The 243045-nt window shown below is 39.3% G+C and overlaps 12 protein-coding genes across 16 annotated transcripts; 8 read left to right on the plus strand and 4 right to left on the minus strand.

Annotated features, from left to right (window-relative positions):
• Positions 1–2138: 2138 nt before the first annotated feature.
• mos (v-mos Moloney murine sarcoma viral oncogene homolog) lies at positions 2139–3159 on the plus strand (the record flags this gene model as incomplete). The annotated part of the gene is made up of 1 exon (XM_083697416.1): positions 2139–3159. One exon carries the CDS (start codon positions 2139–2141, stop codon positions 3153–3155), a length of 1017 nt encoding a protein of 338 aa, XP_083553542.1. The 3' UTR covers positions 3156–3159.
• A 2892-nt stretch (positions 3160–6051) lies between these two features.
• rps20 (ribosomal protein S20) lies at positions 6052–8665 on the plus strand. The gene is made up of 4 exons (XM_083697250.1): positions 6052–6181; positions 7249–7348; positions 7545–7618; positions 8453–8665. The coding sequence occupies exons 1-4, from the start codon at positions 6179–6181 to the stop codon at positions 8633–8635; spliced, it is 360 nt and encodes a 119-aa protein (XP_083553376.1). The 5' UTR covers positions 6052–6178; the 3' UTR covers positions 8636–8665.
• Positions 8666–10409: 1744 nt separating this feature from the next.
• LOC310815229 (kinesin-like protein KIF20A) lies at positions 10410–23996 on the plus strand (the record flags this gene model as incomplete). The annotated part of the gene is made up of 16 exons (XM_083684953.1): positions 10410–10559; positions 11228–11320; positions 11738–11857; positions 12117–12255; positions 12350–12534; positions 12772–12874; positions 13663–13830; positions 14032–14143; positions 14614–14676; positions 14882–15028; positions 16003–16168; positions 16676–16855; positions 17307–17446; positions 17751–17916; positions 23109–23228; positions 23790–23996. The coding sequence occupies 16 exons, from the start codon at positions 10410–10412 to the stop codon at positions 23994–23996; spliced, it is 2259 nt and encodes a 752-aa protein (XP_083541079.1).
• A 1017-nt stretch (positions 23997–25013) lies between these two features.
• LOC310815319 (thioredoxin domain-containing protein 6-like) lies at positions 25014–43815 on the minus strand (the record flags this gene model as incomplete). The annotated part of the gene is made up of 15 exons (XM_083685053.1): positions 25014–25233; positions 25494–25638; positions 26741–26892; positions 27424–27531; positions 28173–28317; positions 28602–28792; positions 30528–30670; positions 31706–31798; positions 35478–35554; positions 35925–36006; positions 37849–37968; positions 40733–40804; positions 40990–41093; positions 43172–43229; positions 43783–43815. 15 exons carry the CDS (start codon positions 43813–43815, stop codon positions 25014–25016), a joined length of 1743 nt encoding a protein of 580 aa, XP_083541179.1.
• Positions 43816–49110: 5295 nt separating this feature from the next.
• rgs9bp (regulator of G protein signaling 9 binding protein) lies at positions 49111–57663 on the plus strand (the record flags this gene model as incomplete). The annotated part of the gene is made up of 3 exons (XM_083685170.1): positions 49111–49206; positions 56241–56547; positions 57293–57663. The coding sequence occupies 3 exons, from the start codon at positions 49111–49113 to the stop codon at positions 57661–57663; spliced, it is 774 nt and encodes a 257-aa protein (XP_083541296.1).
• A 5358-nt stretch (positions 57664–63021) lies between these two features.
• Positions 63022–77560, plus strand: mcur1 (mitochondrial calcium uniporter regulator 1). Its single transcript, XM_083668763.1, has 9 exons — positions 63022–63400; positions 65623–65739; positions 66472–66575; positions 68571–68672; positions 69520–69561; positions 71751–71822; positions 74088–74141; positions 74387–74501; positions 74750–77560. The coding sequence occupies exons 1-9, from the start codon at positions 63091–63093 to the stop codon at positions 74803–74805; spliced, it is 972 nt and encodes a 323-aa protein (XP_083524889.1). The 5' UTR covers positions 63022–63090; the 3' UTR covers positions 74806–77560.
• Positions 77561–82153: 4593 nt separating this feature from the next.
• dph2 (diphthamide biosynthesis 2) lies at positions 82154–91251 on the plus strand. Its single transcript, XM_083668750.1, has 7 exons — positions 82154–82242; positions 83292–83443; positions 84225–84337; positions 84715–84935; positions 86950–87639; positions 88100–88282; positions 91109–91251. The coding sequence occupies exons 2-7, from the start codon at positions 83300–83302 to the stop codon at positions 91243–91245; spliced, it is 1488 nt and encodes a 495-aa protein (XP_083524876.1). The 5' UTR covers positions 82154–82242; positions 83292–83299; the 3' UTR covers positions 91246–91251.
• A 1815-nt stretch (positions 91252–93066) lies between these two features.
• On the minus strand, positions 93067–102714 carry ncf2 (neutrophil cytosolic factor 2). 2 transcript variants are annotated; one of them, XM_083668776.1, is made up of 15 exons: positions 102270–102640; positions 101935–102017; positions 101660–101768; positions 100398–100532; positions 99590–99697; positions 99394–99453; positions 99160–99203; positions 98813–98954; positions 98379–98444; positions 96474–96546; positions 95342–95385; positions 95046–95197; positions 94842–94953; positions 94121–94238; positions 93067–93521 (listed from the first exon to the last, which is right to left on the minus strand). In XM_083668776.1, the coding sequence occupies exons 1-15, from the start codon at positions 102525–102527 to the stop codon at positions 93430–93432; spliced, it is 1596 nt and encodes a 531-aa protein (XP_083524902.1). In that variant the 5' UTR covers positions 102528–102640; the 3' UTR covers positions 93067–93429. The 2 variants fall into 2 exon arrangements, with proteins under 2 accessions (XP_083524902.1, XP_083524903.1); XM_083668777.1 differs by lacking the exons at positions 94842–94953; positions 95046–95197 and having other exon boundaries at positions 102270–102714.
• A 1002-nt stretch (positions 102715–103716) lies between these two features.
• On the plus strand, positions 103717–115247 carry garem (GRB2 associated, regulator of MAPK1). 2 transcript variants are annotated; one of them, XM_083672970.1, is made up of 6 exons: positions 103717–104001; positions 104859–104999; positions 106696–106826; positions 108996–110186; positions 111291–111475; positions 111945–115247. In XM_083672970.1, the coding sequence occupies exons 1-6, from the start codon at positions 103881–103883 to the stop codon at positions 112801–112803; spliced, it is 2628 nt and encodes an 875-aa protein (XP_083529096.1). In that variant the 5' UTR covers positions 103717–103880; the 3' UTR covers positions 112804–115247. The 2 variants fall into 2 exon arrangements, with proteins under 2 accessions (XP_083529096.1, XP_083529097.1); XM_083672971.1 differs by having other exon boundaries at positions 106696–106820.
• Positions 115248–116464: 1217 nt separating this feature from the next.
• Positions 116465–193383, minus strand: prkdc (protein kinase, DNA-activated, catalytic subunit). Its single transcript, XM_083675728.1, has 81 exons — positions 193291–193383; positions 193047–193146; positions 191748–191803; positions 191187–191217; positions 190783–190940; positions 190136–190282; positions 189515–189679; positions 188315–188483; positions 187888–187937; positions 187636–187779; positions 187279–187428; positions 186648–186760; positions 186102–186261; positions 185068–185154; positions 184851–184970; positions 184010–184169; positions 182784–182890; positions 181803–181893; positions 180763–180926; positions 180139–180291; positions 179465–179572; positions 178999–179225; positions 177924–178018; positions 177361–177463; positions 176541–176674; positions 175641–175871; positions 175189–175415; positions 173367–173575; positions 172530–172662; positions 172179–172337; positions 170133–170336; positions 168264–168452; positions 167361–167465; positions 166939–167106; positions 166335–166462; positions 165676–165883; positions 164719–164897; positions 163832–164000; positions 163305–163370; positions 162720–162783; positions 160387–160535; positions 159101–159238; positions 158541–158660; positions 156699–156842; positions 155842–155993; positions 154957–155088; positions 154112–154223; positions 153776–153903; positions 152880–153029; positions 151152–151325; positions 150012–150110; positions 149606–149816; positions 148468–148639; positions 148000–148203; positions 147009–147124; positions 145671–145802; positions 142980–143159; positions 142502–142710; positions 140979–141117; positions 139368–139556; positions 138798–139022; positions 138095–138203; positions 137880–137982; positions 137165–137318; positions 136658–136832; positions 133963–134156; positions 130480–130660; positions 130006–130166; positions 129481–129692; positions 128182–128269; positions 127943–128086; positions 127092–127299; positions 125537–125604; positions 124338–124558; positions 124054–124146; positions 123709–123789; positions 121738–121809; positions 121126–121327; positions 119736–119924; positions 118616–118755; positions 116465–117027 (listed from the first exon to the last, which is right to left on the minus strand). The coding sequence occupies exons 1-81, from the start codon at positions 193345–193347 to the stop codon at positions 116823–116825; spliced, it is 11763 nt and encodes a 3920-aa protein (XP_083531854.1). The 5' UTR covers positions 193348–193383; the 3' UTR covers positions 116465–116822.
• An 8942-nt stretch (positions 193384–202325) lies between these two features.
• tmem241 (transmembrane protein 241) lies at positions 202326–217673 on the plus strand. The gene is made up of 15 exons (XM_083671254.1): positions 202326–202464; positions 202832–202878; positions 204105–204182; positions 206306–206387; positions 207526–207603; positions 207717–207742; positions 208598–208649; positions 208913–208961; positions 209575–209620; positions 211794–211829; positions 213017–213051; positions 213481–213550; positions 214858–214951; positions 216046–216110; positions 217283–217673. Exons 1-15 carry the CDS (start codon positions 202393–202395, stop codon positions 217347–217349), a joined length of 897 nt encoding a protein of 298 aa, XP_083527380.1. The 5' UTR covers positions 202326–202392; the 3' UTR covers positions 217350–217673.
• Positions 217674–217945: 272 nt separating this feature from the next.
• Positions 217946–235650, minus strand: rbbp8 (retinoblastoma binding protein 8). 3 transcript variants are annotated; one of them, XM_083673454.1, is made up of 19 exons: positions 235613–235650; positions 234344–234524; positions 233352–233394; positions 232417–232512; positions 231470–231582; positions 230025–230097; positions 228064–228236; positions 227070–227171; positions 226157–226272; positions 224862–225353; positions 223485–223623; positions 222279–222352; positions 220714–220798; positions 220461–220607; positions 219116–219164; positions 218929–219019; positions 218669–218810; positions 218424–218449; positions 217946–218293 (listed from the first exon to the last, which is right to left on the minus strand). In XM_083673454.1, the coding sequence occupies exons 2-19, from the start codon at positions 234462–234464 to the stop codon at positions 218255–218257; spliced, it is 2121 nt and encodes a 706-aa protein (XP_083529580.1). In that variant the 5' UTR covers positions 234465–234524; positions 235613–235650; the 3' UTR covers positions 217946–218254. The 3 variants fall into 3 exon arrangements, with proteins under 3 accessions (XP_083529580.1, XP_083529579.1, XP_083529578.1); XM_083673453.1 differs by lacking the exon at positions 218424–218449 and having other exon boundaries at positions 220714–220795; XM_083673452.1 differs by lacking the exon at positions 218424–218449.
• Positions 235651–243045: the final 7395 nt, after the last annotated feature.

Raw genomic sequence — 243045 nt, forward strand, 5'->3', positions numbered from 1 at the left:
GGCAGGTTATTATCCGACAATAAGACTTCCGGTTTCGTTTTCGTGACTTCAAAATAAAAGCTTGAGGTAAGAGATATAGGAATCACAATATAGGTATCACAATGTTTTATCATATGTTTCATGAAATAGGGAAATATTACATAACAGTACAGTCTCAAAAAAATATTTTTTTATCATTATAATGTATTTGTGCAATTACATGTAATCTTACATCGAACACATTTGTACAGAGCTTCACCTCTTGTGATCAAATGTCTGAAAAGATTATTAACAGATTCAGCTGTATCAGATTCAGGTTATCTTTAATAGGGCTGTATTATGTCATTACCTTTGGGTCAGATTTGTCAACACTGCCTGCAGAGATGAGTTTAGCCAACAAGTTGTATTAGAAAACATACATACATTGCCACGTACGTCATTCTGAGGATTCTGCTGCAATGTCTGTCTAAGCTTGTGTTCATTCATGGTGAGCATTTTTGAATGTACAGCTACTCCCGTTTGAAATGATTTGCGAAGTTGCTTTGGTACTTTTTTTGCTTTTGTCCCAGGATTCTACAGGTTGGTTGAATGGGCCTAAATGTTTTGGTTTCTTTTGGCACTGACATTTCTCTATGAAATCTCTATGTCTGGCTTTATAAAAAGTGTGCATCTTACCAATGCATCAGGACTATGTGTTTGGCCATGTAGAAACAGGAACTTTGTATTTTTTAATGTAACCTCACTAATTGCTGTGCTTTTCTTACTTTGGATAGATTTTGAACTGCATGTGGGAGAAAATCTCTGCAAATTGCCTGTGAGTAGACCATATTGAAATCACAGGGAGGAAATTAGAGAATAGTTTTTCTAAAAGACAGCAGTAAAAAGACAGCAATATTTGGTAAGACACCGCTTTAGACTCAGACTCACTTGATTCAGATTCTAGAAGTGTTGCTGAGTAGATTGGTAGGTAGGTAGGTAGAAGGTAGGTAGAAACTTTATTTATCCCTAGGGGAAAATCAGGTTCCAAGTAGCTTAAAGACATAGAGACATCACACATAACATACACATACAACATACAACATAAGCAGGATTGTAAACAGGAAGTCTATATGAATACTATAGACAGATAAGAATAAAGATACTGAGAAAAATATACTAAATACTAAATACTAAGTAACAAACAAGTCCACATTAATGTGCTGAGGCTGTATGATAAGGGTGACAGGGCAGGGACTGACCCTGTGGTACAAGATAGTTCAAGTATTATTTGGTGAGGTGCAAAAAGGTAAGGCAAGACAGTGCAATTATAAGTCAGGAGACCAGCATTAAATACTAAAAACTAAATACTAAATATGGGCTAAATAGATATGGACTATTTTGAAAAACCAGTGTGTATGTTAAGGTGCAAAAAGTAGGCAAGGCAGTGCAAGTAGAAGTTAAGAGACCAGCATTAAATATTAAATATTAAATATTAAAAATGGGCTAAATAAGGTAATTATGTGGACCTGTTAGGAGAGGCCTGTGGCAGGGCAGAGATGGATTGAAGAACACAACAATAGATAAATATGGCCATTATAGTGTACAATGTAAACAAAGGAAGAAAAAGATAACAGTCAGTAGACAACAACAGGTAGTAAAAATCAAGTTAAGCCTTGGAAAATGATTTGTGTACAGTCCATTATGTGTGCCCTATGCAGTCCAGATGGTGCACTTTGAACTGTTGGGCCACAGTAAAAATCCAGAAACCCTTTGTATGACACCGCTCTTGATTGAAACTGATTGGTAGTAAAAAGCAAGTTTAGTCTTGGAAAAAAATATTTGTGTACAGGATTAACTGTTTATTTCCAAAGATAAGTTAAATATCATTTGTGGTTCCTTTATGAATATTTACTATTTCTAAATGCTGAAACAAGTTTATCGTGGGCGCTTTTATTTTGAAGAAATCCTTATTTACCTACACCCGAGGTAGGTGGGCGGAGTTCCACTATTGCCGTTGACAGAAGGCCACGCGAGACTAACAGAACATGTACGGTCGCCTACATAACGTCTAGTTCTGCAATCAGCTGATCTGCTGTCAGCCGGGTGATCAAACCAGAGGATCAGATCCACTCAACAAGCCAGAGCTAGTAAGAAGTAAGGGTGCAAGGTGCTCAGAAAAAATGCCATCCCCAATTCCCGTGACCCGCTTGTTGCCGAAGGACCTTTATCCATCTCTTGATTTTGGAGCGTGCAGTAGTCCGCTGGCTAAATACGCCAATGATTCCACCTTGCGAGTTCCAGCTCCACGATTCAACGGGAGGATTGCAACCAGATTGTGGTCGTCCATCATACATTGGAAAGAACTTCAATCTATGCAGTCGATCGGATCTGGAGGTTTCGGTTCGGTTTACAGAGGTGTGTACTTTGGAGAGACTGTCGCTGTTAAAAAAGTTAAAAAGAGTGCAAAGAATAAACTTGCTTCGAGACAAAGCTTTTGGGCTGAGCTGAATGCGGCTCATTTACGACACAAGAATATTGTCCGCATCATAGCAGCTACCACATGCATACCAGTGAATTTGGAAAATGAGGACAACATCGGCACAATATTGATGGAGTACGCAGGTAACCGAAATCTCCACCATGTCATCTACAACGGCGCCGACGCACTTGGAGTGGACAGGTGGATAAAGTACTCAAAAGACATTACGCACGGCCTTCTGTTCCTACACTCTCACGGCATTGTGCATTTAGATCTTAAACCGGCCAATATATTGGTCTCGGCGGAAGATGTTTGTAAAATTGTCGACTTTGGCTGTTCTCTGACATTGGACCTCGGGTGTGATTTATCAAGTGTCAAGCCCCATCTCAGTCATATCGGCGGTACGTACACCCATAGAGCACCAGAGCTCTTGAAGGGGGAGGACGTCTCCCTAAAAGCTGATATCTTCTCATTTGGCATTACTCTTTGGCAATTGGTCACAAGAGAACAGCCCTATGCAGGCGACCGACAACATGTTTTATATGCTGTTGTTGCATACGATTTACGCCCCTCGGTAAATGATGAGCCGTTCTTCAAGTCTCTACAGGGTGACATCTGCAGATCCCTTGTATGCAGGTGCTGGAGCGGCGATCCCAGTTTGAGACCAAGCGCTCAAGAAGTTATCATTCATCTTGACAAGATCCAGTCCGAACATTGAAACTTTTTTTATTGGCTATTATTAAGCTAGCAAATTGTACAGTACAACCATACATATCTGTTTTTCATTTCAAACAATCGCCCGTTTTAAGCACAATTTGTACTTTACGCCCAGCATAATGCCCAATGGCAACTGACACATGGTTGAATTTAGTGTCACAGGACAGCCCTTGGACCACTGTAAGCTTTTGATATTTGTAATACATACTTGTGTCATACCCTGATAATATTTTAATGTAGATGGGTGTGCAGTGCCAATGGTCGATCTCTGCCAATTCTCTTAAATAGAAATCTTGATTAACACGACCTAGTTTTTTTTAAACACATACAGATATGCATTTCTGATGTAGGCCTATCCTCAAGTAGGTTTTACACTGTGGAGCAATTTATTTTACTGTTGTATTCTGAAAGTATAGTTTTAGAGATGGTCAATGTTAAACTCATGTTCATTCATTTTAATGTCCTTGTGGTCTTTATGTAACACGAGTAGTTTATTGTTGTAATATTTTATATGTTTGCCATTTAATTAAAACATCCATATCCTGGAATAGGCTCCTTTTTCTTTTTGAAGAGTAACAAGCCAATACACCTGCAATTATAATGAGATGTGCTAGTAGCTACAAACTAACTGCTAAACATAAATATACAATATAAATGTTCATTAATTAAAGCCACAATATGATTCTTGAAGAATATTACTTGGATGCCTCATTATCTTAAAGAGATTCCACCTTTTCAAAATGTTTCCTCCTTTGACCCTGACCTTTGCTGTAGTTGATTAACCCAGACAGTTTTTAGTTCCAGATTTTGTAATGTTCATTGGTTTGCAATGATGAAACTTTGTTTTAATGGACACCTAGCTTGTCCTAATTTATTCAGCCATAATCTATTGGGCCTAACATATAGTAATTCTTTAGATTCCACTGTTAACACATGATCGAAAAGATGAATTAACGCACAGGCTACAACGACACCTTGTGGTCAGATACATGACATATTACTGAATATCATTACATCCCTTTTCCTTTGGTGTTTAAACATAATCAACTTTTCATGAAACTAATAAAGATGATATCAGCAACACAACTTTTAGTTGCTTTATCAAACATTTCAATGAATTTGTATTTCTCAAAGAACAAAATAAAAAAAATCAGCACTGATTAGCTTTATGAACTGTATGCTTTTCTCAGATTAAGTCTTTCAAGTTTTCTCACTTCACGTGTGGATCTCCTCAACACAGTGTTTGCATGAACGTCTGTTTGTGTGTTTGTGTCTGAATCTTCTGGTGTTAAGTGTGTGACTCGTGTGGCATTGTCATTCGTGTGCTCTTGGAATGTCTTGTGTTTTCAACAGCGAACGGCGGTTCCTCCTGAGGATCTGTTTTTCCTCAGTCCTGACAGCGTACGACCTTGGTCCTGAAGAACAGTGGCTTTCCTGTTCCAAACATTTGGATCTGCAATCCAGACCACATCGTCCTTTGACAGTGACTTGAGTTTAACTTTCTGCCTCGAACCAGTCATGACTATTTAACAAAATAATAAAACCATAACTGATATTGACGTTTCAAAGCAAATTTCTTAGTTACATTTCATACGAAACAAATGCTCCCCATGCCATTACAAAACAGTGCATATACATGCTTCCAATACAAAAGTAGCACGTTACTGAATTTTTAAGCTCTAAGTTTTGTCTTGTTCTGTTACCACACGGTAACTTGCAGTAACTTGCCGCAAAAGATCTAAAGCATGCTGGACACAACGCAGAGACAGGGTATGACACAAGCTGCGGTGCAGATCGCCGCACTCAACTGAATTCCTTCCACCGCAACGCAGTCTCCTTTGCCACTGTGGTGTGCACGGGGCATCACAGCCTACTGTACATTACCTGAATTTTAACAACAAAAAACCCAAACTTGTTTTCTTCCTCTCTCTAGCACTGTGACTGCCGATCGATGGCACTTGTTCTTATCAAAGGTTTTACTTACGATGACTGATGTATAGTTCATTCACTTACTGAGACAAATTTACTTATTGTAAGTCGCTTTGGTTAAAAGCGTCTGCTAAATGAGTTAAATGTAAATGTGAAACTCACTTGATCCATATTCTAGAAGTCTTGCTGAGTAGATTGGTAGTATCAAGTTTAGCCTAGTAATATTATTTGTGTACAGTCCATTATGTGTGCCCTATGTAAAATGACATGTATCTGTAGTTAGTTACTGTATTAGTCTCTGTCCAGTATTACTTTCATTAGCTACATCAGGTCGGGAACGGTTTGGAATTGACCAATGGGAACCCTTGTAATGGCAAAAACAAGACCGTTCATGATCAAGAGTGTCTAACCTATAGCTGTTGACACACCCGCTGCTTTCGACACACCAACTACTATGGGATGCAACTACCTATAGTTGTCTATCACCAAGTCTCACATAGCCATACCTCCAAATCACGTTGTTCTCACGCCTCTTTTGGAGGTCTGGAGAATTTTATATTAGCTGATCTGGCTTGGATTGAACTGGACGGAGTGATGGGAGAATGTGCTCACAATTTCATTGGATGTTACACTCCAATAACTTTGTCCGTAGAATAATTGTTTATTGTTATTTGCGTCTTTTCCAACCGTGTATGACTATTTTTGAAGAGTTGTTACCTATGCCAGCTTGTAACATTGTAGAAAATAGAAGAAAACCCGATGGAAAAACTGTTTTTGAGATTTCTGTTTGAAATCCATGCGACCCCAGGGTTGGGACAGCCTGCTCTAGATAGAGCGCAAGAACGCATTTTGGAACAGCCAATGGGAGAGCAGACCATCGCATATGCTCTTAAATATGTTGAGTCAAGCGGCATAGTTCCGGGTTATTATGACGTTCCTGACCCTTCCTTCTTGCTTAGTACCCGGATGTAGTGTATAAATACAGTAGCAACCCATTTTCTGGTCTTTTCTTGTGCAGTTGAGGTGACTGAAGTTCCTGGCTCACCGCTGTTCGCATCGAATTCTTACGAATAAGTCGGTCAGGAATATTCCGAAATGGTAAGAGCAGCCATCTATTCTGAGTGTATTCAACATTCAGTTATTTACCACAATCCTTGGTCTGTGAAGTTATCCCGACCATGAGCAAACAACGGTTTTCTAAACTCAGAATCCGCGCATTTGCACGTGTAGCGCGTTGTCCATTAGCTAGGAAGCTAACGAACCTAGGTAGCTGTCTCTTAGGTCGCATGACTAACAGTTAGCTTTAAGCTTATTACCTAGTTACCTGTCTTATAGTTTCATGCACAGCCATCTGATGACCCTAGTTACTAGAATAATGTGTTTATATCGTATACAGATTCCCTGTGAACTAACGTTAGCCTAGGTACAGGGGTGTAGTCGTGTTTTTGTGCCCGAGCGCTGTTCTATCGCTAAAGATCATCTAATAGACGAAGGCTAAGGGTGTTGTAGCACATTATGTTGCACGGCAGTGAAACCAGAGAATATTTATACCGAACTCACTCCCGCGAAACATTCTATTTTATACTGGCAGCGGTGCTAAAGAGTAAGGGAAAAATGCATGGGGCTCCAATGCAGATTTTCAAAGAAAGTGGCTTTCGAAAATTATTTCACATTAAAAATAAATCTGACTTATGTACTAGGACTGTGTAAATGCAACATTTTTACAGTATTCAAACAGTATAATGTCAGAAATTGGTAAAAAGTCTGCTACCTGCTTCACTTCATATTGCTGGCAGGTTTAGTCTATAGGGTGTTCAATCAAAAAATACCGCTAAAACGCCGAATTCACTGAGTAACATTATAATGCTTTCCCTTTCGATTTTAACATCGATTTGGTTAGTGATCAAATAGTTAAACTCAGTACTAAATATATAGAGTAATTAGCCATGAAATGTTTTTATAGTGGCATTGATTAGATGGGTGTTTGCTGACCCAAAAACCTGTTCGACCGCTTGTGGTCACCCAAAACCTTTAGTAAAGCATTTAGTGAACACACTTTGGATGTAAAAAGCTTTTCAGTTTGATTCAACACTGCAAAATAAATGAACAATAATTTAAATGCAATTCAACTGACTTCTGTATAATTCTTCTGTTTGCTCCAATAGGCTTTCAAGGACACCGGTAAAGCACCTGTTGAGGCAGAGGTTGCCATCCACCGCATCCGCATCACACTCACCAGCCGCAATGTCAAGTCTCTGGAAAAGGGTAATCTCATTTTACTACAGTAGCTAAGAGGAAAACAGTTAAACTGTTGAGCTGGTTTGGCGATGAGGATGAAAACTTATATGACTTATGCTGATTACGCTATACGCTATTCTGAGCCATGTTCATGCACTTATGGCTCATTGATGCAGCAGCTAGGAGTTGCCCATTCTTGACATGTGGCTTTTTGTATCTGCAGTGTGTGCTGATCTGATCCGTGGAGCCAAGGAGAAGAACCTGAAAGTGAAAGGACCAGTCCGTATGCCAACCAAGGTACCAGATCTAATCTCTGACCAAATACGTCTTCAAAGCATGTAATCAAAATAAAGTGCTAAGCTTTCTTCCGGTTGAAGTTGAAATCCCCAGTCACATCTCCCACAGGGATGCTTTAACCCATTTGTGCCGGATGCTGCGCTACGCAGCATTGCATCTACTGCCGGTTGCTGCGTTACGCACATTTGAATTTGCCGCCAGTTGCTGCGCAGCGCAGCATTTTTGATTTGTCGTAATTTACATGAGTGCAGCATATAATGCACTGTCATTGGTTCAAATACACATGAGGTGGGTCTTGTTGACCCAAATGTCGTGTGGTTCGCCGAACGCACTTGTATGTCTGATTGATTTTCCGCGACACGACACGACATTCGGGTGCTCACGTGGTTTTAAAAAATCAACAAGACCCACCTCATGTGTATTTGAACCAATGACAGTGCATTATATGCTGCACTCATGTAAATTACGACAAATCAAAAATGGCGGTAAATTCAAATGTGCGCAACGCAGCAACCGGCGGTAGATGTCGCGCGGCAGTCGGCACAAATGGGTTAATGGCTAATAGAAGCTTAGTTGTAACAGTTTTATCCATGTTTTCAATGTGTTGACCTGGTTTGGCAATGAGGATGAAGAACCACCCAGTTCTGTTGGGTCAAACTTACATTTTGTGCCTTTGGGCGGTAATTACCATGGTTCATACAAAAAACATAACAGTAAAATCTTTTCTGTTAAAGAAAGAATAACATTTAAAAAATCGATTTGACTATCCAAATCTGTCAGTGATGTCTATGGTAGTAAGCTGTTGTCTCATTCTCCTGCCTCTTCTACTTCTAGACCCTGCGCATCACCACCAGGAAGACCCCCTGTGGAGAGGGTTCCAAGACCTGGGATCGCTTCCAGATGCGGATCCACAAGCGCCTGATAGATCTGCACAGCCCATCCGAGATTGTCAAGCAGATCACCTCCATCAGCATTGAGCCTGGTGTAGAAGTCGAGGTCACCATTGCAGACGCATAAGCAGATGCAATAAAAGAGATGAAAATGGAATTCTTGTCTTGTTTCATTACTTAATGTTTAGGGGACTTCCTTTGTGTTTGGAATTGATACTAAATGCTATTTTAGTCATGTTGGTTTAGTGTTTCAATGATAAGGCTGCTATCACACTGCTTGTAGCACACAGATTTTTATTTAAGCGCTTGTGTGGTGCATTTCATTTGTTTTAAATAATACACTGGTGAATACTTTTTTATTTTATTTTTTAAAAATTGTCACAAACCGATGATTGCTGTAATGCTTTGGGATAAATTGTATACTTTCAGCCTACATTTCTAAATGTAGCGCTAATGAGAAACGGGTCACTGTCGCTTCCCCACAGAGGTGCTTATGTGTGGATTCCAAGGGCACTCTATACGAAGTGACATTTAATAGTATTGTTGCTTCAAGAATGGGTGTTGAACTAGGGATTCTGTTGTGAATGAGGTACTGATTCAATTCAGCTTATATTTGTATGAACTACACGGACTAACCTGACCCAAAATTGGATGTTTAAAAACAAAGTAGTTAAGATTAGACAATTTTACTTGGAAAGGAAATGCTTTTCCACAAATTAAGCACAACACCCCTACTTCCACACAAAATAAATGGGAAATAATGGAACTATAATATATGCTGGGAAAAGGGATGTGGCCTGTGTGTTAGTTGAGATGCTACAAGTAGCAGAAGAAAGGACTGGGATTGTAGTTGCTCAACCTTGCCCCCTGATTTTTTTGCCACCCTGCTTACACCTTGCGAATCCTTGCAGGTCAGAAGCTTGGAGTCCTGTCTTACCCAGACTAATGTGTAGTGCATGAGAAATGATGGATACCCAGTCTTGAATTCACCCCTAGCAAAATGTTTACCTACTCTATCAGAATACTATTACTTAATTGGTATTATTGCTTCCATGCATCTAATCTAGACATATGTCTAGGGGTAGGGCCGGTGTCGTGTCAGTATGTGTTCCCTTGTCAGATAGTGTTCCCCATCTATTTTAACATGAATTATTTAATTCAGCACATGAATTGATGTTATCGCAATTTGTCAATTTAACACCAAAAGTAATCAAATCTTTGACTTGAATGATATAAGATTACAGATGCAATCAATAATATGTAATCTGTAAGCATCAGCAATGCATATTTTGAATACATAATTATATAATTATAAGGGTATATAAGGGTTTATACATGATTGACAGTCATTACTGAAGTTGTAATTCATTCTTAATTGCAAAAGTTGAGTAATATAACATATTACTATTATTCATGGTATCACCAATAACCATAATTAGTTATCATGAAACTGTTTTAGAGGAAGTGTAAGCCACTATCATTGTTATTTTACAATAATTGTCATTAAATCACTCACTTAAAAACACACTATCTGACAAGGGAACACTGTGACACGACACCTGTCGGCTGGTTTCAGAGAGAGAGCCTCTTCTTGCAAGTTGATTGGTAAACCCTTGTGAGTTCCTCTGATGGCTTATAGGACATAGAACAGCTGTTCTTAATTAAGTAGTGATTTGAACCTGAGATCTTTTGGCCTTCAGACACTGGCTGATATGTTGTGTTGAGATTGAGCTATAAGTGTTATATGTTTATCAATTCATCTGAATTCTATTTAGTTGTTAAGAAAATAGATTAGCCAATTTGGCCTTGTCAGCTCGTAAGTAAGCTCGTAAGCAACCTTGATACACTTTGGAGTGACAAATCTGGTTTGAGTGCCTTATGTTGGGCTTTCTTGTTTAGAGATGACAACAGTCATTAATTTAACGAATGAAGGCACAGTCCTTGTGCATGCCGATGCAATGGAGTCTACATGCAATGAGCTACATGCATGTACTCCCCATCGAGGCAGGCTCTCAGAACTCTCTGGAATATCCTCAATTGTGTCCAGTCAGGTACTCTCACTTTTTGTGTGTGTGTGTGTGTGTGTGTGTGTGTGTGTGTGTGTGTGTGTGTGTGTGTGTGTGTGTGTGTGTGTGTGTGTGTGTGTGTGTGTGTGTGTGTGTGTGTGTGTGTGTGTGTGTGTGTGTGTGTGTGTGAGACAAAGGTGGAGTAATGTAAAAAGTTGGTATTTATATTGTATCACCAGGCACCTCCTAGACAAATGTTTAAGCTGGATTGCACTTGTATGATACCTACATTTTTGATTCAGTGGATTAATGTTTTATAAATTGTGATCGGAAGATTCTTTCAAAGTAGTAGGAATTCAGGTTCACAATGAGGTATTGCAATCGCAAATTGAATAATGTTAAGACCACCCATAGGACGATTTAGGAGTCAATCCCCATGGCAGCCATGATAGGAGGAGCCTCTAACTCCACATACGTATTCTTGTGAGGGCCACTCGGTCCAGATAATACTGTAATGGCCCATTGATGCAATGTGAGGCAGGGTTGGCGTCAATTTGACTTTTGACGCACTCATTGCAAGTTCATTAATTTAAAAATAATTTCAGTTCACTTCTTCCATTGTGAACTACAATTTTAACTGACCCCAACCCTGATGTGAGGTGATAACTGACATGATATGGACCCAGACTGGACATTATTATCTCTTGGTTTAGAGCAAAGTGTTGGATACTACTGTGCAGCAACTGAGGGTCTATCTGCGGGTGAGACCCTTCTCCAAGGTGGAGCTCTCCAACAACGAGGATCAGGTATGACTAACTGGAGCTATCTTTTAGATTTCAAGTACAAACCCAAAGACATTTATATGACGAAATGTAATTTTAAAATGTGGGGGAGAAATGTAACCCGTCTAAACCTGTAAACCTACGGCTGTTGGTACCTCCCACACTGAAGTGGTTGGTAGTCAGTTGGGCTACAACAGTTTATGTAAGTTGTGCTTAATGAGACACACTTAGCGAGCTACAATAACTTCACAAACCCTTAAATACTTTATCTCTAGGACAACATAAGATACAGAGGACTGGTATATTGCAATGTCTGTTGAGTGTTGTCTTTTATGAACTAGAATTTCAGAAGTTTCAGACTATTTACAGGTTGTCATGAAGGCAGGAAATTCACCTTGGGGGATCAATGATCCATCTATTCACACACAGTTTTCTCTCCAGGGCTGTGTGGTGCTTGAGGATGCCCAGACTGTATTGCTGCATGCTCCCAAGGGCTCTGCCACACTGAAGAGCAGTGAGAAGGGCATTGGCCAGGCACTTCATAAATTCTCCTTCTCTCAGGTAGGGTTAAATGTCAATGTACTACTTTACACCAGGTTGTTTTTTCATGTGTGATGGAGGTGGTTGATAGCTTTTCAGTTCAGTGCGATATTTGGGTACTGTAGGTTGAATATGGAGTGCTATACATGCATGCGATAACTTTGATTACCATTTAAATGAATGTCTCTGAAATTGATTATAGAGGTTTTATGATTGTTCAAGATGTTTTAAACACGTTTGTTTTGAAAGTCCAACAGTGTCATGTTGTCATTGCTCCTAGATATTTGGGCCTGAAACAAGGCAGGCAGATCTCTTTGATGGCACCATCAAAAGCCAAGTGCAGGCTTATCTGGAGGGGGAGAATGCGCTGGTCTTTAGCTATGGTGTGACTAATGCAGGCAAAACTCACACAATACAAGGCAAGTGCATTGGGAACCATTATCTTTAGTTTCTAAGTTAATATGCCAGTACCTCTGCCATTTGGGGCTTCTTCTTAAATCTAGTATGTTGCAGGATCACAGAAAGACCCCGGGATTCTGCCTCAGGCTTTGGATCTAATTTTCCGGCATATCAAAGGGAGGCAGTATGAGGGCATGGATTTGAAGCCATACCTCAACAATGATGCCCAATATCTTGGCCCTGAGCAGGTCAAACAGGAGAGAAATGCTAAAGCAGCCATATTTGCTCTACTCAAAGAGGTGAAAATACATCTCAGTTTTTCCCACTGTTTCAGTTTCTGGGATAATGGGAACAGCAAAATAATTCTATTAAATGTTATTACTGTGGGAGCAAGTTTGGTAGCCAAATATAAACATTTTGATGAATGTTCCAGTGCTACACGCTTGTTTGTGTCTCCAAAACTATATTTGTGTCTCCAACCCCCCCCCCCCCCCCCCCCCCCACACACATACAAACACACACACACACACACACAGGAGAATGAACCCCTGAGAGACAGTGGAGGTTCATCCGACACAGCTACATCCTCTGCCATAAGCCTCTCCTTCTCAATCTCCTACGATCTCACAGGTACTGTGTGTGTGTGTGTGTGTGTGTGTGTGATCACACAGGTACTGTAGAACGGAGAACAGAAGAATCTATTTAATGTTTCTCGGGAGGGGGTCTCTAACTCCAGGGTGAGCTGCTGGGTGTGCTGGCTTTTGTTCCAGATCAGCACTAACGCACCCATTTCAATTAATTGTGGTTCAGACTGAAGACTTTGTTTAGTTGATTATTTTAACTGCTATGTTCCTGCGGGGCCTGCACACCCTGTAGCTTTCAAGGATTGGAATTTCAGAACCCAAGTTCATAGGTCATCGATGATATTTCATTCCAGTTTCACTGACCAGACAGACCTCTTTCACTAGCTATATATGTGACCTCTCTGTCCCGTCACCCCAAGTCAGTGAATGGGTACTCTGTAAATGTAGGAGTAGATGTGTAGTTTGTCATTGCAGAGCTGCAATATTGAGAAACGATACAGATTCATGTTCAGCCATCTACTGGAATAATACGGTCCTTCAACACTCTGCTACATAACATAATTACTGTTGCAATGCTTGTAAATGATCTGCAGGTCATATAGTGGATACATCTTCTTAAACAATCATAAATTAATTAAGATTAATCCAATTTAAATTGCTAAAACATGTCTATGGCATTTAAATAAACTAGGGATGCACATTTTGGTTATTTTTGCTTTCGACTGAGGTGGTGGTATTGAAGCTGTGTAGTGTATGGGCCTTTTTGTTTCTGTAAACTGGTGTTAACTGGTACACCATCTGTGGTTCCCCGAGTTCCCCATCTCTCATTAGTTGAGTCAACAGATGCGTCTGCTGAGCGGGGCAGTTGCCAGTTTGCTCTGTGGGTGTCATTCTACGAAATCTACAACGAAAGTGTGTACGACCTTCTGCAGCCCCCAACTTGCTCAAAGACCAAGAGACGCACTGCACTCAGAGTGTGTGAGGACAGTACAGGCAACTCCTATGTCAGAGGTGTGTGAGTGAAAGGTTTGATTGCATGACTCTTCTGCATACATGGCAGCAACGTATATGCTCAGTTTAATTCAGTACATGCACACTGTCAAATGTACTAGCTGCATTTCCATGTGTAGTCTAATGCTCATTATATTCAGCAGTCTTGAAAGATTATATATATTTTTTTTTTCTTCAAAAATCATGTATTTCTCCTTTCAGATCTAAAGTGGATCAATATCCAGAACTCGGAGGAGGCATGCAAAATTCTCAGAATTGGAAATAGAAACCGGAGTGCTGCTTCGACTAAGATGAACCAATCATCAAGCAGGAGGCAAATTATGTTTCTACTGTCTTTATGATAAAGCCATACTCTAGTTTTACTTTATCCACAGTTGTGAATTAGCTGACCCACCATTCAGGGTAAACGACGTGAAAGAAAATGGCATTGTGCTTTGTAAAAGTAACTGGGGAGACGTGACACGACTGAACATTGTTGGTTTATTGCTAATATAAATTATTGGGAGATAGCAGTGTATAAAGTTACAGTACCTGAGTGCATTTTCCTTGCTACTACATTCCGAGCGTTGTGTAAACAAGTGGTGCAGATTGTCTGTGTGCTACTGTAGCCTCAAACCTTACTATGATTTTACCTCTGAACTAATTCTCTAAGGGCAGTCATTTAGTGAAATTAACATAATGCTTTTTGCATTGTAAACAAAGTGGTGGGCCTGCTAATTGTGAATGGTAACTTAAATGAGGATGCATAAACAAAGTATAAAGGCATCTCTATTTTCCCTACAGCCACAGCATATTTACTATCAAGTTACTAAAAACTGATGGTACAGAGGTTCAAAAGATATCAGAGTGAGTACCCATCAGTTCATTTACCCCGAGCCATAATTGTGTGTCAACTTGAACAAGTCCAAGGCATAGTTGTTAGGATTAACTATGGTGTTTTATGTACCGCTACTTGCTTGAGACCATTTTAAAAAATATGTATTTGGCTATTATTTTTGTAAGATTTCATACTTTGAATCCCCAAAAGGCATTATTTTGTATTTTCCCCCAGGCTTTCTCTTTGTGACCTGGCAGGCTCTGAGAGATGCAACAAAACAAAGACATTTGGAGAGAGGCTCAAGGAGGCAGGGAACATCAACAATTCTCTCCTCATCCTGGGAAAATGCATCACTGCCCTACGAAACAACCAGAGTGACAGGTATAAACACCACTGCAAAAGATGACCGAACAGTGGTGGAAAGCGCTACCACTAGCTCCTAACCGAGTTGAAGTGGTAAATTCACTCAAGTTGACATACCACCACCCGTGCCATCAAATCGATGGCAATGCAAGGAAGCAATACTGTTTTGCGGTAGCATGACGCCCTGTCACAATAGAACAGTAATTTTAAAAACACATTACTTAGTGCTGTGCAAAAGTCTTCATCCCCTGCACAGTTCACATTTTGTTGCCTTGGAGTCAGAAATTGAAATGCATAAAATTTAGATTTCTTTCAAAGTGAAAGAAAAATATAAAATTTCAAATTTCAGGCTCTAAGGCAGCCGCAGTGAGGGGTGCAGACCAGGGGAGGCTGATGAAGGTAAAAATCTGAAGACGGGCTCATTCATCAGTTTGATATCTGGTACACACAGAAAATACTAGTTTGTTCCTTTTCATTTATTGAATTCAATTAAGTCCAGCCCTGATGTTTCGGATTTATGAAGCCATTTTGGATATATACATTTGTGATGAATACCCATTGATTCTTGACGAATATTACTTATAGATGCCTCATGAGCTTAATGCCCCATCATAACCCAAACTATATATATATATATATATGGCTGCTTTAGTCCAATGCTTACAAACAGGAACATAATCAAACACTGTTGATGTCGCATACTGTCAGTCCTTGGATCCAGAGTTCTGTCTGAATTTGAGAGTGGTAACATTTCTCCAAACCCATCCATCAGCTTTGTGTGGCGGGGCTGAAGCTTTGTTTTAGTTTGTTTAATTATGGAATGTGGTTTTAATTTAAAACGAACTTAATTTTAATTTGCTTTAAAGCCACAATCCACTATTTCTAAAAAGAGAATTGGCACAATGCTTTAAAAAGTGGAGTTGTAATCCCGGTATTGGCACTCCAGCAGGGGCCCCTAACATTGTCCCCTTCCCTTTCCCTCCTCTTGTCAGGATGAAGAACAGCTACATCCCCTTTAGGGAGAGCAAACTGACCCGTCTCTTCCAGTCAGTTTTCTGTGGAAAGGGAAGGGCCTCCATGATTGTCAACATTAACCAGTGTGCGTCCACCTATGATGAAACTCTCCACGTCATGAAGTTCTCTGCTGTTGCCAAGCAGGTTTGTCACTCACTCCATATCAACCTTGGATACAACTGTTAAACTCGGTTGTGTGGCAAATAAAGGCTCTCTATTGAACAGGGTTGGTCAGTTTAATTTTGAAAGCTTCTCATTTTCTGTTTATTGAGATTAAAATAAAATAAATGCCCTATTTGCAGACATTGAATTGTAATTTACTTCCTGAACTTAAATTCAACTGACTCAAAAAAGTTAAGCCCTGCATGAGCTGTTAAAGGGGCGATCTGGGATTCAAACAATAACAAAGCCGTCTCCCTGCCACTTTTTTGGAAACAGCAAAGGTGGGCCTTGAGAAATGTAGACTCTCAATTTAAAAAACCACAAAGTTTAGTTCATAGGGGCAACTTGAAGTGACACCAAATGGTCTTTGCACATGGTTTCAGCGCTGCGCACCAGTGTTTAGCAGAAACAATGTTGAGCCCAGAGTGCGCACTTCGAGGGGGAATCTTGGGAATTGGAACGCAGCCCCTAACCTTTTGTTGCCCATAGGTGGTCCAGGTCATCCCAACCAAATCTCTGGAGTCTCTGGCCCCTAGGCTAGTTGGACGGGATGGCAAACCTCTGCTGAATAACGGAGTGATTGATGGCCAGGCTCTGGAGAACTACCTGTCTGAAGAGGAGCTGCTGGATGAGGAGGACGAGGCAGACATGTCCATTCTGCCCCAGGAGGTAGTATACCACTGCCTTCTTTTATTAATTCATTTATCTAACATGACTTTATGCAGTGAAATTGGTTCAGAAAGAACAATTTGAAAGTAATGTTGGCATATGCACATCTCCTTTAGGTAGGCGAGTCGCCAGACATCAAACGAACGAAGCCTGCACTTATGCTCCTTTTACCACGTTTACTTGTGACAACGTTTAGATCCAAGATGGATATTCATCATGTCAAATAGACTTGGTAAAAGAAGCATCCGTGTGCAGGCCTTTTTGGTTATTTTGTATAAAATCTTGATTTGAGCCAAAGAAAGTCTTTTGAATGCAACTGACATTGTTTGTGTACATGGCGTGCAATTGAGACAACCAGTCAAAGAATTTGCCCCAATTTGAGATCTGAATGTCTAAGATAACTTGTCTCAGGTGTTGTCATTCAAAAGGTTTGACGTCCTCTGTTTACTAGGAGCTCCTGAATGTGATTGAAAACCTCAGGACAAAGCTCCTGGATGAGCGGCGGAAAAATCTGGTCCAGGAGATTGACATCCGCAAGGAAATGGGAGATGCCATGTTGCAGCAACTCATAGAGAGTGAGGAACTCATGAAGTGAGTGTGCAATTAAGCATTTTGATACTTTGTTAAAAGCACCTTAATATTATTATTATTATTATTATTCCACTGAGTTTGACGCACTCGCATGTACCTGTGGAGGTAGGAATCAGAGGCTGGGCTCATTGTAATGAATGGTATCAAACACACATTTGGTTTCAAACATGTTTGATACCATTCCCTATTCCATTACATGCATTACAATGAGCCCATCCTCTAATCTCTACCTCCACCAGCCTCCCCTGACCTGTACATTTTCTTCCAACTGACCATATTGAGGAGGGTGTAAATGTTTTCAAAGCTGTCGGGTGGCAAAGCTCAAGGACAGCTACGAGGAGAAGTTGGAGAACACATTTGAGATGTACAAGGACGCACTCAAGGCACATGCCTACCAGTGTGCTTTGGAGCGTGTGGAGGATGACTATGTGCCCCTTGATGAGTTCATTGCTGAGCAGGAGAAAGTGGAGGTACTGTATACACTCCCTAGACCCATTCAACCAAACTTGCTCACTTCGGTGCAATGTACGAACACTAATCCGGAATGAAGAGAATCTTATTTCTAACACAGATGAATTACAGGGGGATAATATATCAGGGCCCCCCTATACGATTTTAAATAAAAGTTGGCCCCCCTCTATCCAACATATATTTTGGGAAACACCACAATTCATTGGCCCTCATTTATTAAATGAGTGAACACTCAAATCTGATTGTAAAGTGAACCCATGTTCATTTCCATGATCGGTTTGGGATTTATCCATGTATGGTGTGTTCAAATCAACTGAGATGAGCATACGCTTATTTTTTGGTCCATAATTTGCGCTGACTGACTATGGCACTGACTAAATATTTATAGCCAGCAGTGGGTTATGAGAGTGTGAGAAGCTCAAGAATAGTTAGTCCACAGACATGATTAGCAAGTTTCCAGCAAGAAGTGTTGAAATATTTGTACGTGATGCATCCTAGCTAGTCTCGTTCCCAGACACTTCCCAAACTAGGTTCTCCTGTACTTGCGTTAAAGAAATACTTCCGCACCCAGGATTTACCTCTGCTTAAAAAAGGTTCTATGCACAAAATTAAAGTGTACTGTAGCATATGGGCCCAGTATTTCAATACCAAATTCAATATCTTACAACAACTCACATTACATTAAATACTATTACTAACCTGTATTTAAGAAAAATTTTAAAAGTTATATACATCTCCACCTTATTTTATTGGTTGTAGTGCCTTTCACTTTCTAAATCCACCCTGAATCCAACCTTCCAGTGGGATCAAGATTATCCTGATTTCCTGCATCAAAACTCTCCTGATCACTCTTGAGTTTTCTGATACTCAAAAACAGCATTCAATCTCAATTAAAGGTCAGATTGGATTACCAAATCCGAATCCCTATCTGAATGATCAGAATCCGAAATACCCAAATCTACGATTTAATCAGATACGTTTTGAAATACTGGGCCCTCCTGATGACTATATCTGGAGGATTAACTCCAGGTAAAATCAGTAATGGACGGTGATGAGCCTTTTTTTTTTCTTGCCTTGTCTAGTGGAAGGGGCTTTTCTGAAGTTCAGTAATGTAGAATATGTAGACTAGTCCTCTTGATCCAAACAGCACCAACAGATGGGGTTGAGAGTGATCCCAAGGGGCCGCCATACGCACGCATGGCAGAAGTGTCATGGGAGATAGCCTCACTGAATATCTTAAAATGTGCGGAGACCCTCATCACAAAAATATTCTTTATTGTCATGTCCTTAAAAGTGTACTTCAGTGTAGTAAAATTGTATAATTTTATGTCAAGCATTTGGAAATGGCTTTCAGGTGCATGTCGCCATCTACTGGTGCCAATAAATTACCTAAAACACTGGAGCAGAGTTGACACTTTACAAGCGAACACTCCAGCACAGCAGGTGGCAGTAAATCACCAGCATTTGATTTACGGCCACTAAAAACACAGACGATTAACAACGTTGACTACATGGCACTCCCAGTTATAATCACTAGAGGGCACACTCCTCCAAATTCATTTTAAGTGATTATGAGTGCAGTGCAGTCAACACAGTCTGTGATGTACAGATGTAATGAATGGGAAAGATGGCATGTGCCTACTTTGTGCATCTATATGGACACTCCTCAAATAATCCAGATGGTCCTCGCTGCGGTAGGCCGGGTAAAACAATTAGCCTGGCCCATCACAGCTGTTGTCATTGGTCAAATGATCAACACAAGGTCCCAAGGTGCTCAGCAGCGATGTAGCAGCAACATTCAAACATCATTTTATATTATTATTATTTATTATTATTATTTTTAAGGGGTCTTGATTCAAATGTCTGATATCAACACTGAATGATTAGGGATGCCCAAATGTTAGACTTATTGGTGTGTGAATAATGACCAGTGGAGCCAACACCTTTTAAATATAAACACGAAATTGTAATTTAATGGGGTGCTTCATTCTTGTAGTCAAAAACACTGACTTGGCTCTTAACTGTAACTCCTCTTGCTCAAGCTCTTAGAAGCAAACCACTTGAAAACCTTAGGAGATTGATGACATATTGTGGGCACATCAAGTATTAAACCCTTGTTTAGTTGCCGTATTAGAAAAGTTACTCTTGTGTGTAATGGCTCAACAAAAAAGGGTTTTTGATATGGTGTGAGCTTAATTGCTTGTTCTGTGTTCATTCCAGATGCAATTTAGAAATCTAGAGTAATAATATTCTACAGTAGATCCAGTAGTTTGCCTTTTCTATTTAAGGGCATCGAGCGCACTCTCCCCCCGTCTTTCAAATCAAAGTTGCTTTATTGGCATGACATTCAGGCAGTATGCATTGCCAAAGCAAAAATAAAATTACATATAACATAAGTTATAAACTGTCTTAAACTTCATAATTTCACTTCTTCTGGTGTGGCAAGAGGTAACTTCAGTTGCTTATACAGCACACTCAACTTCCCCCTCCCTACTACTACTCCCTAATCAAATTCTGGGTAACTGTTTTGGAATTGGGGGAAGTAAAATGTTTTAATGTGCTCATATGTTTTACAAATAAGAGATTGTTCCTACTTTTCTCTGACTGCAGTGATCACTGCAATATCTGATGAATATTACACTTAATCCCTGCCGAGCAATAAACTAGCAAGGTAAAAATTTGACAGGTATTTGATATGATCAGTTAATTTAGGGGAGTCTGATCTCTAGTGTTCATGGCCTTACCTCCTGCGGAAAAGCAGGGCTAGAGAAATGTAATGACACTCAAATGTATAGATGGAGGTATGGAAGTAAGGTTTGACAGTGAAAAAGAAGGCTGTTGAGCTAAATAAATGTCACAGCAATCAGAACTGTTTGACTTTCATTAAGTTGTCCATTAGAATGGGTTTAAACATTAATTAGTAAAACAACGTTATTGGGGTTAGAACATTCCACAATCAATAGGTATATTAATTGGTATGACCACTGAAACTATTGTAGATTAAACCCATAAAACTGCATAGACCATCACAAATTCTCATGGACATGGTAAGATGTTTTGACATCCTGGTGAAACCTTTGTGAGAACTAGTGTTTGTGCACACTGCACATGTGAAACTGCGCCTGTAAAATATCACCCAATGTGATTCCCTGAATACAGTGTCTTCTGACTACATACTGTATCTCCTGATTACGGCTAGATCTGCTAAATGTTTGCACAAGTGCATTGCATTGTTTGTGCCTGTTTTCCCCCAAAGGGATGTTACAGGTGCAATCATTTTATACAATCTGTCCTACAACCCGTTTAGGAACTGAAACACAAGCTGTTGGTGATGGAAAACAAGTTGACAGGTACCAGAGAGGGTCCATTTACGGTTCCAACCCAAGACAATTCAATTCAGACGGAGATCTCTCAGCTGTGTCTGCAGGATGGGTTAGCAGGTCAGCGCACCCCACTTTTTTACATCAGTCAGCTAAGGCAAACTCATCCATATCAAAGTGTCAGCAGGTAGTTATAAAAAGAGTAATGCCATTGGAACTACTGTTTTCACAGATGCAGAGAGATGCAAACTTCTTTATAACGAAAAATGTGCAGTGGAGAAACTCTGCGAGGAGAAACAAAAGGTGAGAGACCAGGTAGCCTTACATCCATCCTGTATGTCTTGGAGACAAGTGTGCAAACATTTACTATTTTTTGGGGGGCTATGGCTACAGATACAGATGTGTATTGGAGTTACCATGGGCTAAAAGTACTCAAAATAGTACTCAAAGTTGGTTAGTGGGAGTGGCCTTAGTGGGAGTGGCCATAGAATTCTACGGGAGTGACCTTACTAAGTATACACACAATTGAATTTTAGCAAATTACACTACTGCAAGGCATGGCTCCAAATGGAGGCGGAACCCGGGCAGGAACATGAGGTGTGCTAGCAAAAACATTCCTCCTGGGCTCAAAGGAAAAAGAAAACTATACTAGCTAGCTACAGTGCCCTCCATAAGTATTGGAAAGAGGAAGCACTTTTCTTTTATACTCCAAAAGTTTGGATATGAAATCAAATAATTACTATGAGGTTCAAATAGAGATAATTCCATGTTTTTCCGATTGGTTTCACCTTTTAGAAATTACAATCCTTGTTATATATATATATATATATATATATATATATATATATATATATATATATATATATATATAGTCCTCCTATGTCAGGGCACCAAAAGTATTGGAAAATTGGCTTGACAGGTGTTTCAGGTGTTTAAGTCAGGTGTGTTCCGTCATCATTTGTGCAGGCATAAGAGAGCTGTCAATATCTACTATATAGTCTATGCTTTGCATATGCCTTTGAAGTCTGCTATTGGTTTCTGTCAACATAAGGACCTAAGAGACATCAAGGAAGCCATTATGAGGCTTAAATATCTGAAAAAGCAATCAGGAAAAACCTTAGACTTACGAAAATCCACAGTTTGTAACATTAAAAAAAGAAAGAAAGCACTGATGAGCTTAGCAATCGCAAACAGGCTGGTACTGTAGGCCAAGGAAGATTCTACAGTGGATGACTGAAGAATGCTCTCCATAATTAAGAAAACCCCCAAAACAACTATCCAACATATCAGGAACACTCTCCAGGAGGTAGGCATGAATGTGTCAGACTACCATCTGCAGAATATGTCACCAGCTGGACTACAGAGGCTTCACTGCAAGGTGCAAACCACTAATTATCCAAAAGGATGGTCAGGTTAAAGTTTGCTAAAAAGCCTGCAGAGGTTCTGTTGACAGAAACCAATAGCAGACTCCAAATGCAAAGCCTAGAATCAATACTAGACATTGACAGCTCTCTTATGCCTGCACAAATGAGGCGCAGTCTGACTAGATCTCTGCCCTCGTGAATAATTGCCGGTACACTTGAATACAATTATTTGTGACATTTTAAATTATGTTCCCACTTCATTGTCTAGCTACTTTCACAAATGTATATTACGACATATGAAACCATCACTGACAAACATCATGCCTGCAGTGGCTACGTTGCTAGTTTCCAGGGTGGACCACGGCTATTTCGAGCCACTCAACCATCGACGGCTAAGAAATATCGCAGGATTTTGTACTTTGAGCCTATGGTAATTTTAATACACTCTCATATCAACCTCAACTATCAACAACTCTGCATGTGTTTTTGTTTCCCACTTCAATCCAGTTGATTATTTGTATGGAAAAAAGGTTGGCAGAGCTAAGTGATGCACTTGATGAGGCTGGAGAAAGCTTTCATGAGAAATTAGCAGAAATAGAAGCGCTGCAAAAGAAATTTTCAGACCAGGTAATTGCATATGTAATACAGATACTTAATTGCCAATTAACCACTGTTGCAATCACCAATGTGTTGTTGACCAACATTACAGTTGACAATCAAGAGCTCTGGTTTACTGGTGAATTGTTTTCAGTCATGATTTGAAGGGCTATGGCTTAAGTAAATATTGAATTCATTATGTGTTTCCAAATTAGTTATGCATTATTATCAGTGACAGACCCTTAATGACTAAAATCCACACATTTCTAAACAACCCTTGGCAGCGGCATCATTCCTGGCATATTGTGCCCTTCTCGTGTTGTTGCCATTTAAGTTGGAATTCATTACAAGAAGTGTCCACCGAGAATTTGGCACTTGTGCCCTTGTACTTTATGAAATGGGCACAGACCAAAGACGACTCCTATGGCTCTAAGTACATTTTATTGGATAGTTACAAGCAATTTTGGCACACATTCCACTTAGCCCCTCAGAGGGCAAGATGAATGGTTAGTACTATCAATCAATTCCTTCAGTGGCTTGTTTTCTTTCTGTATTGAGTCTTGGCCTGAGTGGCATCTGTCCTGTCCCCAGGTACATGATCTAGATCAGATGCAATCAGAGAACACAGAGAAGGAGAGAGAACTGACCTCATTGAGGGAGGAGCTGGCTAAGCTTACCCAGAAGTCCCCTGTCAAGTTGAAACCCAGACGGGGACTGTTGGCCAACATCAAGGAATCTGTGACTTCCCCACGTAAGGGTGCCATCTGCAGGACACTGAGGAAATCAGTCAGGAAATAAATCATTGAAAAAGAAGCCTTTCCAGTAGAGGCTCCTCTGGTCTTTCCAGATTTTAAAATGCATTTTTCTAGCTGTAAATGTTGTATTTTATGTGGTTTATGTTGAATAAAATTCAATAGAGAGTAACTGAGATGTTGATTTCATTGGAGGCCCTATTTGGGGGATATTTACTGCCATGTTTTCTTTTTCTATCTGGTGCCCTTAAAGTTGGGTTGGAAATACCTTTTCAGCCTTTCTATTTGAGATGAGGTTATTGATGTGAGTTTTTAAATGAATGATTGACTCTTGAAAATAGTAACTTTATAAATGCCTCATGAGCTTAGTTCAACTGTATCACTCCATCAGAACCCAAAATATAAGCTTGTTTAACTTGAAACATGTTTTTTTTGTAATCTTATCAAATGTTATAATGTAAATTCAGAGCCCATGGGGAGTAAATGAGCATGTCTGACATTGAATACTGCTTACTTAAAGTATATATTGCATACCAGCCATACTACATACTATTTAGAGCCTACTGTTCAGTAAAATGTCTTCAGTAAGTGACACATTTCAACATATCATTCATACTGAGAAATCGTCATATGTAGCCCAACCATGTTGTTCACGGTAAATGGTTACATTTTGCTACTGCCCCCCTCGCTTACCTGCTCCATTAAATTGTGGGACCAAAATCAGAAAGGACTTGAATAGTGTGCAGTTAATTCATACTACATGGAAAGGCAAATCTAGTATTTCAAGCTGGCATTTTGAGAATACTAAATTTTTGTAATTTTGCATACAGCAAAACTTTCTAATCTTGCATAGTGAAAACGACTACTAAAAAGGTTACAGTATGAACTTTCAAACATGGCCTGTGTGTGGTAGGGGTGGGGGGCAAAAGACACAATGCCCCCATACTTGGCACCTATGAACATAGACATCACACAAGACAACCCCCTCCATTCCTTGACCCATTGGCTCAATTACTAAGAGTCTTTATTCTGGTGATGAGCCACCATGTCCGTTTTTCAATGTCTATTGGGGTATATCACCAAAAATGAACTTTATGTTGTCCATGGCATGTTGAACGTTGGATGAGCCGTGAACTGCATTCTCCAAAATGCTCTTGGCAAACTGTGCACGCAAAGAGCTGGGTTTGACTCTCTTGGCCTCCCCCGGATCTGTAGGGCCCATCATTTCCCTCCATTCTGCGATAGCATTTTCTTTGCTCAAGATCATCATTACAGATGGACCTCTGCAAAATACAAATAAATATTTCTACCAGTTATAAGACTTGTTCCAGGCTGACTATTGCAGTCAGTGGCGCTACAACATGGACTGTGCTCAGGCAGCAGATCATATGATGCCAATAGCGACATGTTAAATGCTTATACAGGCATTGAGATCTGGCAGGAAACTGCAATGTAGTTGACCTAGAACCTGACCATATACTTTACTTAACAACAAACTCAAATGATTGTGAGTCCTGAATTTAGAAAAAAAAATTGAACTCACTGTGACATGTAGTCAACAAGGTGATTGTAAAAGTCTTTCCCCTTGTGATCTCGGTAAAACTCCTCTGCCATCTCTTGTGTCAAATGTGTTTCTGTGACTTCTGATATGGTAAACCCAGCTTCTTTAATACGATTGATAATAGTATCTGAAATAAACAAAACATGATTTTTCCTCCATAACAGTCTAAAAGTTCTAATGCATTTCATCTGATGAAATAATATACAGTGCCCTGAAGCATTTTTTTTCTTCAATTGGCTCTACACTCCAAAAGTTTGGATTTGAAATCAAACAATTACTGTGAGGTTAAAGTAGAGATTGTCAGCTTTTATTTGATGGTATTTGTGTACATCTTGCTTTCACCATTCTGAAATCACAACACTTTTTCAGGGTACCCAAAAGTAATGGAACAATTGCCTTGCCTTGCCTTGCTTCTGGTAAGTCAGGTGTGTTCTGTCACATAAATTGTGCAGGCAAAAGAGCGTCGTCAATGTCTAGTATTGATTCTAGGGCCTGCATTTGCCTTTTGAGTTTGCTATTGGTTTCTGTCAACATGAGGACCAAAAATGTGTCAATGAAAGTCAAGGAAGCTATTATAAGGCTGAAGAATCTGAAAAAAAAATAAAACTATCAGAAGCAAAGCCAAAACCTTAGACTTACCAAAATCAACAGATAATTAAAAAAAAGAAAGAAAAAAAAAGCAGGAGGTAGGCGTGAATGTGTCAGAGATTACCGTCCGCAGAATACGTCACCAGCCGAACTACAGAGGCTTCCCTGCAAGGTGCAAACCACTAGTTATCCTCAAAAGGGATGGTCAGGTTACAATTTGCTAAAAAGTACCTAAAAAGCCTGCAGAGGTCTGGAAAACGGTCTTGTGAACAGATAAGACAAATATTATCATGTACCAAAATGATTGTAAGAGAAGAGTTTGGAGAAAAAAGGATCTGCCCCAGATTTACACCATACCACCTCATATGTGAAACATGTTGGAGGGGGTGCTATGGTTTGGGCATGTATAGTGTAGAGCCAAAAGAAGAAAAAATGCTTCACTTTCACATTACTTACGCAGGGCACTGTATATTCTTTATATAACAATTGTTTTTAAATTGCAGGTTTGATATCTTTTGTTTAAACACTAAAAATGTAAACAACCTGCTACCGACTTGGGAGGTGTAGGTTTTAGTCTGGTCCTTACCAAACATCTATAGTGTGGTGATTGTGTTAATTGATGAATACGGACACTCGTGTACCTTTGTGTTCCTGTGAGGAATCAGGTTTGATCACTGCTAGTGTTCGCTCAGTAGGGAAAAAACGACTGAGATCTCTCTGCGCCTCATCAGGAGAGGAACTGCCGTGAAGCTGGTTGATTGGTACATCATCGATGGCAAACTGGGCTCGCAAACTTGGAATGAAACACAATTCCAATGAGATTGTTAACACAAAAATCATCTGACGACACGACTGTCCTTAGCCACCCAAGCTGTATCACGCTTAATTCACTGTTCTTGTCTACATTCAATGCACTTCCACAGTTTTCATGGCTCTATACACCCCCTCAGGGATTAAGCAGGGCTTATTTTCTCTCACTTGAGGTTCAACTTTCCTATTGGTCAAAAGCTCTGATCAAATAAGGGTGGTGTAATATGTAAAAGCTTTATTTTTTTCCACAGAAGTCAGAACGTAATCTGAATGTTTTTCGGAACTGTTCAAATCTACTGCTCCTACCAGGTTAGCCCCCCCCCCACATACAGTAAATGCTTCCAGTTTTCAGAGTAAGAATTGTGTGTATACCACAGTAGTTTGTGATCAAAAACACTGCATAGTTGAATTCAAGCCTTGCTGTATGTGAAGATTAGATTTTGTAAATTGACTAACTCGCAATGAATCAAATATCTATTACACCATGTGAAATTAACTATCCAAACAAGTGTACCTTTCAGGAGATTTTCCTTTGGCTTCATCCAAGATTTTTGGGCCCAGTAAACCTCTCCAATGTTTTATTGCATCTTCTCGAGTCAAAGCCAAAGCTAAGACAGGGCCACTACAATGTGATGAGTGGAAACAAAATATATTCTCAGCAGATGGTCATGTTGCACTCTACAAAAAATATCTAGTGGTGATGACTCGCCTCGTATTTTTGGGGGCAATGCTACATGATTCTGAGGTAAGCCGTCCATACTTAATTTGCATGGATGCAGCTTCTTGATAATGTATAGTTTTTAAATTAGTTATATGCATGTAAAGTTTGTCATTAACCCCTAGGTGTTGCAAGAGGCTCCAAGAAATTGCATTGCACTACATCAAGTATTGTTCAGCTCGAAAAATTTAGCAATTTCTAGGTGCTTTTAACTTTCTTGTTCAAATAAATGACTTGAAGCATCTGAAAGCCAAACACTAATATTGTTGCAACACTAACTAGTGTTTTGGCAGGTATTGTAAAATAACACAAAGTTGTTTTTTAATTGACCACAAGGCATGTCGCTGCAAAAGCTGAATATTTTAAACTCTTGCGGCATTTGGAACTCAACACTGCCAAGTCCGGCAATTGAGTCACCATGGTGCACCACCACTGCATCCAGTTGAAAAAAAATAGTTTTACGCCAGACCTCAAATATATATGTATACTACAGTTTATGTGGACCAGGCATTAGCTAAGCAGATGATAGTGGGAGAGCATGTCACCTGGTCATGTGGTTTACCAGACATGAGAAATAGTCTGTGCCCTCGTGTTCCTTGTAGAACTCTTTGACCTGTTCCTCAGAAAGGGTTACCTCCCTCTGCATGGCTATTTGGAAGCCAGAATCATGTATTGTCTTTAAGATCTCATCTGGTAATGTTTGGGGAAAAAAAGAAAAAAGGTAACAGATCTTGAGTTAGAATAGTAGTCTTCACAGAAAGCCACAGTTGTAGCAACCAAACATTTGTTTGAATCAGATGAATAGAAAAATACATTGAAAACAACACTGTAAAGTGTACCCCATTTTCCTTTTTTCTGTATGTAAAAACTGACTGAAAAACTCAAATGCCATAATGTCCTATTATCTAAAAAGACGAGGGGAGATAAAACAAGAATTAGTTTTGGGATCATGTAAAACATAAGACCAAGACAACCTTTTTTTTCCCTGAGAAGACTTGGACGAATTAGAGCCAGAGTTTTTTGGATCCTGGTGTTGGAATCAGCCTTTCCAGCTTGTGTGTCTGTTGTAAAATCAAAAGTTGGGAAGAAGAAAGCAAGTTGCCTGCTGGCCACCTCTGTGCTGTTGTCTGAGAGGTCTAGATCCATCCCCTGGCCATCCTTTGACCTATGAGAAGTGACAAAATAGAAATGGGTATTTTTATTTCACATTATTTCTTTATGATAAAATGTCATGAATGTCAAATGTATTGCAGTGCATACAGCCTTGACAGCAATGACTTGAATCTGGCCTAAATAAAAATTTATATTGAAGGAGGTATGGAACATTTTGGGGGAGAGGCATGTGTTTTCCTTTTTAGTCTTGGGCAGGGTCATATTATTTTTGATTATTCCCCAAACCCTAACCCTTTATTAGTGGGCTTGCCTCAGCATTGTTATTGCTCATTGTTATTGCTCATACTTATTAGTGGGCTTGCTTCAGCATGTCCAATTATTGTTATTTTTCATACTTATTATTATTATTATTATTAGTGGGCTTGTCTCAGCAAGTCCAACTATTGTTATTGCTCAGACTTATTAGTGGGATTGCTTCAGCAAGTCCAACTACGGTTATTGCTCATACTTATTCTTCTCTAACTTCTCTAACTCTAACTATTGTTATTGCTTATACTTATTCTTATTAGTGGGCTTGTCTCAGCAAGCATCATCATCATTGAGTGAAGATGGAGGAGACGAGAAAAGAAAACATGCTTAAAATATTGTGCTTCCTCTTTCACAATATCATTCGGTGATACATGGATTGTTCCGTCATTTGTAATGAGTTTTTGTATATTCTTTTTGGTCGCATTTCTGTATTGAAGGTTGAAGAAAATGTTCCATCCAGTTCGCTTTATTTTTGTAATATACTTGATCGTTCTTGACAAATTTCTTCCAGTTTAGCCTCCACCGTGTACTGTATATCTCACCAAGTCAGGGTTTTTAAATCTAGTTCTCATGCATCCATAATAGTTGTGATCTCCTTGAGTGTGAGAGGGTGATAAACAGACTTTTTAAACATTAAGCACATTCACACTCTCTCAATCTATCATGCCTCATGAGCTTAGCTCGACTTACCCCAAAATATAATGTAGTTTTACTCCATTGTTTGTAAACAATGTAACTGAAAAACAAACACTGTATCGCTTTAAAACAAAGTTAATACTATCATTTTGATCTCATGGATGGTCAGTCCTTGCATCCATAGCTCCATCTATGAATTTGAGTGTGGTTACTTTTCTCCAGATCCATCCCTCAGCTGTTTATAAAAAAGAAAGTGGCGGGGAGACCACTTTGTTGTTATTTGAATCCCAGATTGCCTCTTTAAATGTGAAAACCATGCATCTTGCGATGGAACTCTCTCCTCCTTGTATAATGTGAAAGGCTATCCGACCGTAAGATTTATGAAATTGTGTAGTGTGGAGGCAGCTTTGGGAATCAAACTGCTTTGCATTCTTAGAATGACGTGACATCTTTGGATGGTTGTTTTTTTACCACTGCCACTGTGTGCTTTCCTACTGAGTGACAATGCCATTGTAAAAATGGCCCTAATGTACAGTATAAAATATAGGGCAGCCTGATGACTTTGATTCAAAGAAATTAGATCCAATGTTTTTTGACCATCTGTAAGGAAGGGGTGCCACTAGCGGAAATGTCGGCAGGAGATTCTCCCACTGTTGCTGTAGCCCACTTTTGAGTAATTGTTTGTTATACCAAATTTTTCGAAGGAGGAGCGAGATTCCAAAATGTACCATTAAATACTTACTCATACTTGTCTAAGCTGCTTGTTAAATAATTCACATATTATGCACATCTACTGCACCCCACCACCCCCAATCTCCCCAAACTGCAGTGGAAAGTCAAACCTCTTCTTTGGTTTTATGAGCTCAGCATGGCTAGGATCGATAATATCAGTCAAAGTAGGAGACTTGTCCTCACTGAAGTTCTTTCCCTTTGACAAAATCAGGGCATGGACAGGCCCACTTGACATTGCCTTCACAAACTCTGGCTAGAAAATGTAAAAAAAGACATCACTCTTGGCAGTGTCAATAAGTATTTCTCTGAATGACAATTATTACAATGAACAAAAGTTGATACATTTTCCTTCTGAGCATCAAACAACATGGAGGTTAGCATCATTTTCTTAAAGAGCAACTCCAGTGAAAAATCGATTGACCTGAGGTTATATCTAGTGAAATATATGAGTGTTTATCCTAAAATCCACACTTAAGTGCAGTAATTATACATTTGGGCTACGGATAAATAAAGGTATATTGGTATTCATATAAAGGTATATATGAATATAAAATACCCATGAATTTCTAATCTAATTCAAGTGTAGTTTAGTATACATAAGATATGTCAATGACACATTATTAACACACTTCTTTTATACTTCATACTATTAGCTTTAAATTTGACTACGATTACATTCTAAGTGTGTTGAAAGTACATCTTAAATAATCTATTATAATATATATATATATCAATCTAAAATATATACTATATATATATAGTATATATAAATATATACTAAGTATAAAATAAGTTGGGTCATTTTAACACACAAGTATTACTCTTAAAAAAGTACTTATAAACTACTTTTATATGCCATATTTAAGGACAACAAAGTACACTTTTTTCCGCTTGGGTCCCTTTAAGAATAAATATCAGCTGTTAGGCTATATAGAATTGTAATTGTATGGCGTTATTTAACTAAGAGGAAAAATTTGGGAGTCCCAAGACAAACAGTTGAAATGTTAAATTATTTTGTTGTGGTAGAATGCGCTTCTTTTTTTTTTATGGTGATATTTTGACACCATATAGTTTACATGCACTAAACATCCATTTCACCTCAGATTGGTGGAATTATATGTAAAAAAAAAGAAAAAAAAGAAGAAGATTATCGATTGTCTAAATAGTCAATTGTCAAATTACTTTTCAAGCATTTCTTTCATGGAAATGGGACTGGATTTGCCACTGGAGTTCCTCTTTAAATTCAATGCATGTGTACATGTGCATTATCATCAATTAATTCACCCACCTCTCCACATTTCTCCTTATAGAAAGCTTGAATCTGTTCTTCAGTCAATACCCTCTCCTCCTCCGCAACAATTGAAAAACCAGCATTTGAAACCTACACACAAACAAAACATTTAAGATTCCTCCAGCCTCCTCCATTTCATAAGGAAATAGAGTAAAACCCTGGTCCTGGAAAGCTGACAGTTGTGTGGGTGTTTCTTCCAGTCCAGTCCTAACACACCATAGCTTATCAAGTCCTTTACACTTAGTTGATTAGCAGAGTCAGGCTACGATGTGTGCTGGGGCTCCTACACAGCACTAACACACAGTGCTGTCTGTAGGAGCCCTAGCACATATCGTAGCTTTCCTGGACCAGGGTTAGTCACCACCAATAGCTTATACTATTTTAAAGTCTGTTGTATCTATTTCCATTCAACATTACAAACAGCTTGTTTGTTTAGATGTTGAGAGGACTGAGCCGTAGGGCCTTTCTAGGTGTAAAAACAAAGAGGAAATGGAACAGACGGGTGTGTCACAAAGCGAGCAATACATATTAAAGGTGCAATTATGTAACATTCAAGCTTTCAAAAAGCTTCCTAATGGCTGTAATTACTATATTTAATCAGTAGCAATCATGGAATAAGATCCCTTGAAAGAGTGTCCTACCCTACACTCAGTTTGTATACAAGCATGCCAGCGGTGTTCTAGGGGAGTGGACTCACAGATTTACGCCTTTTTGTCTCTGGTGGCTGCCTCTTCGTGTGCGCGTACAAAAACACAACAGCGAATGTCTAACACGGCAAGTCCATTTCGGGGGATTATATTATTATTAGGGAGGATGTTGTTGTGTAGACTTCGAGCTGAATTTAGCCGCAGTGGCCAGAGGAGGCAGATTTCCAACAGACTTACTCCCTGCTCCTTTAAGGATCCAGAGTTAGCAGACTTGAGCTATCGTCAAGTTTAGGTTCAAGCTTCCTCGATGTGAAGAAGGCACAAGGTTCTACATTACGAGCATTTCACTTGCATTTGCGCTTAACCCTATAAAACCATTTGTATCATATTTGCTACGCGAGTTTCCGAGACCTCTATCTATATCAACAAGAGCCATACAACTCTACAATAAGTCAATCAAGGGCAAAGAGATGGACTTCTCTGCATAACCTCCACCCTCTGTATCATATCACTATCATGTATCATGTCACTGTTTCACCTCATTATCTACAATGTTTACTAGCTATACTAGGTCTCATACACAGCTCCTACCTCCCTCCACCAGCCTGGACTAAATGCACTTTAAAATAGTCCATATTTATGTAGCCCGTATTTAGTTTTTAGTATTTAATGCTATAATCGCACTGTCTGCCTTACCTTTTTGCACCTCACCTAATTGCAAAGACATTTACAACTGCACCTCGCCTGTACAAAATGCTGCTAATGTTGTATGTTGTATGTGTATGTTATGTGTGATACCCCTATGTCTGTATGCTACTTGGAACCTGAATTTCCCCCTGGGATAAATAAAGTTTCTATCTATCTATCTATCTATCTATCAATACTTTCCTTAAAAACGTGTTGTATATGATCTGATACATGTATGCTGCCCTCTAGTGGATTATCATTCCACTGCAGGCAGTGGAAGGTTTTCTTTTGGCCGTTTCAAAATGGCAGCTGTGATTAAATCATCCACAAACTTTTGCCAGGAAAATCTTTGCTAATTTTCAAGAAGTTACGGTAAGAATAACATTTATGTTTGTTACTTGTTTTTTAACATAAGTATTGTCTGTATTGAAACAATGCATAATTACTTAATAATTCATTCTTTATATTACAGTTAAATCGTGTTAAAAATGTGTGTATCAAATTTGATACTGCAGGTATATAAGGTGCTTTATCCCTGAACGGTCATGTCACATTTTTGTAATGTAATCTACATCATGCCTACCACAATACAAACACACACTATTTTGATGATTTAATAAATCTAATTAATGACTGAAATGCCATCTTAAAATACATTTTGGGTATTTTCACAATAACAATTCCTCTGAAATCATAATCGCTATGCTATATTGACCATTTTTTGTTTGTTTTGATTTGTTATGTGTGTATTTTCAGATGTCAAAAAGAATAGAGGAAGGAGAGAGAAAAAGAAAGTACATTGAAAATGTCATCAACATGATAACTGATGGTAATTCAAGTGACATGGAGGAGTTAGGGGAAGATGATGATGAGGAATGGACTCCTCAGGCCATGCATGATGATGGAAGTTCAGATAGCAGTGATGACAAAGATGAAAGTGTAACCCAGACAAGCACAGAAGTTGAGGTCCCAACAACAACACAGGACACAATCAGAAAGGAGTCAGTGAAGGGCAAAGCAAAAAGGAAAGAATACAGATGGAGAAAAACACAATATCAAGCTCCATCTGTCGATTTCATTGCATGTGTTGAGGAAGGCACAGAGGACAGGTGTGACTGGACACCATACATGTATTTCAAACAGATTGTCACTGATAAAATGCTACAGGAAACTGCAGAACAAACAAACCTGTACAGTGTACAAAAAGAGGGCAAGTCAATAAACACAACTGCCAAAGAGATAGAGCAGGTTCTAGGCATGTACATGAATATGGGGTTAGTACAGATGTCCTGTGTGAGAGCCTATTGGGAGATGGAGACAAAGTTCCCTGCAGTTTGTGATGTGATGTCTCGAGGTTGATTTCTGAAATTTCTGACACTGATTCACTTTCAGGACAACCTCAGTGTGTCTGATGATGCAAAGAAAGATAAACTGTGGAAGCTCAGGCCATGGTTACAAAAACTGCGAGGACAGTTTCCCTGCATACCTCCTGAAGAATGCCATGCAGTTGATGAAATTATGGTGCCATTCAAGGGAAAATCTCATCTACGTGTCTACATGCCTGCAAAACCTCACAAATGGGGTTTCAAGATGTGGGGACGTGCTGGACAAAGTGGCTTTCTTTATGACTTTGATGTTTGTCAAGGTGCAGAAAATCCAGACAGAGAAAAGTCTGAAGTTGGTGTTACAGGAGAAGTTGTGCTGAAAATGACAAGGTCTTTGCGGACAACTACTTTACATCAGTTCCCCTGGTGCAACACCTAAAAGAGAGAGGAATCCACTACCTTGGCACGGTCCGGATGAACAGGGTGAAAGACTGCACCATTACGGATGAAAAAGAATTGAAGAAAAATGGAAGAGGGTCAATGGACTTCAGAGTGAACCAGGACAACAACATCATTGTACGATGGTACGACAACAAAGCAGTGAACCTGTAGAATTTACTACACCTGGTTCACGTCATGCTTGTGCTCCCAATCAGCGTGGCCCAGTGTGAGAGAGGCTTCTCAGCACAAAAAAAGCATCAAGAATTCAACAATAAGCTCTTTCTATGTTTCCACAACAGAAGACTGGAGGGTACATCAGCCTGGAGGGACCCACCCTAAATCTTTTGGTTTGCTCCTACATTTTTTCAACTTAGAGCCCTGCGAAGGCGTATCCTGATTCAATACCTGGCACTAATAATGGGCTACGTTCACTTATCTAAAACTGATTTCAATGCAGAAAGCAATGAGTCCAACCCGGACTCAGGTGCTGTTATTGGTGTACATTGAACAATGTATTTATTGTTTGAGTGCTTCTTCTGACCTGTGATTGTGTTTGTAATTATTAATGCTACTACAGGGCAAGAAAAGCTACTAAAATCGCTTGAACACTTTTCATGCTGCAGATTTTTTGGTGTGACAAATTAAATGATAAAGAAATCTACTACTTACTCTGTTGGTGATTTCTTCCACTTGGCCTCCTGCTACAGCATCTGGCTTTATGATGACCACATGGTAAGTACCATGGTCTAAGGTATGACAAAGACAGAAATAACCTTAAATCACGTAATCTGTACAGAAAATGTTTTGCCTTATATTTCACTATAAATGTTGAAGAATGTTTAACTTACTGAAATACAGTAATTACAGTGATGTGCCATATGGTTCTGCTTTTTAGGAATAGGGTGACAAATGAATTGCATTAAAACAATGTTGCGGCAATCAGTTATTGTATACATAATTCACCAATTCATGAATTACAATTCTAATTTAACAAAAACAACCTCCAGGATGCAGAATTAGTATACTACTTCTACCTCCGCAATTAGAATTTGAGGAAGTAGAAGTAGAGTTTAGTTAATTACAATTTTAACATGCTAAAACAAATACTTGACATACCATCAATTTCTATGTTGTCATTTTGAGTCTGTGGAGGCTTCTTCCTTGCTTGCTGATTGTCCTCTAAGAATATTTCTTGGACCTTTTTGATGGTTTAATAATGGATAAAAATGCTCATTAGTTGTGTATACCAGAACAGAACATCAAAGGTTACCATTCCCATTCGTCATAGATGAAGACAAACGGGTAGCACCAAGCTTGAACCGAGCTTCCTTGGTACAGCACTCTTGTTTCCTTGGCTACATGTAACTCATGCAGTGTTCATGACATGTCAGAACAAGGAAACTTAGACATTTCAGACTTGGAAACTTCTTGTACTCAGATGATCCCTGAGTTTCTCACTTGGAGAGTATCAGAATCAACCAATAGGAACCTCTACGCAAATAACTTACATTAATTTTAACTCTGAGGTTCCGAGTTTCTGACTTGTCATGAAAACATTTTAAGATGAAAATCCATATTAATCGAATTAATCTAAATCTTAAAGTAAGGTTATAACCACATTTATAACCACATTCAAGAATTGTTACTATCATGGATGGACATTTTCAACCACAAACAAAAAAATGACGCAGGCGCATCGAAAACGAAAGATGATTGCAGACACTCTCACTCCTCTTTGCAAAGTCAGGTAACCAAATTATGTCCACTGCAATGTTCACCAGCGGTTCCTAAAAGATAAGGCAGGATCAAGAACGGAGAGAATTATAAAAGGAGGATAAACTAAAATAATTTACTTCATCAGTGTCAGTCTTGCGGTGGTGAGCACATCATTTCGGAAAATCCATCGGTTCTGTAGCCTAGTCTTACAAATTACGTTGGTAAAGGAGATGAATGCGATTGTTGCAAGAATAACGCCTCTGCTTAGTGTGAGAACAAATTACTGACTTTGACTATAATCACAATTCACTTTTGGGGAAGCTTAGCTCCCCCTAGCCTATGGGACGCTACACCCATGATAGCAGGGTACCCTTTTTCAATACCCCGAAAACAGCAAGGTTCCAATCCTAAAAACGAAAGATTATAATTGCAGACACTTTTGCTCCCCCCTGCAATACATATAATCTTAATTTAGAAATGACCATTGGTTCTGTAGTAGCCTTTCTTGCAAATTACGTTGGTAAAGGAGACAAATGCAATATGATTGCAGTGAGAATAAATAACTCACTTTGAATAGGCCTATAATCACATTATGTACCATTTTGTTATATAATAACATAATTATCTCACACAGTATGCTGAGACCCTCCCTCTAACACAATATTAACGACTTCAATGCATGTGTCATTGAGGTACTGTACAGTAAGCCTATCCATTAGAATTGCTCAAAGATGACCCCTACTGATTGTTTTAAAACAAACAAAAAAACAAAGGCAAATAGACTCACTACCGCTGTTGCGGTAACCACGCTCTGCTGTCGTTGACAGATTAACATATTAAACACTGACCTACTGTAAATTCACACAAATTCATAAATAAAAAAAATAAATAAAAAAAAACATTTCAGAAAAATAACTTTGTCACTAGTAAGCAATCATTTACACACACTTAATGGCTGTGGCACCTCTGATATAATAGAAATGGACAATTTGTATCAGAGAGGCGGCACTTTTTTTACTGTCTTTCTAGAGCTCCTGAAAATTGACAAATTACTGTGTGCATAGCGATTGACGATTATGGGGTCAGCCCAAGCTATCTCCTAACAATTTCCCTATAAATCCAAACTTTTGGATTGTTCTGATTTTTATTTTAGTGCTCACTGAGAAGCAATTTGTGTTGAATTTCTATGTATAGTAGGTGCTGTAAATAAAGATGATCAATATTATCATCATTATCAATTGAAAGAAGAATGTTGCTGGTAACGCTTTGTATTTCCAAAACCTAGGCAAACAAACAAACAAACAATAAATAAATAACCACTTACGTCAGTAACATATTTTGAGCCCAGTTCTTGTTTTTTCTTTTCTTGATCCACCAGCTCCAAAACAGTCTTTTGTAGAAGAGGCCCATTGACTCCTCTTACTATTGACACCAACCTTCCACCCTAAAACAGCAGAAAGGGGCCACAGGAAGGAATGAAATATGTATTTCAAGTGGTTCTTCAGTCTCTGACTGCAAGCAAGAATTAAATTAAATCAACTCAAACATTACTGTCCATCAACAATCCCCAACCTACCTAAAGGGACGATTGGCCTATTTTTGTAACCACAAAATCATTGTCCACATCACTTTACAAACATGTGGGCATGTGAAAACAGCTTCTAAATCCATTCTGTAGATCAAAAGCTAGGTATCGCTAGTGTGAGGATTTTACCCTGAGTGACATATTTGGGAGTAATCTACAGGAAGTAGAATTGAATTCAATGAAATTCATATTTTGTTTGAAATTTTGTTTTAAGGTGGTACTTCAAATGCTATTAACATTTCTGTTTGTTTGTTTCGTCAAACATTGTGTTTTGGGAGGTTTACAGTAGTACATTTGTCGATAAAGAGGCTCTCATGTTTTATAAAAAACTAGAAGGACCTTTAGGGAGGAGTGAAGTTATCGTTTCCAAATTAATTACTGCCTGTTTACATCTAAAAACACTGGGCTAGCACATACATCTATCACTAACATGCATCTTAGCTTGGACGTGCCTCCGTGGCTGGCTGGGAGGCGCAAAGCATTGGACGTTGTAAGAGTTCATATGTCAATTCTGACATATTATTACCTGGTCTGATAAAGGTAAATTTTGACTTTGTAGGCTGAAGGCTTATTCAGTGGTTAGATTGAAACGTTACCTTGTTGTTACATTTGTTACCTATATGGTAAATTTCTATAGAAAATAAAGATTCCTAATTCCACAAAGGAAAGGTAGAGAGAGGATTAAGACCAGGATGACCAGTGGTTGATTTGTGAGGGGAGAGTAGTGAAGAGGTTTTAAAGGTTACGAGGAGGGAGTAAAGGTTGGAGAAAACAGATGACCAGGGCATGGGAAAGCAGGATATGGTAAACAGAAAAGAGAAGCGGATATAAATTTAACCAGTTGTGAACATTCCAAGTGGACAGGACAAATAAACTGAGAGCACATTATGGAAACCAAATACACTTATTCCGTGAGAAAAACAGGATAAGGGAGAGAGGGTGTGAAGATTTATTAAAACCCTAATAAACACTGCGATTGGTTGGTGAAGATAAGGTCAACCGTGCCAGGCACCAGAATCACAGTAAAAAACACAATGAGCTCATCACCAATATGAAGTAACGCGAAAACTGTCTTTAGAAATAGGAGGGGAAACCAGGCCGTGACGAGATGTAGGAGACAAATGATATTGGTGGATATAAGTGATTTGCATATGAGGGAGGTAACTTATATTTGAAAGTATAAAATGGCAGACTGAAAGGATAACAGGAACCCCTTTGCAAACGTGTTCAGTTTTATTACTTGAGAATAAAAGTCTCTGGATAAACCATCAGCTCTGGTTATTGGCATTGTTTTATTTCAAAGTATTTTTAACGTGGTATTCCACCACACCTACAACTGTAATGGTCATTTTATTTGTAAAAATAAATAGTAAGTGAAATAAGTAAAAAATTAAATAATAAGTGAAACCTCTGCACTAATTGAAACTTTGTTGAACGAAATTACCAATGTGCACAGAACACTGTTTAGCAGATGCAAATTGGAGCTCTCAAGAGTGGAAAACTACCAGAAAACAAAGTAATTTAGCTTACAATGACATATTGGTACCTTCGATGACATGGTCCAAGGGGATTAAATAGAGGACAATTTGATTTCCAGGCCCTGCATTCAACTGTGGACTACATTACTGATGTGCTGTATCAACAGCAACAAACGGAGGAAGGATTCCAAAAGCCTCGTTCAAAGGAAGCCGGTAGACTGCACCGCCATCTTGGCAGCGCCTCATTGTCTCACGTCAGGTGTGCTCATTCTAGCATGACACCGCTTCGCCAGAACTACTGTCTTATAAATCATGGAATATTTCTTAATTTGTAAAGATTTTCTGTATCCGTGGAAATATAGTGCCAACACTGTTTTCATCAGAAAGTCAATCTGCCGCTCATTGCTTTCAGTGGCATTACAACCTACTTTACAAACAATCAAAACTTGATTAAAACCGTTGGCTTTTATGGTAACTGCTTACTTTAATATAATACTTATATAGTTTTATGTACACAGAAGTATGATCAGCACCCGTTTTGTTTCGTATGAAAGGTGACTGGCTAGCTGACCAATCTGTGCTGATTTTCATCCTCATTGACAAACGTAATAAACTCTCAACTTCAAAACTCCTTTACATGTAATTAACTTTTCATGTAATTAAGACTGGTAAGTCAATTCACACAAAAATAATACACATTAGCAACTTTTCCTTTCGGTTTTTAATACCATTAAAGTGTGAAGAAACATTTAGTGTGGTCATTTGTATAAAGCTGTTGTAATGGCTTAAAAAGTCACATCACCCTTGTTTTCCATGACAACCACTGTATCAATTGCAAGATTCTACTCCTGACTTACAAAGCACTCCACCAACTCCACTAACCCCCTTCCCTCCAGTAGTACTCACCTGTTTGTTTTCTCTGTCCCCTATCTTATTTTTCTGGCATACTTGTGTTTTTTTCTTCTTTTTTTTTGTTTAAATTATTTTAAAATAATGCAGCAATTGATGCAGATTTTATTGTGTCGCTTTCCCGGGTGTGCACTCAAGTTTTACCTTTGAGTGCCATCAATTGCCATCACTCTACTTATCTACTCTACTTAACAATGAAACGTTGATTATAATACCATGAAAAAGAAAATACTTACAGTGTAGAGAAGGAATACTGGTTGACATTTCCCTCTTAGTGATGTTAACTCAAGTAAAGAGTCAGCCTCTGCCTGAAAGTGTGTAAAGACCACATTTTCTATTACATTTTATGCAGTTTCCTCTGCCAAGATACAGATAAGCCTGGTATATAAACTACACCCCACTGGAAAACATACTCCATACAGGAAAACATACTCCATACAGGAAAACATACGCACTTTGTGCTTATTGTTTCAAATAAGGGTTGTTCTCTCACCACACCAAAGCGCAACAGGTCATCTCCGTATTCAGTCCTTAATTTTCTGAAGATGTTCTGCACAGCCTTGCATGGCCCACACCATCCCTGGTAGATGTCTATAACTGCAAACGGAAAAAAAGTTTAATTTAATTTCAAAAACGGTAAACAGCTGAGGCAAAAAGCTGTTTCATCCTGTGACCTTTCCATGAGGCTTAGACCCTGTTAATTGCTGCTTACAGCTTTAATTATTGTTATTATTTTACTCTGGTACATAGCAAAGCGTGTCTGCCATAAAAGCAAAAAATATAGGTAAAATGGGTGTTTTAAAAGAACTGCTTTATAAACAAATTAAAAGCAATGATAGGCGCTTATTGAAGTCAAAGACTCCCACCAGACAGACTGATACAAAAGACAATGGTGGGTGCAGAAAGTATCTCTCGAAATGAACCACAGAGCAGAGTGATAAAAAGTGGTTTAAAAATGTACGCTGCCGCATGCATGTAAATTGTGTCACCATTGTCGAGGACAGGGAGGAGTGTCGCCTGGACAGTCTTCCTCCGATTATCAAAGGTGAAGCAGGACTACATTTTTCAACATGTGTTTTAATTAAAGGTTAGTTTATCATCAATCCAAAAACCCAGGTACTTATAATGAGTGACTTGTTCAATTTGGGCTCCCTAAGGGTACAAATATTTAGATCACTATAATCAATATTATATGTTTGTCTCCTGTGTCTTATGTTCTTGTATGTACTTATATGTTTTATATCATTAACATAAATATTTTCAAAACACATCACATATTACGATAGTGAGACAACTGATTATACTGATAAGTATTGGAAAAAGGAAGCATTTTGTCTTCTTTTAGCTCTGTACTCTGACAGTTTGGATTTGAAATCAAACAATTACTATCAGGTCAAAGTAATTCAATGGGGGGGGGGGGGGGGGGTTCAGATTGGGTTCACCATTTAGAAAGTACAACATACTCCCCCTATTTCAGGGCTCCAAAAGTATTAGAAAAAATCATGTCCAAATAAAGTACACGTTTAGTATTTGGTTGACGATCCTTTGCATGCAATAACTGCCTGAAGTCTGTGACCTATTGACCCCACCAGATGCTGGGTATATTCTCTGGTGATGCTCTGCCAGGCCTATATTTGTCTTATCTGTCCACAAGACCATTTTCCAGACCTCTGCAGGCTTTTTAGGTACTTTTTTAGCAAACTTTAACCTCCCCATCCTTTTTGAGGATAACGAGTGTTTTGCACTTTGCAGTGAAGCCTCTGTAGATCGGCTGGTGACGTATTCTGCTGATGGTAGTCTCTGACACATTCACGTCTACCTCCTGGAGAGTGTTCCTGATCTGTGGGACAGTTGTTTTGGGATGTTTCTTAATTATGGTGAGCATTCTTCGGTCTTCCACTGTAGAAGTGTTCCTTGGCCTACCAACTTGTTTGCTATTGCTGAGCTAACCAGTGCTTTCTTTCTTTTTTAATGATGTTACAAACTGTTGATTTTAGTACTTCTAAGGTTTTGGCTATGTTTCTGAATTATTTTTCTGATATTTCAGCCTCATAATGGCTTCCTTGACTTTTGACATTGCTTTGGTCCTCATGTTGACAGACACCAATAGCAGACTCCAAAGGCAAATGCAAAGTCTAGAATCAATACTAGACATTGAGAGCTCTCTTATGCCTGCACAAATGATGTGACGGAACACACCTGCCATGAAATAGGGTATGTATAAAAAAGATTGTAATTTCTAAATGGTGAAAAAAAGGAAACATTGAATTAAAGCTGAGAATCTCTTCTTTAACCTCACAGTAATTGTTTGATTTCAAATCCAAACTGTCTCTAAAAGAAGGCAAAATGCTTCCTCTTTCCAATACTTATGGAGGGCACTGTAAATTGTTAATCAAAATGTATTTTTCTGATTACATGTGTGTCCTACATGTTTGCTATAAAAACATTTTTTTGTAAAATTCCAGCTGTATCTTGTTTTTTTCTCTCTTAAGAATGATTACGGTAATTAGATTTTTAAAGATTTTATCTTGGAAAATGTTTTAAAATTCATAAAAAATAATTAACACAATTATTTAATTTAACATGAACAATAAATTAAGATAACATTATAAATATTTGTCTCTGACATTGGAACATTTTCAAAGGACAGGACCAAGTTTGTGAGAATCACCCACCAAGAAGTCCTGGAGCTGACAGTGCTTCCTCCCACTGTTCTTCATTACAAATTTCAATCTAAGTGAAAAAAAATACATACATATATATTATCCAAATGTATTTAAATAGAGTTTGTCATTCTGAAATTAAACAAATTGAAGTGCAGTAACCTCGGCCCATGTCAATTCAAACCTTTGTTTTATTCAAACCCAAAACAAGAAAATCGAATTGAATTACCTTGATGATTCTCCTTTTTCATTGAGCAACAAAAAGTAGATGTATGTAACTAGCTAGCTAGTACCTACTCATACTAGACTAGATTGTAGATATTCATTCAAGATGGGCAATTATTAGGAATAATAATGACTCATAACTGACTCATTTAAAATGTACACTACGTATTGGGTATGATGGAAATAAATAATCCTTGCTAGTTGCCTCTATAGCTAGCTACAGGATCACTAGCCGTAGCTAAGATCACTAGCCGTAGCTAAGATCACTAGCCGTAGCTAAGATCACTAGCCGTAGCTAAGATCACTAGCCGTAGCTAAGATCACTAGCCGTAGCTAAGATCACTAGCCGTAGCTAAGATCACTAGCTGTAGCTACCTAGCCATAATTGTTATAGCTACCTGAATCTGGACCTCTTTTTTCCTCCCCGCCATTATTTGATAAATGATAAGGTATTCGTTGATGGCAGTGATCTATCTAGTTGATGTTATGCACATATATGAACTACACAGGCAATAGGCCTGCGTACGTATTTCGATCAAAAAGATTTCGTTGAGCGATTCCGTCTGGAAACTAAACTGACAACACTATTTGAACAATGTAAAGTCTGCAGTTGGAACGCTGGAACTGTCGTCGACAGGAATTAGGTTCAAAATGTCAATCCCAGGCAGTGGCGTCAAACTGCCGTCTTAGAAGAAGTTAGATTGAATTCTATGTCAAATATGGTCACGTTTTATTCTTATATCAAGTGTTTGTGTAAAAATAATCAAAACCGGCCAATACATGGTTTCATATTAGACCTAACATTGAGTCAAACTGTGAAATCTTGTGGTGCTGTGTTCCATAATGATGATTTGGTAATGCTTAATGGTAAGTTAACTTTTTGCACAAAGCCTGCACATCCTCGTCCCAAGTTTATGGTTATGCAGAATCGAGGTGTTATCCTTTCAGCAAACATGGTTTGAAAATGTTCCCTGGCTGCACTACAGTGGCACTTTAAAAGGGGTTTTATGTTAAAAGTCACCATTTGCTAGCAAGTCAGACTGCCTTTGTGAGTGTAGGCTTTAGAAATTGGAAAAAGGCTGTTGAGAAGTTTTCAGCTCATGCAAAAAGTCACTCATACTTCCATGCAATGACAGTTTATGCTCAAGAAGGGAACACTGTAGCTTCACAAATCTCCTCAGTTGTAGCCAGACAACAGGAGGAAGCAAGGCATGCATTGCTTAAGACTGTAGGCGCCATCAAGTATTTAGCCCAACAAGGTGCAGCTTTAAGAGGTCGTGTTGAAGAGAGGGGAAACCTGTCTCAACTTCTTAAAGACAAGGCAGAAGATGACACCGCTTTTCAAAAGTGGTTGGAGACACACAAGCAAGATTACACCAGTCCTCTCATACAGAACAAAATACTAGGCCTAATGAGCAATGATATCATCAGAGGAATAGCTGATACCAGTCACTCAGTTTGCCTTAATTGTTGATGGGACACAAGATATCTCAGGCAAAGAACAAGAGTCAGTATGTCTTAGATATGTCGATCATGACTTAATTTCTCATGAGGAATTCATTGGATTGGATTCAGTGACAGTAACTACCGGAGAGTGTCTTGCAAACATGACATTAGATGTACTTTGTAGATTAAATTTGCCACTATCTACATTATGTGACAAGACATATGATGGCGCTGCCAATATGTCTGGCAAGTACTCTGGTGCACAGGCTCTTATTAGAAAGAAACAGCCCTTAGCTTTGTGCACGGTGGAGAACATTGTGTAAACTTGGTTACACAAAAGGCATGCACAGCTTCTAGAATGATGCAAGATGCACTTTACTGGGTTCATCAGTTAGGAACTTTGTGTGGACTTTCAGGTAAATATAAAGAGATGTTTCATCAGATTGCTACATCCAATCTCTCTGCCAAACTAGATGGACAGTTAGACACAATGCCATCCGGTCTGTCCTCACTTCCTTGCAGGAAATGGCAAAAAGCAATTCTCCTACTGCAGCCACTGCTAATGGCCTGCAGCAACAGTTCATGAAAGGCAACACTGTACTGGGTCTTGTGGTGGTAGAAGCTGTGATTGGAGAGCTAGAATGTCTCAATACTTCTCTCCAAAGAAAAACACAAACCGTCTCTAGTATGCAGGCTGCTGTTTGTTGTGTCCAATTCACTCTGAAAGGTAAAAGAAATGATGATGCTTTCCAAAGCCTTTTTGAGAAGGCACCTACCATTGTGAATTCTTTAGACTTAAAGCACATCATAGTGCCACAAATTAGACAACCACCCAAGCACTTAAGTGGAGAAGTAAGTGCTTACAAACCCAAAACTCTCATGGAACACTACAGAGTAGAGTTTTATAAGGTGCTTGACATTGTTGACACACAGCTTAAGGACTATTTTCAGCAGGATGGTCTACTGACCCTGCAGAAACTAGAGAACAACCAGCTCACTGGGAAAATTGATTCTGTGGTAGGTGAATATCCGGAAATTAACACCCAGTTGCTTGCAGTTCAGCTACCTATGTTCAGACATAACTACCCATTCAGTTCCAGTGCAGAAGCTGCACAAGTTCTTAAAGGTTTGCCAGTAGAAGTGTGTTGGCTTATTCACTGAAATTTAAACTCTGCTCAGGTTGCTCCTTGTTATACCAGTCTCATCCTCTGAAGCAGAAAGGAGCTTTTAATGCCCTTAGAACAGGGGTGTCAAACTCAAATACACAGTGGGCCAAAATGTAAAAATCGGTACAAGTCGAGGGCCGGACTGGTTCAATGTTTATTGCAAAACTTATTGAAATGAACTTATTGCACATATTGAACCTGGAACTAACAAAGCTTAAGTTATTGCCTATAAAAACAATATTAAATATTAAACATTAAATAAATGAAAAATCAGTTGCATTCATTTCTTATGCCACAATAAAACTAGCCTTTACAGCAGCCTCACTTTGTGATTTGGCTTTTGTGAACATAGCCTGCTGTGACACCAGACTTCTTTTCAACTCTTCTACCTTCTGGAGCCTCTGTTTCTTGTCCAGATACTTGTGTGTTTCGTTTCATAGTGTCGTCTTACGTTATATTCTTTGATTACAGCCACACCGTCTCCGCACACAAGACAAACAGGTTTGCCCTTTATATCCGCGAACATATACTCTGCCTCCCACCTGCCTTGAAAACCCCTGTTTTCAAAGTCCACCTTTCGTTTAGCCATTTTTGAGGAGAGGGATAGCTGAAAGTTAACCACAGGTGACTAGCGCCATAACGATGCTGATGAGGGAGTGGGGTAAGGGCTCGCGCTTGCCGGGCAACGCACTGGCAGTGCATTGTGGGGTTTGTAGTATTAGTGGTGCGTGCAATATACCGGCGGGCCAGCTCTAATAGTAATTATCCCGCGGGCCAAAGATAATTCCCCCGCGGGCCTTGAGTTTGACATATATGCCTTAGAAGGTTGAAGACTTGGCTACGTTCAACCATGACACAAAAGGCAGAACCATGCAGTTTGTCATATCCACCAAGACAAGTTGGACCTCCTAGATAGGAAGTCAGTGTGCAAACAGTTCATTTCTTTTTCACAGAGACGTAAACAGATATTTGGTGCTTTTATTTTAATTGTGGTGCAATCTGTGATGTCCTCCAATATCTAAAGTACCACCAGTAGATAGCATGCCCCCTGTACAGAATGTAGACGGCAAGTCAATTTGAAATCATTTGAGTACACATTTTAAAGAAAAAGTGGTATCTCTTGCTAGATCCTCCAGTGTCACTTAGGAGGATATAAAATAACAGAAATTGTGTCAGAGTCCAAATATATATGGACCTAACTGTAGGTGATGTGCTGCTTTATGAGGCTGAAGAGCAGGATGGGCAGCGAAGTGAAGCTGATGTTGGATAGTGTGAGATGGCAGTGTCTTACAGGGAACTGGAAAGAGACAGGACAGAGAGAACAGTCTACTTTTATATGTCTTTAGAGTTGCATTTACAGTAAATCTGACTAATTTAGTAGGCTGTCTTGACTGGGAGGTCTACACCTAGAAATGTGTTGGAATGATCTTGAATTGTTACTAACACCGTTGTTAAACCCTATTTAAAACCCATAGTATTTATGTATCATTTGTTCCACCTTTGATTGGTGGATAAACAAAATAAAATCCAACATAAGGAATTTTCAGTAATCTTTTAGAAGTAACACTGCAGATATTCAGAAAATTGGACCAGTGTCTTTATGTGGTGATCAGACCTTTTCCATGACTTATTGACAGTTCAGTGTTCTCCACATCTGGTCCTTTGAGACAAATAGTTCGGACACACCTGTACTATGGTCGTATAACACCTCATAGTAAAGATATGTGATGTGAAATAATGTATAATGTGCTATAGTTAGCCATGAGTTGTACTTGCTTATACAGTAGCAAGCATTCCAATGCATTATAGGTGCAATATGACCAAAATAGTACTGTATGCCCTCATAATGCGTTGTATGTGGGTGAATTATAAAAACTGAATATTCTTTTATTGTTTTCAGCTGAATTAGACTGTATCTAATTGATTGCTTTGATCCAAATGTGAATACATCTTTACAGCAAAGTCACGTAAGGGCATTCATGGGTGATGCACTGTGAACCTCAAATGAACCTACATTGACAGGGTAAAAAGCATACTGGCCATTAACAAAGCCTTGGGGGAAACATACTACCAGAGAAGCTGATAGGATAAAGGTGCCCTCTGCAGTTTACAGATTTCCACCAGCTAAGTGCATCTCTTTCTCATGGCTCAGTTGTCTATTTGCTCATGAAAGAGGACAATGTTCTGCTAAGGAATGAGTGTCAATACAACTTCTTAAGTATATACAGTATAAGTAGTTATACAACAATATACGAATGTCACTTCAAGTTTGACAAGTGACCTAACATTTTGAACATTACATACATTACATACATTAAAGAGAGTTAAGTGTTAAGTTGTGGTTATAATGGTGGAAAATTAACATATGCATAACCAGATTTGCAGGAATGTTGGTATTGATGTATTGGTAGCAAATAACATTATGGCATGGTTCTCAATATACTGTATTGATGCATACCTTTTGACTATTACAATCCTAAGACTTGCAAATTAGTTGGAATAGGCATCATTGGTAGTGCTCTATAATCAAGCAAGTGATGCATGCTGTATTAATCAATGGGATTCCTATTTGTTGAATAAACCCTGCAGTTGGATTTCACAGCAAAGGGACACAAACAACCCCTTTTCCCTCCTGGACCTCAGCACCAGCCATCAGTCAGTGAAAGGGGCGTTGTGGCGAAGGCACCAAGCTCCTGCACAGTAGCACTGTGCCTCAGGGTGGGTGATGGATAATGAGATTAGCAATTCAGGCAAGCTTGCGTCAGTGCAAAGGGGTCAATCGCTGGATTATCACTCTTGCTTAGGACTAAGACACCAGTATCCCACAATCTTTTTTTTCTTTTACACTCGTTTACTTTTTCTACACCTGATTTTTTGGAGGGATTATTAAGTATATTGGGCACCTCATGTTTGACATATTTGGTGCTGCAACGTTGCTGAAGACTAATTTTGCTGCATGACTGGGGAATGGGTTTGTGCCTGTTCCTGCCACGGAGTGTTGAATGAGGGGTCTGGCTGTACAGTAAGTTCAGGGGCGACCAGCGGATTGAAGGACGGGTGGGCTTTGCTCTCCCCTGCTGTGACGGGGTCTGCAACTCTTCACAAGCAGCCCCCATGCCACTTTCAAACAACAAAGTGGGCGATGATGGCACATCCAGCTCACCAACGGCCCTGGAAGAGGGGAAGGCTCTAATTGACTCTTTAATAAAGGTGAGATGGTCAGGTTAGCTGATCTGACACTACTGTATATACTGTATTAACTATACTTCCTCAGATCGGTAATTTGATACCTAAATATATCATAGCAAATAACTATTCCATTGTAGACTGTTGGTTTTGTCCATGTACTTGAAAAGTCTATCCATAGGTAGGGATTAGTCGACTTATCAGATAAGAAAATGGTGATACACTTCTGGAAAGTAAACAAAAAACAAGCATACATACTATACATTAAAGCTTGGAACATACTATACATTACATCTTTCTGCTTAAGTTCAGTTGTGCTGATTTTTATATTTTTTATATAATATAATTCAAGAAATCTTTTTAGAATTTGTTTAAACAACATATGCCATCATAATAATAATAATAAATAAATGTGCCACTGTCTTGCTTTACTTATCAAACATGCAAAGATATATTATCCACTTCAATATCAATGCATTGATATTCTATCTGTAGTATCGCCCTGGAAGCTGTTCTATTGTATCTCTCGTGCAAAGATATCAGGCACTTCCTAACAAATATTAGCAAGAGAAAAACATGTGCTTTTACCCTGTGGGTAAAAAAGCACTTTCACTCAAAAGATTGGCCCAGTTCAGTGCATGACCATGTCCATTATAACAGCTGTGGGGAAAGAGTGGATAACATGAGTAACTAAGATTCCATATCTCACAGTGACATAATACGACAAAATACGATTTTGATGCAATTTTTTAGGTACAGTAACTACTGTAAGTGCTTTTTGGAAAAGCAAGTAGGTTACCAATGCAATGTAATAAGTCTGAAGATTGTTCATTATAACTGAAATTGTGAAATTGTCCTATGGATGGAATATTGTTAATGCACTTGCAAACCATTATACTTGCTGTCAGATTTGATATGTTAAGCTGCCAATAACCTGTGCTCAGTGTATTCAGACTTTTATGTGATATAGAGAATGCACTCAAACTGTGAATACATAATGCCTGTTTGCATTTAACTTATATTCTGCTCACTGTTTATTTGGAATTAATTAATGGTAAATAACGTTGCTAATATTCATCAACAGGATGAGGGTGTTCAACTAAACAATGTTGAGCATTTTTATTGCCTTCCCTACTATTTTATTTAATGTTAAGGAATTCGGTCCTGAAGTAAAAATCACATTTCATGTCATAGTTAACAACTACTGATCACTGGGCTGAAAGAGAGCATTTAAACAGATCTTCCACTGAAGCATTTGTACCAGTAATGGATTATAATTTTCACCCCCAAAATTGTTTCCACACTTTTGAAATTTCCCATTTTACCTGGTAGGTTTATATGCCTGTAATGACGATGCAAGGTGCTTAGGCTTATCTATGAATAGGTATGCCAGACAGATTATTAGTCATATTTGTCATGTGAACCACACAGATAATCCCTTAGGGTTTAGCTCCAAAGGCCTATTCATATTCTGTCAGATTATGATTTAGATCTACAAAACTGTCACACTTGGACAGTTAGGCCTAATAAATAAGTTAAAGGCTCTGCAAATAACATTTTGTGACCCCAAAGGGTATTTGTTATATCCTGATGAAGTCCCCTTGCAACCAATGGTTGCTTAATGTAACAAATGGAAGGGAATGTGCACTCCCTAATGGCCAAAAAGGGAAGTGCAGTACTCAATTTCTGCTACAGTAACAATACTCTTTTCACAGCTTTTGTGTAAGAGAGAAATGAACAGCATCTGGACCAATTAGTGTAGATATTATTCTCATAAATGTCAGAAATTATTAGGACATTGTGTATGGAGCAGAACAAATAATTGACCCAGTTTTAGGTATTAATACCCACAGTTCCTGGATAATACAGCACAGTTATAATCACTGACAATCAAACGACTTATACTATGCAGTGTACTATTTGCCTAGTAATAAATGGTATGGTGCAGTATAGGCCTATTAATCGACAGTGTAGTTTAATACAGGTTTGGTGTTCGACAGTGCAGTGTAATATAGCTCTGGTAACCACAGAAATAGAGAAAAGAGAACAAAGGACACAACTTAATACAATTATTCGAACCACTCCATTTCATGCCTTACAATGAGCTTGTCCTCCTATTTCTACCTCCACCAGTCTCCCCTGATATACAGTGCCCTGCGTAAGAAATGGGACAGTGAAGTCCTTTTTCTTTTGTCTCTATATTCCAAGTTTGGATTTGAAATCAAACAATTACTATGAGCTTAAAGTAGAGATTGTCAACTTTTATTTTTGTACATGTTGGTTTCACCACTCATTGGTTTCACCACTCATTCACCATTGTTATACATAGTAATGGGACAGATTCATATAATGTCCAAATTAAGCACTCATGTTTAGTGTTTGGTCGACAATCCTTTGCTTGCAATAACTGCCTGAAGTCTACGACCCATTAACCGCACCATACCTTGAGTATCTTCTCTAGTGATGCTCTGCCAGGCCTCTACTGCAGCCATCTTCAGTTGTTGTTTGTTTTGAGGTATTTTTGTGTTGAATCTTATCATCAGGAAAATAAATGCATGTTCAATTGGATTTAAATCTGAAGATTGATTTGGCCAGTCAAGAACTTTCCACTTTTTGACCCTGAAAAACTCCCTAGTTGCTATTGCAGTATGTTTGGGGTCATTGTCTTACTATAGGATGAACCGCCATCCAATGACTTGGAGGCATTTGCTTGTACTCGAGCAAACAATATGTTTCTGTACACTTCAGAATACATTATCTTGTTGCCATCTGCAGCTACATTATCAATTAAGACATATTAGCCAGTTCTTGTGGCAGCTATGCATGCCCAAACCATAACACCACCTCCACCATGTTTCACAGATGAAGTGGTATAAATCTTGGGCAGATCATTTTTTCTCTAAACTTTCCTATTGCAATCACTCTGGTACATGATAATATTCTTCTTATCTGTCCACAACACCTTTTTTCCAGACCTTCCAGACTTTTTAGGTACTTTTTAGCAAACTGTTACCTGACCATCCATTTTGGGTTAAGGTTAGGGTGAGGATAACTAGTGGTTTGCACCTTGCAGTGAAGCCTCTGTAGATCAGCTGGTGACGTATTCTGCGGATGGTAGTCTCTGGCACATTCACGCCTACCTCCTGGAGAGTGTTTGTGATCGGTGGGACAGTTGTTTTGGGCTTTTCTTAATTATGGTCAGCATTCTTCGGTCATCCCCTGTTGAAGTCTTACTTGGCCTACCCGCCTGTTTGTGATTGCTGAGCTTACCCGTGCTTTTTTGTAGATGATGTTCCAAACGGTTGATTTTGGCAAGCCTAAGGTTTTGGCTATGTTTCTGATAGTTTGTTTCCGATTTTTTGGCATAATAATCATCATTGACACCTCTTTGGTCCTCATGTTGACAGACATCAATAGCAGACTCCAAAGGCAAACACAAAGCCTAGATTCAATACTAGACATTGACAGCTCTTATGCCTGCACAGATGATGTGACAGAACACACCTGTCAAGCCAATTGTCCCATTACTTTTGATGCTTCACTCTCCCAATACTTACGCTGGGCACTGTATATCTAGATACAGCTAACTTACTAACTCTCACTACTAATGGATTTCCTATGAGAGACAGGACTGTCGCAGTGAAGCCAGGAAATGCCATTAATGGGCGCTGCCATAGCGTTCATACAGTAGCGAGATCTGATTGGTGGCAACCATAGCCCTTGCCACCAACGCAGATTCAGTCGGTTGCTAAAGTAGAGGCGGGTTTGAGTCCTAGTGTTTTTCTGAACTCCATACACCAACGCACATGCCTTGGACTTGCGTGTATTTTTGTGACGTAAAAAAACAAATAGGTTTCTGGCTTGGTTTGTGGGCTATGAAAAACAAATCGTTCCTAGGGAAAAGACTACATATACTAGTAGGAAATAATGGCAACTGAAATCGCAGTCCAAATTAGTCTTACTTGGCCAAGTGAGATACAAAGTTTAACATGGGTTTCAATGGGGAAACATGCTTTTGGCACCAGCCACTGCAGTGCCCTGCAGTTCTCCCCGTGACCGAATGGTATAGTCAGCATCAAAATCACTCGGCAGAATTGCTCTCCTGCTAACCTCACCCTTAACCTTAATCCTAACCACACTAGCCGGCTTTCCACAGCGGGGCTTACACCATGCGTGCTTTCCCAGAGTCACTCCCGGGCATCAATGGTGCTTACTCCGGGCATACTCAGTGCTTAAAACTCTGGTTTTTAGCCTCCTCTAGCCCCCTGGTCCTTTAGCCTCCTCTAGTTTCGAGCGAGGGCGGGATATTCTCATCATCCAAGTGCTTTAGTTAGGGTTAGGGCTAGCGAACTTGATGTTGGCAGGCATAGCTCGCTGTAAATACACAATCTAATTGATTTGATTGCGCTCAAACTAAATAATTTACATATACTGAGCGCGACTAGAAAGCCCTACAGTGGAAATCCAAAGGGGCTTATTCACTAAACTCGAAGCTCCGAGCTTGGCACGTGTGAAAACGTGTTCTTTATTTGAAGGAGAAGACAAACTACTTCTTACTTTTAGCTATTTATTTATATGTCAATATTCTAGGCTTGTATAAGGACCACTTTTGGCGAAGAAAATCACAGTCAGCAAACTGTTAATCTGTAACCAACCCTCCAAAAATGGATGCATTCAAACAGTCAAACAAAGCATTTACAGTAAACAAAGTGATTGTGATTGGCTATTTGGTTGGGGAGGAACCGTGGTTTAGACTTGGCTCCATCCCTTGTTGTTCACGGGCTGGTCACACGATTCGTCCCATCTGCGGAGTCAGCACCCTGTAAGAGATAAGATACCTACTCTGGTATGTCCTCCCTAGCCTGGTACTTTTCCACTATAGCTCTTTGTGTAAGCGTGTGTTGCGACATCTTTCTTGATGACCTGGCTTAACCTCTCCATGTATTAATTCAACGTACTATGGGACTAATGCTTGATTCATCTCATTTATCAACAGGCCATCACATTAGTAAATTTAGCACACTGCAGTAATGTATTTTTATTATAGCAAAAATAAACTGTTTATATAAAAATAATTTCCAACACTTCTCAATCAAGAGTTAATGATTACCAAACAAATATTTCCTGAATCAGATTGATTAAAAAACAAGTTAATTCAATTGATTTGCACATGGAATATCAAATACAATTTCCAACGACTTCTCAATCAAAAGTTAATGATTACCAAAGATAAATGTTTCCTGAATCAGATTGATTAAAAAAACAAGTGAATTCAATTGATTTGCACATGGAATATCAAATAAAAAATTTAATCGCCCTCAATAAAGAACTGAAAAGCTTTATTTATTCGTCTGCCATTGAGCATTATGATGCAACTGTTTTCATAAAAATAATTTCTAACACACGCACAGCAATGGCACCGCTGTCGAAAAGCGGCTATTGATAACCAGATATCACAGATTGGCACCACGACTCAACAGCAAGTTAGTAGTGGTCTTTGTTTTAGCCAGGAAATATTAAAGAAATGTGAACAAATAAGCGAAAACAAGCTAAGATTCATATTAGTAAAAATAAGTTGTATGCGCTAGCGTCGTGTTTATGGGTGTAAACAAAGCAGGCAGTAGCTCGTAAATGATAACCTCAGTCATCCCGATAGCTCCTTGTAGTTTTCTTAAACCATGTCATTACCCCCAAATACTAGCGATACCAAGCTTTATCTACAGCACACATTTGGGAAGCTGTTTTCACATGCCCACACATTCGTAAGGTGATCTGGACAACAATTTTGAGGTAAAACATCAGTGAAGTGTCCCTTTAAAGTTGCAGTAGGCAAGTTTTGATAATTCAAATATTGTCACATAACCCTGGTATTTCTGTAGTGATTCAGCAGGGAAATAACGCCCATAAAAATCCAATTCAGAAAAAAACAGTTACTGGGCCCGACCACTTGGTGTTTTGCTCTCTTATACTATTATCTGTACAATAACGCAGCAAGCTGTCCTGGTGAGAAGTTGGTGAGTTTTCCGCAATCCTGCCTACTGCCACTTTAACCCTAAACTTAACCTAACAGTGAATGTAATGTCACTAGCTTGTCTGTAGTTCACATTTCTGACTGTGGTGTGGTGGCATACCCATCTGGTGATAGTCTTTGTAGTTAGTTTCACAGACTAACCCTAATCCTAACCCATCCTCTTTGGCTGATAGGCGCTGATAACAATGCTATGTCACCACCTTTCTGTTTCTACTGCAGTAAGACCCCATGTAGGAGGCATTTACACTAACCTTAACATTTACATTAACCTGGTTTCTTTTTAGAATGATTATTTTGATCCTTTCATAAATGGTTGGGCGGCACACCTTCTATTGATGCAACGCCACTGTTTAGTACCATGTTATGAGTGATGTTAAAAACATGTATATGTATTTACATACCTTAGACAAACAAAACACAGCATATTTTCTATGAGGGATTTGCTAATCCCCTAACTCAGGAGGAAAGTTGGTACTGTATGTCAGCACATCCAACTGCAGCAGCAGATCTAAGCAACAGAGACAAGTATTCAGCTATAGTGTCCATCTTTATATATGCCATTTAGCAGATTCTTCTATCCAGAGTGACTTACAGTACAGTGAATGCATACATTTGTACACATTGTCCCAGCTGGAATAGAACCCACAATCTAAGCGTTCTTAGTTGCTCTACCAACTGAGTCATAAAAGGGCCATTTCACTTAACATCAAAGCACTCATCATGTATAATCACAAATCAAGGCTGTAACGCCCAAATTACTGCAAGAACCCACCACAGCAATGTTGAAGCAGTTTCCTAGTTTACAAACTACAGCCCATGCACACACACATCTACCAGTGAGGGCAGTCTACCTTATTGAAAGAGTAAGTATTTACAACATTATTCTAGGGATTTCATTTGACAATGGAAAAAATTAGCTACTGCATAAATACCTAAAATACCTCAATGCGGGTTCTATCTTCTTTGCTTTTCTGACTACTTTCCTATTTAAGTGACCCTGATTTGTGTTCCTTATCCCCTGCTATAGGTGGTGGCATGCTACCGGCACCTGGCGTCGTGTGTGGGTGGGTGCACGGACAGCTTCCACCTGCGTGATGAGTTGAGGCAAACCAGGGAAAAGGCCCAAAAGTTAGCTGTGGCAAACCGTCATCATCTTACTGCCCGGCTACGGGATAAAAACTTGCCCCAGGATGAGCGAGAGGAGATGGAGCTGCTGTGGGTGGCCTTTTCCTCCAGCCTGGAACTTCTTCATGCGGACATGTGTAAAGTCTTTAACATGGGTTATAACTTCTCCCTGACCAATACCGCTGCCTTAGTGCAGACTGGCATGCAAGGTAGGTAGACATGTGCCCCTTCCATGATCAAAATGTGATAAGGCTCAGTTTGCATGTACTGACTGGCTTTGCGTACACAATGGCTCGTTAAAGATGTGGATGCACATATCTAGACAAATAACGCAAAAATGTTAGATACATAACATAATATAATACATACAGTAATTCATATTTAATAAAACTACTGGTAACACTATACTTAGAGCATACAGTTATGATGTGTTCATATGGCATTCTATGACTTGTTATAAGCATATATGATGGCATTATGATGTCTTATATAATCTCAGAATGATTATCAGCTATTATCAAACATTTTCCATTGACCGACACTTTTTTTAAAGGTGCAATCTGTAACTTGCATATCCTTAGTGGCAAAAGAAGACAAATGGTTAATTTAGTCAAGTTTCTGTGCTATGTTGGATGTGCTATGTTGGATGTGCTATGTTGGATGTGCTATGTTGGATGTGCTATGTTGGATGCGCATAAACACTCAGGCCCTGTCCAGAAACAACCCCTTGCCCTTCTGCCCTAAACACTTCTGTATCTTCTAAAAACAGTGGATGGGTATTAGCAAGATGGTATTGCTTACTGATAGATGACAGATGACATTTCCACCATCTATCTATCCAGTTATTTCACATCTACATCTAAGTGTCTAGGGAGAAGGAGAGTTTTATTTTATTTACTTAAACAGGACCTCTGCTTTCAGTTTCTTTCTCACCTTATCTCCCACAACATCCAGGTGGTACCACAGAGGTGGCGGCGCGAGCCCTAAGCCTGGCAGAACTGAGCCACACCACCGAGCTCCCAGAGAGTGTGGAAAGGCTGGAGCAGAGTCAGCTGGAGGAGGAGATTGCCAAGGTTGATTGCATGATGGAGGACATGGAACTGAAGGTCAACGTCCTCCGCTGGATGGTGGAGTCCCGTGGGCCACAGTACGCCGATCCGGCCAGCACAGACAGCGCCTCGCTGGGACTGCTCTCTCTGGACGAGGAAGACTCTGGGCCCCGCCGTCCTTCCTGTGAGCGGAGTCGAATCTTTATGGCACTGCTGGTGTGCGGTTTGTTCGTAGTGGCGGCTGCGCTATCTATCTCCGTGGTCTATTTCACATGAGGCTTGTCCCCCAGTGGATTTTCTTTTTGTTTTATTTTCTTCAAGCATCTCCAAGTTGTGTGATGACCTTAAGCTGCCATACATTCCATCCTCTTGACATCAAAAGAAATGGTTGCCAGAAGGAACTGGGGTTGTTGAGAGTCATTTACATATTTGTTGATTTATTTATCAATTTGGATGCTTTAACAATTAATTTGAAGCTGCTATGTTTGTTAGAAATCCAATTTTAATATTCCATATAGTTTAGTTGGTGCTAGGTAACAGATGCAGTGATAGTACTTACTACCGTAGTGGAATTAAATTGAACCATGAATTCTCCGTATTGCTGATCTTTTAAGCAGCAATTCATAGTACTTTATAGTAAGTACAAATGTTAATACATTTGACAGAAATGCATTGAAAATAAAAGTTAGCGTAACAAAGGACACTGGTTAAAAGACCCACCACATTTATTTCACTCTTTGTACAAGAGATGTTTGTCCATTTTCATGTTTACAATGAAAATGCACAACTAATATTAGTCTGTTGACCTCTTGTAAATATCATTCTGCTCTTAGCAATTTCATGTGAATATTCTCAATATTTTGACATCTATGTCACTTAACCCAACACACAAACATATATTTGATCACTTGTGTAATATTTTGTGTATAGACCTATAGGGTAACTATAACATTCCTCCTCCACACTGCAAGGATTATTTATCTGTAAGGACGCCATAGAATTGTTGGTCCCCCCCCCCCCCCCCCCTTTAGCTGTTGGTCCAAGACTTCAAATGAGGAGCCCTTGTGATCAAACGACTATTAACTGATCACCTATGGGAGGGCAAAACAAAAACTAAATTCACACCAAAATAATACGGATTAGCCAGTTTTTTTTCATTTTTCATATGATTACAGTGTGTACTCCTACATTTTGTGTGCCCATTCGATCGTAAAAACAGTTGGTGCGAGAAAGACAATATTGGTCGAAGGAACGATATCTGTCAGTGAGGCTAATATACTACAGTGTGATATCTAGACAGAAATGTAATCCTCAAGTGTAACTGGCACCATTTTCCCTGTCTTTCGCAAACCCTATTGTAAATCAACAGAGTTGAGTATCTCCTAATAATATAAATAATCTCTGTTCCGCCTGAGAGCCCGCCCCCACTTTCACAATTTCTTTTTTTTAAGTCAATTTACTTCACTGTTATTTTTTGAGGAACTTCTGGGCTGAACCACGGGTTTTGCTACGTATTACGGAACGGTCAAGCTACAGTATAAAGGTATACAGGGACATTTTTCCCCCCAAGATAAATACAAACATTGTACATGACATGTATGAGATGTTGTAGGCAAAACTGTGGATGGACTATTGCACTATGCATTATTGAGTTAATCATCAGGTATAAGGCACAATTTATCAAAATGTTCTGTTCTGAAACTTATACCAAAGATGTTCAGTGAGATGTTAATATGCAAAATATATGACCAAAGCTGGGGTGTAAAAGCTGGACAAACCAATTGAGAAAATGATTTACCATCTGCTTACGTAAGAGAAAATGTCTGCTTAACCATCTGCTTATGTAAGAGAATTTCAAAAGTTTTGACTGAATCAATGTAACGGTTCAGTAGATTATTTTAAAGTATATCTTGCTAAACTGGTATATCATATGGTCTTTATAGTGTTATCCAAATGTTGTATAATTGCTATAGTATGATACAATAAAAAAAAAAGTTTATATGTGTATTTATATTTGTCAACTACAGTATAATTAGCATTAGTGACTTGTAATTCATATATTTTCTGTTGATGATTATATAGTTCAACATTACGTTTCTATTAGTTTCCTCTGTTTTTGGATGATCACACGTGTGCATTGTGCACAGACTATTGACTGTTCAGGGAAACTAGAATTAGGTAAAATATCAAAGGGGTGCATCTGTAAATACAACATCATCAAATATATTCAAAGAACACTCATGGAGAGTTCTTGCAATAGTATTTTCAATAAAAAGGAAAGACCATTCATTGCCTTTTGTCTCTCTTTATCATACGGGCTACATTATCATCATCTGACATCATGATTTCAGTCATCAAGGGCAGTAGAGAATTGCATACTAGAATCCAGCTCCTCGAAGCGAGGAGATTATAGAAATCCTTAAACTTTCTTTTTTCATTTGTACTATTTTAAAACACAGAATACATACACCATACTCATGCACTTCATTTCTGTGCACTCAAGTTTGCTTGAAGCAGAGTGCTGTCCTGGTTTAAAGTGTTCTGAAAGCCTGGTGCTGTTACTGAGAAAACTAACCAGATAGAACTATTAAATCAAAACTACACTCTCAGAGTCTGTATAGGAAGTATGTCAGTAGGCCTATTAGCTCCAAAAGTTGTGTGTAAAGTTCAAAAACAGAAAAATGCCTTAGTAAATGGAACAAGAACGGGGGAGTCAATCAACGATTGTAAGTGGAAGCTCGGGTGGAAAACTGTAAGTGGAATTGAGGGAAGGGGGTGAATTTGTGATCAAGTGATTTGTGATGGACTGTATTTTCATCCCACTGCTGCTAAAGCTAGCTACCTAGATCCAGCACTTATTTGCTAAATTGGTTCGTTCAGCATTTTTAACTAAGTTAAACTAACGATAACACATAAACTAGCTAACTCTATATTTAATTCAATTCGGCTCCTTTGTGCCTTTTGGCTAGCTAGCTATTTTAGATGTTGACTCAAGGCAGCTGTGTTCTCTGAACGACAATGACCGGCACATTCCGACAATAAGACTCGTTTTCTCACTGAGCACTTTATTACATTTACATTCATGCCATTTAGCAGACACCTTTATCCAAAGCGACGTACAACAATACATTTGTTTAAGTAAGTGAATCATCTATCCAACAGTCATCATAAGACAAAGTAATCAATGCTCACACCAGGGGCCATTGGCAGTCGTAATGCCAGTAGGCTAATTTAATTTAATTTAATTGTATTATTATTTATTTTTTTAAATATATTTTATTAGCAGGAGAGAACTTGTACAGGGGGGTAGCAAGGGAGAAGAGGGTTAGTATAGGGGGGGTAGTGAGGGTGAAGCGGTCTTTAGGAGGGACTGTTAAGATGTAGCTTGAAGAGATGGGTTTTCAATCTACGGCGGAAGATCGGAAGTGACTCTGCAGTCCTGACCGTTGTGGGAAGCTCATTCCACCAGCGGGGCGCCAGGACAGTGAAGAGCCATGACCGAGTAGCGCGGCCACTGCATCCACGTAGAGGCGGCGGTGCCAGGCGGGCAGCCGAGGTGGACGAGCGGAGTGATCTTGCAGGAGTTTGGGGGCTAACCATTACTTGCAAATATTAAGAACACCTGTACACCTTCTCATGGTGGAGGTGGTGTAATGGTGTGGGGAATGTTTTCTAGGCACACTTTGGGCCCGTTAATACCAATAAATCACCGCTTGAACGCTACAGCCTGTTTGAGTATTGTTGCTGACCATGTTCATCCCTTCATGGCCACAATTTACTCATCTTCTAATGGCTACTTCCAGCATGATAATGCACCATGTCACAAAGCAAAAGTCGTCTCAAACTGGTTTCATGAACATGATAATGAGTTCAGTGTTCTTCAGTGGTCTTCCCAATCTGAATCCAATAGAACACCTTTGGGATGTGGTAGAACAGGAGATTCACAGCTTGAAAGTGCACCTGAAAAATCTGCCAAAATTGCGTGATGCAATCATGTCATCATGGACCAGAACCTCAAAGGAATGTTTCCAACATCTTGTGGAATCAATGCCACGAAGAATTGAGATTATTTTGAGAGCAAAGGGAGGCCCTAGCCAGTATTAGTATTGTGTTCCTAATAAAGTTTTAGGTGAGTGTATATCACTGTAAAGTGATGGATCACAATATTTATTCATATTTTTCATGAATTAAGGGAATATACGTAACAGATAGTATGTACAGTTTCAAAAAAGTATTTTCTTTATTATTATAATGTACATACTTGTGCAATTAATGTAATTTTATATAGTGCACATACTGTACACAAATAATATTCCAAGGCTAAACATGATTTTTACCTACCAATCTACTCAACAACACTTTGCGTATACATATAAAGTGAGTTTCAACCATGAGGGGAGTCATACAAAGTGTTCTTGGCCCTTTACTGTGTCCTAAATGTTATAAGTGCACCACTAGATTGCATAGGGAACACATAATGGACTGTACACAAACTATTTTCCAAGGCTAAACATGATTTTTACTACCACTGTACTCAGTAACACTTCTAGTATACATATCATACTTGTTGCTGGAGCAGACCCCACAATTCTTTGTAGTTAAACTTTATGAGTACGGCTATAAAGAGATTTTGAGCTTGCCTTGCAGATCTTTGCTTTTTTTTTATCCATTTAAGTATCAATTGGATGAGAATGTTATGATTTGATCTACAATTTAATGATGCAATTTAAAAGATGTTTGCTTTTGTTTCCCATTTAACTCTAAAGTGGAATATATATATACAATATTTTTTGATATTTTTTAAATGTATATGTTGATATTTCAAACTAGGATGTATAATGTATTCATTGTTCTAAATAAAATGTATTCTCTATTCAGTCATCTGTTTTGTCATCTCTTATCTGGAGTCGCTTGAACAGTACCTATTGATTATATAATGGAAAAGCTTTCAGGATACCACCTCACAAAGAAATAGATGCTATATGGCCCTAGAAAAATGGCAACAACATTTGCTAAGACATCGCTTTAGACTCAAACTGACCTGATCCACATCTAGAAGTGTTGCTTGAGTGGTACCAGAGATGAATTGAAGTCTTTGAAAAATAGTTCTGTACAGTCTAGTTTATTCAAATATAATAGGCATGTGTAGAATTGCTTGGAATTGCACCAATGTCAATTTTAAAGATTAAAAATACTTTTTCAAAATTCTATATACTTTATGTCGGGTAATTTGTCCTTATTTCAGCAAAAACAAGAGAAAATATTGTAACTTTCCACTTTCCATTGATGTTTTAACTCGCGCTTTTATTTTGAAGCCGCGAAAACGGCGAAACCGAAAGTTTTAATGGAGCTAGATGGAGTTTACTCCTCACTCTTCCAACAATCACTCCATTGCCTTTTCAGTTGTTAGTTGAATATAACAATGAAGGATTCGGCACGGATAACGCCTCATAAAACACTACTGTGTAATCAGAAAATTGTCAATATAATTAATGGCCTAAAATACAAACGCGAAATAGACAAGTTGACAACATATCATCGGTGCAGAAACACGTCGTATGGCTTTAAGCCAGCCTGGCATTGCCAAACTTTGTTTTACTTCTTTTTACGTCAAAAACGTAAAGGAGTGTCAGTAATGACAATGGAACTATTCAGATCGCTTCCCTACCCAATAGTAGAAAGTGTCACATCGAAGGATTGACAATGTCATTTATGCAAAGACTTGTAATACATTCGCGGTGGAATGTACATTTTGCTTTAAACTCGGAGCAGTGCCAATGGCATGGGCAGCAACAACGTGTACGTGGAATGAAAACTTGTTTCTCTACATATACGCTTTCTCCGTCTTCTAACATTTCCATCGTTAAGAGAACTTTGAAAGGCAGTATGAGCTTGCGATGTCTACAATCTAATGTTGATTCAGCCTTTAGCAACCTTGACAAAGGAACATGGATGGGACGACTACAAGTGAACACAACCCAGCATTTCAAACAGACACAGTTATTTTTACGAGGTATGTTCAGACCGTTTCCTTACGCCCCGTGCACACAGACTGCGTCAAAATGTTTGCTATCCGGCGGAAGTCCGTTCATTTAAAGTGGAGGCAATCCATGCCGCTGCGACAGAGATGCCGGACTACGCTACATTGAGTGTCGTGTGTTGCATGCGTTGGAAAAATCCATCTCGTACATTGGTTTGCCGTGGGGTCACTGCAACGGATGTTGATGAACCACCAAAAATTGGCTAATCTTCCTTCGAAAAATGTATTTGATATAAATACAGGTGGATCACAAATTGTCTTTCATTCAACAATGATAGCTTTTTGGTGAAGAGTTTCGGTGCTATTTTCGCCTTGACCGAAGTTTTGATCTCCTACTCTGCAAGATCTAGCCTACTACATCTCATTTTATTCTAGATGTAGCCAAATCATAAAAGTAGATAGATAGATAGGTACTTTATTGATCCCTGAAGGGAAATTAAGGCGTTACAGCAGCTCACATCACAAACAACAACAACATTTTTTTTTAAAAAGTATAGAAGTTAGGTAATGTGAGAAACTCGAGTACTGCATTCAAAGTTTACTCGAATGGTAATTATTTGAGAAATGAATTAACACTTTGATCCAAAGCATATCGATCGCCAGAGAACGGTTGCAGTATACTTATAGAATGCCATACCTTCAGTCACGATGTGTATAGTGATTATGCACTTGCATAATCCGAAGTAAATTACCATCCCATACAAAACATGGTCCAAATATCACCGATTTTAAAGAGCCAAATAAACCTTAATATCGTCCATCACTAGCCACGGTTATCTCATGGCGGCGTCCCTCAGTACTACCAAGTCTTGATTAACATTTCACTGCGATTGTCAACAGATATGTAAATTATATGGATTTAGTTGACGACATGACGTTCTGCACGTACCTAATTAAAAGCGTATTTCCACCAAATGGATGTAGAACAAATAATAATTAACCGGGACACATGAAGACTGGCAAACTCTGGAGTCATTCGAGAGAAACGATGCTGCTGACTTCGGTGTTCTCAACGATGTGTAGGCTAATGTACAGTAAATATGCCTATGCCAAAGCCTCTTTAAAGAAAGCCGGTTCACTAAATAAGGAGACAAAATGCTGTTTTTTCAGACAGGTCGTCTATGGGTGGGCAGGACAAAAACTCCACTCACACCAAAATGATAGCTGAAGTTTGTAGAAACATTTATTGTGCTAATTTGATCCTTAAAGGTAGTTGTAATGGCTTAAAAATAGACTTTACTTGACTTTGGCCTAGCCTCCCGCTCTAGACTTACACATGCGTTACTAGGGAAACGGCGCGAGATAGACGCGATCCTAGTCACGCAAACATAACAAAGACCACTGCTATTCTATAACTGTGGTAATTATTAAGTAATGTGTCCCCGCATGGCACTGGCTCCATCTTCCCAGTCTCTCGCAAAACCAATAGTAAATCAAGGGAGTGGCATATCTCAAGTATATACAGTCTCTGCCAATGCCTACAATTTGAAATGAAATTATAATAATTTGAAATTATAAGTATCAAGGCCATAGTTCAATAGGCTATGTTGCTTAGTTTGTCCCATAAAAATGCATTCCAATGTCATACTTTCACAACAAGACAGCATTTTGACACACACCTGATCAGTTCAAACTAGGCGCACACATTATCAAATGTGATGAATTTGCATGAATGCATGAATTTGTATATTTTAAGTAATTGGAGAACACCAAAGTCACGCTGGAATCAAGCTAATTTGGCCAGGAACAATACAGACGCTGCCATTGGAATTGCATTGGGAATTGTCTTTTTGGCCAATAGCTTTTACGGCGTGCTTGCCAGACGGCTGAGATCCCTTGGTTTGGGGTGCACTGCACTTCGTCATTCACTGGCTGCATCTAAAAGTCCAGAATGCAGCGAACACACATTTGAAACACAGTTTTTGTTACTTCACTTGCTCCTTGTTTGCGTTTGACAAGCAATTCCCTCATTCTACCACCTGGCATTGTGCGTATGCATGGTCATCTCAAGCAACAGTTCACCTTGATAAATGTTGTTTATCGTACGCATGCATGGTTTAGGCACAGATTTATGCTTACAAAGCATTGATAAATGAGGCCCCACGTTTATTTCCATGTTATGTTTTAACATGACATCTGAAGTTTTCTTTTATCTGTATATATCTCTAAGTGTTGCATTTTTATGTTTATTTCAGAGCTGAGCACCTCCACCAAAGCCCTGCAATATGATTTGAAGACAGATATAACAAAGTCTGGAAACAGAAAGCTATTTTTCGATACTCATGCAGTGGTTCGACTTCTTGAAGAAAACGGTTTGAAGTTTATGTTATTTGAAATAATGCAAGTAAAGTCACACATCTTCCATTAGGAGGTTTTGATACTCATTCTGTTGGTTTCTCTGACCCAGAACTTTTCAAATTGGAATACAATGTCCTGTGCTTATCCATTATGTTTTACAACAATTTTATTGTAGCCAGGAAATAATCGTTTGAGTGGAAATATGTTTCATTTTGGCTCAAATTCAAAATCTTGGACTGCATTTGCTATGATGTGCGCTTCTCAAAATGAGATGACTTGCCTTTACCAGTGGTTGAAGTGGAGTGACATATGATTCCCTCACCTTTCCATCTGGAAAGCACTTTCGCCACACAAGGAAGTGAAACTACCCCTGTAATTCTACTAATTTATCCTTTAAGTCTACTCCTAGACTAAAACTATGTTTAATCAATGATCTCCATTAGGATGGCATTCAGCAATCTTAATCTGGGTGAGTTAAACCAACCCTTTGAGTATGAAGATGCACATAAGTGTCTATGACCTTTGCCTATAGGGGCACTTCTGAGTGGACGTCAGATAGATAGGGGCACACTTCTCCACTTTGCCCTAGAGCAAAAGTTAAAGAATTGTGTTTATTCACTAACTTTTCAAAAGGATTTAGTGGTTAAAGATTTTTGTTTGTTTATTTTGAGGGCAAGGAGGAAAGTAAAGGCAAATAAAGTATGAGAATGTATACTGTATGATGTACTCTCTGTTCTTATTAACAGGCTTCAGCACTCAGCATGCTGAGGTAATAGTAAAGGTGCTGGTCAGGACAACACACTCGAACATGGATTCCATCTATAAAGACATGGTAACCAAAGTGCAGCAGGTGAGGCCTGGGTTTCCGCATTAAATGATTAGTTCAGCAATGTACACCTTTAGTCAGATGGTTCCTTACCCCTGATAGTCTATGAGCCAGGGGAATTTTGTAAACCAAATTTGTTTAAATAGCCACTTCAAACAGAATGTTGTCAAATCAAAGATTTTAAGCTGAAAATAGATGATGTTAGTAATTCAATATACAACCATATTGGTCCGGAATATATAAATAATATTTAGACCCAAAGTAAAAATCCTTAAAATCTGAGACCTTTTGATGACATACGTCCTGACGTCATTCCGAATTCATCTCAGGTGAGTTATCTGCCTGCCCCCTCTAATCTTTTATGGAAACAGGTAACACCCCCCTCAAATAGAAGTTTGTAGTGTGTTTCTAGTCTGTAAGGTCAGAGCAGAGCCACCGCTGTGCCACTCAGCAAAGTTGATTTTGTTACAGCAAAGTATATTCATATGAAGACAACCAAATAATTTTGTGAAAGGCATCGATCAAAGGAACTATTTGTTTACATTGTCAAAATGCATTTTCAATAGGGTAACAGGAAATCTACTGATTAGGAAACAGTGATATAACATTATCATCAGTGAGGAGAGCTTGGGGGAAATCAACATTCTAGTTACGTGAGGTTAAGACAGCGGTCTATTTGTATTTTTTCTAACAGCGCTAAAATGTAATAAAAAAACGAACAGGCAGGATAATAGAGGAGGGAAGTACTATTAATTCACGTCTACATCAATGCTGTTGGTGTAGGAGCTTCTCTGTCGCTGTTGGCTATTGTTCCAGATGGGGGTCATTGCCACCCACTGTCTTGCATGTTAATTAGAGTGTGGATTTATGTGAAAAGTTAGGATTTCCAGGTATGCCACTTGACAACCATTTTCACCCCTCTGGAGGGGGTCTTTAACTTTAAGAGTAAGTTGCTTGGCATTAGCAAACTAAAAGCACTTTGGTCAAAATTTACTGAAAGCCGATTCGAACCTGCCATGTTCGGGTTGCAAGTCTTGGTTTTATTCCCTCCCCCACCCCAAACCTACCTCCTAGCAAAGCATTCTTCCTTTTGTAGTTTTTCTTCTACCTTTTGTTCCTGCCGGTTGCCAATTCCTGACGTGTAAGTACGTAAGTGACTGGCCTGTTTTTTTGTTAGTTAGTGGCTATTTAAACAAATTCCAATGATGGATTACAGTTTAAAGCTTCTCTGGTGCATGTATAGCTCAAGTATTTTTTGTTTCCATGCAAACGGATGGAGTCCACCTGAAGCCAAGAGCTTCAAAAAGCACTGTAATGTTCTTCTCATATAAAGGATATAAATTAAAGGAAATCTTTTAAAAAACAAGTCTCATCTTGTTGATCTGAAACAAGACTATATGGTCCTCTGTTGCTCAGTTGGTAGAGCATGGCTCTAACAACGCTTAGGTTGTGGGTTTGATTCCTGCTGGAAACCTGTATATACTGAAATGAATGCACTCACTGCAATGTAAGTCACTTTGGATAAAAGCGTTAGCTAAATGGCATATATTACTTTATTTTCCTTCAATGCACTACCTGTGAGGCGTGTGGCACCATAGCTGTCATGGTATGTCTGTACAGCTACAGTACTGAATACTGCTGACAAATGTAAGGTCAAATGAGTCCTGTAGGAAATCTCTCAGTAACCAAAACAATGGCCAATTGTATGGTTTAGTGGTCAAGACCAAATGTTTGTGATATCAGGACATGTATACAGGTATTTTGAATGATGCTTGAAGGACATTACAATGTATTTTGGAACCCTTGGTAGATGGACCCCTCCATTTGCATTGAAACCAAAAATGCTTATCAATGGCTGCTACAATTGGCCCAGTAAGCAGCATATGAGTTTAAAAAGTGTTATGGTGGATCTACAACAGTGGAGGTATGTGGAAAAAATCACATTTATTTGTTCTCAGAGGCCATTAATGTGAAAATGTTGTCACTGTATAACCCTCAACTCCTTGTGGTTGTTGGCAGGAGATCATGTTGCAGAGGGTGATGTCCCAGATTGCATCTGTGAAAAAGGACATGATCATCCTTGAAAGGAGTGAGTTTTCTACTTTGCTGGCAGAGAATGAGGTGAGTGTTGATTTCTAGGGGTTGGTGTGCCATACTTTATAGGGAAAAGAAACAATATGCACATCCAATAATGAAGTGCTGGACATTGATGGGCCAGTAATGAAAGCCTCTCTGGTAATACGTTCTCTACTTTGCTACCGGCAGCACAGGCTAACAGTTGTCCCACTGGGATCTCCATCAGGTCAATGTTGAGACAATGCAACCACTGTGCAAATGTGTAAATCTGTGTAAATATACTCATGAACAATACATCCGGTGGTCAAAAATACATGTGAGTACTACATTAAGTATTTTTCTAAAAATACCAAGTAATTAATGTAACAAATTGAAAAAATAGTCATTGACTCGATTTGGTTCAGCCTAATTTCATGTTTAGGTTAAATATCATCTTACCCTGAGTTGTCCTCATAGGTCAGGAGTGAAAGCTTCTCCGGTTTTCCCTTCTCCACTTTGCTTCTGATGGTAACTAGTTTGGCATTGTTGAAATGACATGCCAACATTTCTTCAGTAAAATGATATTTCACCTAAACATGAAATAGGCTGAACCTTCCATTTAAGTAACTCTTATGGAGAGTCCATAATGCGGTTTTGGTACAGAATTAAGATATATATATATATATCTTGAAGGGATAGTTCAGGTCTTTGAATCTTAGCCCTCATTTTCTACTTACTTAGAGTGTTGTAGGCAAATCCAGACACTTTTTTTTGGTCATATTTCCATTCTTGAGCATTGGAAACAGAGGTCTTACATACAAAAAGTTGAACTATCCCTTAAATAGTTTCAAGGGAATGTTTTTGATGACATTGCTAATTAATTATTTATTTTTTTCTGCATCTTTTCTTCCAGAAAGTCAAGACCGAATTATTGCAACTGAAGGTGCAACTGGCTGTAAGTTGTGTTTTTATATTGTTTCAGCTGCTATGTAATGTCAATATCGGACACATATATTTTGGGTTCTGATGGGGTAAGACAGTTGAACTAAGCTCATGAGGCATTTATAAGTTATTTTCTTCACAAATCAATGTCTATCAATGTATATATCATTAACTTAAAACTCCAAATATTTATGTACCAATCCCAGATCGCCCCTTTTAAAGAGCTATAGGTCAATATAGCAGCATGCTGGTGGGTGTGTGAGTGGGAGAGTCAGTGGTCAACGGGATAGCTGATCATTCATCAGTCTTATGGCTGTTGGGTAGAAGCTGTCACAGAACCTTGTGGTCCCAGGCTGGGCTGTCTGCCAGACGGGAGCAGGGTGAACAGTCCGTGGCTGAAGTCTTTGAAGATTTTGTTGGCCTTCCTCAAACACCTTTTTGTGTAGACGTCTTTGACTGCAGGGAGCGCAGCTCCAGTGATGGACAGTGCAGTCTTCACCACCCTCTGTAGAGCCTTACAGTCCTGAGTGGTGCAAATGCCATACCAGGTGGTGATGCAGCCAGACAGGATGCTCTCTATGGTGCATATATAGTAGTTGGTGAGGATCTTAGGTGCCAAATCTCCTTAGCCGCCTGAGGAAATTTGTCGTCAAGTGTGCCGCCTTGATGACTGAGTCGATATATAGGGACCATTTGTCAGTACACCAAGGAACTTGAAGCTGCTGAAATTGGTGTACAGGGAGTACAGGAGGGGACTAAGCACTCCGCCCTAGTAGGGCCCCCTGTGTTGTTGCCTATCCACACTACCTGGGGTCTGCCCGTTAGGAAGTCCAGGATCCAGTTGCAGAGGGAGATGTTCATCTCCAGGGCCATGAGTTTGGTGACAAGCTTGGAGGGCACAATGGTGTTGAATGCCTAGATGTAGTCAATGAACAGCATTCTCACATAGGTGTTGTCCTTCCCCAGGTGGCATAGGGCAGTGTGCAGAGTCTGCAGATCTATAGTTCCTGTATGCAAACTGGAGTTGTTCCAGGGTGTCTGGTATGATGGAGTTGATGTGGGTTTTGACCAGCCTCTCAAAGCGCTTCAAGAGGATGGATGTGAGTACTACGGGGCGATTTAGGCAGGGTTAGGGTCAGGCAGGTTACCTTTGGTTTCTTGGGAACAGGAACAATGGCGGTTGCCTTGAAACAGGTGGGGATCACAGACTGGGACAGGAAAAGGTTGAATATATCTGTCAACACGGCTGCCAGCTGGTCTGCACATGATGATTCAATTTCTATTCTACACACATATGTTCGGGAATCCTCTATATCAGATCCAAATTCATAATGCTAGTGATATAAGGCGAGTCACCACGCCAGCCTAGTTTAAAGAGGCAGATGCTGCTTAGCTCAGTAGTGATACGATATCAGGGAATCTGAACCCCCAGATGCCGCCTCGTCCGGAAAGAAAAGACACTTTGCCCCCCACTTTCCAGCAAGGTTAGGCCCATGCATATCACCAGAAAATACTATCCCGCTGCTGGTAGCATTTCACCTGTGTGTGATGTTGAGCTGTGTGTTAATATATTTGTTTTGTTTTCCCTCTCTCTATCTCTCTATAGATTGAAATGTAACAGCGTTTAAAGGGACACTTTACATCACATTCATTATCTCCATCACCATACCAGTGTCTACCTATGTGAAAACAGCAGTTTTCTACATTCTGTAGTCCAAAACTTGTTTTGTCTGGTTGTCTTTTAATTGTTTTTATTCATATTTCTGTGTTTTTATTCATATTCCTGTATTGTGTTGCATCTGTGTATGAAATGTGCTCTATAAGTAAAGTTTAATTTGATTTGAAAAAGATAAGACAAAAGGTCGTAAGGAAATGATGGTCACTGGGGGTAGAAAAAAAAAAATCTGTTATTTGCAGAAACGAGTTTCAGCCATGGGGAGTGTGTTTGTGGCTGTAGTTTTTGAAAATCAATGAATTCAATGTTTTGTAGTCCAATGACATCATGGGGGGTAAATTCCGTAGGACATTTTCTCTTATCTTTTTGATTACAGAACGTAGAAAATCAGTTTTCACATTATGTCGACACTGGTATGGGTGCTGGAGATCATAAATGTGATTTAAAAAATTAGTGAAGTGTCCCTTAAAGATCAAGTGTGTTTCCTTTGTTGGAATTGCTGCATGTGTCTCTATTGTTTGTTACAGGATGTGATGAACAAAGTACGCTCAGACACTATGTTGGATATGAATTTGGAGAAAAGCAGAGTGAAAGAAAAGGTAAATGTTTTGGTGGAACAGTGTGTAACCAAATGTACACTAGAGTAGGCGTGTTTGATTTGTTTTGCAGTGCAGACAACATGATGAACCAGAAAATACAGTGCCCTCCATAAGTATTGGAAAGAGGAAGCATTTTCTACCTCTATACTCCAATAATTACTATGAGGTTAAAGGGGAGATTCTTAGCTTTAATTCAATGTTTTATTTTTTCAGATTGGTTTCACCATTTAGAAATTACAATCCTTTTTATTTCAGGGAACCAGTAGTATTGGAAAATTGGCTTGAGAGGTGTTCTGATTAGTCAGGTGTGTTCTCTCACTAATTTGTGCAGAGCTGTCAGTGTCTTGTATGTATGTATGTATGTATTCTAGCCTTTATGTTTTCCTTTGGAGTGTATTATTGGTGTTTGTCAACGTGAAGATAAAGAGTTGTCACTGCAATCAAGGAAGCCATTATTGGGCAGAGAAATCAGAAAGAAACGATCATAAACATATCCAAAACCATAGGCTTGCCAACAACAACAGTTTGGAACATCATCGAAAAGAAGAAAAACACTGGTGAGCTCAGCAATCGCAAACGGCCTGGTAGGCCAAGGAAGACTGTTCACCATGATTTAAGAAAACCCTCAAAACGGCTGTTCCACAGATCAGGAACACTCTCTAGGAGGTAGTTGTGAATGTGCCACAGACTACCATCACAGAAGACTTCACTAGTGGAACTACAGAGGTTGCAAGTTGTAAACCACTAGTTGGCAACAGAAACGGGAGGGCCAGATTACAGTTTTCTAAAAAGTACCTAAAAGTCCAGAGTTCTGAACAACTGGAAAAGAGTTGTGGACAGATAAGACAAAGATTAACATTTACCAGAGTGATGGCAAGTGTTAAGTGTGGAGAAAAAAAAGGAACTGCCCAAAATCCCCGGCATATCACCTCATCTGTGAAATATGGTGGAGCAAATGCTGCATACAACAAGACAATGACCCCAAACATACTGCAACTAGGGAATTTCTAGAGTGGCTAAGTCAATTTCCAGATTTAAATCCAATTGAACATGCATTTAATTTGCTGAAGAGGGAACTTAAGGCAAAAAGACCTCAACTGAAGATGGCTGCAATACAGTACTGACAGAGCTTCACCAGAGAATATAACCAGTGTCTGGTGGGGTCAATGGGTCGCAGACGTCAGGCAGTTATTGCATGCAAAGGATTGTCGACCAAGTATGTTTAAAAAAATATACTTTCTAAATGAACCAATGTGAAAGAAAAAAATATTGAATTAAAGCTGAGAATCGCTACATAGTAATTGTTTGAATTCAAATGCAAACTGGATGGAGTATATAGCTAAAAGAAGACAATGCTTCCTCTTTCCAATACTTATGGAGTGCACTGTATCATTAATATTAGTGATAGAATAGTAATTATTTTGCTATGAATAAGATTAAAAAAATAAAGATGGTAATCTTTATTCAACTTTTTCAAAGCAATAAAACAGCTGTTCTGAACAATTTTATTTGTTTTTCCTGTAAAGTGCATTGTAATGCATGCACACTGTATGTACTGTATGAAATGTGCTATGCATATAAAGTTTGATTTGATATGAATTAAATAAAAACAACAAGTCTACAATAAACATGTCGTCCCCCACGAATGATGTAGCGCCCCACCTTGTGTGAATTAGTGACAATTATTCAAACTTATGTTTTATGTTTTAATTTTGTAAATGCCAGATCTCTATGACAAGACGCATCATTCACTCAAGTTTCGTCAAAAATTGTCCCAGTGGTGTCTGAGATATCGCGTGTGACATACGAACAGATCCACAGTCCCCTCCCTGATTTCATCGTGGGGGACAGAAATAGGGTATACCTTGATATTTAGTTATCTTAGAGCCTCTGTTGCAAATGGTCTGGAATTGACGGTGTATCATGATGGTATGACAACATGCATTATTGTACGTACGTACGTACATACATACATACATACATACATACATACGTACATACATACATACATACATACATACAGCTGTGAATGTAAGTTGTTTATGATATGTCAATATATGTATTACAAACGAGCACTGCATTTTTACAGTATATCCTATACCCTATCCTATACCCTATCCTATATCCTATACCCTATACCCTATATCCTATACCCTATCCTATACCCTGATGTTGTTAACAGAACTTATTGCTACTTATCCATGTCTTTAACACAAATGTTACAACATAGTTTCAGTCCTGATGGAAAGACTATTTTTGTTTCAGAAAGCTGAACATGAGAAGAAGCTTCTGGAGACTCAAACTGAGATTATGGAAATGGTCAGTATGCACCAACTGTCCAACTTTGGCCTCCAGTTTGCTTTTGCAAAAACAATTATTTCTTTCAGCAATGTTTCAGGAAGCGAAGACGCATCAATATTTCAGGAGGGCATTGTAGCTCTTAACTAGTTACTTGGGCAGCTTCATTTTTGAGAACCACTATACACCATTTATTTGATAGCAACAGTATTATGGTGAGATGATATGTAGCCTAAATAACTAATAGCCAGTTCTGTTTGTTGTAGAATGCAGAGCAGGATCGCCATTTGACTCAGACCAACATGAAAATTGACACTGAAGCGGCCGGGGTGAAAACCATGTTGGAATCTCACAAACTAGACACTATCAAATATCTTGCAGGTAAGGAAGTTATACTGCATTGAAACTGTGTTGTCTGTTTCACCCGTCACAAACCTCAGTTTTAACCCCTGCATATCCTTCTAACAAATATAATGTCAGCTATACAGTAACTGATGATTTTTTGCTCAATTGCCCACATGTTGTATTTCAATTTTGTATATGTTAACTCCACTACATTTTACTGTTGGCCATGTACCCAATTAACATGCAGTATGAGAATACGGACTGACGACTCCTTCTTGGTTTAGGTTCGGTCTTCACATGTCTCACTGTGGTTCTTGGATTCTACCGTATCTGGATGTGAAACCTGCACCACTGAATTAAGAAAATCTCTGAGTTTGACTGAGAGTCATGGAGTTGATTGACAACTACAAAACATGTAATAGAAGCAGCAATCACTAGGAATTACCACTGGCCAATGTGTGAAAAAAAAGTGAACGCAGACAGAGGAATACCATGGTGATGATTGACATGAATAACTATCTTCCAGGACCAGTACTGTAAGGCCTCATGCACACTCGGACTGAACATTGGATGGCATTTGACAAATTGGATATGTGATAGCGGACATGTTTGTGTACATGAATGCATATGCATGATGTACATTGTGGTGAGGATTACACAAAATCTGGGTTTTCGTTCATGTGCAGACACTGTTATGGTGCAGATTAAAAAGTGTTAGAATAAATAAAAAAAATAGATTTAAAAATCGTGCTAATGGCCTTCGTGTGTCCATGGAATTGCTCCCCCATACCCGAATGAAGTCATACAACCCCTAACCTCATCCCACAGTCTGTGGTCTGGCAACAGACTCTATGCCCAGGACTAAGCTGTGCTCAATGTGGAACCGTGTCTTATGCTCTCCTGCCCCTTGCCTCTGGAATGAGCTTCTGGAGGGCTCTCCTCCTTCAGGCCTTCAAACTCACCTCTTTAGACAGGCCTTCTTGCAGACCACTTTGTTGTTTTTTAGTTAAGATTTACATATGGAGCCACCACAGATTTATGGCGGGTCATAGCAAAATAGACATTGACCTCTGTTCATGTACTGGTTCTGTCACACAGTAGGATAACAAAACTCTCAGTGGTGAGCATTGCATCGTGAGGTTTATCACAAGAGGGCAGAAATGCATCTTTGAGCTCTGGCAGAACATTCCAATTTGCCCAGGCATTTTGTTTTACCTTGGCCAACAAAGCTTGACACTGTGTTACAACCTGTCAAAGTATTGGGAGTGCATGTGCTTTTTCTGGACCAAGGCCACCTGCGACTTTAATGGGCTGCCAGATACCAGAAACTCTTGCATGTTCCAAATGCTAGCCAAAGTTCTAAATTGGCTAATTTGCCCACTCCCCTTGACACGTCCTCTGACACTCCCATTTACTGCCCTGACTATTTGGTGCAAAGTTTGTGTTAGTCTGAGCAGACTTACCAAAATGGTCTTTGCACATGGTTTAACACTAGAAGCCCCAGGTCCTCGTTACGAACCAAAGAACCCAGAGTGATGTCTGGAGACCTCCATTTGTTGACGTTAGTGAACAAAAAGTACACCAAAAAACACACTGGCTATACACTTTACGTAAATGTCAGTCCACATAAAAAAAAAAAATGCTGATATCGCCATTACAGTTTAAATGGGTATCAAAAGTCAGAGAGCTTCAGCAGGGTCTGAGGTGCTCTACAGTCTGCACAATGACAAACTCAAGATCTTCTGTCTGGAGGATAAACAGCCTATCTATGTGGTGTGTCAGATCTCGAAAAAACATACAAATCATGACTGCTGCCCCACAGATTAAGCTGCGTAATACCACAAGGTACAATCACATTTAAATGAGTTCCAATTTCAACGAAGTGAAATGTATTATCTTGTGTAGGACACTAAAATAATTGCTGTATATAGATTTAGTGATTACAGGGTATCATAGTACAGCATTCTACACATGAGGTGCTTTTCATCCCTAACCAGTGTCGTAATTGTGAACACAGTAATAGAACTACAATGCAGCACACAGTGGAACTTAATGTGACTGTCCTAAAATGTCTGAAACTGGAGGGCCTTATAGATTAGCAGTTACAATACGAAGGGATGGCAAGGAAATGTGGCTATGTACTGTTAATAAAGCATAGCTTAATATTAATAATCTGACTCCAAGTAATTTAATGAACACTATGTGAAAAGAATTGTTTAATTTGGGTTTTCAAGTAAGAATAGTCAAGGGAGAATAAATCAAATGAGGCTTTAATAATACTGTAAACTTAATCAATTATTACAAGGTAAATACATCATAGAGAAATGTTACATTCTACCCTTATGGTAAATTATGGATAGAGAGAGGGAGAGACGGAGGGAGAAACAAACGACAGACCACATGGTCTGATACTCAAAGAACAGCTAGGACCTCTGACCAGAAAACAAAGAGAGAGAATCTGTTCTTCAACAATTTGTTTTTATACCTGACTTCCAACCATAGTATTTCAATCAAGATCTGTTTGTAAAGAGGACCCATCAGATATTCATCTTATCAATACCAGTCATGATGCTTCAGAGTCAACACATCCTAAGGGCTTGTAAACATCACAGTGATATCAGTGAGAGATCACAGTGTGGCCATTCTGTCCAATCGGGGGAAGGGATCTTAAGGGGGGGGGCAGAATTGATGATCCCGCCTTCAGTCCGCTTTGTGGACACAGCAGAGGCGAAAGGCGTACATGAGAAAAGTCTTGAGAGACCTGCACGCCAGTAAAGAGGCGAGTGGTCGGCGATGGCCTCACACTTCCAGTCCAGTGTGTGGTTAGAATCCTGGTTATTATGGTCACCCACTGTGCTTGTTCAGAAGACGTCCCTTATCAAAGGGAGGAGGCACTGTCTTCGACTTGCAAGGCTTTGTGTCGTAACCTTCAAAGAATCCAAATCAAAAGAAGATTTTTTTTTTTGTTAAAAATGTAGTTTTAAATATATGTAACAAAGGTTTGAGATAAACAAGAGATAAACAAAATGTTCTGTGAACAGTACAATGAATCAGAATAAAAAAAAAATAATGTATACATCTGAGTAATGTATTGTTTAATTACATAAATATACATGTTTGCTAAATGGGCCAAAGAGAGACATTCCAAATGCCCCTGCACCAAGCCCCACCACAGTCAGCACAGAATCGTTACTGGAGTGAAGCAACACCCTGGTGCAGTTAGAAACCAGAGCCAAAGACAAGTCCCTACACTGTCAGCAACCCACAAGACCCAGGGACAGGTCCATTCCCATTCAGAACACCTTCTTGAGCTGCGAGCTGCTCAGGATCAAAATACAGATCAGGTGGCATCTCATGTAGAGCAAATAAGCTTTCTATGTCAAGAAGCTTTCTCTCTGTGAAGATTTCTTAACTGAAAAACAAATCATCTCAAAGATTTGTCAGTATGCACCGACCATCACAAACAAATTACATTTTGCGGTTGTCACTTTTAAAAGGAGCACACTATCGTGCGTAAAACCATTTATCCTTTGTGGATAGTATTCATTTTGAGGTGGAATATCTGAAATAGCCTTAGAATATCACATATACCTTAAAAGTTGCAACAGTAGGCTACGCTTATCTCGTGTAAAAACGTGAATAAATCGTTGTATAAATGTATATCCTGGCCCAAAGATGAACTGGAGGGTATCTAAAAGCGCGCATGCCGCACCATTCTTGGCGCACACTACAGCGAGGCAAGTCCTGTCCTTGGTTGTGACAGTGAAACGATGCTATGACTTTGCTGCCAGCCTCCTCAAAACACCTTTTCGAGACTCGCTTTGACCTTGCGAAAACAAGGTAAAGAGCAGGGAAATGAACACATTTAAAGCCACGCACAAGGACGGAACGTGAAAGGTTGTAGCGGGAGGTGATCACAGCGTCATTCCAAATCACCTTCGCTACAGTTCTTTCCCCAGTCTGATTAATGATGGATTTTAAAATAACTCATGAGATGACGAATATATAGTCTATCACGACTCTTATGTATGGTTTTTTTTCTTGGTTTTTTTTCTGCCACATACATTATCAATAAAATATTGAGCTTGTTATACCCATTCATTTCAGACAGCATTGACTGCTATGTATCAACTTGAATTTGAGCTATGTTTATTTGTTTGTGTACAAATTTTTTTTGTGTCCAATATTAGTTTAGAAATCAGGTGCGCGCTACCATGGATATTGACGCGGCACTTTTACACATGTCATCTATTATGACGATGAGTTCCAGAATCTTTGGATATGCGCCAACAAACTTGGAATCAGAACTATTGCTTTGTGGTTTCCTACCGATTAAATCTAAAATCGCAGCTTTTATCGACAAACTTGAATCTCTATGAACTTAGAAGCAAACACAAAGGAATATCTACAATGAAAAGCGTGAGTAACATTTTTGTATCATCATAATCTTAACAAGTTGCCTACAGGTATTGTTGGAAAAATAGCCTAGAAACATGTGAATGTCAAAATTGATGGGTAGCCTAATTGGTCTGAATAGGCTGTAGGCCATTCCAAAAAATATGCCCCAAAGTTGATATTGCTACTCCCAGAGGCAAATTAATTTGAAGTTGGGTCATTTCTATGCTTGTTAATTTAGAACAATCTTTCCCCACTGTCAGATAAGAAGAAAGCGCAAGTCAAAGAAGAAACCTGGTCTTCAGGGCAGCAGTGGCCCAAGAGACAAGTCCCTGGTCTCCGAAGGGAACAGGCCAACCACAGCTCTGCCTCTTTTCACTCCTGACCAAGTGAACAACTGTGATGTGCACCGCTCCTCTAAGGCCAAAAAGTCAGGGGTCCAGTGGGAGTCCATCCAGATTGTGGACCCCAATAACCCCAGTGCCATCAGGATGATCATCAGGAGGGTTCGAGGTCAAGACTCTGCTCAGAAGGCTGGGTCGTGTCCCCAGCTATCCCAGCAGGCCACACAGTGCCCAGGCCTGTCCCAGAATGCTCTGCAGCAGAGGCACGGGGAGGCCAGTGCCAGTCAGGTGCCAGGCAATCTTCCCTGCAACCTGACAGGGCAGGGGCTGGTCGAGAGTCCCCCCGCTAGAAAGAGAAGGTATCACCAGTTTCCCAGGCCTAAATGGGTCATCAAGACCCTCAGAATGCTCCCAGGAAAGATGCGACGGAGGCTGATAGCCAATGGTAGACCCCCCAATGGGACTGGCAGCAGGAAGCGCAAGAGAGCAGCTGAACAGAGTGAAGCTGGAGATGTCATCAGATCAGCCAAACGCTCCCGCAAGAGCCAGCCCAGCAAGAAAAGGAGGAGAGCACGCAAACGTGTGCACAAGAATGTCACTTAAGTGACACTCACACACACACACACACACACACACACACACACACACATACACACACCTACACCTACACATGCCCTCCCCACTACACAACACACCCCTCCCCCTCCCGTACCACACACACGCCTCCCCTCACCACCAAATGCCCACCATTCTCATTCCCCAGAACACACTCCACGACCCCCCCCACCCCCCTTACATACACACACACACACACACACACACACACACACACACCCGCACGCACACACACACACAAACACACACAAACCACATACACTCCCTCCTTTCTTCAGCAGATACAAAAATAATAAATTGGGTATTTTTATTTGAAGTTGTGAATTTGTTTATTTTTTTATGCATTCCAATGTGATTTCGGCATTGGCCCCCTGGACCAAAAGCCATTCCTCTTTAAAGCAGGGAACAACCATGATATTAGACTACCAGGACTATAGGAACAAAGGGAGAAAAGAAGTCAATGATAAGTAATAAGCGGTAATTGATCATACAGTACAGGACTGAGACACACAGGGCTAGGCTTTCCCTGTCAAGGCTTTCCCTGTGTAAAGCCCTTTCTCTGCAGGACTTGTGTGTATGTGTCCTCAGGTTTGACTAAAGGTTTAAGAGTTGAGTAACAATTGTCAATGGTTTGAGCAGTTACTGTAAATGGAAGAAGGTCAGGAAGATATTGTAGACTTGAGTACTGCTGATTACCTGTTGGTCACAAAGTTTCAAACGTGTGTTGGGTGTCAGAGTAAAGACCACTGGTCGGTCTGGTCTAGGCCGAGCCTGGTCGAGTTCACAACTCACTCTGTTCACTCCATCATACACCACTGTGAAACACTTGACAGGTTGTCAGAGACAGAGATTACAGCACCATGGCTCAACATTACAAATAGAGGCAGGAGTTGCTTGAATCTGACTGGTCATTAGTTGATAAGATGAGGCTAAGTTACTTTTAGATATTATAGCCTACTTGTATACAAAAGCATGTCTGGACTGACTTCCTCCAGATTCTCTCATGTAAGGACAATTACAACCATTCTACAGTGAACTTAGATGCTCCGTAATCGTGCCATAGCATACTATGCAATCACACAGGATCATTTGATTGCAATGAAATGCTATGCCATGATTGTGGAACATATTTTTCCTAACAGCATATTGTCAAGACGTGATTTTACAGTCTGTGTTTGTTTGGTTCATTGTCAGATAGAAATCACAGCGGAAGACATTAAAAGAAAGCCACAAATTCAATTGAAAATATCCCAAATATTTTTTTTAATCTGCTGGAAAGTAGTAGTAGTAGTAGTAGTAGTAGAAGGTCATGTGCAAAGGGTGGTAAAGTAGGGGGGGGTTTGAGTATTTTTTTCGGGTACGGTCTTGTGCAGAGAGTGGTGGCTACGCCCGCCCCCCCCAATAAAACACAATCCAATATCAGGTAACAAGTAAACATAACTATAAATCTTTGTATCTTTTGTCTTTCTGTTTTTAATGCTTTCAACTATATGCACTTCAATACTGTACAAATGAAAAGCGCTTTACCTTTTTGTTTTTCACACCACGCTGTTTTTGGCGGAGTGCTCTGGGCACCCTCAATGAATTTTGTTTTGAGTCATTGTCCTGCTGTATTATGAAACGTCGTCCAATGAGTTTGGAGGCATCCGCTTGTACTTGGGCTGACAAGATGTCTCTGCTGCTGCTGTCAGCAGTTACATCATCATTGAAGACAAATGAGCCAGTTCCAATGGAAGCCATACATGCCCAAGCCTTTACTATTCGAAACTGTTGAGAGAAAAATGAAATAAGATAAAAGACAAAAAAAAATGGACTGACTATCATGATTTGCGGTTTATTTATTTCGTTTATTTTCATATCTGACATTAGAAAAGCTCTATTCTTGTATGACCTAAACTGTTCATGTTGGATATTATAAGGTTTGTTCTGCTAGTGAATTAACTCCTATATTATTTTATAAAAAGGGAAGATGATGGGTGTAAGATGGCACGTTTATTGTTGTACATTTATTGGTCATGCAGGTTGTAATAAAGCTCAAGCTCAACCTTAACAAGACTGAACTGCTCTTCCTCCCGGGGAAAGCCTGCCCTCTCCAAGACTTGATTGCTAGTGAAGATGAACTATAGCTACCTCAAACCTTTTCCACCAATTAGGCAAACCCAGGAAGTTTATTCAGCAACTTCATCATTTACAGGTCTGTGCGTTTTTGCCCCCTATCTAGGAGGTATACCGTACATACGCTCTAGAGTGCAAGAACGCATTTTGGAACACAGCCATTGATGTGCATATGCTTTTATTTTGAAGGACACAAAAAAACGTTGGCCCGGAAGTGATATTCTCAACGTAGACACAAGTTTGTCGTGCTGGGGATGGTTGCTCTACTACACGTGTGTACACTGCTACGTTTCTCATTTCTCTTACAAGTAAGCAAAATTAATGTTGTCCGGTGATCATGTTTTGATGACAGACCTTTGTTCTATTATACTTATCATGACCAACCCTTTTGGGGTTATATGCTTGGTGAGCCAATTAGCTAGCTACCAATGTCGGGGATGCATATTGTTTTTATGCTACTGTAGAACATAATGACTGTTCATGTACTGGGTCAATAGGTAAAAGCAGAGATTGTATTGAAAATATCTTAGCCCAGTCTGTGACCTCGTATTCATTTGTTTGATTTTGTTCTCATGTAATGTCACTGATGTTGTAGTGGCACTGGGGGTAAACCTTTAAATCGCACTGAGAAATATTTAGGAGCCTACCCATAGGCGTAGCGTGAGTTTTAAGTTGGGGACTCTGTATTTTTCGGGAGGGAGGGGAAGAAATTTCAATTTCATTTCCTGCAATTCTACACATTTTGACATGACAACAGTAACTGTAGGGCCTGTTTACAATTATAATCCATGAAATAAAACAGGGCCTATTAGTAGCGTGGTCAAACTTTCTGGCCACAATACTGTCCCAGTGGGGAATAGTTTAATTTACCTGTCAGTTCATGTTATTATTACACTTTTCTTCATAGAAACAATAGCGTATAAGCAGTTAGCATTTGTTTGACAAGCATAAACGCCTGTGTTTTGTGCAGAAAGCTAATCAAAAGAGGAAGTTGAATAATAAACATTTATGAATAAATAAATTATATAAAATTAATTATGGCGGAAGTTATGGGTCCTCGAGAAGGACCAGTATGCAAAGTTCATAACACTAATTCAAACGGGGCAGCGGGGCTGAGCCTTAGACTTTAGGTGCTTATTACAGCGCCACCTATAGACCAATGTGAGCCATTTTTTGAGGAGTGGTGGACATGTTCAGGCCTAGGTATCTGCTCGCCCTTTCACATTGCTCTTCACTGTCAGTGAGGAACATTCTTGATCCAATCTGCATGACTTCAGAGCAGCTAGATCCATAGCTACTACTTTGAATTAGTTGATTAAAGGTGAACAGCATGTTTTACTGTACTCTCTATCCACAGATGTGACGATGGCGGATGCATTCAGCAGCAACAGCGAGCTGATTCTTCAGCGTATGGTAGATGTGACAATAGAAAGGAATGTTGGGAATCTACAGGATCTGTATCAGATCAAGGAGACCTGCCAATTCATCAATGATAATTGTTTTAAAAAGGTACAGTACAATAAGGATTCTCACATCTCAATACGTTCTAAGTGTAACATCTCACACTCTATTAGAGGCACAAACAAATGTGCAGCGATGTAACACTGTTATGAAAATGGTGGATTTATTTAGCAGTCCTTTGCTAGCACCATAATGAAATTGTTAATCATTTTGTGTTCCCCATCATCCCAGAAATTAAGATGGTGGGAAAAGTTAATTTTCTGTTATATTAGCAGCTGGTCACGTTAATAACGTTGTTGATGTTATCTCAAAATATTAAATTAAACGTTGTCATGCTCAACAGACTAGATAAATAAGCTACAGTGCCAAGAAAAAGTATTAGAGGTCTTTACTGGTCCAACCAAACCCGATAACCCGGGACACGAGCAGGTCTGTGTCCAAAAATTAAACTAGCACCTCAGGTCCGTGTCAGGTATTGTTCGATTGTCACAGGACTCAGGTAAATGACACTACAGTTGAGTTACCCGAGTGGACCCGTCTGGACCTGATAAACAGCTCTAAACATCAGAGCGTTTTATACACTTGTCAGTATATCAATCTCTACTCATCGAGCCCCCAGGCCCGATCAGCCAACAGGTGTAAGCGCAGTTTGACAATGAGCCGGGCCGATGAAGACATCTCCCTGTTACCAGCCCTTTGTTAACAGACATTTAGTAGAGCCGCTGGAAGAATGAAAATAGAAAGAAGAAATCTATGCAAATTGCATACATTAATGCATACAATTGTAAGTGCCCAACGACTAATTAACTATGAACATTGGTACCCTTAGGTTGCTTTGCAGTTCCCAGATGAGCTCCTAGTTGATTCAATTCCAATTGCTGCAGAGATCGAGAAAGGAAGTGATGCAAAACTATTCATACTTGGGGACACAACCTATGGCAGGTAAGCAAAAATGCAAATTTATTAATTTGCTAAGTAGAAGGAGGAATACTGCATGGTCATAATTTCTGGATGTTAGCCAGTAACCACTGAAATTATCTTTTGAACTGTTTTGGCATTTTTTTCATAAACATTTGAGTACAGCTGGGGTGGATTTGCAGTGCTGAAAGGGTGCTGGTTTGCAATACAATGTATGTATATGTATGTATATGTATACAATGTATGTATATGTATGTGGGGACGTTTGTTTCAAGTAATTACTAGAAGGCAGTAATTGTATTCTCACAAAAAATATCCTATGCAATAAGTGTTCGGGGGATTGGGCAATAAAACTGACGAGATACACAATACTCGGACTAAACTGTACTGGGAATTTCCAGTTGTTGTGTAGATGAGGTTGCAGCGGAGCATGTCGGAGCCGACTGCATAGTGCACTACGGGAGGGCTTGCCTGAGCCCCTCCACGAGGCTTCCCTTGATGTATGTGTTTGAAAGGAGAACAGTGGACCAGGAGAGATGTGCATCATCCTTCAGAGACCTCTACCCTGACAGACAGAGTCACGTCATCGTCCTTTACGATGTTAACTATGGCCACATTATTGGTAAGCATCTCAAACTTCACTGTTACACAATGACTTATCCCCTTTGTCTTAAGTTTAGCCCTCAATTTGTCTGTCCAACGTTTACACAAAGTGCATTTTCCATACCACCAGACCAGATATGCGTTAGGGTGTCTATTCTGATTTCCTTGCCCTCATCGCCTTTTACGCACTTCTGGCTCCGCAGTTTCCAAGATTTGGTGTTCTCATTTTGAAAACGTGCGCGCGTATCTTGCCGAATAGCCGTTCCAGACTTTACACACTTGGAAAATCACACCTTCTCAAAATCACACCCCTTTGATGGCCAAGAGAAATCATCTATGATTTCAATTCAAGATGGATTTGTCTGAGGAATTCCTTTGTCTTATGGCTATAAAACATTTATTTTGAAGACAGTCATTCTGGATAGTAAAATATAAAAACTGGACTCATCATTGTCATTAAACTTTAAATAATAACTAAATAACCTGTTCTTTGCCATATCCCATCTGTAGTGAAATTAAATTGTGGAGAACAATGCGCCAAGTTTGCCATGTGAAACTGTGTGTTGAATTGTGCTTGAGGGGGGTCTTCAAAGCAGTGCAACATGTTGTGTTCTCTCTCATTTCAATAAACCTTCGGATAGCATCGATTTCAATGAAATTCTGAACCACAAGCACAGAAAGATGAAAATGCAAAATAAGGTTTCATCCATAGTGCTATCAGTCACTCATTCATGACCGCTGTCCATGTTGCTTATATTTGCGAAATCAGTGGTGGAAACATTGTCAAGGTAAATGTTCAACTGTCTGTAAGAATTGTCATGGAGCACTCTAGTGTTTGCAAAACAAACATTTGTTCCCAAAAGTATCCTTGGTAAAACTGTCATCAAATACAGTACCCTCCATAAGTACTGGAAAGAGGAAGCATTTTGTCTTCTTTTAGCTCTCAGTTTGGATTTTGAAATCAAACAATTACTATGAGGTTAAAGTCTAGATGCTCAGCTTTAATTCAATGTTTTATTTTTTCAGATTGGTGTTTCTGGTTAGTCAGGTGTGAACTGTCAATGTGTAGTATTGATTCTAGGCTTTGCATTTGCCTTTGGAGTCTCCTATTGGTGTCTGTCAACATGAGGACCAAAGAGATGCCAATGAAAGTCAAGGAAGCCATTATGAGGCTGAAAGATTTTTCTGATATATCAGAAACATAGCCAAAACCTTAGACCTACCAAAATCAACAGTTAGTAACATCATTAAAAAAGAAAGAAAACACTGGTGAGCTCAGCAATCGCAAATGGCCTAGTAGGCGTTTGCAGTGATTGACTTTTGGCCAAGTCAGTCTTCAGATTTAAATCCAATTGAACATACATTTCATTTCCTAGTGATAAGATTTTAGGCAAAAAGACCTCAAAACAAACAGCTGAAGATGGCTGCAGTACAGGCCTGGCAGAGCATCACCAGAGAATATAACCAGCATCTGGTGGCGTCAATGGGTCGCAGACTTCAGGCAGTTATTGCATACAAAGGATTGTCGACCAAATTCTAAACATGAGTACTTTATACATTTGGAGCCCTGAAACCATTTGTACCATTTGTACTTTCTAAATGGTGAACATAATCAGAAAGAAAATACTTTGAATTAAAGCTGAGAATCTCTACTTTGACCCCATAGTAATTGTTTTCATATCAAATCCAAACTGTTGAGGTATAGAGCTAAAAGAAGACAATATATAATATATATATATATATTGTTGATATCTCTGCTGATATTGGTTTTTCAGTGATTTTGTTATTATTATTATTTCTTTTTGGCACAGGATTCAGAAGAGAAACAATGCAAAATGATGTTCTTAATGCTGATTAAGCAAACAACCATATCTCAACAGTGACCTGAAATGATAAATGGAGCAATATGTAGCTTTTTCCCCTTGAAAATATCACTAGCAGCCCACAACATGTCTTGTGTGGGTTCACGCAATTACATTGAATGTTTCTAGTCACTTATTCAATGCTGATTTTGTTTTAATTCCTTTCCTCAGACAATCTCCTGGAGCTCCTGTGCACAGAGTATCCAAACATTGTCACCTCAACCCTTCTTGTGGATGGAGAACTTTGCTACAGTCATGGACAGACACACCGACAATGCAATGGCAGCAGTCATTCAGGTCCAAACGATGATCAGGTTGTTAACCAGTTTGGAAGACAATACACCTTAAAAAGTGGACTAAGCATTGAGGACTACAGTGTGTTCTTTATAGGGCATGAAGGAGTAACCTTAACAAACTTCATGATGACTTTAAACCACTGCTCTTTCTGTTCTTTTGACCCTATAACTATGACAGGAAGGCCAGAGTCAATCAGTATCAACCGGGCCTTGATGAAGCGATATTACGCAATTGAGAGGGCAAAAGATGCCCGAGTGGTGGGCATTCTCGTGGGCACGCTTTGTTTTGCAAACTTCCTCAGTATTATCGAGCAGCTGAAAGAAACCATCCACAGAGCTGGAAAAAAGAGCTACATGTTTGCCATGGGTAAACTGAATGTGGCCAAACTGGCCAACTTTCTAGAGATTGACATTTATGTGTTGATTGCTTGTCCGGAGAACTCGCTGTTGGACTCAAGTGAGTTCTACAAACCTGTCGTGACCCCTTTTGAGATGGAGGTGGCTTGCAACAAGAACAGGGAGTGGTCAGGAGAATATGTCACAGACTTTCGGGATCTCCTTCCTGGTAGGTTTGGATCTACTTTGATTTGTTCCTCAATTTAAGTTGCTGGCATTTTGTGAATAAGTAGCTTATAATATTCACGATATTGTATGTTTGGTGATGTTATATAGTAAAATGATTCAAAGATGTGAATTTTATGCAGTGAAGACATTGCACATTCAATGCTGCACATTTACATGTCATAGGCTGCTCTCCCAACTTGGCTCATGTAAATATTGAAACCTTTATTAAATTGGCAATTCTATAAACTTAAATGTTTATCAACATGATAAAACCTTCAAAGGAATGAAATGCTGCAGCGAAACATGATATATCCTATGATTTATGTGACTCCACACTTGAAGCACATCAGGTGGCAAATTAAATCTGCTTGGATACACCTGGGAAATTATGTTTTATATATAGCATGATATAGATATCAAAACATCTCCATGCAAAATGTAAAATATCATTTTGTTTTCAGGTGGATCCAGTCATGTGCCATTGGCAAATCCTGAGGAGCTGGAGGACAGCACTGACATGTCACTGATCACTGGAGCTCTACGAACTAGCTGCCTACCCACCTTTGAGCCAGCCGCTTCCGCATCTGGCTCCTCTCTCGTCCTAAGGAACCAAGGACTTACTGTGGCCAACGCTAACACTGCTGGTATGCTATGCTTTTCGACCTGGGCTGTACAGTTTAATTGTTGCGTGAGTTTTGGTAGTTCTTGGTGGCTGAATGATCTGAACGTCTGTATTCCACTTGTCTCCTCACACTGATTAAAGACCGACTGTGAGTTGAACTTTTGAGCAATGAGAGTTGAGATTCACTATAATGGGAGAAATGGCTATATCCTGTGAGGAAATTTCTGTTTTTTTTTTTTTTTATCAACACTTACTCAGTTGATTTTATGTGTTTTATGTAGAGTGTGGTGTTTTGGAAGTTAGACCCCATTTTCCACTTACTTGGGGTGTTGGAGGCTCATCCAGAGACTTTCTTCTGTCATATTTCCATTCTTGAGGTTTCTTTGGCTGCATTTAGCCATACCAGTGGACGTGAATGCGAGCAAACAGTTCTGCTCTCAAAAGCATAGCAGTGTGCTTAAAAACTCCATGCTAAATGTAAAATATGATTTTGTTTTCAGGGGTCCAGTCGGAAAATATGATGTTTTTGTAGAAAATTATCTGTCATTGTGCCTTTAAAATAGAATGCACGAGCTACTTGAATCGAATTACATTGTCCGCTCTGTCATAAGGCAGTGCTCGGACATAGCACAGGCATAACAGGAAGTATTCTCACTTTGAATAATATACGGTGTCCTGAGTATGTAATGGGACACTGAAGCATTGTTTTGTTCTTTTGGCTCTATACTCTAAAGGGTTAGATTTTAAATCAAACAATTAAAGTATATATTTTCAGATTTTATTTCAGGCTATTTTTGTACATGTTGGTTTAACCATTCAGAAATTACAATACTTTTTATACCTAGTGTTATCAAATACATTGATAGAACTGTTTTCAGGTTATACACTTTCATATGACTGATACAACTTGTATAAATACTGTGATTACATTTTCTCTTGCCACACCTCTAAAGTTCTATAGCCATTGTTCTGAGAAGCACTGTATGATTTACCATATGAACAGCGGTGATTTCGGAGGGAGTGGTGGGGGAGCGCAGTACAGACATATCTTGCCGATAGGTGTGAAATGTTGAATGCTGATTGATCAGTAAGAAAGTCTCCCCATTGTTCATTCTCTCCTGCCCTCTCTCACGTAAGCACAAGCCCTTCAGCCGATAGCCTTGGCGGCGCCTACCATTATGTTTAAACTGTATAAAAGACAACCCTGATAATCACCTCTTGAGACTTGTGCTGAACAGGCCCCCGGATCTACACTGGGCTGCTGTTACGCTCTTGTCTCTTGTTTGCAAGCAATAAATACAGGACTCAGATATTGTGGCTACTCAGGACTTGTTTCTTGATTCTTACCTCCGAAGAGCTGAAGTACAGAGTGGTAAATCCTAGACTTCCACCACAACAGTCCCCCTATTTCAGGGCACCAAAAGTAATGGGACAGATTCATATAATGTCCAGAGTAAGCACTCATGTTTAGTATTTTTTGTATGCAATATCTGCCTGAAGTCTGCGACTCATTGACCCCACCAAACGCTCGGTGTCTTCTCTGGTGACGCTCTGCCAGGCCTGTGTTGCAGCCATCTTCAGTTGTTTTTTGGGGGGATTTGTCAAGGTCTTTTTGCCTAAAATCAGGGAATTAAATGCAATTGGATTTAAATTTGAGGATTGACTTGGCCAGTCAATAACTTTCAACTTTTTGGTCCTGAAAAACTCCCTAGTTGCTATGGCAGTATGTTCTGGGTCATTATCTTACTGTATGATGAAGCACCATCCAATGAATTTTGATCTTGTCTACTCAAGCAGATAAGATGTTACGAACTGTTGATTTTTTTGATTGCTGTTTTTTTGTATGGTGAGCATTCTTCAGTGATCCACTGTAGATGACCTACCAGTCCATTTGCGATTGCTGAGCTCATAATTCCTTTCAAAGCCTACGGTTTATGATATGAGATTTTTTTTTCTGATTTTCCAGCCTAATAATGGCTTCCTTGACTGTCATTGACACTTCTTTGGTCCCTAGTTGACAGACATCAATAGCAGACTCCAAAGGCAAATTCGAAGCCTTGAATCAATACTAGACATTGACAGCTCTCTTATGCCTGTACAATTTATTTATGGAACACATCTGACTAACCAGAAACCACTGTCAAGCCAATTGCCTCATTACTTTTGGTGCCCTGAAATAGGGGGACTATGTATATAAAGTGTTGTCATTTCTAAATGGTGAAACCAATATGTACACACATACTATCAAATAAAAGTTGAGAATTTTTTGATTGATCAAATTCTAACTTTTGGAGTATAGAGGCAAAAGAAGAAAATACGCTTCATTGTCCTATTACTTACACAAGGCACTGTACATTTATGATTGTAATAGTGGAAATAACATTTGTTTTCATATCGATATGCATGTATAGCTCACAAAGATTTGAGATGTCTGGAGATTTGTGGAGATGTATTTAAGTAGTCATATGTGTAGCGTAACTTGTATGGTTAAATGTTAGCCCCGGAGCCAGCCAAAAGAGCTCAAGAATGTGACAGAAAAAAGTGTCTGGGTGAGCCTACAAGACCCAAAGTAAGTGGAAAATTGGGTCTAACATCCAAAAACCTGAATTATCCCTTTAACTGTTAACAAGCAATGAGAAATTACTAACTGTTTTGCTCATGTACATTATTGCTGTGGGCATGTGAACTTCAGGTTGATACAAATGGTGGAAGTAAAAGAGGAAAAACTAAGTCAAATCATTGTTTATAGAAAACTTAGTTTGTAATAAAAGTATGTTTTCTGAGTAACAATTACGGTACTTCCTTTATGTGGTTTACATTCTCTAATTCTAATATCCATCTGTTTCAGCCTCGTTCCTGGCGGGTCGTAGCTGGCAAGGACTCGAGCAGAAACTGGGAGAAACACCTGTGATGAAGGCAGTGAAGGGGAGGAAAGGCATTGCCATCACCTATGAAGAGGAAGGGAAAATTGACCTTTTGTCTTGAAGTTTCCGATTAAAGGGATAGTTAACTCTAAAATCTAATTTCTGTGATTTAAACACATACTGTACCTCCAGTAGAAAAATCTACTCATTTGGCTGAAAAACGTAGTCCAGAGTGCATATGGTGTAGAGTGCCAAGAAGTATGTGAATCCCTGTACAGTTTTCACATTTGTCACACTGGAGCCTGAAATGCAATTCATTTAGATTTTTGTTCAACAACACCCCTCAAAACTGGCCTATATGACAGAGGCTAGATAAAAAACATGACTGGAAAAAACCCCACTTCCCATTCCTGCATTGAGTTTGTCTGCAGTCTTTTTTTACGGTAGTGTTTTTTATCTGTCATTGGCCAGTTTTGAGTGACTGGGATGATGTTTACCATCTTAATATTTTAGGTCTGTGGCTCTTTCAATGTCGCCATTGGTCTACAATCTACAATGTTTAAAATTGTTTTTGTTTCCGGCTGCTCACTTTGGAGGAATGGCCGGATCTCTTTTAATGATAGACAGGAACCTCTCAGAGAGATTGTTTATTAATAAATAATGGAAACCATTAAACTATTTTTGTGCACCATTGTGTAACTTGGTAGGGTAATTTTAGTGCTTTGTACTAATTTTGGTTTGCCAAATGTCAGGCTCCAATGTAACAATGTTTTCTCTGCATTCTATCATAAAATCCATCAACCTGGTGCTAAAATCCACATTTTACCAAACTAATTATATATATATATGGGGTCACAGTCATACATTTTACACAGTGACGACTTAAGGGTACACTTTCAATTACATGTTGAAAATGCGACAGGTCAGATGGTGAAGAATGTTTCAGGTTCTCACTTATGGCCATATAGTGGGGACCTTGAAGAGATTTTTTTCTCTCACTTATTTGCAGTCTCTCTCTCACAAGCAAGGGGGGCATGACTTTTAATGTAAACAGCTCCTATATTTCTGTTTTTGAGCATACATTATTTTAATGTAAAAAGGGATTGGAGAGCTAGGGCTTTTCCATGGATTCCCAATCTCCCCTGACCACATTACTGTCATGGCTGTGTAGCTGTCGTGAAAAATAGTTCCACAATCAGTTAACCTCTTTCTAGCAACTGGTGGGGTCAATGGGCCATAGACTTCAGGCAGTTATTACATGCTAAACTTCAGTGCTTAATTTGGACATTTGATAAATCTGTTCCATTACTTTCGGGTACCCTGTGACTACGCATAAAAAGTGGTGTAATTTCTGAATGGTGAAACCAACATGTACACAAATACCATCAAATGAAAGCTAAGAATCTCTAATTTAACCTCCATAGTAATTGTTTGATTTCAAATGCAAACTTTGAGTGTTTGAGCAAAAGAAACATTTCTTCACTATTCCATTACTTACTAATTACACAGGGCACTGTATGTGGTTAAACACAGACCTTTGATTTTAGACTGAACTATCCCTCTAAGCTTCTCTTTGAAAAGTACCTCCTTCAATCAAGATTATTAGAAATCCATGCTTAGATGTTTTGACCAAATCAGTCGGTACAGTATGTAAATGTTGGTATTGCTTCAGAGGTCAAGCGATAAAGAGTTGCTTGTTTTATTATTCTTCACATTATTTATTCACTGCTTGGACATTATTTATTCACTGGAAATGCAGACACAATGTAAGCACAGGAGATGGATTAGAGACACATTTTAGTATTTTCAATATCAGGTATAATGTTTCGATAACAACAGTTTACCATTACACCATGTGTCCAGTGCATACCATTTAATCATCTTGCTTGTAATCCTTGTATGTACAAATTGTGAATAAATACAAATGACAATACAATGAGTCTCAGTTGAAAAAGATGGTATTTATTTAAGTACATTCACTGCGAATGTTAGAATAGATGAAGTATTATATCTATAGCAACACATTTAAGAAAGCTGAAGCGCCTTTACCATAAACCACTCCAGCAGCAAGCCTTCAGTGAAGTGGCATGTCAAATGCAACGTGCAAGTCTCCAAGCGCTGTCAAGGTTTTAATTAACCTGTCCTGGCTTTTCTCATGTTTTTATTATTTGCATCAGATCAATATGATGTTGGATTATCTGGTGTTCTATATAATTTACAGTATATCCCTTCAAGATAGAGACCATAGAGCTATCTATCTATCTATCTATCTATCTAGAGCTATCTATCTATTGCTTTGACCACATTATTTCTTTTTCATAGACCCTGTATCCACAAAGGAAGCTGGGAATATACCAATATTTCCGTTGCACTGTCCTTCATACCAGTCTTCATTAACTGAAAAGAAAAGGGAAGTTTAGAAATAGGTCCAGGATCTTGGTAGGATATTAGATATATAAGATATTCAGTTAATTTATATTGAATCACTGAAATTAGATAATGTAGGTAAAACAGACATCAACTTATTGCTCCGACCGAGTCTCGAACTTGCGACCTCTGACTTGCCAACACACGTGACCGTCTCCTCAAATACCCGATGTAAACCAGCTACTCTATTGAAAAGCTACCAATTCAACAGCATAGGTGGAGGTATTTGAGTTTTACCATCTCAACTCAGTTACATAGGCTCCCCACACACTTAAGTATTGGGAAGAGGAAGCAATTTGGCACCGTAAGTGTGTGGGGAGCCTACATTATCTAATTCCAGTGACACTGTAAATGGAGGGCAATGTAAATGCTCCAGTTCACATTGTTTTTGCTTGCTCTGCTTTATGGTGGCCCTTATTACATGTATAGCCAAGTGTAAGTATTGGCCACTAGTAAGCCTTGGCACGCAATGGCACTGCTGTTGAAAAGCGGCTATTGATTGACCAATTAAGTCCACCAATGAAGGTATGGGTTGTAGCATTTATGTGTAAGAAAAATTGGTATCTCACCTTTGGAGAGAATTATGATGGTATCTCCTTGACGGAAATCAAGATCCTCTGGATTTGAAGACTCATAGGAATAAAGAGCCACCATGTGAGTCTGGCTTTGGAGCTGCTCACGCATATCCTTTAGTAAGAAAAAAAGTATCCATGACTTTGCTCTGTATCTAGTAACAAAGACACGTAATTCATCTAATCAAGGGTAACAAATGGGAGTCAAGGTTTTGAATTGCACACAAGTGCTACCGATGTAGCACTGACAAAGCCTATCCTTCATCTCTCCCTTGCTGCATTCCTTGCTGCTGCTCCACTCGCCTGTACCCCTACCTGTCTACCTGCTTGTCTCAGGTAAATACACTAGATAAAGAAATCAGTAGGATAATTCTCTCACAATTATTTGATTAGGTTATTGTAAGAACATTGAAATCATGTAGCAAATAGCTAATTCACCACTAGATATTTAAGCGGGCATCATTTCTTTGTACCCCTTCAAAATTTCAGGGGCATTTTCAAGAGCCCCTTTGTCCCCTCTTCTACCTTCTTGAGAAGATCAGTAACAAACTAAACCCCCCTGTTGCAGCAATCACTTTTCGGTAAGGCTTGGTTAAAAGTTGTTGCCAAACGTTATGTCAACATCAATAGCTGTTTCAAAGCCTGTTACCTACTTTCAAAGTACTACTCTATTTTATTACAGAAAAGGGAATTGCACTCTTAAATACTTCCACATTACCTCCTGGATTTCACACCACAATGTTAGACGGCCATTGTTGACACTGCTCCAAACGTTGGCCATCACTGTGTTGTTGTCAATCACCATTTTACCAGAATCTGGTTGGTTCAAGCTTGAAGGAAAGTCACAGAAACAGTCACAAGAACTCGGCTTTGAAACAGCTATTGACATAACGTTTGGCAACAACTTGTAACCAAGCCTTACCTCAGGGTGACTGCTGCAACTGGGAGGTTTAGTTTGTTACTGATCTTCTCCAGAAGGTGTGTATAGGAGAGTCCAGGTGTAGTGCAGATTGCTATGGTGTATGTGGTGTGCACTTTCACGATACACAGGGAATTGTCCCCCGACTCATCAATCTAGTTTAAAATGTGAAGACGAGAAATAATAAACACACTCAAACATTTGTTGTTGTACTTTTGCAAGTTTTACTGAGCATTTTACTTGGCAATGGATATTGCATGTTGTAAAATTATGTTTTTAATATAATAACACATACATACCTCAGTGTCTGTACTACTGACGCTCTGATTTTCAGGGGCCAAATCTGTTGCAAATTATCCCCCCAAAGAAAAAAGCAAGAAAACATCTAAGTACAGTGCTGGTCTGACGTAATATAAACATTGGAAACATGCAGACAGTTAAGATGTGAGTTAAGAGAGTTACATGCAAGTAAGAATTCTGTGTAATACATTCTCTTGAATCCCAGTACTGTACATATGACAAATGAAATTCAGCTTGTCATTTCTGACTATTGATAATTCATTTAAAACTACCTATAAAGAATTATCGGACAGTCCCTTACTTGAAATGCTTGTGATTTGTGTGTTCATAATTTTAATTCAAATTCAACCAGAGACTTTTTTTTATTTATTTTTTTAAATATGTTTTTTAGGGCATTTCTGCTTTATTGGGATAGAGACAGTAGAGATTGACAGGAAGGATGACATGCAAGACAGGTCGAGGGTCGGAATTGAACCAGGAACCCTGCGATCACGTGGTAAGCGCATTAGTGTGCTACGCCACTAAGCGCCCCTCAACCAGAGAATACTCATTTTCTGGTTGAAATACTCATGTTTAGAGTTAGGGTTATTGAAGTAATTGAAATACTCATGTTTAGAGTTAGGGTTAGGGTTATTGAATTCATTGAAATACTCATGTTTAGAGTTAGGGTTAGGGTTATTGAAGTAATTAAAATACTCATGTTTAGAGTTAGGGTTAGGGTTATTGAAGTCATTGAAATACTCATGTTTAGGGTTAGGGTTAGGGTTATTGAAGTCATTGAAATACTCATGTTTAGGGTTAGGGTTATTAAAGTCATTGAAATACTCATGGTTAGGGTTAGGGTTATTGAAGTCATTGAAATACTCATGTTTTGACCCCATGGGATATTAGTTAACGAGGTGACAGTCTTCCTGGTTGAACCAACGCTAAAGGCGTCATTATGTTTAATTTACTATGTAGGAAACTATGTACATATAAACTATGTACATATAAACTATGTACATATCCAACATTTGTAATGTTCATGATACCAACAACTGAGGAAATAAATCAATGACCCCGTCTTAATGAGATATTACATTCAAAAAAGGAAAATAAGTGATCCTTAATGATGTCATGACAAACATGTACCAGATTTTCTCTTAGGTCTGTTGGGTGCTTGTCGTCTAGGTGCTTCTGGGATGTCATCCCTGCTTGTCTTATCCTACATGAAAAAGTAACAAGAAAACAGTGACCACAGGTAGAAACATGTTTCACTGTATTGTATAGTTGTGTAGCACTAGTATTCAAAGTATACTCACCTCAGACAGTTTATACGTGCATTGATCGTATATTTAATCACCATATTTCAAACAAGTCCATAACAACACTCAAACTCAACTCTGAAATACTTTACCAACGGTAATGTAAAATGTGTAATTTTTTGTTTCCAAATAAAATGTTCTGTTTTAAACATACTCAATACATCAGACTCAAAAGTTGGTTTATAAATAAGGTATCAAAAAAGTAAAACTGACAAATTACTCAACATTGCACCGTCTATATAAAACAGACAGTGAATGAATGAAAGCCTCAAGACCTGAATATGCAAACATAGTCCTATCTTTGATTTAATGACTTACACTTACATGTACAGTGCCTTTGGAAAGTATTCAGACCTTTACTTTTTCCACATTTTGTTGTGTTTTTGACTAAATTTAAAATGGATTAAATTAAAAGAATTTGCCATCAATCCACACACAATACCCTAGATTGACAAAGCGAAAAACAGATTCTTTTAAATTACAGTAAATTTATTAAAATTGAAATACAGAAATACCATATGGACATAAGTATTCAGACCCTTTGCTATGACACAAGGATAATAGTTAATGTAATTTTGGAATTAATATATTTGTTTTTATAGGGTATCTGATTTGCATAGGAATCAATTACACATTGTGTGGATCAGGTTGTCATTGCAAACTGTGCAAATGGAAAACTGCTCTGGAATGCGACCCTGAGGCCTGGGGAGACTTACAAAAATCTACAAAGTTGAATAGTGGAGAGGAAAAAGCACAGTCGATGGGACAACATCATCTCAGTCACTCTACAAAATTGGTCTATAACATAGTGGCCAAAAAAGAATCTCTTAATGGAAAATAATCTCTCTCATATCCATAATTGTGTTTGCAACAATGAATTCAAGTGATAGAGCAAAGAAAGTGACTAGAAATGTGTTGCAAATCCAGCACATGCAATGCAGTTTCTGCACCATCTCTCGTGTGAAGAATAGTGGTAGCTACAATGCAGTTTCCGCACCATCTCTTGTGTGAAGAATAGTGGTAGCTGCATTAAGTTATGGTTATGTTTGTCACTGGCAGGGACTGGGGAGTTTGTCAGGATCAAGAGAAAATTATGAAATTTGCTGAGTTGATAGTGACATCCTAATCTACACAGTGTGTAATTAATTCCTATGCAAACCAGAGACCCTATAAAAACAAAGATATTAATTCCAAAATGACATGAACTATTATCCTTGCATTAACATGGACTCAATTCAACTTATTGAGTGATTTGTTGATGACATTTTTGCATTTTAGCTAATTTTAAGAGTGTCATAGCAAAGGGTCTGAATACTTATGAGGTATTTCTGTATGTCAATTTTTATAAATGTACTGAAATTACAAAAAACGTGTTTTCACTTTGTTATTCTGGGGTGTTGTGTGTGGATTGATGGCAAATTATTTTAATTTAATCCATTTTGAGTCTATAATACAACAAAATGTGGAAAAAGTGAAAGGGTCTCAATACTTTCCGAAGGCACTGTATGTGTGCATTTCATTCAACTGAAGGCGTTTCATGAATGTAATCGGGGTTGTATGATTTAACTGGTATGATTTGAAAGCTGAGCATTTCTTCATTCAAGAGAATAGACTTCAGTGTGTAGTTTGATTTAAATCTTGCTTATTTCATTGGAATTACAATAATATAATGTTAATGTAACTGCTACCACTGTGATGAAGACAATAGTACTAATAAAGGGTAAACATTTACCTGATCCTGTTTAGATGGCAATGTGATTTCCAAACGCTCCAGGTAATTGTAAGGAACAAGCCCCCTCTAAAAATGATATATCTGTAAATATCAAATTCACTGTGCATATAACACAAACACCATCACTATTTGAGTAAGTCATGTCTTTGTTATAACAGAGCCTATATGATCATAATGGTTGTAACTAATCAATACTTTTTTATGTTACGTTTCTCTGCTTCAATACTATTTCGGTATTTATACACTCTTACTTTTAACTGAGGAAGATTACTGATGACTGATGGAATACATCTTATTTGGTGTTACCTGACAGACAAAGATGCATTGTGCAGTCACAAACCTTCCTCTTGTTATTAGCCAAGCGTCACATTCAAGCCTGCAATTTCTCTGTTCAAAGAGCAAATTTATTGTATTTACAAAACAGCATCACTTACCCTCCCATTGAAGACGACAGACGCCCAGTTGTCCTCCCCTTTGTGCAGCACAAAGACAACGTTGCCAGGCACCACAGCTAACTCACCACGAGTCTCAGGGTTAAATTTGAAACGGACAGTGTGGGGTTCACCCTCCAGAGTCCTGCGGGTTACAGATATCAGGCTTCATTCTGAGAACCATACATAAAAACTGTGTAGTCAAATAATGATGAAATTTAATTTTCAAAAGCCATTGACCGACAGTGATCTCACAAACAAGCAACTTTGCTGCCTTGGTTTTTTATGGCCATTACCTGATTCTCATTTCTAAGATAATTTAAGAGTACTTGGTATCATTTTAACTATACCTTAGAACTTCAGGCTTTTTTGGGCCAGTAGGAACATCTTCAACCTATTTACAATGTGAAAATATAAAATAATACATTGTATTATAATATATGAATATATTAATATTTCTCCTTATCTTTAAAATGTCATGGCAAAGGTTGACATGAACTTGTTGTTACGATTGCACAATGGCACTATTGAAACATATCACATCAAATTAAATGTATGTTTTTGTAAGGTCCATGATACAACACCTGTGGCTGTAATGGAGCAAATCCAGAGAACTCATCCCGGGGGATGATGGAGGCAACAACCTGAGGACAGATCAAAAACCATGCTCAACATTAAACAGGAAACATTTCTTATTTCGTGCAAAAAAGTTCCTAATCCCATTTTTCCTGTATAAAATAGACATGTTATATTGTATTTGTTTAGAGATGAAAGGGACACCTTGGCCTTGCCCAGATAATCCTTCTTTTCCAGTTCAGCCACATAGTTCTTGTTTGGTTTAAACAACACTTTTGCTGGGACTGCGACTGGCTCAAAAAGCTTCTGCTTCTGTGGGACGAACAGTGTAGTTACACATACAGTTAAGTAGTGAGACATACAGTATCATTTTCTCATATAATTGAAATTCTAACCAATTTAACATGGTTTTAATTAAATGGATCGAACAAACACAGTGGGAAAGGGCCCCTTAACCCTACAGTGGCCCAGAAGGGTTATATACATATTTTTCCTTCTTTTGCACATACTCTTTTTAAATTCATAAAAATGCAATAAAAATGTTTTTTCAAAACAGAGGATGGTTTTTGGAACGCTCTCTCTTTTTGAAAAGAAAAGCTATTTCTATTGAAATGCTCTTGTTTTATTAACGCTAGTCCCGGGCCCTCATTACTAACCAAAGTACCCATAGTGACGTCTGGAGACCTCAATTTGTTGATGTTAGGGTAACAGTGTAATAATTTAGTTCGTATTGATTCTAGACTTTACGTTTTCTCTTTCCATTTTCTTAACCCTAACCCTAACCCTGACACACATACACACTCTAAGAGAGCCCTACCACATACAGCATTTTTCTTTCCCATTGAAAATGTCCAGTAAGATGTGTAGATTAGATTATCTAATTTATGTATTAATGTATTTAAATTTCAGGTTCAGAGTAAAACTATTTTTTTGGGGGAGGGGGGGGGGGTCATGTTCATGACTCACCAATAGTAAAAGTCTATGTGGTTTCATTTAGAGAAGGGTCACTAACCAGTATGGACTCAAGAGCCTTGTCAATGTTACTGAGCTTGGCATCTGTTCTGAGGTTTAGTGCTGTCAGGAGGTTGTCCCGGGCTTTCTCCCACTGGCCCAGCTGAGCATGGGCAAGGGCCATGTTGTGCAGAACCTGTGAGGGGATAAAATACTTGATGCAGACCATGCACTTTATTTATGGTTCAATATCTAACTGGTAATCTACATAGAAATCACATGGTAAAATGTTCAAGGTGAAGCATGTAGTTGTGCTGCCCTCTGTGGTCACACTGAAACCTGTGTCTGTTTTATGGCGCGCATCAGTCCAGGTTTCAATCCCAATTGGTCACATCAACAGCTGCATTTCTTGTTTATGTCCTCCATAGAACATAGCTTGGCCTGAGCATGTGCCTGTGTCTGGGATATGTATCTCGGATCCCAGAATCTCATCTCTCGATTTAGATTATGAGCAGGGAGTAAAAAGTGCCGTCAGAGTTTGTTAGCAAGTCCACACCCCTCGAAACGTTTTGCTGCAGACTCCACCTGAATTGCACAGGATGACCCACCCCTCTGCCAATGCTATTAGTTAGTTAGCTGAAGACTTTTTCGATGCCGACATTTTGTAGGTGTGCATTCAATTATCTATAAAAAATCTGTTGAAATCCCCCCCTCCATTCCTCTCTATAGGTTCTCACGCCGGAAGCGTTAAAATCCCAGAAATCTGAAGCCACGTCCCTCTACTGGGGTATGGAAGTCAGGTTTCCCCATTGACCCTCACTACAAATAGCTTACCGTTGGCCACTTTCGACATTCGCTGTTGTTGTTATTTTTATGTTTCAATACATTTTTTAATGTGTGTCATTATCAAACGTCACACCGTGAGTATCTATTCGTTGGTAGAGTCTACATGTCGCTAGTGAAATTCACTGGATGCACCGCCTCCCATCAGCACTTTTTGATGGGTGTGCCTTTTAAATGGAGAGTCTGACTTAGTGATACTAGGGGTATGCAACTTGGAGTGTAATGTCAGTCCGAATATTTGTCACGATATTGATAAAAGGGTGCTTTAATATGATATTTACAAATAACCCAAGTAATATGTAGTGTGTGGAGGTGTCATCATCCCTCTCTTCCCCCTTACAAGTTATGCTGTCACACCATTAAAGTTTGAAACTGATGTCACATTGTCTGCTGCATCACCATCATTAGACCTTGTCATAACCCATGGCCTTACATTTGTAACATTGGCAAGACTTTCTTCACACCTTGAAGTGCTCTCACCTCACAAGCATACAATTTGTATCTTAGCCCAAGAGGATTGTAGTCAATGAGCTGGTTCCCTCTCAACTCCCGAAAGGCACGCTGGAAATCAGCAAAAGACTCCTCAAACCTAAAAACAAAGTGCAGAAAAGCACATCATATAATTCGGCTATAGGTCAAAGACAAATTTAGATACACTGATATGGAATAATGTAATACACCATCTCAAAGTATGGGATGCATGTTAGCAATCATAATCATAATAAGCAATTTCTGTTATGATGAATTTGTCTTGCCTCTCTTTTTTGTAGAATGTCATTCCTCTTTGAAAGAAGGCAACAGCCAAATGCTCATCTTTGGAGATGCTGCAGTCAAAAGCCTGAGTGATTTCAGAAAACTAAGTAACTTCCTCCAAAAGAAATGTACCACAAGTATTGTGTACTCTTACTTCCCCTTCTTCTGTGACTTGCATTTTTTAAGTCGGAAAATAACATGCCATTTCAGTGTTTGTTTTTTTTAAAATTAACAGTACAATTGTGATTTATTTAGATACATTAGGAATGAGGCTTGACTCTTGAGTGATGCAAAATGTGAACAATACATTTTAGACATTTGGTATTGATGATCATACCTTCTCAGCAGAATCCAGCTCCCTATTAATCAGATGGAGGCAGCCAATATTGAAATAAATTTTGGAGTTACAGTCTGTGATGTCCAGAAAAATTCTTAGGGCAGCCATGGAGTCACCCCGGTCGAAACAGGCCCCTGCCTCATCCCACTGTCGGAGTGTGTCCACAAATGACATTGTACAAAAAACAGAAACGATGCACTGAACTTCAGTGATGAAAAAGAGAACAGATGAAACACATCTCTTCTTAAACTGACTCATTTCCCCCACGGACGTAGGCAGGAAGTGGGATGTACTGTAACTGATACCATATTCTAGTGAATAAGGCCCCTAGGTTTTAGGTTTTTAAATGTGGTATTTTACGGTATTGGCTTTGTTGATTTTGCAAATGAAAAAGTTACAGTGACAGTGCTTTGAAATGGGTCTGAGGGATATAAGAGAGGCCGTTAACCTGGAGAAGTTGTGTTTATTGGCAGACTTGAATGCTTTAGGAACAGGTATAGGGATGGAATTACAACAAAAATTACACATAGCTGACAAAAAAGCTGAAAAGATCAGTACCCCCAGGAGAGGTCCATTTAGGAAACTAAAAACTGCGGTGGGACCAAAACAAGTTTCCTACTTCCTACTTTCTACTGTGTTAAACAACAAAGGAGTTGGCTAAAGCAGAAATATCGGTACCCAGTCTAGAAAATGGTCTAGATCACACAGGGTGAAGGTACGGAGGTCTGGCAGTCATGTTTTCATGCAACCAACCAGCAACATGGACAGAAGCCAACATACAGCTGTCAAGTTGTGAGTTATCAACAGGAAGCATTTGGATAACTTGTTGTAGGCAACTGAAGTATGTATTTCAATAAACCAAATATGTTGAAATACACAATACACTTGTATGGGGGGAAAGCAAGCCCTTACACCTCTTCTTTATACAAAAAACATGTCCTTTGTCTTGAGTCGTTGTTATTCCAGGCTTATGTGGTGTGTGCGTGCAGTAGCCAGGGGACAAGGTTAAACCAATCCAACCTTTAAATGTTTATAGCTGATCAAGTGTAAATGCAATAAACTGTATTCAAGAAAATTAAGTTTTTCCAGTTTATGTGGTTGAAGAGCAGAGCTCGAGCTATACATATTCTATTGTTTGTCAAAGGCCATTCAAAGACTATGGGGTTTAACATCTAGGTGGTGCTACTCGGTCCCATAAGGCTGGGCTAAAATGGCACCATATCAGGTTATCTTCAGCACAGAAAATTATTCAAGGATGCCAATTTTCATGCTCACTTTCAAAATCGAACACATTTTTAGCTTAACATATGGACTCTAACTGAAAGAGTTTTTATTTATTTATTTATTTGTATTTTGGCCGGAAACGGGCTTTCCTACAATCCCTTGGGAGGTAGACGTCTGATATCTATGGTTGGAATATACATGGCATTTCCTGTAAACTGGGAAGTTAATAGGAAGCTAGCTAGAGAGCTAACATGGAAAACCATAAAGTAAACAAAACAGAACAGAAATAAAAGCTTAGGTAACATGCTATTAAAATGCCTGACAGCTAGCTAGCTAGCTAGCCACGGAGAGTGCTTGCGCGTTGTGAACGTGCGTCTTCAAGCAAACATGGACCTTGGGTCAATGTTGTACAACAATTTGAAAGATGTAACATGGAGCACGACGTCTTTACCCTTAGATCGACTTGTCAGTGTATATAGATTGCCGCAGATTGTGAAGTTGGACAGTGGTAAGACACATTTTCGAACTGTTAAATCAACTCTGCCAGACAGTTCTGGGGACTAGCGCTAGCACTAGCTAGCTAACTGTCAGTTCTGACTTTGGTCGGTTCACTGAAAACATAGCTAAAGCTTACAGTTAACTAGCTAGCTAATTAGCCTACATCTATCTGACGTTGGCTAGCTAGGCTATGAGTGTTGACATTGGCTAGCTAAAGACATGGTTCGATTGTAAGCTAATGCCAAGTAATGTTATTAGCTAGCTAGCTATCTACCGAGTTAGCTAGATAGTGGCATGCTAGTGAAAGTTATCTAGCCAAACAGCTACTAGTAGTACTATCTACCTTATCAATGCAGAATAGACTGACGCATTAGTTACCAAACGGTCTTAAATCTCACTCTTAGCTGGTAGTGCTGAAGTACAAATGAGCCCCCTAGCCACTCCTATCGCTAGATCTAAAGATTAGGTATCTAATATGTTTACGACAAATATTCAATTTAGCCTAAGAGGGCAGGGACAATACGCATATTGCCTAACCTTAGACCTGGCATAATGATCTAATTCATTCACATCTTAAAATAGATAGGTCTGTAGCAGTGGATAGGCTCTATAGCTAACGTTAGTTTTAGAAGTTGCAATTCCGTGGCAAACAATAAGTATGTACACAATATCTAGAATAATATGACATGATATTGAAATATGACCACTGATAGCATTTAAAACACAGGTTTAAATGATTGTGATTGAGAATGCTCTCCTATTTATTAGGGTTGACACTTTTTTTGACACTATCTTTTCTTGATATGACTTTTTGATTTCAAACCACTAACACATTTTAACTAGCAGTGTCTCTTTTTTCTTCTTCAGGTGAGTTGGTAGAAGGCCTGCGAGACAATGACTACCTCTTGATTCATTCCTGTCGGCAATGGACTACAATCACTGCACACAGTCTGGAGGAGGGCCATTATGTCATAGGGCCCAAAATAGAGATCCCAGTGCATTATGAAGGTGAAGTACGGAGCCACAGAGATGTCATAGTCGAGAAATGATGACGTCAAAACTAAACCATTCCCATTAAATGCAATTTTGTTCCCTTAGTTTACCTTTTCTTCAAATGATCAATCTGTTCCTTCAAAAATAATCTACCTATTTCCATGATTAAGCAGCTTGTTCCCAAATGTTTAACTGGCACCTGCTACCTCTTGGTTGACAGCTAGCTCCTTCTAAGCAAGAGGTCAATTATATATGATATTAACACATTCTGGTTTTCTGTTCAATCTTCATAACAAGCTGATTCAAGGGAACGTATGCACTTGATCACATAAACATTGTAGGCTACTGTGTTCTCATCTAAATATTTTTTGAAAGTTGTCCAGTAGGCTGTGCAGATCAGTTTGGAGAAATCCTGATGAATGCATTTCAATATCTCAATTACTTAAAGGCAACAACATGTCAAGTTTTTAGGTTTTCTTCACCTCAAATCTTATCAGGAAATTAAATGCATGTTCAATTGGATTTAAATCTGAAGATTGACTTGGCCAGTCAAGAACTTTCTGCTTTTTTGACCCTGAAAAAAAACCCTAGTTGCTATGGCAGTATGTTTGGGGTGATTATCTTACTGTATGATGAAGCACCATCCCATCAATTTGGAGGCGTTTGGTTGTACTTTTGCATGTTTCTGTACATTTCAGAATACATTCTGCTGCTGCTATCAGCAATTAAGACAAGTTAGACAGTTCTTGTAGCAGCTATACATGCCCAAACTTTCACAGATGAGGTGGTATGCTGTAAATCTTGGGCAGATCCTTTTTTCTCCAAACTTTCCTCTTGCAATCACTCTGATACATGATGATGTGTCTATTTTCTAGGCCTCTGCAGGCTTTTTAGGGACTTTTTAACAAACTGTAACCTGTCTATCCTTTTTGAGGATAACTAGTGGTTTGCACCTTTGCACCTTGCAGGATGGTAGTCTCTGACACATTCACACCTAACTCATTTCAGGGTACCAAAAGAAATAGTTTGTGTGCCCTGAAATAGGGAGACTATGTATAAAAAGGGTTGTAAATTATAAATGGTGAAACTAATCTAAAAAATAAAAACATTGAATAAAAGCTGAGAATCTCTACTTCAACCTCATAGTAATCGTTTGATTTCAAATCCGAACTGTTGGGAGTGTAGAGCTAAAAGAAAACAAAATGCTTCCTCTTTCCAATACTTACGGAGGGCACTGCAGTACACCTTGTTCAGGGTACAAGATCAGTGGACCATAACTGTGTCTGTTCTACACTGATTAAAAGCCTCACACAAGAATCAATGATCAAACTGACAAGTCCATTTTACATCAATGATTCTGCGCCTGCGCCAATCCACTGACCAGGCTGATGGTATCTCACTGACTCATCAAAGCTCTGACCTCACAACATGATAGTATGAAGTGTATTTAGTAAGCGCACCAACAATTTAGCACCAAATGTTTAATAGAAATGCTCTACACTGGAAAAGTGAGGTTGCAATTGGGTTGGCTAGGCTCTGGCTAATGCAGAGGACCAAAGGTTTTCAGAAAGTAATGATAGTCAGGGATTTACTGTACTCAAATTTAAATATTTCAGAAATGTTTCCTCTTGAGGCATCAAGCTAATAATGCAAACGTAAGAGCTCTAGCCTGTAACATGCTACCAAGTTCTCCTGTCTTCTTCTCCTTTAGGTCAGTTTAAGCTGCTGGAGCAGGACAGAGATGTAAAGGAGCCTGTGCAGTACTTCAATAGCGTGGAGGAGGTGGCCAAAGCATTTCCTGAACGTGTTTATGTCATGGAAGAGATAACGTTCAATGTAAAGGTCTGTTTCTATTTGTTAGTAGTACAGTTATCACAAGGATTTTCAAGTTCAGAACTTTGCAGTGGTGTTTTCTTATCCCAAAATTTCCAACGGCCAAATAATGTTGATTTGAACTGCCTGTTATTCTGGTATCCTGTCTGGTATTCTGCATGCCACATTTTCCCTACAAATCTGAGCGATAATGTCGAACGCTAATGCTGAAGGTTACCCTGTGGGTAAAACACCAAAAAATCTATATGGATATATATGTGGATTTTGAGCTTTGTGTAAATCAGCAGGTTGGGTTGCAGTTAAAAAACAAACAATGTCTCGCATCAAGTTTGGTTCTAATGATGAGAAAATAATTTATTTACCATTTTGTGTTGACTTGAATGCCCGTGTACAGCACTGGAAGGAGGCAAACTGATTGTTCTTCTGTCTCCCTCGTACCCCTGTGAAGTTTTTAGAACTAGCAACATAAGTTATGATAATGACAACTAAACTTTCCCTTGCAGTCTTTCCTGATGGGGGGTGGCAGTTGAGGTTGCAGTATTATTGTAGTGGGACGCTGGCAATTGTTGGGTATATTACTTGGAAATGTAATCTGTTACCATTACAAGACAGTGAAGGTAAAAAGTACATTTGAATCATTACTTAAACGTTGTAATAATTCATTCTGAATTAACAATAATGGCAGCCAGGATGAATTATGTGACAAGTATCTTATGAGTTGTTGTTTCAATTTGGAAAAGGACTAATAATTGTCTAGTCTGAGAAATTCGAAATGATGTGCTTGGATAAACCTTAATTTAGAACAAATCATGTCTTCATGGACACTTCATAAGATGATGTCAGACATGGAATATATGTGAATATATACCATATGTGTATCAATGTGTATATTGATTCATGAAAGCTCTCATTTCAAGCAAAAAAGGTTGACATGCCATGTGCAATGATGAGAACAAACCTGACAAAGGCATCAAGGGATAATGGGAGTAGTCAGGTGTGGCTAGAATGAGGGACAGTGAGGGAGAGTACAGTAGATCAGCCCTTCTCATATACTGTCATCAGTGAAAGTAAGCTGTCCTGTTGACATGCTTTTATTTATATTATTCTGTAGGCTATAGCCAAAGATATAAAACTGACAACTGTTAATCTGCAAACAAATTATATGTTCACTGTTTTACTGCCCGTATCCCACAAGTCATTTGTAGTTGCCTACTGTCTGTATTTGACTGTTCTTTTTCATCCCTGTCCGTCATATCATGTGTCATAGTTGGCTACAAATGAATAACTTTCATATAGGTTTCATATCATTGCTGTAGCCTCGGACAGTTCTTGTTGTGACATTCATGATCTGTAGCAACTGTAGGCTACTTTTGTATCCATCCCACTGAATCCCAAAATCCTTACTCCTGTCTCGCATGAAAATCCCTAACTTAATTCTGTAATCAATATGTTGCATTATTAACGCAGACCTCTGCTTATTCATGTCAGATTGAGCTGAAACATTCCCCAGCTTCTCTGCTCTGTGAGAGAATGTGTGATGACTGTATGATAGTAGATAGGAGTTGGTCCCATTGCTTGGTCCTCGTTAAAATAACATGATATTTACTCTTCATCTCAGTTATTCATGAGCTGCTATAATAAACTTGATTTTGACAATATATCTGATGAAGCAAGCTGATAAGGCAAACCATCACCAACCATTCTCTCTCATTTTTATTTGAGTGATTAGAAGGATGGATCTTTTTAAACAACCTTCACAGCTCTTGTCACCACCTTGTGGTGGCTTTTGACAACACTTCACACGTCCTCACAACTTTTGTCTGCTGCAGCAGCGGCCTTGAGGTAGCCCACTGTTGCGATGGTAGTATGAACCTTTTAAACACTGGCCAACTGAAGTAGATGACATCCTCGTTTTCCACTAAAGAAGCCGCCATCTTGTTGGGAATTTTCATCACTCCCCTCCGTCAATTTAATTGGTTGTTATTGGCAAGTACCCAAACTGAGTACTCAGTACTTGGTCAGAAAAAATTGGTATCGGTGGATATTATTATTATTATAATTTTGTGGGGAGTTGCCACTAAACCACCGACATGCATACACCGCCTTTATCAGTATATACCTAAAATAATATTTTTTTCATAAAGGCATGAGCTGATCTAACATGTCCTTATTTCACAGATGGCTTCGGGTGAATGCAATGAGGACACAGAGGTGTACAACATCACGTTGAGCACAGGGGATGAACTCACACTTATGGGCCAGGCCGAGATTCTATATGCTAAAACCTCCAAAGAGAAGTCCAGATTAAACACCATATTCAAGAAGATTGGGAAGCTGAACTCCATTAGCAAGATTGGTCGAGGCAAGATGCCCTGCTTGATCTGCATGAACCACCGCACCAATGAGAGCATCAGCCTACCATTCCAGTGCAAAGGCAGGTTCAGCACCTGTAGTCCTTTGGAGCTCCAGATGCAAGAGGGAGAGCACACCATCCGCAACATCGTTGAGAAGACCCGTCTGCCAGTAAATGTCACCGTGCCCAACAGCCCGCCCCGCAACCAACACGACCTCCATCTCATCCGAGAGGGGCACCGCTACAAATTTGTCAACATTCAGACAAAGACTGTGGTGGTTTGCTGCGTTATGCGCAGCAACAAGATCATTCCCATCCACTTTCCCCTTCACATGGCCACGCCCAAGTTTATTATCCCCGAGGGGCTGCTACACAGCGAACTGTGGCTGGACACTATGGTGCATCGTTGGTTCACATTCTGTCAGGAACAGTTTGACATTGATGACTATTCCCGTGCTGTGCGGGATGTAAGGACTGACTGGAATGACGATGGGAAGAGTCCTATGAAAAGCAGCAGTAGTGGCAGTGGGGGCAGTGGGGGCAGTGGCAGTACCAGCTGCTGCCCTGTCCACATGCATGTGCCCAGCTCTCTCACCTATGCCCGGGAGGAGCTCACCCAGTCCTTTCACAGACTCTCTGTATGCGTTTACGGCAACAACCTACACGGTAATAGTGAGGTCAACTTGCAGGGCTGCATGACCCTTTGCGGAGACTGGGCGCTTCTGCCACCAGATGGTGCACTGTCTGACTCTGTTGACACAGAATACCTTTTCCCTGAGCTGTTGCAGAACATGAGCCAATCTGTCCTCCTGAAGTCGGACGTTCCTTATGAGGAGCTGTGGTTGGACCAAATGCGAGGTCGTGTCCCTGAACATTCTTTGAGCGAGGACTTGCGAGACTCCAACAACGCTACAGGCACCACAGCTGTTCCACAATACCCAGCCTCCGGTATTATGAGTCCAATGACCTCAGAAATCTGTCTACCTCCACCCCCTGTCCCTCCAAAGTCTGAAGCTGTGAGTAGAAATGAATGATGATAATGGTTACTTGCACACAGGGGTGTAACTTTTAATTTATACAAATCAAAAATCGATATAAATGTGTATGATATGACAACCGTGATATACAAGCCCCCCTTATCGGGCCATATCTCTGCCTTGTCCACATTTAATCTGTTGTTTTCCCTTGAATCGGTACGAATCTGAACATTAACATTTGCCAAGAATGGTATGCTTCCTTTTGACAACCTAGTTTTGTCTGTGACATTGTTTGACAATGCTTAAAACGTTCCTGGCTCGAGAATCTGTGAGACGAATAGACTCTCTGCCTATGTTTTGTCAAACAAAAAAAATGTCTTGCCATTTTCTCAATAGATTCACTTTTCGTTTATCATTTTAATCAATCTTAGTCATAATCTTATTTTCTGTGCGCTACAAAGTGCTGCAATTTTATCTTTGCATCTCAGCCAGAAGCTGCACGCAGCTCATTTAGACGAGAGAGAATCCTCACTGCTGTGAGCAATGCGCTTTCGAAATAAGATAACAAGCAAACCTGCCTTTTGTTTCAATGAGAAATTTAAGGAATGTGTCAAGAGCATGATTAGGACTAAATGATAACAGAGTTTAGAATGAGGCATCAATAAAATGTTTCAGTCAAGTCTAGCTGGAAGTCTGGCACCAGAGATTAGTCTGGTGGGGATACGGTAGGCAAACAGAACTCGGGGTTCTCACCAGGATGTTTTAACAGCGTGGCACTGGATTGTATTATCAAAACCCGACTTGCGTTTATTCATGTCAAAATGTAAAAAAAAAATACAGCTAAAACGCTGATTTCAGTATTACTTTGTTTTGGAAGTTCCTTACCCGTTCTATAGAATATACATGAAAGCTAAAAGCCTTCATAGGTCTATCAAATGGGGATTTGTCTTTTTAAGAAAAGATTTGATATATCACCATATAACATTGTTTTAACATTTAGTTTAAGACATATACTTTTTTTGGCATTGACTATCTGGCTGAATATCTTATCTGATGAACAAATTCAGCAATTTGTCTCAGACTGGGTAAATTTGGGATGATATCAGACCTACAGATTTTACAAGCAGAATGTTCTCTTTCCAGGTGAAAGAAGAATGCCGTCTTCTGAATGCCCCTCCCATCCCTCCACGAAGTTCCAAGCAGATGTACACAGCACCCACTGTTCCTAAGCAGATGTACACAGCACCCACTGTTCCTAAGCCTCGGCAGCAAGAAACTCGCTCTCCAAGCCCCACCCTCTCCTACTACTCGTCAGGCCTCCACAACATGTAAGGACTGAAGGATGAATCCTAAGTTTAGAATTATCGGTCATTGTGCCTTTGAATAGAATGAACTCGCTACTTTGAATAGAATGAACTCGCTACTTCAATTGAAGTGTTATTCTGCGAATGTGAGCACACAAAGTTGCACACTCCAGTGCACAGATGTTATAAAAAGTGAGTTCCAAACCAAGGGCAGTTTGAATAATATAAGTGCACGCTTGTACACCTACAACTAAGTGAAAAATGAGGTCTAACATTGAAAAACCTGAACTATCCCTTTAAGTCTATTTTCTAGCGTAAGTGTGAAAGTAGGTTAAAAAATGAACGAAAGATGGAGAAATCCTCCTTAAACTCTACCTCTTACAATGCCTCTAACGTGCATCAATTGTATCTTGTGTATTTTTTAACAGCAATTGAAACCCAACTTGTACCAAATGCTTTTCACTAACTCAGTCTTCTCTTTTGCTGCCTCCAGTGGGGGCGATGAGAATGAGGTGGCAGAGCCGGAGGAGCAGAAGCATGTGTGCCACCCCTGTAGCTGGGTTAAAGCCAGTGCCGAAGAGGAGAGCCCAACAGCGTCTTGTGTAAGCCCACCATTTGATGGCTTATCCTCCAGGTTGTCATGGCCCAACGACTTAAGTGGAGGAGATTCCCAAGGCATGGAGGAGTTCTTGCCTATCCATTGTCGAAGTTACTACAGCTATCCCAGAAAAAGATCACCAGGCACCCCTAAAGCTTGCACTTCCAGCCTTTTTGACTTCGATGGAAGAGAGCACACAGATGGAAGCACCATCAAGTCACACAAGGCCTCATACGCTAGTCAGTTTTGCACCAAATCGTCGAGTTACACCCTTGAAATGTACAGAGACAAGTCTATTGAAGAATGTAACACTAAACAAAGCTTGTCATGTCCCATCTTGCCACCGAGGACACCAAAATCATGTGAGATAACTAGCGGTACAGATTTGGGGATAGTGGCAGTTGATGGTACAGCGCAGGAAACTCTGAAGTGCCCACTCGGCCAACATGGTCAGGGCATGACAGACATATTCTCCATCTCGTACCCCCTCTCCTCCCACCATCCTCTCCCTGCCCCAGGAGTATCATGGCAACCTCCCATCAATCTCTCTGGACTCTCTATCGAAGAGGTGTCAAAGTCTTTACGATTCATCGGCCTATCTGATGACATTGTGTCTTTATTTGTCACAGAGAAAATTGATGGTAATCTACTCCTGCAGCTTTCAGAAGAGATTTTGTCTGAGGATTTTAAGTTAAGCAAACTCCAAGTGAAGAAACTCATGCAATTTATTAATGGTTGGAGACCTAAAATATAACTACCATATGTACTCTAAGCAAAAACAATGCAATGTGTTGCAAATGCTGACATAACATTTTTGCCTTCTATAATGCCATGCACATCCAGGTACTTTGAGTGTAATTTCATATAGCATGAGTTTGCCAGCTAATTTTCCTAAATACACTAACAACATATTTCCTTGTTTTTATGGAAAGACCTACCTTGGATTGGGCATTGTATGAGTCTATATTCTCAGTAACCCATTCTCAACCTATGCTTTCTTGTTACCTAGGGTTATCTCTGAATGTTTGTGAAAGCTGGCTGTCGAACGTGTTGATCCTGTTCTATGAAATGCAACCATGGTTACGATTTGGTTACGATCTTAATAAGGAACAGGGATGTATTGTGTGTGTGTGTGTCTATATAATCACTGAGTTATTACTGGCTTTAACCAAAGCCTTTCCACAAAAGTAAGTGAGGTTACTAATTGAAGTTCATGATGGCAGCCTTTTGGCTTGCTAAATCCTAACAATGGCATTCAAACGGTGTGCCTAATAATGCTGAATTAGCCTAATATGCAAGTAACCAATAAAACCAACTTGACATTATGCAAAAGCCTTTGCTAGTACAACTGACAATCTAACTCATGATGGTTTAGGTTCACCAAGATCTCATTTAAAGGTGCTCTGTGCGACAATTTCAACTGCAAATAGCCCTCAGTGACAATGATATCTGTATGATAAATTAAAATATAATTATTTGAAGTAAGGAAGTCAGTTATTTGTGGAGAGTGTCAAGTCTATACATCTTTATAGTGTTCTTGTACGATGTTGAAACATTATTATTTCAGGTATTTCTTTCATGTTATTTAAAACTGAACTTAAGATGATAAGAAGCCAAAAATCTTGGGAAAATGTGACCTGTTCAAAATTAATAAAGAGGATTAAGAGTGAATGAACTACATACCTATACTATTATTAAGTAATAGTGTATACATTGACAACAAATAGACAATAATGGTTAATTATGGATCGTTATTTAATGATTGAAATTGCCTCCCATTGATTAATTTGAAATCAAATTATATTATAATATTGAGTGAGTAAGTTAATTGTCATACCCTAATCACACTACAAAGCCTGAGCTGTACTGTGCTGGCATTTCTCAAGACCACATTCATACTGATTTAGATGAAGCACATGGTTTGATGATGGTGAGACCATGTGCTTCTGGTGGCCGATTGTTGTAATTTCACTAAGTTTTCGCCGAAAATGGTGGAAAACACGAGCCTGTAAACACCGAAATTCTGCTACTCTGAAAGTGTCTCGTAAGTAATGAAAAAAGGTGAGTTTCAGAAATCCAATGGATGAAAAATGCTCATAAGATGTCCGAGTACATTTTTTTAAGAACAATATTTATTTTTGGCGAATTTCTAGTCACTTGAAATTCTGAAGTTGCCTATACGCAACTCCGGGTGTTCAGTAATGTGTAGGCTATCATGTCAAATAATATGGTGGCTCAAAAGCTAAATGACGGTGTGTATTCGAAGTCTGGATCTGTTTATTACACATGTATGAGAGCGTTAACTGCCTACAGTATATTTGTAAAAAAAAACAACCTATGTTGATAGGTTGACTTAGAAATGTGTTATTTGGGGGCCTTGTCCCCAGGATATTGTGCACAGCGCATATAAGCCTGGAATAACAACGACTCAAACCTGGCCTTAGAGGAGTGAATTTATTGAGTAAAGTATTTGTTATTATTTGATTTCAGAGAATCACGGCTGCGATGCATAGCTCAGAATTAGAAACGTGTGGCGTGCAAGCACTGGGGGAAGTGCTGTGGGTGATGATTGATGCGAAGTAAAGCCAATGGCTATGCTCTGTTTGTTTTCAACACTAATGGCTTAATGAAGGCCAAGTTTGACGTGTTGGTCAACTAGACGTTTCGCGCATTTGGGCGTAAGTGTCTGGGAACGAGATGAAGAACGTGGTGCTTGACGCTGAGTTTTTGTTTTTTGTTTTTAACAGGACCTATAATGTAAATGTTATGATCATACACATTGCTCTGTTCATACCCAATGTCAAATATGAAATAATTTCCATGTGTAAACAAGTACAAATTTGGAACATTTACATTGGGAATGTAAATTGAGCAAAATGGGAAGAGGCTAGTGGCACTAATGCAAAGGATAAAAGATACAGGTTTATGAATTGGAAAATGCATTGGAATGAAGTCCATTGTCATATGAAAACTGACAGTAACTTTTATGAACAACCCTTCCTATCTTTTGCCCTAAAACTTCAGTTAAACTACTTGGTTGTGATCAATACAAATATATATTGTTGTCTGTGTTTTCTTTTAGCTGGGTATTTTCAAGTTTGACAGTCAACACAAATGTTGGTAACACTTCACATTAAAGGGATAGTGAACATAGTCAGATTCTTCTTTACCTTAAATAGTCTATGGGCGAGGAGAAACTGTAATCCATGGTTCAGTGTTCTTTAAATAGTCACTACTAACTTCAGTTTACTTTTTATTTGTGCCCCAAAAAAGTAGCTATTTAGTTAAGTACCTTGAAAGTACACAGCACCTTTAAAAGGGGAGTCTTCGTACAAATAAATAAATAAATAAATAAATGCCAAGCTAACACAGCAATCGCCCCTCTGAGCCAATTGCAATGTCACTGAGTAAATTGTTGTAACTTCCTCGGGCTACAAGTTTCATAACGGCCCGAGTACAAACCACTGCCCTGGGCCCAATATTTCAAAAATGTTAAACTGTATCATAATGATCCAGATGTTGTTTTGCTATCCAGGATCAGATCGAGCTGACTGATTTCCCCCTAATTAATGATCTGACAGATAGATCTGATTCTGAATCGCAAAAAATAATCTGGATCATTCTGTTCTAGATTAAACATTTTGAAATACTGGGCCCAGGTAACAATTTATCCCATTTGCAACTAAAATAAGGGCTTGAGATTAATTAACCAGAGTATGTTGCAGTCTTTGCCCATTAGATGTCATATACAGTGGCTTCAAAAAGTATTCAGACCCCTTCACTTTTTCCACATTTTGTTGTGTTAGAGTCAATTTAAAATTAAATTAAAAATGTTTCGCCATCAATCCACACACAATACCCCATAATGACAAAGCCTAAACATGTTTAGACATTTCTGCAAATGTCTTAGAATTTAAATATCGAAATACTTTATTTACATAAGTATTCAGACACTTTGCTATGACTCTTAAAATTAGCTCAAATCTTAATGCAAGGATAATATTTCCTGTGATTTTGGAATTAACATAGGAATCAATTACATACTGTGGAATTGAGCCAGAAAAGCCTAGGCGTTTTCAGGCACCAGAACAACAGTTTCAGGAAGCTATATGTTACTTTAATAAAGAAAAGCATTCATTTCAAAGGACTGGAGAAATATTTGACCACATTATCAATATGTAATTCAAAGCCTATCCTCAAGGTGGCACTGCATGTGCCTCCCCACAGACAGTTACCAACAGATATTGCAACTTTTTACTTTAAATTTGCTTATATCATTGCAATCCTCCTATGCACATTGTGAAAATACTTTTTAACTTGTTTCAACACAAGTATGGTTTGAGAGGGTGCCATGTTGTCTTATGGTGCTTGGGGATGGAACTACAAGAGAAACAATAAGTCAAGGTCCCTATTAATTTCTTAGGGGAAGTGTTATGGTAAACTTTTTATTTTTTAACAATAATAATAAAACAAAGATATAAGACAATAGGGTAAACTTACATCTTCAACAGGTAACAGTGTTGCAGTCAGAGCTTGATCCAGAACAGAATTATCCTGTGTTGTTCTTTTAGACTAAGCATGACACAAAGACAACTCTGAACCATACCTTCATGATACCAAATAATGTGTTACAACAAAGATTCAATTTATAGCCATGGTATAGGGACACAGTGAAACAAGGAGGGAGCATAATCTATTAGGGGAACAGAATGTAGAAAGCACAATCTTTGATCTGGTTTAAATGTCCTGAAAAAAAAGACCCCCAAAACCTGTCTAGATCCAGGGCTCCCAGCCCACCCAAACCCTGCCTAGTATGTTAGGATCCATGGCCTGGTCGATGAGACAATCCACTTGGTCCTCGACTGACAGGTGTTCCAGTCCCAGCCGGGCACGGACGTTATGCTCTTCACTTCCCAAGGCCACAGACAGCATGTCCTTATAGGCAGGGTCCTTCTCAAAGCCCAGCTTCAACTCCTCACTTCAAAACAAAAAGAGCTTCACTTAGACATGCCAAGTAAAAGTACACTGTTTCTGCCCTACAGCCATAAAACTGTATATTAACAAATACATGGGTCTTGGCAGTAACTACGACCAGGATTGGAGTCAATTCCTATTTAAAGGGATGGTACACTCAATTTAAATGTGCATTTTAGTCATTTAGCAGACACTCTTATCAAGAGTGACTTACAATAAAGTGAATTAGTCTAAAGTAAGGGAAGCAACTATATATATATATATATATCACAATCATCTCATAAGACTTTCTAGAAGAATATTAGCAGCCACAGTGCTAGAGAAAGGTAAGCAAACAAATGTTTTTTGATATGCAAATTCCAAAATCAAGCTTCAATTCCAAATGAATGGAAAATGTTTAAAGGAAAACATTTGGGCCCATATCATTTATATTATTGATGTTATTCAGTGCCAATCTTTTCATTTGGGGTTGAGGCATATAGCTGGATCAACATAACCGATGGCATGGGACATTGACTCATATTGCTATTAGACTACCCACAAGTTCTGAAAGTATCTTACCGACTTGTGTAATCTACCTTTATATTGAAAATGGGACAATTCATGAATTTGCTCATGAAGTAGAAAATGCATCATTAAAGGGCAATCTGGAATTGGTACAACATTTTTTTAACTTTGAAATTATTAATATATAGCCATTGATTCTTGAAGAATATAACTTAATGCCTCATGAGCTTAGTTCAACTGGCTTGGCCCATCAGAACCCAAAATATCAGCTTGTTTTACTCTATTATTTGTAAACAATGTGATTGTAAACAAACACTGTAGCTTCAAAACATGGTTAAAACTATGATTTCGATCTCATAGATGGTCAGTCCTTGCATCCATATCTCCGTCTTTGAATTTGAGAGTAGTTACACATCAAACAATCCAGCACACTCTCCTTCAAACAATCCCTAAAAACCCATCTTTTTAAACTTGCTTTTAATCTTTAACTATTTTTACTGTTGTTTTTACTGACTGTGCTTTTGTTTTACTTTTTATTTATCTATCTATTGTTCTCTCCATGGAATGTAGTGTCTTTGAGTACTGAGAAAAGCGCTACACAAAATAAATGCATTATTATTATTATTTCTGCAGCACCATCCCACAGCTGTTTACCAAAAAAAATGTGACAGGAAGACTGCTTTGTTGTTGTTTGTATCCCAGATTGCCCCTTTAATTCAAATAACAAAAATATTCGATCAACGGAAAATTGGATTGGAATTTAGGAAAATCTACACCAATAACATAACAAATAAAACAACGCATGACCCTCCCCCGAAGTGCACCATATTGTCAACCAAATATTGCCCAATCTGAAATGATCAACATAATCAACTAAAATGTTTGCGACACACTGTAGGCAGAACCTGGGTTAAGGAATACACCTTTAAAACAGCAGAATCTGGGTTAAGGAGCACACCTCTAGCATTTCATGAACAAGGGTGAATCTGAGAACACCCCGTCCATGAAAATTCCATTCATCTGCTGGACACAGTCATCGAACCACAGAGGTTGTTATCCAATGTGTATTCATTTTGAAAACATACCTGGTTATAGTAGCAGGGTTTGCTCCTTCCAGTTTTCTTCTGGCAAAGTTCACTTTCTGTAAGGGGTACCAGTTGATTTCTTTGGTGTTAACACTCTCTGTCCAGGTGCCTCCCTTCTTCAGTTGCTTCAGCTCAAAGTTCTGGGGGTTATGGAGGAACAGAATAATTCTGAATCAGTGGCATACGATGGGCAGTGGGGAACAGTGAGGGCCTTCTAGGCCCTAGGATTTAGAAAATGATTTAGTTGTGTCAATGTTTTTATTTAGATTTCCTTTTAATTTCTAACTCTAACCCGTTTCAATAATGTAAATGATATTCTGATTTCATCTCTTAAGTTTGTCGGAAAGGGAAGGGTTAATAACACCAGGGGAGCTATCCTGCCAAGAGATTTTGTGGCCAAGTGGAGAACTGCCATGGAAATGGACGAGTTCCAAATCAAGGGCTGTTTTCCAAAACTGGAAGTGTTTTAGTTTGAATAATTTAATAATTTAATTTTATGCTTGGAATAGTACAAATAACAAAGTATTTTCATGTCAATATGCGCGTATAGGCCACAAAGACGAGATGGCTGTAGAATTTCTTGTGGAGATGTATTTATAAGTAGACAAGAACACTGGAAAATTAGGTATGACATCCAAAAACCTGAACTATCCCTTTAATGTACTGCCTTGCCTTAGAAAAACAGACCTTTCCAGAGGTAGACCTATTGCCTTTCCATTCAGAGGTAGACCTGTTGCCTTTTTAAAATGTGTTTTTTTGTTTATGTAGATTTTTGCTTTTTGAATAAAAATTCACTCTAAGTGAGGGACTCTAAGTTAGATGTTGAACCAGTAGACTTGCCTCTAACTACCTACGTGATGTAGGCTTCATGTGTAGTTTTAACATACTTTATATCCATGCTGTAAAACAGTTTTTATTTGTATTTGTAATGCAATTGAAGTGTTTTGTCTCATATAATATAATATAATATCAATGATACTGTATTAACATGTAAATACAATACAAAACAACAAATATATAAATACACACACACTTTCAGCTATATGCATTTAAAGTTATATGAATCAACATGGGAAGCAAGCCACAAACTTTCTTCAGGACCTTTTCTAGTTTGCACTACCTTCCAGTCCAGAGAGGGCTCCTTGACGAAGATGTCCATGGTGTTCAGCAGCAGGTCTGGATCAGCTCTGTAGGCTCGTAGAGAGTGCACCATGACACTCTTGATCAAGCCTGACTCCTTCATGGGCTGCATTAGATTCAAAAACTGCCTCGTCAAGCGGAATGGCATAAGCTCTGGCACTGGGAGGAACTGGGGAAGAAAACAAGAGACTGGATTTTTTCCTCCATAACACTGTTTGAATACTTAAGAAATACACCCTTCCTTTCTCCCTAACTTGAAGTAATCACTAATTTAACATGATTGGATTGGCTTTTCACAGCATTGGTTTCACCCAGTCATGCCAGATCCACGATCGGCCCTGGTTAATCAGGATATAATAACAATTATAATAATAAAACATGGTCCAGAGTTTAGCCTTATTTTACGCGATTTTTCATTCCACATTTCTCACAGCTAAGACCTTTAAAGATGCAATTTGTTATAGAGACCTGCTATAGGGCCTTTCACCCCAGGCTAAGAGAGCTTTTAGCCTAGGGCTAAGCAACTGTTCACATTTGCACATTCCAAAGTGGGCTAGCACCGACTTAAGCCCAACGGTAGCTGGCCCTGCTCTGGGTTAGCATCGATTTTTCGGGGTTAGCCCCTGAAAGAACCCAAAACATGGTGCCAAAACAGCCAGTTTGAACAGGGGCCAAAGGATTTCGTACCCAAAGCTGAATGGACCTGTTCTTCTTTTTAAATAAAGAGACCCAGACGGACCCTTTAACAGTCAACTGAACCTGAACGGACCTGTGAACAACTAGACCCGATTGATACAAAATATAGGCCATTGTAGCGAGTAGCGAGTTATAGACCTTACAGACTGACTGTAGCCTACACTTTGGGGAACAGACTTTCTCCCCTTCCTAAAGACAAATAGCCAAAGTGCGGTGAGGTGTTCACCCTATTCCATCTCGCATAACGTTGCTCTTTCTCATGCTATGTGCAATCTTTTTGTGTGGAGGTGCAAGTGTCTGGAGGCGCCTGCTAGTCTGTAGCACAGGTTTTGATGAGTTGAGATTAATATACTGACAGTTTAATACCCTACTGGACCTTTTTGTATTTGATTTTTTTGTACAGTGCCCTATGTAAGTATTTGTGAAGCAGACTTCAGAATACAAGACTGCATGACCCAGGGGAACATTTTAGCCCAAAGACTAGTGGGAACACAGAACCTAGCCAGTGTGAACTGCCCTTATAAAACTACAGAAAGCTGAACACATTAAGCAGAACACACACACACACACAACAGTCCTCCACATCTTTTACATTCTTTCCAGATCCAGCAGTCAGAAGTGATACTTTCTGTTGACAGTGACTGTGTAAAATAACAGAAATTCGAGGAGCCCACCTGAGTGGCAGATCCAAAGGCATGGCCAAAGTCAATGCCAATCATGCCCCCAGTCTCCATGTTAATCATGAAGTTGGAGAGGTGACGATCCCCAATGCCCAGGATCCAATGGCTGATGCACAGCAGGGCGTGGGAGCTGGTGAAGTGGGAGCGTAGGGAGAGGAAGGCCTCAGGGGTAGTGCTCATCATCACAAACGCTCTCCTGGAGAGAAAGGAAAGAGCAAAATGGAGACCTGTTAATGCTTGGTGCCCTTTCATGATGAAAAAATAAAGGTCTTGGTAGACATTAATATTACTTATTTTATAGTTCGGATCTCATTAGCATCTAAATGAAGTATCTGGCAAGAGGTAGATTTTTACTCGTATATCAGTAAAGCCAACCCTTTGTGTCATGCCCAAGACCCCTTAGCTGTGATATATTCACGATACACAGCCTCTCGTGCCTAATTGCTTAAATGATCAATTCAATTATATCTAAAATTGATGATTACAACAGTATTAGCTGTCATTGGATCTTGCAGTAATCGTCCACTAGGGGAGGTAGTGGGGTTCTCAGGGCGAGTTAAGAGAGAAACAGATTCATAGTACATTAAACTGGACCCAAAAACCTACCTCAGCAGATCACCTGGAACAAGCTGTTCTATCTTTATGAAGTTGTTGACAGTCTCACTGCGCTTTGCCCTCCTGTGAAAGTCCACAAAATATTTAATCTGAAATGGTTATCAAATTACAGCAATGGAAGTATTTGCTCCATAAAACCTGGTATAGACACTGTGTTAACAGCATGAATATGCATCACTAATTTAGCAAATCGGTGAATAGATTACAAACAGGTAGTTCACTCTGGTGGTCAAATACTATGAAAAACACCAAATAAGAACAAAATAACTAATAATAATTTATTACATTTATAAAGCGCTTTTCATGATACAAGAATAATCTCAAAGTGCATTAAAAGAAAAATTGTTACAAAAAAACAAAAACAAAAGCAAAACAAATATATAACTAATCATAAAAACAGCAATCAAAGTCTAGAGGGGTAGACCAGCCGATAAAGATGCATCTTAATAACTGCTTTAAAAGCTCCAAAAGCCTGAACAGCCCTTAGATTGTCAGGAAGAGTTCCAAAGGCGTGATGCGTGGGAGGAAAAGGCACGTTCCCCATTGTGTGGAGCCTGATTCTAGGTGCATCAAGCGGTTTGGCGTGGCTTGACCGTAGAGTGCATGGAGGTTCATAGAGGTTCATAACTGTCATCATGTTTACCCTTTTTATTTCTATATGTACCCTGACCTGATGATAGTTTGCACTTCCAGTTTCACAAAGGAAAAAGGATATGAACACATATTGACAATTATGATGTAATCAATCAGTAGTGATACGTGTACATGGCTACGAGTAAACCCGTAGCTGAATTCTCATAGACTGAACGCACAGTTGAATAGGTTATTAGTGAAAACAAGTATTTGCAGTATTAGATCTTAAACTAACCATATTGTCTACTATATCAAGGTTGTAAATGGCTTTTCAAAAATCTTTTTCCAGTTGAAAAAGTGAGAAGTCAGTGATGCAACATCATATCTCATTAACTCAGGTGTCAAATTCTGGCCCAAATACTTCCCTTGTAACTCCAACTTCAGTTCATTCAGATGCTTATTTCCTGGTCAGACAGCACTCACAAGCACGCTTTGTTTTGACATATTACTGGAGTGGGCCTTTTAACCTTTTCCTGCAGAAGCCTAAAATAGGCAATTTCCGTCTATTTTTCAATAGTCTTAAACAAACCTAAATAATTCGAATAATATGCATTCTACAGTATTTGTTGTGGTCTTAAAATAAAACATCTGCACCATATTGAATCAAAGAGATTCAATATGAGCGTCCACCACAAGGGTTTTTTCCCCCCCCCCAACTGCAGCAAAAGGTTAGGGATGGTTTTCCTCCTTTTTCCAACATACCCGAGCTGTAGTCAGAGCCGTGAGGGGGACAATTCACTTTTATGGCAGCTGGATGGCGGGCAGAGAAATGCAAGGGTTCCCTAGGCTGCACCGCTTTTGGTGCTTGTTCACGTGAACGCTGCTCAGCTTGGGCGATGGATGTCGAGCAGCGTCACTTCTGTTAACCAATGACAATTTCATAGGAGGTGCAACAGAGAGGCTTGCTTCCTTCCTTCATACATAGCCAGCATTGAGGAGAAACTCATCTGAAATCCCTCCTCTTTTGGTTGAGTGAAAATTGGGTACCCTGCTGTAGACGTCGCCACTACAGCTGGCTCATCTTTAAAGCCCATAACCTCTCCTTAACTTTACACTAAAGATCACCTTAACTTAACTTTTTCTTTGACTAGCATCTTCCCGAGTTGGCATATATCAATCACCACGCAGGTATGGTTAACTTGCACTGAAAGTAGAGGCTCAAGTCGTACCACTATGACAAAAAATAGTTGGTCAGGAAGGTAGCTGGAATATATGTAGTCTTTGGAAGTTGGGCGACCCACAATCTACAAAGATTTCTGTGAGAACATGGGTGAAACCATGACATAAACAAATTGCAGTCAATGAGGTCACACAGTTCAGTTGACTTACTTGTAAATTTCAGCATATCGTCCAATACCCTGCACTTTTGACGACACTTTGGTGATCCAGTTATCATATACTTCATTTGGTCTACAATAATTAACAAAAACATTGAGAATCAGGGCAAAGTAACACAGGAACACAGAAAAAGGCATAGTTGACCAAATTCATTAAATAACTTAATGTTAACACACTGTGTAACAATGGTCAAACTGATCAGCAGCCATTGCAGTGTAAGCTTCAGACTATTTTCATAAAACAGCCAAGTTATCTGTTTAACACAAAATAAATTATCACTTTATGGGGCAATAAATAACTGCAGATTTCTGAGTATTGGGAGTAATGCTAATAAACCTTGTTGTCATCTTATGCTCCTCCTCATTCCTGGTGTTGAGCAGCAAATCCTTAAGGGTACTAGTATTCTCCATCCACTCAATCAGACCAATTCTGTAGAATAGATATTTTGTGTATTAAACCAGGTGGACCGACTACTAACACTGTATCAAAGATCTAATGAGGGCCTTTTGGACCCAAAACATTCTAACAAAATCATGAGGTTTTTAAACTGAGTGCTCTTCTTTCATTAAATCTTTCAAAAAATAATTAAATGAGGAACAAAAAAAAAAAAAACGTACTACCTGGTCGTTATGGGAACCACCTGGTATGTGCGGAGTTGCATGCTGCTGTGAGCACAGGTGGCATCTTGGGCCAGGAGGATGTTCATGACACCAAAGAGCTGCTCGATGCGCTGATCCTGACGGAGGTCTTCTCCGCCCTTAACAAGGAAGGGGTACTCGCGCTCGTCGTCTCCTCGTACTATCAGACGCTTGGGGCGCCGTATGGAGCTCATCACCTTCACCTATAGAGGACAGTATGGAGCTCATCACCTTCACCTATAGAGGACAGTATGGAGCTCATCACCTTCACCTATAGAGGACAGTATGGAGCTCATCACCTTCACCTATAGAGGAAGAATGGAGCTCATCACCTTCACCTATAGAGGACAGTATGGAGCTCATCACCTTCACCTATAGAGGAAGAATGGAGCTCATCACCTTCACCTATAGAGGAAGAATGGAGCTCATCACCTTCACCTATAGAGGACAGTATGGAGCTCATCACCTTCACCTATAGAGGAAGAATGGAGCTCATCACCTTCACCTATAGAGGACAGTATGGAGCTCATCACCTTCACCTATAGAGGACAGTATGGAGCTCATCACCTTCACCTATAGAGGAAGAATGGAGCTCATCACCTTCACCTATAGAGGAAGAATGGAGCTCATCACCTTCACCTATAGAGGAAGAATGGAGCTCATCACCTTCACCTATAGAGGAAGAATGGAGCTCATCACCTTCACCTATAGAGGAAGAATGGAGCTCATCACCTTCACCTATAGAGCACAGTATGGAGCTCATTGCACTACCTGTAAATACTGTTCATTGCACTTTCTGCTATTTTGCACTTCTGGTTAGACGCTAACTGCATTTCGTTGTCTCTGTACTTGTACTCTGCACAATGACAATAAAGTTGAATCTAATCTAATCACCTTCACCTATAGAGGAAGAAATGTCAACTTCACATGATTAGGCTTTGCTTTACAGACCACCATTTACCTGGTATCCCTTGGAAACTATGTGTTTTTTCCCCCTAAAAACTGGTTTAGTTGAGTTGATTTCAATGAGTAAAATTAACCATTCACTACTTCATCTCTGAAAACCCAGAATTGAGGCCCAAGAAGAGGGGGCCACCCGAGCTAGGTGTTGGCTGAGAAAATAATTTTTGTTCAGAGTAACAGTTTCTAAATTATTTTAAAAAGGAATATATATTACATACCCTTTCATCAAAACCTGTGATTTTTGCATGATACTCTGGCAAGGGTTTGGATTTGCCGTCATACTGTCCTAAAAGACAAGAGAAGAAAAAAACATCCATCCACAGTATTATGCATTAGAGAGCATTGGATGGACAGCAACAGTACATTATTATAGAACTAGCCTCACACCTTCAAGGTTTCTTTGTTTTTGTCCAAAGAGCTGTCTATAAGGTTTCTCCTAGCTCTCACACTGCTGGGCGAAATTAATTTTTAATCCATTAAGCATTGAAGTACAGTAGTGATGAACATCAACAACAATCTATCAGTTAGCATTTTAGTAATGCTAGTGGAAGTGGACTGAAGAGTTAGCGGCTATCTCTTCCAACCAAGCCTCAACCTGATTGCTAAAAATGCTCACGAGAGATCTTTCAATAAGAAAAACCTAGGGTGGCCCCATTAAATCAGTTTATGGGCCAGAATTGGCCCGCAGGGGTTGCCACCCCCTGGTCTAGTTGATAGCAGGATCAAAAGCCGGCCCTGGCTCACTAGGCTTCAGCATTAAATGCAGACTTTCCATCTCTGCACACACGCTGTAACATTAGTCAGAATAAACTGAGGTGTATTTTTGGGAACTTCAAACTTTTTTTGAAGAGTATATCAAGTTTGAGATGAAAAACTAGGACTGCATGTGATCAATTTGAAATGTATAACACCTTAATTTTTTAAGCGCAATTAACCTCATTTCCTTATTCTGACACTTGCATACATTGAATTTGACCGTTATATGCAAATGTGATACAATTGAAACATCAACCATATACAACCATATAGAAACACTTACAGACAGCTCTTTCGAGGCATTTCACATACAATACAACCACCAGGGGGCATTGTTGAGCAATTCTAATGGATGGGCTTGTTGTGAAACAGTAGCTCAACCAAATCAAGTGTTGTTGATTGAAAAGAGATGTCACAGAGCTACTTCCTCTAACTCTACCACCCTATCTACCATGCAGTACGAGAAAGCCATAAGAGTCCTGTATATTGGCCAATACAGGACACAGAGTGTGTTTGCGGGGAAACATTGAGCAGTCCTTATAACCAAATCCAGTGAGTTAGAGCAAATTGTCCCCTTTTCAGTAGGTGAACTGGTCCTGGAGCCCTCGGACCAAGATAGGGCGGGGTCAGGCAGGGTAGAAGAGGGGGAGGTAGGGGTGGAGGGGAGAAGAAGACAGGTGAGAGGAAGAGGAGGCAGGGGGGGATATGTGAGGGACAGAGAATGAGCCCATCCATTAGAATTATTAAACAATGCCCCCTGGTTGTTGTATTGCCGATGTGAAATACCTCAAATAAAATATGTGGAAAAGGCCAGTTGACTGTCGCAATACTGTCAAACATTAGCTGCTCAAACATTAACCTTTTAAACACTGACGTACTGTACTAGGCAATTCTAGCTTGTTAGCATGTTGCATGAGCACTGTTTTGATTACTTTCTGCAGCCCAGACTTTCACCTTTAGGGAAAAATAATGAAATGGAATATACTGTTTAACTTTATGTGTGGAACCAGTACTGACCTGGCACTTCCAGCTCGTTACAGAGTGTGTCCGCTTTGAAGCTACTCAGCCAAGGAGAGTATTCCTTCAAGTTTCCCGGTTCCCTCTGAAATCCACGCATGGAGCTTATTAGCTCATCCACCTGCCTCAGAAAGGTCTTGTCTTTTCTCTTCTCCAACAGTTTGGCACCTCCAGGGCCCAGCAGTTTCTCTACCTCTTTGGCAAATTTCTATTGTGGCAAAAATGTTAAAGGGAAGACAAAGAAATATCATAAAATGTATACTTGGACAATTGCTTTTTGTATGAAAGCATTAGCATGAGAGAGTTGCTAAAAAGCCTGCCACCTGGTATTGATAAAGCATGTGGGACATAGTTTGAGATATCCTGGTGAAAACGTGTTTGTGCGCAACGCATGCATAACACTGCGCTTTTAAAATGTCACTCTTGGTCTTGGACAAAACAGAGTAAAAATGTGTCTGAAACTAAGAGTTTCTAGTATCACACTTGAGTGGTAATTTTGATCCTCGGAGTCTTGATTTTCTCTCTCTCAGACAAGGCCAGATGTTGAGCCATGGGCACGGAAAGGGGAATCTGTTGTGGGTGGGAATTCCCTTTTACTATGACGTCTGTCATTAGTGTCTAGACCTACAGCTGTGACCCGATAGCACTACACGCAATCGCTTATCAATGATAAAATCTCATGTTTGTACTCTGGGTGTAAGGGGCTACCTGTCGACACTGATCAAGTTATAGCATATACAAAACTGCATTCATTTTGTGAGAAGAAAAGTCCCACCAATGGAATGAATATGTCTGAAAATATCCATATATATACCTGTACATATTTCTTTACAAGGGTTTAAGATGCCCACCTGTATGAACTTTTTGCGGAATGCTCCAAAACCTTGTGCCTTCTGATCCCCGAGGGAAGAATGCATTTCATCATACTTGCTCCTCATTCTCTTCTCATCAAAAGTCTGTTTCTCCAATTCATTTTTCACATCCTCCCACCAATCCTGTGAAGAGTCAAATGACAAAACAAATAAGCCACACAATTTGAAGCGTTGATAATTGGCAGACATTAGATCAAATTAAATGCTAAGCTTGTTACCTTAAAAAGCATCTCAGGGTTGGTGAGATGCTGCAGGGCATTGACAAAGTCTTGCACAGTGCCTCTTTCATCCAGTACAGACTTGAGCCTGAGCAACACACACATCACATCCGGCAGTTATATCAGGCCTACACAATTTTCACATGTGGTTATGTTGGAGCCTGAAATTGCAATGCATATACAGTGCCCTGCATAAGTAATAGGACAGTGAAGCATTTTTTCATCTTTCTCAACTCTCCAAAAGTTTCTGAAATCAAACAATTACTATGAGGTTAAAGTAGAGATTCTCTGCTTTTATTTGACAGTAGTTGTGTACATATTGGTTTTACCATTCAGAAATCACACCACTTTTTATGCATAGTCCCCCTATTTTAGGTTACCCAAAAGTAATGGGACAGATTCATCAAATGTCCAAATTAAGCTCTCACGTTTAGTATTTGATGGACAATCCTTTGCATGTAATAACTGCCTGAAGTCTGCGACCCATTGATCGACTTGATGTTAGCAAGTTCTAGTGGCAGCTATATATGCCCAAACCTAACACCCCCTGCACAATGTTTCACGGATGAGGTGGTATGCTGTAAATCTTGCTGAATTGTGAAACCAATATGTACACGAATACCATCAAATAAAAACTGAGAATCTCTACTTTAACCTCATAGTAATCGTTTGATTTAAATGTTAACTTAACTTTTAGAGTGCAGAGCCAAAAGAAGAAAAAATGCTTCACTGTCCCATCACTTAGGCTGTCAAAGTTAACTGTGATAAAAAAAAAATCCATAACGCATGTTTTATGTTTTTTCTGGGGGGTTTTTACACACCGTTTTTTTTTCACATGCAATTTCTCCAGTTTGATCAATTTTGTACCATAGTTTTATTTTAACTAAGAGTGCACATTCTATTTCCGATATTCTGTGTTTGAGATGATCAGCCTCAGCAAGGCACTGCGCAGATTTGTTGGTATTGATCATCAATCAGTGGTTATTTCTGCAGAAGACATTGATCTGGAGACATAAAATAGCTACACCATAGGAGCTATGGATTCTGTGTTGTTTGCAATACGAAGCTACTTGCCCAATTTGCTTCCTCTATACAGCTGTTCTAAAAAACATCTTGATTGATCATCAACATGGGATATACCTAAAAACTAATGTAACTGTTAAAATAGTCACTTTAACAGGAGTGTGATGCAGTATTGACAAAAGTCAATTATTTTAATACTGGGATGTCATAATACTTGTTAATACTTATACAAGAAATAAAACCAAATAATCAAACAGGTTTTTAGGGATGGCAAACCTGTCAGCAAACTCTCGGTGCTTGTGTCCACTGGCAGAGTCCTCAAAGTCGTAACTCTCGCTGCTGATCATATAGGGGTACACAAGCGCCTGGGGATAGCATTCTGCAATCTGATCAATCACGTGATGCACCACCACAGCCTCTGGTTTGTCCAAAAGGGCCATTATCTGACTGATCCAGCCAATCAGCTGCCAGCAGGGTATTGTCACCATCTATAAAAGTAACGTTATTTGTATTGCTTTGTCACAGCAGAAATACACAAATCTGTGAAGACAATGGCACGTTAAATTTCAAAGATATTTAAGACCATACAAAAAAATACATTTTTGGTGTGACCAAATGCGCTGGGTGCCACCAACTGAAAAACTAGGTGGCCGCTGCCACTCTGAAGAAAGAGTGAAACCCTGAGTTTAGGGGTTACACACCTCTCTGGGGAAAGAGTTAGTCTGGAGCCCTGGGTTTAGGGGTTACACACCTCTCTGGGGAAAGAGTTAGTCTAGAGCCCTGGGTTTAGGGATTACATACCTCTTTGGCCATGAGATCCAGCGTCTCAGCAGGATAGAGCTCGATGATCTGCAGCAGACGGGGGAACTTGAATCGAGCCTCTGCAGAGTTCAACTTCAGGGCTTTGAGCACACACTCCACCACATGCGCAGGAAGGGACAGCAACTCAGGGAATTCACTCACTACAAGAAAAACAATACAATGACAGTGCAGTAATTGGTAATGCTTCACTTGTAAAATACACTTGCAGTCCTGTTGCAGCTGGTACATTATCAGCTAAAACACACCACACTGTGACTCTCTAGCTAAATAAATGTTATTTTTAGGATTAGTGTAACAACATTTGACAGATTAAATACTGTAGCTGCTACAGCTTGTTTTTTATGATTTCATTTTTCACTTTATTTGTATAATTAATATCTGGCATTTTCTTGATGGATTCTGAATAAAATGTTAAGGGATTACTAGAGGAAACATAAGACCACCAGGACTCACAGCTTTTGCTTTGCTCCTCTTCATGCAGTCTTTTGTCACAGAAGTTGGCCATGGCCATGTAGGCCTCGACAACGCTGCTTGTGTCCACAGACTCCTGAGAGTAGGACTGGACCTCCTCATCTGCCCTCCTCACAGCACCACTGAAGTACTCCAGAGCTCGCAGCTGCAGCCCCACCTCCACCTAAAGCCATGTATGTGTCTGAATCACTGGAGTCCAACCTTATCCACAGACAGCTGGTGTGGGCCAAGGCTTTCATTCCAACCAAGCAGTAACACATCTGATTCAACTATCATAGTCCTCAATCAATTAAGTTGAGTCAGGTGTAATACTGCATAGTTGGAGCCTATACCCACATCAGACCTCTGCAGATAAAATTGGATGTGCTGTATCAAAAATGTGTATTGATCATAATCAATGGAAAACCAAATGGGACAAAATACGACTTCAATAAACTCTGAGAGATATCTTTTTTACCCACAAAATAGTCCTCATAGTTCGCAAAAACTGTATCTAACTCACAAAACATGCTGTGAGTTTTTTTGTTTTTTTTTAAACTGCTTTTTACAATGCATGAGAAGCTGTTGATTATTCATGCCAAACAATATGTTGAGAATGTGAGAATTATCCCATGTATGCACTGTGAGGGCTGTTTTGTAATATTTGTAGGTAAAAGCAGTACTTAGCTGTACCACTATCCAAAAAGTAACACAAGTAATAACTGCCTGTAAAATGTGATGTTCTGCTAACATTTGATAAGATGGGTGCCGAAAAAATATGAGGTGGTAGTGGAATTTTTGCAATCCACAGAACAATCTGTGGCTGTATTTGCATAATTTCAGTATACCGGTGGCCATTAATTAAGACTTGAGATTTCACCCCTTATATATAATGTGAAATATATGTAAAAAAAAAAAAACATTTGTTAGTGCATTTATTTACCATGAACAAGTCTTTGTGATTGCGTTAAAGGACTCATTTAAAAAAAAAGAAGAAAAAAACTGTTTTAGAGTACAGTAGGTCAGAGCTGAATAGGTTCATGGTTGAGTGACGGTAGCGTGGCAGTACCGCCATGGCATTCATGTTGAGGTATTTCACCTTGGCAACTACTAGGGGGCATCGAAGAGCAATTATAATGGATAGGCTTATAATGTGTTAAAGACCCCTTTCAGGGTTTACAAACATTGTCATCTTTCGTCTGTAGTAGTTAATATTTTACAGGATAGCCTTTTAAAACTTTGTTTTATTTGACAGTATTATTTGAAAGCAGTTTTACTTCTATTTAAAAGGAGTTTTACTCTTTAATGTTATCTTGTGGGACCCGGAGGGTTTGTGGTCTGCAGAGCCTGGTACAGAGCAAGATAAGACGGGGTGAAGAGGTAGCTCATTATTTGGTTAAGGTCTCACCTCTGTATGTGACTTCATACCCTGCAAGAAATTGATGTGGACAGCTCACTGTTGATTTGAAACCCAAAACCTGTTACGGTGTTCTAATATGATAGGCTGATTTTAATTCCTCCCATTAGAGAATACCAATCACTGCAACACTAAATCTGACGTAGAACCAGGTATAACTGTGAATGCACAGGGGAATACTTTGAGAATGGCTGATCCAGAACTTTCTCCCAGGCACCTGTCTTGTCTGCTGCTTTTGTGCCTGTTTTGTCTGCGATAAAAACATGATCCTTACACCAATCCTTCACTTGTAATGTCCAAAAGACCAAAGAACATTCAAAGGACATCAGGGTAAGAGATGTAGACCTGCACAAGGCTGGAATGGGCTACAAGACCATCAGCAAGAAGCTTGGTGAGAAGGAGACAACTGTTGGTGCAATTATTAGAAAATGGAAGAAATACAAAATAACCATCAATCGCCCTCGGCCTGGAGCTCCATGCAAGATCTTGCCTCGTGGGGTAAGGATGATCATGAGAAGGGTGAGGGATCAGCCCAGAACTACACGGGAGGAGCTTGGTAATGATCTCAAGGCAGCTGGGACCACAGTCACCAAGAAAACCATTGGTAACACACTACACCGTAACGGATTGAAATCCTGCAGTGCCCGCAAGGTCCCCCTGCTCAAGAAGGCACATGTACAGGCCCATCTGAAGTTTGCCAATGAACACCTAAATGATTCAGAGAAGGCTTGGGAGAAGGTGATGTGGTCAGATGAGACCAAAATTGAACTCTTTGGCATAAATTCAACTCTTCGTGTTTGGAGGGAGAGAAATGCTGAATGCTACAATCCCAAGAACACCATCTCCACCGTCAAACACGGAGGTGGAAACATTATGCTTTGGGGTTGTTTCTCTGCTAAGGGTACAGGACGACTTCACTGCATTGAGGGGCCAATGGACGGGGCCATGTACCATAAGATCTTGGACGAGAACCTCCTTCCCTCAGCCAGAGCACTGAGGATGGGTCGTGGATGGGTCTTCCAGCATGACAATGACCCAAAACATACAGCCAAGGCAACAAAGGAGTGGCTCAAGAAGAAGCACACTAAGGTCATGGAGTGGCCTAGCTAGTCTCCAGACCTTAATCCTATCGAACATTTGTGGAGGGAGCTGAAGCTTCGAGTTGCCAAGCAAAAGCCTTGAAACCTTCAGGATTTGGAGAGGATCTGTAAAGAGGAGTGGACCAAAATCCCTCCTGAGATGTGTGCAAACCTGGTGACCAACTATAAGAAACGTCTGACTTCTGTGCTTGCCAGCAAGGGTTTCTCCACCAAGTACTAAGTCATGTTTTGCTTGGGGATCAAATACTTATTTCCTTCGATCAAATGCAAATTAATTTATAACTTTATATAATGTGTTTTTTCTGGACTTCTTTGTTGATATTCTGTCTCTATTTGTTGAAATAAAAGTACCATAAAAATTATAGACCGCTCATTTCTTTGTAATCGGGCAAACTAACAAGATCAAATAATTATTTCCCCCACTGTATAGGCTACGTGAAAAATATTAACTTCATTATTTTGAATTTTGTTTTGTCTCGCAGATCGCATTCACATGGAAATAGAGAGAGAGTGGGGGAGCGTGTAATACCTGTTGTTTATTAATTTGTTATGGACAATAACCATGTTTTTTTTTGTCAAGATAGCAGTCACCTATGTTGAAAACCAAGTAGAAACCACGGCTGACTGCTAACTAACTGAGTGGTCGTTTGACAGAATCTGACTCTCAATCATTTGCTTGATTCTATCACTCAATCACACTACAGTCAGTGCTTATTTGAGTTTTAATAATGTAGGCCCATACCTTTGAAATGTAGGCTATTTTCTGTTTATTTAGGCTCCTCTCTGCTCTGTGAACCTCAAATTTCACAGTAATTTGATTGACAGCTGTGTGTGGTGCTGAATATCAGCAAAGCTATTGCCACTATTGCGCTTGAAACATTTTCTTGTGCGGCTCCCTCAACAATAGTTTTTGTTGTTTTGTTGTAAAATTTGCAGTTAAAATATTGCAGTTAAAATACAAAACATTACCTTAGGCTGACCAGTTGGTAAGGAGGACCCAGCAAGCTGCAAAACTCTATCTGCCTTCTCTCTCCCAATGCTTTCCAGGACAGAAGGGTAACTGCTGACAGCGGAGGCCATAATGTGGTAAGAGGTTCCCAGTAGAATTCTCTGATCTCTGAGAAATTTGCCAGAGGCATCCTGACACTCGGACTGAAGGTCATCTGAAGAAGACAAGAGTAATAATAATAATTAAACAAATGTATATACAGTAGACTAACGCTTTTCTAAGATGCTTTACAAAAAGAAGTATGGTACAGTTAAATTCTCATGAAGTTGCACCAATAGTGTTTTCCTTGAGACATACTGCAATAACACACCTTAAATTTTACACTTGATCTGTAACTGTTCCGACAGTGTTTTTGGCAACACAGGGCTTTACATTCGATTGTTATGGCAATAATAAGGAATTATTAGGGTTTTTCACATGTTTTCCACCTCAGACAGTTTTGATTAATTTGGGCAACAGCATGATAGCCCATTACAGAACAATACAGAATATTTTCCACATGCATCTATCCTTTATTTTGGAAAAGTCAAAGAATGGGGGAGAATGGGGTTGTCATAGAGAACATAAGGGAACCAATTTAGGTACCAATCTTAGCTCACTCCTTAATAACTACCGATTGTAACCTGCAATAACACATTGGTTACTAAAGTCTGGTAGATAACACACTGGTTACTAAAGCCTGGTAGATAACACACTGGTTACTTCTAAAGCCCATACTTCCTTGGCCGTCACTCTTTCCAGTTTTCTGCCGCCAACGTCTGCTTGAATAAAGGTGAAATAAACAAATATCACCACTAAATCTAGACTTTTTGCTTGGGCCTTTCTAATTTCCACCTAAGCTGCATAGCCTAAAAATGAATTTGAAATGCATAAATTAACAGGTTGATTTTGGCAAGCCTAAGGTTCTGGTTATGTTTCTGTTTTTTTATGATATTTCAGCCTAACAATGGCTTCCTTGACTTTAATTGACACCTCTTTGGTCCTCATGTTGACAAGACACCAATAGCAGACTCCAAAGGCAAACACAAAGCCTAAAATCAATACTTGACATTGACAGCACTTTTATACCTGCACAAATGATGTGACAGAAACCTATAAAGCCAATTTTCCAATACTACTGGTTCCCTTAAATAGGGGAATATGTATAAGAACGGTGGCTGAGAATCTCTACTTTAACCTCATAGTAATTGTTTGATTTCAAATCCAAACTGTTGGAGTATAGAGCTAGAAGTGCAAAAAGTCAAACCCTTATGGAGGGCACTGTATGTAAATAGAACATAATTCATAGCATTACATATGTACATTACATAATACATATTACAACATTTAATAATATATAATAAAAAAAGAAAACATGAAACAAAATGAAATAATGATTTCTCATGTTGCTTTTGTGTCCTGTCATCCTCACTTTTATTTATCTCGTGATTTTACCAACATAATAGAACCTACATGGATATTTCAATCAATAAACCACACATTTAGTTTAACATGTTACTCTTTTTTTTCTTTGACCCTTTTCCAGTGTGGAAAAATATCTAAATAGTTTTTCTAGTGAGTATTTTTTCTTCTTCTTCATAAATTAGCTCTTTTAACCCTACAATCAATATTGAGTTGAGCATGCCATTCTAAAACGTTACAGCAATGATATGACACCTATATGACAGTGATTCATTTGTAGCCAACTAAGAATCATGATACACTGGACAGGGGTGAAAAAAGAACTATAAAAATACAAAATTTTTGTAGGCAACTACAAATGACCCGTTGGATATGGGCAGTAAAATTTACAGAATAACATTTGGGAGATTTATATATTATAGCCGACAGAATAATATTAATAACAGCATGTCAACACGACAGTTTACTTTCACTGATCCATAGAATGCTGTGCAAGAAGCAACCAACAAATGCAAGGAAAACCTTGCGCTTGGACAATTAATTAAATCTACTGTACAATAAAAACATTTCGCCTGCTCTCTGAGTAGGGCGAGCTGTCTTGGTTTTCTGATCACTCTATGCATGCTTAATGTTGTACTGTAAAAGCTTCAATCAGCCCCTTCTGGTGGATGCAAACAGAAGTACACCTTAGCAAGCAGGGAGTTTTACACATCTCAAGCGTGTTCAGGCTCAGTGGAGCTTCCCGGCTATTTGAGTAGCGCTGCAGCAGCGCGTGAGGCGGTCCGCAGGAATTTCCACACAATCTATTTGACTTCATCTGTATGTAACGTAAATCAGACATTATACTAATAATGCCAATTGGGATTTCCTAGCTAATTAAACTAAATACTTTTAAATGGCCACTGTCACTTTTGACATGTTATGTGAATATTATGAATATTGATGCATATCTCCTATTCTTTCTGCTATGCTTATACTTACTGACAACAGTTTATTTTTGTATTTAAAGCACTAGCTGTGAGTTGTAGAAAACTGAGCAAAATAAGAATGTATAATTACATAGCATTTGATACAGTGGACAATCAGATTTGAGTCTAAACTGTGGGCATTTGAACGTCACAATATGCTGGGCAAGTTCTTATTTTTCCGAAAGAATCAGAGGGTTTAAGTCAATGGGACTTTGTCAGATGCCAGATTTATCTGCTGTGGGTTTCCTTGAGACTGTGTGCAAGAGCCACTTCTTTTCCTACTTACCCAGTAGTGGGATGGTCTTTAACATGGTGCTGACCTGCTCCACTGGCCCCTGACCATGACTGCGTTTGTGGCTGAAGCTACTGAAGCTGTGGACCCAGCGCAGCAGCCAGCTCCTCTGCGTCTTGGCCTCCCTGTGGAGCTCCTTCAGCAACTTGGTGGCAACAGGGAAGTTACTCTGGAACACAGTTAAAAAGGTGCAATGTAATGTAACAATCTGTAACCTCTGTAGCTGCTGGAAAACTAGTCGATACTCAAACAAATACATACATACACATACACACACACATAGAAAAGCTTAGTTCCATTTCAGCCAATCAGTGCAGAGACCCTCACCCTCAGGTCCTCTGGGCCAATAAGTTTAATCAGAAATTACACTATTGCTTTACCACATGGACTCTAAAGGCAAGTTCTATCAGCAATGACATAGCTTCCTGCACAGATGTAGAGTGGTACATGAGCTCTTATCATGTATCATTGTTATCATGTAATTTAATTTGGCTATTTCACCTGTTTCCATGCGCTATCAGCCATGCGCAGCTTCATGCTGAACTTGCAGTCCATCACCAGAGTGCTGAGGTCCTGCTCTGGCCCATCCACCTCCATGCTGTCACTGTGGCCTGTACTACTCAGCTTCTCGCATATCTTATCCAGGAAGAAACATCTGAAGAAACATCCACAGCCAGAGGAATTAAATGTTACCATGGATATCCAATGAAGACACACATTGCTGCCATTTCAAATAATTTCCTTGAGCTGTTAAGCACACAACTAAAAAGCTCTAAATGCCCATGACACATCTGTAGCAATCAGAGAGGGACATTGGGTGAGAAATTGAACAATGCAGTTTGGATCTCTAAAATCACATTTCAAAATGCGGTGGGGAGGTCAACCACTCATCAATGGCCTCCTCTACCTTCCTGGTCCTTTTAGCCTCCCCTACTCTCCTGGTCCTCCTCTACCCCCCTGGTCCTCCTTCCCCCCCTGATCCTTTTAGCCTCCCCTATCAGGCCAAACGGGGTTGGGAGCGTGGTTTAGATCGAGAGCACCCATTACGGCACCATGGCAACCACGGAATGTAGTAGCCTGGAGAGGTCTAAAAAGTTTGGGTTGCAATTACTCTCTGCCTGGGAAGCTGTTTGAATCCAGCTACAATTGGCCTTCTGTGCCTCTTAGTGGCCACAAGTTACAAAATGCACCTTTAATGAAAACATTTAAATCTTACCGAGATGTAATGATATCATCCCATACATTCATAGGATCCATTTTGACATCAGGGTACCGGTCACTCCATAATCTAATCAGGTTCTTAAGGGAGTTCACTGAAACTGTGATTAAAGAAACATACAAAGATATTAAAATCCAATTTGCCATCTGCAAAGGTAATATATTACCTTGTATAACAAAATAAGGTTACAATAGCAGGATTGGAGCACTCACCCTCTCCAGTGATGAAATGAAGGAAGTCCTGGATCTCAGTCAAGGCCTGCGCCGACTGAAGAATGGTCAGCCGACTTCGATTAAGCAGTGTGTCGATACTAGAGTAATTCTTCATTGAACAATTGTGGAAAAATGTGAGTGAACATGATTTTCAGATCAGAACAAACATGATTTTCAGATCAGAACAGACATCTTATGGATGCAGTCAGAGAAAACTTGGGCATAACATAATGAAGATTATCAGGGCATTGAAATCTTCAGATTTCATGATGCCATGCATTATCAACGCCGACTCATGCTTATTCATGTCAGATTGCGCCAAAACATTTCCCCCGCTTCTCTGCGCTCTGAGAGAATGCATGATGACGGTATGAGAGTAGATAGGAGTTGGTCCCATTGCTTGGTCCTCGTTAAAATAACCTGATATTTAAACAATTTCCTCTTAATTTCTGTAATTCATGAACTGCTATAACAAACTCACTTCACACGTCTTCACAACTTGTGTCTGCTGTGGCAGTGGCATTGAGGTAGACCACCTTTGTGATGGCAGTATGAACCTTTTAAACACTGGCCCACTGAATAGCACTGCCTATTGCTATTCGGGATTCCATAGTTCCCAAAACCATTCTGTGATTTAATTTGACCATGCAAAACATTTAGTAAATAGCCCTGTCTAATTGAATCTTTCTCTGGTGCTTCTGACCTGCATGAAGACCCGCATGCAGTTGTTAGCATAATACTTGGCACGGTCGTAGTCTTCCTGGAGGATGTAGAGCAGGCTGAGCTCTTGGCTGTAGTGGCTCTCCAGGACGTTCTTGCGGTCCTCCACCTTCATGGCATTGTCCACAAAAGTGAGCAGAGCCTGGTCCCTTTCGCCCAGCTGAAGTTGCTTCAGCATACTGCGCATCATATACTGCAGATATGCCTCCTGTCAAAGACAAACACACGCAAACACACCAACATAAAGCATACAATATTTTTCAGACGGTTCTTTACCTTGAAAGTAGTCTTGGGGCCAGGAGAAACCATAATCCATGGTTAAGAGTTGTTTAAATAGCCACTAATAATTTCAGCTAACTTCAATCACTAACAAAAAAACAATTGGGGTGTTTGGAGAACAAAATCTGAGAGTTCAGTTGAGATGATTGTGGCCACAAATGTAAAACCTTTTTTGTTCCCCAATCATTCCCATGGTTTCTTTGTTAGTGGTGGCTAAAGTTACTCGTGGCTATTTAAACAATTCTGTGACGTTACAATTTAGAGCCTGTCATACCTGATAGAAAGGTTCGGCCCATATCTTCTCCAGGTTGGCTGGGGAGCTCTCGTCAATGTTTACAGTGGAGCAGTACTGCAGAGACTTCCATTCAGTCAGGTGACTGTAGGCCTCCAAGGCAGCTATCTCCCAGAAGTCTTTCTCAGTATCCGTGGGTTCCCCATCACTCCAATGCTCAGTGTTTAGCCCCTGTCACGGAGAGGAACAGCAAAGGAAAAATCATGATCTTGTTTTGCTAAATTAGTCTGTGTATTTTGTATTGTACTGTCTAGTATATTTGGTGCACCCGCAAAAGACACCTTGATCTCAGTGTAAATAAATACCCAGAGAACAAATAGACAGCAGATTTGTTGAAAGGCTTGTGTTTACTTGTGTTAAAGTAAGGCGACTCCTGCAGAAATGCAGTAATGGGACAGTGAAGCATTTTTTCTTCTTTTGGCTCTATACTCCAAAAGTTTGGATTTCAAACAGTTACTATGAGATTAAAGTAGAGATTATCAGATTTTATTACGATAGTTGTTAAATTTTGGTTCCACCATTTAGAAATGAACACTGTATACATAGTCTCCCTATTTCACGGCACCAGAAGTAATGCGACAATTTGCCTTTGGAGTCTGCTATTGATGTCTGTCAACATGAGGACCAAAGAGGTGTCAATTAAGGTCAAGGAAGACATTATTGGGCTGACAAATCAAAAAGAAAATCAGAAGCCAAAACCTTAGGCTTGCCAAAATCAACAGTTTGGAACATCATTCAAAAGAAAAAAGCATTGGAGAGTTCAGCAATCGAAAATGGGCTGCTAGGCCAAGGAAGACTTCTACAGTGGAAAAATGCTCATCATAATTAAGACAACTGTCCCACAGATCAGAAACATTGCACTGTATATACTCTATAATGTAGAATAACAGACATGTCACTCTACATGTTTGATATGATAATGTCAGCTCTATTCTGTGTTCGATCTGCTGACAATGCACAAAAAAAAATCCTTTTCGTGTTGGTACGTAAAGTACAGCTAGAGTTACTTACAACATGTAAATCAATATTTATTTAATTACACACCCTAACTGTTAGCTGGTGTGGTTAGCTGGTGTGGTGGCTGACCATGTAGAAAATGCATCTCTGTTGCTTAACATACGACAATAGGACGACAAAATGTCAATAGGATGGAATATGAACTTAAACTCTAAAAAGACGATTTATCAGTTATCACTGGTTATTACTTGTATTCCGTATCACCCAAACATCTAATCATGTCGCCAAAAATGATAATCAAAAATTGTTCTAAGCTGGGGTTTTACGTCAGTGAATGAGAGCAAGCTGAATGAGAGCACGGCCAAACTCATTGTGACACAGTACCAATAATTTGTACAGGTAAACCACAACATCAAATCGTCACTCTTCAGCCAGCACACACTGCTGTTGATAGAAGTCCTTGACAGAACCATCAAATTGAGAAGAGCATTATTATTATTATTATTATTATTAGCAAACTAGCAGTGCTATGACTTTGTGACGGCTGTGTCTGATAGGCCCTCATATTGCTATTCCATTTTATAACAATCAGGAAATTACTCGATCAGTTATCATTTCTGTCTGTGCATTAGCTACCTCATTGTAGAGCTTCACTGCTTCCGCGTAGTCACTGTTGGCTTCCGCTTGCAGAGCAGTGCATGTTAATGACTTGGTCCCAATTTTGCCACCAAATATACCCCGGACAACATCATAGTCCCCTAAAGATCTGTAGAGTCTGGAGAAGAGACAGAGGTAATGGCTATATTACTTCTATTTGGTGTCAATGATGACAATTCAGATCCAATACTGTACTGTCAATACTGTTAAGAAAACGTAAGTAACACACATAGTTGGAGGTGTCTATATGTACATACAGTGCCGTAGTATTCATCCCCCTGATCTACAGTACACAGCCTAACGGACACTCAAAGTAAAAAAAAGACAAACAAATAAGATGATTATTTAAAGAGTTGGGTTGATGGTCAACAAGGGAGGCCTGTAAATACAAATCAAAACGTAAAAGTTTACCTGGTGGTCTCCAGTCTGTGCTAGCGGGTTAAAGAAGGGCTCACCATCATTTCAGAGATGATTAGCAGCTTTTTGTTTAACATTAATTTTTCAAATAGTTTACATCATTAAAAATCGAAATGTTATACAGTACAGCCTCAACAAAATATGAAAGTGTGCATGGGTAGAATATGTTATTAGATTTATGCTAATATTATTAAGCACATATCTGGGTTTTGAAAATACTGAAACCGAAAATTAATAATATTGAAAGCCACAAAAAACATTTGAAGCAAAAAGTAGCATACTGATTGCTGTTTCTGCACCATCCCTTGTACATATAGTGGTAGCTGTATCATGTTATGGGTATGCTTGTCACCGGCATGGACTGGGGAGTTTGTCAGGATCAAGAGAAAATGTTGAAATTTGCTGAATTGATAGTGACAGCCTAATCAAGTGTATAATTGATTCTGATCAATTCCCATGAACCATACTGTATCCTTGCACTCCATGGACTCAATTCAACTTATTGAGTAACTTAAAATGTTGGCATTTGATCTCATTTTAAAAGAGCCACATCAAGGGTGTATAGACTTTTGCAAACAGGTCTCTGTTTTTAATTTTTAATAAATTATTAACATTTCTTGGGATGCAATTTTTCTTAAAATTGGGATGTGATAGCTCCTATTCCTAAAAACAAACAAACATGGAAATTGATTAAAACTAAGATATTGATCAAATTCCAGATATTTGCATAATATTACTGGCACAAATCTATTCCCATACACAAATACTTTTTCAAGGCACTGTACACTCAATTCATAAACCATATTGGTAACACTTAACATAGAGGTCCCCTTTTGCAAATAATGTTGCATGATTTCACATCAGGGTTAGTTTTCAAAACAGTTATAAGTGCATTTATAAAGCATTAATAACTGGCTCCTGATTGCAAGCTCCCTATTTGGCAAGCACCAAGTGAATATGGAACAATCTAAACTAATTAGTTATAACTGTTTGTAAATTGTTAATAATTGAATAATAAACTGGTTATAAATGATTTATTAACTTATTATAAACCACCTATAAACCCTTTACGAAGGGGACCTTACTTTGCCAAGTGTATCCACTTCTCGGTGTCTGGGGGGACTTCCTTGCGGCCGCGAGCCCGTTTGGCAGGGGGCTCCTCTGGGCTGCAGCCCTGCAGCAAGCCCTCCTCCAGGAGAAGGATGCCAGTGGGCTGCTGGAGGCTGGCAAGGCAGCTGGAGCTAACAGCTGCAGGGTGGACCTGTAGCAATTCCTTGTGCTGGTAGCTCATGTCCTGCATACCAGAAGGAAAAAACAAGAGTGGAAAACAGGCCCCGGATAATAAACAGGCCCCGGATAGGGCCAAATAAACACTTGAGGGTTAAACTTTTTAAATACAATTTTAGGTCCATGCATGTACCTTGGAATCACTCTTTCCCACAAACAAGCAATTTAAATAATTTAGCAAATATCACAACAAGTGACTCATTTGTGTAACTATTTGAATACAGGTCTTTAAAAAATACTATTATATAATAAATAAACTTGAGTTAAGGATCGAACCTGCACACATGCAACAAAGGGAGGGAAGTACACTGTGCTCTTGCTTAGGAAGATGTTCATATCCTTCAATAGCTCATCAAGGATCATCTTCCTTTCTCCTGGAGATTTGCGGGATTCCATTTCTTGTAGGACACCAGCAAAGAGGGAACTGAACAGCTGCTTGGCAAGAGTGGGATCTCTCTGAGGAAAACATACACAGAAAACAGACACTTCAGACACAGCCAAGTTACCAAAGATGGGTAAAAATTAGGGAAGTGAAAAATCATCTTGTCTCCTACATGACTAATCGTCTTGTGTAAAAAAATAAAATATATTTTTTTTAGCAAGCTTGCATAGTTAGCTTGCAAAGTTAGCTGGAAAGCTAGCGATTTTTTAAAGTTTTTTTTACGCTGGTGCTATCTTGGCAAATATTCAGTATTTCAGAGTTAAATAGGTTAATGGTGTAGTGATGGTACCACGGCAGTACCGCCATGGCATTCATGTTTTATTTTAGGTATTTCACCTCAGCAAAACAACCACCAGGGGGCATCGTTGAGCAATTATAATGGATAGGCTTACAATGTGTTTTAGACCCCATTCAGTGTTTACAAACATTGCCGCCTGTGGGCTGTTTTAAACTAAATTAACTCCATGTCTGGGTACCTTCCTAAAAATGTTTGTTTTTAATTTGTTACCTAATACAGTAAAGCATTTTTTGTTATTTCATTCATGGAGTGTGGATTTTTGTTATTTCATTCATGGAGCTAAGAGCTAGAGTTGTCCATATAAAATACACTCACTGGTCACTTTATTAGGTACACCTTGCTAGTACCGGGTTGGGACCCCTTTTACCTTCAGAACTGCCTTAATTCTTTGTGGCATAGATTCAACAAGGTGCTGGAAACATTCCTCAGAGATTTTGGTCTATATTGACATTATAGCATCACGCAGTTGCTGCAGATTTGTCGGCTGCACATCCATGATGCTCCCGTTCCACCACATCCCAAAGGTGCTCTATTGGATTGAGATCTGGTGACTGTGGAGGCCATTGAAGTACAATGAACTTGTTGTCATGTTCAAGAAACCAGTTTGAGATGATGTGAGCTTTGTGACATGGCGCGTTATCCTGCTGAAAGTAGCCATCAGAAGATGGGTACACTGTGGTCATAAAGGGATGGACATGGTCAGCAACAATACTCAGGTAGGCTGTGGCGTTTAAATAATGCTCAATTGGTACTAAGGGGCCCAAAGTGTGCCAAGAAAATATCCCCCACACCATTACACCACCACCACCAGCCTGAACCGTTGATACAAGGCAGGATGGATCCATGCTTTCATGTTGTTTACGCCAAATTCTGACCCTACAATCTGAACGTCGCAGCAGAAATCGAGACTCATCAGACCAAGCAACGTTTTTCCACTCTTCTATTGTCCATTTTTGGTGAGCCCGTGCAAATTGTAGCCTCAGTTTCCTGTTCTTAGCTGACCGGAGTGGCACCCGGTGTGGTCTTCTGCTGCTGTAGCCCATCTGCTTCAAGGTTCGACATGTTGTGCGTTCAGAGATGGTCTTCTGCATACCTTGGTTGCAACGAGTGGTTATTTGAGTTACTGTTGCCATTCTATCATCTCGAACCAGTCTGGCCATTCTCTGACCTCTGGCATCAACAAGGCATTTTCGCCCAGAGAACTGCCGCTCACTGGATATTATCTCTTTTTCGGGCCATTCTCTGTAAACCCTAGAGATTGTGCGTGAAAATCCCAGTAGATCAGCAGTTTCTGAAATACTCTGACCAGCCCGCCTGGCACCAACAATCATGCCACGTTCAAAGTCACTTAAATCACCTTTCTTCCCCATTCTGATGCTCGGTTTGAACTTCAACAGGTCGTCTTGACCATGTCTACATGCCTAAATACATTGAGTTGCTGCCATGTGATTAGCTGATTAGATATTTGCATTATCGAGCAGTTGAACAGGTATACCTAATAAAGTGGCAGGTGAGTGTATATTGAACTGACCCTGTCATTGCGACAGTTTTCACGGTTAGTCGTGAAAAAATCGTATATTTTACAGTATAGCCTTTCATTATTTTAAAAATGTTTTGACAGTTTCATTTGAAAGCATTCCATGTATGAGAATACTCTAGTTTGACCCCATAGTAATTGTTTGATTTCAAATCCAAACTGTTGGGAGTTTAGAAGCTAAAAGAAGACACAATGCTCCCTCTTTCCAACACATATGTAGGGCACTGTACATGTAGGAAACGTTCAGGTTGCCAGGTATACTATACTAATCAGCCCTCCGTTTTCTATTTTGCCATGTCTGGCTATTACACTAACCATCAAACATGTTATTATCGAGTGTGTTTGAATGAATATTTATCATACACTTTGGATAGCTTACTAAACAACTCTCAGGGTTAGTAACACTCTAGGTAATGCAAATTAATTATGTCTGTAAAAATAGTTTTGCCTTTACTTTCTTTCTTATGTTGTATGGAACGAGCAAAAGCATTGCTGGTAAATTTGCCATGATGTGAGACCCACCTGTGCCAGACCTTGGAAGTATAGGTTATGTATAAAGGTTGGAGGTAGAGGTTATGTATAAAGGTTATGTATGAAGGTTAGTTGGAAGTAGAGGTTATGTATAAAGGTTGTAGGTAGAGGTTATGTACAGTATAAAGGTTACGTTCAAGGTTGCCTTGTGAGACCCACCTGTGCCAGAGCTTGCAGCGGAGCAATAAGGCTGCCGTAGTGGATCTGGATATCAGGCAGGTCTCCCACTCTGTAGCTGCGGTACAGAGTCACCTGGGCCTCCCTTCTCAACCTCTGATCCGCCATCTTATCCTGTTACACACAGAATCAAGCTAGTATAGTAAACCTGCCCAGGGACTACAAATGGAAATCAGCAGAAACACACTACTTGATGAATCTTTGACATTCATAGCACCCTGTTGGGGTTGATTGAAACGGTGACTACCGCAGATATTTACATGGTTTTTCAATACTGAAAATATGGATCTTGAACTATGGATAATGAACATGAGTTCATTAATTAATCATTATCCATTCCAGAAGATTGTAAAACTTTGCATGTACAGTACGCTTAGGGTTAGTTTAGTTTACTTTAAAGGGATGGTTAACTATTTCGACACTTTAGTCTTTACATATAGCAGACACAGATGGTTTTAAGTGCTTACCTTGGAGATCAACATGAAGATAAAACGGGAGTAAAAGGGGTAAGTAGTTTCTTCCTCCATTAAAGGAATGGTTCCCTATTTTGACACTTACAGTACCATTTATTTTAAGATACATCTCCAATGTTGACGATTAACCCAGAAGTGCTTACCATTGTTATTTAGTCATGTCCAGCTGCTGTGATCGTTGAACTTGCAGATAGAACAGGAGTAAACGGAGTGCAAAGCTTCCTGCTCCATTGAGCACCAAAATATACTTTTAGAAATCCCAAAGCTTCTTGTGTGGCAACTACTGTATATGTCCTCTGAGGGCTGTAGTGGGCATATTACCAAAAAATACTTGAAAAGTAGTGTTTAAATCATATAATATTTTATTTATCTTCCTTAGTCTGCAAAAAAACTCAGTTTGAATTCCTGTCAGAAGTCTTTGTACCACCAAAAAAACTAATGGGAGTGATAGGGGAACAAAAACAGCTATATTGAACAATTTTGTCCAAATCACCTCAAATGAACTCGTTGGAAGTTATGTTGAGGTGATTTGGCCACAAATGAAGAACTTTTTTTTGTTCGCATCACTCCCATAGTGTAGTGGCTATTAAAAACAACTAACTTTAAGGAACCATGTCACTATAAGTTGTAAAATGGTAAACTATCTTTATTTAAAAAAACATCTGGGTCAATCGTCAACATGGGAGATTGTGTCAAAATAACAAAAAAAAACGTTTTGTGTTGATTTCTGGACCCCAGGAAGACTAGTAGTCACTTAAGTGGCAGCTAATGGGGATCCTAATAAATAATTAAATAGTGAACCATCTCTCACTAACGCATGAAAAGAGGCCGTCTTGACATTGGATACCTTTTGGTTTCTCTGTTCTCGGATTTCCTTCTTAGCAAAGCTCAAGCTAACTTTCTCTTGATCCTTGAGGAACCTCCGTCTCAACCTCAGAATGTCAGCACGTTGCTCACTCTCAGCTGTTAAAGAAGAGGAGTAACAAAATGTCAGCGCATTGCTCGCTCTCACTAGACAGTCTATGGACCAATTCACTTTGACATTATGTGTATTTTGTGTAGATCGGTGTCAAAACATCTAAATTTAATCAATTTTAAAGTCAGGTTGTAACACAACAAAATGTGGAAAAAGTTGCAGTTGCACTGTTGCCTGCTCTCTCCTTTTGCAAACTCACATCCCACTTCAGGTACTGGCTACCCCCATCCAGAAAAAACCTCCACCAAAAGACACACAAGACAGTCCCAAAGTCACAGTCCCCTGTGTACACACAGAGCGTTACAGGATATCCCCCAACTCATTCCTTTGATGACTAATTAGCCGACTTTAGCCAGATTCAATAAGTTGGACAGATCAGTTGCCAAATATGTTTATCTGTATGTATTATGTACTTTATTGTTGTAAATACCCATGTATTCCAGCAATGTATTTTCCTGCCATGTGAGATGAAATAAAGTAACATACAAGGGTTTGATTCCTGCTGGGACCATATATTTTAAAGATGTATGCACTCACTGTAAGTCGCTTCGGATAAAAGCATCTGTTAATGTTTAATATATAATAGTCTCTGAATATTACAGATTTTAATTGGCCTTTTACTCAAACAAATGTTTATATCAAATGGCATCAAATATTTGCATGGTCTCAAAATATTATTTGTTTGCACATCCAAGCCTCATAGATATCTAAAGCCTCAGTGATCACTGTGGATGGGCAATAGGAAATAATATCAGTGTTTAAGTATTTGCTGAAAATCCATTTGATCACTCCAAAACTTACATTTGGGTGTTGCTGCCTGCTCATTTTGAAAAAAATGGTTCTATTAGACTTGCAGACTGACCTTTACTGCGACTATCGCCCTCGTCTGTAGGTGCAGTAAGGCGTCTGGTGCCAAAACCTTCCCCGGTTGGCCTCCAGGCTGCTTGCTGCCTCTCTGTCTTCTTGCCAAACACCAGTAAGGAGGAAAGAGACTCTGAGGAGAGGGTGTACTCAGCTAGTGTGTCCACACTGTTGCCTGTCAACCAGTTATATGAAGAGCGACGTCCTGAAGCAAAGGGAAACACAGCAGACCTCCATATAAAACATACACACACCATAAGAAACATATATATGGGCAGAGGATGCACTAGCCTTGAAAGCAGAGTTGTGACACAGGACAACCTAGACTGTGCAATAAGCTCTTCGTAGTGGGCATTAAGTATCAAGTAACAGGAGTCATAAACACTAGGCCGACCAGTTATAGGGAGTAGTATCTCCATGACCCCAAAGGAGAAAACATTGGAGTGGTACATTCCAGCTAAGGGGATACCTGCAGTTTGAGTCCTGGTGAACTCCAGGGAGGCTTGGGTGGATCTGAGCTGGCCCCTCATGGTTCCTGGTTGAGACGCTGAGCTCTGCTGGCCCTGAGTGGCTTGGGTCTCCACAAACATAGGGGTTAGGACGGTGCTCCTGAGTCGCCAGTTCGAATCAATCACATAGTCCTTAGAGATACGGAGGTGTGGGGATTAGATGAGTTGACTAATTAATTGTGTTGTGCAGCATGAGGCTCTTTCTGTTATACAGATGTTTTGCTGTGGAATAGCCTCTAATTGCCAATTAAACTGTCCCAGTCCTGGGGTGTTTTTAAAGGACAGGTTAGAGCTCATCTCTGGAGACTTATATTTACACTGTTAGGAGAATGGCAGCCAGGGCCAGTGCCCTGTAGCTATTTTTTATGTACAGTTTTTAGTATTGTTGTACGGACCCATGATAGGATCAAGACAGGTTGATTGTTGTGTTGTATTCTGGTATAATAGTGGTCTTTCAATTATTATCTATTTTGGTATGAGGTTTATAAATTGGAGTGTTTTTATTGTTTGTGTTTTTGTCTGTCTTGTGTGTTTTCAACAAGGACCACAGTGGTTTCATACTTTCTTGTGTCCCTCTGGGACAGATGCTCTGTGTGAATCTGTGTTTCTCAATATAAAATCAATTAATCAAATAATTAATCAATCAATTAATCAATCAATCAAACATTTCAAATCCTTTTTCCAACAGGTTCCGGTAATTTAAGGAGTTTATAAAAAGTGCTATTCAAATACATTAGATTGTGTAGTTACAGCCAGCTAACTTGAATTATGCTTGCCAACCACCAAGTTTGCGAGTCAAGTAAAGCACTTGGTTGATAATAACATCCCACCCTCGCTCTAAACCATGCCCCTAGTCCTGTTTGGCCTAACACGGACCAGGGAGGTAGAAGTTTTAGTAGTTAGTTAGTAGTTTTAAGCACCGAATATGCCCAGAGTAAGCACTGTTGAAGCCCAGGAGTGACTGTGGAAAAGCACTTGGCCTTGGCATGCACTGGCATGCACAGCGTAAGCCCTGTGAGTTTGATACCATTCACGTGTGTTTGATACCATTCCTCATTCCGTTCCATGCATTACAATGAGCCTCTGAATTCTGCTGACCTGGAATTTGCACTCGGACAGTGGATACTCAAACATGCTGCGTGTATAGTCTGGACTCTGACTGGTCATCTCCAGCAGAAGGTTGGTGGCCAGACTTAGGAAGCGCTCTTCAATCCGGCTCGAGTACAGAGAATGGAGCAACACAAGCATACGCTCCAGGGTGGCAGTGGGCAAGCGCTTTTCATGGCTCCAGAAGTTACGAACGTACAGCCTGCAGAGAGAGGGAGAGGGGGAAGGTGTTTGATTATTCAATAAACTGATAATGCAAGTTTATAAAGTCGAAAAACCAGTGCACAGGTACATTAAGGATCAGACTTCAAAGAGGTCAAGCGATAACAACAAAAAGCCTTATTGAAAAAGTACTAAAAGCACTAATAAAGAAGCTAGCATGGGAACAGGTACTTACTGTAGGCCTTGGTTTTCGTCAGTGAGTCCCTGAAGGAGGATGTCTTTTGCTGTGTTGAGGACCTCTACTGAGGTACTGTCAGACTGACTCTCTGCATCACTGAAAACAATAGCTTAATTACATTTTTTTTACAATGCAAACTGACTGAGAAATAGGCTAGTATCTTTGGCTCTCAAGCCAATTCAAAAAGCGTAATAATGCCTAATCAAGCCAAATAAATTAGAACGATTAAATATGGTAATTATTTGCAGTGTGAAAAAAAGAAGCCAATTGCAAGGCACAATACATCATTTTGAAAGTTCTGGGTGTATAAACTAAAACTAAAACAAAATGTGTGGATTGATGGCAAATTCTTTGAAGGTAATCCATTTTAAATTGAGTCTATAACACAACAAAATGTGGAAAACGTGAAGGGGTCTGAATACTTTCCAAAGGCACTATATTGCAGTAGTTATGGTCGTGAATGTTGTACACATATGAGTGTAGTGTGTGTGTGTGTGTGTTAATCTCGGGGCCTAAAAAGTTTTAAATGTTTGGCTACCTTTGTGTGGCTGTTTGGGGTACTTCTGGGTACCTGTTTGTGTTTGTTTTTGGTTGTTTGTGGTACTTTTGGATACCTGCTAATGATTGTTAAGTCCTGACTAAACACAACCAGTGCATTCTTTTTGCATGGTATTGATCTGATTACACTGAAAAAACGAATGTAAAAAAATTGACATCCCAAGACATCACTCTGGAAGCATTGGTTAATAATGAGGGCCCGGAGGTTCTAGTGTTAAATAATTTGTTTAGAGGTAAAATTATAGTAAGGCCTGAGGTCACAGTAAATCTGCACCACTAGTTGTTATGTCTCTGACTACAGGGCAGCAAGGAAGATGCATACTGTTCTCAGGTAACTGTATAGGCTGCCATTTCCCAACAATTTTGCTAAAATACTAAAATTTTCATGGTTGTTGTGTTGGTAAACTGTCTCCCTGGTTACCTTTACTAAGCGCAATGCCATGTTTTCTACTCTGTTCACCCGGAATTGTGGGCCAGCTAATTCGGAACTGCGCATGGTGCCTTTAAAATGATTCAGAATTTCAAAGGGCTTCAAGAACTAAAAAAGCGCAATGGTGGCAAACAGATGGGGAGGCTAACCTGTAGTTGTCCTGAATCCACATGAGGATATCGTACATCTTCTCTCTGCAAGCTGGCGAGGGGTGAGAGATGAAGGATGTGACTGCTCCCAGGACCTCCTGAAGCTCCTCTGGCTTTAGCTTGGGGAGAATTTTGTGGAGGATATCGAGACAAACTCTCTGTCTTGCCTCATCCCTAAGAGAACAGCAAGGACAAATGGTTTCACTTTTGACAGGGAATGCAACTGGTAGATTGTGCCGTTCAAGACTTCACTAGGCCTTGTTTCCACATGTGTCATTTTGACCGACATTACCTAAAATGTAGAGGGCAAGGGGATGATACATTTGAGTATGTTATTGCAGTTCATACAGTAGGTCAGTGTTAAATATACAGTATCAATTTGTCAACAACAGCAGAGCACGGTCACCATGAGAACTGTAGTCAGTCTATTTAGCTTTGGCTAACTACCTCAATGACGCATTGCAGTCGTTAATATTGTGTGAGAGGGAAGATCTCAGCATACTGTGTAAGACAACCACATTATTATAGAACAAACTTGCAGTGCCCTCCATAAGTATTGGAAAGAAGAAGCATTTATTCTTCTTTTAGCTCTATACTCCCAAGTTTGGATTTTAAATCAAACAATTACTATGGGGTCAAAGTAGAGATTCTCAGCTTTTACACAAAGAAAAAATTTAAAATTCTTTGAGATTGGTTTCACCATTTAGAAACTTACTCCCCTATTTCACGGCTCCAAAAGTATTGGGAAAAAATAATATAATGTCCAAATAAAACACTCATGTTTAGTATTTGGTCAACAATAACTGCCTGAAATCTGCAACCCATGGACTCCACCAGACTGCAGCCATCTTCAGTTGTTGTTTGTTTTTTTGTTTTTTTTGGCAAAAGATCTGAGGATTGACTTGGCCACTCTATAACTTTCCACTTTTTGACCTTGAAAAACTCCCTAGTTGCTATGGTAGTATGTTTGGGGTCATTGTCTTGCTGCAGGATGAAGCACTGTCCAATGAGAATGTAGGCATTTGATCGTACTTTAGCAGACAAGATGTTTCTGTACCCTTCAGAATTCATTCTGCTGCTGCCAACAGCAGTTACATCATCAATGAAGACAAGTAAGAGAGTTCCAGTCATACAGTATGTACATAATGTGATTATAGGCCTCGTCAAAGTGAGTAATTTATTCTCACAGTAAACTGAGGTGTTTATTCTCACAGCAATCATATTGCATTTGTCTCCTTTACCAATTTAAATTGTAGGACAGGCTACTACAGAACCAATGGTCATTTCTAAATTAAGATTACATGTACTGCAGAGGGAAGCAAGAGTGTCTGCAATTATAATCTTTGTTCTTCAGGATTGGAACCTTGCTGTTTTCGGGGTTGGTATTGAGAAAGGGAAAAGCTTCTCCAACAATGGCTTCTACTTCAGCATCTCCTGGGATGTCTGCTCCCAAACCCCAGAAACCTGGGTGGCCAGAGGTGGCAGATTTCCAACAGATGTCTAACAGACCTAGCACCTTTAATTCATTTGACCCCTGGGACTGAACACATAGTTTTGACAGATTTGGCACTTGGCCTGTCTGTAGCATTCTGAACGGAATGCTTTCAATTGGTCTTTTATCATGCACCTTTGCATTTCAGATAAATGTATGTGATATATACCATGTATACCATATGTGTGCCATATACAGTAAAGTAAATGAGAGCTGGAGCAGCAGTCATGGCTGACCTGTGGCCCATCATCTGTGTGAAGCCCTTAGTCTTGAGCTGCAGGTAGATGTCTGGGATGACCTCCGCTCGGCTCAACACACACTCCAGACAGTGGGTCTTCAACACACCATGCAGCTTCGGTAGTAGGAAAAACACGGCGTTCACAAACCTAATAACAAACACGCAAACAAAAACACACAAATAGCATTATTCTATTTTGACCATGTGTAAAGCTGAACCTTGTGCGTAGCTGATAACTACGTACATTTGATTCCCCCCCCCCACCCCCCCCGATTACAGCTTTAAAAACATGGCATTGTGAAAACATTAATTCTTCTAAAACTCTGATAAAATGTAATTGTTGGTTGTTAATCTGAAGTCCAAGTTCACAGATATGGTCCTACATTTAGAAGGATGTCTGGTCTCCCCAAAAAGTACAGTCCCAAAAAACACTCACATTAAGAACAGCTTTTTTTAACCTGCGCAATATTGTAAAAATAAGACAGTGTCTTTTCATGCTGAAAAATTGGTTCATGCATTTGTCAAGTCTAGGCTGATTACTGTAACGCTTGTTACCTTGTCCACCCTACATGGCCGATCTCCTTCAGCCCTACATACCAGTCCGTAAGTAGACTTGGTTTTTTTTTCCTCTTTGCGCATGTGCTCAATTTCCCAAGTTTATCTTTCACTTTTGTCAAATGAGACCCCATCAGGCCCAGAGAGGATTTCTAAAGGGGTAGTTGCACAAAGCCTTTGAATACGTTATGTGTGTAAACTCTCTGTTCTATCCAAGGCTAACCCCATCCTGGGATATCTCTCACGGAGGGCAACTAGTCAAATAAAAAGGATACATATGCATTTCAATAAGTCATAGATATACTACAAAAATATATATATATAAATAATCATTCTTACCTGTCCATAATTGGAGGAAAGTGCTTTGACGCTTTGCTCAAGCAAATAATGAAGCTGTCATCCATTTCTTTTTTCTTCAGATCCGTTAACTTACTAGTAGCAAGACTGAGTAAAGCTGTATCGGGCTGCTGAAAGAAAAAGCAGGTCTTCAGCATTAAGTTAACCAATGTTGTCATAGTTAATGGGATGGTTCACGATTTATACACTTACATATCATTTTCATTTATAGTGCCTTCAGTAAGAATTCAGGACATATTTAAATAATTAAATCAAATGATGGATTCAGCCATTTGATCAAATTTTGTACAAGATTATGAAGATAAAGTTAACACATACACTGTCTTTTTCAGTCATGTTCTTCAAGATCAGGCCAATAATCTCAGCAGTGGCAGAGGAGACTTCTTTGTATCTTGTGAAGGACAGGTTGTTGGTGAGGGACTGGATGTACCTGAAAACACATGACACATTAAACAACACCTCCATCCCTCAACCTCTCCACTGCAAAAATTAGAGCATGTTTTACAATCAACTTTCCTTGGAACATTTACAGTTGACTGTCAATGCTCCTACAAACTGCCATACTAGGACTTGGATTTGCATGTTTGCAAGGTATTTTGTATAGAATTTATGTATGAAATGTGCTATACAAATAAAGTCTGATTTCTTTTATATTATTAACTCACAATAACCAGTGTATTCTCTCCACTGAACTAGCCTTGTTTTCAAGATGTATGTATATATATATATATATATATATATATATATATATATAAATATATATATATTCTGTTGTTGATTATGTTGTTTAAGTGATGCCATGCTTTTACCCTGCCCAGGAACTATGGATGTAAATCAGTTTATATTGATAGTGTGTAAAGTGAAATGTTCAGTCATGTGCATTGTCCCCGTCAACTACATTGCTAATAAATACAACTATCCCATACACAGTAACAACCTCACTATCTAATAAAGTCACTACAACTACTATTAACAGTCACCAATACACCAACCACTACAGTTATTACTACTGCTTTACTAAAGACATTTCTAAACACTACTGACAAGAAAAAAAAAATTAGCCAGCTGAGGCAAGTCCACAAAGTTTCTTCAGCAACTTCCTTTGTAGTTCACATAGGCAGCTGGTACCTTTAACATTTATGACAAACATACAGGCCTGTTACCTCTCATAGTCGATTCCACAGGAGGCGTCATACACTGGAAGGTTATTGGCCAGAATGATCCCCAGCAGTTGAAGTCCCACTATGTTATCTTTACTCTTGGGGTCGATGCCACAGAAACGCTCGTAGATCAGGCTGCACATAGATAAAAGGTGAGACACTTCACAGCCCAGTTTCAAGTGGAACTGAAACTACATTAATAATATATGCCATTTAGCTGACGCTTTTATCCAAACCGACTTACATTGCAGTGAGTGCATACATTTTTCAATATATATGGTCCCAGCGGGATACTTAATCAATGCTAATGATTGAATTCCGCAAAATCAGTGGACTATAGTGGCTAAAAGCAAGCATTGGTTTAAATCTGAAGATTGACTTGGCCCGTCAATAACTTTCCGCTTTTTGGCCCTGAAAAACTCCCTAGTTGCCATGGCAGTATGTTTTGGGTCATGGTCTTACTGTATGATGAAGCGCCATCCAATGCATTTGGAGGCATTTGCTTGTACTCGAGCAGACAAGATGTTTCTGTACACTTAAGAATACATTCTGCTGCTTCTGCCAACAGTAACATCATCAATTAAGACAAGTTAGACAGTTCTTGTGGCAGCTACACATGCCCAAACCATAGCACCCACTCTCCAGTGCTTTCTTTCTTTTTTGGCTTTTTTTTCTCTGCTTTTATGTTGTTCTAATGCAAACAAAATAAATAAACATGTGAATACCAAAGCAATTAATTGCAACCTTTTTCTGGGAGAAGTGGTGCATTATCTGAAAGAAGTGGTGTGGGGTGCCAATATTTTTGGCCATGACTGTATAAAAACTGTATTATAACTCATATTATGGGCTTCATAGACAGTGTTATCAGTAGGGCAATATCATTGTTACTTGTAGGGCACATGTAGGCAGTCTTTCCAGCACTCCACCACTGTCCGAATGATCTCCAGGTTGTGCCTGAAGACGGCCCTCTTGGGGTGAAAGCTGTTCTTCATGAGGAACTCCAGTAGACGATTAGCCAAGACTTCGTCTCTGGTGTTGCCCTGGGATGAAAATGTATACAGATGTAAGTGTTCAATTCCAAGGGAAATCTACATATTACATGCATGATCAGATGCTCTTTGTTCAATCACATATACCTCTCCCCCACTGAATTTGGCACATTGTTAACGTAACATACGATTTTCTGACGAATTTGAATTCTCATGAATGAATCACCAAACAGATATCACAAGCAAACATATCCAGTTTTGAAATACAAAATGTCAAACAAAAAGTTTTTGTTTTCATACTGTTGAACCAACTAGCTCGCTAGCTTCTGTAAACAACTATAGGACGAAAATTAAAAAAACAACAGCATGGAGGTGGGGGAGGAGCTTCCTCTGGTTTTGATAAAAAAATTAAATAAAACAAAAAAGTGTGTCAGAATGTCAATATAAAGATAACAGGCATTATGTCGCAGATACATCGCCTGTGAAAAAGAGGCTAGTTTTTCTAGTCTATTAAATTTCCAGAGAGATAGGAATTGAAAGGTGCCTCTCAATAGCAACAGTTGTAGGAAATGTGATTAATTGTGTTAAAACAATGTACACATTATACATTTAAAATTAATCATATATTATTAACACAGAAACCAATAGCTGCAAAAAGCAGGTCAATTGCATGTAAGGAGCTGCGTTAAAGTTTTTTTTTTTATTATATTCTGGGAGTAGTAAATGAGGAAGGGCATAGAAGAAAGTCCAACAAACCTTGGGACTGGCCAGGCTTATCCAGGAGAGGACTGTGACCACTATATCCACCACCATGAAATGAATGCCTTCTCCTCCGTTGTTTCCAGAGACGACAAGCTGTAACAGTGGTCCCAGCCACAGCCTGGCATATGGTCGAAAAACCTGAGGACGACATTTACAAGAAAATTAGACCTGTCCAGCACAGGAAGTAGTTACACCCCAATAAAACCACCGTAACAAGCCTCTAACCTTCTTCTCTCATCTCTCTGGATATCCTACCGTCTGACCATCCTACTCTCACTTACTTTAAACTACCCAGCCAACATCTTTCTTCTATCCATCTATCTATCTTCCAACCCTCCCTCATCTATCTGCCTATATTCTACCCTCTGACCATCTTTTATCAATTGGCCCATCCTACTATCTCACTTTCTACCCAGCTCATCCATCCATCCATCCATCGTTAACCATCTTTAAATGTTTCCTACTACAAAAATAAGACTGCCAGCCCAAAGCTTCTTCTGGAACTTATTTTTCTAGTTTATGTAATGGAATGTAATGGAAACTATGTTTGTAGTCTAACTTGTAGTTCTTAGCCTTTAATTCATTGTCATCTTTGCTCTTTTCTAACATTATTTGAGAGGCAGCCCAAGGACTTAAGGGTTAGGTTTTGAATTTAAAGTAAAAAGAATGTTGCACGCAGCTGTACCCACTGATTTACAAAGCCACCGTCCACAATTTTGCCTCTAATTAAATGTATTTCATACACATTTCCTGCTACCACTCTCCCGTTAATCGCAAACTAGCCCTCAAATACTGCTTTCAAATAATACTGTTAAATAAAACTGTTTTAAAAGAATGAAAGGCTATGCTGTAAAATAAGGACTGCTATTTTTTAAGCCTTCACGCAACAGCCTATTGCCAGTCGGAGAGACGGGATGGACGGGACGGGAGGAAACATCTCGTTTACACGTTTTAAATGTGAGAAAAAAAAGCAGGGAATTCCTTCAGAGAATTGTAGAACTTTACTGCACGTTCTCAGATGCTTCACAGTCATGTAACCGTGACAACATGTTAAGGAAGGTACTGTGCCCAGACTACTGTACCCAGAGTACTCAACATGTGGAGTTTGCTGTCAGGATATAGTTGTTAATGTTGTTTACTACAGCCCACAGACAGCAATGTTTGTAAACACTGAAAGGGATCTATAACACCTTGTAAGCATTTCCATTAGATGCCTCCTGGTGGTTGTTTTGCCAAGGTGTAATACCTTGAATAAAACCTGTGAAATTGTAAAATAAACTCCCTACTGTAAAATGACTCCCTACTGCCATGGCGGTGCCCCTGCGATACCGTCGCTCAACCATGAAGCTTTTAAACTCTGATCTACTGAATATGTTAATCGCCCGGCTGGCACCCCTTTCTCAGCTGTGTGCATGGCTTGGAACACAGTTTTTGCCAATCAGATCACAAATTTCTCCCAACCCCCCAGGGTTCTCCCCAAAGAATGTAAGATGGGTGCTGCACCACCTTGTCTACTTGGTTCTGACACTATGTAAACATTTCAGACCAAATTCAAGTGATATTTAGTCATGACAGAGTTTAGAGAAAATGTAGAGAGGGACCGGCTGCCAGTTTGTAATTATGTAGGCCCTATACTGGCAGGTGTGCTACAGCAAATAATAGCTACCCCAGATATTTGATATAATACAATAATGATCATGTATGAATTGTGATAGTGACCCAGTTCCAGATATCTACATGTCATAAATCATATGTATTACTTGTATGCAAAGGAGAAGAGTCATTGTAAGGTGGTGGATGGATAGATGTGTGTAAGGGTGGAAAGGAAGCCTTCACCTCCTCAGTGTTGATGATTAACTTTGCAATGAAGAGTCGGATATTTAGTGGTGTAGATGGATTTCCCAACTTTCCTTGCAGGAACTTCATCCAGGGTGGGAGTTCACTGGGTTCAGTCCCCTACACAATGAAAAGTGAAAGAGAAAAATGCATTGTTTCAAGTGCTGGACAGAATAACATTCCAAAAGATTAAATAATCATCCACACTGCTTGTTCAGATATTTTCTTTTCAGCACGATGAAAGTGAGCTGAACTGGGCTGAAGACATGCAGTGCCTTGCACTCTAGTGTCTAGAGTTGCAGACAAGTATAACCTTTGGAGTATAGAGCCAAAAGAAGAAAAATTGCTTCACTGGGACATTACTTACACAGGGCACTGTATCTGTGATAGGCTTGCATCAAAAGAAAGCAGGTTGACCCTATATAATGTTATACCTGAAAAATACACTTTTCTGCAATTCTAACATGCTCCCAACTGTGATTTGTTTGTGAAAGACACCTGCATGGACATTTCAATCACAATCCACCATGGTATTCCTGTGTATTCCATGTGATGCTGACCTGCTCCACTGTAGGAGTGATGTTGTTCCTCTGCATGTGGCCTATCAGAGCAGTCATGGTGGCCATGCACTCGTGCTCGTTCACTTCATCCATTTCCAGATCCACAGACTCCTTAGCCACAATGCCCTCCACTCGTTCCTAAGGGGATAGTTCAAAATCACATTTTTGCTTCCTTGACCTAAAACCAGTCTATGGACAATCCAAACTTTGTTTTTTGCTTTCTAGCCACTGTCACGACCCACTAACTATTAACATTTTTGTAACCAAAAACCAATAGAAATCAATCAATAGTTCCACAATTTTCCACAAGTTTCACAATCCAAATCATTGCAAACAGTAATAAATAGTAAATAAACAAAGAAGGCTCAGTGGTGAAATAAAAACGATTGAGCGAGTTCAGATTAAAGGGGCAATCTGGGATTGGTACATACATTTTGGGACTTTTAAATAAATTACATATAGCAATTGATTCTTGAAGAATATAACTTATAAATGCCTCATGAGCTTAGTTCAACTGTCTTACCCCATCAGAACCCAAAATATACAATTGTTTACCCCATTACAATGTATTTGTAAATAAACACTGTATAGCTTCAAAACACGGTTAAAACTATCATTTTTATCTCATGGATGGTCAGTTCTTGTATCCATACTGTAGCTTCATCTATGAGAGTGGTTATTTTCTCCAGACCCATCTCTCAGCTGTTTATCAAAAAAGTGGCGGGGAGACCGCATTGTTATTGTTTGAATACCAGATTGCCCCTTTAAGCCTTTACAGCAGGAAATATTTTTACCCTGATGCGTTTGATCCCTTAAAAGCTATACCTAACCTGACTTAGCCTGATATTGATATTATCTTGGAGAAAAGCGTAGACCTGATGATTTGTAAATATGGATCAAGATATGTAAGTAAATTCTCTCACATTTGCAAACATGCATCACAATGTGTGGATAAAAACAAAAGCATTGACAAACATCTTTATCTTAAGTTTTAAATAAAAGCATTGTATAGTTAGCCAACACTTTCGCTTTAGAACTGTTGAATCTGCATTTGCGGAACAAATTATGTCTGTGGATTTGATTTCATTAACACTACCGTTCCGCATTTTCATGGGGAAACTATCCACAAATGCATGGCTTTATCTCAGTTGGTTATATCCATTTAACTAGAAAATCTAGTGTTGAAAATATTGGATAACTACACAACTCAATGCATTTATTTATGACTTTTGAAAGATGCAAAAACAACAGGTATGCATGGAGAGAGACAAGGTAATCTGACTGACCCTGCTCCTTATGGTACGGCTGTGTCCAGCAGGATTCTGGGAATTGTAGGAGAAGCTCTGGACTCCTGTTGAGAAGTCAAACTGACTCATCTCCTCACTCAAGCTGCTGTCAGCCATGTAGGACTGGGAGGATAGGTAGACTGGCTCTTCTGAAGAGAACAAAATAAAGTGGAAATACAATTGATAAACATGCTTTGCTGTTTCTACGAGACCTGGGTCGAAAAATCTAAGTTTGAGTATTTGCTTAAGTCTGCCTGGAATGACATACTGTATGGGCGGGGTTTGCACTTTTCATTCGAATTCACAATTGGTTCCATTGTGCCAGGCAAAGTCAATCAAGCACAACTCTGTACTGTACAGTGGTGTAAAGTAACAAAGCACTTCAGTAGGTTTTTGGGGTATCTGTTCTTTACTTTAGAACATCTGGCAACTTTTACTCCACTACATTCACAAGAAAATGTGTACTTCTACTCTGATACATTTTTTACTGACACCCTTGTTACTCGTTATATCTGCATGAAATCTGTCCCATCATGACAACACTTGCTACTCTTGTCGTAATATGTGCAGATTGTGTGCTTCAAACAGTTTAATTAATTTTAGATTGCAGTGATACTGGTACATCCTTTTCCTTTGCGTGTCATCCTCTCTGGTGTGACTGAGACAGGCAGGGCCTAGCACATTGTGCATAGGCCTATAAAATGCATGACAATATTATTCACAATGTTCAGCTGCACTCTTGTAACCTGCTTTATTGTTACCAACCAAGCCTTCTGATTTGTAGTTGCATGAGAACAGGAAGAAGAAAGTCTTTGATGTGTATCAGTGATAATACAGTTGTCCTTGATCTAGTTTTCCTTTCAGTTGGTTTCCTTCCTTATTGGCTTTAGAGGATACATTCAGATTTTGTTAACCAAATCTCTATTTTAGATGTAAATGGCATGTTGTAGACATGTTAGATGTATTGTATTGTAACATGTAGAAGGGTGCAGTTTTTGTACAAAATGGCTTGGTTTTGAGAAACTTACCGGCACCACAGTGAACGCAGGGCAGGTTAGAAGGTTAAAAAAATGCCTAAATACCTCATTTTTGAAACTGCAAAGCCCCCAGTATAGAGATACAGGTCTTTAGATGTTGTACATATGAAATTGTAACTTTGGGGGTAATGTTTTAAAGTAGGCTATGCTCATAAAAGACATTTGGAATGTTTAACATTAAGAACAAAAATAGAGTAAAAAAATGTGTCAATTCTATATGATATATGAAATGGAAAATTAATAAATAAATGTCTGTCTGCTTTGCTTTTTAAATAACAGCACTTACTTTAACTTTGGATATTTAAGTAAATGTAATACCAGATATCTTTGGACTACTCAAGTAGCATTTGAATGGATGACTTCAATTTTAATTTGAGTCCTTTTTTTAGCAAGGTATCTATACTTTTTACGTAAGTATGACTTTCGGCTACTTTTTACACCACTGAAATTATTTCAAATACTATTTTAACCCAGGTCGTTTGCCGTTAATCACAGGATAGTTTTACATACAGGAGATTTCCACAAATACTTCTGACAGGTAGACTCATCTCAGAACAATACAGGTGCGCAAGTGTGTGTGTGTGAGATGTTTTTTAATTAATTTTCTACATCAAAGAAACATATCTCTGTAGTTATTTTTCTCAATGCTATACTAGTATATGTATCGGCAGATAGTGTCAGGGAAATATCTAATATACCTATTGGTATCAGCCTAGAGTTTTCAGAAAAGTACTAATCAGTATTTGTCTGATTGAGATAATTGATTAAAAATAGGAATATGCTATGAAGGTGTACTATATACCTCACAAACTGCAAAATGGAAATATATGTGAGCCAACTGACATTTTTGGAAGCATAAGTACCATTACGGTAGCTAGCAAGAGTCTGAGTCCTGGATTCAACCAACGCAGATAAACTAAATTGCATAGCAACAGCCTTTAAGACTGTTTGTCATATTGAAAGTGTATCCATGTTGAAATCATCTAATTCACAGACTTCCTCTCTCACAGACAATGGATTATGACAGGAAACCACTTCAGTCCAGTATGTCAATGGATTCAGACAGGTGCATATCTTAGCAACATCCAGCAGCCATGACAGCTCAACTTGGCAATATAGTTGGAGAATCATGGAAAGTAGCTTCCGACTCTCAAATGCACAAAAACAAGTTTTAGACATTCCCAAAGCTAATAAATTGTTTACTGGTATATATTCTCTGTAAATATTATTTAAATAATTATTTAAAGCTGTTAAATGTCCAACATGTGTTTTGTTCTACTGATGTGTTACCCGTACCTCCACTTTCCTCGCTTACTTCTTTCCGAATCATAATGTATTTTTTCTTCCTCTCAAGAGGAACCTAAAGAAAGTCAAGAAAATGCAAAAATTACAAACAAGTCAAACAGATTTATTTAAACCCTATTTTGGACTTTTAGATGCAGCCAGTCAATAGTGTTTTGTTCCCAGACACTGCTGCCGAGTATTCTCAGATCAGGAAAAACTCCCTATAGCCATTGGCTTTACTTATCACTCATCTCCCAGAGCAATTCCCCCAAGTGCTTGCACGGCACACTCCAGGGCTGCGGAGCAGCAAGGAAGATTCATACTGCATTCAATCTGCTGCTATTGCCCAACAATTTCACTATAAACCTAAACTTGTCAGTATGTTGATAAGCGGATGGTGCTTCTAATGTTAATTTTAACCACATTATCATAACAGAGGAAAAAAAGGGTTAGACAGAAAACAAATGATAACTTATGAAGCATTCATAAACCCTTCATAAATAGACCCCAAAAAATACAAATCGAAAAAAACATTGTAAATTGATGATCCTTAAAAGTATGTTTCAAGTGTGACAAAATAATAACAACCCAACGTACCTCGACTTCAATAGGGAATGTGTATGTCCTTTGAATATCAATGATATTTTCAAAAATGAATTGATTCTGGAAAAGAGAGAAAGCACATTGTATTAATAGAAGTATATTTTTGGATGGTTTTGGATGGAAATGGCATGCAGCAGCTTGCACGCACCTCTGGGCACAAATTCAGGATTATGTGGAATTAGCCTGAGCTTCAGTATTCAGTTTAGAGCTTCAGTATTCAGTTTAGAGCTTCAGTATTCAGTTTAGAGCTTCAGTATTCATTGTCATTCATTTACCTGTCGAGCCAGATGAGCCACCTTCATTGGCCCAAGTTGGGGATAAATTTGACCAAAGTTGCCTGGCTAAGTCCCTTAATTTGCTTCCTAAAATACCGCACAGGAATGCTTATATGTTGGGACTTGGTTTAAAACCTATCTGGTACAGTCGTGCATGCTAATCCATTATTTTCAGTATTTTGTGGAATTCTCTCAATCATTCCAAGGAACCACACAGGGTACCACATTCAGATAAGATAATATCACCTTCTCAGGTTTCTCTGTGAAGAGGAATCCTTGGTAGAATTTGGTCTCGTTGAAACTGCAGCTGATCACTGCAATTGCACAGTTATATGCAGCACAATGGTACTGCCTCCTCATCTCCAAGAGCTGAGTCTCCCCTGTCATGTTCTCAGTGAAGGCTTCGAAGCAGGACCTGAATTAAATTAGAATTTGATTTAACAAAACAATTTCCACTTCAAGACAGGTGTTTACATTTTGCAGGCTACAAATAAAGAAACATATTTATTTATAGATACTGGAAATTTGTGCTGTCACAATACCATAATTTCAATCTTGATACCAGTTCAGTATCATGCAGATGGAAACAATCTTTAAGTAGAACTAGATAACCTACTATAGTAGCCTGCATTATATTTATATTATTATATATATACACGTTTAGTTGTTCTCTATGTGGGAAACTTTGTTGCTTCACTGTCCCAATACTTACACTGTATGTCAGTGGAATAATCTGATTTATTAGAATGAATAAATGTTACCGTTGTGGCACTTCTAGTGTCAATGGCCTTCCCCAAACATCTTTTATCTTAGCTTACCTAGACCGAGGATGTGAATCAAGTAACGGTGGGAGGGTCTAATGAATATGAAACACCTGATTACCTGTATCACCCTGTGAGAACCAATGGGACGAAGCACACCTATGGTGGTGGTTGATGTTTCAACAAAGTGTCGAGATGTTTGTCATCCATCTATGGCCTTAGTGAACATTACATTGTTGTGTAATGTAAGATTGTTTAAGGGTTCTATACCTTTAAAACGGAGCTCATTACCAGTGATATAAATTCAGCTAAAATATAAAAATACAGCTAAATTTTCTTGCTCACAATGATACATAGTCAGTGGACCCTTACTTGATCAAAGTCTTTGAGAGCTCATTGCCTTCTGTTTGGCCTGAGCCAACGTAGGCCTGGTTGATGCGTGAGTCTTTGGAGTACACCACCTCTTTGGGAAACCGAGAGTAGAGAAGCTCCATCAGCTGGTAGCAACCATTTCTCTTGATCAACTGGGCCTCAAATGCCACTCCGTTCGACTGAAATATTAAGAAGAAGACCATTAGGAGAAGTCTTTTTTTAAGCTTAACTAAAATAATTAACAGCAATTACCAGGTATAACTGTGAAATACAGTAACAATAAAAATATAGTCACTTCCATTTGTTTGGACAGTTAGTTTATATTTTGACTCTATACTTTAGTACAGAGGGAGCTTGTGCTCAAACAAAAGTGTGCTGGCTTAGTTGCTGCCTTAAATTACAGAATCACTGCATTAAAAGGTGAGGTGCATATTTGTAATCAATAAATAAAGTTAAATAATTCATTTTTGAAAATGTTTCGGACTACATGACCATCAGACAGGGGTTCTATACTCCAGCAAAGTTATGACTATGAGGCAACAGACCTGAATGTCAGCTTTCTTTTCAGGGGATTTTTATATGTCTATATGTTCTCCATTAAAAAAATAAAAGCACTGTATGCATGAAATACCCTCCAAATAGTTTGTCAAAATACTCATGAAATACATGCATAAAGAGCTTTTATTTCTAAATGGTAAAATAGTTTTACTTGAAAATATCTCAAAGATAGGCCTAACTATCTCACTATGTAAACATATTCCACCGTAATGATACTGACGATACTGTGAGACGTTTAGCCGGCTGAGCAAGGACACAAAGTTTCTTCTGCAACGTTCCTTTTCTAATTTGATCTAAAACCCAATTTGCTAGTATACAGCCAACATTTTAATTCAAGGCTAACTGTCCAAACGCATATAACACACTCTACATAGTATATATAAAAGAGAAATACTAAACCTTAGTGAAGCGAACAAGTAGTGACGCCATGATGTCAGAGACATTAGCAATGAAAAAGTCAGTTAGGGCCTTGGTGTCACAATGGGAGGCCAGAGGCAGCAGAACCCTCTCTAGCATTGCTTGGAGCATGGACACAACAGGGACATCGCTCTGCTGAATGGTCTGGTACACTACGCTGAGCAGCAACATCTGCCGTTCACTGCTGGACCTGCTTGCACACAGACAAACACAGACAGAGAACAATTTAAAAAGCTCTTAAAATTTGTTCAAATGCAAAAATGTCTTCAGCAAGTCACTCAACAAGTTCAATTGAGTCCATCTGAGTGCAAGAATAATAGTTCATGTGATTTTGGAATTAATATATTTTGTTTTTATAGTCTCTGGTTTGTATAGGAATCAATTACACACTGTGTGGATTAGGGTCTTATGTAAATGAGGTATTTCTGTATTTACATTTTAATAAACATGTTTTCGCTTTGTCATTATGGGGTATAGTTTGTGGATTGATATTTTTTAATCAATTTTAAATTGAATTTATAACTCAACAAAATGTGGGAAAAGTGATGGGGTCTGAATACTTTCCGAAGCCACTGAAATATGGCGAAATTATACAAGGCAAATGTAGCATTGGGACGTCTGGGCATAAGTGCTTTACTCACCGTGTGGCAAGCCTTTGGAAACATGTTTGAAAAAAGTCCTCCATGATGTGCTTTTTATCCCGGCACAGAACTCCTGCCAGTAACTTCAACAGGAGGGGACTTTGAGAGAGTTCTAAGGCATCCAAAAACTGAAGAAAAATAAGAATGATAATTTAGAACATACTGTAGTGCCAGCCAAACTTTACAGTAATTAGGTCTTATTTGCATCAGTATTTTCCCCCCAGAAGGAATTCAACAGAGAGAAAAATAAAGGTTAAAGGGATAGTTAACAATAAGTGTTTCATATATTTGTTCACACATATAGGGGCTTGTCGATTGAAATTTAAGTTAAAGAGGAAAGAGGACTGATGCGAATAACCAACTTTTCCTGTTGAAATGGTCTACAAAAGTATCTCAAGTATATTTTCCCTCTGTCCACCAAAAGTATGGTCCCAAAATATGCCTTAAACATCCATCCGAAAGACAAACTTACATTTACTTCCTAGAAAGTGATTTGATGACGACAGATTTTTTTTGTTAAGTCCTCTTTTAAGAGAAAGAATAGGTAAACAGTAAATTGTTAGATGTTTTAGCCTTGCTTTTGCTGTTAAACCCTTCACTTTACCTTTCGGATACAGTCCATGTAGTTGTTGCTGTGAAGCGAGCCCTTGGGGAACTCATCAGATTGCATGGGGAAGTGAGAGGCCACCAGAGCCTCCAGAGATCTCTTTAGCTCGTCTAGGGGCTGTTCTTGTAGGGTGGTGAAGAACGGGAGCATGATGAGAGCCTGACTCTGCAGAGACAACAGCATATGATCCCTCAAACAAATAGCAAACAAACAGCCCTCAAACAAATGTCCCTGTGGGTAAAATAGAAGATTTCTATGATTTAGAAGCTCTCATAACGATCAAGAGCAAAAACATGTTAATATAACTGCACTGTTCTGCTACGTGAAATTTAAATAACATATCATGTTGCACATCGCAATGTCTCAACCATCATCAATGGCCGTCAAACCCAACCCAAACCCAACCCAAAATTCATTACCTTGAGATTTAATGGCAGTGCCTTGTCCACAACAAGTGTTGTGAAAGTGGTGAAAACCTCTTGAAATGCATCATGGTTAGGATTGGAGCACACAGATGAGTCAATCTGAGGAGAGATACAAATAAATACAACCAGTTTGACAAACTATTCAAACAGCGGAATCTATGTGCTCGGGAGATACTAAAACATTGAGGGGCGTTGTTTTTGGACACAGATCAAGCTAGGTCTTGGTTGTAGACCATATATAATAATGGCAGTTTCCATGTGAACGTTTGGCTAATACATTTGACTATCATATCTAATATTGATAATCTGACTCCATGTAATGTAATTATCACTATGTGCAAACAATTGTTGAATTTGTGCTGATTTAGTGCAAGAAAGGACAAATAGAATGAATCAAATGAGGCTTCAATAATACTGTATACTTATACAACTATTACAAGGCAAATACTTCATAGGAAAATGTTACATTCTACCCTCTATGGTAAATGATAGATAGAGAGAGAGTAGAGAGAGAGGGAGAGAGAGAGACAGAGAGATGACCACAGGTCATCGAAACAATGCTACTCAGCTCGACGAGAACCTCACAACAGGACAAAGAACAAGCTATCCTCTGACCTCTGCTTTTATCACCTTCAATCCGAAACTCATCCTCTATTTTACAAACATAACAGCATGACTCAAGCAGATTCAATGAGCAGGTATACAAGCTTTTTTAAATTGCGGCATGCTGCCACTTCTCCCATTTCATTTCAAACATCAAGGGGGTGTTTCTGGCTCACATTCTTTCTTGAGATGGTTTTAGAACCTTTAGAAGTAGACAGCTGAAAGGATCAATCTTATGCTTTTATATCCATGGAGGGTAGTGGACAAGTGTAAAGGAATAGAAGAATACTGCACCTGTAGAACCTTTGATAACAGTGAGAGGGTGGCGGTTTTGCTCTCTGGTGTGGAGGCGTCGGTGTTCCACCAGGGTCGTAGGAACTCCCACATTGGCAACACCTGTTCAACCAGCCTACTGCCTTGGATCTTCCTCACTGAACGCTCACGGAAGCTGTGGTCCAGCATGCCATTCAGCAACACACTCACCTGCCACACAAAATGCATCTGTGTAAAACCTGACACAGCAATTTATTTCAAACACAATGTATTTCAAACTTTGAGATATCTGGTGCGAAATACTGTGGGAAATGGATTATGTATTCATGCAGTTATGTACTCTGATTGGATAGCACCACCATTTTTTTGCTTTCTCTTGAAGGGATGGTTCACCATTTCCAGACTTGTACCAGTGTTTTTCCTGGTGCATTGTCAGTTTCTTTTTCAGTTTTTCTCCATTATATACACACAAAAAATAGAACTATGCACACAAGTCTGAAAACTTGAAGCTCATGTATCAACAACAAGACTCCAGACTGCTAAACTCTAAGCAATTCCATTGTTTTCACTCAAATAGAAATTCTAAATCACATTTTTGCAAAACTCTAAGCACAAATCGCATCATTTAGCACACTTAAAAGAGCATAAAAGAGGCCTCAGGTGACCTCTACTGTGTTGGGGGAAAAAATGGAGCAGCATGGAGAACACAGAGGAAGAGGAAGAATGAGAGCAAGAGGAGGAGGAGGAGGAAGAGGACGGCGAGCCAATATGTCTAATGAAATCCGCGCAACTTTGGTTGACCATGTACTCATCACCAATCATGGCCTAACAATGACCGAATCTGGGCCACGAGTCCAGCCGAATTTGAGCCGCTTCACGGTAGCCTCATTTATCCAGGCATTTAGAGATGAGAATAGGTAAGTAACCACTTCAGTAGTCTTCTATACTCTCTACAGTAATTACAGTAATGTAACTTTATGGTTTCTATGGATATCCACAGTGCTTAGAGAAATGTATAGTGTAATGTTGTTTTGTCTTATATTTATGAAATATGTGTAGCCTATACTGTATATATACAGAACTTCGTAGGCACTTCTACTGTATACTTCTAACAGAGTAGCTTGCTAGCATCAGGGGGCAAAATACATTAAGATGCTGTATTTTCATACAAAAAGTGTCTATTTATTTCAGAAATTGTAGTTGAAGAAAACTTAATTTTCACCTCTTTCCGCCAGTGGTCTGGAATTTGTATGACATAATGTTATGTTATATGGATTTCTTCTTATGTAAAAGTCATGAAATTGGGTCTTTAAACTATAAGTTAACAATTCCCAGCTTCAGCATGGTGTTTTTAGATGTACAATAATGATGCCCTCGCATAGCACATCAACACAATGAGTTAACACACAACACACAAAAATAAGAGCCTTTTTTTGGATTAGTACTCGGTATCGGCAGATACTCAAAGCTTAGTACTCGGAATCGGTATAGGCAATGAAAAAGTGGTATCGGTGCATTCCTAGAGAATTTAGTTTTTGTGAAACTGTGCTTTTAGTATTGTAAATAAGCATTCAACACGGGTCGCCAATATGGTGCTGTTTCCCGGCTTCCTTTGAAAAACGCTTTGACGATTCTATTAAACATGGTAACCACGTTTTCAGGATAGCTAAAATATATGTATCTTTTGATGCCCTAAGCAATATGTGTATTTATCAACTTAACAAAATCTGTTTACAGTGTGAATTTAAAATCTCAAATGTATCTTTGGCTTTTGACCAATCCCAGAAACCTGGCATGAGTAAGGAAGATACATTTCTACCAAGTAAATAATTAGTCATTTATGTGCCGTAAAATGAAATGCACCTTGTCCTCTTTGATGAAAGCACTTACCATGCAGGGGTTTTGCGTGGCAGCCTTCATGAGCAGTGGCACGGTAATGTCCAGGTTATGCAGCAACTCGGAGTTGATGGTCATCTGAAAGAGGCTGTAGAAGTACTCTCCGTGGGAGAAGCTGAGGAAGTTCTGATTGCGGCTTCCAGAAAGAGGCACGGAGAGCATGATGGTGTTCAACAGTAGGTCCACCACCTGAACACTCTGGGAGAAAAACAAGAGGGGGAAGGTGTACTGTCTGTTTCTACTAGGGCTGTCAAAGTCAACCCGTTAACACATGCGATTATTCATGTATTAATTCATGTTAATCGCATTTCCTTGTTTTGATCCTTACACACATTTACAACAAAGGGCACTGTTCTATAAGAGATGTGATACAGTGAATCTTCCAGATCGTTTTGAACAAAACTAAATAAATCATTAATTGTGTTTCCACCTTCTGTCTGTTCAAGGACTTTGATAAGAAGGATAGTGAACTAGACCTACTTGTCCTTGTCCCTGCGCTGTGACACTTAGTACAACTCTGCCGTTGCGAAACCCATGTTCCCCCTCAATAGCCTTGTTACAATTTCAAAATCACACATAGAAAACTATCTGAATGCATTTTCATGACTACCAAACCTTTTTTGATAGCCAACATGTCCAAGTCACTTCCTGAGGCACTATTAACATCTGTCCCAAAAGGCGAAAATGACAAATTTGCCCCCAGTACAAACATTTGGAACACTTCATAACTTAATTTGTTTGTTATAAGCCAGGAGACAACATACATATGTATTTTGAATGTGGTTTGCATGGTGGAGCATAAGAGCCGACAGACTTGTCTATAGACTTGATGCATTTGCGTAAAGACGCATAGCCACTGAAAGAAGAAGTGATTGTGTCCACTTTTACTTTATTTAACTTTAGCAAATGACTGGTGTATAGACCTTCTTGCATATATGTATAATTATATTTCATTACATGTCATTATTGCTTCAGATTTGTGTTCTGTTTTACTTGTTATCAAGCTTTTTATATATATATATATATATATACATACAGTATATATACACATTTACACCAATTATGTCAATGTGTTATATTCAATATGTAAGCTCTTTAAAATATAACATTTCGGATTCTAATGATTCTTAAGTGCTGACTAAGCACAACAGTGCATTATGAAATGATGACCTCCAAATCAAAGGTGCACATTGCCATTCCCATAGATTAAGACAAAAAGGTGCCAACAGCTTGAACCAAGCTTCCTTGGTACAATACTTGTGTTTAGTTGGCTACATGTCACTCACTGTAGCTTCAACTTCTTGTCCTTGGTCTGATATATAGTAATCAGATTTTTAAAAAACTAAAAAATTATAATGACAAAATGAAGACAAGTGAGACAGTTCCAGTGGCAGCCATACACGCCAAGTCATAACACCCCCTCCACCATATTTCAAAGATGAAGTGGTATGCCAGGGATTTTGGGCAGTTCCTTTTTTTCTCCACACGTTTGACTTGCTATCACTCTGGTACATGTTAATCTTTGTCTCATATGTCCACAAGACCCTTTTCCAGAACGCTGCAGGATCTTTTAGGTACTTTTTAGCAAACTGTAATCTGGCCCTTCTTTTATTAAAGAAAACTTAAATAAATAAGTGGAATATAGAAATGAAATAAGACAACATGTTTCCTCTTCCCAATACCATTTCCATAGTAGGCCCCTGTAAATGAAAACAACTAAAAACATAACAATCAGACTCTGATTCAAACTAAAGCAAACCAACTTGCTGTGAAAGGGGATGGTTAAGCGGGTTGAGGTGTGCAGGAATACATATTTTGTTTGTTCATTTACTATCTATTTTGTGAACTTCCACCCTATTGAGACCATTTTGATAACATGGGATGTTTCACATTCACATAGGCCTGTCTGAAACGGATACCACTGCATAATTTAAATGAATCTCACATTTGCCGACATATTAAATGTCCCTCAATCCAGATAACAAGTTGACATTTGTATTTGAACTTGCATTTGTAAAAATAAAATGAGACAGTCCTCACCTGTCCACCAAAGGAGAACGCCAGCTGCACAAGTCCATCTGCTAGTCTCCTGGTACTCACATCCATGGAAGGGAGGGCCTTCCTCTCTTCTCCAGGGGCTATGCCTTTGTACACCGCCATCAGAAGTTTGGACCCAAGGGACCGAGAATAACTAGGATCCTTTAACACACACCAGACAGCATAGTCACATATATATATATATATATACACACTGTAGAAGATATGCCAAATGGTGCAAGAGATAAAACATAGAAACAAGGCAAGCAGAGCTGATAACACCCGAAGAATTGTCAGCACAACCATGCATGCACTATGACCATTTTCCCCCTGAACACATGAACTTGAGAGTACCTGGCTATGCAGAATGGAGCTGAGGAGGTCTGCTTTGTGGATCTGCTTACAGGCGGAGAGCATCATTTCAATCTTGGCATGGCTAGCACAAGTATCAGGATGGTAGAGGTCCACACCACACAACTCCTCAACACTGGGATAAACAGCATTTATGCCATTATTAATAAACTACGTACAACTATTTCTTGGATGTTCTGGTGGTTCAGTGAAGAAAACATGACGATATTGAAACTCATAGCTGTGTATCCCACACAAAGCATAGTGTCTAACACAGCTTTATGCAAACATCAGAAAAAGGTTTGTGTACAGTACATGATATGATTGTCTGTATATTTCTAGTATTCTGTAAAGGGTTGCAAAGGATGAGACTATTACCAAGTACATTTCTAAACTTTCTTGGAAACATTCAGAACATTGGGGAATTGTAGCATGGAAGCAATAATGTCTACTGAATCTGTCTTTGGGGTGATTTGGCTACTTTAGCTACTTAGCAAGCAAGCTGACTCTAGCTGCATATTTCTCTGAAACTAAATGTTCTACCGACAAATAAGTCATATAGAAAATATAACATTTGCATGTTAAGGTAATACAATTTCTGATAATTTCCAAAGTTTCCACAGATTTATAAAATAACCAGTAAACTACCATGGTTTTGGAATGTTTCCGAAATTTACAGTAATTTTGCAACCCTAATCCTGTATAGCTATGTTGATATTCTTTTGTTTGATTTTATTGGCCTGATGGATCAAATTTCCCCTGTGATTAATAAAGTTGTACCTTATGGGCTGATTTGGACCTGAATGAGAGAGTAGATAAGGGATATTCAACAACAAAGACCTTTGGTGTGATATTTTCTTCCTGATGATGCTCTCCAGGCTGTCCCGGTATGGAGAGGCATGAATGGCCACCAGCAGGGGAACACACACCTCTGGCAAGTGCTTCATAACCTCCAAGTCAGCAATGTTAAAGCCAATCGAGGAGGGCTCACACACAACCAGAGCTGTTAGCTCAAAAAATGGGGAGCCAAAAACATCCTGCTCCAGTAGCTGAGAAGAGAGTTGGAACACATAGCAATGTGTTAACCACATAGAGAAGCACTGTTATTGTGCACGGTTAGCACTTCAATTATTTATACTTCTGAAGAAGAGATTCTCAGCTTTAATTCAATGTTTTCTTTTCTTTCAGATTGGTTTCACCATTTAGAAAGTACAACATTTTTTTAAACATACCCCCCCTATTTCAGGGCTCCAAAAGTATTTCAAAAAATCATCTGTGTCCAAATAAATCTGTGACCCATTGACCCCACCAGATGCTGGGTATCTTCTCTGGTGATGCTCTGCCAGTACTGTACTGCAGCCATCTTCAGTTGTTATTTGTCTTGAGGTCTTTTTGCCTTAAGTTCTCTTTTCAGTAAATTAAATGCATGTTCAATTGGATTTAAATCTGGAGATTGACTTGGCCACTCTCAAACTTTCCACTTTTTGGTCATCAAAAACCCCTGAGCTCACCAGTGTTTTTCTTCATTTGGATGATGTTCCAAACTGTTGTTGTTGGCAAGCCTATGGTTTTGGATATGTTTATGATATATATAGTTTATTTCTGATTTGTCAGCCCAATAATGGCTTCCTTGACTTGCAGTGACAACTCTTTGGTCTTCATGTTGACAGACACCACTAGCAGACTCCAAAATCAAGAAACATTGACAGTTCGCTTATGCCTGCGCAAATTATGTGATGGAACACACCTGACTAACCAGAATCACCTGTCCAGCCAATTCCAATACTACTGGTTCCCTGAAATAGGGGGACTATGTATAAAAACGGTTGTAATTTCTTAATAGGGAAACCAATCTGAAAAAAGAAAACACTGAATTAAAGCTGGGAATCTCTACCTCATAGTAATAAAAACTGTTGGACTATAGAGCTAAAAGAAGATAAAATGCTTCCTCTTTCTAATACATATGGAGGGAGCTGTATATCTTTCACTGACACAATTTCAGGGATGTCCACAGCTATCAGCACAGAGACATCCGCTAGACTGTAGACATCAACATTTCCGACATTTCATCCACTAGGACCCTCACAGAAACATGCATGTAAATTGTCCTTTAGGCATTTACTTAAAAACAAATTAGGGATGGAATAGGGATTATGAATAATGAGCCAGCAAACCGGTTTGCATAAAAAAATAATCAAACAGCTATGTTATGTATCATTTGTGGGAGTCTGAGTGCAATAATAATTGTTAATGTCATTTCATGTCAGAAAACAAACGCGATGCACGTGCAGATAACTAATCCGACTGATAGTCTATGATCAAAGTATCAGTTCTAAAGAATGTCTGATTTGGCCATTGCTGCTTAATTATAATTACTTCCTAAAAGTCACACATTTGTTGTATTGACTTACCATCAAAAAAACATTATTAAACATTATTAAATTCATTACATTATTTTAAAATGTATATTTTTTGGGGCACTATTCTTCTATTCTAACAGATGCTCATGCTGCTTTTCCGCCCAGAATCTGTTTACTAACATGATATACGTCTTTACCAAACTGATTTTGGATTTATTATTTTTGGTTGTTATGGTGTGTATTATGAAAATGAGAATATCTCCCAAAATGTGTAATGAGCAAAAATAATATGTAATGTTTACCTTACAAAAGTCCATCTGACATTTGACAAGCACCATTGAAGCAAACTCCATGAGTCGCACAATGATGGTGCACTTGCTATAGTTGTATTGCTCCCTTTCTCTCGGACTGAGGAGGGAGCTCTTCTGACCCACTCTGAAATAGGTCTCGACTGTGTCAAGCTCCTGTGTGGCAAGATCAGCAAGGAAGAATTTGATGGCCTTCAAAAAGCTGGACTTTTCGTTGGAGCCTATGAACATGGAAAAACTTATTAAAGTTTTTATGTGATGTGCCAGCCCTTCACAGCAAATTACATAGTTATAAAAAAAAGAGTATTCTGTTATAAAGGGAGAACATGGGTATACTGTGCATTGCAGATGAAAGAGCAAAAAAGCAATTCCTTGGTAAGGGGCACATGGCCAATATCCAATATGGTAAATAATGTATTCATTCATGGAGGCAAGAGTTGGCTTACCAAGTATCTGATGGGGCTTGACGATATGTAACCCAATGAAGGTGTTGTAGCAGTCTAGGGCAGCCAGAAGCAGGTCCATCCATTGCCGAGTGGCCCTCAGGCTGAAGGGGCCCGACAGGTCTAACAGTGTGGGCTGGGAAAGGAGTCCTCCACCTTCGAACCTGGCAATTAGAAAGCCAACGCCATGCAGCGTCAACTGCTCCTCCATCCACTGAGATGGGGATCTCTTACCTGAGATCAAGGGTTTAAAAAACACACACACACACACACACACACACACACACACACACACACACACACAGTTTCACTGATTCAAATTTGGTTTTAGCAACTTTGCTGCAGGTCAGGGCTAGCATTTAACCATGCTAGTGGAACTGGATAGGCAACCCAACCACCACTCTCAGTACATGTGTACTTCGAAACTTCTCCACAAGAAATTGTATAATGCATGTGTATCAATACTAAAATAGAGTCAAACTGAGTTGGGCCGAGCTGAGCTGAGCTGACCTGCTTACCCATCCACCATAGTTGCTGAAACAGTGCTGGAAAACACAATGTAAAAGGAAAATATCCAAGCCAGCCCTGTGGTATGTAATGCCGGGTAGTTGCCACCAAAGGCCTTTTTGGGCTACAAAACATCCTGGCTATAGTTGAAGTGGAATTCTATCATTTTTGTGTACATTTCTCATCAGAGATACCCTAATAGCTATCTTAGATTTACTTCCTGGAATAGTCTCATGACAATCACATCACTATGAGACTATTCCAGGAAGTAAATCTGAGCTCACAACTAGGAAGAATGTCTCTTCTATTAAATCTATGTTCATATTTGCCTCTTCATGGACATGCAAATTTGCACTCAGAGCGAGATCAAGTGGCACTCAAAATAGAACAGCTCACCTGGTAATAATGGTACAAATTCGTAAAAGAGCTCCATGCACTTGTGACGGCATTCTGTTTGAGGTCGGCCGCATTGCTCCAGAAGCCACATGACAACATCGGTTAAACACACTTTTTCATCTGGTCGAAATCCCCTGATGAAAAGAAAAGTGTGAGAATATTGTTTACCGTTTGCTGTAAATAATTGGCTTACTTCAGCACATGGAACTATTGTTCTTACGCATACTTATTAGTGGGCTTGCCTCAGCAAGTCCAACTATTGTTCTTCAATATCTTTAATATTATTATTATTCTATTGTTCAGTGCTAGCCTCCTATAATGTTTCAGCTCTTCACATCAATCCAACTTTAAAATGTACAGAGCCAAACCAACCAACCAACCAACCAACCCATCTTAAACCTATATTGGTTACCATAATAAGACTCTCACTTTCTTTCAACTCCCCAGCAAATCTATCTATCAATCAATCAATCTTTAAACATTTTCTACTACCAACATAAGACTAAGTTTCTTCTGGAATATAACTGTAATATCTCAAGACAAACTACATATAACGTATGTAGGTACTGTATGGACGAAAGCAGAAATTCTCCATACACATATACCTAATTCAAAGACCACCTTGTATACTGTACACCTCCTACATTTTTACCTATTGAGGATTATCAAGCGCCTCTTCTTTTTCACACAACATATAACTAACTTTAGAGACAGTAAGGCACTTTACAATAAGCCACTGTAGATGACAAAACAAGTCTATCTTCAATGACAAGTGAAGGAAATACACCAACAAAATGGAAACAGCCAGCTGGGAGCCAACCTTGGGATCCGTCTCTTTGTGCTTTGCTTATTAAGGTTGACAGCCTTGAGTTTGATGATTCTCTTCAGGTGATCAATGGCACTCCCACACTGCTGCAAGGTCCCTGAGGATTTAGAAAAAGTTTGTATTGCATCAGTATCGCCATAGGATGTGCATCATATGCATCTTGACTAAGCATGAGACTTCATAACAAAATCTCAAATTCACATATAAGGCCATGCAAACTTGATTTAATTGTTTAACGGATTTCATTTTCAGAAATGTGAGATGGCTCCGCTGTCGGCTTTCATGTTTCAACGGCTCCCACCGAAGAAAGCCCCTCGAATTTGTGGCTCATAATATGCCTACTTCGCCCATGCTTTGGCCAGGCCCGACCAGAAAACAATTCATTAATCATATTAATAATAATTTAGCATCTTTAAAATAAAATAAAAAGTGAAGCAGGGCATCCGTTAAACAATTATTCAAGTTTGTATGGTCTAACAGAACTTTTTTCATCAAAGGCATGACAGCGCTTAAGTGGTCATGTGTAATGTGAACATGAATTTAATCGCAATCATTACCCAATGATCTCTCATCTGAATGTGCCAGTGCCAGGCTTTCAACAAATATAACCAGCGTTTCAAACACAAACTGCTCCACGAGGGAATCCTCTTCCCTAGAAAATAAACAATACCAATTATTTGATTGTCTCTGATAACTTTGCCATGCTGGACTAATTGACAGTTTAATGTAATCCTTGCAATCCAAACCTGCTTGTAACATGGAAATAAACATTTTAAGAAAATACAAATACAGTAGTCTATTCCATAACACATTTTTAAGTACATACAGATAATGGATTATAACAGTACAGTACCATCATTATTATTACTACAATATTATGTTTATAATACTGTAATATTATTGTGTGAGCAAGAGAAGGCTGCCTTGCTGTAAATGTTGATGTTCGCACCCCATTATGACAGTTTTAATGATAACTACTGTTGACTACTTTTCTATCCAGTCTCAATCCCACTAAAACCCAAATCCTTACTGCTGTCTCGCAAAAATTGTCGCAAAAAAATTCCTAACTTTACTCTGTAATCATTCTGTTACATTATTAAAGTAAACTCGCGCTTATTTATGTCATACTGCATTAAAACATTTTCCCGTTTCTCTGCACTGTGAGAGAATGTATGATGATGGTATGAGAGTTGGACCCATTGTTTGGTCCTCCTTAAAATAAATTCATGAGCTTCTATAATAAACTTGATTTTGCCAATCTATCTGATAAGGCAAACCACCTTGTGGTGGCTTTCAGCACTTCACACCGTGTGTCTGCTGCAGAGGTGGTGCTAAAATTTACCCCGCTGCAATGTCTGTGTGCTCATATTAAACCCCTGCCAACTGTAACACAAGCTTAATTTGTTGATAGTAATTAAGGTGAGTTTTCAAGCGGTCGCTCTCCCCCCCTTTTTCAACTTTCTCCTCTCCTTACTCCGAGGCATTGCAATTTTGATGTTGTGCACCGTGAATAAAGGCATGGCTGTTTTCTAAAATCCATGCTTTTCCTGAACTATTTGAATTGCTAGAAATAGAATTGCTGTAGCCATTCAGGATCCGGAGTGCAGCAAACAGATTAAGATAAGACGTTACCTGAATTGTCTGTAGATGCTGTTGAATGCCAGGGCAGCGCCGAGTCTCTTGAAACCGTTTGGGTGTAGGGCAAGGCTGTAGATGCGCTTGAACAGAGATTTGATGTTTGCAGGACTCTTCTCTTGTTGCTTGGGCGTGGTCTGTTTGATGGACCACTTAACAAATTCTTGAATGCACTGGCCACAGAAGTCTCTGAGAGTGCTATCCACAGGATCAATCACTCCATCCTGAATCATAACAATATTTGTAAGAATCTTCCATAAGAAATGCAGAGCTGACCTTATTGAATCCAATTTTGCATTTTTGTTGATGCACTTTCTGGGCAACATGACACCAAAGATTTTCAGGATATTATGCTCGCTAAGTTGCATCTATTGTGGCTAAAACACAATGAACATTTACATATTTATTTATTACATATTTTCTATCAAAGATGAAGCATCAAAAAGGAAAATTACAGATTTACCATAATGGCTTCCAAAACAGCGACTGTATCCTGACTTTCAAATTTTTTGTTGTTGGTGTACCAGTGGATGAGTTGCATCACCAATGGTTCAAAGAGCTGTCTTGTTACCTGAAAACAAGTTGAATGATGGCACATTCTGTTAATTGATTAATGACCAAAAACGATGTTTTCAGTGAGTTAAGTTATGGCTTGTCAAAAGTCGCAAAAGACAGGAAATTCAAAATGAGCACCAGCACCCATAACTTCACCTATGCACTAACAAGGTGCCAGCACACAGCTTTGATTCTTGCTATAGTACTGCATATGTTGGTCTACTGCAAAGTATCTTCTCTGGTGATGCTCTGCCAGGCCTGCACTTGTTGTTCGTTTTGATAAATTGGGTTGTTAAATAATTTTGAACAATGATCAAACAAGTAGGACAAAATGTCCAAATACAGCTTGTAAAAAAAAAGAAATTTAAGTAAAGTAACAACCGACAGAGGGAGTTATTTGACTGCAAAAACTGTGTCTTAGTGTCAGTAGACAGTAGGCCTCATACTTCCAATACTAATGCGGCTTTAGAATGTGACCACGCAGATGCATCAGTACTACAGACATGTAACTACAACATTCCAAACAATTGCTATTACAATAGTGCTATTACTACTGCTTTTACACAGTCAAAATTGACTGACCTGATCCACGTCACAGGCAAGTCGGAGCAGCACAGGGAAGACCCGTTTGTGCAGGTTGTACATGGGTGGGGTGCTCTTCTCTCCCTCCACCATCTGGGAGCCTTTGCCCACCATGTAGACCACCAAACTATGGAGCAACTCACAGGCTGCCACCTACACAAAATATATTTGGCCATTAAGAATCAAACTTCAGGCTTCGGTATCCTATCATGACAAGTCCACCACATTTTTTGTTACCAGACATTTACTTTGACATCATATTTTAAAATAGTAATTACAAAATAATAATCAAGTCATTGATGTTTGTTTCTTTCGAGATGGGCACCAATGGGCACCATTTGGTAGCAGGTTGGCAATTGAGTTAAAGTCTTAAGTCTTAAGACTAGTAAAACTGGCCGAGCTGTACCACTTGAGGTGGCACTTTATCATGAATTAAGTTGCAGCTAAATTGTGTTGTTAAAGCCTGATACGAAGAAGTAGTTTTTTCAACTACTGTACTCCAAGGATCTGCAAGCATTCACAACAATTCCAAGGTATTGAGTCTATAAGGGGTTGATTTGCAGACAGTGATTCTGACTGTTATATTTCCTTAAAACAAGCTTCAAAAAGTTTATAGGGTCATACTTTGGTTTGCCTGTCACTGGTGGACAGCGCCAGCTCTGTGATGCGAGGTAAAAAGGGATCAAGGTAGATGACTGGCTTCATGTCAGTGAAAGGCACTGCAAAGCTGAGCCTCCTCTCAGAATCCCAGGCAACACACTTCTTCATCATCTCCTCAGTAGAGGTCGCTGGGTGAGAGAAATTAACTGACATATTAACACATTTTCAACTCTGATCAATTTGCATGGTCCCTGTTAAATCAATTGAATGAAGTAAAGTACATGCATTATAATGATCTGAAATAATAATAAGACAGAGACACATCTATATACAGTACATGTACAGTTCTCCTTGAACTTGAACTGTACATGTACTGTGCCCCAGAGCCTAGAATCGAAATACATTAAATTAGATTTTTCCTCCACAGCCTACTGGACACTTTCAAAGTGAAAGAAAAATTCTAAACATTTTCAATCATTTAGTAAAAATTAAAATTAAAAGGCCTGCTTGTAGAACTTATCACACCCCTTGCTGTGGCTCTCCTAAAATTAGCTCACGTTAACATTTATTCCACAAGTTATTCAATAAGTAAAATTGAGTCCATCTGAGTGCAAGGATAATATATATATATAAAAAAATACCCTTTTTGTAGGGACCCCTGATTTTAAGAGCAAACGATTACACACTGTGTTGATAAGGGTGTCACTACCAACGAAGCACATTTCTTAATATTCTCTTGATCCTGACACACTCCCCAGTCCCATAACATGATGCAGCAACCACTATTCTTCACGCTAGGGATGCTGCGGAAACTAAATATACTATTTATATGTGTTATTTTTGTGTCAGAAGATAATATTATTATATATTATTTCAATATCATTGGGAGGAGAAAAAATGTCAGCCTTATGTTGAAATTGTACTTCTGTTGACTTCTGTTGTTCTTGTCTGTAAGAAGGAAGTGTATGATCATGTCATCTTGCTGAGTGGACCTTAATACTTTGAGAGCATTTAAGTAGTGTGTGGGTGTCCCTCTCTTTCCTGTCATCTTGATTCTCACTCACCTGTTACCAGATTCCTGTTCAGCTGCCCTCCCAAGTGTCCCAGCAGCCTCACCACCCTGCGCTTCACCATGGCCACAGGAGAGTCTTCCTCCTGAGAGACACACAACATCCTGTCACAAGGGCTACCTTTCAAAACTGTCCATCCTTCCTTAACGTTATCACAGACCTTAGATAGGACAATCAAAAATGCATGTTTGTTTTGGTGAATATGTTGGCCAGATCACTGACCTATGTGGTTTCCACAACATTGCTTTCACCAACACACAAAGTAAACTAGATCAGTTATCTGCATAAACAACAACCTATATCAAAGTAAGGCATGGGTAGGTGGGGGGGTCTTAGATTTCAAAGGGTACGTTTCATATCTAAGTTGACTACAAAATGTTGTCACTCAAAGGTTGACACTTCGAAGTGTGCCACCTTGTTTCATGTTTTACAGCTGCAATTACAGATGCAAGATTTAAATATGTTAGTTTACCAACCACCTAGACAGTAGTTCAGATATGTTAGTTTACCAACCACCTAGACAGTAGTTCAGATATGTTAGTTTACCAACCACCTAGATAGTAGTTCACAAGTTACCGTTAGACAAAAAAATAATAATAGCCAACTTGTTTTCTTCCTTACTCTAGCACTGTGACTGCCAATGGAACTTGTTCTTATCAAAGATTTTTATTTACAATGACTGATATATAGTTGATTCACTTACTTAGACAAATGTACGTGTACTTAATATATGTAAGTGGCTTTGCATAAGCGTCTGCTAAATGAATGAGGAAAATCTATAAATTCACAAAAGCTGATAAAATTGACTTCACTTTGAAATAATGTCAAAACTTGAGTTTGTGAAACACTGTTGTTGCTCTGAGATAATAGATAAATAACAAAAAGTCATTTTAGCCTAACTTAAAATGCAAATCTAAATGACTTCTTGAATGCTTCTTCTAATCGAGTTCTAACATTCTTACTCTTCAAACTTACCATGGCAAGATGTTTGGATCTTTTCAGAAGCCTCATCATCACTTTTCCATATCCTTTCTCTTTTCCAGTGGACAGAGACATCACCTCCCAGCTGTTCTCATCTTTATCTGTAACCAAGAAAAAGTTGTTTGTAAGCTGTAACGCCTCCTAAACCAAAGACAAAACGGTATAAGAAAAATGGCATGAAATAAAAGTTGAATTTACATTTGCTCTAGAATTAAGTCTGCAAATGCAATTATCACATTATCGAGCTGACCTCAACACTGCACATACAGTGCCTATAGAAAGTCTATACACCCTTTCAGAATGTGGAACTTTTGCTGTCCCAGAGCCTGGAATCTAAATACAAATCAGGATTTTTTTTTGACAGTGTTTTGAGGGCTTTTTGCTGTGCATATTTGGCAGTTCCTTTTTTTCTTGTCATCACTATGGTACATGCTATTTTTTGTCTCATTTGTCCACAAGAACTTTTTCCAGAACTCTGCAGGCTCTTTAAGATACTTTTTAGAAAACTAACCTGGCCATCCTGTTCTTGTGGCTAACTAGTAGTTTGCACCTTCTAGTGTAGCCTCTGTAGTTCTGCTTGTGAAGTCTTCTGCAGTTGGTAGTCTGAGACACATTCTTTCCTTTTAATTATCTTCCAAAATGTTGATTTTGGTAGGTTTAAGGTTTTAGCTATGTTTCTGATATTTCAGCATCATAATGGCTTCCCTGACTTTTATTGAAGTGTGTTGATGTTGACAGACACCAAAGGCAAACGCAAAGCCTATAATCAATATTAGATACTATGCTCTCTTATGCCTGCACAAATGATGAAGGAACACACCTGATGAACAAACCAGAAACACCTATCAAGCCAATTGTCCCATCCCTTTTGGGTACCCTGAAATAGAGGGACCAGACTGTAATGTTTTTTATGTGGCCCAGTTTTGAGGAGTGACTAAGATGTTGTTGACCCATGGATAGTTTTCTCCCATCTTAATATTTGAGGTCTGTTTTAAAATAAAAACGTACTTGATCATGTTTGCTGATGCACCGACATCCACTCATTTTGGCTCACAACAAATTAATTGTGCCACAACATGGCTACTTGGCCGACAACATGGCTACTTGGCCGATCTTTTTTTTTTCTAGCAGAAATTCTACTTCAGTAGTGTACTACACAAACAGGTGGTCATTTCCTTCATTCATCAACATAGAGAGAATAAACGGATGGGTTACTGCACCGTTTATGGATGCAGTTTTCAGGTATCCATCAAGATGGGGCAGAATCTCCCTGTAGTAGGGCTTCATGGTGTCTGGTGGAATATGTGCTGCCCATGCCTCCAGAGCATCCAGTGCAGCATTGGCTAGAGGAGAGTGGCTCAAGCCTAGCTTCAGAGCCGCCTAGGGTTTACAGTTCACATGTAACACCATGCCAAACATTTTCCTATATTCCTCCTTCAAATCTTTCTACACAGTGCGCAAGATGGACTATAACATTTCACATAGACAAGACAGCACTTGATCCAAAATGAGCAAAACACAATACAATCTGTAACATACAACATAATGAATATCCAATATAAAGATGAATAAGGCATCAATTCAATCAATTGCAGATAAAGGCAAACTGCACCATGGGTTCACACAAAAATGACACAACTGAAAGTCACAAGTGGAAATTGGCTGGCCCATTTGTTTACAACACAAAAAAAGTATGGTGTTACAGTTTGTAAAAGTAACCGAGGCAGTTTTGCTAAGCTTAAGCTAGTACAGAAGTAAAATCATAGTAAGGTTTGAGGTTATATGGACCATCTGCACCTCCGCTCGGGACTGCGAAGGAGCAAAGAAGATGCATACTGCAATAAGCTGCCATTTCCCAACAATTTAGCTAAAAACCTAAATATTTCAGGGTTGTCAAGTTGATAAACTTTCGCTTAATGGGGTTTGCTTTTATCTCCATTTGGTTGAATTGGGGACTAACACTTAGAAACACAATTTATTAGCAGTGAAACTGTACCAAATTAAACCCTCCTGCTAAAACTATATATCAAATAAATATAGAAGAGGCACTCCGCTACCCACCTCAAGTGCAGGGATGTATGCCTTGATTTCAAGGGCAACAATGTCAGGATGAAGAGAGAGGACAAACATCAAGCAGGACGCCAGCAGTTCATCTTTGTATTGCTTCATTCGCACAGACACCTTTAAAAGAGACCATACATTATATTGATGGTCAGAGACAACCTAGGTGTTTATTGGTGTTTGTTGTCTGCGTAAGCATTTTAAGGCAATAAAGTACCTCTTTTCCAAACTTTGAGAAAAGTGCAAAGCTGGCACTCTTTACAGGTTCGGTCTCACTGGATTTGAAGCTTTTTGGCCCAACTCCCTATTAAAGAAGATACAGTGTGTTACATCATACCTGCTCTGTAGTTTGTAACAAATAACTTTTAACTTTATTCCCCCGTTTCAGTATAAGTTATTGTGTGTATAGTATTAATTCAAGTGCCCTGTTTTGTATGTTATCATGACATATTTTGCCATGTATATAAAGCTTATTCCACCATTTGCCTCTCTACAGTAGTTTAATTGAATGCTCTGTGCGTGTGCGTGTGTGTGCATGCATACGTGTCTGGCCGTGTGTGTTTATGTGGTTAATGTAATACGGTCAATCCATGCAGCAACATAAAAACTTTAACATTCTAAATAGACTGGACGCCCAAATTAATCCAAAAAGATTTTGTAATTCTACAAATTGCCATTGTACCCTGCATTATACAATGGGAACTGGTAGGGCTAGTCTTTAACTAGTTTTGTTTAAAATTCTAAACTGCTACTGATCAATAATGCCCATGAGGCTATATGGCTGCCATGGAATTGTTTGTGGTGTCATGTAAACTCTTCATTATGCTTTTGGTTGAAATCTCAACAGTTAAAATCTCTGTATGTATGGCTCTGGGCACACAGTGTCTCCTGCATTACTCAGCTCTGCCTACACTTTAACCACTATCAACAACGACAGGGCTGCAAAACACAATTAACCTCCATGGCTATAATGAGAAGTAAGTCAATTCATGAAATGTGAGTTGCATAACGCTTGGGAGAAAGCTCGATTGAATTTCGGTATGGCCACAGAAGGCAATTTTGCACAAAATCGGCATTCTGCACCTTTAAAGGAAACTCCACAATAAGGTTTGATTAAAATAACTTGAATTCAACCTGGTGGATTATTCAGAAAATAAGAAATAATGTGTAATTATTTGCTGAAGTTGATATATGGCAAACATGATTTCAAAAAATGTTGACATGCATTGAAAATGATAAAACTCAGTTTACCTGAAAGTACTTGATTTTCTTGGCTACTTCCATGGAGACAGAGAGTAGCTTGTAAAAGCCACTGACAAGCGGGGATCTTATGGACTGAAGGATTATCTCATGGCTCAAAGGGTACACCCACTGCCCAAAATACTCCACATGATTTTTCAGCAACAACTCACTGCAATTACAAAAAGACAAAAAGACTCATCCCTGGAGCATCAAACCTTGATTCGAACAAAAAAGCAAAAAACTAAATTAGGAAAACCTTTTTTTCAAGGCATTGTAAGATCACTGGGGCATAGAGTTACTGTGTGTAACAGGCGTCCGCGTAAGCTGCCACAAAACAGTACTGCTTCCTTTCTCAAAAGCTCACACAAGCCTCGATCTTGCGTCCTCTGTATTGCCAACACACCCGACCGCCCTCCATAAACACTGGATGTTAACCATTTATGCCACCAAAAAGCTACCAATTGGATTGGGGGGGGGGGGGGGGGGGGTTCTATGGTTATGCTGAAACAAGGACACTTAATATGGACTTCTACTTAAAGTGGACTTCTACTATACCTGCTGAAATCCACCAGGTTGATGAAGGCAGTGAAGTCCTTAGGTTTGTTAGGCAAGAGGTGGGCTGTCGGATCAGAGGAGGGAAAGACCAGACCACTGACATCATCCTGTCCCTGAGAAAAATGACACACAGCTCGATAGCTCACCGATGCCAGTTTTGATACATGAACGATCCTCCTAAGGTGTCCTTGGCACACGTTTCTATCATTTAACCTGAAATCTCTGTACCATCGCAGGCAGTTGTTTCATATGACCTTCAGTTTAACACTGCCATGCTTAAAGCTTTTCCTGTTGCAGTCTTTTTACAGATAACTTACAGATAACTACAAACAAAACGTATGATTTGTTCCTATTATTTCAGAGACATTAATTTGGTGATCCTCACACCTGGTTCTGAAGAGCTGCATTTCTGCAGGCTTTTGTCCCAGCTCAGCAGTGACACACCAGATTCAGGTCATGTAGGTTTTGAAGATAGTTGATTGAACTAATCAGGTGTGATAGCAATAGGCTGGGACAAAAACCTGGACCCACTGCAGCTTTCCTGGACCAGGATGAATTCCTTCTTGACTACAAACAAACAAAAATGTATACTTAAGCATCACTTCTCAGAAATCATCATGAGAGGTCTCACCTCCTCCTCTATGTTGACCTTCTGCACAGAGAGGTCAAGCTTCTCTGTGATTTTCAAGATGGATTTCACCAGTTCATCATAGAGGAGACGGCTCAAGGATGTCAGAGTAGCGTTTTGGGTTTCGAAGGCCCCATCTAGGAATCCAGAGTCCTATAGCAGTGGACATTGTGAACAATTGATGAGAAAATAGTATATCAGTGTTCACATAAAGCGATAGCAATTTGGAGAACTGATGACAGTAGATCCTCTCACAATCGAAAACCAATGTACATAACAAATGGCCACAATGTTATGTCATGTTCAGAAACACAGCAATCACTCTGCTAAAAGACCTAGCCAACAAACACAAGGGCATACCTTTAACTGATCACAGTGTAAGAGGCCCTTGAAAAGATCGAGGTAGTCGCGACAAGTTGGAACCCTCCAATTCCCAGTGCGTACTTGAGTGGACTCTGCAGAATCCTGCCCAGTCCTGGTGCCACTCTGAACATTGCCCTCCTCCTAGGGGAGTAGGTGTCATGATCAATAGTTCCTACTGACAGTGCTTCTAAAATGACAAAGAAAGGGCTGTTCCACTGCTTTAACATTTCGAGGGGGGAATGATCTCACCTCAGGAAGAAGAACCGGCTTTGAACAGACCCGGATCAAACCCTGGTGCACTAAGAGGAAAGGCGAAGAAAAATAACCATTATTGCCCAGTTTAAAATGTGATAAATGGGTAAGAATAATAATTTTATAGAGCAATACTCAAACTAATAGAAGAACTATCGAACAATTTCAATATCAGATTAATTTGTCATAGTAATGCATGTTTTATGCAAATAAAAATGAAATACAAATTTTGTCTCCCACATATCTATTACATGATGATTACAAGTTACATAAAAACTTTGATTCTGTGTAAAATACCACTGAAAGACTGGTTCAACTTGGCTTCTTCAAAGGGGCGGAACTGAAATGGCTTTATCTCAAAGACACACATACAGAAGTGCTGCTAAGTACCAGAAGATTCAGCAAGTCAGTCATTTCAACTTACCAACAGAACTGATAAAACTCCAGAACACCGGACCCTTGGATGCCATGGCAACAAGCACCTTGACGATGGAGCGGCAGCAGGTGGGCTGCATTCTCTGGCTGTACTGAGGGAAGCTGTCAATCTGGACCACCAAGAGGCGCTCTAGGACAGGTGTGTATACCTCGGGGATCTATTGACACACAAACAGAATGTGCTTCAGAGACGCAAGCCTCACATTTTGCTATGCTACTCACACAGCTGACGAAGCAGGCAGCATTAACTACAGTTTTATCAATTGTGTCTCATACCCGTCAGAAAATACACGGCTGGTTACTTATTACATGAAACATTTTGAATGCCGTTTATGCTGATTGTTAATAAACAATCAAAATGTGTATTTCTGCTCTACATTTGAATATTATTTATCCATCTTGAGCTGGAAATAAATGTATGAACATGAGCACGGTTGTGTTTCATTTTTAATGCGTGTTAACATAGTACGCATAAGGGATGCTTTTTATTGAAGAAATAATGTATGACTCCTATTTAATCCTTCTAACTGTATTTGACCACAATAAATGGTATGCATTGCAAAACTAATGTTTGTCTACAATACATACAGGCCCTCCATAATCATTTGGACAGTGAAGCATTTTTTCTTCTTTAGGCTCTATACTCCAAAGGTTTAGATTTTAAATCAAACAATAACTATGAGGTTAAACTATGAGGTTTCATCATTTACAAATGACCGCAATTTGTATAGATAGTCTCCCCATGTATACAAATTATAAATATAATTCAAGGAAGATTTTTCTGTTGCTGTTTCCTCATGGCAGAGAGTGTATTAAATTCTATGTCTAAAAAAAAAATCTGTTTGAAATCCCTGCCTCCATTTGACACACCTCCTCATATCCTCCCTAATTGTTGATAGAATCCTTGGCGCTGGTAAAATTCATCGGATGCAACTGCCTCCCATCAACTGCCACCTTTAAACACAGTTCTATGGGTTTCTATCAGCTGGAGAAAATGTATGTTCGCACTGCCTATTGTGATGTTTTATTGATAACATAACCACCACCAATCAAACATCCTCAGTGCTCTACTTCCCCCTTGTGGTCGCACTGTGGCAGCGCATCATTTGTCGTTGCGGAGGTCAAATGTTGTGGCGGCAAGCTGCACGTTCTAAAGGAGCAACTGCTGTACACTCCAGTGCCAAGTTACCTTGTCCAGGTGAATGAGGACACTGCCAATGGAATCCAGGAAGCTGGGCAGCTGATAGACGTTCTCCTCCTCCCTGTCAGACTCAGTAAGGTACATCTGTTTGCAGCGCTGGATCAGCTCTGTGTACATCAAGTCCACATCTTGAGGGCAAACAACTTTACATGGCTGCAAAGGAAATGCAAATAATGATGAACATGTTTTATTAATGGATTTATCTCATCATTAAATGTATTTGTCAGGGACAATACAGCAGTTCACAACACACAATACACAGCAGATTTACAAAAATGCATTATGTTAAAATAGTAATTTCAGTTCCAAAGATAAAAAGGAGGTACCTAACGTGGACGATTGGTTTGCCTAGCTATGATTTTCGGTTGGAGCTGGTGAAAGCTGGTGAAATCCATAGTGCCTAACACGTTGGGTATAGTGTTCCACAAGCCTGTTGCTCTAACTGAGAAAGTAGTCTGACCAAAGATTTCAAAATCCCTATTTGGCAATAAGTGAATATTGTAGAATCTGAACTAATGACGTATAAATGTTAAACACAAAACAGCTATGGCCAATAAGATATTACAACAAAGTAAGAGGAAAAGCCCAAAAGGATAGAAAGAGACATACCGCTACAAAAAATCCATATCCTCGGATGGCAATAGAGAGCTCCTTGTGAGTTGAGTCCATGGTCTTGATTATGGCACAGAATTTCTGCATGAAGAACTTCAATTTTCCTTTGTGCTGCTCTATATTTTCTGCCACCAGCATTGCAACCTACAGTAAAGTAACAAACAATTCACCCATCAGTATATTTACAATTCCAATAAACACATTAGCCAACCTAAAAAAAACAACAACTGAAGATGGCTGCAGTACAGGACTGGCAGAGCATCACCAGAGAATATACCTAGCATCTGATGGGCTCAATGGGTCGCAATCTTCAGGCAGTTTTGGCATGCAAAGGATTGTCCAAATACTAAACATGAGTGCTTAATTTGGACATGATATTAATCTGTCCAAATACTTTTGGTGCCCTGAAAGGGGGACTATGTTTAAAAAGTGTTGTTGTTATTTATACAAATAACCTGAAATAATAGCTAGCAATCTATACTCTAACCTCATATTAATTGTTTGATTTCAAATCCAAACTTTTGGAGTACAGAGCCAAAAGAAGAAATGCTTGCCTGTCCAAATATTTACGGAGGGCACTGTAAATGAATTACCTCCCTGAAAGCTATTATACATGTATGGGAGAGAGAGTGGCAAAAGCCTACCTGTTTCAGGAAGGATTCTAACGCATAGTAGCTGGTCTTCTTCATCTCAGCATTCGTATGTCCACACAGCTTGGACATGACCTCAAACACCGCTCTGTAGTTTTCCATTAGGCAGCTGCTGAATTGTCCAGCATGCTTTGCAAACAATCTCAACCCAGCTGCAAATAGAGTCAAGAACTTTGAAAAAGCAGTCACTGGGCTTTTTATTTTAACCTTTTAATTTCCAAACCGTTAAAGGAGTTCATGGAGGACAAGCTGCAGCAATACTAAGATACACAAACAGTAGATTGCTGAGACAAGTCGTCCATGAACTCTATGGAGTGTAACCTAATAATTATGAAAATGTTGAAAAAACAAAAAGTGCTTTCCAGCAAAAAAAAAGTATGTGTGGAAAGAAATCTTACCAAAGGTGATAGCATAACGACTCATTTCAGTCTGAGGACAAAATCAAAGACAAAAATATGGATTAAGATGATGGCTGTTCCGAGCTCCCACCACGCCTGGGACACCCCGATTATTTTCTGGCATGTCAGTAATCTTCTCGTCTAGTGTGAGCAGTGTTGTGGGGCGATTTGGCAATGACTACTATCCTAGCCAATAGGCACTCAGACATGTAAGAGAAAAACAATGATGGCAAAAATAAAAGTTATCACAGAATTTAGTTGGGATAAAAGATATGCAAGAAATATTCATTATGATTCCCAGGATAATACAGCAACTTAGTCAAAATATATGTGGGAATGTTGACCAAATCGAAGATTAATAGAGATAAATGCATACTTGACTCAGATGTTGTTCAATAGGGCTGGAAACACTTCAGGTGCATTAATCAACATATAAAAAGATTCAAGCACAGAGCTTCAGTTGGCTCAACGTTGTGCTGCATTTTGAAACAAAACATACTCAACGACGAATGTTGCATCATAGTAAAATAGGGTTATTCGTATAGTTATCTGCATTTTTACCTGAGGACTGATTGTTTTCAGTGCGTACTCAAATATTTCCTTTGACGTTGCCGGGTCTGAAAAGAAAAAGAAACACAATAATCTCAGAACTCATGTCAGTACTACCACAGCCCTTCTAAGGACAGCCGTTCCACTCCCTATTTTTCCCATTTAAGTTAGTAAAACATGCAGTTCCTACAGCAGTGGCAGCAGAGGGCCCACCTCAGTAAGGAGCAGTAAGGATAGTTGATGTGGAAGTAATGCATCTAAAAAGCTAAAAATCCATAAATCGTATTCATAAACCTTGTTGCCTGATCTTAATTATCTTTCCACTGGCTAAGATTTAAATCCAATTGAACAATAATTTCATTTCCTGATAAGATTTTAGGCAAAAAGATAAACACCAACTGAAGATGGTTACAGTACAAGCCTGGCAGAGCATCACCAGAGAAGATACCCAGCGTCTGGTGGGGTCAATGGGTCACAGACTTCAGGCAGTTATTGTATCCAATTAAAACAAACTGAAAAATATGAGAGTGGGACTGAGAGTGGGACTGCCACACTCCAAAAAATATAAAGTAGATCAACAAGCTGTGTATTAGGAGTCAAAGTGGAGTGTGCTGGAAAACTTTTTCAGTGCATAGAGTATAGATTAATGGGGTTCAATTGAATTTCAGGGATTTTTCGGCTGTAAAATCTTTTTTGCATTTATTAAACATTTCAATGAATTCCGAGCACAATGCATTTTAATGCTAGGTGTGAATGCAACTGTGATCTTATATAACAGGTCAGATGTTAATGCAAGGTGTTAATAGATTGAACATTTCTTCAGATATTTTCATGTTTCGATTGGGTCAGCTATAGTTTCGTCTAAGTTCACACACTTGGGTGATGCCAATTTGATCTGGTGATGCTGAAACAAAAATGCAGGAAATCATGTTTTTCACTGTGCAGGGCCTTTAAAGGGATGGTTCACTATTTTGAGACTTACATTCATTTTTTCTTATCGACCCAAATGGTTTTTAATTGCTTACCTTTGTCATTTAGTTATGTCCAGCAGCTTTTCTAAAAGGACTTTTTGGTGCTTAATGGAGCAAGAAGCTACGTGCCCAGTTTACTCATGTTATATCTCCAAGTTCTGCAATTGCAGCTGCTGGACATAACTGAATAACAAAGGTAGCACTTAACCATCTGGGTCCATCGTCAACATGGGAGATATACTGCTAAAAGACATGTGTCAAAATAGTGAACCATAGATTAGTCCCTGCCAATCTTATTTCAACCAATGTTTGGTATGAGTTTCATAAAAGACAAACATACCTTCTTCCATGGATTTGGTGAAATTAACCATTAGAGCTGTGATTCCTCTTAAACATCCAGCCACAACAGAAAGCTTTGGCTGCTTTGTCGACGAAGTCATCTAAAACGATTTCAACATTAGTTAAGGCTGGCGAATAAAAATAATGAGATTAAATTACATGAAAGAGCCTTAAAAGCTTAATGCACATGTTAAAGCACGTCTGCAAAATGACTTAGCCTGAACACAACAACGTATGAGACAAACCTGATCCTTCAGCTCTCCTAAGTAGGCTTTGTAAAGTTTGTCTGAGTTGTTGACCATTTCGCTGGGATGAACCTCACCCAGAACTCCAAGGACCTCATAGATTTTACCAAGAACTATTGCAACAAAGACAGGACAAAACAACACAAATTAGTTTCAGTACATCATTTCATTTTAAGTCACCTTGTTGAAGGTAACTCAGCGATATGACGTTAGCATGTGAAGTGGGAAGACTTCAGATATGTTTCACTCATTAACGATTCCATAGGTATCTGCACATGAGCACAGCAATGCAACGTGATAGCCGTGTGACAAAAAGGCTGGTGGGTGAACAGTCTTGCTTGGCTTTAGCTATCTCTGTCAGTAGTTGCCCCATTATTTGGTGTTTGTGTCATAACTTTGAGTAATATTTTTAAAAGAAAATGTCCAAATAAGCAGATCAGACACTTCAGAAAAAAACAAATAATTATCAAAAGAACCTGGCAATAAACTTGGGCAAAAGACCTGAATAAAACATAACATAATAGACCGCCACTAAACTGTATGTATGGGAAACAGTGACTTGAGCAAGGCGATTCAATGTTCAAACTTTGCTCTAAACGTATTATAAACAAATTCTCTAAACTGTGGACACTGTTTCAGACACACTCCAGTGGCACACCTCTTCTGTTAAACGGTTTCCCTAGTAACACTTCAGTGGCACACCTCTTCTGTTAAACGGTTTCCCTAGTAACACTCCAGTGCAGTGACTCTCAGCTGGGCTAGGGATGCTCCCCTCTAATTACATCATATATTTGTCTAGCACTACTATTTCAAGTATTACACCATCCCAGACAGTTTTACGTTAATTGATCGTATATTTAAATTATCAACATTTCTGTCAGAATCGCCATATTTAAAAAAAGGTCCAAAACACTAACTCAGTTCGATTCGCTTCGGCCAAGCTGCTTGTGGCTAAATTTGCAAGGCAAGTATTTCGAGGGGTGGCTAGTAGCATTTCACATTTCATAATGTCATCTGTACATTTATTAAAAGAAGCAAATAAAAAGTTAACGCTTACCGGTATCAGGTATCTTTGTCTTCTGACAGAGCTCGCCATAGAATTTGTTAAAGATGTCACCAACTTTTAATTCCTGAGCTACACTGGAGTCCTTAGTCAGATAGAGAACCTAGAAAAGAGAGTTGTAGTGCAACAGATGTCAAGTGCCCAAAGATGCTAATCCAAGTGCTACTGTAAAAAGCAGAGAGCTGCATCTTCTGTCCAAGGAGTCTCATACAGTTGGCAGAAGTTTAGAATTGGGCCGCCGGTACGACGGCGTTTTAGGAGTTCCACGACGGCACCCATGAGTTTTATTTCAGGTCATTCACCTCGGCAAAACAACCACCAGGAGGCATCGTTGAGCATGATGGATATGTTTACAGACATTGCAAGAGTACTGTGCTGAGCTTACTGTATGAGTTGTTGTTTCAAACGCGCTGCGTTTTGTACAGTATGTTATAGCCTCGGTAGGCTAAAAAGGTTGGTATAGCTTTTATACAGTAGCTTAACGTTATTTGAAATTTTGCCTGTATTGAATATCCAACAAATTCATGTGAGGGGGCTAGAGGGAGGGCCGTGCTGCCTAAAATGTTGCGGGCTGTGTTGCATATCACATGTTAAACAAGCAATTCTGGTGACTTTTGACGGGAGAATAACATAGTGGTTAGTGCGAGTGAAAAGCATGAAATGATCGGATCTCAGGTTTATGATACACGGCATATAAACAGCTCTGATAAGCGTTGCATATATATGTCAGTATGTCAATCCTAACTTAATCCCCCCCCACAGCGCGATCACAAAGCAAAGGGATTGACATACTGACAAACACTTATCAGAGCCATTTACAGGCCTTGTGTAATAAACCTACAATCCGATCATTTCATGCTTTTCACTCACTAGTCACCAGAATTGCTTGTTTAACATGTGATACGCAACACAGCTCCCCCTCCAACCCCCTCACAACATTTTAGGCAGCATTCCCCACACTGTAGCCCCCTCACATCATCTTTTCCTGTCCTTGATACTGTATATTAGCTTCAAAACATAGTGTACTTAGAGGCTAGAGTAAAACTGCCCCGTTTGGCTCTGACGAAGGTATATCTTCTCATGTGAGATCATCCTCCGTTCGCAATGTAGTGATTACAATTCACAATGTATCACATTACGGGTGAGCTCACTAGTGGTCAAAATAATTTACTAAAACACTTTCCAGAAGTTGAAAATAATCTGATGGTGGTTATCACGCACTGACAAATGTCAATAAACATGGGTGTTTTCAAGTGCAAGACGCATATGGCATCCTTCACAGCTCTTGTCACCACCTTGTGGTGGCTTTCGGCAGCACTTGACACCGTGAGTCTGCTGCAGCGGCGGCACTGAGGTGTACCTCGCTGAAATGTCAGTATGCTCGTATTAACCCTTCCAACTGTATAACACAACTCTACAATATCACATTCATAGTAAACCCTTCCAACTGTATAACACAACTCTACAATATCACATTCATAGTAAACCCTGCCAACTGTATAACACAACTCTACAATATCACATTCATAGTAAACCCTGCCAACTGTTTAACACAACTCTACAATATCACATTCATAGTAAACCCTGCCAACTGTTTAACACAACTCTACAATATCACATTCATAGTAAACCCTGCCAACTGTTTAACACAACTCTACAATATCACATTCATAGTAAACCCTGCCAACTGTTTAACACAACTCTACAATATCACATTCATAGTAAACCCTGCCAACTGTATAACACAACTCTACAATATCACATTCATAGTAAACCCTGCCAACTGTATAACACAACTCTACAATATCACATTCATATAAGTCAATAACTTGCCTTGATCAGGAGGTCCAATGCTGGTGCTCTGCATTTAGCAGCTTTGTCCTTGGTGTATACAACCATGCATGTATCCTATAGACCAAAGCATGAGGTTGGAATCAAGTACAAGGACTGGGCAAGTACAGAAATTATTTTAAAACGTCCAAAGGTAAGAATGTTGATTGCACATGTTCACATACTATTGTAGGCATATTTCACAAGTCATCCATGTTGATGAAGGCTATCAAACACAAAACAGTGTCCCCCCCACACTGAGCTTTGGGTATTTGCACATTATAGGGGAGGCTGGTGGAGGTAAAAATCAGAGCACGGGCTCATTGTAATGCATGGAATGGAATATGCATGGTATGGAATGAGGAATGGTATCAAACACGTTTCCATTCCATTCATTACAATGAGCCCGTCCTCCAATTTGATGCTATTTTCTCAATAAAGCAATTTAAAAAGCAGTGTTTTCGCAAGTTTTTTCAATCCGATTAATCGTCAGAATAATCAACACAATACTTTTCTTGTACTCGAAAGTTCACCTTTCAGTTGGAAAAATACACAAGTACCAAAGCTATTGAATGGCTTAACACAAAGAGAGTGAATGACTGTGAGTGTCCCCAATACTTATGGAGGCCACTGTATGTCTCAGTATTATGCCTAAAATTAAGCAATAGCACAAGTATGGCTACACAGAGGGTGGATATCAACACCATTATGCAGTTGTACACGTTTGGGAACCGCTGGTGTAATATATTGCAATCACTATCTTAATGACTGAGAGCAAAACAAATGTTGCTTGTGTAGAAAAAAACTTGAAACAAGAAGCCTACAACGAAAAACCAATTTTGTAATCAAAATTAAAAAGCCTTTTCTATTTTGTGTCTTGCCTACCCCCAAATAATAGTGTAGGTTCATTATTGAACAGACTTTTTACTTCTCTGGTGTCACTGCAGAAGATCGAAGATATTTTTTATTGCATGGGGACCACAGGGTGAGATAAGCCATGTAGCCCTCTGGTGCAATGCTGTTGTGCAGGTCACAAATACATACAATTAGAATATAAAAAAATATGTGTGAACTCTCAATAACATACCCTTATATCAATGGCATACGTCTTCTCCCAACCCTTGACACATGGAGATATCTTCTGCAGGAATTTGTCCAACAGACAGATGATCTCAACTCTAGTGTCCCGGAGCTGTAAAAAAATATTAAAAAAATAGTACAGTTATTACAAGGACATAACTGGACTGCCCATCCACTGCTGAATTCCAAGTTGACCCCAAGTCACTTTATGAAAAGGTTTTTGGTACGTTTTTGATGACCTGACCTCAGGGTTCTCCCGAAAGAATGTAAGAATGGTGCTGCGCCATGCTGTGAACTTGGTGGTAAATCAAATTTATAAAAAAAAAAAAAAAAAAAAAAAAAAAAAAAGCATACACAAAAGCCCTTTCTTAATTGTCAGAAAATCCATCCTCTCCAACTCCTCATGTCATTACTGTAAAACGGTAAGTGGCCGCCATATTTAGTAGCGTAACAATTGTCTGGCATGTGGCTGGAGGAATCTCCTCGCCTCCTCCCCAAGCTCCCCCGACCCCCGCTGTAGCCAAGTTTGAAGCTTAGTGCGCCGTCTTTGATAGAATTGTGGATCCACTGTATCTTTGATCATATGAAAAATAATCATGAAGATTGAAGATCAACAAATCGCAAAGCAAAATACAATATACACATTACATAATAAGAAAGATTAAATGTCAGTATATCAGAGTGTCAGAATTACATTAATATCATTTGCACTTCTGTACATTTCTGTCTCTTTTGCTTATGTGATAAACCATTCATGGGATATAAATATTTACCATCTACAGGTACAAGGTAGTTTACAAGGTAGTTTCAGTGCAGTTGCAAGTAGTCAGCATTTAAACACAACAGCATATATTTGGTCATTTCAATAGGTGCATCCCATGCGGAAGAGAATTGCGTGATAAACATCTACTTTGTTACGAGCTCGTTGACTCTCCTCCATTCCCTGTGATGTGTTCAGTTGGACGTGAGTGGAGGACGGAGGAGGAGAGGATGTGAGGAATCGTGTTTCTAACCATTGAGAAAGGCCAGTTATAGGTGGTACAGTAGGTCTGGGTGTGGGAGCTGAACTACGCAGTGACCCAGACCCTCCACTGTCCTTCTTCTATCAATCTTATAGTGCTGCATGACGAATAGAAATATAGGTTTAAAAAAATTTGACATCTTTCTGGCCCTATTTATGCAATATGGCAATTGTTTAATGTTTCCCCCTGATGGCTGGGTAGAAAATTCAACATACATCATGCTTATACCTGTAAAACCGTTTTAGATCATGGGTGTAGGGCAACTTCATTGAAAACGTACCTCTTCACAAGCAAGGGATTTTCGAAGAAAATGTAGCAACCCATCTTCCTTTGAGAACAACAAGGATGTCTGTAAAGCTGAACAAAAAATTATGTTATGTCATTACACATGAAAAAACATCAACTGACTGATTGAATCTGTTGTGTAATGCAAGCAAATATGTAATTCGCTAATGCCCCATTGGTTCCCATCATAGCAATTTACTGCTGTCATTGTACACATAAACTCACTAATGGTATGCAGTGAACAACGTTAGCTACAATACCATGAGAATTTGTGTGGGCTAACTAGCTACTGTAGCAGAACCTGTAATCTTTCCTCAAGTAAGTAGTCTATATTTTATTTATATCCAGTTTATTACTCATTTTATATTATTCAGGGGTTCGCAAACAAATCTCAGTAACGATCAACCAACTCATGTGTGTTGGCAATACGGAGGGTGCAGGTTCAACAATTGAGCTTGGAGTGCGAGGAAGCAACACTGTTTGATGCAACTTGACGTTTGGGTCAGAGAGTTATGGATCAATCAGAGGGATATCAAAAGCATAGCAAAAGTTCAGTTATTGCTGAAGGTAAGTTATTATTCGCAAATGGCTAAATATTTTTCAAGAGGGGTCCCCGGTTTGGATGACTTGCGGCCAGTGGAGTTAGAAATCGGAAGATGGGATCACTGTAATGCATGGAATGGAATTAGGAACAGTTTCAAATACACATGTTTGATACCATTCTTCATTGCATTCATTACAATGAGCTCGTCCTCCGATTTCTACCTCCACCAGCCTCCTCTGCTTGGGGCGACAAAAATGTATTGTTAACAAATCTTACTGTATTGTTAACAAATCTTAACTTTGCTTCAGATACCGCAGCAAGCTAAACAATGACTCACTTCACATCTTCGATGTGATCGATGAGGCTGGAGAAATAAATATCATTCTAAATTTCATAGACATAGCTAAACAATTGCATTGTTTAAAAACAATGGAGTAAAACAATCTTATATTGTGTTATGACGGGGTAAGAGGCATTTTAAGTTATAGTCTCGGAGAATCAATGGCTATATCACTCATTTAAAAGTCAAACAATGTATGTACAAATCCCGGATTGCCCCTTTAAAAAGAGACAATAATGGTTGATGCTATGACGGTGAAACACCCGGATATACTTCAAAATAAGCACCGACCTCCATTTTTGCAGTAATTTCAGACTTTGAAGCTTGTGAACACATGAAATATATTTGGCAAGTCCTATATAAAAATTGTGCATGTGATTTAGTAGCATGAATTAATAGCTAGCTAACTAAAGTTAGCCGACTATAGCCACATCAATCTATCATGATATTGGTTTCAGTAAGCAAATCACAGGTGGAAGCAAATCTGACTTTGACAATACTGAAGCCTGTACCCGACTTTGGCGAAAGCTACCTTTATGTTGGCACTGCCAGTAAAAGTTCCTGGCTCAGGTGAATGGCAAAGCAAAAGCTTACCTAGTTCGCTCCCACTTGGAGTTAGCATACACTCTTGCCCCAAATCCCCGATGATATCGTGACATCTTAAAGCTGAATTTCTGGTGTCACCAGCTGACAGAGTTGCATGAAGTTTCAGAAGAAGTCCCTGAATCCCTCCAACAACGTTAGCGTTGTCGGAGGATGACATGTTGTTGCTGTAGCTAGCAAATTCACCACTCGCAGGCAGAGAGGCAGCACAGGGCTCATGACATGGGAACCATGAACGTCAACAGTGAAACTCCGCCCACCTAGAGTGGTATATTAGAAGTGTGGCGCCAAGGAAGGGGTACATTTTCTATTGGTTAACGCTTATTGAAACCAAAGCCTCTTGAAAGGAAGGATTTATCCAAATAAAAGCGCCCAAGTTAAACTTCATTTAGCATTTAATCATCACCATGTAATATTTGTGTTTTCAAGCGTTTATAATAACAGAAAATTGCCCAAATATCCAAATTACTCAGATGAGAGTGTATTGTCCAAGAATTATGGTCTGTACAGAAATGTATTTCCAAGGATAAACTTCATAATTAGTATCCACCTACTCAGCAACACTTCCTGTATCTAACCATGAGCTGTGTCATACAAAATAGATTTCTACTGTGCCCAAACAGCGAACAGCGCACCATCTGGACTGCATAGGTCACATATAAAAGGCTGTACACAAATATTTTTCCAAAGCTAAACTTGTTATTTAGTACCGATCTACTAAGGTCCTAGCCTAAATATTTGTTTCTTATGATGACTGATGGATAGATGATTCACTTATAGTCAAATGTATTTGTTGTAAGTCGCTTTGGATAAAGGTGTCTGCTAAATGCCATAAATGTAAATGTAATACCTAAGAGAAGTATTATCTTTAGAGATGCAGTAAGCCTACTGAAGAATCGCCAAAGGACTTGACTTGGTCCAACACCTTGTAATATTTATGCAGGTGAAGACGACTGCCACCCCTCATTGCACAGTAACCCATGAGACATGGCCCACCTGTATACTTGGCCCACACAGCCTCCATCAAGGGGCCACACAGCCACCATCAGCCCAAATTGAGTCTTAACTGATGTGAAATACTGCCACACCCCTTATATGCCTGGAAAGATACTCCATGGCTGCTTCTCAATAGGTAAAGTGACTTCCTCACCTTGACTCCTCTCTTTCATTCAAGTTGACAAAGCAAGTGAAAGTAAATTCCTGGTACCAGTGTTCCTCCATACTGCTTTCTGTTCAGATCAGTACAGATAGAGGAGGGCAGGTGAGAAGAGCAAGCCACATTAGACTATTGAAAAACAACTATTGGATGTGCCAAATACGATTATGCCAATGCTTTAATGATGCCATCATGTGATGTGTCTGTTATTTTTGTGAAGAATGTCGGTCCTGCATGCCTGAATGCAAGTGTACTGTCCTTTTAGCTGCATAGTCATTGAAAGCTTGAAAGAGATGTCTTTGAGCCTTTGGTGAGCTGTCTTCATAGCCACTGGCTCCTTCAAACTTTCCTGAATCTCAACCATGGCTGACCACGTGCTCTCGAACTCTGGCATGATGTTTGCTCTCTTTGAAGTAGAAACAAGTCATTGATTATGAGAGCCTACACAAAATATGTGTGAAGCATACATTACACATCTACACGCACATAAAATATGATACGATAGAACATTATTACAAAATCGGAGGACAGGCTCATTGTAATGCATAGAATGGAATGAGGAATAGTATCAAATGCTAGAGTTCCATGTTATCGGAAACGAGGCCCTGATCATTTTGAATACATTCATTCCTTTTGCGTGTCAATAGCATTTGGTGGGTGGTGCGTCTTGAAGAGCTATTTAACATATAGCCTTTATTAGACAAGTTACTGCCGACCCATGCTAAAACTAAAACAGCTAAAGCTATCATTAGGCCTACACAGTCTGACAGTTACAACAGAAGCATAGTGTGCTCAGTATGTCAATGAATGAGACACAACTGAGGTTAAGAATTATGATTTTTGGATGAACTATCCCTTTTTCATGAAATCATCCTTTCCAAAGTAAATGGAAAATAATACAATTGTATACACTATCTTTCTAATCCTGTCACACATTGCTTTGTGATGGCATGCAAACTGTCCAAATTGATATTTAGCTTTATTGTGCACAACCATAGAGGACAAACATTGGGTTCTGTGGGGTGCCCTCAGGTACCGCGCCTCACAGGACCGGGGAGTCTGCAGACATCGACATTTACCCTTCACTAAAAGCTCAAAGAAACGTACGACGTGTCATCATGGTTCCACATCCACTTCTGAAGAAGTAAATGATCCCAGCCACGACAGGCGGGAAGGCAAATGCATTGGAGGAGACTTGTAACTGGCCTCATATTTTGCTTCTTTTACGTAGTATCGTATTTCACAAATAAGGTAAATGCTTGTCGTCATGTTAAACACTTCAATTTAGTAATACAGCTAGCTATTATTAGCCAGTGATTCGCCGTAGTCAGCTATCTACCTGTCTTTTACATCCAACTTGATGTCTTAGTAACATGCATTGCTACCGAGTGATATTAGTTCTTTAAGTGCCTGCGAGTGTCAGTGATGGATTTTAATATACTGGGATTCAAGGAGAATCACGCGGGACGTTCTAAAAGGCTTGATGTAATAGGCAGAAACTCAAAATGTACAGTCATTTCCTATACCACTAACAGGATCTGAAAATGCGAGAGCAAAACAAGTTTACTTTGTTTTATTGACATTAAATCAATCAATCAATCTGTCGCTTGTTTTGCAGTATGTCCTCTCTGTCTTGAAATTCACCTATCCAACCCTGTTTCAGGGGTAAGTAAATCGACAATTTAATTGACATGAAGTTGGGTGTTATAGACATATGATATGTGGCCCTCCTCTGCCCAGTGTTTCAAAACTTTTAATCTGGATCAAAATAATGCCCATTTTTCATATCCAGGATCTGATCGATCTGTCTAGACTCTAGGCCTATTTCAGAAAATTGTCGGATAGGATAATTCTGATCCAGATACCACTCAACATCACAGAATCCGGATTGTTTGTGCTTTGAATAGGCCTCAATCTTGCCATCTACTGGGCGAGGTAATGTTACACATTGTTAAACATTTAGTTTTGCCAAAAATACATTAAACTACATGAAGCAAGTTAGCTAACACAAAAAAGTAACTTAAGTACATGTATTCACTTATTCGCATACCTCATAATATAACACATTGACAAAATTCAAAATCTCACTGGATAACTCGCACTACATTAAATACTATTACTAACACGTATTTAAGATATTATTTTGTCCCAACATCCCCATCTTAGTTACATTACAATGTCTTAGTTATAGCACCTTTCACCTTCTAAATCCACCCTGAACACACCTTTCCAGTGGGATCAAGATTATCCTGATTTTCTGCATTAAACCATCCTAATCACTATCTTTTGAGTTTTTTAAATGTGCAAAAACAACATGTTGTTTTAAGGTCAGATTGGATTACCAAATCCAAATTCCAATGTTTAATCTGGATCAGAATGATTCTTTATACAGAAAAACCCCTGAAGCCCGACTTAATCTAGTGCTGCAGGAGTAGGGAACAGGAAGGCTTGTTGAGCGTAGTTGTAACTGCTACTGTATGAGAGGCTTCTCTCGAGTTGGACACATTTACATATGAGCAATGTTTTGTGGTTCCTGCAGAGGGGAGAAGAGGAAGAGATGCGATATTTGACAGACTCTGATTCAGAGTCCTGGTTCACTGCAGATCACACAGGAATGTAAGCACAGGGAGGAAGCATGCCAATCACTCAAACTCTGACCAGTGTCAGAGCAACAAGTTACAAATGAACTGCCATCCCAGCACTCTTCAATGGCAACTTTCAATCTCTATAGCGACTGTTTTGTTGTATTGGTTTGTTTATTGTTGTATTGGTACTTAATGGTGACAGGTGGTTGTTTAGTGCTGCCACTTGTTTTTAGCCTACCACTCCACCAAAGAAGTTCCCTCAATGAAGTTGTTTGAATTAGGTAACAGTGAATTTCTCCTTTACAGATGGCAGACATTGATTGGGGGGCTGCTGCTCCTTCTCACTGGAAAGCTGGGATGGGTTGAGATGAGCGGCATTCCTCGGTAACTACTTGAAAACTTGAATTTGATATGTTGTGTGTTTCTTGTAATTGGTTGGCCCACCACTTTTGTTTACAATGTGAAGCGTGTTGTTGTGGGTTGTAAAAGTAACATGGCACTTGCTAAACAACTGCAATTAGTTAAGATGTCAAATCATAGTAAGGTTTGTGGTTACAGCAGTACATGGACAATCTGCTGGGAGCAAAGAAGATAGGGTAATATAAGCTGCAATCAGTGGCATTTCCTGCCTAGAGGATTTGAGGAGGCAGATATTGTGAAGGAAACTTTGTTATGGGGGTTCGGGGTGGAAAATTCTCTTGGCTCTGCACAAGATTCAACATGTGTGCATAAAACAGTAGGGAGGTAGCAGTTTTATGGGCACTTTTTAGAAACCCCCTATTCTCAACCCCTGAGAATGGACGCACGAATTCTCTTGGATACAATTGTTTGGAATATTGAATTTACAACGTGAGTTGCGAACGGTTCACTCGATTCACAGTGCGGCCCGAACTGAGGTTAGGGTTACTAGGGTTACACCCCTATAAAACAGTGAATAAACACAGCACTGAGCAACCTCTCTCACTTCACTTTCAGCCCATTCAAAGTCAATCCAATCAGCCCTGTCGTGTTTTTGCCACTAGTTTCTCCTTAAAATCAAACCATGCCATCTCAGCTGTTATACATTATACACAGATTGAGCATCGCATCCTCGAAACATTCTTAAAGCTAATATAAATCTCTACTGGATGCTGCTGCTTACCAAACACATCAAACTATTGTTGACAGCTGGGCATTACTACTTTAATCGCAAATATTAAAGTTGGAGGGTCCATTCTCAACAGATCAGCAAAGTAAAGTGAAGGCATTGCCTTCTGTCAAATGACTTTCAGTGTGAATCTGGGAATTGTCTCTTCATAATCACACACAGCTGCATGTCCCGTACGTCTCCTATCTGGAGGCAAGGGCTCTCTGGGAGGCAGAAACAATACTGCCTCCGACCACACCGCTACTGGGATCACAGTTGTAAACTATTTTATTCAGCTTAAAATCTCAGTACTCAGTAGTGCATTGTTCTCTCCTATTTCTTGACAAATGAACAGGTCAAGTAAAAAATATGACATACAGGTAGAACTGACAGTAATGCACACACGATAAAAACAGACAGCACTGAACAGGGGCAACATACAAAGTCACACATTAAAAGCCTAAACAGGTGAGTCTGAAGCCGGGTCTTTAAAAATGTTCAGACTGTCAGAGGCTCTGACAGAGTGGGGCATAGTATTCCAGAGGCAGGGTGCAGCAGAGGAGAAGGCCCTGTCACCCATGGTCTTTATTTAATAACTTTATTTATATAGCACTTTTCAAAGCAGGCCACAAAGCGCGGCACACAAAAGGGAGAAACGAACAGGGAAATAAAAACATAGCAGGTTCAAAGAGGAACAAGTATGTACAAATGCAGAAATTCATAAACAAATGGCGGTTAAGTTCAAATGGAAAAACATGAGAACAATTAAAGTAATAAAGCAATACAATTAACTGGGCTACTCCAAGTGACTGGACACCTGTCTGTATATAATCAGGTCAAAGCAAATATATAAACATTTGTTTTTAATAGAGATTTTGACCTTTCAAGTCTCAACTTTGGAATGGTCAGCAGAGCTTTGCCCAAAGATCTGAGTCAGCAATATAGGAAGGGGCCAATCTATTCCATGCCTTAAACGTTATTAGTATGGTTTTAAAAATCTACTCTAGAACTAATTGGGATGGAGGGAGATCAGGATTGGTTTAATGTAGTCTCTTTTTAGTTTTGGTTGAAAGTCTAGCTCCAGCATTCTGCACTAGCTGCTGACACGAAAGTGTGTTACGACTGAGACAGGTATACAGAAAGTTGCAGTTATCCAGTCGTGAGGAAATGAAAGCATGGATGACTGAAGTGTTGAATTTTGGGTATGTTTCTTAATTGGTCAAAAAACAGTACTGGACAACATTCTTAACATTGCTCAAGCTTCAGGTCAGAATTAAGCTAAGATAAAGCTAAGATAAAGATCATGCAGAAAGCCGTTCATTAAATTGTATCATGGATGTGCCTTGATGATCTGATACATATTTGACCCTTTATTCTACAGGTCAACAGCTCTTTCCTGGCTTCCTGGGTCACTTCTGTTTGTAGGGAATATATATGCTGGGTCCAAAGCCCTGTCACGCTTGGTAAGTCTCTCACTTTACCTGGTCAGTCAGTTTTTTGTTACAGATGGCAAACAACAAAAAAATGTCCTCCATATTGTTCTATTTAAATAGCATTACTTTAAAGCTGTAGAAGGCAACACTAAAACATTTCTTTCTTTATTTAGCCAGAGAGATCACCTTCAGACCCAGGTCCCCTTTACAAGTGAGCTCTGATAAAAAAAATATATACAACAAAATACACAATACACACAGGGAAAAGCTGATGAACAAAAAAACATTAGCACTCCTCCAAGAGCAGGTCTGTGATTAAGATCTCAAAAGGACAATATGGGACTAGATTTTCTAACTTCACTCTACTTTGGAGTTCATTCCATGTCTGAGGGGCACAGAATTGTCGGGTGGTGCATGGCCACGGCTCCAGTACGTGAATGCAAACAGAAGTGGCTCAGAGGTTGGCTTTACCAGACTCTGCAGTCAGTTTGGGCTTATGTAGCAGGCCTATTAGGTATTACAGAGGGAGGAAATTACGCAAATCTGTCGACATAATCGAAATGCTTGTAAAACACTGTACAATAGATACTCAGGATACAGCTCATGGCCATTTTGTGCAGACAAATACATTGAGTATATCTCAAATCTACACCCGTCATGTGAGGGGACCATAGACTGCCACATCGGTTGGCACCCTCAGCAGGGAGAATTTGGAACACTGGCAGCATGTCATGCTCGACTCACACCAGTACCTTCTTAACAACCTACCTGTTGGTGCCGAATGAGTAGACAAGTAATTGTTTTTTGGTTGACCAAATGTGACACGCTCCCAATAAACATGTACTGCTTCATCTGCATGAGGCTTTTTTATTACACAAGACTGAAGTCAGGGCAGAGTTGAACCTCTTGGCTCTTCTTATCCCTCTTTGATTGTGATGCATTCATCTGTCCAAAGTTTTCAAATCACACATGACTCTTTTGGCACACAGCAAATGTTCAAGTTTCCCAGTGACTTGGCTATCGTTGATTGATTTTATTTAGGGAAACCCAGATTGACAGTTCTTATTCATTGTATTAAAGCAATTGATTGTATTTAGACATCTAAAGAGAACTGTGCTAGTTATGCCAATGCCCAGTCTAAGCACACTATTTGTCTTTCCCATTGAAGCCTATTCCCTTCTTCTTCACTCTTCATAATGCCTCTGATGTGGTGAATTGCATGATCCTCAAGTTAACTCAGAGAGATGTAAGTACAAGACTTTACCCATACTAACGTTTTCTATATAAATGATCATAATAGTGTATTATACTATTATACATAGACTCAACCACTCATTATTTTCTTTTCGTCATCAACAGCGAATTTCATGGATGAAGCTTTTTAGGTTTGTTCTCAGGATTCTTTTTGGTTTTCTTCTCTCATTTATTCAATTAGAATAAATTGCAATTAGTTAAGTGCTTCCTTTGTCTACCAATTTAGGTTGAAATAGGGTTGTAAAGGGGAAGAAAGTTTCGGGAACTTTCCATGGAAACGTTGGCATGGGAATTTTGGGAATTTTCCCCTATTACAAAAGCACATGGGGGCACAGTTTTAATTTGGTGGTAATTACATGAAATAGACTGTTTAGAGAATTACAGGTCCTTGCAGTAAGTTTTGGTGGAAACACTGCCAACTCTATGTCCGCATTCAAACCGTAGGTGTGCAAGCGAGGTTGATAGAACTTTCAGCTGTCCATACCTGGTTTGTCATGTTGTAAAAAGCAAAATAAAGGACAATACTTCATGTTGCAATCTTACTCAATTACATTTCAATTACACCTAAATTAAGTTACAAGGCTGTGTTTATTTGTAATAGAATAGGGTCGGAAACAAATATAATCAGTGTGCAAAAAATCCCATTTCCCATAAATTCCTATAAATTAATTTTTTTCCCATGGAAAGTTTCCACCTTGACAATTCCCGGAATTTTGCAACCCTAGACAGAACGCCTCAGACATGGGGCAGCTAAAGAAGGTCTTACTTGTGATGATTGTGATATGTAGTTTCACCCACTTACAAATACACTTGTAAGTTGCTCTGGGTAAGAGCGTCTGCTAATTGAGTAAAATGTAAATGGTCAGGTATTGCGTAAATATAGCAATTTACTGTCATTTTACATTTTATTATGATAATAAATGTATTTACATTGGCAGTAGTTGTGTGAACAGTAAACGTGACTAATTCAAGGTTATTTCCTGTAGTGTGAGTCTGCTGTTGATGTCAGCCATCAACCTACCTCTCCATGACCCTCAGGTGAATGATCTTAATGAACTTAAACTACAAACCCTAACCCTAACCCTGTCTAGAAAACCACACTGAAATGCAAAAAATATACTCTTACTCACAAAAGTTGGGATATCTATCTAAAAACATACTATTTTTATCCATGACTACATGTACCACATGTGGCAGTTATTGGAGCTGTTAATCAGGTATTGGTGTTATGCCCTGTAGGCAAATGAGCATCAGTCATGGTTTTGTCTTGAATGGTAACAAACGGTTTGTTTGAATTTCAGTTTGACCCTGGTGGTTACATGTGGGCCATGGTTCACCTCTCCTGTGTTGGTAAGTCTGTCTGGCAGCAAACAAGCTGTGAGTATTTCTGTTTAGTCTTAGTACATTTGTGTTGCTGTAACCTCGTTGAGACCAGGCTTTCCAAGTTCGGAAAGCCTAGGGAAATCCTTTGCAGGAAGTAGCTACAAAGGGATGGAAACCCGTTTGAAATGAGTGACATTTCAAAACGTCAAACCATTCAAATACCTTGCTTGGGCGGAGCTCCAAAAAAAAAAGAATAATTCAGTTTTTCCTACAGGTTTACTTCAATGTTGCAAGCTAGCATAGGCAACAACTGTCTGCCAAAATACCCTTTTCCTACCCGGTAGGAAAAGATGACGCACATAACAACAAGCAACCATTCTACAGGCATGTAGACATTCTTGGAATGTCTTGGAATGAAATTGCGAGCACATTCTCCCATCGCTCCATCCAGTTCAATCCAAGCCAGATTGGCTAATCTAAAATTCTTTAGACCTCCAAAGGAGGCATGACAACAACATTCTCATACAGTATGGCTACGGGAGACTAGTGTTGCTGCAGCACAATAACTTTCACAATGAAAACATATTTGCTTAAATTTGGAAAGTTGCTACAAGGACTATTTTGTTTCATTATGCTCCAGGCGCATATAGGGTGTTCCAGACTAATTTCAAATCCAGTGCTTTAAGGTAAGCCTCTCTTCTGGTATCTTGTGTTTGAATGATTAAAATGAAATTATGTTAAATGAGAAATTTGAAAATGTACATCACGTGCTGCATTCCACAGGGTCCCATTTTGGGTCCTGCACTCTTTAGTTTGTACAGTGCCCTGTGTAAGTAATGGGACAGTGAAGCATTTTTTCTTCTTTTGGCTCTTCATTCCAACTATTGTTCTTCGACATAGGTATTATTATTATTATTCCAATTCTTCCACCTGCTACTCCTCCTACAACTTCTAAGCTATTCACACGAATCCAACTTTAAAACGTGTAGAGAGGTCTAACTTACGTTGCTATGACTTGTTTTGAGCATAAGACATTCTTAGAATTCTGCTGTTCTGTTGGCTGATGTGCATCTCAATGACTCGTGTGTGTGTGTGATATATATATATATATAATTGGCTCTAATATCCAGCCCTCTGACTAGCTGTTAAATACAGCCCTCTGATTGGCTGTAACATAATTAATGACCTGTGTGTGTGCGCGTGTGTGTGTGTGTGTGTGTGTGTGTGTGTGTGCATGCGTGTGTGTGTATAGTATGACCTTCTAACATACTATCTATTTAACCTTCTGTCTTTCTAACCTTATATATATAAGGTTAGAAAGACAGAAGGTTAAAACGCATGCACACACACACACACACACACACACACATACAAGCGCACACACACAGGTCATTAATTATGTTATAATTATAATTATATATAAATATGTAATTATATATATATATATAAACTTTCAACCTACCTAGCATCATCCTTTCTTCCATTCACCAGTCACTCAGGAAAACCCAAACTGATTAATCTCTTAATTGTTTTGATCTTTCTATACCTCCCCCCTCTCATTTATCCATCCTATCTTTGATCCATCCAATCAACCAACCACTCTAACTAACCTATCTCACATTCTTTCAACTACCCAGAAAATCTTTGTTAACCCTGATAAAAGCTTTCTGATAACCAACCAACTCTATCACTCTCAACCACTCAACCAACCAACTCTCTACCCATTCCGCTGAAGTACCCCTGGCTCATCCTATCTATCTATCTATCTATCTATCTATTTAACATTCTATACAACCAACCAACCAACCAACCAAACTAACTTCATCCGCTACCATAGCAAGACTCTCACTTTCTTTCAATTACCCAGCAAATCTATCTATCAAAACATATTTAAACATTTTCCACTTCCAAAATAAGATTTTGCAAGCCCACAAGTCTTAAAAAATCTAAAACTCAATCTATGACTTATAGTATAGATTATGTATGCCCATGTTGCAGCTAGCTAGCTACAAGGTTACATGCTTCCTTATCAAGAATAAGACAGAAATGGCTAAAGGGCAGTCCTTGCAAAACGGCTACACTAATTTTATACATGTAGCAAATACTTTTGCCTACGTATCATTATTCACAGGTCACCGTTGTTCCTGCAACTTACAGGCATAGCTAGCAACTCCAGAAGATCTGGCTTTCTGCGATCTCTTTCCCCACTCTGTTTTTCTTCTTCTGGCTTTTCACCAGACAAGACGCTTTCCTGCATATTGTTGCCTTGCATCGGTTGGAGGTGTGAAATGCACATTTAGGGTACATCCTCGATAATATCCCAGCCTCACACCCGAGGTGCCATTGATAATAAATATATCAGTAGGTGGAGCAGGCCATGGCTTCCCCACTGCCTCACTCCTTGGTGATGATCACAAATACTATGCTACCAATCCCAACTTCAAAGTACAGTCAGTTCTGAGTTGTTTTAACATGCTGGCCCTCTATGTACAGTACTGTACAGCACTTTTCAATCTGAGAGCTCCATCCAACACAAATTTCATTTGTACACAATATAGGGGCAAATGCCAATTATTGGTTGTGTGTAAGAGGCAAATTCTGACAGAAAAAATAATCATTTGGGGGATGGACAGACTTATTGTTGTTAGTTTTAGTTATTGTTGTTAGATTAGAACACAATATTTTCTGGGGGGCTGATTAAACCACACTATTCTTAGCTTCATGGTAACAAATTCTCAGAATGATAACAATGACTTAACTTCAAGACCAAAGTCTTTATCTTTGTGTTTCACAATGTGCTGTGATTGAAAATCAGAAGCATGACATACATGTACTTTGTTTTTATTATCTGTATTACAGTGACCTCGAACAACAATACATCAACTATTTGTTCAGGTAAGAGTGAAATAACTCAGAAGCTGTCCTGGCACGCACATTGTGCACATGGTCATTGATGTACACTGCATTCAGTAAGTATTCACCCCCATGGAGTTGTTCCACATCTTTTCATGTTACAACCAGACTTTAATTATTTATTTATTTTTATTGATCTACATAAAATACCCCAGCTTCCCTGTTCTATTACTTATGCAGGGCACTGTATATAGATCACTGCTCTCTGGTAAAACAAATAAAATAATGCATTGCTGTAAAACAAAGTGTCAACTAAAAATGTGCAGTAATTACAAACTGATTGTCAGTTGACTTGTTGAGCTATGAGAGTTTACATGTATGGAGTAGAGATTCGCTATAATGGGAGAAATAGCTATATCCTGAAAGATTCAGTTTTGTTTGTCACACTTACTCAATTGATGTTTGTGTCTTATGTCGAGAGTAGAAAAAACATTGCATTTTGTGTGAAAGCAAATACTAACTGCTTTGCTGAAAATGTTACTGTTCATGTATGTTATTGTGGTTGGCATGTGAACTGAAGTTTCGTATAAATGGTGTCAGGGATTGAGACTGTAATAGTACAGAATAGTTAGATCACTGATTTTCTGGGCCCTATTGTAAAGAGAGGTAATTACTGCTCACGTAATGTGGTAAGTAATGCTTGATAAACAAACATAGTATTGTGAAGCCTTAAGACTTGTCAAGTTTTGACCACCCTTTTTGGTAATGGTTCACTCCCTTGTAATCAAGTAGCCTGGAATGAATCTCTCTAGTGTAACTAAACTTGAACATCTCACTAAGAACTAGTTATGCCAGAAGAAAAAACTCAATTGGCTTCATTTTGCAATCCCTAGAATGGTCTACGGCTGTATTGGCATAGTGTCCTGCACATTGCTTAACTTACATCAACTGTCAGTTTTAAACCATTTGTCCATGTATTTGTTTTTTTACAATTAACAAAGTCCAAATAAGTTTTCTCCATGTTGGCAATATATCTGTTCATCATTAACTTACGTTGATTAATGTTATATTAATGAATGTACCCTTATTGTAAAGTGTTACCAGTCAAGTGTTCATTCAGTTTTTGATCATTTTTGTCCATTGATGATGATAGTTGATGATGATAGTTGATGGTTGATAATGACAGTTGATTTAATGTAAGCTCCAATTGTTTTCATTCCTCACACTAGTGTGTTGCTGCTAGCCACTGCAGCACACCCTACAGGTAAGAACTCACCCTACAGGTTTCTAAAGAACTCATGACTCTCTACTCATTCTAAAGAACTCATGACTCTCTACTCATTCTAAAGAACTCATGACTCTCTACTCATTCTAAAGAACTCATGACTGTTTCTTGGCCTATTCATTCTAAAGAATAAAACATTTCCCAATGAGCGTACTGTACGTCTTTAGTACAGATGTCATTGCAAGCAAAACAACAACTTTGTGGGACCAGGGTAAACTCATCCACCACTTGTTACGTACTATGTCTTACCAGTCAATCCAATTTCATTCATACAATTCAACATGTGCCACTTGAACTTGAAAATAGTTCAGATACCTGTTTTATTCTTATTTCTCTGTTGGGAGGAGAAACATTTTATTTAGATTAGTTTGATGATGAGTTTGCTTACTTTTTCTCTGTTATCTCCAGGTGACATTATTGGTGCCTTAGAATTCCCTTTCCTCCGTTCCTTGAGATTTCACAGTGGCTGCTGTGCCAGGTAAAACTTAGACTTACTCTTACAGTGTGTGTATATATATATATATATATATCACTCACCAAGAACTTTATTAGGAACACTATACTAATACTGGGTAGTGCCTCACTTTGCTCTCAAAACAGCCTCAATTCTTCGTGGCATTGATTTCACAAGATGTTGGAAACATTCCTTTGACCAACAACCATGCCACGTTCAAAGTCACTGAAATCACCTTTCTTCCCCATTCTGATGCTTGGTTTGAACTTCAGCAGGTCATCTTTACCATGTCTACATGCCTAAATGCATTGAGTTGCTGCCATGTGATTGGCTGATTAGATATTTGCATTACCGAGCAGTTGAACAACTTGGGAAAGAAAGGTGATTACATTAGAAATGTTTACAAATTAATTAAAAATGAAAGGCTGAAATGTCTTGAGTCAATAAGTATTCACCCCCTTTGCTCTGACATTAAAATTTGCTCAAATGCAAAAATGTCGTCAACAAGTCACACAATAAGTTAAACTGAGTCCATCTTAATGTAAGGATAATAGTTCATGTGATTTTGGAATTAATATCTTTGTTTTTATAGGGTCTCTGATTTGCAAAAGAATTAATTACACACTGTGTGGATCAGGTTGTCATTACAAACTGAGCAAATGGAGAGGAACAAAACTGCTCAAGAATGCTACCCTGAGGCCTGGGGAGACTTACAAAGTCTACAAAGTTGAATGGTTGAGAGGGGACAACATCATTTCAGTCACTCTACAAAATGTCATGTTATGTGTCTGTTTGTGACCGGCAGGGTCTGGGGAGTTTGTCAGGATCAAGAGAAAATTATGAAATTTGTTGTTGGTAGTGACGGCCTAATCCACACAGTGTGTAATTGATTCCTATGCAAACCACAGACCCTATACAAACTCAATTCAACTTATTGAGTGACTTGATGAAGACATTTTAGCATTTGAGATAATTTTAGGAGTGTCATAGCAAAAGGGGATGAATACTTATTGACCCAATACATTTCAGCTTTTCATTTTTAATTGACTAGTAAACATTTCTAGAAATTAATTTCCACTTTGACATTATAGGATATTTTGTGTAGATGAGTGGAAAAAAAAACTTAAATTAAATCTTCAGAGCATACACTGTTGGCAAAACAGTGTTAGGCACAGCACCAATGTATAATTTAGTAATTTGCACACTAACATCCAGGTTGAAAATGTATGCAGTGGTGATGCACCAAATGTATGCAGTGGTGATGAACAGTATCCAATGTTTTTTTTTTCTCTCACCTCAGTGCTAACTGCCACTTTACATATTTTCCACAGCGCTTTGTTTGGCTTTTTCCTGCTGCTGGCCACAGTGAAGCTAAAGAGTGGTTTGGCCCTTGAGCACCTCGGGGTCTGGGTCTTTTTGTCTAAGGTAATGACAGTCAGACCACCTACAAACACTATTTTCCCTTTTTCTTTTTTTACCATCTATGCTATATTTTACGAGATGATTCATTCTGTAACACTTTAAATGCCAACTTTTTTCTGGTTTAATTAAGTCTCAGTAAGACAACGCATTAAGCATGCATGAGATGTTTGTATCCTAACCATGAATAAGCAACCGCCTATCTCAGTTTATGGGAGTAAAGAATAAAACATGTTAAATTGCCTCGTTTTTAGATGGCCAATGGAAATTATGCCAAGGGATTTTATTCCAATTGTGTTTTCACATGCAAAACCTCAGCTTCCCCTTTAATGCACATGCACCTTTAATTAAGAATACTTAATTAAAGAGAATACTCAATAAAATGTAGTTAATCCAATGTCATCATTGAAAAAAAATGTGTAAGTGTGTGTAGGCAAATATCTCTCTCTAAGATTCTCTTAAAATAGGCCTACTGAATTTTGTTCTGATAAAATGCACAGATTGAACCCCCATGCCATGGAAATACAGTTATTCTGTGCCGTTTTTCAGCAAGTGTACTGTGTAATTGGATGAAGGTGTTGGTGTGCCTTAACATCCTAGCAAGGAATTTGTCAAAGCATTTTTACACCGATGACTGGGATATACCCTACACACCCCCGACACCCACTGAAACGACACTGGCTGGGACCAAAAGCACACTTGTCAGCTTGAGAAGGACTGGGATCATTAAGTGGTGTACTGTATGTCTGTCCAACTATTTAAGATTGATGGTTATTTGAAGGTTAATTATTATTAAAACAAATTAATCAAAGAGATCGCAACATATTCTTATTATTACCAATAACAATCAGTAGGAAAAAAACTATCAAAAGTACTTTTCAATAAATCTATACCTGGTACTAAGGTTTCATTTACCCATTAGGAGCACTCCTAAAACCTTAAAATAGAGATCCCCTAATTACCATCCACAAATCACCATCACTGAAGTACATGAGCAAGCATGTTTGATGTATTTCAATTGGGATTTGTGAAATACATGATATGATTGGGTCAAAACTGGCACTGTTGAAATTGTGGTAAATGTGTTCTAATCTGTGTAGGTGGTTTCCACATGCGTCTCCCCTTTCGTGTTCACCATTGATGTAAATACAGCCTCCCTTGTCTGGTGAGTATACAAAGTCTTTCACACTGATCTGAACTGAGCCCCTTTCAGTGAACACCAGTCCATATACTTTTGTATTCAAGTATTTGTAGGTAAAATTGTGATCCAAATTGTATTTGATAATATTGAAAATAAACAGTCTAGTTTCTACTCGAGGTATACAGTGCCCTGCATAAGTAATGGGGCAGTGAAGATTTTTTTCTTCTTTTGGCACTACACTCCAAAAGTTTGGATTTGAAATCAAACAATTACTAGGAGGTTAAAGTGGAGATTCTCAGCTTTTAGTTGATGGTATTTGTGTCCGTATTGGTTTCACCATTCAGAAATTACAACACTTTTTATGCATAGTGCCCCTGTTTCAGGATACCCAAAAGTGGTGTCCAAATTAAGCACTCATGTTTAGTATTTGGATGGCAATCCTTTGAATGCAATAACTGTCTGAAGTCTGCGACCCATTGTATCTTCTCTGGTGATGCTCTGCCAGGCCTGTACTGCAGCCATCTGCAGTCGTTTGTTTTGAGGTATTTTTGCCGAAATATTATCATCAGTAAATAAATGTTCAATTGGATTTAAGTCCAGTCTGAAAATTGACTTGGCCAGTCAAGAACTTTATACTTTTTGGCCCTGAAAAACTCCCTAGTTGCTATGATGGTGTGTTTTGGGTCATTGTTTTACTGTATGATGAAGCACCATCCAATGAATTTGGAGGCATTTGCTTGTACTTGAGCAGACAAGATGTTTCTGTACACTTCAGAATACATTCTGCTGCCGTCAACAGTACATCGTCAATTAAGACAAGTTAGCCAATTCTAGTGGCAGCTATACATGCCCTAACAATGACACCCCCTCCACCATGTTTCACAGATGAGGTCAAGCCAATTGTCCCATTACTTTTCATGCCCTGAAATAGAGGGACTATGTATAGAAAGTGTTGTAATGTCTAAATGGTGAAACCAATATATACACAAATACCCTTGAATAGTAATTGTTTGATTTCAAATCCAAACTTTTGGATAATAATAAAAAAATGTAGCATCACACAGGTTTTCAGATTACTATCAGCTTGTTTGTGTGTTATTCTAATTTTACTTCCTTTGCTACTTAAAAGGTTGTTTGCTGATACTACTGTGTTTCCAGTGTGGTTATTATTTTTTCTTCGCATTGGTTTGTTTCAGTGTCTTTTTCAGCCATGTTGGGGAGGCCCTGCTGGTGTATTCGGAAAGAAATTATCCAGTGGGATGAGAGACTTCACTAAATGTGCTCACAAGTTGCCAGTAACAAGTATATGCATATGCATAGGATAACTTTGAGATTATATTTCTTCATCTGCACTTTGCTGAAAACCAAAATAAAGGTCTTATATATTTCTATGAAAAAGTTTTTTTGGATTGGTCTTAAAGGCTACGTACAGAATATTGTCTGCGATTGTTGTGCAGCTTGGCATGTTAGGATGAATTTGAAATCATCTTGTGTGAGTGCAGGCACCAACTGTGAAAACATTTGCACTTTAAATGGCTGCATCTGTACCACCTGAAACAGGTTGTGTTAAATAAACCATTGCTAACATGTGTGATTTCTAAATAATCATTCAAAATGTTTCAAGAGTACTCAATCATGTCATAATTCATCAAGTACAATCACAAATCAATGAAAAAATAGTTGCATGACGTTTTTCTTTGCTACTAACTGCTCACCAACATATATGCCTGAAAAGCCAAATTTGAAGATCTATATGAAGTAAGTTCATTGTCAATTTTGGGGGCACTTTTAGGTCTCTGTCGTAGTCCAGTAGGGTGAATTATAGACATTTGAAACAACCTAACTTATAAAGCATTTATTTATTACAATCTGTTCCATAATGTAGATCTTCATCCACAAATACACCAAATAAAAGGACACTAAAATGGTGGTCAAGAGTGCAAGGTAGTTTCATAAAAAAGCATTGGCAAATTAACCAAACATTTGCTGCATACATACTGTACAATTAAGAGACCCTTGTTTTATTTTGAGGCACTCAAATTAAGATACTGGGAGAGTGTGTATCAATGTACATGTACTGCAGGCTTATTTTGGTTATTTCCCAAGGGCCTTGGTCTTTTGATCCTTATTCTTGGGGGAAAACATGACATTGTAAGGTATTCTCCTCTTTATGCGCTGGTCTGGCTCATCATCTTCTTTAATATAACCTGGGAGAAACGGAAAACAGTGTTTATTTGGGCCTGAAGACAGCAGGGATAAAGAAGTCTAAGATCACATCTAAATACAGTAACAACATAGTAGTAATTCCGCGACAATTGAACAAGCTATGACACCCACCATCTCAGATTGTTCTGGAATGGTTTCTGTATTTAGAAACAGATAAGTATTCCTGCATCATTATTTTGTAGAAATAGTTTAATTCCTGAGAAATAAACTAATTGATTGTACATAATTTGGCCATTTTCATTTTGTGTGATTCATATAATGTTCAATAGAATATTAAATCTGAAAAATACCCCCACCCTACATCTAGGACCAGCGCACTCCCCAGATTAAGAGAGAAAACCCTTCTGGTAAATCACCTCGCTCTACACAGGTTTGTGTTGACGGGAAGCCGACCTCCCAGAAGTGTTCTGGGGTAGATGGGGGAATGTAACGGAAGCGGTGCCTCGAGCAGGCTGACAACTTCTTCAACTTCTCAGCTTCTGGAAGGTCCGCATAGTACTGAAGAAGACAGAACACAACTTTTAACTCAGGAACAAAAATCATTGTCAGCTCTACACGTATCCACAGAAAACTTCATATCAAAAGTATAGCATTAAATGACCATAAATCGACTCACAATTTCACACTCCTTGCACGTGTGACCCTTGAGTTTCCTTCTCTCGTCTTTCTTGCGGACTACATCCACATGTGCAAAAGATGCTATATTTCTAAATACATTGGGAGAGGAAAAGGCATAATTTGAAAGTCTCTCCTGTCATAATAAGTGTTCCCTTGTGCATCTAGTGTCAGGATAGTCATCTCACCTATCTTTATGCTCTCCATTGAGCCTCTCTGGTTGGTTTGGAGTGTGTGCTATATGAAGGGGAAAATAAGAAGACAAGAGAATGAGTGTTTAATAAATAATACATACAGTGCCCTACGTAAGTATAGGGCACTGTATGTATTATTTTAAATTCTTTCGGCTTTATACTAAAAAAGTTTGGATTTTGAAGTTTGAAATCAAACAATGAATATGAAGTTAACACTTCGAGTGCCAATGCGTCTTTTCACATGATGCGACTTTTATAAGTTGTCGGCCTGATCACCAACAGAAACAAGACAGGGAGGCACGCCCCCATCTACCTCGACGAGGTTAAGTAGAGAGGGTCAGCAGCTCCTTGGTGTCCATATCACTGAGGACTGAAAATGGACCCATTACACCGGCACAGTGATCAAAATGGTGCACCAGCATCACAGAGGGTGGTGAAGACTGCTCAGTCCATCACTGGGGGTGAGTTCCCAGCCATTCAGGACATCTACACCAGGTGGTGTTTAAGGAAGGCCTGGATGATCACCAAAGACCTCAGCCACAGTATGCTCTCTCTGAGTTTCTACAGGGAGGGGGGTGCTATGGTTTGGGCATGTATAGCTGCCACAAGAACTGGCAAACTTGTCTTAATTGATGATGTTACTGCTGAGAGCAGCAGCAGATCAAGTACAAGCAAATGCCTCCAGATTCATTGGATGGCGCTTCATCATACAGTAAGACAATGACCCCAAACATACTGCCATAGCAACTAGGGCCAAAAAACAGAAAGTCCTTGACTGGCCAAGTCAATCTTCATATTTAAATCCAATTGAACATGCATTTCATTTCCTGATAAGATTTTAGGAAAAGAAACCTCAAAACAAACAACAACTGAAGATGGCTGCAGTACAGGCCTGGCAGAGCATCAGCAGAGATGCGCCTGGTGGGGTCAATGGCTCGCAGTCCTGGAAGTTATTGCATGCAAAGGATTGTCGACCAAATAGTAAACATGAATGCTTTATTTGGATATATTATATATTTTTTCCACTACTTTTGGAGCCCTGAAATAGGGGGAGTATGTTTAAAAAATGTTGTACTTGGTGAACCCAATCTGAAAAAAAAACAACCATTGAATTAAAGCTGAGAATCACTACTTTGACCTCATAGTAATTGTTTGATTTCAAATCCAAACTGTTGGAGTATAGAGCTAAAGTAGACAAAATGCTTCCTCTTTCCAATACTTATGAAGGGCACAGTATCTCTTGAAGTTTGAGTCTTGTGTTAGTTGACCAGGTATTGTAACAGCGATTGCATTCTCAACACATTTAGCTAATCAACTAAGTAGAGAGTTCAATGTTTACCATCCTCTTCCTCCTCTTCCTTCAGCTCCTTTTGATGGGGTTCTTCTTGGTCCAAGTATGAGCCTTCTTGTGGGCACGACTCATACTCCTCGTAGGTCGTTTTGTCGAAGATTTCAGCCAAGCTGTCATTGGCCTTCTGGCCAATTCCTGAAAGGGAGGTTAAATGTTGGTTGAAGCATGGTAGGTTTGGTTCCATGTTAACCATAGTTGAAATGACATCAGAAAACAGGGTGCAACAAAAGGTATACTGTACCAGAGACAGTGCTGGTTCTGTCTGAGACCCGGAGAAGCAGGCTATGGCTCACAAATGTGCAGTCCATATCCACAGTCTCTTCCTGCTTGAAAATCAGAGACACAGTCAAACGGGTCTTTTCAATGGAAACCAGTAACCACCTTTCCTGGATAAGTAACAAATAACATTCCCCCAAAAAGAAATATTAAAATTAAAATGCAAATGGAGAGTTTGGGGGATTCAAAGTTGTATTGATATTTTCATAATAAATACAAAGAGTACACATGAACAACAAAGGCACATAGGTCAATACCAGACAGACATTCCCCCACCCCCACGGGACCTCCTAAATCAATAGGTACATTTCAGCAAAAACATTATATCAACAAATTACAGCAAGAGTGCAACGCTGAATAAACCAATTACTGTTGATTAAATGCTCCGACAGTCAGAGAAACCTCAATGCCGCTGCTGCAGCAGACACAAGGTGTGAAGTGCTGCTGAAAGCCACCACAAGGTGGTGTACTCTACTGTACACCAAACTCTACTGTACTCTCCCTCACTGTCCCTCATTCTAGCCACACCTGCCTGCCTGCTCGCATTATCCCTTGACGCCGTTCTCAGATTTCAATAATGTGAAATACGTTCAATGTGAACTGAAAGTGCCAGAGCGGAAAATTTTAGACACGAACTGCGCTCTTTGCTTTGTGAGCGTGCTGTGTCCATACAGCCTATTGCTGAAATGCGTGGAATCATTAAATTAATTTGGAAGCATTGCATGAGCTATTTAAGCAAAGGTGTGCATAATTTAGAGACAACATAAGCCACAAAGCAGGTCAAATCTATAAGTAAAAGAAAAAGTGCCAGGTACATTGAACTGCATTTTTAAGTCCTGATATGCAACGGTTCTTCGTGATGTCAGAGATAGTGGGCTCCAATTTGCTTCTGCTAAAAGTGTGCTGCACCCCACAAAGTTTAGTTGATATGGGCACTACATTGGTAATTTTGGTGGTTAACCACTGTCTACTTTTGTTTCACGAGGGAAAATAGTGACATTAGAAATGTGCAAGGACTATTAACAAACTGAGTTTGATCTTGGAAAGAGATTACAAGACATTAGTTGACAAATGTGAACTTCAACTTTAATCAAACGAAAAGGATACTGGTCACTGGTTTATTTACTATTTTGGTTTGTGAAATACTGAACTTTGGTCTGAATATACTCTGAATATACTTTTTTTGTGCATTATTTGGGCCTCATAGTTCTTTGCTATAAGTCCTCTTAAAGTGTATGAACATTGATTATTTATTAGCACATTGCACAAAGCTTTTAGCACAAATATTATCAATAAAACAATAACCAATTACTTTTCAGGCTAGTGGATAAATATTTTGTTTTGTGGCGGTCCACAAGGCTACTCAAAAACAGTGGGTAGTGGTAGTTTGTCCTTGCGACCAAAAACAGTTACATAGAGCAAGTACAACATATGAATAAATACCTGCAAATAACATGTAAATAACATACATCAAGTACCGGTTGTAATCTGCAGGTGACCTAGAGGAGAGCGTGATGTAAAACATGTTACCTCTGCTGCTGTAGGGGTGTTTATGTCGTACTGGGAGAGGGCTGCTGCAGGGTCCATGCTCCACATCTGCTCCACTGATATGAGTTTGCCAGGACAAAAAAAAAAATAAATAAGTACACTTTGCTTGAGTTACAGGTTGTCTGTTTTAGAACAGATTTTAAAAACGCCCTGCGCAGCGACCTTGAATTCCGTAACAAATCATTTCTGGTTAAACATTTGGCGAGTAGCACCACTCTTCTCTGAAACTTTAAACCCAAACAGCAGCAGATTAGGGTCACATGACTCGGAAATGGTCCTTAATATGTAGAGTTGCAGAAGTTGGTGAATTGTAGAAAATTATTATTTTGATTGACAACGCATAGCCAATTGTGCTGTAGATGTATTACTAAAGAAGGCACTGTCTCTCTTTCCCAATAATTGCATTTGTGTGAAATACAATAGACCCACACCATAGAATTGCTAGCATTTTGTGGTGCAGCGGGTTTAAAGCAATGTTTTGTGTCACGTGTGTTTGCAATACATACCGTTTTGGTATTTTTGTGTCACCTCTAAGTGCGTCTGCTCCGGCCAACATAATCTAAACATGTGGAAGTATTACTACTTTCCGTAGGCTAGATCCCCTAAAACATTGTGTGCCCAATGTTGCCAGCAAACAGCGATTGCCACCACTTACACCTTAATTGGGCCAATTACTACCTCAGAAGAAGGTGTTAAACTGAGAAGGAGGGTGAGCTGGCCGAAGTACAACATTTGATGTTGTATTAGCTGTGAAAGGTTTTGCCAGTGTATGCTATGACTTCAGGATTGCAAACATTTGATTTTCAGCTGAGGAGCCCGCTCTCATCCACTCACAACTGTAGAGAACACCTTCCCCTTTGTTCCTGTCGCAAACCATACACACACATTTCCCTCTCTGAGGTTCCATTGGGGCCAAAACAGACTAATTGGCAGAATCCTCAACAGACCCTAAACCATGGAGTACTGGCTTTGCATCAGATACCACAAAATACCGCATCAGATACAGCATCAGATACCATACCAATACCACAAAATAGCATCAAATAAAAGCTGAGAATCTGTACTTTAAAGTTTGATTTCAAATCCAAACTTTTGGAGTGTAGAGCTGAAAGAAGAAAAAATGCTTCACTGTCCCATTACTTATGGAGGGCACTGTATATACAAAAACAATAGGGACCCTGCTCTCACCGGCATGTGAAGGGGGTGTTGTTGATGTAGTACTGCTGTTGTCCTGTGGACAGGGGTTGGGCTGCAGGACACTGGTCTTCTCCAAGTCCTCTTTGCCCTCTCGGCTCCTTTTCATGCGTGGCCCCTGATTGTCCTGAAACTAATAGTGTATAGGAGATGTAATAGTGAAAGGTGACTATTTTAGTTATTCAGTGATACACTGGTCAAGTGGGACGTCACTGACACCCAAACAAACCTGCAGCGCAGCAACCCTGACATGAAGAAGGTAATATCTGGCTGCCAAATGTGCTCCCACCATAATATAATTTAATATTCTTAATTATTTCGTTTTCCTCATCATCCCAGAAACGGAGACAGTGAAAAGCAGTTTAGAATATATTTAGTTTTTAAATCGGTTTTCGGCTATATTATTGACAGTTTCTTTTTTTTTTCTTTAAACATTAGCCACGTTACTTCAAACAGTTATGAAAAGTTATAACAATTATTTGAATGACGATCAACCTAAAATTCCATCACCATCACAGCCCTAATCGAGAGATATAAATGTGTGCTTGTTATAGTGCCACCATGTGACAGATCTGAATGACTGCATATCATAGGTCCTGAGTGTCAGACATCATAACCATATTTATGTATGCACTCCTCAATGATCTATATTCTATTTCCCAAGTAGTTTGTTTTACGTTAAATATTATCCACTACTGCAAAAGACCCCAAGTAATATCCACACGGTTGTGACAGCATTTTTTGGAGAGGAAACTAAAATGTTAATGCCTTGAAACACATCATGGATTAGCAATTCAGCACATTATCATAATTTCTCGTACTGTTACACAAAATCAAGATAAATCTATTACATCATAGTAGACACTGCTATAACCAACCTCTCTAAAAGTCTGTTGTTGGCTGATTATAGCTATTGCTAGCCACATTGGCTACCATGATATCCTGAAAGTTATCAGCCAATAAAGTTCAGGCAGTTGAACTTTATGGCTCTTTCTAAGTCTCTCTAGGCCATTTATCCACTCCATGCATTTGAGCCAATTCTGCCACAGAAACGGGTGAATACTTATGATATTTTCTGTTATTCTGTTATTTTTAATCAATAAAAGAAAATCTTTTACATTAAAAGTGTCCAACTATGTAGATCAGTGGGGGGGGGAATCCAAATAATGTATTTCAGATTCTGAAGGAACAAAATGTAAAAATTGCAGTGGTGTGAATACTTTTACAAGGCACTACAGTACATGGTGACTGACCACAAAGTATGGTTGATAATTTATGTCCCAAAAGTCTGTTTATGTGCAGTGCTTATGACAGTCATGATAAAGCATGAAAACAGAGAAAAGGGGCAAAAGGAGAGAAGTGTTGCTCTACCTGTTGAGTAAATGAGTCCTGCTTGGAGATATCATCACTGAAAGAAGTGGAGGGGTGCTTGAATAGTATAGGATGCTGACTCCAGTCCTGTTTTTCTGCCCCAGAGATGCTGCTACCTCTCTGGACCATGAGTGGGGACACGAGAGCCTCCTGCGGGGCTCTGTGCTGCTCCTGAGCTTTCCCCTTAGACAGAGTCTCTCTATGCGAGTCCGACAGGTCCAGAGGTTTGATGACAACCACCCCATCTTCCTCGCTGCTCCCTGCTTTCTTCCTCTTCGATCTTTCCAGCTCTTTCCTTACGACTGGGTTGGAGAAGCCACACATGGCCCCACTAGCCGAGGCTGCTCTCAGGGGCGCAATGCGAGACATCCCCTCCAGTTTCCGGTGTGAGGAGTCTGTAGAGCTGTGCTTGCCTCTGAGGGGGAGAGATGGGGACTTGTCCTCTGTGGTATCGGCATGGGAAGGTGGTATTACAGATCTGCCAGTGAATACCTGAAAAAAAAGACCGATTTCAAATCCATAATTGGGTTTGTAACAACAAATTCAAATGATACTGCAAAAAGGGGTTAGTTTTGGTCTAACAAATAGTGACAAAGTATTAAGTTTGGTGCAGATACACAGTGTATCACCCCATCATCACCATGCCTAATTTTAGGGTTGCTTACACAGGGCACTGTCTAAGAGCTGTCCCCCGAATATATAGAGATTACCTGATTTTATCAGACTCTGTGCATAGTGACATTGCGGTGAGTACTGCAATCAGGTCCTCTCCATAAAAAAAAATTATAATAAAAAAAAAAAAAAAAAACATTTGCAGAATTGTTCTTTTACTTTTACAGTGTGCTGTAGTCTGTAATCTCAAAATCCAGAATCTTATCTCAATTTCAGACTGAGACAACACAGTACAGAATGAAAATTGTGCCGGGTTGACTTTTGAAGGCACTGTATCTAAAGGACCATGGCCTATTTATTATTATTCTGTGAAGCGCATTGTGTTGCCTCTGTGCATGAACTGTGCTATATAAATAAAGTTTGATTTGATTTAACCAAACCCAATAACAAATCAAAAACAAAATGTGTGGAATCAGAACCAAACCAAAACCAATATGAATTTGATTTCTCGCTACTTAAACAATCCCGATACCTTGAGACAGAATGGATATGACCAACATACACTTTGTCTTTACTTCCTATAATGTCATGGAAATGTGCACGGTAATGGAAAAGCATTACATTTTGTATACATTTCACTGAAGCACTCCTAATTAATCTCTCATTGCTAGAGACCACATTACCTGTGTTGACTGAATAGGGCACTTGGCTCTGTTGGGGTTACACATCAGCCCATTAGGAAGGTCAAGGGGACAGGTCTCAGCCACCACAGCCTCTTCAGGACTCTGGATTCTACCCCCTGAAACATTTAGAAGAAGAAGCAGAAGAAGACGACAACATAATGTGGTTTAAAGCATTCAAGTGTGACATTTAAATTTGCTTATATAATTGGAATCCCCCTATAAACATAATTAGGAGAGAAGTTTATAAGCATGTTGGTTAAAGTATTGTGAGTATAATGGGTGTGCAACTTGTGTGTCAACACATGATTTGAGAGGGCGCTGTGTCGTCTTGCTGGGTGATAGAACTACAAGAACAAAAAAACAAGTCTGAGTTCCTCAGGTCCCTAGTCATGACTAAGTATATATTTTTCTGACATTTGTTGTCCTGTTGAGGTAAAGAGGCCTGATAACTTCCTCTCACACCCAGTCTAAGCAGACTAATGTTGTGGCAAATTCTTCCATTTGGTTTCAAACCTGTCTGCCACTAGCTTGCACTGGCTTGCACAAAGATCAGAGCAAAGCTAACACCCGCCAACCACCAAATGCGGGAAGATTTTGGCATTGGCGGGTAGTAGTTAGATAGCAGCTTACAGCGACCGCGTGAGATAGAAAACATGCAGTGGAAAATATTTAGCAATATCTTTGATAGACGCATAGGCGCAAAACTTAAAGCATGCAGGCGGTAATTTTCAATACATCAGGAATCATGTTAATTAGTTTTTTTTTCTTTCTATATCTTTGCATTAAAGTGGTTTAAAAAACATGTGGCTGGTAAAAAATTGTGGCTGATGAAAGAGTGGCTGGTGAATTTTCTCAACTTTATGCCCTGACAAAGATGCCGCCATAGTGGACAACCAGCTAAAGAAAATCTTACCTGGGGTCTGAAGAGTATCCATCTCACATGTTTCTGGTACTAGAATGCCTTTTCCTTGGCTTCCCGAGGTTAGAAAGGGGCAGTGCTTTCCTTTCGTTTGTTCTATTAGATGAAAACAAACCAAATGAATGAGTCAACACTGTGTAGGTCCATATCCTTATACATTTACATTACATTTATGGTATTTAGCAGACGCCCTTATCCAAAGCGACTTACAACAATACATTTGTTTAAGTAAGTGAATCATCTATCCAACAGTCATCATAAAACAAAGTAATCAATGCTCACACCAGGGGCAGTCGTAATGCCAGTAGGCAATTATTTTTTTTTTTAATGTATTTTATTAGCAGGAGAGAACTTGTACAGGGGGGTAGCGGGGGTGAAGAGGTCTCTGGGGTTAGGGTTAGTATAGGGGGGGGGTAGTGAGGGTGAAGCGGTCTTTAGGAGGGACTGTTAAGATGTAGCCTGAAGAGATGGGTTTTCAATCTACAGCGGAAGAAAACTGAGTGTTTTAAAAACTGAATGTGTTCTAAACACATTGTTTAGAATTGTTAAGCTTGTTAAGCTGTCTGTGTGTGTTTGAAACTGAGGATGCTTCAGGGTGCCAAGTCTCAAGGTAAGTTTGAGAGGCTTAAATGCGTTATTCACACGACGGCCATTGTTCATTGACTACCCTGTGTGAAATGCACTTTTAAACTCAAATAAACCTGAAACTTGAGAGCACAATGGGTTTTGACAAAAATAATAATTTGCCATTTATGTGGAAGTTTTTGGACTATATGACTCATTTTCTTTAAATAAAACAGAGCCAAAAATAGAGCTCTCTCATGAACATTATATTGAAAATCACTGAAACTTGTGTGTACACATGCACAGCTGCTCTATATCTGCGATGGAAATGTCATTGGAGCTGTGTATGTAAACTAAATATCAATATCCTAAAATACAAAGTGTAAAACATTTCTCTGTATGTTTGTTCCAAACTAAGACAGACCATTGAGTGCTGAGCTCTGAGACTGAGACAGAGGCTTCTCGGCGTAGCGGACGTGGTGTGTCTCCTTCCTCCTCCTCATCTTGCTGACCACAGGCAGAGAAATATGCTGCAGTGGAGAGTCTGGGATAATGCCCTCCTCTGGCTCTGGAGAGGAGACCTGCTGGTGTGCCAAGCTGGAAAACCAACACACAGATGTAACATAGTCTATCCCTGCCTCGGCGGACACAGGGTTAAAATACCACAGACCCAGAAAAGACAAGGCAGTACTTCAAGTCTCAGGAGAGCTTGAATCAAACCCTCCAATGCAGTATTCACACGCAGCTATTTCCCAATTGTCAAATATAATCACAGAATTAGGGATGTAACAATTCTGGTATAAACCGTAGCATTCTTCATTCATGGTTCACAGGTTGCAACATTTGTTTGTATTTGTTCTTCTTTGGGCTCTATATTCAAATCAAACAATTACTATGAGGTTAAATTATAGATTCTCTTTCATTTGATCGTGTACATGTTGGTTTCACCATTTAGCCATGACAACACTTTTTATACATAGTCCCCCTATTTCAGGGAACCAAAAGTAATGGGACAGATTAATATAATGTCCAAATTAAGCACTCATCACACACTAATGTAGTATTTGGTCAACAATCCTTTCCATGTAATAACTGCCTGAAGTCTGCGTCCCATTGACCTCACCAGACGCTGGGTATCTTCTCTGGTGAAGCTCTGCCAGGCCGGTACTGCAGCCATCTACAGTTTGTTTGTTTTGAGGTGTTTCACAGATGAGGTGGATCTTTGCAACCTGTAACCTGACCATCCTTTTTGAGGATAACTAGTGGTTTGCACCTTGCAGCGAAGCCTCTGTAGTTCGGCTGGTGGCGAATTCTGCGGATGGTAGTCTCTGACACATTCACGCCTACCTCCTGGAGAGTGTTCCTGATCTGTGGGACAGTTGTTTTGGGGGTTTTCTTAATTATGGTGAGCATTCTTGGGTCATCCACTGTAGAAGTCTTCCTTGGTCTACCAGCCTGTTTGCAATTGCTGAGTTCACCAGTGCTTTTTTTTCTTTTTAATGATGTGTTGAATGAACTGTTGATTTTGGCAAGCCTAAGGGTTTGGCTATGTTTCTGATAGACACCAATAGCAGACTCCAAAGACAAATGCAAAGCCTAGAATCAATACTAGACATTGACAGCTCTCTTAAGCCTGCACAAATGATTTACCAGAAACACCAGTCATTACTTTTGGTGTACTGAAGTAGGAGGGACTATGCATAAAAGTGCTGTAATTTCTGAATGGTGAAACCAATATGTACATACACCTAACATCAAATAAAAGCTGAGAATCTCTACTTTAACCTCACAGTAATTGTTTGATTTCAAATCCAAACTATAGTATAGAGCCAAAAGAAGAAAAAATGTGTCACTGTCCCATTACTTACGCTCGGCACTGTATTTTGATTCAGATTATGAAAGCTTGTGTGCATGACCAGTGCAGAGAAAACTTATTGTTTTGCATTGGAGCCTGAAATTGAAAAGCATTTAATTTAGATTTTATCAAATCAGTTCAGACTGTCTCCACACTTTCAAAGTGAAAACTAATTAAACATTTTAAAATTGAGATGCATAATATGTGAACCCCTGAGTCAGGACTTGTTGAGAGCTCCTTTGTGAGCAAGCTGTGTAATCCTCTACCAACATTGCACACCCGACTAGGCAATATTCATCCATTCTTATTGGTCAATTGCTCAAACTCTATCAAGTTGCTTTGGGATTATTTATCTTCCAGCCTTTCCACAGATATTGAACCAGTCCAACTGTAAAAGGGACACTCGCTGTCATTCTCTCTTTGTGTTAAGCCAGTCCAGTGTAGCTTTGGACTTGTGCTTTTATAAGGCAATAAGGCAATCCTTGAAAATGCTAATTTAAGCAAACACTGATGGGGACGATGTAACTCACCAAGAATCCTTCAGTCTATCCAGCTCCAGAGTCAGCTTTTTGTTCTCATTCTGTAAGCTGTTCCTCTCAGTCACTGAGAAATTCAGAACAAATCAAAGTGAAGAGGTTAAGAGAAATTGAATGGGATGGAATAGATCATGTTGTTTTATCCAACCCATCTTTTCAACATAACTGAATCCAAAATAAGGTTTAAATGAAACATAATAAGCTCACTTCATTGTCTATCCAAGGGAATCAAGGGTCATCCATATACATACTGCAGTGCCCTGAAGGAGTAGGCCTGACGCACAGGGACATTTAACCAGCAGTAGTCTGACTACAAGGTGCGCATGCTAACTACGGTCCCAAGAGAGTTCATTTATTCAAAAGGGAAATGTGCAGAAGTACAGGGGTATTTTTACCACAGTAATATTAATTTGTCATGAACAATTGTAAAATATTTTTTTAAATATGAATAACTCTGACAATGATGGTCCTCTGTGGCTTAGTTGGTAGAGCATGGCACTAACAACGTTTAGGTTGTGGGTTTGATTCCTGCTGGGACCATATATACTGAAATGTATGCACTCACTACAATGTAAGTCGCTTTGGATAAAAGCGTCAGCTAAATGGCATGCATTACAACTGAATTTTGCCCCCCAATAACACAGTGGAGCCTCAGTGTATTTTCTTTTTGCGCACCCTCAGATTCCCACTCTGAAGCGCATTTCACAGCCTCTCTGCCGCCCAGTGCAGGTTTACTTGGTGAGGCCTGTTCCTCTCTTCTTGGACTGAGCTGAACAGAGAGAATGAAGCGCACAGCACAGGTAGTCGTACTCTGCTATTTCCCCAACATCCTGGCTATTTGAGAAATTATTCAATCTTTAGTACTTTGGTAAAACTATTTAGTGCATCTACAGCATTAGAGTTGTTTGGCTTTCATGACTGAAAAATTGCAGGAAAGCAGACACTAATTTGCAGACCACCAGTGGCTAACCCTAACCCTGAGTGCATAGGAATGTAATATTTGGGAGATAACACTGGAAACAATGAGATCATTCAGGTTGGCCTTTTCTTTCAATGTAAAAGGAGATACCTGCTTCCTCCAGACCCAGCAAAAAAACAATGTCTACACTGTGCGATACAATGAGTGAACCTGTTGCGGAGGAATAAAAGTGCACTGAACAAAGAGAGAAGTGGTGGAAGAGAGTTCCCTTGTGAACATACTGGTGATGTGGGACTGATGTGGTGGGACACAAAACACAAAATCAGTGCCATATACAAGTAGAGTTTGGTCAACACTGTTTTAGCTGAATGAGATCTAACCTTGGTTAAAATCAGTTGTGACTTCAATCGCTACCATGTTAGCGTCTCAATGCTCCCCTAATGTTTAGGCCTCATTAGGACAACTTAACATCCAAATTTAGGGTTAGTTTCTGAGGTGTAGTATATAAAAGTTAACTCACTGAGCTCAGCAATAAGCTGTAGGTTCTGTTGACGGACCTTTTCAAACTCAACTTGCTTCCTTCTCATGTGCTCCTCTGTAACCGCACAGCGATCACACAACCCCGCCCGCAATCTGACAGAGAGAGAGAGAAAGATGTTTTAATAAAAATTATGAAAATGGAAATGTCAATAGCAGAAAGAGCAACAAAAAAAAAGTAAGCATTTCTAAAAAGCAATAGATCTATCTATTGCAATAGATCTATATTGTGTAAAGATAATTTTGCAGATAGAATTGTTAATAGTATTTTTTTCTGCACTGCGTGTATGCATTTGCTGTTTACACAGAAAGTTTCGCAACGACAAAGAGAATACGATGGGAAAGTAAATTCTTCACAGCCCTTTTCCTGTCCTCCATGCTGTCAGAGTGAGCTCAGCATTTTTAGCCCAGATGCTAGCCATCTCTATGGGTGTTTGTGATCCGCTTCTTATTTCTGTGTTAAATATGGAACAGTGGGTGATATTTTCCAGACTCTACTTTCACATCAGGAGAATGCACAGGTATTATTACAGGTATTCAATGCATTCACTTGATCCAATCGTTGATCAACAAGGAGACATTCATAATGACAGTATAAAAGTTGGAAGAGCTAGAACTAACTAGATGTAGTGATTGTAGCCAATGTTCTATTCAGGTCAGTGATTGACAACAGCAGGACTTCAGAGAACAAGAGCTGTCCCTGGATATAAAGCGGATATCCTGAAATGTCCAACTTTCCCAGCATATAGGTAGGTAGGCATTAAGCAATAGCCCTAATAAGAAAGGGGGACAGGAGGAGTGGGAAATAATCAAATGCTCATGAAAGGAATAATAAAGGGTTTGAGTGAGTGAGTGACAGAAACAGACAGAGAGAGAAAGTGTCCTGCACAAAGCCACAGAGAGAGACAGCACATAGAAAACACAGGGTACCTGTCTTCCAGGACTGTGACAGTATCCTGCAGGGTTTTTTGTTGCTCCCGTAGCAACTGGTTTCTGGTGTAGAATTCCTCCAGTCTCTGGGCATCTCTACCAGAGGAAACACAACACCACCTCAGATACACAGTCTCTGGGCATCTCTACCAGAGGAAACACAACACCACCTCAGATACACAGTCTCTGGGCATCTCTACCAGAGGAAACACCACCTCAGATAGACATGAAACATGATGGCAGACAGACCCCAGGGATCCCAAGTAATACATTTCAGAAGAAGAAAACACCCAAAATGAGCTTGTATCAACGTTGAAGTTTTGTTGCTTTAATCTGTATAGAAGTTTCTAAAATGTTTTGTCATAGACTCTTGAATGACTGTGTAGAATGAGAAACACACATTTCATCCTAAACTGAGTGTATAACAAATCCATACGCAGCTCCATTGAGGTAATGCAGGAAGTGGTTGCCAAGCTTTCATTCCATTCCATTTTTGTAGGCTTAGCGTTCAATAATGTTTGATTTAGTAATACTATAGATTGGATGAAATATGTTAACATTCCAATTCAATATTTTATTAATTAGCCTATGCACAATTGTGGTCTAGTAATTGGGGAACATAGTGTTTTACAGTAAGGAATGCAAAGACATCACAAACATTACTGACATATTCCTGGTCACTATTTCCTTGTGGCAATCTTATCCTATAAGTAGGAGAGACATTTCCTATCATCTCCTTATGAACTGGAGTCAGATCAAACTTGTTCACTAACTATTCTACACTCCCTGGACGATCTAAGATACAGAACCTCACTTCAATTGGAAACCTGACTTTGCTTAAAAAAAGAAAGAAAGAAAAATTAATGTAGATTCTTAAATTAAATCAACACACAACTCGGCTAAACAAGCAAATAAAAGAATGATAAACTACTCACAGGCATCGCTCCTTCTTCAGCTTGTTCACTTTTGCTTGTGAACCTAAACACAGGTAAAAAGAGTGAAATGTTTTCTCTGTGTTCACATTAGCTTTATAGGTCTGTTCATAGGAAGCAGAAGTTGACGTCACTCTGGCTCACAGAGCTAAAAGCATTCAGCGATTGCAAACAAAGTATGTCATATGGACTCCTGATTATCAAATGTGTGTCAGAAAGGATCGTCAAATATTACCCCAAATGGTTGAATTACCCTTTAACACAAAACTGTTTGAATAAATGGCAGAAAACAACAACCACCATAGGCAATACACCTCAGTTAAACAAGACCATTTTCTAGTTAATGGTACATGAAATTATAGGGGATATCCAACCTCCAGAGGAGCAGAGGAGTGGACCCAGCCTATGCACAAGCAAGTAGCCCATCTTCACTGACAATAGCGTGAAAGTCAAAGTCATATAGTATCTATCTGCCAAATCTCAGTTGTAAAACAAAAACAACCCATGCAGCAAGGTTACAGTGGAAAGCAAATGTTGACACGAAGCAGCAAACTGGTCAAGCAACAGACATGCAGCATCCTTACCAGGCCAAAAATGAGTAGTTGACATGTTTTCGCTCACAGGACTCCAATCAAGAGGTTGTCCAAGTGTGTTGATATTAAAGCAAATGCAAAAGGGCTATCTAACGATTGCCTCAAAGCACATCATGCCTGTCACTCATCCTGTTGCTCAACAGTTTGACAGTCAGAAGTTATATACACTGTAACAGCTTTTGTTTGAATGAGTTGCACTAGCCTAGATATGAGTTTGCAAGAGAATGCTATATCTAAGACAAGGACAAGAAGTTAAAGCTTGAGTGAGTGACATGTAGCCAAGTAAACAACATTGTTGTAACAAGGAAGCTTGGCTCCATTACCGCTGTTTGTGAAGAAATGTCAAGTTTTAAATTCAGTGCAGCTTAGGTTGGATAAAAAAACATCCTTGACTTTCAGTACCTTGTAGTGCACTGTCGTGACACTCTTTCAGTCGACCCCATAGCTCCCTGAAGAGATCAGTGGTCTCAGAGGCCCCACTGCAGCTAGGGCTGCCCCCACCAAGCCCGGGACTGCTCATCATCCAGCCACACTGTCCTGTTAGCACCCTAACTCAATCCCAAAACTCCATTCAGCATCAAATCTGCACACGAGACAGGAGGGTAGAGAGAGGGAGACAGAGAGAGTATATCGATGTAGCAACCAGGGAGGAGAAGGGGTGTACGGGGGTGGGGTTGAAAGAGGGTGGCGGAAATGAAAGAAAAGAAGGGGAGAGGACATGGTGGAAGAAATGTGTTAAAGCAGATTTATCTGTGTGAGAGTTTCTAGTTCTTTTGATCTTTCAATCATACAACTTGTGTTATGTCATGATTATTCAAAGACAATTCATAGGACATTTTATTGAGGATTTCAATAGTCATCATATTGTCACCGCCATGTTTTCAAGCCGTGCAGTCAGAATTGCACTCCATTGTCCATTTCAGACTGCACAGATACACTGCCCCCGTCTGTTCTCGCCTAGCCTAGCCTGAATTCTAATCAGGTTAAAGTTTTTAAGTCAAACAAGCTCCCTCCATCACTTCTCACAGACTGTATGAAACAGCAAGTGGGAGGCACTTGTTATGGCCAATCATTAATGTTTTCTTGACACGTGTGTACCTGAATCAGGAAAAGCCTATATGCCGCGATGTGTAGACTGGTGGTAGTGGTAGGATATAAACCATTATGGTATTTGAGAGATCTATTCATCGCACATATATGTTCAGTTGATGGTTGTGATGATTATTCAAAGGGAAATCATAGGACGTTTTATGGAGGATTTCATAGCCGTCATGTTGTCACCGCTTTTCAAGCCGTGCAATCAAAAACTGAGACATCTGACTGCACAGATGCACTGTCCCCGCCTGTTCTCACCTACAAGCATCGCCTGACTTAAGTAGGGTTCAATGTTGAAGTCATACAACCCCAATGACATGAAGCACCACTCCAACAAAACTTTTTTTAGTACTCGCTATGAAAAACACATTAGCAAAAAAGACACTTGTCTTGACTCTACTAGCAAGGCTTGCTAACTTAGCTATAGGTAACAGGCAGAAGTTGTATTTAATCTTCGTTTAAATACAACTTCTGGAAGTCTGCGATTACTCTTAACCTCTGTGTAATGATGGATTGTAATAGGGTTATTTGAAGATTAGTTTAAAATTGACACAATTCCATATTCTCACAATTTACCTTTCTGCAGACGAGTTACTGACTTTCAAAACATCTTTTGGGGTTCGCGCCTTGCATAGCATGCTGGAAAGGCAACAAACCTTCTCCGTTGTCACGTGTCCAAATAGGATCTGGCTGCAGCATCTGCTGAGAGGTCCCGGAAGACCACTGAGAGGCACCGTGCTTGTGCGCAGGGTTGCGTCCCAAAACATTTCATGGTTAATGTGTCCGAAAGATCATAGTGCCGACTGTTTACTACTACATACTAACCTACTAACACATAATCTTACAAGGATGCTTAGAAATTACAATACATATCAATTAGGGAAAAGGTGTGACAAATATTAAAAGTTTTATTTACACGTTTCAATATATGTATTATTAATATTATTAAAATATTTCATATATACATGGAAGTTTGGTCTCTGGTGTGCTGGTGGGAATAAAAAACTTGGCACGTAATACAAATGAATTAATCACAAACATTGCATTGAAGTCAGATACATTAGAGGTCTTCACAGGTCCACCCAAACCCGAAAACCCCAGACCCGACCCGACCTGGGACCTGAGTGGGACTGGGTCCAAAAATGTAACTAGCTCTCGAGTTTCGGGTAAATTACACTGCATCTGATTTACCCGACCTGACCCAATAAACAGCTCTGATCACAAGAGGGTCGGATATAGTTGTCAGTATATCAATCTCAACCTCTGAAAACGTGCGCTACAGTGTAGCAGACGCGTCTGTCCACAAGCACCATCACACAAGGTAATAGCGAGAGAGTGAGCAACGTAATATGAGATGGAGATGGAGTTAGGTCACCTCACCGCATTTTGGCTATTTCTCCATGTTGATAAAAGGTCCAATTATGCACAACTCTCTCTCTCATTGTGGTACAGGTCTACAGCCATGGAGGCTGAACTGCGGAAATCAAAGGCAGTGAATCTGAAGTAGTAGACTCCTCTCACTGTTGCTGTGATACCTGCATCAGAGGAGACCAGCATTCATAAAGACATTGGAGCAACTGGTTTGTGATATTTGTCTGAGTGACTTGATATATGTAAATGAGGAATGGAATGTGCTCAACTCTGTATACTAGCATTACAAAATCATTAAATGGTGCTTGAAACCAAGGGTGAATCCCATACAAATTCTAAATAAGGCCAGTACTCACTTTGTCTAATTTCTTACAGATCTACTCGATTCAAGGCAACATGTCCAACAAAAAAGTGCACCATGTCTGTGTGTCTTTCATCCAAGTGATATTGATGGATGTCCAACTGATGTTGACCGAGCTACTCATTCAGTGCTACCAGTTAATCACACAATAACTCTGATCTCTCTATTCCTGTATTAGCAGAGATTTAGCCAAAGAGACTGAATACGCAAACGGCCCCAAAGTCAGCCATCTTTACCTTAATATTTTGAGTTTTGAATACTGCATCCAGAGTTTCCATGATATTCAATGCATTTTCAGACTGTTTACAAAAACTCTGATTGAATAATTCATTTTCTCCAAACCACTGATAAAGTATTGTAGAGTATTATGAGTTGTAAGGTAGCTTTTGCTCTGCTCAGCACTATTTGCTAAATCAAATTGGGGCCCAAAGTATCTAAACTAGTCATGGTTCTCAAAAAATGTGTGTTAGAAATCCTGTGCTGCCCATCTGTGGTCAGAAGTTGCAACTACATTTGGTGGAAGGGTTTGAGTAGCATTGTGTATGAGAAATGAAACCTGTCACTCCAGCCCCACAGTTACTCCAGTTAACATGAATGCAGTTTTCTGGTCTATCAAAGCCCCACCCCTGCCCTGACTTACCTGTCAGGATACAGGAAGCAAAGTTCAGTGTGTTTACACAACTCTCAGGCAGGCACTGAGATTCACCTGCCTGCTCCGAGAGACACCAAACTAAACACACAACTCACACTGAGAGAAGAGAGGCTGCTTTTACACAACTACAGGAGGGAATACTGTCCAAAATCTTAAAAAAGCACACAAATCTTAAAAGCACCACATTTGGCATAGAGGTAGATGTATGTACCCTGATAAAAATTTACATATGGAGCCACCACAGATTTATGGCGGGCCATTGCAAAATAGACATTGACCTCTGTTCATGTACTGGTTCTGTCACACAGTAGGATAACAAAACTCTCAATGGTGAGCATTGCATTGTGAGGTTTATCACAAGAGGACAGAAATGCATCTTTGAGCTCTGGCAGAACAGTCCAATTTGCCCAGGCATTTTGTTTTACCTTGACCAACAAAGTTTGACACTGTGTTACAACCTGTCAAAGTATTGGGAGTGCATGTGCCTTTTCTGGACCAAGGCCACCTGTGACTTTAATGGGCTGCCAGATACCAGAAACTCTTGCATGTTCCAAATGCTAGCCAAAGTTCTAAATTGGGCTAATTTGCCCACTCCCCTTGACAAGTCCTCTGACACTCCCATTTACTGCCCTGACTATTTGGTGCAAAGTTTGTGTTAGTCTGAGCAGACTTACCAAAATGGTCTTTGCACATGGTTTAACACTAGAAGCCCCAGGTCCTCGTTACGAACCAAAGAACCCAGAGTGACGTCTGGAGACCTCCATTTGTTGACGTTAGTGTAACAGTGTAATCATTGAATTAGATCAGTACCATGCCTATGCTTACATATGAACACAATAAAATTAACATATTGACAGACATAATTGGTATAACTGTACAAATGTAACAAAATGTATAAATGTAACAAAAAAAAAACGAAACAAAAAAGCACAGTCAAATGTGAAACACCATGCTTGACAACAATTAAAATAGAACACACATCTGAAGCAATAATGACATGTCATGAAATAAAATTATACACACCACTTATACTTGTTGACATATTTTCAAACACAGAATTGTCGGATTCAGCACCTTCTTCACATCTGCGCAATAAGCTTTCTATGTCAATAAGCTTTCTCTCTGTGAAGATTTCTTAACTGAAAAACAAATCATCTCAAAGATTTGTCAGTATGCACCGACCATCACAAACAAATTAAATTTTGCGGTTGTCACTTTTAAAAGGAGCACACTATCGTGCGTAAAACCATTTATCCTTTGTGGATAGTATTCATTTTGAGGTGGAATATCTGAAATAGCCTTAGAATATCACATATACCTTCAAAGTTGCAACAGTAGGCTACGCTTATCTCGTGAAAAAACGTGAATAAATCGTTGTATAAATGTATATCCCGGCCCAAAGATGAACTGGGGGGTATCCAAAAGCGCGCATGCCGCACCATTCTTGGCGCACACTAAGTCCTTGTTTGTCACGGTGAAACTATGCTATGACTTTGCTGCCAGCCTCCTCAAAACACCTTTTCGAGACTGGCTTTGACCTTAAACAAGGTACAGAGCAGGGAAATGAACACTTTAAAGCCACGCACAAGGACGGAACGTGAAAGGTTGTGGCGGGAGGTGATCACAGCGTCATTCCAAATCACCTTCGCTACAGTTCCCCTGTCTGATTAATCATGGATTTTAACATAACTCATGACATGATGAATATATAGTCTATCACGACTCTTATGCATGTTTTTTTTTCTTGATTTGTTTCTGCCACATACATTATCAATAAAATATTGAGCTTGTTATACCCATTCATTTCAGACAGCATTGACTGCTATGTATCAACTTGAATTTGAGCTATGTTTATTTGTTTGTGTACATTAGTTTAGAAATCAGATGCACGCTACCATGGATATTAACGCGGCACTTTTCCACGTGTCATCTATTATGACGATGAGTTCCAGAATCTTTGGATACGCGCCAACAAACTTAGAATCAGAACTATTGCTTTGTGGTTTCCTACGGATTCAATCTAAAATCGCAGCTTTTATCGACAAACTTGAATCTCTATGAACTTAGAAGCAAACACAAAGGGATATCCACAATGAAAAGCGTGAGTAACATTTTTGTATCATCATAATCTTAACAAGTTGCCTACAGGTATTGTTGGAAAAATAACCTAGAAACATGTCAAAATTGATGGGTAGCCTAATTGGTCTGAATAGGCTGTAGGCCATTCCAAAAAATATGCCCCAAAGTTGATAGTGTTACTCCCAGAGGCAAATTAATTTGAAGTTGGGTAATTTCCATGCTTGTTAATTTCGAACAATCTTTCCCCACTGTCAGATAAGAAGAAAGCGCAAGTCAAAGAAGAAATCTGGTCTTCAGGGCAGCAGTGGCCCAACGGACAAGTCCCTGGTCTCCAAAGGGAACAGGCCAACCACAGCTCTGCCTCTTTTCACTCCTGACCAAATGAACAATCATGATGTGCACCGCTCCTCTAAGGCCAAAAAGTCAGGGGTCCAGTGGGAGTCCATCCAGATTGTGGACCCCAATAACCCCAGTGCCATCAGGATGATCATCAGGAGGGTTCGAGGTCAAGACTCTGCTCAGAAGGCTGGGTCGTGTCCCCAGCTATCCCAGCAGGCCACACAGTGCCCAGGCCTGTCCCAGAATGCTCTGCAGCAGAGGCACGGGGAGGCCAGTGCCAGTCAGGTGCCAGGCAGTCTTCCCTGCAACCTGACAGGGCAGGGGCTGGTCGAGAGTCCCCCCGCTAGAGAGAGAAGGTATCACCAGTTTCCCAGGCCTAAATGGGTCATCAAGACCCTCAGAATGCTCCCAGGAAAGATGCGACGGAGGCTGATAGCCAATGGTAGACCCCCCAATGGGACTGGCAGCAAGAAGCGCAAGAGAGCAGCTGAACAGAGTGAAGCTGGAGATGTCATCAGATCAGCCAAACGCTCCCGCAAGAGCCAGCCCAGCAAGAAAAGGAGGAGAGCACGCAAACGTGTGCACAAGAATGTCACTTAAGTGACACTCACACACACACACACATACACACACACACACACACACACACACACACACACACACACACACACACACACACACACACACACACACACATACACACACCTACACATGCCCTCCCCACTACACAACACACCCCTCCCCCTCCCCCTTCCGCACACACACACGCCTCCCCTCACCACCAAATGCCCACCATTCCCATTCCCCACCCCCAGAACACACTCCACGACCCCCCCACCCCCCTTACACACACACACACACACACACACACACACACACACACACACACACACACACACACACACGCACAAACACACACAAACCACATACACTCCCGCCTTTCTTCAGCAGATACAAAAATAATAAATTGGGTATTTTTATTTGAAGTTGTGAATTTGTTTCTTTTTTTATGCATTCCAATGTGATTTTCCTCTTTAAAGCAGAGGGAACAAACATGATATTAGACAACCAGGACTATAGGAACAAGGGAGAAAAGAAGTCAATGATAAGTAATAAGCGGTAATTGATCATACAGTACAGGACTGAGACACACAGTGTGGTGGGTGAATAATGTCAAACTGTGTCAAGGCTTTCCCCGTGTAAAGCCCTTTCTCTGCAGGATTTGTGTGTATGTGTCCTCAGGTTTGACTAAAGGTTTAAGAGTTGAGTAAGAATTGTCAATGGTTTGAGCAGTTACTGTAAATGGAAGAAGGTCAGGAAGATATTGTAGACTTGAGTACTGCCTGATTACCTGTTGGTCACAAAGTTTCAAACGTGTGTTGGGTGTCAGAGTAAAGACCACTGGTCTGTCTGGTCTAGGCCGAGCCTGGTCCAGTTCACAGCTCACTCTGTTCACTCTATCATACACCACTGTGAAACACTTGACAGGTTGTCAGAGACAGATTACAGCACCATGGCTCAACATTACAAATAGAGGCAGGAGTTGCTTGAATCTGACTGGTGATTAGTTGATTAGATGAGGCTAAGTTACTTTTAGATATTATAGCCTACTTGTATACAAAAGCATGTCTGGACTGGCTTCCTCCAGATTCTCTCATGTAAGGACAATTACAACCATTCTACAGTGAACTTAGATGCTCCGTAATCGTGGCATAGCATACTATGCAATCACACAGGATCATTTGATTGCAATGAAATGCTATGCCATGATTGTGGAACATATTTTGCCTCGAAACTACTCGTTCAGTATTTTACACCGTATAGTTAGATAGTTCCTTACCCTAAAAGTAGTCTACGCACCAGGAGAAATTGTAATGAATGGTTCATCTGTCTTTAAATAGTCTCTAGATACGAACTTCCGCTAACTAGCAACAGCTAACAAAAAAAACATTGGCAGTGATAGGGGCTGCTTTCCCAAGTTACAATTTATATTTTTTGGGTCAAAAGTTTCAAAAATCACATTCTGTAATTCATAATATTTCTGAGTAATATGTGACATTTTCCCAAAATGTTTTAAACAAAGGACAAGTCCATATTATATGACAGATTTGGCTCTACACTTTTATTTTTTTATTTTGCCAGCACTTGTCTGTTTCAAGTAAATTCATCCTATTCAACCTGACTGGGGTGAAATACACCCTGTGTGCTACATTATAATGAATCAATTTGTTTTTAACTGATTTAGATACCTTATGGAGGTTCAAATTAAGAGTAACCTCAAGGTATCTCTCCCAGTTTCCCTGAAGGGCACTCCAATTGTTATTAGGTGTTATTCAACAATTTGTACACTTTGGATGCAATCTTATCCTTCTCTTCAAACATGTCAATCAATTCACTCTCTATTGCTATTTTTTGGTATGGTCACTGTGTGCCCTCGGAAACTAGACAACTGGGATCTGATTTGCATAACAACATGATTTGAATGACAACATTGAGTTAAAACAATCAAATCCAATGATTTTTGACCGTCCATAGGACAGGTTTCCACTAGTTCTGTCTATTTAATCTGTAGCCTTCAATGACTGGTCGCCAGTAGCCCAGCGCAAGAATGCACCTGTCTGATTGGCCGGCTCTCACTGTCCTGTTAATCCCAAACTAACCCTCAGATACTTGGACTCCTTTCAAATGATACCGTCAAATAAAACAACGTTTTATAAAATTTGAAAGGCTATATTGTAAAATAAGCACTATTCTTTTTTTAAGCCCGCACACAACAGCCTATTGCCTATAGGAGAGACGGGATGGACGGGACGGAAGGAAACATGAAGGCTATTTCTGAAGGCTATTATTAGAATGACTAATGACTAATGTACATTAAAATATAAAAGCAATATCAGCTCACAAGTGGAGAAGTGGTAAGAACACATTGTATTAACAACACATTAAGTATACCCATTACATTTATGGCATTTAGCAGACGCCTTTATCCAAAGCGACTTACAACAAATACATTTGTTTATGTAAGTGAATCATCTATCCATCAGTCATCATAAGAAAACGTTATCTATGGTAGGACCAGGGGCTATTGGCAGTCACAATGCTAGAAGAAGGAAGAATTATTATTATTTTATTTTTTTTAAACATTTTACAGGAGAGAAACTTGTACAGGGGGTAGTGGGGATGAAGAGGTCTTTAGGAGGGACAGTT

The sequence above is a fragment of the Argentina silus genome (genome assembly GCF_951799395.1).
Source record: "Argentina silus genome assembly, chromosome: 1".
NCBI classification, from domain to species: domain Eukaryota; kingdom Metazoa; phylum Chordata; class Actinopteri; order Argentiniformes; family Argentinidae; genus Argentina; species Argentina silus.

Coding starts and splice junctions, on each gene's coding strand:
- tmem241 (XM_083671254.1), top strand. CDS start 202,393: ATGCATTGGAGGAGACTTGTAACTGGCCTCATATTTTGCTTCTTTTAC. Junction 204,183..206,305: donor GAGATGAGCGGCATTCCTCG/GTAACTACTTGA, acceptor TTTATTCTACAG/GTCAACAGCTCTTTCCTGGC. Junction 211,830..213,016: donor TACATCAACTATTTGTTCAG/GTAAGAGTGAAA, acceptor TCCTCACACTAG/TGTGTTGCTGCTAGCCACTG.
- ncf2 (XM_083668776.1), bottom strand. CDS start 102,527: ATGAGTCAGTTTAAGAAGAGATGTGTTTCATCTGTTCTCTTTTTCATC. Junction 95,198..95,341: donor TCAGTAGTACAGACACTGAG/GTATGTATGTGT, acceptor ATTTTAAACTAG/ATTGATGAGTCGGGGGACAA. Junction 94,239..94,841: donor TGTGGTGTGAAATCCAGGAG/GTAATGTGGAAG, acceptor TTCTTACTAAAG/GATATGCGTGAGCAGCTCCA.
- dph2 (XM_083668750.1), top strand. CDS start 83,300: ATGGCGGATGCATTCAGCAGCAACAGCGAGCTGATTCTTCAGCGTATG. Junction 83,444..84,224: donor ATGATAATTGTTTTAAAAAG/GTACAGTACAAT, acceptor TGGTACCCTTAG/GTTGCTTTGCAGTTCCCAGA. Junction 84,936..86,949: donor TAACTATGGCCACATTATTG/GTAAGCATCTCA, acceptor TCCTTTCCTCAG/ACAATCTCCTGGAGCTCCTG.
- prkdc (XM_083675728.1), bottom strand. CDS start 193,347: ATGGTCAACAACTCAGACAAACTTTACAAAGCCTACTTAGGAGAGCTG. Junction 167,107..167,360: donor CACTGCCATTAAATCTCAAG/GTAATGAATTTT, acceptor TTGTCTCTGCAG/AGTCAGGCTCTCATCATGCT. Junction 137,319..137,879: donor GATGATATCATTACATCTCG/GTAAGATTTAAA, acceptor ATGTTTCTTCAG/ATGTTTCTTCCTGGATAAGA.
- rbbp8 (XM_083673452.1), bottom strand. CDS start 234,464: ATGATGAGCAGTCCCGGGCTTGGTGGGGGCAGCCCTAGCTGCAGTGGG. Junction 222,353..223,484: donor AACACCCCCTTCACATGCCG/GTGAGAGCAGGG, acceptor AACTCATATCAG/TGGAGCAGATGTGGAGCATG. Junction 219,020..219,115: donor AATGGAGAGCATAAAGATAG/GTGAGATGACTA, acceptor CAATGTATTTAG/AAATATAGCATCTTTTGCAC.
- mcur1 (XM_083668763.1), top strand. CDS start 63,091: ATGTCATTTATGCAAAGACTTGTAATACATTCGCGGTGGAATGTACAT. Junction 66,576..68,570: donor TGGTAACCAAAGTGCAGCAG/GTGAGGCCTGGG, acceptor GGTTGTTGGCAG/GAGATCATGTTGCAGAGGGT. Junction 69,562..71,750: donor AACTGAAGGTGCAACTGGCT/GTAAGTTGTGTT, acceptor TGTTTGTTACAG/GATGTGATGAACAAAGTACG.
- garem (XM_083672970.1), top strand. CDS start 103,881: ATGGACCTTGGGTCAATGTTGTACAACAATTTGAAAGATGTAACATGG. Junction 105,000..106,695: donor GATCCCAGTGCATTATGAAG/GTGAAGTACGGA, acceptor CTTCTCCTTTAG/GTCAGTTTAAGCTGCTGGAG. Junction 110,187..111,290: donor TCCCTCCAAAGTCTGAAGCT/GTGAGTAGAAAT, acceptor TTCTCTTTCCAG/GTGAAAGAAGAATGCCGTCT.
- rps20 (XM_083697250.1), top strand. Junction 7,349..7,544: donor TGTCAAGTCTCTGGAAAAGG/GTAATCTCATTT, acceptor TTGTATCTGCAG/TGTGTGCTGATCTGATCCGT. Junction 7,619..8,452: donor CAGTCCGTATGCCAACCAAG/GTACCAGATCTA, acceptor TTCTACTTCTAG/ACCCTGCGCATCACCACCAG.